A 288,358-nucleotide genomic window follows, 5' to 3' on the forward strand; every position below is an offset into this window, starting at 1 on the left:
TGTGTGTGTGTGTGTGTGTGTGTGTGTGTGTGTGTGTGTGTGTGTGTGTGTGTGTGTGTGTGTGTGTGTGTGTGTGTGTGTGTGTGTGTGTGTGTGTGTGTGTGTGTGTGTGTGTGTGTGTGTGTGTGTGTGTGTGTGTGTGTGTGTGTGTGTGTGTGTGTGTGTGTGTGTGTGTGTGTGTGTGTGTGTGTGTGTGTGTGTGTGTGTGTGTGTGTGTGTGTTAGTGCACAACACCCACATGCTCGCATAGGCACGGACATACGCGCATACAAATGAGAACGTGCTGTGTTTATGTGAGTGCGTGAGAGCGTGTTTGTGTTTGTGTGTGTGTGTGTGTGTGTGTGTGTGTGTGAGAACATATGCCGTCACTGACCGAGCGAGCAACAAGTAAAAGTGACACATCAGGAAGGAAGTGGAGCACATGGAAACAATCGAACAGCGGGGCAACATGCAAATCCTAAAGGCTTCTTCTGCTTCTTACCAAATGGTTGACTAGCTGTTCTCATTATCGATTGCTTACCGTTCCGTTGTTGGGCTGGGCTGGGCTGCTCAGCTCCGAGTGGCAGCATTAGGCGCCAGGGCGGCTTTGTAATGCTGCGGGACGAATGGGAAGCCAGCACACACACACACACAGAGCACATTGTAGGCACACTTATGTATGTATGCCAGGCAATGTGCGTGTGTTTCAACCCAAAAAAGACAAGAAAATAAAAATAAATAAATAAATAAAGTGAGCCAAACGGGCGAGCCGACGAGTGAGTTTTTCATTCATTTTCATTTTCAATGTTCATTTCCATTTCAGTCTCTCAATGTCGCCGCGTCTCCACCACAGTCTCCCCACACTCCGCAGTCGGTCCCCAGTCCCGTCATTCTTTTGGCTGAACGATGATTTGTTGAAATTTCGCTGCATTTCGCAATTATAAAACTATGCATGGACAATTAACTTGTAGCAAATGATATGGTAATACGGTTACAGCCAAAGATATTTTATGATTTGTTTGATTTCTTATTGTAAATACATATTCGACTGTTGGCGAATATGTAATACGTAATATGAAGAAATCATTATTATTGTACTTATATAAATTGTATAAATCTTTACTTAGTTGGACAATTATAAAAAAATAGCTAATATCTTAAGCAAGGACATAGATATTGTGAAAGTCCTTTACGTCTAGTTAACATGCAAACGCATTTGTCACAGATCTGGCAACGCTAAACATTTTCCTTACGCGCAGATCTGCAAAAACAAAAACCAAAAACAACGCAACAAGTAACAAGTGCAAGTGCTCCCTGAGTGTGTGTGTGCGTGTGTGTGTATTTGTATGCGTGCCACCAAGAGAGCTAACAGAAAGAGAATGAGAGAGAGAGAGGGCAGTGACAGAGCGCGCGTTTGCGCAACTGAATCAATGGGCAAATGAAGTGAAAACAATTGCGTTGAAATCCAAAAGCAAAACCAGAAGTAGTGAACAATGCACAACATTGCAGCAAGAGGCTCCCCAACAGTCAACGTTATTCCAGCCATGGCCAAAACAAAGAACAAACATACACATGTGCATTCACATATTCGCTGCTATATGTGGGTGTGGGTGTGTGTCTGTGTGCGAGCCTAAACAAAGAAACAAACGAAGAGGAGCAGTAAAGTTCGCGACGCGTAATTAGCTAGACGGCGAAAAGCCAACGGAGTGTTATTGTTCTTGCAGTCGTTGTTGCTGTGTTGCGGTTACTGGGGGTTGCGTTTCTGGCAAAAGTGCAGCCAGCCCCAAATTGACTTTAGTGACTGACCGTAAGAACAGCCACATTAGAAGTACTCTCTCTCTCTCTCTCTCTCTCTCTCTCTCTCTCTCTCTCTCTCTCTCTCTCTCTCTCTCTCTCTCTCTCTATTTCTGTGTTAGCAATAGAACGAATGATCTTGACACACACATTCAGAGCTAAGGCAGGCAGCGACTTTACACACACACACATACACTCACAACCCATACATCAATGCACTCCTAAGCACACAGGTTCTCTCCACTCTCCATGCTCTCTCGCGCTCACCTCCGCCGCGGCTCTCTTCGAACAGGCAGGCAGGCAGGCCAGACTAGCAGACCAAGCAAGCAAGCCAGCAGGCGGCAGTCAGGCTAAATCGACGGGCAGTCTGTTGACGGGCAGTCAGTATCGATTGAACAGTCGCGCGTAACACATCGAACAGATGCGGAGAGCCCGGCTAGGCCCCCACACCCCCGTTTGTAATAAATAGCGTTGCACGAAGCGACCACGCTAGCAAACGCCAAGAATACGCTCACAGCGACGGAGGCGACGGCGACAGCGACGACGACAAACAGACAGCCAATAGAAAACAACAACACATTTAAGCAAGAACAGCTGGAAAATAAGTCGAAAACAAAAACTAGACTACAACAATCGCGCGCCCAACAGAAAATAAATAATTCATTTTATTCCATAACTTCACAACTTTTTTTTTTTTTTTGTTAATATCAAATTCTCGCGATATAATATTCTCGCTAATGCGCCAAAAATGTGCCTTTTAATTTCATAGACGATAAGAATAGAAACAAATATCTACAACAAATTTTACTGAAAAATAAAAACAGCAATTTGATAATACAACAAAGCGGGAAATGAAGAAAAACAAAAAAGCAATATAGAACAAAAATATTACATGAACAAAAGTAAAACGAAGAATACAAAAATAAAAAAAAAAACAACAGAAACAACAACAATAATTAGCATAACTAAACAACTAACTAAATATATATAAATAAATTAACAACTGCAAAAAAACAATAGCAACAACAAAAACCTTGGCAGCAACTTAGAAAACCAAAACAACAACGCACTTTGACAAAAAAGAAAAAAAAATAATTATAAAAAAAACAAACAGAAACAACAGACACATTTTCAAAGCGTCGCAATTTTTTGTTGTACTTTTCCTGTACGTTTTCATGTTTTTTTTTTGAGTATTTTTTCGTGTGCGACACAAAATTTTTTTTACAAAAATATAAAGACAAAGTATAATCAAAAATAATACATCCAACGCGCTCCATAAAAATCTCCAAAGTATATTCAACATAAGAGAGTGAGAGCGAGAGAGAGAGGGAAAGAAACCGAGGAGAGGAAAAGAGAAAGAAGTGAAAAGAGAACAACGCAACGTTTGAAAATCAAAACAAAACTCGAAAACACAAAATAAGAAAAGGCGCACAATTTCAAGACAAAGAAGAAGAAGAAGCAGCAGCAACAGCAACAGAGTGATAAATATCCATAATACCAGCGACAGACGGAGACACACATACCCATATGTTATATATGCACTATATAGAAACGGCGCTATATATGCACATTTGACACCAAAGTAGCAGTAGCGTAAAGAACAACAACAGCAACAACGGCAACAACAACAAAATAAGGAATCAGTCAACCAACTAAGTACAACAACAGAAAAGTAGAAGAAGAAGCAGAGGCAGAAGCAGAGCAACAACAACTAAAAAAAAAACAGAACAATGACTACGAAACAACCAAGAAAAGTAGCACCCGATGGCGGCTGGGGCTGGGTCGCCTGCTTTGGCGTCAGTCTGGTTAATGTAAGTATATATCTATCTACCCTTCGATATCTAGGCAAACAGACAAACAAACATAAATTCTGTACACATTTCGTACATTAGTAATAAAATAATAATAATAATGTTTTTTGATATACTCCTACCAAATAATGAGTAGTTGTAGTTTAAAACTAGTTTGCTTGGGATAGGTTAGTTAGGGCCTGCAAATTGTCCATTGTGTGGTGTTTTGTTTGTCGTTAACTTGTTTACGATAAGATTTACTGTACTATGACGATATACCATAATGCGGGTCTATTGTTATTATTATTATTTTATTTGTGCCCTTATCTCTATAATACATCCGATACAAATGTGAATGAAACTAATACCAGAAACTCAATGCAAACATCTGTTCCTTCTACCTACTGTTTTCATGTTTTATTTATGGATCTGTATCTGTGCTTTGTAAAGTTTAGTAAACTCTATTGTCTTCAATGTCAATACCAGTTTTTATCCGAAATTTTTTTTTAAGAATTCTTTCAAATTTTGTTCTGAAGTGACGATTGCGTGTAAATTATTAAATCGACACCATGGTATGTTTTCTAATACACATAAAATGCTGTTGATTTAATAAGCCACAAACAACAGAGAGATATATATTCAGTCTAAATCAAAAGCTCTTAAGGAAATACAAAAATATACAAAACATAAACCACTTGAACTCAGTTTACTTTTAAATATGAACAGCACCGCCAAATTATCGAATATATAACGCGTTGGCACACTTATCATTTAATTATTAGTCATAGATTATAGCGGCTTTTGCCAGATATACTGCGAATAAATTGTTTTATATAAGAAAGAGATATCTAGCTACAAACTTTTCCCATTTTCCACACTTATTGAAAAGGAATCGATCTTGGTCAATTGGTATTTGAAAGCCGGGCACATTTATTCAAATTGGCTCATTAACTATTCACGAATCGTACTGATGGGAAGGATGGGGCGGAACAAAATGGGTGATCGATATTATCAGATCGTAATACCTAAAGTCAATGTACTTGGCCATAAAGTCAGTCAAATGAACGATCGAAATGTTAATGTACACCACAATTCCAATGTATACAAATTTGTTTTTGTTTATATAATATTATACCCTGTTATTATCAAGTTGACCTTATAATACCCTACAACAATGCATTAACATTTCATGACAATTGCAATTGATATAGTCTTGATATCTTCAAGTCGAGCGCACTCGACTATTACAATCTTTTTATACATATGTATGTACATAAAGAGATGTAATACATACATATATTATAGTATGTAGAACCCGATGGTACCTGACACATTTAAGCAAAGCAACGAAATGCAAGCAATTCTGTTCGACATTGAAAAAAATAATAAAAAAAAAAAGCAGAAAATGTAAGAAAAGAGAACAAAACAAATCGACGAAACGGAATGTAACATAAAAGAGGAATCAAAAACAATGAAAACGCGTTGGCGAGTACATTTTGTGACTGTTGCGTTGCTTGTTGCTTCCCCTGAGCCAAGAAGCAAGCGACCTTGACACCTGACAAGCCCGATTACCAGTCCGTTCAGATTCAAGATCAATACCAATAACCGTTAACCGTTAACGTAATCATTGTAAGAGTCTGTAATATTTGCCAGATGGGTCAGATACATTGTATATCGAATAGCAAACAAGTTAAACGAAACGAAACGAAACCGGAAGAAGTATTATCCTTTCTAATCGCTAACAAGATTCTGCAATTAACGTCGAGTATTTATGGAACTAGTTGAACTACGTATGTTATTGGTTCCCCTAACGGTACACATACATAATTGCTTGGTAACAAGCCCCATTTGATAAGATAATCATATATTTTTTTGGTTTTATGATGATACGATGATTGGTTTCACTCCGACTCCAAAGACACATTCGCACACATACGATTACACTCTCAAATCTCGAGCGTTCTTTGACACTTTAATGCGCAAATTAAAATTTAAAACACTCATAAAACTTAATTGATGTCAAATTTTACCCCCGTTTATATTTCTTAACAAAACAGAACCGAATAGAGAGAGAACATCGAAAACACGGCACTTGTCCGTATCAATATTATGCATTTTTATGGGCGGAACACTAAATAGCTCAGAAAAAAAAAAAAAAAAAAAATACAAGAACGAACGAAACCAAAACATTAACATTAACAAAACGTTGACACTATCATCATTCGCGTCATGAACATATATAGTATATGTACATAGTATGTGTGTGTTTTTTTTTTTGGTGATACCAGCTGGGAAGTTAGTCGGTCAGTCGATTATATGATCAAAGAATAGTGTTCACTAATCGCACTGCTTTTGGTTATCGTTTGCAACACTTGTTTAATCACTTTTAAATCATTTACGAGGCAAATTAGCAAATCACCCATTGAAAATCTTATACAATCGCCCTACAATCGCAAACAGATAACAAAACACACAAAAATTCAGAATCCATAACACAAAAAATCCCAATCAAACACAATACTGGGTTATTGTATAATGATTGATATTGTGTGTGTTTGTTAATTGCAAAATCCTTGATAATTTTTAATTATATCCAATAAGAACATTGTACTGCTTTATTTCGAGTAGTGCTCTTAACATTAACAAAGGTTATCAGTATCAATCAAAACCCTTGAAACTACTACCCAACCTATGTTTTTTTGCTTTTTCTATTTGTTAGAGGGCACAATCATTTTGTCGTTAGTTATGTAAGAAGATGCCATAAATACGAGCATGTGTTAAGTAGAATCTAATTTGTACACTGTTTATATAGATCTTATCGGGGCGCTTTTTTGTTTAACCTCGTGAGTTTGTCTACGGTGCTAACTCTGGTCCAAAAAATAAACACACCGATCTTCACATTCACATTTGTATTGATATTTGCGAAGACAGACAGAGAGGAAGAGAGAGAGAGAGAGAAGAGGTAAAGTTAAGTTATTCTATGCTATAGTCTCATAAATAAAACATAAGTATGAGAATGGTTTTTAGATTCCAACAATAAATTCCCTTTTCTACAAAGCCGAATCGTAAAAGTGAATTGCAAAAATGTTTCGTAATATCCAGCTACCCTGAAAAGTGAGAGCATTGACAACATTAATGATAGGGTTATATGGAAAAAATGAAAATGAAGATAACATATCCGATAAGCTACTGAAACATTTCAACCATTTACAGTTGCTGTCGATTTTGGATTTGCATTGATGTGGTTCATTTTGGTTCTGGCCAGTGCGCAAATTGAATTGCGAATTGCATCATTTTGCATGCAAAAACCAAAAGAGAGTGGATATATTTCTATAAACTATATAGTATATATGCCATTCTATATAGAATATACGGTATACACACACACATCGAGACACAATTGTGTTTTGTGAGCTCATCGTATAATTACAGCAATCAGCCGGAACAAAGCGGGTCGCGTTGATGTCCAATAGATTAGCTATATATCTGTTGGACAGATCTACTATACGCCAAAAAACTAACCTGGGATTGTTGAAAACTAAACTTAATTCAATGCTGACAATATATGTACATAGTGTAGAAATGCTAAAAATAATTGTCAGAAATCCCAGCGAAATGATTTGCCCAATAAAAGCAATTGTAAGAACAGTTGTGTAAATGATTCAAATGAAATCACTCACGTCAACGTCAACGTCTCTGCTGCCTTCAGGCTTTTCCGCAAATGAAATGTAATATTTTAATTTATACAAAGACCATGATGTTCGGACTGATTGAGTTATAAGACATACAAATACATATGTACATATGTATGTAGTACTTGAATACTATATTGAATTGAGGGGGGAAATAAATCGTCGTGTTGTGTATTGTTTTGTTTGGAAAACAAATTGGAACAGAAACCAAAAAAAAAAACTAAATCGAAGAATTTCTGCGCACTCTTTGGACTTTGCTCGACTTTTGTCGCCGTGTGCCACACAGCCAATCTTCTCCCTTCTCCGTCTCCTTTCTCCCTCTCTATCACACCCCTTTTCTCTATTGGCAGACGTTTTTTCCATATCTTTGCCTGATTCGAGTCGAGTGCCGCGGACTGCTTTGGTTATTTACCTATAAATTATATCGATGCGATTGTCTGGCTGTCCACTTGTATTTCTCTGTGGATTCAGTGTCAATACTGAAACTCAACCATTGTTTTTGTTTTCTCTTTTTGTTGACAATTCTCTTGCTGTTTCTATTTGAAGAGCCTCTCCTCGCCCTCCCTCTCGCATTGTGACACTCTCTCTTTCTCTCTCTCTTCCTAACTAGTATGCCAATTTAGCGCGGAAATCAAAGCAACATAACAAATATCGTCATTGATTTGCTTTTGCAATTAGGTTTACTTTTTGGTTTTGGTTTCCGTTTCGCTTTTGATTTACTACTATATAGAATCTGGTGTTATCGCCGGTGGGTCGATTAGCACCTTGGCACACTGGCAAAATCTATACGTCTATACGTCTATGGTTCATAGATGATGATAAATAAAAAAAAAATATAAAAAACCAAATGAGTATCGCGCAGCTGGCATGGGAAATCTAATCCAAAAATTTGTAGCCAAAACAAACAATCAAGCGGACTGGCAATTAAACCCACAATTGGCACATCATCTTAATGAATAGTTGTCATATTATTTATAGACTTTGCTCGCGCAGACTCAACGCCCCCATACAACACGCCATTCCCCTCCCTCTTCCCATTATCAAACTCACCACATTGCTCTCGATGAAGTCACTTTCCATAGCGCACACAAAAATTTGTAGCCAATTTGTGTATTTCCAAAAAAACATCTCATCCTGAACCCATTTATGGTGAATAATGGGAAATAAATAGAGATAAAGACATCACGCTTCCATCTGATCTCCACAGATCATTTTCGCTATAGTATTTCCAAACACTGAAATGAAAATGGAATACAGAAAAATATATTAGGTAGTAAACAAAATGATTTCACGAGTCCTATTGTTAGATATATTTATATGTACATATATATCTGATCCAGTGGCACTCACGTTTCACAAATTTGCTGATGTGTCTGCGAATTTTTCCATCACAATGTATAAGTTATAAAAAGCAAACTTTATATCAAAGTAATGGAGAATTTCGCAAACATTTATAAATATTAATGATTTTTATTTATTACAAAAAATATAAATTTCACTTATTTGGCAATGCTTGAGAAATACTTAGAACCTTACTAGCTTTTTGGCACCCACGATTCACAAATTCGCCGATATGGCAACGCCTGCGAGTTATCCGATCCCAAAGTAGATATTTTTAAAGCAAAATATCTATTAAGGTTCTTATCGTATATTCCGCAAACATTATGATTTATATTTATTACAAAGATCTATAAATTTCACTGATGTGGCAACTTACAATTCACAACTTCACTGATGTGGCAACGCCTGCGAATTATTCTATCACATAGTGTTAGTTATTAAAAACAAACTATCTACAATGATGATAGAATATTTCGCAAACATTTATAAGTATTAATGATTGTTATTTACTACAGAGGTCAATCGATTTGACTGATGTTTTACTTTGATAGCCTTTTGGTGCTCAGATTCACAAATTCGATGATGTGGCAACGCCTGCGAATTATTCAATCACAGTACAATAGTTATTAAAAGCAAACTATCTACTACCGTGATTGAATATTCCGCAAACGATTTCTATGTATTACAAAGATCTATCAATTTCACTGATGTTGTAGTGTTTCAAAATAAACCATGAGATCGTAGATCAACTATTTCAAAAGCAGCCAATTTGAAATCTTAAATTTAAAATACATCACTGGCATGCGATTAAGTTTATCAAATACTAGACTGACAGTCTTGAATATGAAAACTACAAGAACTACAATCTGGTATTTGATAAAAATGATCAAATCAACAGAAAAATACTTAGTTTTGATATTTCAAAGTAAGCAAACATAAACAATTATTTACTTTATAATCGTTCCAAGTGTTGTTGTCATCCATATCCATCTTAATTGTTCGCATAATTGCCATAAAAATTACAGCTTCTACTTGGCTTGTCATTATTTACTGTAAATGAGACGAAATCAAATTATTAGTTTCAATTTGCATGCCTAAAAAGCCAAGTAAATGAACTGCAAAACAACTTTTACTATAAACTATTTCAAGGCAGAGTTATTCCCAAATTGTTTGGCTAATTATAGCACATTGTGATTTACTTGCTGTGCTTATAGACAAAAAAAATCACAAAATTCTCGGAATCCCCAAAAGTGCAGCTAAAACGAAATCATACAAATCCTTTAATAGATCCACAATAGGTTCGGCGTTTCAGCGAATTTCGCATGAAACTAACTAATAAGATAAACAAACCCCCCAAAAAAAAGTGTGTTTTGTGTTTGATCTATTAAAGCGCTCTTCTCGTTAATAGGTGCGAAAGTCTCGACACTATATTTTATCGGTTGCGGGCGGCTCAGAGATTTATCTCACATTCGATACAATTTCAAATTGAATTGATTGGGAGAGCTTTAAAACTTTTAGCATGAATATAAAATGAAAAATGAAATTGAAACAACGAAATGGCGACTAGCAAATACTCTAATACTATATATGTAGTATATGGTTCGATACTACCCAGCAGCTCACTTATGATGTTTGCAGGGTATTTGCGACGCAGCTGGTTTTAAATTAAGCAAACAGCGTTTCGCAAGTGAATGCTAAAACGAATCTGCAGACTGTTAATTTAAATACAACTGGCAAAGGAAAGGATACAATAAAAAGACAGTAAAAATATAAAAGAAATGGAATAGAATAAAACGTGGTGTGTATTGTGTGTTGTCCCTGTTTGCATTTCGCATATTGTGTATTTGGCGATCTAATGTTGAATGTTGAATTCACGCGCCAGACGACGAAGCTCAGCAACAACAACAACAACAACGATGACAACAGCTGAGTGCGAGTAGCAGTAAAAAGAGCAAGTAAAACAGAAACAGAAACAGCAGTCAAGCAGCAGCTGGCCAAATGCCAGCACGTGCAGAGGAGAGCGCTCTCTTCGCCTCTCTCTCTCTCTTGCTTGCTCTTTCGCTCGAATTATTGTGCTCAAGTTGTGTGTTGCCAACTGCAATGAGTTTCAATCAATGTCAATAGTCAATGCACACAAGTGACGACAACAACGACAACGACAGCGGCCGTGGCGCGTTGCCTGTTGCCAATCAGGTTTTTTCTTAGTTGTTGCTGTTGTTGTTGTTGTTGTTACTGTTGCAGCGCAGAGTCATAACGAGAAGCGTAACAATAGCGGAGCAAAGCAAACTGGCAGGCAGGCAGGCAGCTGAGAGATCACGTGACTTTGTTGCAAGTGTTGTTGCAGTATTGTGTGTTTATGTTTCCTGCTGCGCCCCAAAACTAGTTTGCAGTCCAAACAGATCAGCCGACCGATCACTTACATACAACTACAGCACTCCCCACTCTCTATATGTGTGTGTGTGTGTGTGTGTGTGTTTGTTTGTCTCTCTTTGTATGTGTGTGGATAAATCACATGATTGTGATCATGCGGAGCTCGAGTGAGAGCACAGCAAAAGTCTCTCCCCCCCCTTCCCTCCCTTTCAGCCTCGTTCTCCACTCTCGATACTCTGCGTTCAATTCCGAGTCGAGTTCACTTCAGTTGGGTTTTTGTTTTTATGGTCAACTGGCGTCGCCCGAGAGTCGACATTTTAATTGAAATGTTTGACAGCACAGCACACACAACAAGTCACAGTCACAGTCGCAGTCGCAGTCACAAGTCGCAGTCACAAGTCACGAATATATGTATGTACATACATATATATTTATTGTATTTGTAGTGAAATGTACTTCACAGTTAATTGCCTCCAATTGCCACAACAAATTCAATTCAAATTTATTTACCATCGATCTTTACAAACAGAAGGCTTTTTATCTCTCACATCTTCGAATGCTTTTGCTTTTTTTGTTCGTATTTTGTTTTATGCCCTCCTCCTCATTAAACAAAACGCATTTCTCAATTAAGACAAATGAATAACAAAAAAAAAAAACAAAATAATAATAATAATAATATTAATGAGATATATCTCGGAGGTCGCTCAAGCGCACTCGAATAATAATACAACAAACTCGTAAAAGTACAATGTGTAAATTTGCTTTTAATTATGAATAAGTCGTCGGAGTTGAGAGTCTGAATGCGAAACGACGTCCAAATATTGAACTGTCCACTCAGAAAGCAACAACAACAACAACAACAAGAAGCAAAGCAACAAAATGCCGTTGAACCGCCGCAAATTTCAATGGAAAAGCCCAGTTCTTGGAAACTCCCTAACATCTTTATCGACCTGTTATCTCTCTCAATTGCCAGCTGTTTTTTTTTTTTTATTTTGAGTTCCCCTCTTGAGTATGTGCAATGCAACTCAATTGGCTTTTCTGCCTCTTCTGATTATCAACTAATAATTCTATAAATAGTCTGGAATAAATTGATCGTGATGTAAGAGTTCGAAGCTTTAGCACTACAAAATACAAATTAAATTATTAAAGTCTTATTATTACTTTATCAGCTTGCGATCTTAACAAAATACACGCAGTATGTCGCATTCGGTCAAAACAACAAATGCTACTCGTGTTAACCCATAATTTACAGTGTTGTCACCTAACAATGTTAATGTCTCTGTTGTAAATTTGCTGACTAATTCTTCAGACACACCCAAGCTTAAGGTGAAATTAGCTGTCAAAGTTTATCATAATGACATCTAGCAATGCACTTTCTTGGTAATATTTTAACTGCAGCGCTGCAAACTCGACTTTGTGGGGCTGCCAACTTAAGTTCGTCTATTGACCTTTTGCTATTCTTTTAGAATAACAAAAAACACGTAATAAAGCAAAACGAAACGCAATAAACTTCCGGTTAGCTAAGAAGCCACGACAATAAAAGGTTAATATCCTTGATACAAACTGTCTATTTTTAGTTCAGAATTCGCGCATAATGTTAGATCATCAATTATATTTAGGCGCTCCCTTAACTGCGTGGTATCATTAAATATGTATTCGAAGTTCTCCTTTCCTTGACATCACTCGATTTGTAATGCATAGCCAGGTAATTATAGCGCTGGTTGCATTTCAACTTTTGTCGTGATGGGGCAAAGGACTAAAAACAATTCCCATTTCCCACAAGCCACAAGCCACAGGCCACACAACAAAACACAACACAACAGAACATTCTTATCGGGCCAAGGAGTCTTGAGTGATGATGATACGATGTCGGGCAAATGAAATTCCACGTTTTAAGGGACGCGAGACAAAAATAAAAAAATATATCGTAGAAAAGTTGAAAGCATAAAAAATGCCACGCAAAAGTTAATGGGAAATCAATAGATGATGACGTCGAGAATGACGAGAAAGCGAGGACGCGACAAAGCTTGATTTACGACGGCGACAACGACAACGACGATGTCGATGATGACGACTTCGATGATAGCTCAAAAGTCAAGCGGGGCGACAGTCTAGAATAGAATGCGACGACTATCAGGAGTTCGCATCGGAAGTCGAAAGTCCCACAAGGCCCTCAGACGTCATCGTCATCGACAAGTCAGAGCAAGGTGACGCCGTCTCTTCAAGCTCCCCCACAAAAAGTACAGATAACGCATACAACGATGCAGAAATACCTATATCATATATTACATATGCATAGGTGTGTGTGTGTGTGGAAAATTCGCAACAGTCTGGGAAAAATATCAATGGTTCACCATATCTTGGATAGATATACTTAGACAAGACACAATTTAATAATTGGTAAAAAAAAGAATACAAAAAAATATACGAGACCGAACCGAGACACGCTGATAACTCGGCTGCTCGAAATATTTCTTAAATCCCCTCCTCGACGAGCACGACGCTTGCTCGTGTCCCGCTCGTCACACGGTGATCAGTGATCACACAGCCTGTCCCCTCCCCATCTCCTCCTGCTGCGCAGCATTGTGAAATAGCCCACCATGGAAGTGACCCCGACAGAGTCGATAACACGTGATTGAATAAAACATTCAGTCACGATCACGCATTATTCACGCTCTGCTCTGCTCTGTTCTGTTCTGCTCTGTTCTGCTCTTGCGTAGAATTCGCGAGTTGCGTTCATTTGAATAAACGAATCATTTCATTTCATTGAATTTCTATGCTAACATCGCTTGCATCTGCATTGCTGATGTCTCTGTCTTTATATGTTGCTTATCAATAACTACAGACAATTGGAATGCTGACTTGCTTTTCCGTTTTGATTTTCGCAAAAAGAAGCTAAACTTGTTACGACCATTAATGAATAATGACCGAAGTGCAGCCAACTTAACAACGCATGTCGTTGCCAGATCGACAGCAGAGTAATTATCGATTATGTTAAATACGTTAGCTACTTATAAAAGCAATCTTTGTGATAATAATTCTACTTTGAATATGGAAAAGTACAAATTAAAGTTCATTTGCAATTTATCAAAAGGCCGAATAGATTATGTTGTACCCTGTAAAGATATACCACAATCTAAGCCACTTAACAAACTTAAGAACTTACGGAAACTTAATGATAATAATTCTGATTTGAATATGGAAAAGTACGAATTAAAGTTCATTTCCCCCTTTTCTTGAAATAAAAACTCAAATAGAATATGATAAAACCCTGTAAAAATATAGCACAAAGTTAGTGATAATAATTCTGATTTGAATATTAATATTCCATATTCAAATCAGAATTAGTATCACTAAGATTCCGTAAGTTGTTAAGTTCAATATAAGAATGTGCTTTTAATTTCTAATAAAAAATAGAATATGGTATAATAATATACCGCAAAAAGTTCTTAAACACAAAATAAAGGGAACTAAGTGATACTAATTGTGCTTTGCATAGAAACAAGTACAAAATACAAGTTTTGTTTTCAATATCTATAAATAAATTATGAAAATAAAAAGCACGAAGCGTGTGTGTGCCTCAAAAATGGGCCAACAACAATGACGCGCCAAACAATTGGACAAATGGGCAAATTGGTAATGGACAACGTGCCTGTCGCACAACCGAATAACCGTTAAGATAGTTAAGTAATTCGCTTGCTTGTCTATATATGCATTTACACCCAGGTATGTGTAGTATACATATATATACATATATAGATTTCGGATTTTGACTAGTGTTTTTTAACAAACCATGCGATTGTCACGTTAATTTCACGCAACTGAACACACAGCAACAGCAAAAACAACAACAACTTGTGACTGGCGAATACTTGTAAATTAGATTGGAAAATATTGCACAAATGTTTACAAATCATAAAAGCGCTCCGTTTCGTTTCGTTTGGTTCCGATCCAAGTTGTGCAAATTTCACACACAGAAAGTGCAATAACTTCGACCCCCTCCTCTCCCCTACGTCTTTACTTCCCCCCCTCCATCTTGCTTCTGTGTTGGTCGAGCAAATCAACGGCGCAAACAGAGGCAATAAATATAAATCAAAAGCTGATTTAGAGCATTTGTCGAATGGTTACGAACTGAGTATGAACCCTTTCCCCTTCCCTTCCCCTCTTCTCCACCCGATTGCTTTCCCGTCTGATTATCGAGTTTGTTTTTCATGTTTTTCTGTCTTGTTATTTGTTTGCCTTTTGCTGTTTTTCGCTAAAACCGTCAAAAAATAGCAAAGCTAATAACAAACAAAAATATATATAAGAAATTTCGAAAAAAAAAAATAACAACAATACAAATAAAAATAAAAACCATTCGTCACAATAGAAAACTGTGAATGTATTTACACATTGCAAATGCAAACAATGGAGAAGAGGAAGTGTAACTCGATGGAACAAACTTAAGATTAAAGTAGACTATAGTCGAAGGGAGTGAAGTGAAATGTAGAAAGAGTAGATCCCTATAGTTAACGATATTTACAAAAAATAAAGTTGGATAACAAATAATGAAATCAATGACATATGAGAACTATAACTATCGATGTGATAAGAATACTCTACTCCACTCTGCATATTATGTAATGCGACTGGTGATAAAGCATACTATACAAGGAAATGAGTCAGCAAGCAAAGAAACTAGAAACTGTGCCAAACGAATGTCATAAATAGTAAAACGCAGTAAATCAAACGCATAAAAAGTAAAATTTAGGATTCTACTAGCTGACAAGGTAAACAATAAATTTAACAATAATAATATGGCGCAAAGAAAATTATTGTAATATGCATATAATCATCCGAGATTAGGGGGTATAAAAATCAAGTTTAAAAAGTCGCTGAGTAAAAATAGCACAATAAGCAATTAAAAAAACCACCAGAAATTACATAAATATTATGAATAAAGCAAAACTTAAGCACTGTAATATAATGACGAATTCTGATATGAATTATAACATATAGAAGACGTAATACAGAAAGAAATAGCAAGTCAGAGAGAGAGAGAGAGAGAAAGAGATTGCGTAATCACAGTCAATAGTTAAGAGTGAGTTCTATTAAAACATATAGATCATTGTGATAAGGATAATGCCGTAACAGATCATGCGATAGAGGGCAAGTATTATGTTCAATATAATCGAATAAACGAATCGCATTTGATAAGCCAAGAGCAACACACACGATGCGGGGGGTCGAGGCAGTGTGTGTGTGTGTGTGAGTGTGTGTGAAAATTGCTAGCAAATGAAATCAAAGTGCAGGCAATTATAGAAAGTCTAATCCCCCCTCCCACTCCCCTAGCACACAGTAACAATAAAAAGTTTGTGTCAACCCGCTTCTAAACCATTGGCTAGGCAACCAACTAGCGTGTTTTGTCAACTATTTGCTATTTTTGGGAGAGTTTTGTACAGAAATCATTAAGCGAGCGCGTGCTTTTTTTATTTTTTTTTTTTATTTTTTGTTTACCCCATTTCTAGTTTCAATTATGATTGCTGCTGATAATTCAATTATCAAGCAATTAACGTTTTGAATGAAGGCGTCCATAAACATCTACGGCTAACTTTGGACGCACACACACACAGCACACGGCTGATAGGGGGAGGCAGGCAGGGGACAGAGTGAGGGTAGCGGGTGGCCACCTCTCGCTCTCTGTCTCTCTCTCTAAGTGAAATGAAAAGCGATACACGCGAAAATCAATAACAGCACAATCAATAATAATCGTTGCCAAAGCACAAATAAAGCACTTCACGAATCATCATCATCATCATCACCATCATCAATATCATCGGCAACAATTGCAGCAACAACATTAACTAGAGGAACAATGTTCGAGTACTCGTCGCTCGCTTAAGGCTATAAATGACAGGCAACAGCAGCCATAAAATTAAACATTTTATAAGTGAAATACAATAAATACTTCCCTGAAATCCCAGTTGCAATATACTTTTGTTTTTTTTTTGTTTATTTCCAAAGATCAAAGTCCATAAAAAGGAAATAACAAAAATGTTGCATTCTCAGCTTTGATTTTTCATCTTGTAATCTGATCCGAGCATAAAGCATGTATTCTAATACCATGTTGACTAAAACTACATTCCTTTGATGTGTTGCCGCATTTCTGAATAGAATTATATTGTATTCTTGAATTCTATTTATGAAAATTCAATATAAAATAAACAATAATTGTAGGAACTGTTTTTCTGAACTCAATTCGGAAAACTGCAATTAAACATTTTATAAGTGAATTACAATAAATACTTCCCTGAAATCCCAATTGCAATGTAAAAAAACAATTTTGTATTTCTTTTTCAATAAATAGAAATTAACTCAATGTATTAATTTTATAAGTGAAATAGAAAAAATACTTTCCTGAAATCTCTTTTGCAACAACAAAAATGTTGTATTTAAATTTCAAAGCCCATAATAGAAAATAACTAAATACATTGATTGTTGATCTTGTAATCCGAACCGAGAATAAATCACATTCTAAACGATGTTGGCTAATGATATCATATTATTTTTTGTAAATATAATAATATAATTTGCATTCTATTTGCAAAAATTCAATATAAAATAAAAAACAATAATGGTTGGGAAATCTTTCTGAAATCGACCGCAACAAAAAGTGTCTAAATGCTGTTCAGGCTACTCTAATTTCCTGCTTTTTAATTCTGTAATAGCTTTCAGCAATTGTCAGATCAATCTAGTAATAATTTATTGTTTAGCAATCGCACCAACAAAAATCGTTTAAAATTGGGAGACTGGGACCTGAATACAAAACAAAACTAAAATGCGAGCACTATATCAGCGATTGAATACAAATGAATATCTCAGTCTCCAAAGTCCCTAATTCCCAGTGACTAACTGAGTTGTTGAGACTTGTTGTCATGCAGCTCAAGAGGAGGCATCAATGCCCTTCCACGCTCTGTGTGTGTGTGTGTGTGTGTGGAGTGATATTTGGGGGACGAAAGAAATCATCAGGCTGCGGCATGATAAAATATACAATGGAGGCCACATTCAATGGAGAGGGATTAGAAGTGTGTCTCGCAACCACTTCAAGTGCATTCAATATATATATATATATATATCTCATTGATACTAACTTACAAGTACAATTTATATAAACGCGTGTATATGTATACTATATGTGTAGATAGTATAGATAGTCAAGTAAAGCTGGCGGCAGGGACAGTCAGTCGGTCTGTGTTTTGTCCACTTAGTCAATCGTTATCACACCGATGATGATAATGTGTGTGATAGAAGAACGATGACGTTGACGTTGATGTTGATGTTACCTTAGCTTCGTTTTCGAGTTCCCATTGTGCTCTGCTGATTATGATTTGTTTGCCATGTGTTTTGCTGTTGTTTGGCCGATAAATCACGCGCTCACTGAACACCCGATTAGCTCCAACAAATTGGATAATATAACACACAGAACCAAAAAACATAAAAAAACCAAAAACAAAAATAGAGAACGAGGCAACGCAAAACAAAATACTGAATAATCGGGGGCTTAGGCCATAAATTATATCCCGTCGAGCAGTAGGATTGACTTATTAGCTACCTGATCACGGCACGTAAATGTTGTCCAGCGAAAATTTCGCAAACGCAAAACTTGTTGAGTGCATTTGGCAACGATCTTTCAAACGTTTTGTTAACAATACACCACAACAACAGGATCAGACTTGTCACGGAGCTCATTAATATAATGCCATGTGATAACGACAGCAAGTCTGATTGATTGATCCTCTGCTCTCGATTGATTTACAAGTGATTCATTTACAAGCCGAATAACGAACATTCCTAGCGTGCATTATCAATCATGACTACTATCAACAATCAGTGAAAAAAACTTACAAACAAACATACTTCTAGATGGAACAAAAAAGGTTGAGTAAGGTTCTTGAAATCTATATAAATAATAAGCATACTTTTAGGAGCAAGCAAAAAGAAGAAACAAATTCCGTTTACTTACATTAGGTTAATTTTCCAATCGACTTTTGCTTTCATTCCACAGAGACTTATTATCCACATATGTAGTTTATTTTTCTTTCAATTCCGACTGATTTCCATGTAGATTTGTTAATTATTATCCTTTTCATTTCCCTCGCTGTGCATTTGACTCTATATTGATAATGAAGAGAATATATTAAAAAAAGAATATAAAATATTAAATAGACACCAATCAAGAACTTACTTAAATATCATTTCAATTAGAGTGAAGTTGATTAATAGTATGCTTTCAACCGAGGAAAGCGCAGATTCTGATTATAGATAAATCACCTGTTACATAATCTTTAAATAAAATCAAATATACGACATTCAACTCCCGTATGTTTCACTCCACAGAGACTTGTTTAATATTATCCACATTTTTAGTTTTTCATGCAATTCCAAATGATTTCCATTTAGATTGGGTTAAATATAAACTTCTTTCAGTTCCTTTGTTGTGCAATCGTTTCTGTATTGAAAACAGCAAATTAAACAGAGAATATAAAAGAATATAGATAGTTATCAAGTACTTACTATAAAATGGTATCTCAATTTAAGGACAGTTAACTTCCAGTTATTTTCATGTAATACTGTCGAAAGAGAAGATTCTGAATCTAGTTTCAATTTTCTAATTTCAATAACTCACCTATTGAAGAATTCTTACTCACTTCCAAAGAGCAAGCAAATAAAATCAAATATACGACATCCAACTGCACTTTGTTTCATTAGCTAGCATTAAATGAATATGATTAATATATGCATCACATTCAAAAGTTGCACAATCAATAACTCACCCATTTCCCTCTCTCCCCCTCTGTGTTCTCCATTTGCATTTGCAGCTGGCAACGCGTTCGATTGAACCATCGTTTGGACTGCTCTTTGGCGACACGCTCAGGGAGCTCAATGTGGGCACCACGGGAGCTGCGGTGATTATCAGCACAATGGACGTGTGCATGAACTTCTCGGGGTCTCTTTGTCGGACCGCTGCTAAAGGAGTTCTCGTATCGCAAAGTGGCAATTGCGGGCTCGCTGCTCTGCGGTCTGGGCTTGGCGCTGACGTCGCCGGCATCGACAATGGCGCACATACTGAGCACATACAGTGTGATCAATGGGATTGGCGTGGGACTCTCGACATCGGCGGCCTTTGTGGCCCTCAATCATTACTTCAAGCACAAGCGTGGCCAGGCCGTGGGCCTCTCGATGGCGGGCACAGCGATGGGCATGTTGATAATGCCGCAACTGGTGCGTGTCCTGCTCGAGGGTTATGGCTTTCGAGGAGCTGTCCTCTTGCTGGCTGGCGTTGCGTTGAATGCGACAGTGGGCTCGGTGCTGTTGCAGCCGGTGAAGTGGCACATGAAGGAGGAGTTCGATGACGAGGAACTGATGTGCATCTCGGCACTGCCGACACCGCAGCCCCAATTGACGGCGACGTCTGGTGGCGGCGGTGGCGGTGCTTCGGGTGCGCCGGAGTTCAAAGTGATCAAGGAGGATGGGAACGAGGAGGATGCGCTGCCGGAACTGAATACGCTGCTCTTTAACAAGCACAATGCGCACAATCATCAGCATTCGATGCGCAAGAACTACTCCGAAATGGCCATGAACACGATGAATGGCTCCCGACTCGGCCTGACCAAGCGTCCCACGTTTCCGCGCATCATGTCGCTGGCGGGCGTGCAGTCGGCGGATGTGGGCAGCGGCAGTGGCGGCTATCCATCCCAGGCGGAGGTGAACACAACGCAGTTGCGTTGCCGCAAAGCATCCGTCACATCGAATCTATCCTACATGGACTTTACCGGCTCCATACTGCAAGTCCACCTCAACACCGGCGACGATGAGTTCGAGCAAAACGATCGCGAATTGCGACGCGTCGGCACCGCCACCGGCAGCATTCTGGGCGGCCATCGCGATAGTTTCATCAAAATGAAGCCCACCGAGCTGGAGAAACAGCAAACCGAACTCGACGATGCCGAGGCCAAGAAGAATGCCAAGAAGCTGGGCTTCTGGCGTCGCTTTGCCGATCTCCTCGATATTGCCATGCTGAAGGACAAAATGTTTCTCAATCTGCTGTTTGGTCTGTCGATTTTCTACGTTGCCGAGATGAACTTCAAGATGGTGACGCCGTTCTTCTTTGCCAATCTGGGTTACTCGAAGGCCGATGTCGCCTACTGTCTGTCGATCACTGCTATCACCGATATTGCAGCGCGTATTGTGTTGCCACCGATCTTTGATCGCACCACGATCAAGAAGCGCACCATTTTTCTCGTCTCCATCATCTTTGTGGCCATCACACGTTCCAGTAAGTGTGCTGAAATAAGAAAGGGAAATGCATTTTTATTAATATATGTTTCTCGGTATTTTTTATAGTTATGGCGGAGCAAAGAGATTGGACACAACTGATGCTCTGGCTGTCCATTTGTGGCTTCTTCCGTGGCTCGGCGCTCAGCAATTTTACGCTTACCGTCTCCGAGTATTGTTCGCTAGAGAAGCTGCCCTCGGCCTTTGGCTGGCATCTGGTTGGCAAAGCGCTGTTTGTCATCTGCTTTGGGCCATTGATTGGTGAGTAACTACAAATCTGCAAACTTCTAGCTTTCATTTAACTTTCTCTCTCTCCCTCCTTATCTTCTCAGGTCTCATTCGCGATGTCACCGACAGCTATCCGATTTGCATACACGCTCAGAGCGTTTGCATCATGATTTGCGCTTTCGCCTGGGGCATCGAGTATCTGGTGGAATACACTCAGTCGCGTCGCCGCACTGCGGATGCGGCACAGCAGCCACCGACAACAGCGCAACAGGATGTAGCACTTGCCACAACAGCAGCGGGAACGGGAACGGGAACGACAACTGCCCAAGATATTAAACTGTAATATGGCCAAAGATCAACAGAGACGATGATTGTCAGCAAAGATGCATAACACATACATTACTATATCTACATATACATATACATATATCAAGAGCATACAAAACTCATTAACTACTTAATACTTAAATAGCTACTTGGCAACATTGCGACTACGGAGAGTATTCACTATTGATATAAAGAGAAAGAAAATGGAAAACTATAAACGAAAATCAATGCAAAATAATTTAGTTAAATTCGACAAAATGGAGAAGTATTCACTGTTCAAATGTGTGCGAAAATAATAAACTAACAACTGACTGCATTAATAAGATTAACAAATTTTGCTGTGAATACACACATAACTAAGCTAATTCAAATCTCTAATTTAATTGAATTCTAAAGCGAACCATTCAACTCCATTTGACTAGATTTTGCATGTGAATACTCCTCCAAAATTGCTTAAGTGAACAACAACAACAAAACATTATGTAATTCCCCCAATTTACGATTAAACTGAGCTGGTTGCGTTTTTTGTTTTTTTACTACACGGAAAATAATGCCAGTTTTTTTTATAGCAATCGAAGCAAATAACATGAAAGTGCGTTTGATTCTAAACATCATTTATAATTATTAGTTAATCGTCTTTATTATTATTATTATATTCATTTTTTTGTTTTAAATTTTCTCTCCATTTTGTTTATTGAATGAACTTGTATGTGATAGTTCAAAGATAGTTTATAAGTTACCAACTAGAACATAATAAAAACAAAAATAATACAAAAAAAAAAACAAAAAGAAGATAATGGCAAGGAAACTGGCTTTAAAATTGATAACTGTACCTTTAAAACAACGACATGAACCCAACAAAAAAAAAACAAAAACTATATGAAAGAAACTATTTAGGTAACGGAAATGGGAATTGATATAAAGATACTCTATCAATAGACCGATTTGATATGCCTATTTACATGTATACATACATATACACACACGATTAACTAAATTAATCTAGACATATACTTTATATAGTTTAAAAGCCAAGTTAAGTGAACTGAATAACTAAACAAATGTTAGGACAGAACGAGGAAGCGATGAAAAGATTATTGCCAATAAATGGAAATGAAGAAAGAGATGGAAGACAACGATGATATGTTATAAATAGTTTTGAACGAACCCACCAGCAAAATAATAAAAAAAAAAAACAATATCAACAAGTTCAGAGAATTAACACGCCAATAAAATGCCAGAAAAAAAAACAACAACAAAAATCGAGGAGTTCGTTAGTTCCTTGTGTCAACAGGTCGTAGTATACGGAATTTTGTAGCTCCCAAGAGAGCGATTGGAAATATGCCTTATTGTAAGATAAATGACAACAAAACGGAAAGCAATAAAAATGTTTGTTTTTTTTGCTAAACACACATACACGAGATGCCATGACCAAAAAAAAAACAAAACGAAACTTACAAATTAAACACAGGGTTTAAAATCAAATCAAATCAGACAAAAGAAAAAAGAACTACTTTAACTTGATGTTGTGGGGTCACAGGTCACATCACTTGCAGAAACACGATTAGATATAGCATAAGCAGACGACACACAGAGATCCTTATAAATATTGTAGACATACCCCACAAGTGTGTACTTAAGCAGCGTTTAAGATCAATAAATATTTTATGTGTGTAGACCTGACTAATTTTTTTTTTTGTATACATTTACTATATCCATAGACTACATACATATATGTGTAGATCTGTGTGTAGTTCTACTGTAACTATATATACATACATACATATATATATTTAGATAACATTGTAATATTTTCGACATGCATATATTGACGATATTGTAGCCTTATATATAATATATAAATATATCTATGATATATTATCAAATTAAAATAAAGTGATATAAAACTGAAAAACCATTTTGCTCTCTCATTCAGTCAAGGCTATAAACAATTGTCTTTCAAATGTGAAAGCAGTTACTAATATTATCAGAAAGTGTTATACAAGAAATCATAAAGGAATTTTTGGAGATTCCAGTCTATATAGATAAAGTCCGTCACCGAGATAGACACGTAAGAGATATGGCGACACATATCTAATGTTAATGCAAATACACACCTTTCACTCGATTGCATAATTACAGGGTATTAGAACAAGAGCGATAAAAAGCTGATAAAAGCGAAAAAACTGCGATATGATGAAGTATTTCCGAGGAAATAGAAAACGTTGATAAATTGAGCAATCACTATCTCTTTCTGTAACACTGACTGATGATGATGCTCCACCAACTGTTGCAACTATTGTTGTTCTGAGCTCGCTGCTGGGCGACCATAAAAATTGGCGAGGAATGTAAACAGACAACTGTAAATGTTGGCAATGCGTGAAGAATAAATTTAAGTTTCAATAAATCATACGACGTGACTGTCCAAGGGAGAGGAACTGTAATAAATCTCACGGGGATTTAAAGAGTTCGCTTGATGTTATCACTATTTAAGCTGTGTAGTGTTGTGGATACAAAAGAGAAAAAAAAAAGAAAAAAATTACGATAGTTGTGACTTTACTTCCAACAGCTTCTGTTTGCAATTACACACAAAAAACAAGATGTTAAGAATCGAGATGCGACACGGCGAAGATGAAATACTCTAGAATGGAAATTTCGTAGTTAAGTTGAAAGAATTACGAATAGTATAGAATTTATATAGAATTACAATATATAGTTGTTTGATTGTTTGATTTGACACAAGTTGCGTGCAGCTGCAGCTAGATTTATCAAATTCGCTGACATGCTGGAAACCTTAAGGAAAGCTGTAATAATGTAGACAAGCTCTTGGCAAGGGTATTGCCAACCTAATATGGGGCGTGGCACGGAAGCAGTAGCATCCAACTACTAAACTGGGACTAAACAACAACAACGACAACATCATTAGCAGCAACAGCAGCAGCAGCAGCAATAGCATCATATCATCAGGGCCTATTTGCACAATCTTATCAGATAGGGCTTAAAATGGGGAGATCACCATAAAACTAATTGCTACTGTCAGCGGACAAAGTCGGGCGGATGCCGTGTGATGGTATGATGGGAAAATGAGTCGACAATCACTTACCGTCGAACGTTCGAGCTGCTAAGATGACGGCGACGACAGGAGCAACAACAAGGCCAGCCAAATCCAAATCCTATAAGCTGGTGCCTCCCGATGGCGGCTGGGGAATACTCGTCTGCATCGGCATGGCGTTTCCATTTGTGAGCCATACTCTCTCTCTCTCTCTCTCTCAATATATCACATCAAATGACAGCAGCTTTCATTTATAACTCCTCACACAGATCAGCGGCCTCTCGTCACTGCCTTCGTTCGGTCTTGTCTTCGGTGACTTCCTCAAGAGCATCGGCGCCGAAACGAGCTCCATTGCGATCATCACAAGCACATTCTTCTGTGCCATGAGCTTTGCTGGTCTCTTTTCCGGTTCGCTCTTTCGCAAATATGGCATGCGTCGCATGGGACTCGTGGGCGGCGGTCTCTATTGTCTGGGCACAGCACTGCAGGTGTTTGCCACCTCGACGTTGCATCTGCTCTTAACGTTCAGCCTGTTGCAGGGCGTCGGTTTTGGTCTGATTGTGCCCACCTGCTATACGACATTTAACAATTACTTTGTGCTCAATCGTGTCATGTGGATGGGTTTCGCCCAGACCTTAATCGGCCTTGGAGCGATGGCCTATCCCATTGCCATGCAGAAGCTGCTCGAATGGTATGGCTTTCGTGGTTGCCTCTTGGTACTCACCGGCATCAATGCACACGCTGTGCTGGGCATGCTGCTCATGCAGCCCGTCGAATGGCACATGAAACGCGTTCCCCTGGATGAGGAGGAGTTGCAGCTGCAGCAGTCGAGCACTCCATCACAGCCAGTCGTTGTCCATGTGCAGCCAGAGACACCGCTGAAGCCAATACCAGAGCTGGAGTTTGCCACAGAGTCGGAGGTCCGCGATTCGCTGCCTGTCTCGCACTTGAGCTCGCGCCGCGTCTCCTCGCATGCCGAGGAACATGCCCTGCAAATACTGCGCAGTCGCGCCTCGAGCATCACGAGTCTTGGCAACTGGACGGGCTCCATGGTGGTGTCGGATGCATCGCCGCAAATGATGCACAGCCTGCAGGCATCGCGTCGTCAATCGGTGATCAGCGGATCGCCAGTGGGTGAACAGGAGGCCGCCGCCCCTCCGGCGGAGGTCATCACGAAGAAGAGTCTCTGTGCCACCATTGTGGACTTTCTTGATCTGACGCTGCTCAAACAGCCCGTCTATGTGAACATTGTGCTTGGCATCACCTTTGCCCTCTACTCTGACATCACGTTTTTCACCATGCAGCCGACATATCTCTTTGAGCTCGGTTACACGAAGGTAAGTCAGTGCGATCTATAGTTGTACAAATTGTCATTAGCATTCGAATTGATCGTGTAATCACATAAACTTACTATGCTCAAATTATCCCGACTCCAATAGGTAAATTATTATTTGGCTGTGGTGATGATAAAATTATTATTATTCTTGTAACAAAACTTAATAATTGTAATCCTAACTTAGAATATAACTATTTTATTTTCATTAATGATCATTATTTTAATTTAATTTTATTCATACTCCTATTCAACCAACATTTTTTGAATATCATTGGAATCAAGCTCAACATTAATACAATTAACGTGTTGTAAGCATTGAACACATGGAACTTCCATCGCCATTTTGTTTGTTGTTTGAAACATATAACTGTCTCCTTCGTTCACACGTGTGCTTGCATGTACTTATCCTGTTCTTGTCATTTCTTAGTCTTTTTTTAGTCTCATAAATGCAACTCATATAATATTTAAAGAATATTACATAAATATTTGAAAATGTAAATGTTACTGGCAAATAATTGTATTCATCGATCAAATTTACTAATATGATTACATTATAAGTCTAATTAACACGCTTCAATCAATTTACTTAATATACATACATACATAACACACATTCATTCGCAACTACCAGTTGAATAATAAAAAAATATATTCAGACCAATAATTACGAATAAATGTATGCATGCATACACATACATATGAATGTTTAACAGCACTTTTATAAATTTCGCACACGCATGCGCACATTTTCCTCCATTTTGAAAGTGTAGGCACCTACATACATATATACATGATTACATACCAATGTATGTACATATACAAATATGTACATACATACATGTACATACATACATTAATCACGTGCTTGAAATTGCAATACAATTTTCAAAGATATCATTTTAAGACGCAAATATAAATAAATATGAAAACACAAATGCGTCATGTTGCTTTGAATACATACAAGATGCTACATTTGTATTTTCAAATTCACAAGCAGATTTTTAGTTTTATGGAAATGATCACAAATTCAACTTTTCGGGTTTTTATTCGTTAATACAACACATTTAGTAATTTTCAATCATTTAATTCCAGTAATTAAATAAGAGCTTGACGATAATTTTTGACATTCTCAAATTGCACAACGTTTGTCCCGATTGCACGCATGCGCTTTTAACTGTATTTGCAAAACGTGTTGCGTCATATTTTATTTCGCTGTTCAAGCTCGTGTTTAAATTATGTTTTAAGAAAATTTCACTTACCTTTTATTATATTATTAGATTTTCAAATTTTTAAGTTGTCACTTAATTGTTCGCTTTATTTTTTAATAACACTTTAAAACACTTGCAGCATTTTTCTCGATTGCCAATTTAAATACAGACAGAGGATGAACTTCACGGTCCAAAAATTAAAATCAAATGAGAGAATTTGCTAGACTGTTGCATGCCATTTTGTTTTTACTTTGGCACTATAATTGTCCCACTTGCACGCATGCGCATACAGAAGAAAGAATCGGCTATACGTTACATTTGCATTTGCTTTTGCACTGATATTCGCAAACCCTTTTGCACACTTACTCCATTTTGTTTTAGCTTTTACGTTTTTTCTTTTCAGGTTGATACCGCAAAAATAATTGCAATAGGCGCTTCAGCCGATTTGCTATCCCGAATATTTTTGGCAGTTACTGCGATTTTTATACAGGTGCCGGCACGTTACATTTACTTGGGTGGTGCACTTTTTACCGTCTTTGCTCGTTTCGGTATACATAGCGATTTACATACATACGCATTGTAACATTTCACTTATACATACACTTATTGCATGCAGCTTTCGATGGAATCACTGACTTTATGGGAATGGCCTGCATCACAGCGGTTCTGGGCTTTTTACGTACTTGGATTCACGTCCCTTTACCTTTGGTCTTCGCGGACTATTTGCCCAAGGAACGGTATTCACGCTAATTTCAATTAATGTTAACTCAATATTCACACGGTTTCCAATTTTGTTTTGCAGATTTGCAAGCGGTTACGGTTTATTTATGTTCACTCATGGCAATGGAATGTTTCTTATAGGCCCAATAGTTGGTTACATACGCGATCGCACTCAGGATTATATTTTGGTATTTCACATATTAAACGTATTTATGGCGCTTTGTGCCTTTCCTTGGGTCATTGAAGTTCTAATCATCAAGTTCCGCCGACGCAGTAAACTTGCCCGCAATAATGTTGGCGAGCAGAGCAATGGTAACAACACATTGGCGCATTAAATGTAATCGTTTATATTAAATGCTCAATAAGCATATTTTGAGATGTTTATAATGCCGTATGCACACATTTATTAAAACTTAGTCTAACTAATGTAAAAATAACGTTTGTTTCTTCTTGTTCTGCAAAAACTTAAAAATTTCCCGCAATTAAGATGGCAGCACCGTTACCGAAATTTGTCTTTCGAATTGCACTATTTTAAGTCGCAAAATATACCAACTTTGTAAATACTAGACCTTTGTATACGTTGCAAAAACCAAAAACATGGGAATAAATTAAAATAAAGATTGTTGAATGTTAAAATTCTTGTAAATTTCGTATTTTGCAGTATTTTCGTGCCATTAAAAGTATAATAAAATAAGCGACTGCTTCAAAATTATTATCGATTTCATAGAAATATCTAGCCAGCCAGGTAAGACTATAAATGAACTTGAAAATATTGAATTAAGTAATGTATGCTTTAAAATGATTGATTTGCATTCTAAGCAAGTCACTTAATATTAAAAAGGTCAATATTTTCAAAGCATATGAGTATAACAGTCAGCATTTGTATGGCTGCATGCGAAACAGCTGTTCGCACAACTGCATAGTATGGTCACACTAGTAGTACACACACATCATATTTGTTTTGCTTGTTTCTTTTGTGCCCCACATACTTTTGCTGTATCCCAATCCCCACAACTGCTACAACTACTATAGAAAAAGGGAAGTGAAATGGTATTGCAACAAATTAAAATGCTGTTGCTGGGCATCATAACGCTCTGCCGGCGTGCCCTCTGCTGTTTCTCACGTCGCCGCAAGCTCAGCCACGCCGGCAACGATCAGCTGCAAGCGGTGATGGTTGGCAACGACTTTGCCACCAACTCCTCCTCCCCCAACAACAACAGCAGCGGAGTCAGTGCCACGACAAACGCAAATGGAGGGCGGGAGCGCGACTGGAACTCATGGGATGACAGTCCGCGCACCGTCGAAGAACACATTGAACAGTATCGCCAACGCATGGCGCAACCGCCAACGCCGCCTAAAGAGGAGCCAGAGCCAGATTTCTTTAGCGTAAGTTTGCATATTGAGTATGTGATTCCTCCTTTTTGGTTACACCCCATTCATTGTTGTAGGAGCTGACGCCGGACATTAAGCCACAGCTAAAGTATTATCTGGGCGATGCAGCATCGGCGACGACTACGACGTCGCCATCAGACTTCTCAAGACTGAAGGCAGACGACATGGTGCCCATAAGTGCGAATGTAAGTAGAACATACGATCATCATATCGACAACCGTCTGCATTGCTGCTCTCTTCCAGGCTGATCTTGAAGATTGGGTGGATGACAATGCGGGCGGCTGGGAGGAGCTGGACACTTCGCAGACCAAGCACATTATACGTGAAAAGCGTCGTGAGATGCGCCACCAGCGACATCAGGCACATGGACAGGGAACAGCGGCGGCCAAGACGCCGCAGCCAAGCATTGGGGCGCAACGGATCAGCGATGTGCAGAGAATGGCGTAGTTAAGAAATGGCAAAAACGCAATCGTAATTTGAATTTGAATTGAAATCCAAATCCATCTCTATATTCATTCCAATGCGTTTACACTATGTAATTAATTCCTTTAAGATTGGCGCTAAACATCTTCTAGTTGACAATTGGCCCCTTAGTTTAATGACCCCGCCTGCGTTTCCCTCCACTTCCTCTACCTATTCCTCTCCCCGAGACACACAACACAATGCAAGATTTGTGCAAAAGTGGTTGGCCTCAATAAAGTGGGCAGCCAAAAAGATTACATTTAAACGTGTTGCCTTTCACTCGCACTTCCTCCAGCCAGACGTTTCCTGACGTGCTGCGGTTTTTGCCTTTGCTTAGCTTTTGGCTTGCTCCATTGCCCAATCCCCAGACACGCCACGCATCAATGGACCCAACTGACTGCCATAAATAATGCCCTCCAATCGATCTGAGCATTAGATCGCATAATGCTGCTGCTGCTGCTGCTGATCGGTGCCGTTGTCGGCTACGATGGCAGTGTCAACTACTGGCAGGCCTTTGCTCCCGGCAAGCTGCTCCAGCGCCTGGACGCACTCACGCTCGACGATGACGCCGCCGCCTTGACGTCCACGCCACCGTCATCAAGCTCCCCACTTGTGGTCGCTGCGCAGCCCAAGCTGGATGAGGCAGCAGCCGATGATGATGATGATGTGGAGGTGGAGGGTGAGGATGAGGAGGCAACTGAGCTTGATGACAATGTGGATGATGACATAGAAGCGCACGATGTCGACAGCACAGAGGGATTGTCTGGCGAGGATTACGAACGCAACTACGAGCAATTTGTGCGTCAATACTTTGATCGCGTCGAGCAGGACGATGATAATGATGATGACGGCGACGGCGACGAGGATCATGTTGAGGAGCACGAAGCGACGCTGGGTGACAGCATCGAAACACAAGCGGAGGCCAGCAATGTGCAGCGACAGCAGAAGCCCAAGGAGAAGTGCCGGCGTGTGCGGCGCCAAGATCAATTGTGCACCATTTGCCGCGAGCCGCGCAACAATGAAGTCTCGGAGACGTGCAGCTACTCGCACGAGGCGCAACCGGAGCAGTATGCCTACGGCAGTGGCAGCCAGTATAAACGATATCGCGACAAGCAGCCCGTGGAGAAGCGTCACACGACGATTGTCCAGCCAGCAGACACCGGCAGCAGCAGCAGTCTCTGTGTGCGTCGCCTGCTGGGCAAGAGCATCTGCTACGAGTGCAAGGACAGCGGTGGCAAGCGCATGAATCGCTGCTACGATGCGGCCAGCAGCAAGAAGCGCACCAGCAGCAAGCCGCGTGGTCGCCAATCGGAGCAGGAGCAGCGCATCTACAAGCGCACCATCAGCTACAGCTACAGCCAGGACGAACAGCATCCCGATCCCATCCGCTCGAGCATAACTCCGCCGATCCCCGTTGTCACTGCGTCGCCGTCGCCAGCTCCAGTTGGGCGCAGACTCACCAAGCTGCTGCGACGACGCACTCCAATCCTTCCGCGAATCGCTGAGCAGTGAAAGATGTCCTTGCAAGCTCTTTGTTTTTTTTTTTAGCTCTAACTTAGTTTAGCTAAGTGCTTGAATCCTTATATTCCTTTTATCGACAACTTTCTTATTGCTTATTTCGAAATAAAAGATATCAATAAGAATCATCTTAATTTTCATGCTGTCAAAATACCTTTTAAAAAGTTTATCTATTCCCTAATCTAAACACTTACTATATATAATTAGTATTCCATTATTCTTCGCAGAATTTCGTATTTTCACATACATACATACATACATATGTATTCTTATTATTAAGAACTATCTTATTGTTTATCTCAAAATAAAATGTGCAAAAAGTAAGCTATGAAAACATAAATTTTGAGTTTTTAAAGATTTACAAAATGATAAGAGCATATATTTTTAGCGACTCGAATTTCTTTTTTGTACATAACAATATCTTAATCATTATTAAATAAAATATTGCTTCAATTGTATTAAAGATATTTCTTCGTTCCCTGCTCTCTAGTCATGTGCACTTTGTTCCCCAAAATCTTTATGATTGTTTCTATGCGATGGAATCGCTTTTATTCTCAGTCCACGTGAGTAAACCTTATCAGTGAGATTGCAAGCGATTTCAAATCATATAATAAAATTAATAAAAAAAAAATATATATGCGATTGCAGTGAATTCTCGCTAAGGGAAAAATGTTAGCAAATAAAATCTTTGGTAAATATTAGAAGAGAACTTATTTCCCGCTAGAGAGCGACTCCGCTATCTATATCTTAAGTAAACAGTTGGTCGAATCACAATCTGTGCTACATTTCAATTTCTTATTATTCCAATTATCGATAGCGTGAGATTATCAAAGTGGAACTCAAGTGGCTGCAACGTTTGCTGTATGAATCGACGTTCTCTATTTTTTTTTTTTTTTTGCATTCACTTTTTTCACATAACTTACACTTTATTCTGTTATTCTGTGAAATATGTTTTCATTTCTCTTTTTACTTTTTCCCACCCACATTTATTCTTGTCAGAAATAATAAGAAAATGTTTTAATTTTTTTTTGGTTTTTGTTGTTTACTTTATTATTTATACTTTCATAATGCGTATGGTAATTTAACTTTTAGCTTTACTTTTATGTTTACGTTTTAAATTTACGTTTTGTTTTTGTTTGTTGGTTTTTCTTTTATCAAATTTGTTGTATATTTTTCGCCTCATTGCACTAAAAACTGTTGCCATTTCTTATATCAATCGATCATTCGCTGGCTCTTTCTAAGCCGTGCGATTCATGCCGTCTCGCTCTAATGCGAAACACAAAATACAAGAATAAAAACACATCAAAATAATAATAAAAAAAAAAAATGTCGGGAAAAACATAAACAAAAGTGGCTTAAAAATGTTCTTGTTTGTTGTTATCGTGTTGCTTACAATTAGAAAAAAAAGTCGCCGCTATTTGTTTGCGTCTTTTTGTTGTTGTTGTTGTTGTTATTTTTCTTACACTTTTGTCCCTCTTGTTTATCAGGCAACTCTTGATGCAAAAATAGATACATATATGTATATACACATATATGATGCATATATAGTATGTATATAAGTATATGTATATGGTTTCTTTTATGTATATAAATATATATTACAAAGTATTTGTTTTTCTTTTTTAGTTAGTTGTTATTAAATATTATGATTACAAAAATTTCCTTTGTATGGGGGAGAAGGCATGAAACAGAAGACGGAAAAACTCGTCGAAAGCGGAGGAGTATACAGAAAGGCAGACCAAACCTTTATTTATAAAATAAGGTTCCATATCATAAATTTGTATAATTAAATTATTTAAAAAAAAAATAAGTAATATTAATTTAAAGTGCTGCGATCTCGTTTTGCTCTAGCAAACAAACAAAATAATACAATAGAAATGTTGTAGAAAAAAAGCTTTAAAAGAACAGCAGCAGCAGCTGCAACTGCTGTTTTGTTGTTGTTGTTGTTGTTGCGCCAAATGTTTTAAAGTTGGTTAGTTGCAGTTAATTAGCAAATACATATGCATATGTATGTGTGTGTACTTGTGTGTGTGTGTTTTGTTTGTTTTTTAATTACTCCTTTTCATTCAAGTAAATATATATAATTGAGTTGTTGCTCTGGTGGATTCTTTTGATGCTGTTGCTGCACTATTGCCCGCTGTTGCTGTTGCTGTTGCTGCTACTGCACTCGCTTCAATTGCTGTTGTTGTGATTGACGCTGTTCTGATCGACGCTGTCCATGTTGGGCACATAATCGAGCGCCATCATGCAGGCAAAGACGGTCATCACCATCTTGGGCTTCACCTCGGTAATATCCTCGGGCAGCGCATAGACGCGTGCGCCAATCTTGCGCGCCATCGATATGGCATACTTGGCATTGGCCAGATTATCCTGCAAGTACTCAAATTAAGTATACGTCATATAAGCATGAGCTGTATATGAATCTCACCTCCTGGGTGCCGCTGGTGCGCACCAACTCGTAGTTAATGCTACCCTCCTTGATGGCATCGATCAGATCGATAACAATCTTGCCATCGGCAATGGCCGGATCGTTAAAGTTGCGCAACTGCGACTGTTTGCCGGCATCGGCGAGACGTGTGTTCACCCACTGCACAATCTCCTTCTCGATGATCGGATTGCCGGTGTTGGCCAAACGCGAGAGTATCGACAATGTGTAGGCGCGCATCAGCTGCCAAATGAGAGCTGTGCAAAGAGAGAGAGAGAGAGCCACAATTAAACCAAAAAGTTCACTCGAAGTGTGAAGAGAGAGTAAAAACGTACCCAATGTGAGCGTGGCATTGCCATCGTTAAGATCTTGTCCGGCGATGCCGACCAGCGAGAATTTGAGCTGTTTGCCCAGATCGACGGCATAATTGCAGTTCTCCAGCTTCTCCATGAACTTGCGCAGCGGCGTGAAACGTTTGTGCACACGGCTCCAGTTCACGATGCCCGGCTTGATCACATCGAACAGCTGGAAGATGACGAGGCCATCGGCCAAATCAGAGTACAGCCAATTGACATGGGGCGCCACGCCCATCGAGTTCATCCAGTTGCGATAAGCTGTAGAGTTGAGGAAAATTCCATAATTAACAAATAGAATTCATTAAATATAATGCATGTACTTACTTTTCTCCTCGCGCGTCTCCTCAATGGATTCGAGTCCCTCGATCTGCTCGGGCTTGTCGAGACCGGGATGATTGTTGAACAGATTGGCCACGAACGCCAAGTTCAGCTTGTAGACACCGTTCACCACATCCTGAGGCGTGAGGAAGCTGCGACAGTTGAGCTTGGCCGCCTGTTGCAACATAATCTCGGCACGCTGCTGCAGATCGGATTCACGCAATGCATCCAAATTGACATCAGCCTCGTTGCCGGCAATCTGCTTCAGCAAATGCGAATAGATCTCCGAATCGACAATGTCCGACTGGAAGTTGGTGCAACGACGCGAGATGCCCGCCCGCTCCAAATGATGATTGACCCAGCGCAACAGGATCGCCTCCGGTGACATTTTCATCAGATCCTCGAGACGTTCGTTGTCGAACAGCAGGCCAGCCAATCCGGGGCAGCTGTCCAGGGTAATGTGACTGAAGAGACCGATACGAATGATCTGCCAGAGCAGACCGAGCACCAGATGCGGTTTACCCTTGGCCAGATCGTGGGCATCGATGTTGACAATGTTGCAGCCGATGGCTTGCGATGAGACGAGCGCCAGCGTCAGATTCTCAAATTCGCGATAGACGGTGAGGTTCTTCTTGTTGATGGCGCGCTCATCGATGGTGTCGGGGCAGGAGTGATTGATGATCTTGCACAGCAAGATGCCGTCCTTGATCGACTGATAGAGACGCTTGCCCTCCGCATCGATGGGCAACAAATGCTGCAGGTCCTTGTCGTGGCCCAGATTCGAGTTGATCCAATCGGAGAACGCTAGCTGCTCCTCGAGACGCACCGAGTGCGTGGTGCCCTCGGATGATATGCTCGACATGCCGCCCAACGTCTCCAGATTCTCCTTTTTCGATACGACAGTCTTGAATGTGCTCGCCACATCCTTGGACTTGAGATCCAGACACAGCGTCTCGAACTCCTCCAAATTGAGTTTGCCCTGATGTGCGGTACGCTGTTTGCTCTTGAACTCATCGATCATCTCGCGCACCTGATAGCCGGCCAGCTTGAAGCCCACCTGATTGAGGGCATCCTTCAGCTCGATCAGATCGATGAAGCCATCCTTGTTGGCATCCAACTGCAAATAGAGAATAGTTTCAATTAGCAATATTATCATACTATTGATCAATTACGACTATATTGGTCAGTGAGTAAGACTCTGACTCATCCTCTTGGTCATTTCCCCATTGATGATGATGATGATGAGTCAGCAGCAATCAGTTTGGCATGCAAATCGACATCGACATCGAAATCAATTCAAAATTTCACATTCCCCCCATTTCTTTTGATCAACAATAGCCTTGGGGCAATATGTTTTATTTGCAATATTGCTCCTCACCTGTTTTCATGCCACTTCCCCCCTTCTCTTCTTTTCCCCGACATCCCCAAACCCCCACCAATTGCCATCTGGCAGTTCTCGTCACTATCTACACTCGCACTTGCTCTTCATCAAGTCAGTTTTCTTTTTGCTTATCAGCTTCCACTCACACGCACACACACATATAGAGCACTGTCTGTTGATTAATTACGCCCGTCTCCCTGCTTCGCTGTCACCCCCTTTATGGCCAATTAGATGACTGGTAAACAGTTGGCCCAAGGTTCTTCCTGAAGCGCCTGCATATCATTTTGTAGCCCACAAAGAACTAATTGATTATCATCAGGCGTCGTCTGACGTAACCCGCCGACCCGGTTGTCACTGTGACAGCCTTTGCTCATAAATTACACACAATCGTTATCGTTATCGATATCGATTATGTACAGAGCGGGAATCGTGCGATCATCACCAATAAACAGAATTGTGTAATGCTCAAACATTTGCGGTCAATATGATTTAGTAATTTTCAAATGAAATAGGATGACGGCATTCTTAAACATTACTATCGATAAGTACCATTACTATCGATAGTACTTTACACTGAGTTGAAGTGTCGGCATTGTGGCAAGCATTTTATAGCGTAATTGTTAAACAAAAAAGAGTTAAACAAAATTGAATTGAAATTAATACCTATGCATACCAAAGAGAAACTGTCAATAATTATTGCTAAAAATAGCAATAATGAAGAATGATCTATTATAGTATTTTGCACAAGACTATTATTTTCGCAACGCTCGTCGTTGGGAATAGACCCTTCATAAGGCTACGGCAAATAAAACTTGATAAAGGAATTCTAAAAATGCCTCAGCAGCAATCTAATAGGTTTTGGGTGCTTAAATAGTACTTAAGCAGGTATAGTAATATTTCTAGAGGGTTCCAAACATACTTATGTGCGAGTATGTATGTATGGAAGGAAGGAAGGGAGGGAACTTTGGTTAATGTTAAGACATTGTGTACATTTAAGTCGGGCCAAGCCCAAATTAGAAATACATGGTAACTTCGACTTTTCGACTTTAACTTCAGCAAATGAAACGTTTGCCTTTCCACCCAAAAATGCAAACATTTCGCCAAAAAGCAAAGAAAAGGGAGGGCAGAACGTTTTTGCGTGTTTGTGGTTCTAGTGTGAAATTCACATCATGACCATATAGTAACCATATACATAAATATGTGCATACATCTATATATGGGTACTATATTGTATGGAATTTGCGCCGCTTGGTCGTTCGGTCGATAATCATGATGATGATGATGATGGTGACGATGGCGATGGCGATGATGATGGTGTTGGTTGCGTTTGTCACGATAAGATAAAGTTTTGTGGCAAAAAGGCAACAAAATCGAAAATAGCAGCAGTTTACGTATATGGTAATGATTACGTGCCAAATTATACAGCGGAGGGCAAGAGAGTACTGCAGGTAAACAGCATAGAAGCGGGATTTTTAGGGAATAGACAACAACATCAGAAAAAAACCCAAAAATGTGTGATAAGTCCACCAACATATGACTGACAAATAACGGAAGTACCACTACAACAAATACAACAAGAAAAGCTCGACCATTATCGACAGAGTTCACTGTAACTTTGACTGTTTTGTTATCGATTAAAAACCATAAAGTGTGCCGACAATAGTCGAGACCATACCGGAGTAGTTAAAGCAAACACACACTTTTCGATTACGTGAATCGTTGCCGTGAGTAATAAAACTGAAATGCAAAGAAAACCCGAGACAAATTTGCACAATTGTGGCGCCATCTACATGTTATTTTTTTTTTGGGGGATACGTACATCGGGTATCAATTCCTCCAGATTCTGCTTGAACTCCTCGAGAGTCTGCTGCTGCTCAATATTCATAATATCAGCCATTTTCAATTTGTTTTCACTGATTTAGTAGATATGTGTATGTATGTAGTATATCGATTTGGAAGGGAGGCGGCGGCACTTTTGTATATAGTAATACTCTAAGTAGATTTTGCAATTTGCTTGTTTGTCTTATTGCTTGCTGAGCAAAAAATAAACAAAAAAACGAAAACAAAAATTATGCTTAAATTAAGTAAATTGATTTAACACACAACACCGACACACACGCAAACGCAAATTGAATGATGTCGAATCAAAAGGAGAAGGAGAACGCGGACACGCGATCGAGTCAAGAATGAAATGAAACGAACTGAAATGAACTTCGCAAACTGAACCGAAGGGCGGCGACGACAGGCGAAACAAAAAGCACCGTTATGCACACGTTGGAGAGAGCGCGCGATTCTGATGAGAGCGAACTGCGAGAGAGCGTTTGCGTGGCGCGATGCACACAGTGCGAGAGAGCGAGCAAGAACGAGAGAGAGAGCGCGCGACAAGGATTGTGTACCTGATGCGATGCGGGCGAATATCGGAATGAAGAATATGCAGCTGTGTTGGCGCCGCTGGAGGAGCTGTACTACTAATAGAGCGCCTGCCGCCGACCGCACTATTTATGCCTTTTCTTTTATCTGCAGAAAAACAAAAACCACTCGTGCTCCACACACACACACAATCGCACTCCCACTCACGCTCTCTCTCTCTCTCTTTCTCCCTTGCATACAAATCGAAGGCGAGAGCGAAGTATTGATAAGGCAATTGCGGTTAACATTATGCGATTGGTGGCGTAAGGGGCAGGAGAAGGGAATGTGAGTCGAAAAAAAACCATATTGAAGAAAGAGAGCCTGTTTTCTTGCTGCCCGCCCTGAATCATATTTTATTTATTGTTGTTACTATTTCCCTTCCCTCCCCTCTCACTCACTCCCTCTCTTTGCTCTTGGTTAGTCATTCATGTTTTGTTGTAAGTCCGAAGCTGGCTACTTGTTTAGTTAGTCATTCATGGATTGCACATTTCCATTATGGACATTTTACGATATCAATTTCCATTTGCATTCTTTTTTCACGATTTTCAATTATAAAACTGGAAAAGTCATATGAGCAGCGGACATACGGCAATTGGCCTATGCAAGTGTATTGTATGTGGAGCTCTAGCTCTACTTTAGGGTATTTTGGTCAATCGTGCTGATAAGGCAAAAGCAAAAGGCAAGAGGCGTAAGGTAACCCAGAGGGCGCTCAACACCAATCATCATGGGTAGGCAATCAGTCAAGCGAGCAACCAATGCGATCGACACCTTGCTCCACATCAAATTCAAAGCGACAAAATGTCAGTCAGTGAGTGAGTGAGACTGTTTGCCAATATCGATTAAGAATATCAGATTACGTTCGATTAGCGTATAGAGTGTAAGGGTTGTCAAAGCGTTTGTAGTTTTTCTATTCTTAACTGATCATGCTTTAGTTTTAAAATTGATCGATTACAATCGAAATTATCAATTCCATGATCTGAATCTATATGATTAATCTTGATGATTAATTTATTGATTAAACTTAAGTTAAATACATACATAATATTCCAATCTTACTATATTTAAGTATAGATATCTGAATAGTATGTCATTATAAGCTTTCGATTTTTGGCTTTTCTTTGAAAACGTGGCTACTCTTGTATTGTTAAGTGCCAAAAACCTTTTGGTAAATTGCTTACGCATCAACATTTTTTTATTAAAAATCATACAAACTTACGTAAGTAAAATTATGGGAGAGCGAGAGAATAAGTAAGAATCAGAGAGTGATAAAGACAGAGAGCGAGGGAGAGACAGAGAGAGAGAGCAATCATAAAAGACAGTTGAGAGGGAGAGCGAAACATGACATTTAAACGTAATTGGTTTTTTAATAGCCATTGTATCAGCTAGGGAATTATGTGCCAATTGCCTTTTGCCAAATGATGTCTTGTTAAACATAAATTTAATACTATTTGGCTAAAGCAAAAAAAAGTAGAAAAGATAAGGAAATACCTTGATAAAAGACCGAAATTACACAAAACACACACATAACCTAATCGATGGCAGTTATAATTTAGTAGTTTCTTTGACATATTCATGGGTTTACTTTGAGGGACGTCGCATCGCCACAACATGTGTCTTCAGTCCACTTCAGTCCATTCGGGGCTTAGTCATCGTTGATCGGCGATCGCCAATCGGATCGGACAAAGAGTATGCATTGTTCAAGGCAAGGTCTATATATACACATACATACATACATGCATATGTATATCGTATTATGATTTCTTTCAGCTGTGCAAATGCAACGATTATATTTAAGTTTACTTGTTTTTTCGATGAGCTGGTCAATGCAACTTGTGTTGTTATGTGTTCATGCATTGTCGTGAGATTGCGTTGCATCATTATTGTTCGCCAGATTATTTCCAGCTGACAGCAGAGTTGCCTCATACCTACCTATATATCATATATCATTACAATCTGAATATTTATGCAGCTTTTAATTCCAAGTCACACGCTTGTTCCATTTTAAGCTCTTGAGTTATCGATTACATTTCGATAGATTTAGTCTTTCAACACTGCTTTAAGCGGCTGCTGTTGCTGCTTTAAAGACGGAACTTTCCGCAAATATTACCGTAAATACTATTGGTGCTAGGCCAAAATATTTATCTCTGTCATTTGAAGTTGAGAGTTAAACTTCTCCCAAAAACCAACCAAAAAAAACGTGAATCAACTACGTCTTTCAAATAGATCTTATACGATCACGCCTAATGATTCATTTGAATGGATCGAACAATTTCAAATGTAGTTTTAATGAGTCTCTCGCGGCACATATTTATTTATACCGCATCAAGTTCAAGTTCGGCTCGTGGCCTTTCCACTTGCCATTGCCAAAGAATCGCAGTAGTAGCCGTAGTTTCTTTCCCTCTCAGTGAACCAAAAAAACAGGTAAGTTTAAGAGCAGCAAAGGTAAAAAAAAAGGTCAGAAAGCAAACGGCAACATACACAAGCCGTAATTATGATTATGACAAGCCAAGCAGCAGCAGGTCCGCGAAAGTTTTGTTAATGAACTTCGTTGTCATTGTCATTCCACGTCAATTTACGGCAAATGAAGTTCATTAGCAAACCCGAAAAAGCTGCTAAACGGTGTTTACTTTGTTTGTTTGTCCCTTTGTTGGCTTCATTCTACACTTTTTTTAGATCACCAGCCCCCTGACCGGATTTACCTATATTATATACAAATCGGTATAACTACGAGTTGAATTTTCCACATTCACTGACGCCTGAGTGGAGAATAGAGCGAGAAAGTTTTTACAAAAATAAAAATAGTAATCGTAAGAAATATGTATTCAGCAAGGATCTTTTGGAATTATTCTTAAACAGGACGCCAAATCGTGATAAAATGTAAACGATAGACAATTTGAAGTTACTGACATAAGCAACAAATTGTGAGCGAAGGGCGAGAAAACGCTTTAAGCCACACACAATCACAATAACAATAACATAAACTAAAAAAAAAAAAGACAGACAGAAACCGTAACGACAACAAAGTGCCCTCAGTTTCAGCAAACAAAATACAAACATATGCAGGTACAAGTTAAGGTAAGTTAAGTATTATATCTATGTGTTATGGTTTGTTATGCTGTTATTGTTATACTTGTTTTTGTTGTTATGATTTTGTTTCGCTTTCGTTGAACCGGTTTTTCTCTATTTTGTTGTTGTTATTATTGTGGTGGCCTGGAACCAGTTCACTAGTCAAATTCCAATTGCTCATGCCAGGCACGAACGAACGAACCTTTGTTAAGCCCGCAAACTAACTGAAAGTGGAGCATTGCTATTTTGTTGGTGACTATTTCAATGTTTGTGTTTGCCTAAAAGTAAAAAACTGTTTGTGCAGTTTGTCGAGCTCTAAGCTGTAGCTGGAGCTGGGACCCGACCTCGACAACAAAGGCGGTGCGGCATTACATCAACGCAACATTAGAGCAGTTGACGTTGATTGAATTGGCGAGTAGTGAGTCAACAACATTCGAAACATGTTAATTAGAAACACCAACCACAACAACAACAATAACAATCATAGATCTATAGATGGAATACCGAAGTACTTCTTTGGCGACGCTTCGTTACCTGAATCGATCGTAAATATAGTCGTAGAGGAAATCAATTGAACACAAAATTCATAATGAGAGTCAGTCAGAAAGGCAACCCATTGATTATGTAGATGCCACCAATGTATTTACAGTTGTCTTCAGCCGACACACAAAAGAAGCGAACGGGGGGAAATGGAAAGATGGTGGATGGGGCATAAATGGGTTGATAGACAAATCAGTTGACACCCGACATATGAGCAACAAGTCAATTTGCATGCCGTGTTCATTCACAATTGAAATTGAGAAACCGCGAAAAAAAAAAACGAAAACTAGAAAAACAAAACAAAACTGACTAATTGAAACTTTGTATGTATATAGCCTGCATTCTATCTAAATAGGTCAATTAATGAATGAAAAATATCCTATAATCAAAAGACGCCTGAATTAGAATGCAAAGCACATTCATTACTCATTATTTGATTTGCATAATCTTCAACTAAATGATGAACCATCTCAGGTATCTGATGTATTTCATCTCCACTATTAAAATAATTGAAAGGCATCAAAAGGAAATCATTTCAATTAATTTAGCATTCAACTTTTATGGGATTCTCTGTAACATTATTTCTGCATCTTATTAAAAATCTGGGTAAATTACTTCACAGCAACGAATAAGAAATAAGCTTAGATTTTTAATCGATTTAATTGCATTTTCCTTAAATAGGATTTGAAGTAAATTTAGCTAGAGTAATAAATTATAAGCTCTAAATTGTTAGTTAAGATCTGTTGCATTTACGAACTTGACATTTTTGTCACCTGCAGTGTACGTTGTACAAGTAGGTACAATATGTTGTCATCTTCAGCAAAAGTTGTCGGCGACGTTGTTATTGTTGTTGTTATTGTTGTTGTTATCGTGCAGTCAATTGAAATTTGTAACACGTACAACAAATTTGACTTTGCGCATTGTCTCTGTGCTCTTCGAGTGCCGAGTCGAGTGTAATAAATTTTTATGTAGAAATTGGCAATGCGACCAACAACATTTGTGTGTAGTTGTAAACTTAAGTGAATTGTATAATCAGCAACAGAGTGACACATATCCGCCGCATAGACAAAACCCAACCGAATGTCCGTTTAAAATGCTCAACCACTTTGCCCCCATTCCACGATTGTGAAAAGGGCGTGGCAGACAACACACACCGCACAGACTGATTGCAATATGATGATGATGATGATGATGTCGGAAACATAATACGTACTGTACTGTATGTATGTACAAATGTATATTAGTCATAAGGATAAATAATATGTACACAACTTTAGCAGTCGCTTTTTCCCGATGAGTCAGCGCTTTTGGGAACTACGACAACTACAACTACAACTACGAAATAAGTCAGACAGCGAGTCGAACAAGAACACACCTTAAAGGCGTGTATTAATTAGCATAGCTGACAAATTAACTGTTAGTCTCCCAGGCACCAGTGCTGCCACACTGGCAAATATTGATAATGAGGCAGTAAATCGTTCAGTGTCACTGTTTGCATGTCTCCCTCCCTCCCTTCTCTTGCCTCTTACACAAGTCTCTGCAGCTAAGTGAAAACCTGCAAAACATACTTACATACATACATGTATGAGTGTATGTGTGTGTTATCGCCCGCCTGCCATAAAAGTAACTGGTAATCCAGAGTTCAAGAAACTCGGCACGCAAACCAAATGAATCGCATCGGATCGAAGAAAGCGTCGAAAAAAAAAAAACAAAAACTTTTTGCATAAGGACAAATGACAAGTGGCAACGCTAAAAGCTGACAGTTGCATGCGACGCGACGCATTGAACGCATTAAAAATCACTTTCGCCTGCAAATACATCGGCACCGTGGTGCGAAAGCAGTACAAAAATGCAACATATTTTCGATGTGGACATTTTATATGCGTTTTTATCACGTATCACGTAAATATTTGCAAAACAATTTGCACTGCACACTGTACGTGTATGTGTGTGTGTGAGTGCATCATCAGTTATTTTTTGCTTGCCATCGCATTCCATGCAGACTGATGTCATATTTTGCTATCTCTATCTCTCTCTTACACAATGCATTCACCACTGTGCACGACTTTTGAGTGACACTGTAAAATGCTTCAACATATGCATTAAATATAAACGTCCATGAGGCTTATGTCTCTAAATGCAAAGCAATGTTTAAGTGCATTCATAAGTAGCCCTCCCCCTGCCCCACCTCCTTGGCAACCCCACGAAAACAACGCACTTAAAGTGCACTTGATAAAAGCCAAGCGCAGCTACAATAACAACAACAAACGGTGCTGCTGCTGCTGCTCTTGTTGTTGTTTTAGTATGTGAATGGGCACAAGAAAACGAAGAGGAAGAGCAGCAACAACAACAAAAACAACAAGCAGACCTAATAAACGCAGCCCAATGAATTATGTGGCTGCCATCCGCCGCCTCGCTCATAAGACATGCAAGCTGATAAACATTAAAAAGATGTATGCATACATACACACAACACTCATACGAATATCTCGTATATGTATGTATGTATATTTCACTCAAAATGCAAGGCTTTGCGGCAATTAACACTCAGCAACTCCCACGCCGAAGAAATACAAAACCACAAGAAAAGACTAAAGACAAACAACAGCAGCAGCAGCAGCGCAGCTTTATGGCAGTATGGCAACGCCGCTGCCCGTCTGTGTCTGATTGACATAAACAAAAGCAAAATAAGCAAATGCGGAACAGCAAAGCCAAAAGCTTTACTCTCCTCCCACTCGCTCTCGCTCCTGGCTTGCTGCATTAGTCATCTTAGCAGCAGCATCATCATCATAGTCGCCAAGGCATGCTTACTGATTAATATAAATCACAAATAAAAAAGCCAACAATAACAAAATCCACTTTCAAGTGTCAATCAGTGTGCGCGGGAGTGAGGGAGTGACAAGCATGGGCAGCAAGTATAATTTAGCAACGCCTCGTTTCGCACCCGCAACAAAAACAACCCAACAACGACGCCTACGCTGCGCTCTCATTGTCACTGTTAAAGTAGTATGTGTGAGTGTGTCTCTGTTATCCTTCATCGTTTCGTTTGTCACGCATTTTCATCAGCAAACGCTTTTGTTGAGAGTCGCGCGCGCGCATTGTGTTTTGATTAACGCTTTGCGCGTGCTCTGTTACTGCGCTGCTCTGCTCTGCCGCTGTGGCTTCTGTTAACGACTCAAAATTGCATTGAATGAGTGGGCGGTTTGAGTGAGAGGAGACGGGTTGAAGACACAGTCAAAGCAATTACAGTTACACGCAAATGCTGCCACCTGAAAACTATTAAATGTGTGAAGCGACTGAATGACTGACTGACTCTCTCTCCCCCACTCTGTCTCATTCTCGCTCGCTTGCGCTGTATGGTGGGTAAAGAAATTGAACACAAAACGTTCAACGAAAATTACTGCTGCCCCTTTGAACTGGGCAGCGACGTCGCAACGTCGACTTTTAGCTTTGGCTTGTGGGCTGCTGCTGAGTCGTAGTTTTTCACGCTCTCCATCTTATTGTGCCAGTAAGTGTATATGTGTGAGTGTGTCTTTATTTTAAGCAGAAACTGGTTTTTGTTTGCCTGTTATTCGCCTTCTTTGCCCTGTTTCTCTCTCTCAACGTTCCGTTGTGTTGTCATACTATGAAAATACACTTCTCCCCACACACACACACACACACAACATTCTCCACTCGTATATGTATATATGTGTGTATATTATTCAAATATTATTTTCGCGAAATTCATATGAAATTCCAAGTAAAGTGAAAGAAGCATGCGTTGTTGCTAGTTTATTTTGATTAGTCATGTATGCGTGTCTGCTTGTATGTGTGTGTGTGTGCCTGCATGTGTATGTGTGTGGGGTATTGGGAAGGCAGACATTGAACTTGTGCGTCGACAGCGACGCAACTGAGGCAAAGCGCATGCGCTGCTGTGTCGCTGTGATTTTGCACATTTGCGTTGCTGCTGCGTTGTCGTGCGTCGACTGCATATGCACACCAAGACAGTTTGGCGTGGCCACCACCCAAGGGAACTCGTTTTCCCCCATGCACTGCGCTCCCCCACACACACTCATATAATGCTCTCTGTGTGTTTGTAGGTACATATCTGTATACATTGGTATGTATGCATGCTGTGGCTGGCTGGCTGGCGCATTACCGTTAGCTGTTGTTGATGTCGCTCTCTTCTTCATGGGGGGTTGTTGAAGGCCATTGTCGACGTCGCTGCTAACGTCGACGCCCACATGCACCGGTTTTGACAACGACGTCGACGACGCAAAAATGCGCCTCAAAATGACTCATGCAATTGCTATATATGTAAATATAAGTATATTTTTTAATTATATACATTTTCCCTCCCTTTCTCATCCCTTTTGCCGGTAGCAAATGCAATATTGATTAAGCTAACATTCAATTAACATCCATGGTAATTTCTGTTAAACGGTATTTTTTTTGTTACTCACCTCTGTAAATTTCTCTTTTATCTCGGCCTTTTCATCAATGGATAAAGTTTTTGTGAATTTGTTTAGTGTTGCCATTTTGTTTATCTTCGTTATGCTTTTATTGTTGTTGCTGTTGTTGTTGTTAAAGAAGAGGAAGACGAAGCTGCCGTTCTTGCTGTTGCCGATTCTCTGTGTTCTTCGACTTAATTGTTATATTGGCTAGTATTTAAATAAATTATAAAAGTTAATTTCACTCGATGTCGCCGTTTGTTTTATTTTTTTATATTTTGCCGCTCTCTTATTGTTTTTGTTGTGCGAAAAACTGCGCTGCCTCTGTTGCTGCTACTGCTGCGGCGTTGCGTCGCTGCTTTGATGCTGTTCTTGTTGTTGTATTGGTGGTGGGTCTGTTTGCTGTTGGGTGAGATGACCGTCTTTCAAAAGCGGGCAGGGGGATGCGACGACAAACGGTGACACTTTCTTTTGGGTGGCGTTGGCGTCGCTAGCGGCGTCTTTTACTTATGGCTGCTGTTATTGTTGTTAATTCTTTTACACGCTACTGCGCTGGATAATTGCTATTTTGCTATTTCTATTTCTTATATTTTTTATGGTATTTGTTATTGCCGCTTGCGTTTCTCCTCTTTCTCGCTCTCTCACTTTTCTTTCTTTTTTGGCACACGAAGCACGACTTTTATTTGCACTTAACAAAATATGAACCCACAAAATCTGGTCTCACTCACTTTTGCCCTCCCACTCGTATTTACACGTCTGCGGTAAGCTTGGCTTAGTCGCTTTTGTTGTGGTTGCTATTGTTACTTTTTGGCGTTGGCGGTGTTTGCCGGCTTCGTAGTGTTCGTCGTAGACTTTGTTATTTGTTAATCAATAACAACAATAAGTCGACAAGTTTATTAGCGCTTTGCCAGGGCATACGAACAACCACGCGCAAGAAAGTCTGAATTAAAACTGATACAGCTCGCAACCAGCGTGACCCCAAAATGTATTTGAAACATATACTATATAACGCCCAAGAATATACCAAAATATACCACATTTATCATCATAACATCATAACATCTACAAATGCCTCCAAGGAGATGCGGGTTTTCGAACAAATTTTTAATTTTATAAATGTTGAAAAATATTAAGATTAACAAGAATAATTTATGGATTAGCGATAGCATTTAATAAATGAATTGCGCAGTTCTTTTGAACTGCTAAAAGACAGATGCTAATTAACAGAGCAAAATTACATGCATTTTAAACTTAACAGGCGTTGTTAACATAACATCTCAACGCTGTAAGAAAAATATATCAGTTGGTACATAAATGTTTTCAAATGCTTATTGTTTCAAAATGTAGAAAACAAACATTTCAGTTATTTGGTTGATATCTTTTTATTAATGGGTCAAACTGTTATACAAATGAAAAGTAAACGTTATCAAGAGTTGGCGCAATAAATGTTTAATACCCTGCTGTTAACGCAATTTGAGACACACGAAGTTGGCTGCGGAGACAAGCCAGTGTTAGTCAGAGTTGTTGCACACAAAACAAAACAATTGGTGGCAACCCAATTTGCTGGCGCAAATAAAAATATTGTGGCGTATCTGTTTATTTTTGTGTGTGTTTATGTTATAATAAAATGCACATTAAGCAGGTGAGTACATGTTGCTGCTAATGATAATCCCAGTTCGCGCTAAACAAAATCAATTTGCAGATTATTATACAAGGCTTTAAAAGTTACAAGGACCAGACGGTGGTGGAGCCATTCGATAAGCGTCACAACGTCGTCGTTGGACGCAATGGTTCAGGCAAAAGTAATTTCTTCTATGGTATGTACATTTGAATTGTTGTGCAGTTGTTGCAGTTCATTAATTGAATGTTCATGAACAGCTATACAATTTGTGCTAAGCGATGAGTTTACGCATCTGCGTCCAGAGCAGCGTCAAGCGCTGCTCCACGAGGGAACTGGAGCTCGCGTCATTTCGGCGTATGTTGAGATCATCTTTGACAATTCGGACAATCGTGTGCCAGTAAGTTTTATTCATTATTTCGTCATTTAGTTAAATTAATTTACCTTTGTCATTTTGCCGCGCTCAGATTGACAAGGAAGAGATTTACTTGCGACGCGTTATTGGCGCCAAAAAGGATCAGTATTTTCTAAACAAGAAGGTTGTGCCACGCAATGAGGTGGTCAATCTGCTTGAATCGGCCGGCTTTTCCAGCTCCAATCCCTACTACATTGTCAAGCAGGGCAAAATCAATCAAATGGCCACAGCAGCCGATTCATATCGCCTCAAATTGTTGCGCGAGGTCGCCGGAACGCGTGTCTATGATGAACGCAAAGAGGAATCGTTGAATTTGCTGCGCGAAACCGACGGAAAGCTGGAGAAGATCAGTGAGTATTTGAAAACAATCGAGGATCGACTGCAAACGCTCGAGGAGGAAAAGGAAGAGCTTAAGGAGTATCAAAAATGGGATAAAACACGACGTACCCTTGAATATATACGCTACGAGACGGAACTAAAGGATACGCGACGAGCACTCGAGGAGTTGCTGCTGCAACGCAAATCGTCGTCGGACAAGAAGAAGAACTACAACATTGAGATACAGAAAGCACAGGAGAAGATCAAGGAGGTGCAAAAGAACCTGAAAGAGGCCAAGAAAAAGGTGCAGAGCACCAAGGAGGAGCGCTCAGTGCTGATGACCGAACAGCAACAGTTGTTGCGCGAAAAGACCAAACTGGATTTAACCATTGTCGATCTGAACGATGAGGTGCAAGGCGACAACAAGTCCAAGGAACGCGCCGATCAGGAGCTCAAGAATCTCAAGGTGACAATTGCGGAGCGCGAAAACGAGCTGGACGATGTAAAGCCCAAATACGAGTCGATGAAGCGCAAGGAGGAGGATTGCTCACGTGAACTGCAGCTGAAGGAGCAGAAGCGCAAAGAGCTCTATGCAAAACAAGGACGCGGCTCGCAGTTCTCGTCACGCGAAGATCGCGACAAATGGATACACAATGAGCTGAAATCGATTAGCAAGCAGACAAAGGACAAGATCAATCACCATGCCAAACTCGTTGAGGATTTGAAGAAAGATGCCACAAGCGAAAAAGATTTGGGCACCAAAATCGAAGAGCATTCCTCCGAATTGGAACAGTTGCGTCTGCAAATCGATGAGCACAACAAAAAGTACTATGAGCTGAAGAAGACCAAGGATCAGCATCAATCCATGCGCAACGAATTGTGGCGCAAAGAGACACAAATGACACAGCAGCTGCAAACCCAAAAGGAGGAGCTCTCCCGGGCGGATCAAGCGTTGCGGAGCATGGCAGGCAAACCGATCTTAAACGGCTGCGATTCGGTGCGCAAAGTGCTCGATAGTTTTGTGGAACGTGGCGGTCAATCGGCGGCCATAGCGAGAGCGTATTATGGCCCGGTGATTGAGAACTTTAGCTGCGACAAAACCATCTACACAGCGGTCGAGGTGACGGCAGCGAATCGTCTATTCCATCACATTGTGGAGTCGGAGTATGAAGGCACACAAATTCTGAAGGAGATGAACAAACTGAAGCTGCCGGGTGAGGTGACATTCATGCCCCTGAATCGTCTGCAGGTGAAGATACACGATTATCCCGACGATCCCGATTCGATACCCATGATATCGAAGCTCAAGTACGACGAACAGCATGACAAGGCGTTGCGCTACATCTTTGGCAAGACGCTCATCTGTCGTAATCTCGAGCGTGCCACCGAGCTGGCCAAGAGCACTGGACTCGATTGTGTGACGCTGGAAGGCGATCAGGTGTCGTCGAAGGGTTCGCTCACCGGTGGCTACTTCAATACGTCTCGCTCGCGCCTGGAGATGCAAAAGAAACGCACCGAGTACACGCAGCAGATCAGTGAATTCGAGAAGAAACTGAGCAAACTGCGCAATGAGCTCAAATCCACCGAGAACAACATCAATTCCATTGTGTCGGAGATGCAAAAAACCGAAACGAAACAGGGCAAATCGAAAGATGTCTTTGAAAAGGTGCAGGGCGAAATACGTCTAATGAAGGAGGAGCTGGTGCGCATCGAAAAGTATCGGGCGCCCAAGGAGCGTTCTCTGGCCCAGTGCAAGGCATCGCTGGAGGCGATGACCAGCACCAAATCGAGCCTTGAAGCAGAGCTCAAGCAGGAGCTGATGTCAACGCTGTCGGTGCAGGATCAACGTGAAATCGATCAGCTCAACGATGATATACGACGGCTGAATCAGGAGAACAAGGAGGCGTTCACACAGCGCATGCAGCTGGAGGTGCGCAAGAATAAGCTGGACAATCTGCTGATTAACAATCTGTTTCGGCGACGCGACGAGCTCATTCAGGCACTGCAAGAGATTAGCGTAGAGGATCGCAAGCGTAAGCTCAACAATTGCAAAACCGAACTGGTGTCCACCGAGAAACGCATTAAGAAGGTGAATGCAGATCTCGAGGAGATTGAGAAGCGTGTCAACGAGGCGGTGCAGCTACAGAAGGAACTGCAAGCGGAGCTGGAGACTCATGTGCGCAAGGAGAAGGAGGCCGAGGAGAACATTAACAAGGACAGCAAACAGTTGGAGAAATGGACGACCAAAGAGAATATGCTCAATCAAAAGATCGACGAGTGCACCGAGAAGATTGCCAGCTTGGGTGCGTTGCCCCAGGTGGATGCCGCGTACAGTCGCATCTCGCTGAAGAACATCTTCAAGGAACTGGAGAAGGCTAATCAGCATCTGAAGAAGTACAATCATGTGAACAAAAAGGCGCTCGATCAATTCCTTAGCTTCTCCGAGCAAAAGGAGAAACTTTATCGTCGCAAAGAGGAGCTCGATATTGGCGATCAAAAGATCCATATGCTCATCCAATCTCTCGAAATGCAAAAGGTCGAAGCCATACAATTTACGTTCCGTCAGGTGGCGCAAAATTTTACGAAAGTCTTTAAGAAACTGGTGCCCCAAGGCGCAGGCTATTTGATACTTAAGACCAAGGATAACGAGGGCGAAGAAATGGAAAAGGAGGTGGCCAATTCAGATGCCTTCACGGGCATCGGTATACGCGTCTCATTCACGGGAGTCGATGCGGAGATGCGTGAAATGAATCAATTGTCGGGTGGCCAAAAATCACTGGTTGCCCTCGCCCTCATCTTCTCCATACAGAAATGCGATCCAGCGCCATTCTATTTGTTCGATGAAATCGATCAGGTAACGTAACACTTTTTCTAATCATTAGCGAATTTATTAACCAATTGTACTTTCTTCTGGGATAGGCGCTCGATGCGATGCATCGTAAGGCGGTGGCTGATATGATCCATGAGCTGAGCGACACAGCACAGTTTATTACGACCACATTCAGGCCAGAGCTGCTGGAGAATGCGCACAAATTTTATGGCGTGCGCTTTAGGAATAAGGTCAGCCACATTGATTGTGTGACCCGCGAGCAGGCCAAGGACTTTGTCGAGGACGACAACACACACGCCTAGATCGCACGCACACAGACATATACATACACACGCATATATATATATCTCCCTTGTGCTTGTCCTCTTCCTCGTCCTCCCTCACATTCAAGCATTTCTTAATGAATAGAAAATAATTGTTTATTTTACTTGTTTTTTTATTTTGCCTTTATTTTTCCTTAAACACAACACAAATGAACATTTATTTAATACAACAAGAAAAACAACAACAAATTAAACCCTTAATTAAGTCGATAAGTCCTGTATTGTAATTGTCCAGCTGCTGTTGCGAAGGCAGCTTCAATGTTTGTCTAATGTCAACGAAGCGAAGCCAAAGCGCAGCTGCTTCCAATGTACCATTCAATAAATGACACAGAGAAATCTAAAATACGCTTCGGATCTTCTGGCAGTTTGAACAGCTAAGGATTAATGCTGATTAAATTTGATAGAAAATATGAACCAAATGAAATTGAAACTCTTCGAATGTTGCATATAAAAACGTTCAATTTTATTGAGTAAAAAACATCGCGTGGGATTAACAAGTATATATTCGTAGTATATAATATAGAAAAGGGATCAACTCTTAATTAATGTCGTATATAGATATATAAATATGTCTCAGTGTTGCTTGTGCTAAATGCAGCATCAATCCATCATTCCATTCCATTCATCATTCAATCAACCATATTGTTTAACAATATATGTATGTGTATGTATGTTTTTGGTTCGTCCTCTTCATCATCCTAATCATCTTCCGGCCGTATTCTCCATCAACTCTTGACTGGCATTAATCGCAAAGATGAGGGAGAAACACATGCCCACGGTGTCCACCTCCAGGGTGCTAATGTTGAAACGCAATGTCAGCCGCCAGAGTACAAAGTGATTGAGCAGCACAAGAAGCGCCAGTCCCAATGACCACCAGTGCTCATCCAACACGGCAATGCGCCACAGACAATAGATGTTCCACAGCACGCAAACCGTGTGATTGAGGCGCAACAGTTTCCCCAGCAGCTGCCCCAATGACGACTTCTCGCTTAGACAACGCCGTATGCCGGAAAGCACCAATACGCCGCCGTACAGTGTGAGTACAATGTGACGCCACTTGGCGATGCCGGCAAAGAATTCCAATTCACCGCTGATACTCTGCATTTGGCCGATGATAAGAGTGATGAAAATGGCCGGTGAGTAGCGTAGGGATTGCTCGCAAATGCGTCGCTGCACCTGGCCGGGATTGGGATGCGTGTAGCGTAGAATGCAGAGCACGCTGTGCGCAAAAAACAAACCATAACCGGCGAGCGCATGCCGCTCAATGCTGTAGTGTTTGAGGGCCCATCCCGAGATCACGGCTAATATGAAGTTCAGCAGGCCCAGCGAAAGTTTCGAGGACACTGTGCCGGCGGCATTTGAAGCCATTAAGGTGGACAGGTGGTCGGTCGGTGGATCAAAACAAACCACTAAAGTTAAAATCTGCCTTTTGTTGTTCTTGTTTTTGTTGCTGTACTGTTATTGTTGGTGTTGTTATTATTATTCTGGCAAGCAGGGCTGCCACACACAACAATCGTGCGTTATCGATAACATGCGGAGTGTTGGACAACCAATTTTAAATTAAATGCCGTTGAGTGACATTTCAAGAATGCTATTTCGGAAATGAAAACATTTATAAGCGTAAATTATTTATTTTTAGTTTAATATTATTGTGTTCACCTTACTGTTTAAATTATACTTAATCTCTTAACTTAAAAACGTTGGATACATTTGCCATAGATTGTATTAATTGCAAAACAATATAATCATCAATACATCTAGGTGCATTTCATCAATAATTGAGTAATACAAAGATATTTTATTGAGTAATATAAAGATATATATAATACAAAATATATTATTGAAGAATTCAAAAATTGAGCCGCATAGCAAGCGTTCAGTTTACAAACGAAACGCGCCATAAATGTTATAGCAAGTTTGGAAAGTAGATTGCAGTATATTTTATTGCCATACCGCATCGGTCACACTTGCAGCGATCATTTATCGACGCCCGCCAGAGATTTGTATTTGGGTTTCGTTGTTTTTGTTGTGTCTGTGTAATGCATTTTGTTACTGCACTTTTAAACAGTTAATTCGAATGTGACGACAATAGACAAGATGGCGGACAAGAGCAACGCATTCAAACTGTTTCGAACTGTTGATCCGTCCACAGTGAATGTGCCGATAAAAGACAAATTTGCTAAACTGACGCTCTCCTCAAATAAGAAAAAACAATTGGCCAGTGAAAATATTGAAAAAACCAACGTAAGTCGCCAACTACTAGGTGAACTGAACGAACGAACACATGAGAATCCCTTGCTGCGCAGCGATTCCTCAGTATCCTCGAATAGCATGAAAATGGGAGTGGAGCAAAAGGAGCCCAAAACAGTACAGGACGAAAGCACACAACTTGATGTTTCCGATTATATGGAAGTGCTGCAGCTAAGTGGTGATGGTTGCACTCAGCGCTCCGAATACGTCGATGTGGAGCAACTCTCCACACAAGTCTCCAATTTAAGAGTACAGCCAAAAGAGGAAGTCTCCATTTGCATATCATCAACAACTGAGGAAGCAAATGACGAGGAAGATGATGACAACGAATCGTGTATTACGATATCAGATAGTGAAGCGGAGCAGGATAAGCAGGAAGAGAAGCAAAAGGAACAGGAGAAGCCCAGCATGGCCATCAGTGAGCAATCGGCTGCTGTTGCCGTGCCCGGCAACAAGCTTCAGCTGCTCGAGGCGTTTCTGCGTGACGTCTCCTTCGAGCGTCGCGAGATGGAGCGCCGTGGCATTGTGGACATGTCATCGGATCAGCTGCTGCACTCGCGCATTGCCAGCGCCGACACTGAATCCATGAGCCAGGACATTGACATCACACGTTTGTCCTCTTGCTCTCGCCCGTTGGACAGCAGCAGGCTGTTGGCGGACAACGAGACCGAGGTGAATACGGAGCTGAATGAGAGCAAACGCTTGGCGGACAATGAGACCGAGGTGAATACTGAGCTGAATGAGAGCAAACGCTTGGCGGACAATGAAACCGAAGCGAATACGGAGCTGAATGAGAGCAAACGCTTGGCGGACAATGAGACCGAAGCGAATACGGTGTGCTCCGAGGAGCAGCAGGAGTTGGAGGACCCGCAACCGAGCTGCCGGCGACTGGCGAACGATGAGACCGAGCAGCAGTCGGTGGCAGACGACACCATTCCCGAGACCAGTAGCGAGGCGGAGCAGTCGCCGGTGAGATCGCGAACAGCATCCGGAAGCAGCGTGGAGACTGCGAGGGAAACGGAGCGGGAGTTGGGTACGCCAGCAATACAAGTGAGCAGCATCAACATTTCTGCCAAGATCAACATTAAGATACACATACCCAACATGGAGTCGAGCAGCGCGGAATCGGAGTCGGAAGACGATGAGCAGCCGCCGGAACAGCCAGAGGAACAGGCGGAAGAAAATCAACAACAGCGACAGCAGAAAGATCGCTCTATTCTGCAGGCCGATGCCTCAGAGGATGAGCAATTCCTGACGAATGCCGAGGAACTGTTGAATCAACTCTATGGCAAATCCTGGCAAACTCCCGACGTCATACGCACCCTGAAACGCGCAAGTGGCAGTGGTGGCAAGACTGCAACGAGAGCGGCAGCGGCAACGAAAGCATCAACTGTAGATCGCACTCCGCTGACTGAGCTGCGTCGTCAGCCCAAATCCCGTCCAGCTGCGGCCACCACAGCCAAGAAACGTCAGCCAGCTGCCAAGTGCAATGAGAGCGCCTTGGGTGACTTTAGCATCTGTGAGTAGTCCAATAAGATGTGATATAAAAATGAATGAGATCAGCAGACATTTCAAATAAGAATCGATCATGTTACAAGAATTAACGAAGAGATACCAGGGATAATAGAAAATCTTTAGTACAGTTTGTTGCATAGGAGTATTTATAAATATGACATAGATCAAAGCGAATTTTATACTAAAATCTATAAGCTTTATCTATAATTATCTATTCTCAACACACAACTCTGTAAACTGCAGCTTACTAACTTGACTTCCAATCTTGCAGTTAAACGCGCTTTGCATAACAACCAATTGAATTCAACGCATTTGCCGGCGGCAACGGCTGCAGCGAAGAAGGTGGCGGGAGCGCGGAGCGCTCGAGTGGCCAATAAGCAGCAGGTGCGCACAAACCATGTGCACGAGGAGCGTTGGCGGGCGCTAGTGGACACGGACAGCGGTACCGATGCCAGCGATGACGAGGATGCGGATGCCACCGATTGCAGCGTGGGCAGCGGCGATAATGCTGGCCATATGACCTATTTGGATCTGACCAAAGCGGAGGTGCAGGTGGTCAGCAGTCCCGATGGCAGCAGCGGCGACAAGTGTATGCAAAAGAGAACAGAAAAAGATGCTTCTTGTTGTTAACTTTAATCTCTCACATTACAGCTCCCAAGTTTCCCAAGAAACTGGATGATATTCTGCGCACTTGTCGCGCCACCGTTAAGCCCAAAATGTGTGCGACGCCATCAGCGCCATCAACGCCATCAACGCCATTAAACGTGGACTTGCCACCAACGCGTCGTCAGCTATTTACGCCCAATTTTGGCTACGAGGATGAGAACGCGGCCAAGGCGATTGTGGAGCGTGCGCTTGACATGAACAATCTGGATGAGCTGGAGATTTTCTATCAGCCCGGCAGTACAGTGCACAAGCGTGTCCAGGAGGTGAAGCGCCAATTGGGCATTGCCGTCAAGTCACCCAATGCCAAACCGATCTTTAAACTGCCGACGACCACGACGCCACAAGTGACGCCCAGTCGAACGCCGTCTGCGCGAAAGCCAAAGCAAAAGCAAACACCTCAGGTGCGTGGCAGCGGCAAATGCAGCTTCATCAAGTCCCTGGAGAAGGATGTGAGTCGTGAGTACGCGGACAATGAGGCGTACTTCTATCGCGAGAACTTTAAGCGCAACAAGGAAGAACTGACGACGCGTCTCTATGACATGTTCAATGAGAAGGTGTTCAACAACAAGCTGCAGGTGCCCATCGTTTGGACAAAGATGCTGCGCAACACAGCGGGCAGATGCCGCAACAAGCGCAAGTAAGTTACATTTCAATTTCTTGTTAGAATACACCCATTACATTCCCTTCAATCCCTGATAGACTCAACGAACGCATGTGCGTACTGGAGCTGAGCGTTAAGGTGTTGACAAGTGCGGATCGCTTGCGCTGCACACTGATCCATGAGATGTGCCATGCAGCGACCTGGATCTTTAACAATGAGGGCGGACATGGACGCACCTGGAAGCAGTGGACATACCGCGCCATGGCTGCGTTTCCCGATCTGCCATCCATCAATGTGTGTCACGACTATGATATTGAATTCAAGTACACTTATCGATGCGAAGCCTGCGACGTGGGGTAAGTGCAATCCTTCTTTCCTGTGTGTGATTTATATTGATAAACCGTTCACTCTGTTTCATTGGCAGTTCCAAGGCTCATTCGCGGCATCGCAAGGTGGACAACATACGCTGTCGCCTATGCTCGGGCCCAATTCAATTGTTCATTAACAAGAAGGATAAGCAGGGCAATGTGCAAATGCAGCCGGTGCGCGAGGCGACGGGATTCGCCAAGTTCGTGAAGGAGCAGTTTAAAAAGCACAAGCGACCAGATCTCACAGCGGCCCAAGTGATGCGCATACTGAGCGTGGAGTATGCCAAGCAAAAGGAACAACACAACAAGTCCGCAACAGAAGCTGCGGGGGCAACAGATGACTTAATTGCCAATCAAGTGGAAACTTTAGCATTAGACGATGATGATGATGTCGAAAATTAAGTTCAAGACAAACTGACAAGTACAATCTATATGTATATTTTACATAGTATATAAGTTTTCGTTTTAATAGAATAAAATAAAGATGAAACAGTTTCCAAAACAACAAAATCACTCGCCTTTTTGATTGCGTCCGTTATCAGTTTGCGACAGTGTTGGGCAATTTATCGTTGGCCAAGCGATACGCGAAATGTTATCGATATTGCGCAAGAGAAACACTCGTGACGTCACGCTGGTAGTATGCGGTTGAAATCGTACCAATTGTTGAATTAAAACCATAAGCAAACATTTAACATAAAGCCTAGAGTAAAAATAAAAGTGAGCTCGGCAAAACAAATGTATTGCTAAGCGAATTGGATGCATTTCGCCGCACGGGCAAGGCGATCAATTGTGACGTCAGCGATAGATTTGTCGGCGAGCTGTCATCACTAGCGTGCACACACACGCACGCATTCGTAAACATTTAGTTGGGAGAACCGAACACGTCAGCTACGCGAATTCAAGTGACAGAAACACAAAAAAACAAAACAAATTGTGTTTAATACCAAAATCTGTTGGGTTATATTGCACTTTGCTGGCCATCTAAAGCGAAGCAATCAATTGGCTGTATCTCAACCAACAATTACAGCTGCTGCATTAAAATGGTAAGCAGGGCACACACACACAAATACGGACACACACACAAGTTGACGTCGGCGATTTTTTTTGCTAATCTGTAATATTAACGCTTTTATCGTTTACATTTCGCAGGTACTCGTTGCTGCGGCAGTCTGCACAAAAAATGGCAAAGGTAAGTTCAAAGTATTAACAAACATTTGCTTATTTATCAATAATTTCAACTATAACCTAAGACTACACACACGTACTCATATACGCACTCATACTATTGCAGTCATATTGTCACGTCAGTTCGTGGAGATGACAAAAGCTCGCATCGAGGGGCTGCTGGCAGCGTTCCCCAAGCTGATGACGGCGGGCAAGCAGCACACCTATGTGGAAACGGACTCGGTGCGCTATGTTTATCAGCCAATGGAGAAGCTCTATATGCTGCTCATCACCACAAAGGCCAGCAACATACTTGAGGATCTGGAGACGCTGCGCCTCTTCTCCAAAGTGGTAAGTGGTCTACATGCTTCTCTATTCCTTGATTACTCTTGACCCCACCCATTGCATTGTAGATACCCGAATACAGTCACTCGCTTGATGAAAAGGAGATTGTGGAGAATGCCTTCAATTTGATCTTTGCTTTCGATGAAATCGTTGCCTTGGGCTACAGGGAGAGCGTTAATCTGGCGCAGATCAAGACCTTCGTGGAGATGGACTCGCACGAAGAGAAGGTCTACCAAGCGGTGCGTCAAACTCAGGAGCGTGAGGCGCGTCAGAAGATGCGTGAGAAGGCCAAGGAGCTGCAACGCATACGCATGGAGTCCATTAAACGTGGTGGCCCATCCTCGGGTGGTTTGGGTGGACGCAGCGGTGGCTTCAGCTCCGACAGCTTCGGCAGCAGCGGTGTCAGCAGCGTCAGCAGTGGCGGCGGCGGCGGTGGCAATGTGGGTGCACCATCGATTGAAATGGACAACAAACCTCTGGCCAGCAAGACGGCACAGTGAGTAGACAACATATTCATTCCTTAATCATACCTTAACCTTATTAATTGCAATCGTTGCAATTCGCAGAAAGCCCGTGTCACGCAATGCTCTCAAGCTGGGCGGCAAGTCTAAGGATGTGGATAGCTTTGTGGATCAGTTGAAGAGCGAGGGCGAAAAGATTGCCAGTCTGGCACCAGCTGCTGCCGCTGGTGGTGCCGGAGCAGCGGCCAGTGCCAGTGCTGCCGCCAAGGCCAAAATCTCAGCGGATATTCATACCGAAAGGTAGGAACTGCAGCTCTTAGCTTATGTCCTTGGGCATTTTGAATTAATTGTGTATTTGTGTGTTGTGCAGCGTTCATCTCAAAATGGAGGATAAGCTGGTGGTGCGTCTGGGACGCGATGGTGGCGTTCAGCAATTCGAATTGACCGGTCTGCTAACGCTGCGCATTACGGACGAGAATTTGGGACGCATTAAGGTGAAACTGGCCAACAACGATACGCAGGGCATACAGATGCAGACGCATCCCAATGTCGACAAGGAGCTGTTCAAGACACGCGCTATGATTGGCCTCAAGAATCCGGCTAAACCTTTTCCGCTCAACACCGATGTGGGTGTGCTCAAGTGGCGTTTCATCACACAGGACGAATCGGCTATTCCACTGACCAGTAAGTGAAGCAGCTAAATTGCATTTGTCTATCCACAAACTCATTGCTTGCTTTCTCGCTCTATTCCATGCCACACATTAGTCAATTGCTGGCCATCGGATAATGGCGAAGGTGGCTGCGACGTTAACATTGAATACGAACTGGAGGCACAACATTTGGAGCTGCAGGACGTGGCCATTGTCATACCATTGCCGTGAGTAACTGATCCTTGCAACTCTTATCACTTATAGAAATTAATGTAATCTCAATTTGCAGGTTGAATGTGCAACCATCGGTGGCCGAATATGATGGCACCTACAACTATGATTCACGCAAGCATGTGCTGCAGTGGCACATTCCCGTCATCGATGCCGCCAACAAATCCGGCTCGATGGAATTCAGCTGCAGTGCCTCCATACCGGGTGATTTCTTCCCGCTGCAGGTGTCGTTCGTTTCCAAAACACCGTATGCGGCCATCAGTGCGCAGGATGTTGTCCAGGTGGATAATGATACGTCCGTCAAGTATTCAAGCGAAACGATTTTGTTTGTGGAGAAATATGAAATTGTTTAAGGTTCCCCCAAGCTCCCCCTCGCAAGCAAAGAAAGGAAAGCAAGAAATACTATACAATAACGGCAGTAGTAATATATACTTAGTATAACTTTATATATTTTTGAGCGGTTTTCTTCTTTTTTTTTCGTTTCGATCGCATTATGTACGACTATATATAAATGTTAAATCTAAAATATATACATATATAAATATTATACAACAAATACGCATCCATGCCGTGATGCACTTGTTGCAAGTTGCAAGCACGGCTGATCCGCAAGAAACAAGAATTCCAAATGTCGTGCTCCACAATCCATCATCATAGCGTCTAACACATCAAATACAAAATGCAACTACTATTTTGATTTGAAATAAACACACAATAATTCAGAATGAATGAAACAATGTTATTTATATTTGTTCATTGTAAAAGTGTAAATTTGTTTGTAAGTAAATGAAATTTGCCACATAATTAAGCGTATAATAAAATACAAGTGCAAGCCAGTCTCTTGTTTATAATTTAGAATTTTAAGGCATTCGTCTTTAATGCCAAGTCATCCTGACTGCGACGCCGATACGACAGGCAGAAAGCTGCAGCTTAGCCAGGAGAAATACCAGGCGAACATAAGTCAGTAGCAAGCAGAAATACAGAAAGTCACCTGCTTGCTAAGTGGCGCCATCTATCGTTGTTGTTGTTGGCCACTCGATTCCGCGACGAACAACAAAAAAGTTCAAAGCCAGCAGCTGAAATACCAGGCAAACATAAATCAGTAGCAAGCAGAACTACAGAAAGTCACTTGCCTGTTGAGTAGCGCCATCTATCGTTCGTTGGCAGTATGAGACAAAAAAGGCAATATTTTACAGTGGCGCCAATTTCAAAGTTGGGAAGCGTATCCAAGATGGGACAGTTTTTTGTACTTTTTAGAGTAATATAATATTATACTCTATTTTTATATTTAATGGAGTTTTCGCTTAAATTCGTATTACTATTTCGCACAACATCATTTTTAAAACGACGCGCCAATTTCAGATGTTTTGTAAATTCATTGTATTTGAAATGAAGTGTGGCCAGATTGGCATCATTGCAGCTTTTATGTTTTGGTATTGGATAGCGCGTTGAAATGTATTTTGCAGAAATGTTGCTTCTGGTCACACTGCGACACTGCTGATAAATAAAACAATATTCAATAATAAATGAGTTTATATTATTTAACTGCACAAAAATGGAGCAGCAACTGGAAAAAGTGTTGAACGAAATGTGAGTGTTGTGCGATAAGCAGATTGTCTTACTACAACCCGCTCTCTTTTTGTCTCTCCATCTTTTGCAGTGTCACACAACAGGATACTGTGGGTGCATTGCTAGCAAATCGACAGGGGCTTTGTCTGGGCGGTGAGTAAGCCTCGATAAATAAGTAAATGGTGTTTTATTGCTGTAATATACCCGTAGCCAAGGGCAACATTAATCCCAATGTTTCGGGCATCGGCATGGCCATCTCGGAGCAGGTAGCGAAGCTGGAGCCTAACAGCAGTGTGCCGGCGACCATTTGCCTTTACAGTGGCTCCAAGTAAGTGTGACACACTAAGTCAAAGGCGCAAATCTCTGATGTTCCACACTCCTTTCGCAGGCGCTGTGTTATACAAAAGGATGGCGAGATAACAGGCATCATTTATAAGCAGGCCACAACAGGGTCGACTGCGGCCAGCAATTAGCAGCTGCATTTGCCACCAAACACACTCATCAACACAACAATCTTCCAACAACACCAATAACAACAATACTACTACTACTACTACTATTAGTAAAGAAGAGCAACCAAAGCAAATGTTTAATCATTGCAATCATTGCAATTCTCTGATTAAGCTGCAATTCTGCTTTATTTCACTAGAAATGCCAATAGTCTATTTGCTTTTTGTTTTTTAATTTTTGCTTTTTAACTTGATATTTACTACATAGCATGTACAACAGATCTATTGTTCATACCATTGTACATATGCAAGCTTAATTCATGTATATAGTATACATTTTGTACGATTAAGCCTACAAGTGATCAAAAAACTTATATAATGCATACACTTTAAGCTGTTCCGAATTCCAATTTCGATATGTTTTCTATTCACTTTTTTTCTTTCTGCTACATTACAAGTATTCGAAATATGATCATAAAGAAACTATTCTATTATTATTATGGATTTTCTTTTGTTTTACATGAATTTTGTATACCCGGTAGAAATGTATAAAACTGGATCTCAAAAGATTGTAATGTTGACGTTCAATAATGTTAAAAATTATTCAAGAAATATTTCGAAACTATATGTACCGGGTATTTAACAGTCACGCCTAGTGCACTGTAGATTTCTTCTCATTATTATTATTTTATTTTGTTCACTTTTTCCAATGTGCCGAATTCGGAAATGGCCCCAAAAAAGAAAGAAAGAAAAATATAATGTAATAGTCGAAAAATGCTGAATTTACAATGTGTTTTGTGTTAATTGTGCCTGACATTGAACTTTTTGGATCAACATGTAAGTGTAATGTTTATAATGTGCGAACATTCAGTTATCCATGATGGGGGACACGTCATCGCACAAGGTCGCACTTTGTCCAGGGTGTGACGCGGGGCGAGGAGCGAGCCGCGGAGCGGGTTATCAACACTCTCTGCATAATCATCTCACTTTGCCCCACTGTGCATTAGGCAAATGAGCTGATTATCGATCAATTATGGCAAGTAATTCGTTTTAAAGCACTTTCGATTGCTAATGAATTGAGGCATGCTTCGTTGGGCAATGTTATCCACATACACTTTTATCGTACCAACCAGCATACTATATAACATAACATATATTATACCTTTGCTTGCTTAATCGCTTAACAAATTTTCATGCGGAAAACTTGTATGTTTGCTGCTACAACGCATTTAGAGAGTCGTGTACAAATTTTGTTTTGAGAAACAAAAAAGGGGGCCGCATTTCAGAAAATTACATATAATCAGTGATTTCATGGAAATATAATAATGGGTTTTTTTTTATTTGCCATTAAAACAAATGCTTTTCTAAATATTCGTAATTTTTTGCACGGACTCATTCACTTTATGAGATCTTATTTGAGCACATGTTATTTTTGATGGTATGAAAATTGGCAAATTATGATATTAATATTATGATATTATGATTTGTATTAAACATAATTAAGAAATAACATTTATTTTCTTTACTTGTTTTTTCATTAATCGGTAGAAAATCTAAGCATTCATTTCGTGCAAGTTGTCTAGGGAAAAGAAATCGATCGCAAAGTTCCATGTAATCAGGAAAAGTAATTTGGTGTTGTATTCAAATAATCCACGCGTTAGAGGGCTGCACAATCGATATTCGCATTACCGTTATCCCCCCGCTCCCCCCCCCACCAGTGAGGAGGCAAAAGCAATTGACCACGCGCAGTCCGTAGTTTTCCTCTGGAGTCCGTTAGTAATTGCGAGTGTGGGCGAGTGATTAGAGTCTAATCACTTGGCTAGTCATTAATGTGGAGGCCCCATGTCGACATACATATGGATGAGTATCTCTTTTGTGGTGTAGTATAGTCGTAGTCGTAGTCGTATGTATAATTACTCAATCATAACGGCGCCTGGTTTGTTCACTCGCTCGCTCGCTCGCTTGTTGGTTCGTGTTGCACGTTGGTTGGCGACCCCTTTGAATTTTCCGGATTAGGCAACATTGAGGAAATGCAGCCCGCCTACGTCATAAAAAACTAAATGAAGAAAAAGCCAACGAAAGATACTTTGTACAGACATATGTATGTATGTATGTACATATATTCATCGTCGTCATGCAACTTGCAACTTGCCACATGCAACGTGCAACGTGCGGCAAATTGCCCGCTAGTTTTTCCATATATTTTTGCTCATTTTATTACCATTTTGTGCATTTTTATTAACTTTTGAAAGTCGTATGACAAGCTGGCGCCCAACGTGCGCATTTCGGATGCACAAAATTGCATTTGACTGGCGCCACCTGTTGCCACATGCTGCCGCTGCTGCCACAAGTCTGTTTGGGGTAACCAAGGGACAGGTTTTTTCCTTCTCCCCACAACATTCAATGAGACAGCATGTTTTTGTTTTCGTATTTTTATTTATGTTTTTGCGCCATCCATCATAAAGTTGAGATCTTATCTATGCTGACGGCAATAAGATTCATTTTGTGGTGTGTGTTTTCGTAGTTGAAGTTCCGGTTACCCATTTCGCCATATGGAAATCTGGACATTTTCGTCTGATTATTAGATATGCATTAATGTAAACGTGTTAAATATCGGTTCAAAAACCTGCCCGAAGCCTAATTAAACAGCCAAGAGATACCAAAAATCGAATTAAGCAAAAAGAAAACAGAAAACAGAGAAATAAAATATGAAGTAAATCAATTCAAGTTCTCTGTTTTGAAACTGGTTCAAAACCAACAAATTTAGTCAAATTGTCGCGGGGCAATCGAACTCATGAAATATAGTATGTGTATATTTATGATATTATAATGATATATATATGGCTATATCTTTTGATCTCGACACGAGAGCGATTGAAAGATCGCCGCAAGCAAACAAATCAAATTTGATCACAACAAATCAATTACACAACAATAATCGAAACTTTAAATTAATGTCTACGCTCTAAATTGGGGCGCCGTGAGGGTGATACAGTGAACGCTCGGCTGATGAACCCAAATATATATTAGCGATATACAACAAGTCGGAGAAAATATTGCAGATCGATAAAGGTTGCAAAGAAATTAAAAAATAAAATAAAAGTGGTAAAGAATGATGTGAAAATCGGCAGACAAATAATGTAAATAATGTTTAATAAAGATACTGACAAAAAATGCGATAGTACTTTGATATAACTACCTAAAGAATGAAAGGACACAAACATCAAAAATATATTACAAGAAGTAGTCAAAGAAATTCATATGGAGTTAAAGTAAATACAGGTAATCTGTAAAAAAAAGACAAGGAAGTTATAAAAAGAACATTTATGAAATATTGTCATATATGTATATATTATCTGTATTATCTATATTATCTATATATAATATACGAGCAGGAAATAAAGAATGAAAAGAAGGAACAACGAGGCGTATGTGTAATGTATGTGACAAAGTGGCATATAAAGCAACAACAGGCGATGTAAATGAGATAGTAACTTGAAAGTCGGAACTCATCTCATTGCAATAAGGAATTGTCTTCGATATTTCAATAAAAACATAATAACAATAAATGAGATAGTCTGAGATAAAATAAGTTAAGAATGAGCAAAAAGAAGTACAAATTGATGAGTTCTTTCCTTCGATTCTTATTCGCAAATGGAGAGATATGGGGCGTATGCGCAATTTATGGGAAGCAAACAGTTGGCAGTCAATTAATTGAAATGAACTTCATTTGTGCAAAGAAAAACAAGCAGACGAAAAGTATTCAAAGTATGAATGAAGAGGGAGAGAGGGGGAGGGAAGGCGAGGCAAGTTCATTCGTTCGCACAGTGCACACAAAATTTTCTTTATCAAAGAGCAATATTTAAACATGCAGCCAGTAAGCACATATTTATTCATTATTTTGTTGGTGTTGCTGTTGCTGCTGCTGCTGCTGCTGTTGCATGGCGACAACAGCCTTGAACTTTCACTAGCAAACTGCGCAGCCAACTCTCCCAGGGGCACAAAGCTCAAAGCATTGAAGTTGCTGCTGCGGCTGAGGCTGCGACTGAGGCTGTTGTTGGCGACCCACGTGTCTGTGGCCCAGAAACCAAAACACGGTGGGCTCAATTGTAATTGTCATTGTTTGTTGCCGCTGCCGCTGCTGCTTCTGTTGGAGCTGGAGTTGTTGTTGTGGGTGTGAAATGAAAAAAAAAAACCGAAACGAAACGAAACGAAAAAAAAACGCGGCATTTGCGCGTGCAAGGCAAATACGATGACAACTCTTCAAATACATGCGCAGCTCCTATAAACTCGTATAATCAAACAACAACAACAACAAAAACAAAAGCGTTAAAAACCAAAAAAAAAAAAACAACCACAAAGTTGATAAACAAATTGAAATTGGCAGCCAAGGCGGGTTTATTTAGCCGGCCAAAGCCATTGAAAGCCTTCAACTTGACTAAGCGTTCATTGGAGTTCACAAAAATGCGACGACCCGCCTACGATGGGGAGGGGGCAGAGGGGAGGTGGAGGGGAAAAGGTGCAAGACTACTGGGGCAGGGGCAGCTGCGAAACAAGTTGCTGCACTTTCGTTTTTAAACTGCCGCAAGCAATACAATATGAAGCATACGCCCCGTTGCATTAGTCAAGAAGTCGAGTCGAGACCAGAAGAGTAAGTATTTCTTTTATTTCTTTAGTAAGCAGAAGAAACTAAACAGCAGCAGACAGAGTAACGACAACGAATGGGCCAGTTAAAGTCGCAGCAGGTTTCGATGCCTTTCCCTTTTGCTAAAGACCAACAACAACAACAACAACAACAACAACAGCAACAGCAACATCAACAAAGCCAAAAGCGAAAGTAAGAAAGGCAGCTGGGAATGGGAAGTTGCAGCAGCCAGCAGCTAGCAGACAAACAACCAGCAACCAGCAACCAACAACCAGCAGACAGCAGACAGCAGCACAAACACAAATACTCTTGAGCATAGTACAGTCAAGCTTGTCTAAAGCGAACACTAAATAAAATAAAATAATATATTCAGCTTATTAAAGGCAAAAGTAAACATTTCATTTTATATTGTTTGTAAGTAAAAATCAAATATTCGATGTTAAATTTAAGGTACTGTAAAAAGCAAACATTATAAACTATATATATTTTTAATAATTAATCATATGACTTGCTTCTAAAAAAAAAATATTTTAATTCAAGATTTATAAAATTTTGTCAATAAAACTTCCTAAGTTAGCTACTCTCTTAATTTCAACTTCCGTTTGATTATTTTATATAAACTATATATATATAATAAATAAATAAAAAATAAATATTTACCTTCAAAATTTGTCATTCTCAATTTCGAAGTTAGCTCATCTCTTGATTTAAACTTCATGTTGTTCAAGTTAGCGAAGCTTTACTGTGGGCATACACATTGCTGCAGCGTTGTCCCAAAAATAACGTGTAGAAAGAAACCAAAGAAAAAGAAGAGAAAAAAAAAACAGAAATGTGTTGCGCTGTCGCGGATCTTGCAACATTCTTCGCATAGTTTTCAGTTTGGATTTGTGGGCCGCTGGAAATGTTGACTTTTGACCAAAATGTTCGCCTTTAGCCAAGCTGATTTATAGGCGCCTTGTCACAAATACAGACGCACACACATTTCGTATATTTACATGTACAATTAACCAACTGATTCGCAGTACTCTGTGTGTGTGTGTGTGTTTTGAGGGCCTCTTCGCAAGAATTATGTGACCACAATTGCCCCCTTGTCGACTTACCGTTGAGTTATGCCAAACATAAACATATTTTCATGGCAATATTTTCCAACAACATGATAAATCTTTTTTTCAGTTTTTGTATTCTTTTTTTTGCTTTTCTGTTTTAGTTATACTTATAGTATAACCATATGACGAGTAGTATATGCTTAGTCGAAGGCCCGTCGTTCGTTCAACGCTCCTCCCAAAAAAAACTAAATAAAAAAAAAAGACAAAACAAAAATAAAGAATATCTGACAACGACTACGTGACTTCCATATAATGCAGACTTATGTAGTATGTGCTAAATCTACAATCTGTATGTGTTACCTCTTGGCTTTAAGTATTCTGCGTTGTACTATTTTTTCTTTTCTCAATTCTCAATTCTCTATTCTCTGTTCTCTGTTTTTTTTTTCGTTTTGTTTCGCAAACGTTTAGGCAATTATTTGTCTTGTTAAAATAGCTACTTCAAAAGCTATTCAACTTCATGTTCATAAAGAAGACTCTTCTGAACAAACTCTTGTGTTTTATTAAAAATTTATGAAATTTGTTCACTTTTGTCTTCATTATTTTGTGTGTTGCACATCATTCATGCGAGAATAAATTTAAAAATCAAGTTCAATCAATTAAAAATTGTTTAATTTACAGTTTTGTTAACAATTTTTGATGACAGCGAGTGGCGCAACAATCTCTCTTTTTATTTTCATAAAGAAAATCATCATAAATTCTCATTTCGAAATTTTGTAAAATTATTCCATCATACACATAAATATTGTTTCAAATTTGTTGACCTAGACACTTTTCCAAAAATTCATTCTGATTTTCCAAAATCAAACCACAATAAAGAATTTTTCTCATTTGCGTGAATCTCACGTCGAGATTTATTAATCACTTTGTAAATATTTACTATATGAAAATGATTACGGAATGTGCAGCAATATGTAGTATTATATATATTTGGATTCATGTGCGTAACTGGCAGTTGAATTGAATTGAATTGAATTGAATGCACTTTGCCAGTTTTCGGTATGGACAATTATGTCACCCCACCACGCCCCCTCTCCGCGTGTCCGCCCCCTGCAAATGAGATATCGTTGGCCAGACTAAAAAATAATCACGTCATCAAAGACCAAAAAAAAATGACGACATTTGGCCGGCAACGTCAGGTTCAGTTTTTGGTTTCGGTGTCAGTTTCAAATATGTACATAACATAGTATATATATAATTCTATAGTTGTGTATGTGTGTGTGTGTGTGTGTGTGTGTGTGTCGATATTTGGGTATTGTTTACAATTTATATTTGTTGTGTTGTTTTCAATGTTGTTGAATAATGAATGCTAGCCAGCCGCAGCTACATATTGGCGCCAGCAAATTGCAAATACTCACGTTCTGTCAAAACTTGAAACGGGTACTCGTTGCGGCACTCATACGCACACTCACACTCACACTCACACTCGAACTTCGTACTGAACGCTGCCATCAGCATATGGTCAAGAATATCATCAAAAAATAGTTTCGAGTAAGTCGTCGTATGCAACGCGTATTCAATTTATGTACATAATTAATTATATAACTTAACTGGCGTTTTATTTATTGTTCCAATGACGACATAATCTTGTAGAGAAATTGAATGAAATGACTTTACGGCTTTACGGCTACCACGACGATTCACATGATTCACAACTGCTGAACTCGTCTCATCCAAATTTGGTCAAATCGAATAATTTTATTGGATTTTTACACAATACAAATACAGCGGGGCAAAAACACTCACACACACATACACACACACACGGTATGTGATGAATCACAAGTTAAATTTTAGCCATATGCTTAATAAAATGCCTACGAAATTTTTTTTTAATAAATAAATAATCATTTATTTTGTTTTGCTGGCGTGCAAGTGTGTGTGTGTGAGTGTGCGTTTCCATGAAACTGTTGAAATATTTTTGGCAGCGGATAGCATCATTCTTTCAGTTAACACTTGATTCAAATTGCGCGCGCCATCATCAACGCACCCACACACAACGTAAACGTTGCACAACACTGCAACTGCAACTACAACGGCAAGAATCGAAGAATGCACTTATCGATAGACCGATTGCAGCGCCATTTTGGCATTTGTATTTGATATGCTAATTGTGCAATTGGATTGACTTGTGCATGTCGTGGCTGTCAATCAATTAGTTAATCAATCAATTGAACTGGCAATTAAAGCGTACATTATATTTGAAGCTATAGCTGTTTTAATGTCTGCGCACAGATTTAATCATTTGTGTATTTCTGCTCAGATTCAAATTGCATAAGCTGAACGTAGTATGTACATAATACATTCATATGTAGATTTTGGTGGAGGAGAACAAGCAGTGTTTATCATGCATTATTTATTTTGTTTACACTCTTCGACAGGGTCGAAACATTTTCGCAGGCATTACGCAACGAGAAAAGGAAGCGTCTGCTTTTCATTGCCATCGATTGATTGCATTGATTTTGTGTTATCGATCTGCCAGCTGTTTTAGTGTTTTATGTAATTGAAAGTGTATTTAGAATTCGTTGTCATTTGCCTTTTGATTTCATATTTTGTGTTGCATAGAGTGGGCGGTGTGTTTGCTTTGTACTACATACATACATGTGTATATACTGCATATGTATGTATATAGCAACTATGTATTACAAATTAGCGATCATATGGTGAGTGTGCAAGTGTGTGTGTGTGTGTGTGTGTGTGAGTGCATGTGTATTGCCTCGATGGGGTAAACACATCTCTCGGACATGTCTATTGTACAATTAAAAACAATCGATGCGATTTTTAGCACAAATGTGCCAAACACGAACATTCAATTTATATTTAGTCGATCGCCTTCGTACGTCAAATGATAGCACAGCGCACATCAGCATCGTACCACTCTCCACCCCCACCCCCAACCCTCCTCCATCTTCTCCACCTCCTCGTCGCACACTCTCCTTGCGGGTTAGTTGCACGTTTGTCATGCCAACAAAATAATTAAAAAACAAACAACAACAACAAGAAATTAATTGAAATGAAACTAAACTAAGCAACTGAAAACGAAAACAAATAAAAAATGCGATCACACAATGTTGTTAAAATGTATACACACACATACATGTATGTACATTCATCTAGTATAGTATAGAGTTTTGTAATGCGACTTTGCTCCACTTTGCCCCACTGTCACTGGCAGCTAATTTGAAATTTCGTCATCTGGATCACTTTCTACTTTCACTGCACACACACACACACATACACTCTCTCACATCAGCCGAAATTGCAGCGTCATCGTCTGGTCAAAGACAAAGACAAAATCTCAAAAAAAAACATATACAGCTTTAACCTCAACCAGCTGTTAACCATGCACTCGAAATCAAGATCAGCTTTTGTGCAATGCTCTGTAAAACAATGCTTAAAATGGGATGCACAACTTTTCAACAACTTTCTTTCCTCGTTTCAGTTTAAGTGTAGAACTTACCCAATGAACTCAGCTTTTATGTGTGATGGAGTTGACAAATTTAGTATGCAAGTGTCCTAGGTCCAAAGTTAATAAATAACATTAAGATTTTCATTGAAAGTGCTGTGTAAAATGAAATAGTTAAGATTTATGATAGAAAACGGAATATTGATTAAAGCAAATTTCATGAAATTTGGCAAAGAGTTGTACCGGTTTAAAAGGTGATTATGTAAATAGGAATTCAATAAAAAATTAATACTTTATTTTAAAAGAAGTTATTTAAATGGTTTTTTTGAGATTATCATAGAGTATGTTGTAGTCGACCTTACTTACATTAACACTTCTTTACGTGCATGCGTCGTTATTTTTGGCTGGTTTTTGCGATTCATCGCCGCTTTAACACTTCCTGGTTACTTAGTTGAGCAAACATTTGGCGGCGCATGCGGCTCATTCGCTCCTCAGCTGTGCACACAGCGACGCATGTCGCAGACGCAGACGTCGTAGTTAACAGCAAGCGTTGCTGTAAGCTACAACTACAACAATGTAATTACAACTACAAGCTAAACCACAACTCTTAATAGTAGCTTTGGCATTACAAATGACAGATGTGCCATGCGAGCCAAGTTTGTTGGCTTTGTGCGCTGCTTTGCTGTGGTTTGCTTAGCGCGTACTTTCATCTCGCATTGACCCCAAAACGCTGTCGAATCTCTTGGTTGCTTGGTGTGCGTGTGTGTGTGTGTGTGTGCGCCCCAGTTGGGGGACGCATTATCATGGACTTGAAGGCGACATCAGCATGGTCACGTAACAGCTGCAGTTTATCGAGTATTCCCATTGATCAGATTACACAGCCAATTGAAATAAATCGATATTACAGTGTGCGCTAAAAGTATACATATTCAATTGGGTGTATTCTTCATTTGAAATTTCCCTCAAAATTCAAATAAATACATCTTCAATCAGCTACAATTTTTATAATTTTTTTATACATTTTTCAATTTATAATTGGAATTTTTTCCTCTTAGTTCAAATCCGAATAAAAATTTCTTTCATCAGCTAAAACTTGTAACAATGTGATTGGCTTCAATGCAATATCATTTCTTATGTTTATTTTTTAATTTTTCAATTTTGCAATTGCAATTTTCTTCGCACTTGAAATCTCAATAATAAATTCTCCAAAAATTTTAATAATTTGTTTGACTTTAGTTCAATATTATCTCTTTCGTTTTCTGTTTTCAATTTTGTAACTAAAATCTCGCTCATAATTGAAATTCAAATAAAAATTTCTTCAATCAACGACAACTTTACCAAACTGCAATTTGATTGACTTCAATTCGAGTTTAACCACAAATTCCTTCAATCAGTTAAAACTGTCAACTGCAATTTGATTGACTTCCATTCAATTTTTTTTTTTAGCAATTGAAATTTCCCTCATCATTCAAATGCGAAGAAAAGTTTCTTCAATCAGCTAAAATTTCAACAATTGCAAATTGATTGACTTCAATTTATTTATTTTCAAATTTGCAATTGAAATTTCCCTCATCATTCAAAGCAGAATACAAATTTCTTCAATCAGCTAAAACATTAACAACTGCAATTTGATTGACTTCCATTCAATTTCATTTTCTTTTTTATTTTTTAATTTGCAATTGAAATTTCCGTCATCATTCAAAGCCGAATAAAAATGTCTTCAATCAGCTAAAATTTCAACAATTGCAATTTGATTGACTTCAGTTGAAATTTCCTTCATCATTCAAAGCCGAATAAAAATTTCTTCAATCAGCTAAAACATTAACAACTGCAATTTGATTGACTTCCATTCAATTTTTTTAATTTGCAATTGAAATTTCCCTCATCATTCAAAGTTCAATAAAAATGTCTTCAATCAGCTAAAATTTCAACAGGTGCAATTTGATTGACGATTTAATTCACTGACAAACCGTGTGTTTAGCGAATTTTCCAATTTCAAAGTTATTAAGCATCTGCAGATCCGCAGCCAGTCAGATTTCCATAACGACTATTTGACAGTTGTGATTGATAGATGCCATTTAGCTTATCGTCGACGATTTCACAACTAGCAACTGGAAGCAACTGGAAAACGGCGGCGTTGCCAGCTAGTTTTGCCATAAACCACTGTTTGAGTGAGTGATTGATGGATTGATGATGGATTGATGTCCCCCATTCAGCCCGTTGTCGTAAAATAAAAAGAGTGTTGTTTGTTTTTTTTTTCTATAAATGTTAAATCGTTTGAAAACAAATTAATGTTTCATTTTATTTTCTGCATCGTTTTCATTTTGTTTGTTTTTGTTTTTCTAATCATTTTTTTTTCTTTGTTTGTTTGTGTTTGTGTGTGTGTGTGTGTGTGTGTTGCATTTGCATTTGCATTCTTGCCGATGCGTTTGCCATATTTGATATTCAATACAAAAATACATATGGGAATACGTATGACGAGCATATTACGTATACGTACGGTGTGCGCTGTGTTGCTGCTAGGAACATCAATTCTACATGTTGTTGCTTTTGCTTTTGCTTCTGCTGTTGTTGTTGTTGTTGTTGTGCGACACATAGAATATGCATATGTATATGTATGTTTGTGTATATATTGGTTTTGGTTTCCTTCAGCATTCGCTTTGGAAACAATGTCGTTACATCATCATTACAATAGTAATAATTATTACAAAAAAAAGAAGTATATAGTATATTCATATATCATAATCGTAATAATAATTCTTCATTAATCGTAATAATATTCATAATAATTCTAGTAATAAACATTACAATTTCTTACATCTTAAATGTTCACACTTATAGATTATTATACTATTAATTGTGTTCTGTGGTTTCTGTGTGTGTGTGTATGTGTGTTTTTTTATTCAATGCAATGCGATGTGTGTGTGTGTGTGTTGTTGTTCATTGTTAAAACTTATAAACTTGAAGAAATTTTCAATGAACTTTTAAGTTTTGTTTTGTTTCGGATGCAGTTAATTGGCATGAATTCGTAATTAAATAAATAAAGGCGCGCGCGAGTTCGTCTTAAGTATAAACTAAGACTACAAAACTACTACGAAAAAAATCTAGGAAAAAAAATAGTTTTTTTCATATTGGAAAGCTAAACTTCTTATTCGTTATGCTGAGGTGTGTGTAGAAAGTAAGTGTTGAAAAAAAACATATAGTATGTAAAGATATATATGAGATGCTTCATTCGTATTTAACTCTGAACTCTGGTGAACAGCAAATGGAGTGACTTCTTTTTTACATAAAATTTTGTCGAATCGTGTGTAAATATAGTTTCTATAAGTATCTAGTTTAATATTTTATTTGATTTTGTTTGTTATTGTTTGTTATACTTTTTCTTTTTCTTTTTCTTCATCCTCTTCCTCTCTCTTCTTTTTGTTGTTTTTCTTTTTTTGCGTTTTCTTTTTGTATTGTATTTTGTATTTTCTTTTTTTTGTTTGTTTGTTGTTTGTAAATATGTGAGAAAGTGAAAAAAACATCACAGCTAAAACTTCAGTACATTTTTCTTGTGGTTCGAAAACAAAATTAATTAATAATAAAAAAAAAAAAAAAAAAAAAAACAAAATGTGTGTGTGTATATAATTTCTTTATAAATATATGCTTACAAATCGTAATTGATGTGTGTGTAAATGTGTATGTGTATATGTATGTACGGAGATACATGCATACACATATACACATCGATACACGTCAGATGGTCAAGAGTTCTCTTTGTTGTTGTTGTTGTTGTTGTTATCTTGTATGCATGTCTACTGTAATTATATATCATCAATTGTCGCGTTTTTCTTTTTCTTTTCCTTTGTTTTCTTTCTTTTTCTGTTCTTCTTTTTTTTTATCGATAAGCAACATCATTTTGTCATTTCTGTTTTTGGGCGTTTCTTTTCTTGCTCTCTCCTTACGGTTTTGGTTTCGGTTTTTCTCTTCTTTTCTTCTGGATTTCGACACTCTTGTTGTTGTTGTTTTGTGAAGGAGACGCGATCTCGAAACGAATCTAAAAACTACATACATACTATGCGAAACGGCTTACAGACTACACAAGTACTTTGCTGGCCTCCCTCTCCCTCTCCCCGTCCCCTCCCTCACCCCGTTCCTATCTGCGCTGCTGATGCCAAGGATGTCCCCCATATACACACATATATATATATATATATATATATATATTCATCCCCTCTCCCCCATTGACCCCATTTTTACCCACCCATCAGCACATCCTCAATTTCCCCGGCTTCGGCTCCGTTTCAGCTGCTCCTGCCTAATCCTCCCAGCTGCCATCGGAGTCGAGTTCGCAGCGTACACGCCACAGCATCAGCTCCATGCAGGCGCGCGAATCCTCGAAGCTGCTGTGTCCGGTGGCGCCGTCGCCGCTCTGAATCTCGCGATTCAAATGCGTTTTGGTCAGATGCCGGAGCGCACGACGATACGGAAAGCCGCTGGAATGGGGGAAAGCGATCGATGTGTCGATCAGTGTGTTGTGCACCAGACGCAGGGCGCGCAAATCATTGTCGAGCCCATGGCCAATCAGTATGGTGTCCGCATCGATCAGCTCGAGCAGATCGCGTTGCACTTCGGCGAGCGTCTTGACGCCGCACGACTTGAGATCCTTGGCCGTCACACCCGAATAGCGTGTGTTGTAATCGACAATGTCCGCATCGGGTCGCACATAATGCTCGTACACCAGCTGCCCATTGAGAGCAACCAGCGACACCTTGGTCACATCGAGACCGCGACCCGTGTAGCTCATCTCACAGTCGAGCGCATAGACAGCTCGCGTTTGCGTCTGTCCGTTGCCATTAGCGTTGCCGTTGGCTCGGGGTCGTGTGTGGACAAAGTCCCGATACGGACCATTCACACCGACCACCGATCCGGTCCACACGTGCAACTCATGCCGAGTGCAACCGATGTCGCTCTCATCACTCGAACTGCAACAGGTCCAGCGACTGACCCAGGCGCTGCCGTCGTAGCACCGATGATACTTGCCCCAATGATAGCTGCACTCGTCACGGGTCAAATACTGTCCGCTCAGCTCATCGACGAGGAAATCCTGTTTGCAGCGCACACATTGCTTGGCCAAACTGCGTTCCTCTTCGGGTGCTGCATCGTAGTTGCAATAGAGTTCGTTCGATGATTCGCATTCACTGCCGCTCCATTCCCCGGCCGATTCCGAGTCAAGGGAACGCGGCGAAATGTTGCCCGAATCGGTGGATGTACTTGCCTCGTTGCCGCTGCCGCTGCTGAGGCTGCTGCTGCTCGTTGGCTCCTCCTCAAAGTTGTTGGTGTTGAGACCGTCGTGGCAATTGATCACGGTCATCACCGTTTCGGTGACGGCCATGCAATGCGCTGCAGCGAAACTCATGTGCGGCAAACACTTGAAGATCTCGATGGCGCCCTCGTGCACAACGCTCTCGACGGGAAAGCCGTAAACGCGCAACAGATGCGGTTCAATGAGATAGCGTTGCAGTTGCTGTTGCAGCGCCGCATCATCGAGTTCGATGTGTTCGTATTGTCTCAATGGTGGCACCAAGAAGTTCGCATTCTGTCTGTAAATCTTGTGTTGGTTGCGCGACCAGCTGCTGGTTGCTGCTGTGCTGTTCAAGCTGTGGCTGCTGCTGTTGCCGCTGCTGCTGCTGCTGCTGCTGTTGGGTGAACTTCCCGGCGAACTGAGCGCCGATGAGGAGTTGCTGCCACCGCTGCTGCTGTAGTTGCCACTCGATTTGGTCAAGCTGTTCACATTGCTGTTGCTGCTGTGGTGGTGGTGGTTGTTGCTGTTGTGGTTGCTGCCGCTGTGGTGGTTGTTGCTGCTGCTATTGCCAGCTGATTTGCCGTTGCCGCCGCCGCTTTGGCATTTCGTTTGCTTCGACTTGTTGTTGCTTCCACTGCTGCTGCTGCTGCCACGCTTTTGATTGGCGCCACTGTTGCAGCTGGCGCTGTTGCGCCACTTGCCCTGCTTGCTGCTGCTGCTGCTGCACTTGCCTCCACTCACCTTGGCTGTCGCCTGCTGCTCCAGTGGCTGCTGCTGCACCTGTGACTGCTGCCCCTGTACTTGCCCCGGCACCATGGCTGGTGTCCTGTTCAGCGACTGCTTCAACGCTGACTGCGCCTTCTGCTGTCGCTTCGAGCGCGACTTGCCACCGCTGTTGTTGCTGCCACCGCCAGCAGCTGCATTGTTGCCACTTCCACTTCCTCCGTTAGCACCGCCTGAGCCTGAGCGATTCGACTTCGACTTGCCCGAGTGCTCGTCACTCGAGTTGATGTCCTCGCTGGTCGCCTCGCTGCTGGTGCTATTCCGATGCCCCGGATTGTGCTGCCCCAGAAATTTCTCTGCAATTAACGAGACAAAACAGAAGAACGCAAATTAGTTGTGCATAACTAAAAACTAAAAAAAAAAATGGGTATTGCAATTGCGCATTTACAAAGGTGCAGACAAGTTGTACTTTTGCTTATACAAGTATTAATTAAAATATTTCACTGAAATTCTTTAAACCGATTGAAGAATAGGTAAAAAAAAGCCTAAAGGCCTGGCTCTGGCTTATCTCATTGCAATAAGGAATTGTGTTGGTTATTTAAATAAATAATAATAATAAAGTTCAAGCGATTTTCTTAATTTAAAATAACACAGAATTAGTTTCATTATCAAGTAGAAAATTCTTGTAAATTCGAATTTATAATTCCAAATAATAAACATGATTTTCTTCTTTATTTATTATGCAGTTTTATGTTTTATGCCAATTCGAATTTCTTCTTGTAATTTTGTAGTTATATTTTAAAGTAATAAACATGATTTTCTTTTTTATATTATTTCAATTTAAATTCTTGTGAATTTAAATGTGTAAATACAAAATGATAACGAATATTTTATTTTGTTCTTATAAAGTTTAAATGCAATTCGAATATAGAACTTACAAAATTCTTGTAAATTTCAAATTAAAGTTCAAAATAATAAAAATGCTTTATGTTAGTTTCTTTTTTGTTCATTTTGAAACTAGTTTTGTTTTGGTTTATAATTTAACTTTATATATTTCAACTCTTTACATTAATAACATATTTAAGACAAAAAAACAAAACATTAAATTGGTTTGTTATATATTTTCATCTCTTTTTATAATCGTTTAAATTGTATTAATTCGATTAAAATGCAAATTTCGATTTTAAGAAAATGCTACTTCATTTTGAAACTAGTTTTTTTCGCTGGCTAATAAACCTAAAAAATGTAAATTCAACAAATTCCCAATTTAATTTAAAGTTTCGCATTAAATAACTTGTTCTAGTTTTTAGCTTGCATTTTGTTTTAATACTAAAAACACATCAAATGCATTTGAAATTTGAATAGAACTCTTTTTATTTTTGGGAAATTGAAATTATGTATTTATTTATTTATTTATTTGTGTATTCTTTTGCAGGTGTAGTAAATTGAGTTGACGTCAATTTACGTTGCTAATTTGTGCTCTGCTGATAACGTAGAGCGTGCGATTATGCGTATGTTGTGTGTGTATTGAATACACACACACACTCGCACACACACGCACATGTGTTATGCTGTGTGTGTCTTATCAGTGCGCTGGCGATCGTTGCTGGGCCACGTGCTTTTCGCCTTTTTACGTATACTTAATATTTATTTTGTTTATTTATTCACCGCAAATGTGTGCTCAGCCCTTGGATACCCTGTAATCTCTAGGTTAGAGGGTATATTCTTGTTGAATTTCATTTCTGTTTGTATTCTGTTTTCGAAATTTAAACTTGTAAGCTGTTTGGCTTTGTTCTTGCTTTCAATTTACAGGGTATGTGTGCGTCGAGCACTCTGGCTTTATTGAGCGGAAGCTACGCATGACTGGAAGATGGCAGATTGCGTTTGATTTGCGACCCGTGGCTCGTGTACGCTGTGTGTTTTCATCTGTTCTTCTCCATTGTTTTTGTTTTTATTGTTATTATTTATTCTTTTTTTTTGTGGCTAATAAAAATTTCAAGTCCCTAGAAGTGCGGGCAAAGGCAAGGGGCGAAGGGGGGGACACAAGTGGCAGCAGCTATTACAAATACGAGTATTACTCATTATCAACATAATTATTATAAATAAATTTGTGACTTCCGCATCGAGCGAGAGAAGAGAGCCAGAAAGACAGAAAGAGAGAGAAAGAGGCGTGGCGTTGTCAAGCGAACTTGTCGCTTGAATTGATGCGATGGGGGGGAAGGGCAAAAGGGAAGCTTATAAGGAGGATGAGGAGGAGGGGGACGTGCTTTAAACTCGTTTCAGCAGCACGACACGTGGCAAATCTCTGATTTATGCCGAAAACATCAAAAATCAACCAAAAAAATTTAAGAGAAAAGCGAGAAAAGAACAAGTTCCAAGTTCAGGTTCAGGTTCAGGTTGTGATATCTCTCTCAGCTATCTCAGCTATCTAACTAGCTTGTGCATTGTTATTTCATTGTTGTGTTGCCGCATTGTTGTTCATTCCATTTGACAAAAGGCAATGATGAGGCTCTGCTGCTATCTGCGCAATGCATTTTTGCTGCCCGCTCTCGTCGCTGTGTTGCTTCCTATTTGCTATGCCAATTTGTAAAGTTTTTCTCGCTTCCTCGCTCGACAAATTGCTTGAACGCATTTCCTCAATCGACTAAAGTAAACACACAAATGAGAAGAGCAATCGGAGAGGAGGGGGGATGAGGGCTGAGCTTGAGTTTGTTGACACACGACGCTGAAGGACATTTGGTTGTTGTTAGCGCCGATTTGGCAGCAGCAGCAGCAGAAGCTGCACGTGAGCTGAAACAGCAATTGGCCCTAGACGAAGCGGCAAATTTCTTTGCCTTAAATCACGCATACGCCGCGGTGGCACAGACTACAGAAGCAATTATTGTTTACATATGTGCAACACGTACTTAAAACATACTACAAACAAAATGTACACGGCAAACTGTTTGGGCCCAGCGATTAGATAAACGACGAGCTTCCCTCACACACACACACACATAGTCGAACACACACTTGAACACACCCTCAGGTCAATGTGGTATTGCTTTATCAGAGGGGCGCACACAAACACGCGCCAAAATCTTCAACAACCTTGAAAATCTATATGAAAATATATATACAAACACATACATATGTATATGGAGATATAGTCACATGTGATTAAAACGTAAACACAACATAATTATGCGAGGTGCGTTCCACATTTATACGCAGAGACCAACAGCCAACAAGCCAACAAACCCAACAACTAACAACTAAACAACTAAACAACTTATAAGCCATAAGCCCCAGCGCAAAGCACATGGCAAACAAGTCACCGCAATCACATGCTGGATTTTGTCACCAAGCACAAACAACACAAGATGGGCAGCACTGTTTGAACTACGAAGCATATTGGCAGCACTTGTCGCAGCATGTAACCAAGAGAAAACGAAATTGTCAGCACTGTTGCAGAAGAAGCACTTTTGGCAGCACTTTCTATCGACTTGACTTGTTATCAAATCAGTTTAACATCTTGCCGTTAACTAATAAAAATGCAAAGAAAAAACGTGAGTTAGAAACTAATGTTCAAATTGTGCATATTTAACATGCATATGAGAAAAAACTATAATGTTATTTGTTGATAATGCTTTAGCTTTATGGCTTTATGACTTTGACTTTTCGACGCTTGCATAATTATTCTGCTATCGATCAGAACATCTGAAAGTGAAGATATGAAAATTGTATTTCTAACAGAATGATAAAAGTCGTATTATCGAGATCTGATTAATGTCATTCTAGATTAAGAGATGCCAAAGCAAAGTCATTTAAATGAGCTTACAATAGATTTGCCATTTGCATAACTTGGCAAATGTTACAAAACCCCAGCGACAACAACAACAACAACAACATCAACAGCGACGACGTCGACGGCAATGAGAACTATTGAAAGTCCCTGATAAGATTGCAAAAGGCGAATTAAATGTGGCTACTGTGTGCGAGAGCGTTGCCGATTTGCTCGATGATAATCTATGTGTAAATATGTGTGTGTGTGTGTGTGTGTGTTTGTATATATAACAAATTCAAAGTAACTATATAACAGCATACACCACACTTTTATATACGCACTATATAATTTGGCTTACTGCGTGAATAACAAAATAACAAAAAGAAACACGGAGCAAAGAAGCTCGACACTGATCACTCATTAGATACTCTTCTCTTGCAATTGTTGTGAAATGTTTTGAGTTAACTTTCGACATTTGTTTTGTTTAGCTTTTTTGCGTGTAATGCGTGATTATCAAATTCTTAAGAAAATTCGCGAAATATTATAATCTCGGTGGTTGTTCTTTAGTATACCCGATTTGTGTACGACATTTCCCAGGGTAGTTAGTTTGGGAACCTGTGCGCTTTGGGGCGTGAAATGAAAAAGTGCATGCAAATGATTTAGACTATGATATAATTTAATTGTATTTTCATATATATTTAATTTCATATTTGTTCTCACTAATTAGCAACTAGGCCCAGACCCAGTCAAACCCTTCAATTAAATGTTGAAACTAAGCAATCAGAGTGAGAGAGAAACACTAATATTAACAATTATTCGAGCAATTCTCACGTGAAATTTGTATTAACTATGATCATTGAATGTAGTAAATTTCCTCAATTTGTGCACGCTTTCTGCACATTACTCGAAAATCAGTTGCCGGGCAGCTGGCACAGCGATAAGATGTCTTGCCAATACCCTGTGTCTGCAACTGGCAACAGTCGAAATCGAGTCGAAACCGAGAAACCGAAAACAGAAACACAAACCACAAAAGCTAAAGAGCCCCATCGACTGTCTGTAGTCGTTGTCGTCGTCAAGTGGTCGCTTGTGTTTTTCGCTGTGTTTCCATGCCTCTAATCAGCATTCAGTTGCTACGAGCCGCCCCTGACGGCTATCCCCAAAAAAAGAAATTCGAATAAATAAATCAAGCAAGCACTAAACAGCATGACAAATCGTAGACACTTCATTTGATTTCAGTTCAGTTCAGTTGTTGCTGTCGCAAGCAGCTTTTGCAGCGTTTGTGCTAGCTGACTGCTATGACACGCGCGAAGACAAATGGCGATTGACCATCACACAGATGTCTGGCTGTGGCAAGCAGCTTTTTAGCGTTTGCAGCTGACAGCTATGACCGTTCAATTGACCCAGTTTAACTTCAAGCATAGAACAGACTATTATCAATTGATTCAGATTTAATTGATTGTGTAAGAAATGTTCATGATGATGATCATCATCATCATTATCATCTTCTTTGGCTGCTGCACAATTGTGTGAGCGACTCTCGGTTGGCCTTCAAGGTAAGTGGCATTGCCAAATGGCAAAAGTAGCTGAGCAGCGCTTCCTGTGCGCCGGCCCTAGGCCAACACAAGAGTCCACAGTTCAAATAAAAAATAAACACAAACACAAAAACAACAAACAAGCAGACGAACCATCAAACTTTTAACTAAATAAAAAAAAAGCGAAATAAACATGCGACAAGTCGCAAAGTTAATGGTCATATATATATACATGTGGATATGGGAATGGTTATGGTTATGCTAATGTTTATGCAACTATCCAAGTGTGTGTGTGTGTATGTGTGAGTGTGTGTGCGTTGTACGTGACAATGTGTTGTACTTTGGCAATAGGCTCGCTTGAAATGTTAACTAATATGAATATGATTTTGATTTATTAATGAAACTGGTCAAGCACAACAACAGACAACAAATTTGCTGATGCACGTCAAGCTACCCTAGAACTAGATAATTTATAGGTAATAGCTTTAACAAAATGTAAGCTAAAGTTTCTAAAATTTGCAGAAATAAACTTTTTGTAAGCTGAAGTTTCTAAAAACTAAATTCTAAACTAAATTCTGAAAACTTATTCATAAAATGTTTATTTCTATTTTATGAATAAGTTTTCAGAATTTAGTTAAATTTCCTTTACTCAGCAATTTATAAAAACACTTTCCGAATTTCTTCAAATTTTGTTTGTATTTTCAGTTTTTCTCTTTCTTTTGATTTCTAAAATGTGCAGTTTATAATGTGCATTGAAGAATTCTCTTAAATTTCCTTTACTAAACATTTTTTTAAGCAATTAATAAGAAAAGTTTTAGAATACCTTAAAATTTGGTTTCTAAAATCAGCTTTTTGGATCGCCTATCGCATCTTTTAGTGTTTTACAGGGTATTTGAAAAAAAAAAAGTATGCATGCCAAATGGCCATTGAGGTCAAAGCGCCAAGAGGCGACGACAACACCAAAAACAACAACAACAACATCGACAACGATGTCAGATTTAATAGGCAATTCGCTAAAATGCGAGCCGTAAAAAGTTGGCAATGCATAATACGAGTACAATCTGTATAATTTGAGTAAGCGCGTGTAAGGTACTTCGACCACCCCCCCAACCCTCCATAACTCCATAACTCCTCAACCATATGGTAATACTATATATGCATATATGGAAAACAAAACTGACTTTTCTTGGCTGTGTGTGTTGCACGCAATCTTTGAGCGTTGTCACGAAAGGGTTCTCTCTTATGTTAGCTCCCTTATTACTCTCCAATCTAGATAATGTCTGGTGCAGAGATTACATTACATATGCATAAAGATAATAGTAGTCAACCTAATAGATACTTGAGCACACACAATAGACAACACAATTGTTCTTCCGGGGTATTACAATGCAATATTTTCTGTCGGTGGTTCTAGAATATGTGCTTTGGCATAGTATAATTATCTTTTGCAGAGAGATCTGTATCTGTGTGCGATCTTTGATCGCGATCTCATCATCATTATGTTTGCGTTAAGCGTCTCTCAAAGGCAAAACGGGTTAACCTTGGCCATTGCCAGCGGCAAGCAACGAGACAAGACCCAGACAGACAAGTGCAGAGAACTCACGAGATTCGAGACGGTGTCTCAGTCTCAGAGTCTCAGAGACTCAGAGACTGGGACAGAGCTTTGCTTTTGAAGTGGGCATCAAAGGAAATTACGTTTGACGGGCCGCGCGTACACAAACGAAGAAGAATTGAGCGTTTAATAGGTTAATAATGCGACTGCTGCTCGACCATTGTATCTGTATCTTATAGATGTATCTGAATCTGTTTCTGTATGCCACACCGTTAGCTGCTCTCCACATTCCACATTGTCTGGGAGTTGCCACTAAAAAAGGTAAGCGAAATGAGTTCAAGTTTTTCTGCCTCAAACCCACAAACAGTAGGCTGAGATACAAATGTATCTTTTCTATGATTTATCTCGTATCTATATGGGATTTTTGTAAAACCGCCTAACCTTATTAAGATGCAACGAGGCGTGAATTGTGCGGCGGCGACGGCGACGGCGACGACGACGGCGACGGCGGCTGCAATGGATAAATAATCGCATCACACACACATTTTGGCGTCTTGGCCAACTTGGCAATGGCTTAATTACATTGCCGCACAAGGTGAACCATAAAAAATACGTTTACGTTAATTAGATATTGGTTAACTCGCGATCTGTATTACGGAAGAGGAATCTCGAATAACACTTTTTGCGCATGTTCTTTAAACATTTACAAAATATTATTGAGTTCAGTTGTTTTCGAAAATGAAAATCAACTCCAAGTGCTAATCAATGACAAAACAAAATGACTTATGTAATTGGCGCTTAGTCGGGGGCAAATCTATAAACTGATTATTGTTGTTCACTTGGCTATATCAGTTGGAGGCGTCGACGTCGTTTGCCTTTAAGCGGTTTTCTGGCTTTTATTTTGTGCGTTTTTCTATTTCAGTTAGTTGAGATACCACAACAAACGGAACAACTATAAAAAAAAAATAAAATATAATAATACTGGGAAGAGAGACTCGAGAGATCTCTCAATGCTAATCAGCTGATTCTACGACTATTGCGTCTTAAGTTCTTATTGCTATTATTGCTGTTGACATTGCTATAAATAAATGCTATAATAAGCGCGCATATAACACACGAAACGCTTTACAAATAATGCTGGAAAGTTTTGGCTTTACGATGAAGTGAAAAGCTTTAAAGTAAGGAGTATGAAATACTCTTTGGATACTCCCAAAAATAATTGCTTTAGACTCAACAGCTGGAAAAAAGTTGCTCAAGATTAGTAAGAAATGGTTCGACCACGAAGGTTTTCCCCCCTTATTATTTGGAAATCATAAAAAATATTATAAACGCTTTTTCGCTTGATATCAGCCCTAATAAGTAAGTCTTATCTTGTTAGCTAGCTATCTCACTCGATCTTTGCCATATCTATCTCTGTCTAACGCGCTGTCAATACTAAATTCCGTGTCGAACATTTCCATTCCCAGATTTTTGTTGTTGTTGTTGCTGTTTTTTTTTTTTTTGGGTTTTATTGAGTTATATTGGGAAGCTTTCTCGCATCACGCTTTTTGTTTATTTGTTTAGCTAATGAAGTCTTTTTTTTTTTTTAGTTGGCTATTTTTGTTGCTGTTGTCGAACAGCTTTTGCCATTCTTTGACCATCTTCTTTCGAACTGAATTTTAATTGATTCCCCTCAACGGAACGCAATGAAAGCGAAAGTCGAACCAGAAGCGAAGCGCCTCTTGACATAATCGACTGGAGGTGTGTGTGTGTGTTTAGTATGTAGATTCAACTGTGTGTGTGTGTGTGTGTGTGTGTGTGCCTCACGTCTTTCATTAAGGCTTAAGCGAAGATTTCCTGCAATTTTCTTATTTATGAGTCTAGAGTGCAATTGAAATATGGAAATGGAAATGCCGCAAGCGAGGTCTCAAAATAGTTGCGCGAATCAGCGAAGAAAGCAAAAAAAAAAAATATACAAAAAGACCCGCACATGAGTTTACACATTTATATAAAACTATAAGTATAGCTATAGCTATTGAGGTGTCCTTGTCTTATCGCCGCAATAAAAGTAACAAAAGTAACAAAAAAACCCAAAATCCCAAGTTCCTACTTGTCACTTTAATTAAATATTCTTATGCACTTAACTAACCACCAACTACTTGGGCTTACATATTTGTACAGCCAAAGGGAGAGCGAGACCCACCTGAAGAGCCCTTTTTGAGAAATCAATGCCTCTCGAGTGGGCAAAGGCTGTTATTATGATTATTATTATTATGGGGCACCCAGATAGCGCCACTTTCAAATAATAATACTCAGAGCTATAGATAAAGGTACCCCACAACACTCGTATATCAAAGCAAATAATTGTAAAATGATTGTGGGCTGCGCCACCTCAAAGACGAAACTGCGTCTTCAATTTTTCATCCTCCTTTATGACATCGCCGACCCATATACAGGGTGCTTTTTCTAGTATTTTTGGTATATTTTGCTTTTATTCAAAATGTGTAGCGGGTATCTCACAGTCGAGCACACTCGACTGTAGCTTTCCTACGTGTTTTTTAATTGAACTAACCACAACTTTGATTCAGCCGATAAATCACCCAAAGATATTTATAAATGTACATTTTAGTATTTTTGCGGTCTTTTTGAGGTACCTCATATGTGCTACTATATCCTTATATACTAAATATAGTCTTCGGTATATTTAAGTATTTTTATAATTTATTTTCACTCAGTTATATTTGTTATTCTATGGTATATTTAAAATGTAGTATTATATATATTCCATATACCAAATATAGCCTTTGGTATATTTTAGTATTTTTGTGGTCTCTTTGAAGAGTATGGTTTTCTTTTTTTTAGGTTCCTCATATGTGGTACTATATCCATATATACTAAATATAGCCTTCGGTATATTTTAGTATTTTTATAATTTATTTTCACTCTCGTTATATTTTGTACTATATGGTATATTTAAAATGTAGTACTACAACCATGTACCAAATATAGCCTTTGGTACATTTTAGTATTTTTGCGGTCTTTTTGAAGAATATGATTTTCTTTTTTTTAGTTTTCGCACTTGTTGGAATTGAAATAACTACAACATTGATTCACTCGATAGAACTCCCAAGGAGATTTATTTGGTGAACAAATTATGTACTACATGTTAGTCAATATTGTAAAAATCAAGTACTTGATGTTGTTTGTATTCATCACACTGTGATCTATTATTTGTTCTCTTGTTATTCCTATATTTAACCCGCTAAGCTAATTAAATTAAATTATAAATTAAAAAAATTACTACTTTGATAATTTCAAATATACCAAAATATTCCGACTAATTACTGCGCATCTTGAGTTTAACTGAGATCAAGGAAATTTTCTTAGACTACGCGTTTTTTTCCTAGCTAAAAACTCAAATTGTTATTTTGAATTTTTCCATCCGAAGAACTTATCTGGCCAACACCCAGACACACACACACACAGAGACACACACAAATCAGCCGATTCATTCGTGAGTGGCCCAGCGATAAGAGCTTGTTTTGATCAATCTGTCAGCATACTGCTAGCGATCACTGTTGTGACCAGCTGCTGACCTAATAAATGGAAGACGAGTGCCTAATTAAAAAAAAAAAAAAAGAGTGCACGGAAAGAAAAGTATCCAAAAATTGAGTCAAAACTCAACTCAGTTTATCGTTGAGTGTGTTTGTTTTTGAGTGTATTCATTTTGCTGTCCAAATAATTATATTTATATACAAAGCTCTGATTAAGATACGTTTGGAGAAATCTGACGATGACGTTGGCAAGTATGCGAAATGATTCATGGTGTGAATGGCGCGCGATTTGCTTGGAATTTTATAAGCGGCAACAAATTGTGAATCAGCTATAGTTGTTGTTGTTGCTGGCACGCTTCTTAGTGATGTAATTTGTTAGTGTTTTGCACTCACCTTCGATGCATGAAGAAGTTACGAAGCGATGCCAGGACTGTGCATCGGCGCCGGCAGCGACAACATTCGATCGCTTCTGTTGCAAGTTGTAGGCGGCATTTCCAGCTTCATGCCGCTTGTTGTTGTTGTTGTTGTGGTTGTTGTAGCGAGCCTTGCGTGTTGCATTGTTGCTCTTGCTGCCACTGTTGTTGTTGTTGCTGTTAGTCTGTTGATAACTGTTGGCAATTGTTGCTGCTGCTGCTGATGTTGCAGCTGTTGCTGCTGTGGCATTGCCAGCTGTTGTGCCAGCTGCTATGTTGCCATTGGCATATTTCTGTGTGCAACGCTTGCCACCGCTGTTGGTGTTGTTGTTGCCATTGTTGTTGTAGCGCTGCATTTTGTCATCTGGAATGAAAAAGAGAGCGACGAAAAGTGAGTATACAAAAATGTTATCAAATGTTTTATTCTTATTTTGCTGCTGCTGCTGTTGCTGCTGCTTACAAATCTTTTGCAGTTGCATTTGCCACAGATCGTCGAGGTACATGAGATGCATGTTGTTTGTTTAAAGCACATTAAAAAACAATAAATAATATTTATATTTGTTATGGTTGAGATACGTCGCGATTTTTGCGCGCCCGTTTGCACTTGCAGTTCGAATCAAACTAAACGCCACGATTAGCGACGAGCGCGATATAAACAACAATAAAAAAACAAAAACAACACAAACAACAACAATCGGGGCCAGTTAAAAGCGCAAGCAAAGACAAGGAGAAAAAACAACATCGAATACTACGAAAAAAACCCAGTACCCAGAACTCAAAACCCAGAGTCCAGTAATGCGATTCAATTCTCACTCTCTCGCCTATCGATGACGACACAGAGACTGTGACAGCGCGGGAATGAATCACCACAGAAATGAATCGACGACGACGACGACAACGACAACGACGATGACAACAGCACGCTTGATAAGTATGCGCACAGCTTGTTGTCTGTGAGTGGGGGAACAGCGGCTGAGCCAAAGCCAAAGGCAAAGCCCAAACCCGATTGAGCTTGGGGTAGAGCACGCGTTGCACATTCGTGTTCCCGTTGCTCTAGTTGCTGCACTCGCAGACATGTCGCTGCATGCACAAACCTGCACGTCACAATCACGGGTAAACCAGGCGAACGTCATTCAATAATTGTGTTTATTTATCGTATATCGGGTGGGGAGGGGGGCAAACAAAAAGCTCAAGTTTTATGTGTAGACAGAATGACTCCAAAAAGCACGCAGCAAAAAAGATTACGAATTTCAAACATTGCACAAAGCGACTGCAAATTTAGTATTTGTTCAAATATTAAATGGAATAAACTGAATGATAATATCAAGTGTCAAGTTCACACTTTGAATTCTTATAAATTTTGGTATGCAAAAGTGTGGAGTTAAGAAATTCTACTAAATTCATAGACAGCGAAAGGTTAAAGTTAATTAGATGAATGGAAATGATATCATACGAAACTGTAAATTCTTTAATCTAATCTGGGCTTAACAAAATATTGAGTTAATTGTATAAAAGCAAAACAGTGCGGTATTATTAGTTTTAAAATATACCAAATTTATATACCACAGAATACTAAAAATATACCAAACATTATACTGGGTATATTGCTATAGTACAATATACTAAATGTTATACTTGGTATATTATACTATTTCAATATACCAAATATAATATTAGGTATATTTCTATTAAGTTTGTGGTATATAAATATAACGTTTGGTATGTATTTATAACACTTGACATGTTTTTGTATTTTTGCATTAAAATAGACCATAAAGTGCACAATATACCAGATTGCCAGCCAAAGCTACTAAAATCAAGAATCAAGATATACTTTATAGGGTCGGAGAAGCCTTCTTTTCCCTATTACATACATTTCCTGAAGTGGAGAGTATCAAAAGGAGTAATAGAAATACAATATATATATATATATGTGTCAAGTCGAAGCGAAATAAAATTTTCAATCCAATTCTTGCTTAAGAAAATATTAAGTTAAAAAATGGCAAAAACAAAAATGTTAATATTTGTTTTTTATTGGAAATGATATAATAAGACCATAAATAAAACAGCAAGCAGATGGATGCAGAAATACGATATGAGGATGGTGAAATGCAACAGCTGCTGATCGAGTTGATCGACGCAATAATACTATGTATTGAATAATCCGCCATATGCAAATGAAAACAAACAACGCGAGTTGAAAGTTTCCAAAAATAAATACTCGAATCGAGTATTTTTAATTGTATTTTTATATGCGTATCGTTGATTCATTGAATTCCTACCCTGCTGCTGTGGGGCTTCGGACTCGATTGAGTTGCATGCCACAACATACACATCAGCCAAAAATAGCCCCTAAAAAAAAAGATTTGCTGATGCTGGCAAGTACATAAATTTGGAGCTCATCAGTGCTGCCCCCGGATGCGAGCCACGCCCACATTTCAACTGACGCGCGATTTGCGATTCAACGTTCAGAGTTGCTTTCACTTCATTGGAATTTCTGCAATTTGTTTATGACTTTTGCTTAGAAATGCGCGAAAAATAACGGCACATAGCCGCTACTAACGCAAAAACGCACGTTTAATAAACAAAAACAACAGACGTGAAAAAAGTGCAGAGCACAAAAACAACAACAAACAGCTAAAGCAAGCAAGCTAGCAAAAAAAAAGTTCAAATACAAATACAAATAATGATACGAAGGAGGAAAACAAAAACAATCAACAGAATGACCAAATAAAACACAAAACAAAAAGGAGAAGAAAATAAAATTAAAGAAAACGAAAACAACAAAAAAAAAAAAAAAATAAAAAAAAGAACCGAAAATTAAAAATTAAAATAAATACAAGAAAAAAGCAAGCCAAACGACTGAGACTACAATAAACAGGTACCAGCTCGTGCCTAGCGCCGCTCCATGTGATTGTCTGTGTCTGTCCCACTGTCTGCGAATGTGTGTGTGTGTGTGTGTGTGTGTGTGTGCTGCTTGTACCCCACCCACCACGCCTAGCTGCCGCCCCTGCAGCCGTCCATCTTCTTCGTCAGTCTTTGCCTTTTTTCATGATCTTTTTTTTTTTGCGCGCGCGCTTTTTGCCAATGTGAAAGATATACTTTGAAATTGTAGCGTAATTTTTGGCGAATTCGAAAAAATTTCAATTTCAAATTCAAAACAAAAGCAGCTCTTCCCTCTCCACCGCTTATGTTAAATGATCACCGATCGCTCGCTTGCTGACTCCGGCCGGCAGTTATCGACCGTGATTTATGAAAGAAAACGACGGCGACGACCGATCGAATTGAAGCGATCGTTTTTTATTCTTTTTTTTTGTGTTGGCTGCTGCTTGAATGGGAATTGCGTAGTGCTGGCTGAAGAAAACAAAATAAGCAATAAAAAAACAACTGGTCACACTGCAATTCGACTACCCTCTATCATAAAATACCGATTACACTTTATGATGCATAACTAATTAATATTATCACATCTTCAGGCTCGCTTAACGTTTAAATCCCCCCGCCACAAAATGGAAATGAGCCGCAGCCAACTTAACTAGATGACTTTCAAGAAGCGCAGCCAACTTAATAAACGGCCCAAATATTATCGTAAATATAATATTATAAATAACACATTATTGGAAGCTGCGCCATTTCAACAGACCCCGCAAATTCCCCGCTGTGTGTTAGGGTATTACGAAGCGTGTTTTGTTTTTCGGGGGAAAGACAAAAATACAAAAAAGAAATAAAAACAAAAGAAAAAAAAAACAGTTTTTGTATGCGAAATCAATGCAAAATCGACCATTAAAATGTGTCATAACTTTTGCAAATGATATCAGCACGAGTTCGTTGAAACCGATCGATTGATCTACAGATACAAATACACATAACTATATACTAAGTACATATGTATGTGGTTGTAAGAGCGAGAGATGGCAACCCTGGCAGGCAATCAGCCAGGCAATTGGCGTTGCCAAAACGGAAATGCATCGCAATGCGATGCGATGCGGCGCGTGTTGCTATTTGTGGCAACACAACACAGACACAGATACACACGCACACATACACATACAGCGAAAGACATTATCATCATTATTATTGCGATGACTTGACTGGCAAACCAAATGATCATTGGGCATCATTCATAAGTTTCCCATAGACTGTGACTTCTCTCAATGTGCCTGTGTGTGTGTGCGTGTGTGTGTGTGTGTGCGTGACCAAAGTTGAATGAATTCCACGAAGACGTAAACGAAGGCAACGACAACGACAACAACAGCAACAACAAAGCGAAGCCATCGAACCAAGCGCTCGAATTACAACAAGAAAAAAGAAAAAGAGCAGAAGCTGCCGTTGGCAAAGAGAGGCGGACAAAAGTGTACAAGGAGGGGGGAAGGGGGCCAGACTGTGAACAGTGAAGTGAAGTGAAGTAAAGCGAAGCCAACAAAGGAGATCATTAAGGGAAGAGCGCACAAAAAGGAGACGCAGAAAATTGAGCAAAAAACGCGGCAATTTTTCGCATGGCAACACACACTCAACACAATATTGCAGATCATCATGATGAAGATCAAAGCAAATGATCATAATGAAGCTGCTGATGATGACGATGATGAGCGCATGCGCGCACGTTTTCTACCATCGCGTCTCCCTTTTTGATCAACTTTGGCGCGCAATTGATATCAAGGACAATTTGCGACAGCGTGCCAAACGAAAAAGTTATACCCTATATATTCTCTCATTGATATTCGAGATTAGAGATTATGAATAGTTAAAAATGGTGAAGCTAGTTATCATAAGGAAATACATTCCAATGATACAAACCTAAAACTGTTGAAAACTTACAACTGTTAAATGACAAATTAAACTATAACAAAAAAAAAAAAAAAATGTTAACAAAAATTTCTGTGCGGTTTTTATGACGCTAACTTGCGAATCTTTTTCGGCTTTGGACTCTGAACTCGAAAGGCATTTAGTTAGGAATTCAGTTTTGGACCCTAAACGAGTTTTTACTAAGCGTTTATGATTCTTATTATTTTTTTTTTTTTTGGGAGGGGGGCCACAGAATACTAGACGAAATGGGTTTAATGCCTTCCATATGCTCTCTATCTCTCTTTTTTTTTATTCTAGGGGTGCTGAACTTCAAACTTGTTTCGCTTATTCGCAATATTCGGTATTTTTTTTTTTTGGGAGTTCAAGCGCACGTGGAATGTGATATTTAATGGCGAAACATAAATCTTGCATGAAATACTTGAGATTATTTGCTGGCAGTATGTAAATCGAGTGTTTAATGACAGTTTTGTACGCTCAATTGCGATTAGGAAATAATTGTAATAATTTAAGCGATTTGCCTCTGCCTCTGCTTCTGGCTTCTGGCTTCTGGCAACAAAAGCGGGCGGGCGGGCGTTTAGAACCGGAAATTTAAATGCCACTTTAATGTATTGTATAATTGTGGCCAGGCCATAAAAATAAATCCACTGAAAATTAAGCCATTCGCATTCAATTACGTGCCCCAGAGACAGACGGACGGACAGACGGACAGACAGACGGACGGATAGATAAATAGGCAGATTTGACGATGACGCTTTTTGGGCAAATGAAATTAGATTTTCATGTAAGACACATACAGGAAGAGTTTCTCTCTAAGCATTACGTGCAGCGTCTCGACTTGGAATTAGTTGGGTGTGTTTCGGATGGAAGGGGGGGGGTGGAGGAGAAGGGGGAATGTGTAGCAATGCTGACGTGCTTAACCGGGCCAAAGCAGCTGCTAATCAACAATTTTGTTGAAGGAAGAAGCTCACGCAACTTACGCTGCGATGACGCTAGTCAGCCAATTATTTATTTAATGCTCGACTGGTTGCCCTGCCTCAATCCACAATCCGCAATCCGCAATCCCCAGCCACAAGCACAGCCCCAGTTCCACTCCTCAATTCCCAAATGGCAAATATTCTATATGTATATAGAATTCGTATTCTGATTTCACGTACCATTTTCTGATTACACTTAAACAAAACTCACAGAGAGTTGGCCAGAGAGGAGGGAGGCGGGAGAGGGGGAAGCAAATGGGCGGTGGGAAGTGGGTAGTGGGAAGACGCGTCAATCAAGCGCGCTTGAACAGCGCTCGCAATCGCATTGATGTTCTAGCGAATCGATAAACAAATCACTTCCGATGACGACATTGAGCACATGGCGTATGCGCAATGCGCGATAGCGCTCATACGCCACCGCCACCGCTGCCCCCTCCCGCTCTCCTTCAAACTGTATCTGCTTCACGTAAGGGATCAGAGAGCGCGGAAGTTGTGCTAGGTTGGTTGGCCCAGTGCATTCATGCGTGGGAATTTGCGCGCTTATCAAGCAGTCCACAAAAGCACTTCTGATAACTCGGAAAGTCCACAAAAAAACACAAAAAAAAAACTAAACGACAAGAGTCGTTTTTATTGAAAAATGTATTTAGTCAGCAGGTCCAATAATAATAAGTGAATTACACTCGACATTGAAAAGAGCATTTGCATTTATGTGTACTTGGGGGTAAAAGTGTGGCTTATTTAATTGGCCAGCTTATCAGCAGTTAATAGTTAATATCAAAGCAAAGTTGATTGCCGAGATCAATAAAGATGATTCAACACGCGTATAATTTTCTGTACATTTTTTTTACCCTCGTTTGTTTTTTGGGTAATTACAGCAATAATCAAAGAACTGTGGCGTCCCCATCGATTCGAATCAAGTGCCTGAGCATATTGTATTAATGAGGCAAAAATATTGATAAATTATGCCAAGCGTGGGCGCTTTTAGTTCTATCAGTGTATGTGTGTGTGTGTCCAAGTTGTTGGCAAATATTTTGCATATCATTCACAATTGTTATTAATTGGAAACATTATGAGACGCTGTGTTTACACACTCAACTGAACAGCAACAACAACAACGTGAAGAATTCTTTGCACAACTCAAGAAGACAACGAGCACAAAAAAAAAAACAAAAAGAAAAAAAAGTAAAAGTGCTTCTTCACAACGCACAAATAACAACACGACTAACAAATACCCTGCTAATGAAGAGATTTATGCTACATACCAATGTGATTATTGTGCTTAGTCTTGAAGAGCTTTGAGATCCAGATGATGATCGCGAAAGATATGCCCATTTTTGTCATATATTTGTATATGATGGTTATGTAGTAAATGTTTATATATCTATATATATATAGATTCAAAAAGTATCGAAGTTTTTTTTGATTTTGCTTTTTTGATTGTTTTACAAAATTTGTGTGCGATTTTAGTTTTTCTAAATGTATCTAACGTTTGTGTCGTGGTGTACTTTCCATTTTTTGTTTTTCTTTTTGTTCGTTTTGAATTTGAATGTAGCCAAAAAGGCAAAAACTAATAGTAGGCCACGACGACGACGACGACGTCGACGACGATCGAGAGACCGCGTGCTGCCTGTCACAAGTCACAACGTTGTTGACATTTCATTTTGTGACATTCAACGCAAAAGATTAACACAACTTAAATATAGTATTAAGCGCGTACGCAGTGTGTGCTTAGTTGTCAACACAAATTGAAGAAGCGCATAATTGAAACCAAAGCAAATCGAATGCGAGCATAAACAACAAACGATTGAAACTTGCACAGGAATTTCATTCTCGAACATAATCGGCGTCAAATTAAAGTCAATTTGCAGTCGATCATGTTGAAACTTGGCACACAAGTTGTTTCATATTTTATGTAAATGTTCTGAAAATTTCCTGATGATTGAGCGATTCTTAAGAGCTAATGTAGAGGGAAGCAGAAGAGTGATACCAAACAATCAAACAGTTCGGAAACTTTGAACATTATGCTATGATGCCAAAACTTTTGCCATTAACTGTACACTTATGGGTTGGCTATCAGAGCGTTAAACTAAAGTCTGGCAAAATCTGGAAATGAGCCCATCAGCAGTTGATTGAACGCAAAACGTAACCGTCTCTGTCGTAAGAGCATCATTATTATCGTTGTTATTATTATTATAATTATTATTATGGCTAACAGGTTCATAACTTGAGATGGGTGTTTTTTTACATTTAACTTATCTAACGAGTTCATCTGTGTTATTCAATTATGGCAAGTGCTTTGAATCTAATTAACTTTGCTCTCTCTCTGTCTGTTTCGTTCGGTGTACGGAAGAAAGAAAAAAAATAAGAAAAAAATCAAAGTTTTGCCTAGAATTAGAAGTTTGCTCCATTTCCAGTTCGTTGGCTGCACTCACATAGAACAAATGCAATTAACGTGGCCGATGAGCATCTCAAAGTAACGTTAGCTCTCGGACTGGGTTTCCCCCAGTTAACATTGATTCTGCATAGATCTCTCGACCCATATAGCAATCGATGTGTCTTATATCTATATATGTACATATGTACATATCTGTGTATCTCAATTGCTCGACGCCTACGGCAATTTTGTACAAGATTATTGCTCAGGTGGCAAAACAGAGTCCCACAAATACTACGTAAGAAATGTTGTTTTGATTTGTGCTCATGACAAAATGATTTCATGCTTTGCTTTTGTGTGATTTTTGTTTCTGCTTCTTGCACAGTGTTTATCGTTTCATTTTCTTTTTCTTAATTTTTTTTTGTATTTTGCATTTTGGGTGCCAAAAATTCATATTCATTCATACAAAATGTACACGCAACATTCTTTATAGATCTAGCTAATGCCAGATCATCGATACTATACAAAATACTTAATTATTATGATTATAATAATAATAATAATAGCAATAATAATGTAGCACAATAAGTATTATAATACATACGTAAATAATGCCATTAAATGCTATTCCTGTTGCTTCCTATTGCTGACGTGTGTATTTATTTTGTTGCTGTCATTCGTTTATAGCTAAATACCCCGTACTTTCCCCCATTGAACTCGGGCATGCTCAACTTGAGAGTGCTAAAAAAAGTGATGAACGAATGCTAAGCACTTTAATGGCAAGCACTTGAAATCTTTCTGAAATTCTCGCCATAGTCTTTTGTTAATATTTCAATAAAATTTCGGAAATATTCGGAATATTTCATAGGGTAAGTTCGATGATAGCACACACATTGAATTGGTTTTTTTTTGGCTTTGCGGTGTCGTAGCATGAATGTACTATATGGTATATGGTATGGTATACTAAGCATATACATACATACATATAGTTTGGATTTATGTAGATATTTTCAGCGACATGGGGGCATATTATTTTGAGCACATAATACAAACCGCAGCCCCCAATGATTTATTTGTGCACAAAAACGGATGGCAAAGGCAGGCAAATAGGCAAAATGGGCAAAAGTAATCAAAGTAATACAAATGAGTGAACAATTTATAAAAATAAAAATAAATAACAAAACAACAAAGACAGTTTCAGAGACACGAGACACGAGACGAGGGAATTGTGACAGTAAACAAAAGCATTGAGTATAAGATTTTGTTTTTGTACTATGTGCAACAGCTATATCTTCTATCTGTTAAATACGCAGCTATGGTGGGATCTAGTTGAATGCCTAGAACAAGGGCAAGTTGGCTAGAAAAATTGATGGCAAATTTTGATGCATGCCGGCAGCTGTGTGAAAAATAAAACCAAACAAAAACAACAACGAAAACAGACAAAGAAAGAATGAGAGAGAGAGAGAGGGGAGAGAGGGAAATAAACGTTGTGCTTTGGCTTTGGCTCTATTTGCATGCGTACTTATTTATTTAATTTTAAATAGAAAGTAACCTCAATTGCACTTGTGAAAAACATAAGTAAATAAGTAGCATGAAAAAAATATATAAACATATAAAAGTAAAGAAAGAAAGAAAGAAAGAAAGAAAGAAAGAGAGCCAGCAGACAGCAAGAAGAGGAAGAAGAAGCAGAAGAAAAGGCAGCGAGGCGAGACGAAGTAAACATGACCATACCCCGTTACCCAAAAGAGTAGAAAGAAACAGCAACAACAACAACATGGTCTAAAAAAACCAAGCTGAAAAGAGCTGCTGATGGCAATTGTGAATGCGTTTTTTTTTTCGTCGAGTGAAAGGCCAAGTGCCAAGAGGAAGAAATTACATGACGACAAAAAACACACACACAATGATGACGATATGGGAAAGTACAGCACTAATAATGTTAATGTTGGGCCTCAATCAAGGTAATATATGGCTTTCATTTGTATTCAGTTTGCAGTTTGCAGTTGAGGAAGTGATGCATCAAGCAGAATGATCAACACATAACGGTAATGAAGTACATGAGGTGTCAAAACTGACGAGAGCAAATGAAAATGATAATGCTATACGATATATAGTAAAGTGATCTGCAAAGTTAGGAGAATAAACTGTAGATGGACGAAAGAAGAGCTTACAATGTTCTATGACATTATATTACGATATGATAAGATCTTAAAGTGTGTAAAAAATAAAGAAAATACTGAATTTTTCAACTGACTTTACAAAAATATATATTATTATATAGTGAGCGAAATTTATCTTGAATATCAGCATGGTTCAACTGTCGATGTAGAAGAGAGCAACCTACAGTGTTCTATGACATTATATTATGATATGACAGCAGATTTTAAAGTGTGTAGAAAGATTATAAAAAATACTGTAACAAAAACAAATATATCTTTTTTATTAATAGTGAGCGAAATTTAACTTTAATCTTAACTTGCATCAACTGTCGATGTAGAGAGAGCAACCTACAGTGTTCTATGACATTATATTATGATATGATAAGCAGATTTTAAAGGTTGTAAAAAGATTATAAAGAAAATACTGTATTTTTCACTTGGTTCACTGATTTTACAATATGTAGAAAGATTTAAACAATATTAAGTGATTTACTTAGTTTCATAATCATGAGATTTTCCAAATATATACCATATTATATATTAATCATATATTATATATTAATCAAAATTTTACTTGGAATTTACTAACTTTGTGTTGTGAGCAAGAAAGTTCTCGCTAAACACGCTTGTCATGCTTCCTGTGCTGTAATATATATGTATGTATATATATATTACTATGTATATATATATATATATATATAGTATATATATAGACGTATATACTATATAGTGGGGCCTGTCACACGGCGCTATGAGTGTGCGAATCAACAAGTTGGCGCAGAAAAACCGCAAAAACCAAAAATGAGGCAAAAACAATGCAATAAAGCAAAGAGAACAACAACAAACACACTCACACACCTATATATACATACATATGTATGTATAATAATAATAATGTAGTATTGTGTTGACGACAATAAAAACTGCATAGAACCCGAGAGAAACATAAATGAAAATTCAAAAGTTTTTGCAAATTTGCTGTTTACGGACTGTCAGTGCAATTACATGCACGTATTTCAATTCCACTGAATGAAATGTCATCAGAAAATGGGACAAACAACACAAACAACAACAACTGCAAAGATCACAAAACAAAACAAATCTAATTATAGAACTACTTAGAACAGAGATTCTACCGCTACACCCCCAACAAAACGATTTCGTTGCTAGTATTTACTACGTCAAAATAGCAAAAAATTAGAAATAAAAAAAAACGAGAAAAAAGAAAAACAAATGTTAGACAGAGAATAACATTGAAGCTATTAACAGGCAGCTGTTAACCCAAATTGACAGAATTGAAACACTTTGATAAATATAGAATATGTGCGAATATATAGTGTGTCAAATTGGAACAATCATTGCCACTGAAGTTGAAGTCACAATTATAGATTATCATCTATCCCCCCGATATTTAAAACGAGTATTCTAATAGTTTCTAGTTTTATTTTCCCTAGAAATGTTTTGCGCTTCATACATACATACATATATGTAGATTAGTTAATTTATTGGGATAAAATTTATATCAGGTTAATTCCTCGGCTGAATGTTGTGACTAAAAATTCAAGGGAATATATAAAAGAAAATCAGGCGAATTCCAAGCAAGCAAAGGCAAAGATTAACACACAAATTTCACGATTTATGCTATCCACAAGTCTACACAACTACAACTACAACTACAGCTATGTGCATACATATACATATATGTATATGTGCACTTGTGTGTAATGTGAAATGTTGAAATGACAAAGTCGGCAACATGTTGCTGAGGAACATGTTGCGCGCGAGAGTAAAAGTGCCTTCAATTAGCCTCAATTTTGTTTATGGTTTTCACACTGGCAAAATGTGACTCGGCACTAACAGCAAAAATAAATACAAATACAAATGTTTAGCACTCTCAACTCGAGTGTATGTGTGTGTGTGTGTGTGTGAGTGTTGCAATTATGTGCGCGTGAAAACGTGTTAACAAACTGCAAAACACACAACACACACAATTTAGAGTTATTACTTTGAGCCAAAAGCAGACAGCAACAGCAACCGGCCGGCAGACAATTGAGTAGTTAGTTATAGTTAGCTTGGCCAACTCTTTTGTTGCTTCTGCTGACCCTTGTCTAAACATCTAAGTATTACCTAACACAACGAGGAGACGAGATGATGCGGAGACACTCTCGTCAGAGTTTCGAGTTTCGTTTTGCATTTCGCATTTCGCATTCAAATGAAAGTGCCAAGCAACAGCAACAAGTGCGTGTCTTTAGGTCGCCCCCCAAAGAAAGTGTTGGCAACATGAGACAAGCAATCACTGAGTCAGTCAGTCAGTCAGTCAGTCAAGTCACAAAGGCCATCAGCGAAATGTGAAAAAGCTGCTAACACAAAAAAAATACTGGTCTCTTCCTGCCTCTCTCTATTTATACCCGCTACCCATAGGGTAGAAGGGTATTATAACTTTGTGCCGGCAGGAAATGTATGTAACAGGTAGAAGGAGACATCTCCGACCCTATAAAGTATATATATTCTTGATCAGCGTCAACAGCCGAGACGATCTAGCCATGTCCGTCTGTCCGTCCGTCCGTATGAACACCTAGATCTCTGAGACTATAAGAGATAGAGCTATAATTTTTTTTCGACAGCATTTGTTATGTTTGCACGCAGATCAAGTTTGTTTCAAATTTTGCCACGCCCACTTCCGCCCCCGCAAATCAAAAAAATCGAATAACAAGCGTAATTTTAAAGCTAGAGTTACACATTTTGGTATATACAATAACTACTATAGTAGTTATGATTCCTGAAAATTTGGTTGCGATTAGAAAAAGTTGTTGAAGTTATTAAAGAAATACTTTTGTATGGGCAAAATCGCCTTTTTATTAGGGGTCTTAGTTGCTTTGGCTGACAATCTGGTATATTGTGCCGTCTATGGTATATTTTGAATGCGGTACTAAATCGATATACCAAATATATCATTTGGTATATTTTTAGTATTTTCGGTATATTTTGAGAAAAATACCGCAAAATATATATCTTTTATTCAAAATGGGTAGCGGGTATCTCACAGTCGAGTACACTCGACTGTAGCTTTCTTACTTGTTTTTTAATGTAATTACTTTGACGAATCTTGGAAATTTTCTAGTATCTATTTAATCCTCAACTTTCCCAAAACAAATGATGAATCTTTATCGCTTGCTTTTTATTAATTGTTATAGCAACTAAAATAATGTGCGCCCATTAAAACAAATCAGCAAACAACAACAACAAAATAGGAAAGCCTGTTGAATGACTTTCAATTAGATGATCTACTATAACTATATGTCCAAAAGAAAGGCAAAAAATATATCTCGACAGTTGCGATCGCCAACAGCAGCTCATTCATCAAAATCTATAGCTATGATTTATGTCTATATAAACAATATTTGATTATGAACAATATATATAGTATACACAGATATATCTTTGTGCTGTGTGTTTTATTTTTAAGCATGTTGCTGGCGTTTTTTTTTCTGTTTTATTTGACTTTTGTTGTTGAATTGCGGCACGTTCAATCAAGCAAAGCAACAACAACAACAACAACAACAACAACAACAACAACAACAGCAACGAGGCAAAGTGAAAACGAAGCCAAGTTAAATAAGAAGTTCAAAATAAAAAAACAACAACGAAAACGAAAACTTTCGCTTTGGCTTTGGACTTGGCCATCAGCAGCATTTGGCCAAAAAAAAAGCGCAGAAGAAAACCGACAAAAGCGAAACAGATGATGTAGAGCTATACACAATATGCATGTATGTAAAAGACAAGAAATAAAACCAAATAAGCTGGAAATGGAAATTGAAATGAATGACGAACGAAACGAAGCAAGTCTCTTCTTCTTCTTCTTCTCTTCTTCTTCTTCTGGGTCTCTTGGTCTTTGCCATGACAATGGTCTATACGACGACCTTTCTTATGTCACGTATTCGGCCATGTTTATATTTTGTTTTTTTTTACTCTTCGTTGTTGTTAGTTTTCTCAGCGAATTTCGGAATTTCTTTGACTTTTCACTTTTGTCCAGAGTTTGCATTTTTTTTCAGTTCATTTAATGCTAATTTATTATCTTAATCGCATGGTCGATTATGTCACGAAAATAAAGTGCCCCCCAAGAAAATAAAGTGTGCCCTAGACAACAACAACACTTCTACACTCTTCCAACAGGCTTGTATACTAATTGGAAATGCGTTAAGGCCACGTTAAGGCAGCTGCGTGATTTAAAGATTATATGTTAACAACAAATATTACTTGGTTTATTCTTAAACACGTGGCTACCCTGTAAGTGAAACACTCTCTATATGGGGTAGTTACAGTCAGTTATAAAGTTGGCAATATTAACGATTAAAAAGCTTTGCAAACACCCAACAGCATCCGATCTTTGCGAGGTATATGACAGTATAAATTGTGTTCTAATATCAACAAGAAATGCGACTAAATGCCAGCAAATTAGCATAAGAGTTCAAATAAATTAAATAAATAAACGCGCAATATGAATGAACATAAACAAGAGCAACAACGAGAGCGCGTTGTGATGAAGATGAAGAAGACAAACATTTTTTTTTTCATCTCCATCCTATATTTTTTCCTTTTGGCTCATATCAATAATCAAAATCATATGATGATGAGAGTGCTGCCTGGCTGTGAGGCTCGCACAAAGTGTGTAATAAAACTAAATGCCAAAAATAACATTGGCCACAAATTGTGACGACTCGTGTTGAATAGAAGATCGACGAGGATTCCACATCTGATAGATCAAACAACAATAAAAACAACAACAACAAAAGTAGCATTATCGCATCGCATCGCATTGATTTGAAAGTCGCAAGCAATCAAGCACTTGGCATTATTATTGCCCCTCCCCCTTCCCCACCCCACCCCACCACACCTCGGTTGCACGGTGCGTATGATTGATGTGATGTGGCGGCGGGGCGTATACTTGACGCAATTAAACGATTCGTTGATCGCGTTGTCATCGCACATTCGACTCTTGTTTAATTACGTCCACACAACACATTCACACCAACTATTTAAAAACTATTTAGATTAAAAACAACAAAATCTATTTAAACAAATCAGCTCATATACGTTATATATAGTATAGTATAGTAAGTATATATTGACTTGGAATTGAGTTCACACTAATATTGCGCATTTAGCGCACGGCACAAACACTGAACAAATAATTAGTTGAACAAATAATAATAATAATAATAAATAAAACAAGCCGGCAGTAATTAGGGATAAATACAGCACTTGATGGGTGTCAGACATGCAACAAAGTTGCACAATGCGGACAACAACAACAACAACAACAAGTTACAATTGAAACGAAGTCTTGCAGTTTATTAAACAATGATAACTTCAAATGCTTGAAGTCAATTAACAAGCTTCGGCTTATCGCAAAAAAACAACTTCAACTTCATAATAAACTTGGTTGAAGCTCAACTCTTTTATTTTTAAACATTAATTTATTTAAATATTATTAGTTAAATGCAGCACACAAAGCTCATCTTTTTTTGTTTTTGGTTTTTGCGCATTCGCTTTTGTCCGCTTTCACTGCATAATTTTAAAGTAAATATTAATAATATGCAATGGCCTTCGGGGGAAGAGAAGAAGAAGAAGAAGAGTTTTAAGAGTTCATTGTTTGTGAAATCATTTTGAAGGAGCTTAAGTGTCAGCTAATTTTTGGCACTCACTATTTGTTGTGCCAAAAGCGAATGCAACGCGTTTATTTCTTTTCTATTTTATTTGTATTTATTTATTGAAATTCATTTACTGCCCGTTCCCCCTTCTCCCTTCTACAGCTTCAGGCTGTTGGTTGTGGCACACATAAAAATAAATAAATGAACTCAATTTCGAAAAGCCAAATAACAACAACAACAAAAACAAGAGCAAGGCAAAGACAAAAGTCAACAGCGAAAATAGTTGGCAAAAAGCAAAAGCAAATACAACTAAAAAAATAATAAAAATTAAATAAAATTGAAATGCTAACTTGGCCTAAGAGTGCGCAACTCTTATTTAAACACACACACACACACACACACACACATACACATACAATGTATGGCTGTACTCTTTTAATTATAGATCAAAGATAAGCGAGCCTCGTCATCAGACCTTTCTCAACCAAAAAGAAAGTAAGTCAGCCTCAGGTTTTCAGTTGTGCTAATTTCAGTTTGCTGTTCAGTTTTTTTCGGCGACATTTTTCGCGTATTGAAAGTTTTAGCTAGATGATCGTCGTCGTCGTTGCCTGCTTCGATGGATTATATAAAGATCCAGTTAGGTATTACACTCAAAAACAGCAACAAGAAACTTGTTTATTGCTCAACCACGAGGTTGACCATCATCTCTTAGTCTGTAGTCTGAAGTCTGATGTCTGCGTCGCCATTTATCGAGTGCCTCGCAGATACTCTTCCCATGTAACAAATATAGTATATATCACACCTTGTTCTGCTTAATTAATAATTTCCGATATTTGCTCAATTTGCTCGACGACTTCGAGTACAAGTAAATATATTCTATAAATATATATTCATTTATAATTGTTTTGCTTGTTATCATTCGAGATACTGCAACACACACAGAGCACAAAAAAGGTGTGGGATAGGTCGGGGAATATAAATTCTATTCGAGTTCTCGCTCCGTCTCCCATCAACGAACTATATGCATACATCTTCTACTGATTAGTCTCGATTTGTAATTACTTCATTTATTTATAGCATTTTTTTTTTCAAATTCCCCTTCTCAAGTGTTTTTAGCCAACTCTAGTTTGCTCTATAAATACGGTTTCGAGTACGACTCTTGGGACTCTCAGAACGGAAGCGCACGTCACCATTTTAAAGTGCGGGAAAGACCCAAGCGCACGGTTTTATTTTGATCTTATTTGCAATACGCGCGAATACGTTATAGCACAGCAGCTGTTATAACTTTGGGGCCTGTCAGTCTGCCCCTAAAATGGTATACTGGTTGGTATTTCTCCTATTTATTTACTTTCCTACATTATCCTACGCGTGGTTATTTAGGCTACCCAAATGGGAACGAGACTCGAGACTCTCGAGAGACATCTGGCGAATGTGGAGCGCAGACTAACAACGTTAAGCAGAGCGGGGCGGGATAAATGTAGTTGCTCAAATGGAGAATGCGTAAGATGAAAAAGGTTTTGAAAATGATTTTCGTAATAGCAAATTTTACCAAGTTTTATTTATCATACCAAAATAAACAACTTGTTGTTTAGGATTCATTAGTTTACCTACAAAGTAGATATTATAGTGTCTCATTATTCGGAACTACTTAAGATGGATGTAAATTACTTATATACAAGTATTTATCTGTTCAGTTGAATTCCAAACGTCTCATCGACAGAATTAATTCTGGATGCGTCACAAGTATAAGATGAATTTAACAACAAGAACAAATTTGCAAAATTGAGTCATATATTTTTAAGCAGAAGTTACGCATACTCAAGAGCGAGAGAGACGTATTACCGTTAGTTATTGCAATTGATCGATAACGTATACTATCGATTGAAATTGAAGTGCACTTACTTTTGCCTTTGGCAAGTCCGCTGGCAACTTGCAGGAATCCGTATACGGCGATAATAACGCAGGGAAGCGCTATAACGCCAAAGGACACGTAATCCATGTGCTCAAAATATTGCGTGATTTGCTCCATTTTGTGATTGTTTCATTAAATTTAATTTTGTTATTGTTTTATATGTTAATCAATTTGTTGTTTGTTATTCTTGTTGTCACTGCACAACACTTAGCACATAAAATAAAATAAAATAAAATACGTCGATTTTTGCACTCTTCAAATTTTGTTGTCGTATTATTTTTTTTTTTTTTAGCTTATTAACTTTCTAAATATTTTGTTCCTGTTGCGCAGGCGCGCAGCTTGCTTTTATTTTGTTTTTTGTTTTTTTAATTTTTATTTTATTTATTTAAATTAATTTTTCCGTCTTGTCGCTGTTCTTTCTCCCCAAAAATTGTTTTCTTTTTGCCTTTTTTTTTTGTGCAAATTTCGTTATTCACGTTTCGTAAGAGTTTCGCTATTGCTGCAACTACAGTTATTTTCTTTGCGTTCCTTTTTCAATTTCCTTTTCGACTTTGTCGTTCTGATTCTGAATTCTGATTCTGATTCTGCTTCTGCGCTCGACTCTCATTCAATTACTTGTGTCGCGTCGCTCTGCATGTCGTAATTGTTGTCTGTGGCACACTGTGCTGTTGCTTATGCTGCTGCTGCGTATCCTTCAGCTTGTTGTTGTCAACGTGCCTGTTGTTGTGCTGCGTTAAATTTGATGTCGTTCTCGCTGATATCGTTATTGCTGTCAGCCGTTGTTGTTGTACCGCCATGTTTTGATTTGCATGGACCCCCAAATATGACTGAGGCAACCGTCCCCACATACACACGCACACACACGCAAATTGTTTTCCAACTGCACGCGTTGCTTTCGCCGCTGAACGAAAAATTTGCAATATTTATTGTTTGTTGTTGCAACCGAAACCGAATATATCGTGTATGATAATATAGTCGCGACGGGGACGCGTTCAGAATTATTATTTATTTTATTTGCAACGAGCAAAAGAAACAACGCGAAAAAATGCACACAAAAACACAGGCCGGAGAATTAGGGAATCACGAATTACGCTCGCTCGCATCGACCGTTACACACGTCCGTCTCGTTCGGCTTTGTTTTTGCATCTGCTTCTTCTGTTTCTCATGTTAACTCACTCAACATGCCCATGTTATTGACTTTGTTGCATCTGTTATGTGCGCTGTTAAGTCGCGTATGTTAAATTCAAAATAGACGCACACACACAATGGCTGAGCAAAAAAAAACGGCCGATGATGCCTGTTAACACAAGCACATGTTAATGTTATACTCAATTTGGCACTGCTAAGTCATGAAATGAGTGTAACATTATGTTAAAGACCCACGCGCTCTTTGAATCTCGTTCTCGCGCGCTCTCTCTCTTTTGGTGTCTCTCATCTAGTCTAACAAAAGCGCGAGCGCATGAATCAAAGCGGCAAAATGTGACAACAAGAGAAGCGCGAAATGCATGCCGCTAACATTAGGCGGTCAAATAAACAGTCATACATACAAACAGACATATTTATAATGATAGATGGAATGTAATAAATGGATTAATGTAATGCCCTCTGTTTTATCTAATCAGGCATTAAAATGTCACCCTTCTTCTTCTTCAACGGTTTGTTTACCCAACTCGATTTTGTATGGCACAAAGTGATGTAATGTACGCCATATGGCGTATGGCATGGCTAAAATGTACCACTGTGCAGCAACGCGATGATTCAGCTTTTTGCATTTGATTGCCGCTCACGCGCTCACTTCGCTCTTTCCCTCTCTCGCTCTTTGGAAAATAGCACGCGGTGGTGATCGGCAACTACAACAAAATGTCAAATAGCACGTGAGTCGAGGCGGCTTCCAAAAATTTTGCAAATCTTTTTGTTGAACAACATCCAAAAATTTTGCAAATATCCGCAAATCATCAATGATCTGCTGATGTTGATGGGGATGAAAAATCAAGCAGTCATTATGTCATGCAATGCAATTACAGTGCAACAATGCAGCACGAAAACTTGATGAATCCTTGTGCTCAATTGACAGCGCTGCAAGTGTCCACTTTGGGCTTTGTTTCAATTAGTGTAGTGCTGCAGATGGTGTAAACTGCACAAAATGTAGAGCACTGCCAAACTTGAGTTGCTAATCGAAAACAATCACACACAATTTACGCTGCAGTTGGTCCCACTGTGCGCGAGCGTGCAAAAACAGAAAACCCAAAAAAAAAAACTTCTCTTTTTGCCAAAGGGGTTAGGCAACTTCAAAGCGTTCTGATCAAACAAAAGGAGAGAAGACATAAAGTGTAAAAAAAAGTAGAGTGCCTGCTTAGGGTGCAATCTCAGCAGAAGGACAGCAGCGCAGCAAGAGGAGGAAGCGTCGCGTCGTCCAGCAACAACAACGACGCCAAATAGACACGTACACCACATGCGATGCGCCATTGTTGTAGCTGCTCCACAAGGGTACGTGCTGTACGGACTGCACACACACACACATACAAATAAAAGCTCAAGTACCCACACACACAGAGACAGACTCAGACAGAAGAGACACCTCAGCATTTACAGCAGACGTTTTGGGGTTCGCTTTGGCCTTAGAAACCGAAACTTTGACTACCGTTGTTCCTCTTGTTGTTGTTGCTGTTTGTCGGTTTCTCCTTTTTCCCCCTCTTCTTCCAGTCATGGCAATTAGAATAGCATGCATACATGCATAAATATAAATACATACATACAAGTCCCGACGTCTATATGTATGGTCCCCTCCCTCCCACTCCGACAACTTTAGCCACGTCAGCTCTAAAGTTGCCGCCGTAAAAACACAAAAAAAAGAGTGAAAAAAAGAGGCAACGAGAAAAAAGAATTACTTTGGCTTGCCGTTTGAGGGTGGAAATTGCGTCTTGTTTTACGATTCTATATAGAATTAAATGTCTGTGGTGAAATCAATTTAAATGATTGCAAAACTTTGGCATTGCCGTCGATTGATTTGCTTTGTGTTTCAGCTTTTGGATCAAATTGATTTGGCGAACTAAGCAAAATCGATTTACATTTTAGCCACATATAGTATTTAATTCAAATACTTCTGTGCAGTTAAATGAGCCAATATATTAGGTATGTGCAAGGAAAACAATTGCAATTGTTAATCTTTAAGCTGGGAAATTCTCAAGTTTATATTAAACAATTAGGATAATAAAAAGAATTACAATAATAGAGGAAGAATTTCCCTAATGTAGTAATTATAAACTTTATTTTGATTACGTTATTCCATTACGAAATGGTAAAAAGAAATAATAGAATAGAATATTTTAAAAGCACCTAAAACTACAATTGTTAATCTGGTTTTCGCATATTTTATAAGCTGGGAATTCTGAAGTTCTTTTTTTATTTGAAGATTGTTATTTGTTAATCTTGTTTTTTTCATATCTCTTAAGTTGGGAATTTTCAAGTTCTTTTCTAAAGAACTTTTTCAGATATCAAACTAATTATTTTATTAACGGGATTTTCCTTACGGTAGCATAATATAAGATTTTGTTACCCGAGAAATTTCCTAAATTCTTTTTATTTATGAAAAGAGATGAACTTATATTTTAGAGATAAATCGGAAACAGTTTAACCGAGTTTGAAGTCAACTCAATTAAGCAGGAAGCATCTTTTCACCTTAAAAAAAAAGAATTACTTATATTTCAGAAATAAATCGGAAACAGTTTAAGTGAGATTGCAGTCAACTCAATTAAATAGATGGCACCTCTAGAGATCATTTAAAGAAAACCGCTCCCTAACTACGCGCACAGCTGAAACTGAGTCGAAACTGGTATTCATCAAGATGTGAGCATCATCTTAAGAGCAGGTGTGTCATTCGCACCTGAATGTACTTGGTGTGCAACCCAAAAAAAAAAAAGAAATAATAAAATGAAAATGAACTGAAACTGAAACTGGGCATCGTCATATTATCGAGCAACAACCCCGCGTTCATAGTCCGTTGTCCGTAGTCCGTTGTTCGCTTATGGCAAGGCAGATGTTCATTCGCACATGTCCTTGCACAATACACGATCTGCTCTTGCACACACACACACATACCATGTATTGCTATCTCTATCTGTGTGCGCTCGCAGTGTGCGATCTTTTGTCTCTCGTTTGCATTGTGTAAACAGTTTCATCATGCGGCGAGCAGATGGCGAAAGGCTAAAGAAACATGTGTCGCCAGTTTTGTATCTGAATCTGTCCCGCCTCCTCCTCATCGTCTCTCTCTCACTCTCTCGCTCTCCCGCTCTCTGTGTGCCTGCTATCTGGGGTTTTAGCTCAGGTTCAACGAAACATTGCTGCCAAAATGTTAATGACTCGTCGCGTCGCCTTTGCATCGCTCCGACGCGCAATTGCAACCCCCAAAACAGGCCCCGCTCTTTTAATCTTCAATCTCACGGCTCTCGCCAGCTCCTCCACAACACACACACACACACACACACACACACACACACACACACACACACACACACACACACACACACACACACACAGTTGTCAGTTGGCCCCCAAAGTTGTTATTGTTGCTGCTGTTGCTGTTAATTCAATAGTCACACATCTGGCTGAGCGAGTTTTGGCCGTTGAACCCGTTGCGAAGGACTCCATTGACTCCTTACCTCCCTTCCTCTCCTCCTCCTCCTCCTTCCCCACCCATACACACACCCACACATTTCCTGTCTTGTTCATTTTGTTATTTTTGTCGTTTTTATGGTTGATAAATTCACCCGAAAATTTATGCGCTATTCGAAAATTATACAAAATGCAACAAGTTTCACATTTAATTATATGTTTGCCCCCCCCGTGTTTTGTTTCTTTCTTTCTTGTGGGCAATGCGCAATTTCTAACGCGTTTGGCATCATAAATAATTGCACAATATTTTGCAAGGCGTGGCTTATTCAACTTATTCAACTTACCCAGCAGAAAAAGTAACGTACACAATAACCGATCGCAAGAATACATAAAATTATTGAACTCACCTGCAAAGAGAGAAAAAGAGTAATAAACAAAAGCAAATTAATAACGATTTCATCAACATACATATGTATTTTTTGTGTTTTTACAATTTCTTAAGATTTATTTATGCAATGGAAAGCGAAAGCGTTTTAATTGTTTCTAGGTAATTGCTCTTAAAGTGTTGTCACTTTACTCTGTGATAAGGTTTACGCGGAAGTCTTGTCAGCAAAGATAAAATCTGGCTCAAGTGAAAGTTGCCACACACAAAAAACAGAAAAGCAAAAAAAAGCTTGTCGCTGATCTAATAAGGATCGCTAAAGCACAGTCTATGGAAAGCTGCGAAAAACACCCTTGACGCAAAAAAAGCTTAGCCATGAAATGAACCACTGAGAGCAAGCACATGGAAGAGAGAGACAGAGAGAGAGAGCAAGAGAGAGAGAGTGCAGTTAGAAATAAAAGCTAAGAGCAGGTGCTTGAACTTTCAGCTGCAAGTGCCATTTGTTAACCTGCTGACGATGGGCCAAGGGGCCGGGAGGGGCAGCCACGAGAGAGAGGGGAAGGGGGAGGGGGGTGTCAGTCATTCAGCAACTGTTGCGCGTGCCGCAGGCGAACTTTTGTTGTTGCCCAACAACAACAGTTCGTTCAACTGTCGCAATTTCACACAAATATTAGGCACGGGACTCGGGAGCAGGTTGACTGAACCAAGCAACGTCTCTCGCTCTCTCTTTCTTTTTTAGTGTTGCTGTCTCTGTCACGCAGTCAGGGCAACACGGGCGCGTCTGTCCTTGCCTTGTGACAACTGCAACAACAACAACAACAACAACAGCGACTGCGACAACGACGCAAATTGTTGGGGTAGGCGACATTTCTACTGTAGAGTCACAGAAAGAGTGAGAGAGAGAGAGAGAGAGGGAGAGTGGAAGAGCGAGAGAGCAATGCGCTAAATAATTAATAAATTGCAAATTATCATTATATTTATAGTCGTTGTTGCTGTCATTCAATTTGCATTGCGTTGCGTTCTTGGTCTCTCATGGTCATCGTGCATTCAACAACAACAACAACGACAACAACGAAAACAAGAATCATTTTTATTATACTCGTATTTATTATTTTTGCATGCTGTTGTTTTTGCTTTTTTTCTCTCATTTTTATGCCCGTTTCCTGTCTCTGTCTCTGCTACGTTCTCTTTGTTCATCTGCCGTCTACGCACAGGAAGTGGCGAAAGAGACAGAGCAACACACAGTGTGATAAGTACAACATTATTGTTGTTGTTGTTGCTGTTGTTGTTGTGTGGCGCCACACAAACCGGAGACCGGCAACTGCAACTGCAACTTCAACGACGACGCACCTGACTCCCAAATCAAAACAAATCTGTTGCACGTGGCAAAACTGTGCATTGTTAACTGTGAACTGTGTTCGCAGCTTGCGGAAGTCACAGGCCGGAAGTCACACACTCATACTTAATGCATTTCTCTTATCGCTTTTTCGGATTTGTGTGTCTGAGTCTTATTAATTAAAGCACAACACAAATTAACGACTTTATCCCAAGAAATTTTGTAAAGTTGTATTTTTAAACTCTATATTAATTGCGAGATTTCACAACTAAAGCTTGATCGCAAATTTCTTACAGCATATGATTTCCGCTCGCGAAAAAAAACACGCTGCGTATGCGTAATGTAGTTTCCTTATAGTACAGTAACAACTGCGGCTAGTACTAGGAAATTGAAAAGACACACACCGAGATAAAACCAGTCTGCAATTGCGGCTGTGCCATTTGATGAGACTCATTACACGGTTTATCAAAGACACACGCGGCGTATGCGTATTATGAGCAGTGCATGTTATTATCGCGATAAGCTTTAATTAAAACGAATGACTTGAAATCCCTCAAAAAAAAAAAATAGTAATAATAATACTATGTATTTTATTTTGCGACCAATGTGCAAAAGTTGAATAAATAATCATAATAAAAAAGAGTTTGTCCAAGATGATTACTTAAATGTTGAGGTAGCACAACACATACATACATATCTTTGTATATATATACATGTTTATGTGTGTGTGTGTGTAAGTATGAACATCAGTCTTTAATTAACATTTCCGAGTGCAAGCAGAGCAAAGATTTGCTTGGCAAAGTAAAAAAGCTTTCAGCGAAAGCTTTTCGCCATTGTATGTGTGTGTGTGTGTATGTGTGTGTGAGTGCTCTCGCAAATTGAATTCTACTGCGTGTTAAGTGCATTGAACCTATTGTTTATTTAATTTTGGGCAAATCATTTGTGTGTTTTCGATATGAGACGCTAAGCAAAAACTGCTGATATTTTAGAAAGAGAGCGAAAGAGTGCCAGACACAACCACGTAGTGAAAGTAGGATAGAGAGAGAGAGTGAGAGAGCGGGGCGGATGGACGGGTGAATGAGCGAACGAATGGCAGACCCCAATGTCAATGTCAATGCCAAAATTCTCAATAACAATAACAACAACAACAACAACAACAACAACAACAACAACAACAACAACAAAAGGTCCAACAGATATCCCTCGCTGCTTTGCTGCTACCCTAAAATGTTCCCCTACGCTCTCTCCTCTCCACTCCCCTCCCCAACCACTAACGGATGGGCTGCCATTCTTACAGTGGCGCTCGGGAGGCATATTTAGCCTCGAAAACAAACTTTTGGCTTTCAAGTTCATTGCCATGCCTTAACCTTACGAGTGCGTTGCCTCTTTCTTGTTATTATTGCTGCTGCTTCAATGTGTGCTTGAATGCCGGCGCATTTAATGTGCCTGCATTTATGATGATCATGTTGTTGTTGTTGTTTCTGTTGTTGTTGTTGATTATTATTATTATTATTATCGCCTTGTTCGCCTTGTTTAGATATACACACACATATCTACTACTGCGACTATTAATAAAAACAAAAATATTACCATGTTTATACATTTCTCCAGGCGCACTTTGCACAAAATATGCATAAACAAGCCGTCCGTTCAATGTACATATTCCAATTGAAATGTTTTCATTTCCCCCTTTTTAGGGAGCTTACGCGATAAGCCAAAAATAAGCCGAGTGATATGTGTTGACGATTGCCGGGAAAATTATATGTAAGTGATTCACTAATTGTGCTTCACCAGAAATGAATATTATAAACTAATTAAAATCAAAAGCAAAAGCAAAAGCATATCAAGACATCTGCCAGTCAGTTCAACGCTACACTAATCTATTCTATCAACGTTTATGATGCAATACTGGGAAATACACGATTGTTTGCTCTAGGTTAAAAAATCTAACAAATATTTGCAAGTTTCTGTGTCAATTGCATTATTATTTAATGTTTAAAATATGGTGTACTATTTTTGTACTCGAATTAAATAAAATTAACATTTGACGATTCAAAAGATGCAAGTAAAAAGCGACTACTGTGTTCAAGTGAAAACAATTTGTGCACCACTGTGCCTGTGTAGTGCAATCAGCTGTTCGCAATGCAGGCGTGCAGCTGTTTAGGTGTTTTGGTGGTGGTTTTTGTTGCTCTTCTTGCACCTCTTCTTCTTCATCTTATACTGTGGGTACTTTTTCTACTCACTGTTGTTGTTGCTGCTAGTGCAAAACGTGCAGTGCGATAAACTTGACGCTGCGCTTCAGCAGCAGCAGCAACAACAATAACAACAACGAGCGAATAAGAATAACAGCACAAAACAATAACAAAAAGCGACTCACATGTTACTGCTGCTGCTTCTGTCAACCCTGACGTTTGTTGCTCGTTAAGAAATTTCGTTTTCGCTGCTGCTGTTGCTGTCGTAGTTGTTGTTGTTGTTATTGTGATGTTTGTTAATGCTATTGGAGCTCTGGCACAAAACTGACGCGCATTCGAATTGTAATACATTTTCGCTTGTTGCTTCTGATTGTTGCCAAAGTTGTAGTTGTAATTATTACAGTTATACATGTTGCTGCCGCCGTCGAGCATTCTGCGGTGCTGCTTGCGTTGCAGCTCCTGCTGCTGCTCCAGCTCCGGCTTTCGTTTATTGGTCTGGCTTGGAACTGTATCCACAATCATTGGTGATGACGTTTGTGATGGGACAACGAACAATTGCATTGTGTGTGTTGTCATCGATAGTTGTAAGGATCGTTAATCGATAATATGGCTCTGCATGTAATTTCGATCACTGCGCAGATAACTGCCAACTGCCAACTGCCAACTGCCAAAAATTGTTAGCCGCTAAATTGTGTTTCTCAATTCTCAAACCGCACTGACGTCAAATATATACACTATATACACAATATTATCGTGGCGCGCGTCGAAGATACGTTTTTTGTTTTGTTTTGTTGTTGCTTTACGACGAAGCATTTGAAGGAAAATGCGTTGTTTTTAGTCAATAGGAACAAAAATGAAGCACTGTGTTTTTCGTTCTCGCTTTTGTGCCGCCTTTTTGGGCCCTGCAACAAGTTTTACACCAATAACAACCACAATAAAAAAAGTATAACACCGCGTGTGTGTGTGTGTGTGTGTGTGTGTGTGGGCATGTAAATCACAAATGCGTCTCGTAAATTGTATTCAAAAAGTAGCGCAAGAAATTGCACGCCCAGCTGCCTAACTTGTTGACCAGCAACAACAAAATAAATGTCTGTGGTCCCCGTGTATGATTAAAGCTCAGAATGGACTGGCAGAAGCAGCAGCAACAGCAACAGCAGCGCTAGCAGCAGAAGCAACAGCTTCTCTTTCACACACACACACACACACACATGTGTGCGCGCCTGGCTGTTAGTGTATGCGTGTGTGTTTGTTTGAGCGAATGAACTTGGCAGCTACTGTGTTGTTCTTGTTCGGTCGCTGCATGTGTAACTGTAACAGCGACGCCGGCGTCGAGGTGCTTGCAAACAAAGAAAAAGACGCGCGCAGCGCTCTGTGCGCAGCTCTGCTCTGCTTCAGTCGCTGCCGCAGTCACTGTCTGCTGATGCTGACGCATGTCTCCAATTGCGCCTAACCCAATTCAAGTGTCGTCAGTGTTTTGGTTGTGGTCATGGAGCAGCAGCAGCAGCAGAAGCACCAACAAGCAGCGACCGACGCTGAAAGCTCCCTTAAGCTCCTACCAGCTGCAGCCCAGTGTGCGCAGTGTGTTGAAAGCTTTCACGCCAGTGAGAATGCAATGATCACTTAGCTGTCTCGCTCTCACTCACTATCTCTAGTTCTTCGTTTAGATGTGTGGGTGTCGTGTGTGTGTGTGTTTGCACTTTGAGTTTTGGTTATTTAACTTCCGCGAGAGACAGTGGTCTTAAAACATATGTCTAGGAAATGCTAATTTTAATTTCTTTCTTCGCCGTTTTCCTCTGTTTAGCACTTGAGCAAATATATTTCAGCGCAATGCTTTGGGGACAATAATGATCGCATGTGGGGATAATCGCACTCTGCTTTCATGTCGTCCATACATATGTATATATATATTTTAACTAATTGATGGCCGACTTGGCAGTAATATACCATATGCATATTTATTTATGCAGCAATGCAAACAATCAGAACACAAATAGATTGAATATATTTGACAATTTCCGCACGCAAATTCTGATAGACGTTTACTATTCTCAAGTTGTGTATTTTTATTGCATTTATTTTTTCTTTTTTTTTATTATTATTACAATACAAGTAATTCTAAAAATATTTAACATAAGTGTTTGTTTTGCTTACCATATCCTTTATAATAATGATAATAATAATAATAGTTATAATATGTTGTCATTTTCAAGACGATTATGGATTTTCACAAATTTTAAGTAAATTCCGCGATGAGAAGTAACGAACCTCACAGGATCAGCACGTAGAGTTAACTACACTGTGTCCAGCAGCGACGTGCCACATTTATAGGCCACAAGGACTACGCGCAGGCGCAGGCCAAAAAAATATGCTTAGAAAGTGATTAAAAACCCATTGTAGCTGATAAGAGCGCCCAGGCAAACGGTGCAGACAGGAGGCAGGTAGTCAGGACACTGTGCAGTGTATGACGACGACATGCAGGCGCGCGTCGTTGTTTCGCGTCTTGCCTATAATTTGACGTACTCTACCTGTCAGACTGTATTGAATTTGATTAGCCATTTGGCAGGCTATGTGTCACTGTGCGAGCAAACAGTGCCAAAAGCTTTCTAATGCTTTCAAAGCTTTGATTTGAAACTTGGCTGTGCGTGCTTAAAACTCAACGGTTGATAACACAACGCTACGTTTTTTTGTTTGTTTTGTTTGCTTCTTTTTGTGCTTGCTTCTTTTGCGCTTTATGCTTTGAGCTCTAAATTCTAAACAGAATGCGCATGGGACGCGCATGTGTGTGATTGGGAGAGTCAGAGACGCGCTCGAGGCAGCTCCAGGCACGTACGATCTCAACGACGACGCCGTCTCTTGGCGTTCTCAGATACAATTTGCATGCGCATCCACTGGATACAGATACAGCACACTATAGAGTAGAGTAGAGTAGAGCAGAGGAGTGAAGGGGGGAGAGAAGCAACAACAGGGATTTGTCAATGCCATTGCCAATTGCGTTTCAATTTCAAGCGTCGACTTTATCACAACATGAGCCAAATGCATACCCATCCACTGAGTCACGCCTCGCCTCGCCTTCACTTCACTTTACTTCACGGCGCCTTATTCTCTTTCTCTCCTCGGCGCTGCAAAGTGGAGCGCACACAAGCACACGACGCTGAAGTGGAGTGTGTGTGTGAGTGAGTGTGGAGTATCTCACAAAGACGATGCGCCGCAGATCGCGACGCTTGAGGTGCTGACGACGCTTCGCAGAATGCAGCTAATTGTGTCACCGTGTCATGTTTGCCTTACGGGGGCGAGATAAAGTGGAGCGACACGGGACAGTGGAAGAGGGGGACGGGGAGGGGGGAGAGCTGTCGCTTACCGTTTGGGCTTAAGCAAATACCGCAAGCAAGTCAGGCAAATAAAAAACAGTTTATAAAAAGCATTAAGGCGTAAATACTACAGCTAATGATATTTTGGCAAAGTTCATGTCAAGTTCCGACACATTTCATTTGTGTTAGGGTGTTAGTCGACAACAAAAAGTTAATAATCCGGCAGTAAATTAAGATGATTTCATTTACTTGCAGTTCAGGAAATCTCTTTCTTCTGTTATGAAATTCATCATCATGAATCATCATGACAAGAAACAACAAACAGCGTGCGCTTGGTTTATTAACTTCTTCTCATACCTGATCCCATTAAAGTTGGACGAAAAGGGTATCGCGAGGAGGTATTTCCGACCCGACCCGACCCGATACATACATGAATGTTTGTCACCCTCGACAGCTGCGTCGTTTTAGCTCCTGGACCTTCCACCCGCTACCCACCGAACTGCCTACCTTACTAACCCTCTATCCGTCCGTCCGTCCGTCTGTCTGTCGCGCAGATCGGACAGTCTCAAGATGAACCTTCCGTGTAACCCATAAAATTCGCGGTACTCAGTTTCAGCAACAGCTGCCAAGCAACAATCGAACAAAAACAATCAGGTACAGAGTACAACATACGGTACAACTGTACCGCTCTCACTTATTTGAAAATAATAAGAACCAATGTAAAAGCTTCACAAAAGTTGAATATCCAAAATTTTTATTACGTTGCCTCTTTCACTTGTTGCCAAATTCACGCAAATGTTGCTGTTGCTGAGGGATAGTGAAAGTGTGTAAATAACTCAGAAATCACATACAATAATACTTGATTACATCTTGTCGTCAAGACTCTGGCAGATGTTTTAATTCCAGCATGAAATCATTACTATAAATTTGGCAACAGCTTGTAAGCTTTAAGTGTTAATAAACAAAACAGCGAATAATAATTACAGCTCAGACAGAGAGTGAGAGAGAGAGAGAGATTCAAACTTGTAATGAACTTTAAATACCTTGTAAAAAGGGTTCAAAAATTAAAAAAAAAAAACAAAGCCGCACATATTTTTTTGCTTAGGGGGTTTCCCTTAAAGGGTAACTCGCAGTCGCGTTCAATTCGATACGATACGATTCTTTGTCTTCTGATTGTTGTCGTTAATCTTAATTCTTTATATAGAACATTTGATAATCGGTCACTTACCCATTCGATATTAATGTCATCCAAATAATCCTTGTGTCTATGAAGTTCTGGCACTTCTTCACTTTCCATTCCCGATTCCCAGATCTCTTCAGTTTCTCTCGGACGTTGAGCTTTACTCGTATTGCAATTGTTTTGTTGTTTTGTGGCAGGTCCGCTCTCAAGCGCGTTCGTTTATCAACTAAGCGGCGACGTGAGCTTCAATGGTGCAAATAAAAAAACATACAAATAAATAAATAACAATAAAACACAACAGAGAAAAGAAAAGAGGAGAGGAGAGGAGAGTAGAGTAGAGAAGAAAGAAAAATACACACAAATAATAACAATAATAAATGAAAATTGAAAAACATTGTGATGTGAGCAATAAAAAGAAAAATAAGTGTATGCAAATAAATAAATTTATCAACTTCAGTTCAGCTCAGTTCGAGTCTCTCATTGTTGATTGCGTACTTTTGTGGTAGGTCATCGATTCGAAATCAATTCAGATTTCTGAGCAATTAAATTGGCATGAAAGAGTTAGGCATTTTGCTTTAAGTGCCTGGTAATTGAAGATCTGCTTTGTAGCTGGTTTTCTTATCACAATGAAATGGTTTCGTCAAACAAAACAATAGGCTTTTCAGCTCAACGCAAAAGTGTTTGCGAAGGTTCTTTATTGTTTTTCAGCATTCGAATTTAAATAAAATCACATATACATACATCATCATTGTGCGTTGTTCTTTGTGCTATTAATTCATACAATTTGTTCAACATTTAATTACAGCTTATTTCAAAGTGATCTGCTGGATAAAGATCATTTTTAATTTAAGAAGTAGATAGAAGTAAATATATGTCTTTAGATGATATGCATAGAAATAAGATTAATTAAAGAGTAAATATATCAAATTCTAAACATTTACAAATTTATATATGCTTATATTTTGTAATTAAATTAATCAGATATATACTATTTCATGTAATACAAATCATTACGTGTATATTTCCCAATAAATTTTACTTTTCATATTTAAGTATTCGTAATATTTGCAAATTTTATCCATTTATATAAATATTTATTTTTATTTTAAATATAATCTACATTTAAGTTAAGTTAAAGCTTTTTTAATTGTCTTTTTTATATTTTAAGTTAAACATGATTAAGTCGAATTTAAAAATGTAAGTTTCTCCCGAAAGGGAAACCCTTTTTCATAATCAATTAAATGATTTGCTTAAACTCCAAAAGATGAATTTAAAAATGCAAGTTCTTTCATATAGGAAAATAGTTTTCTATTGAATAAAAATATACTACAATAAAATATATATGTAAATGTTAATTATAATAGGTTTCATCTGCACAAAGATTAAAAGTAATTTGTTTCTATACAATTAAAATTGTATTTCAATTTCCGTGTTTCTATTTAATTGTCAACTGCATTTTAAAATAGTTCTATTTTGAATTTTTAATGAGGCAACACTGTTTCATAATTGAATTGATGACATTGACATTTGTGACATTGTGTGCGTGACAATTTTTGACAAGTTCTACTGTCACAGGATTAATTGAAAGTCATTCAGCTTCTGTCCTGTCAACGTTGTGAAAGCAATTAAATTGTGATATTTTATTAAAAGCAAGATGAACTTTTCTGGTCCAGATATGTCCGATTTAAGACTGAAGGTTGATGTAGGTGATCCGATTTCTTTATTGCTGAATCTTCTTTTTTCAAATGTATGCACATTTGATGCATTTTGCAGCACATTATGAATGTTGTAATGCCTGACGATGAGGCTGACAAAATGGCGAACACCGAGCTGCCTGAGAATGCGCCCTTCTTTGCCAACAATCTGTCGTATTATCCTCGACTGCAGCAGCGCTATAATAACTGGCGTCGTAGTCACAACAAATTTCAGGTGAGTTGATAAGCCTCTTTTTCGTTCGATTTGCCAAACCACGTGCTCAGCCTTTGGTGTGTATAGCAGCCACAGCAAGAGAAGGCTGCAAAATCGCAGCAGAAGCAGCAGAAGGAGCAGGAGCAACAAAGATCGAGCTTTGAAGCTGAATTGTGGATGCTATTGGGCAAAAACATTGCCGAGTGCATCAAGCAACCGAGTGGCCAACCGCTTGTCTCGCTGACCACAATGTCCACCATGTCCGCTCTTGATGTGGCCAACGTGCTGCTCTCAGCCCATTTGCTAAAGCAAAAGCAGCAACAGCAGCAGCAGCAGCAGAGGGAGAAGCAAAAGGACAACGGCATGCAGGTGAATTGTGTGCTCAGTCATTATCGTGATCACGAGATGCGCAGCTATATGCTGAAGAGCAATGATCTGCGCGATGTGCTGCAACGTTGCGAGCAGCAAATGTGGCGCACGTCCATCTACAATGCGATGCCACGTCAGGAGCCGCCCATGACGCAGCTCATGCAGATGCCACCGCGTCAGTGGCTGCCATCGATGCGTTCCATGATGTGGCGTCTCAATCGCAACAACCGTCAGCACAATGACATTGCAACACTTGGCAACGGCAATCGACGCCATCGCAAGCAGTTGGCACCTTTGCCACTCCTTAGGAAGACCGTCGAGGCATCGCAATCCGAGGTGCCAGTGCGTGAGTTGCAGCTGCTACGGCTCAATCGTGAGCTGGGCCCGGGCTCGGAGTTGGACACCAAACTGGAGCTCGAAATAGAGCCGGAACTTGAAATGCAGCGTGTGCCCCGCACACAGCCATCCTTCATCTATTACAGGCGCAATAAGAAGAAGCTTACATGAACTTCAGAGGCTATGACATTCGCAACAAGAAGCACTTAGCCTGCCACGTGCCACATTTACAAACATTGATCAATTAATAAACACGTTTAAAATTTCCTAATGTCAAAGCTTTATTGATAACTTTTCTTATCGATTAATTACTCTGTGCAACACTGCAAAGTTAATCACTGTATACCAAATATACCGGTATCTTAATTTAAACGATACTAACGTTTAATAAAACCCACCAATTTACAATTATTAAATCAACATGACTTATTTTTAATTTAAAAAAAAATTGTTGCAATGTATTAAGTAATTCATCATAAGATGTTTCTTATATTGAAGAGAGATATCAATACAGGTATCGATATACTAGCAAATTGATAACAAGTGCAACACTGCAAAGTAAATCAGTATATACCAAAAATACCGATATTTAAGCTAAAACACAGATTTGGAAATTAAAATGATTTATTTTTAAATGAAATATTAATCACGAAGATATTTTTTATATTGAAGGTAGATATTAATCAACTATTGATATATAATATACTAGCAAATCGATAAAATCGATCAGTGCAACATTGTAAAGAAAATCCCTGTATAACAAAAACACCAATATTTAAACATTAACGATAATCTCACTTAGAGCCTAACAAAATAAAGTAAATTTGTGGTATCTATTTCAGACTGCAGCATTTTGGATGTTATTTTCAGAAGTGCGAACTTTGTTCAAATCAGAATTTTAGCAATCAAGCTAATGCCAGCACAAAGAAATTCTTTATATTGTGATCTATATATTCTAAAGTATTTGGACTTCAAATGTGCCTCAAGGTGGGATCTATTGATTGATAAACAATTTTATGATTATGAACTAGCAAGTGCTCAAGAGCTGTGCCCAATACATTGTAGTTATGCCCTTGTCATATACTCTAGCATAGGGCATAACGTTTAAATGGGTTGCGAAAGATATGCGTAGAATCACGTGTTACAAAATTGCAAGCTTATAATCGAATTTTATATGCGCAGTGGTATTAAATTGTCGCCTATAGTTGTAGATATGAACATTGTTGCACCTCCCTCTGTAGCTCTTTTTTTCATTCAAGTTTAGTGTGTACTTTCGAAATACGAAATAATGCGCAACATTTAGTTCAAGTTTAATGCACTTTTGCGCCGCAATTAAATTTATTGTCTATTGATTCGACAAAATAATCAAATACTCATAAAGCTTGTCTCTATTTGTCTGTATATATTTTGTTATTTCTATATTGAAAGCTGGCAGCACGCCGCTATTGCTTCTGTGCTATACATAAGACATACAGTATATGTATGTATACTATATGCGATGCGATGCGATTTGAAAAGTAAATATGGCGATGCTACTTGAGTTTTGACACAGTTCGAATTCGTTTCGAAATTGCTAGAAGACGCAGTTAGTCATTGGCATTCGATTAAGTCAATACAATTGAATACAAAAAACAGTTTTAATCGATTTAATCTATGAAGTGAGCAGGCGCAAGCACACTTCCACACACTGGAAGCTCTCCAAATTCAATTAGCTTCGATCAACTCGATCAGTTGGTGCGCATTGTTGTCACAATGTTTGCCCTCTTTTCTGCATTGGCATTTATGCCAAGACAAACCGAGACAACTTCAACGCCAACCAGTGCAGCTCTCAAGTGCCCCGAAGGCTGATAGATATGTATAAAGTACTACTATTATATTATTACGTCGAAGACTCTCTAGTGTCTTATTTATGTATAAATAAACATCTGTCTATCAACGTGTACTATATGTAAGTCTAATGCGGGCTATGACAACTCAAATGACCTGAGATCTTTATCTTTGTCTTCAACTTGAGAACACACCCAGAACACAGCTCTTGAACTTTGATTTGTTGTCAGCATTAATTGCACATTGAAATTCATATATTGTTCCACATTACGATCTTAACTCTCTCTATCTCTCTCTATATCTCAATCATTATAGGCAGTCACACTTAGATTTCAATGAATGTCTAATCTACTTTTAATAGTTAGCTGATCTATTTAAAAAGATAATTTCTTTATATTTAGTTCTACATTTTTTTTTTTTAATACTTCATTGGGAATATTTCTTAATTGAATACCTAATCTAGTAGTTAGCTGATGTATTGCAAAAGATAATTCCTTAATATTTAGTTGAACTTATTTTAATACTTCGTTAGTCAATTTAAAGTATGAAAGTATGGATGCGAATATATTCAACATAATATTGACGACATATTCAATCCCAATCACTATAAATTTGTAGAACAGATCCTTCATGGAATCTTTTTCATTCACAAAGCAAATCAGCTTAGCAGGCAGATAACAATAATGCATTTTTATTGCCGAGTTCCTTTGTGTGCAATCTGAAAATGCACGTTTTGCATACGATTTTGATATGTACATACATATATATATATATATATATATGCGTTGTTGAGGACCACGCGCCGAGCTGTAGCGTCACCTGAGTGACCGTTGCACATATACAATTATATAAATATACATAATATATGATGATACTCGTTATCAGCATCGCGTAGAAGACAACGCGAATGAGCCTCTGTTCGCACCTCGTGGTAGTCAAGGTCAGAGTCAGGCAGTCAGTCGGACTTGTAGTTTACTGCGCCGTATCCGTACGTCATGGCTGTCTTATAAATAGGTACTACGCATAGACGAGTAGACGAGCTCCAGATGAGCTCGCTTATCACCCAAATAAATGTCTCTGTTCCCATAATACATTTAACAGTAAAGTTGTAGTACTAGTTTAACACAAAAACTAGACAGCAGCCAGACTCGACAAGACTGTTTCACGGCTGACAGCTTAGATCAGAGATCACACAGATCATTGATCACCGATCGTTGACTTGAGGTAGCGCCAACACTGATGTCTCTGGCTCTGTTGCTGTCTCTCTGACGTTGTCTCTGCGAGTATGTGTGTGTGTGTGTGTGTGTGGCGTATAGTTGTTGCCTTTGTTGGAACACGTAGTTTTAGTGGCTTGAAAGTGAAAAGCAACTACTGCTCGACTAAGAACTGAAAATCGAAGTGCTTCGAAGTCGTCGCAAAACATATCTGATCAACATTGTGGCACGAACTTGTTTCCCATTGCACTTTGGACACAGATGACGTAATTTCCACGCCACTCCTCTCCCTGAATTTGTTTATGTTTATTTACTCTGATTCTTCAAATAACATATATTCATTAAGTCATTAAAAACGAAATGAAAACAAAGCAATTGCTGTAATTGCATTATTCCCACTTCTATATACGTACATACATAGATATAGATTCTATATGTTTATTGCACCCGAAAAATCAGAAAAGAAACAAAACGCGCAAAAGGACAAGGTCATCAAGTTGATGCCACAATCTCAAACATTGCGACGCCAGGCAAGCACATGGTCGTCTTAGGTTATCTCTGCAGTCCTCAATGCAATGCCAGATACGTTAAAACGTGGTCGATGTGTACATTCAATGACAGCATAAACAAATTCAACGGAAATTAAGCAAAACATATCTATAGCTTTTCTATATACTATGCAGATATTGAACACCTGTTAACTGGACTATCTCAATGCCTCTACTTTGTTTCCAAATTATTCGCTAATTACGCTGTAATATGAGAATGATTTCATTTCAGCCCTCAGACTTCGCTCCGGATTAGATAAGAAGTGCAATTTTGATTGTAACTATGCAGAGCGGAACTGCAATTTATCGGGCAGGTGTGGTTCAAGGTAATCCCCAAAGTTGTTAAGCCCCTTAACTGATAAGTTACGTAAGGCGCCGCCACTCGTGATAGACTTAATCCATTCCACTCACTATATCGATTATATATTATTGGGAGAGGACAAAAAGAAAATCTATATCTATATCTATATCTATATCTATATCTATATCTATATCTATATCTATATCTATATCTATATCTATATCTATATCTATATCTATATCTATATCTATATCTATATCTATATCTATATCTATATCTATATCTATATCTATATCTATATCTATATCTATATCTATATCTATATCTATATCTATATCTATATCTATATCTATATCTATATCTATATCTATATCTATATCTATATCTATATCTATATCTATATCTATATCTATATCTATATCTATATCTATATCTATATCTATATCTATATCTATATCTATATCTATATCTATATCTATATCTATATCTATATCTATATCTATATCTATATCTATATCTATATCTATATCTATATCTATATCTATATCTATATCTATATCTATATCTATATCTATATCTATATCTATATCTATATCTATATCTATATCTATATCTATATCTATATCTATATCTATATCTATATCTATATCTATATCTATATCTATATCTATATCTATATCTATATCTATATCTATATCTATATCTATATCTATATCTATATCTATATCTATATCTATATCTATATCTATATCTATATCTATATCTATATCTATATCTATATCTATATCTATATCTATATCTATATCTATATCTATATCTATATCTATATCTATATCTATATCTATATCTATATCTATATCTATATCTATATCTATATCTATATCTATATCTATATCTATATCTATATCTATATCTATATCTATATCTATATCTATATCTATATCTATATCTATATCTATATCTATATCTATATCTATATCTATATCTATATTTATATCTATGTCTATCTCTTTAAATAAATATCTATCTATCTATATATATAAATATATAATATATACATGTCTATATCTATATTTTTAATCTTCATAATATATTCAGATTCTAATCGGGATCAATGTGCAAGTGCCTTCACCTCTCAGAGTTCCGGTTAGTTCTTCTACAATAGCAACGGTATCATGTGAATTGGGCAAATCATTATCAGCTTCGCATCCCGTGGACTTCTATTCGTCTGTCTGTTGGTGCAAATGTCTAAAACGTTTATCACTTGCTTCGTTCCAGGGCATGGCTTGGCACACGAATACGTGCTTAGCTTCGATTGCAAATCGCAGATCGTGTTACGGGGAGACTTGTACCCACTTGTTCGATGCCTGTGCCGTGTGTCCCTGTCTTCTATGTGTGCGTGTGTGTGCGTGTGTATGTGTATGTGTGTGTGTGTGGCGTGGCGTGGCGTTGCGACCACTCGACGGTTTATTAAATAGATTAATTAGCAAATATTATGATTATAGCGTTCAGTTCAGTTGAGTGCACATACTTTTTAAGTGGTGCTTATATGTGTACAACGTTGTACATACAAATCTCTATATGCATGTAGAATATATAGAATATATATATATATATTTATATGTGTATGTATATACACAGACTATAGGGCGATATCATGTGCATTAGACTTAGCCCGTATCGGATCGCGATGTCGAACTCGACACGAGTGTCTCTGTCGGGCTTTGATAAGCCAAAATGACAGACTATATTTAGGGGAGTCGCCTGGCGTGGCCACAGTTTTCCAAGCGACACGGTCCAGTACACAGTCCTTTAGCGGATACTCAGCACAGACAACACACAGACAGGACATTTGCAGCACACACACACAGGATCAGCATGAAGCTGGAGAGCGAGAAACGCATTAACCAACCGCCAAAGTATCTCAACGAGGACTTCTTCAAGGCCGCCCTCGAGGATGGACTGCGCGACATGCGCGTCGACATCAAGAAGATCATCTTTGCCGAATCAAGCGGCGGTGGCGGTGAAAACTATTGCAGCAAAATCTATCGCGCCAAAGCTCTCTACAGGAGCAGTAAACGTCAGCTGGACGAGGAGTTGGCATTGATTGTGAAGAGCATTGCCATTACGCCGGCGACACAATTCCTCGAAGAGTTGGCCGTGTATTTGCGCGAAAAGATCTTCTATTTCGATGTGCTGGGCAAACTGGAGGTGCTGATCGGTGACGGATCGAAGTTTGGCGCTAAATGCTTCTACACAACTCGCGAGCCCATACAGACGATTGTCTTCGATGATCTCACACAGTATGGCTACAAGTTGGCTAGTCGCCAGAACGGGCTGAACGAGGAGCACTGCGTGGTCATCTTGCAGAAACTGGGAAAATTCCATGCCAGCTCCATGCTGCTGGCCGAGAAGGTGAGTTCGACTTTGCTCAATGCGAAAGATGTAGTATGACATACTATGTACATATGTGTATTTCGTTTATAGGAACCCAGTGTGCGAGAGCATTTTACCACAGGCATGCTGGATGAGAACTACATACGCACCAATGAGAGATTCATCAACTTCATGACACTGCAGCTGAATACGCTCGCCAATGTGGTGGGCAAGTGGTCGGGCTATGAGCAGCTGGCGGCGAAATTGCATCGCCATTGCGATAACATCAAGGAGAATCTGGTTATGACCGGCCGTCCCATACCCGGTGAAATCACAGTGCTCAATCACGGCGATCTGTGGGTCAACAATTTCATGTACAAATACCACGACGAGCTGCCCACGAAGCCCATCGATGCCATCTTTGTAAGTGCACACACACGAATTTGTCTAGAACTTTTATCAATTTTATTTATAAATGAAATATTTTATTTGCCTTCCCTCTTAGGTGGACTTTCAGAACAGTTTCTTTGGCAGTCCCGGCTGTGACATCAATTTCTTTCTCAACAGCAGCGTGCAGCTCGATGTGCTGATCCATCGACGAGAGTTCCTCATCCAGACCTATTATGATTCGCTGCGCGACAGCTTGGAGCGCATGCATTCGGAGTTTGTGCCCAGCTTTGAGGATATACAGCATGAGATACGTTCCCGTGAGCTATACGGTTTCTTCTCATCGTACGCCTTTCTGCCCATGGTCACCATGAAGAAGGAGGACTCGTATGACATTAGCATTGAGGCTTTAACCGACTCTGATTTCGCTAAGAAGAAGGTACAATTGATGTTCTCCTCAAATCCCCGCACTACGGATACCCTGCGTTATGCCCTGCGACGATTCGATGAGCTGGGCATCTTTGATTAATCGATCGATCGACTGATCGATTGGTTGGTTGGTTTTTGGTTGGGCTGCCATGGCGGATGCTTAATTTATATTTATAACTAGCACTTGGCGCAACTTCTGCTGATTGCTCTTTTTTTTCGTCATCCTACACCTAAGTTCCTTTTAATACCCACTATTAATTTCGGTGTGTTTTTTTGTTTTCTGTGTATTTAATTTAAGCGCATTTGTCTACTTTTTATATATACTTATAAAATGCTTATTTCTATGCAAAAACAACAAATCGAAATGTTATTTTGTGTGTTGCTTTAGAACTCCCAAGTGGACATCCATTTGAGCTTGTGCATCGTCGAGTTGGGCTCGTTGGCATGGGGACCAGTCATGCCATAGGCCAGCGGGGAGAAGAGCACAAAGCTGTAGGCAACCACCGAGAGCAGCGTACCGAGCAGCGCATGCTGCATCCATTTGGGCAGCGAGCGTATTATATAGTTGAACATAATGCCTGCAAGCAAAAAGAAAATGTGTTGAGATCAACAAACAAAACAAATCTAAAATTAGCAAACTAACTCTTGAACTCGAGAACTCAAAACAAAGTTACAATAAAAAATATAAAATCAAATCCTTGTTGAAGCAAACTAATTAATAGATAATGTGTTAAAATCCACATACAAAATATATTCTAAAATACCAAAATAATTATTAAATTCAATATTTAAGTTAAAATGAAGTTAAATCGAATCCAAGTTGAAGGGAAATTTATAAATAGATAATGTGGTTAATTAAAAAGCAAATCTAAAACTAAGAAACTAATTATTAAATTCAACAATTAAGTTAAAAGAAAGTGAAATCAAAAATTCTAAAACCCAATTCAATTTGAACTGAAATAATGAACTGATAATGTGTTAGCATCAACATACAAACTAAAATCTAAACTAGCAAACTAATTATAAAATTCAAAATCTTTGTTGAAAGAAAGTTAAATCAGAAGTCATAAAATCCAAGTTGGATTGAAGGTCAAGTAGTTGGCTTCGACTTGTTGGCGTGTAGTTTATGTTCAAATAGTATTTAAGTGGCTAACAATAGATTTGCAGGTAGTTTGCAGCCTATTAAGTTGACAACCATTGTTATCAGGAAATAAATTTATATACATATATATTTTTAATCCACATTACGCTTTCTTACAGCATACCAAAGAAATTTCTAAGTGTTTCACAAGTGGTTCAACTATCTGATTAGAACAACTTTGGCAATTCAAAGCATCTTCGACTTGAAGATACCCTGTACAACTGCACTCACCCGTCAACAGCGAATTGAATATCAAGGCCGGAAAGTAGTGATGAAAGTAGAGCACTCGACCCATCGCCCAGAAGGGCAAATAGTGCAGCAGCCATCCAACAAAGAGCCAAGCAGCTGCCTGCAGTGACATCGACGCCTCCAGCTGTGATTCGCCACTCGAAGCACTCGACGTCTCAACGAGCTGAGTTGACTCGCTGCTACTCGCTGGACAACAGCTGCAGATGTCACCGATGGCAGGTTGATCTTCGGCAATTGGTTGTTGATTGACAGCCGCTTGGCCGGCACGACGCTGTTGCACGATGGCATTGTAGAGAAAGACGGCAACGAAGAGCGCCAGAAATACAAGATTGCTCCACCAGATGATGGGATTGCCCAGCAAATAGATGCGATAGCTGCTGCCTGAGAAGTATTGACCCTGCATAAAATTGAAGAAAGTTGTTAAGTCCTCTTAGCATTCGACTGAAAGTGCGTTTCACTTACGCGATAGTTGATGGGCCACTGCCAAGGCTGGCTGGTGACTTCGCCCTCCTTGGGCTTTAAGCCCGCGTTGCCCTGCAGCATGACAGCGTGTGATTCCAGAAAGCGTGAAAAGAAGCCAGGTGCATAAACGCTAAAACTGACGCTGGGTACTGAGGAAAAGAGAGAATCAGTTAAATTTTATATTCAAATTTGTTGCTAGTAGGAATTTAATCTCTTATTATATAAATAAAATATTTAATTAGTTAATTAGTAATATTTGTGATACTCGTTTAGCAGCCTTAAATAAAATATATGTTAAGTAAGGCAACACGATTTCTGTGTTCCCATGCAAAAGTAATATTAGTTTCTTTGTGGGTCTGTTAAGTAAGGAAAATATACTGAAGAGTAATATGGGGTGGCCGCTAAGTGCAATTGATATGAAGTGAAATAAATCACATCTATTTATGCACAAGTATTCTAAGCATTATGTAAGGTTTTTCGTTTTTGAGAGACCGTTATGAGAAGAAATTATGTTTAGAAGTGAATATTGATATTAAGTACAGTGTGGCCGTTAAGTGCAAACAACATTAAGTGAAACGTATTTTCTGCATATTCTTAAGCTTTTGTGTGATAGTTAAGCAAAGAAAATAGATACAAATTAAATTTTACTATTAAGAACAGAGTGGCTGTTAAGTGCAAATAACAGTTAATAAAGTCTAACATAATTTAGTGTATTTTAAGCACATTATTAAGTACTTTATATATGTCAACCGACGAAAATATGCCGCAAAGTTAATGATAGTATTAATTACAGAGTGGCCGTTAAGTGCAAATTGTATTAAAAGATATCGCTCTCATTTTTCTTTACATATTTCAAAGATTTTTTTCAACATTTGTTGAGGAATTTGTATGGTTATTAAATCTACTCCGTGGAAATTATGTAATCAAAGTATGAATGTGTTATTAAAATAATAAAAATAAATAATAATGTCTTACGCTGCTTGTGCTGATTGTCCTCGACATTCCATTGGGCGAACTTGTCGCGTACGTTGTGATTACAGGAGACCTCCTGCTGCTCAAAGCCCCACTTGGGCAGCTGCTTGCCGCTGGACGTGAGCGCACAGTTCTGCAGATAGTGCACGAACATCAAGCGTGAAGTCACCGTGTGTATACTTTGGTTTGTACGGCCGCCCACAACAAGCACGCGCCAAATATCGTTGGCATCGCCGACACCCGCCTAAGAGTGACAGCGAAAGAGAATTAAAAAGTGAAAAAAAAAAAATGTTTTCTTTATTGATAAGTATCTTTACCTCGCCGTAGCCCGTGACTTGCATATGCTTCTTAGTCATTGGCGCCGCTTCGTTGTGAGAGTGCAGATTGCGTTTGGTCACCACATGCTCCAGACGCAACAGATCGCCATTACGCAGCAACTTCAATTTGCCACCGGGCACCGACTGTTTGTTATACGGTTTAATCAGCCACAGATTGTTGTCATCCTTGTGCGTATACGTGGTGATCTGATCGAAGAAATAGCAGTTGAAAGCGAATTGATTAAGTCGAAATACAATATCGATTTACCTGCTGCTGACGGGCGCCACTCTCTTTGGGATAGAGATGAGCATGCGAGTGCAAATAGCCGCCGCCGGTTTTGTGATTCTTGATGGTCACCAGAGCGCCATAAGCCACATGCCGGGGCATGCTTGCATTGTACAGCGAGTTGCCAATGAGACGCGATTGAAACGCCGAACTATAGAAGCCATCGCCATTGCCACTGCGATTCAGCACTTGCAGATGAATGTAAAAGAACAGCGTATAGAGCATAATGGGCCACACGATCAGCGTGATGGCACGACAGGCAATCTGTTTGATCGTCTCCAGAACGGGCTTGGCCAGATCACCCAAGATTAGCCAGAGTTCGCTGGCCGTATGCAAACCCACCAGCAGCACCACAAAGAGACCCACAAACTTCACACTGATGGTGCATGAGAGCATGGTGCCAGTCAGCGAGAGCCAGCACCACCAGCGAAACGTGTAGGAGCCACCGGCTGCGGTGCACTTGGATATCTTCACCATGCCCCAAACGGAGGCCATCATGAAGAACAAGAGTATGGGATCCAGCAATATGTATTGATTGAGTGTAAGCAGACCCACGTCTAGGAAGAAAGGCATAAATAAATAAGTTAGTAAAAGGTCATGAAAAAGAATGAATCTTCAAGGAACTAAATAAAGTTGTAAAAGCCCCTTTTGGGGGAGTATTTCTAAGTAATAAATTAGATGGATAAAGCGAATTTAAGCACTCCTTTCTTAGAGCTTAGCTTGATGTAGAAAGAAAGAAATTAGAGTGATTCTTTTAAGTACAAAAAGATAAAAATAAAGAGAGAGAGAGAGAGAGAGAGAGAGAGAGAATAGATAGAAAAAAAATGAAAAATAATGATTACATCAAGGAAATAAATGAGATCGAATTTGGATTTTAAGCAACTTTATCTTAAAGTTTCCTTAAGGAAAAGAGACTTAACTAGAATGAATACCATCTTTTATAATCAGCCAGAAAGGTATTGAATATTAGTTGAAAAAGATGTGACATACTAATTATGTAAGCGTCTTTTAAGAAAAGTTGAGAAATATATGTTATTGATAGGGTTGCATAAAGGGAATCAATAAAGAAAAGCAAAATATGAATAAATGAAAGAAACTGTGGCTTAGAGATATTCTCGCATACATGAACGTCCGATAGATGAGCTCAAGTGCTTGTGGAAGCCTTCGGCTTAGCCACTTACCAAAGATGAGGTAGGCCGCCGACAGCAAAGCCGCCTCATGGGAGTGCGTCAGATCGTAGACGGTGTCAAAGCCCATGGGCATAATGAGTGCGCCCAGCGTTGTGCAGAACTGGAAATGAATCAAGAGATTAGCTGAGAAACAACTGCAGAACGAGTTTAGAATGCAGCTTACGTATCGCATGCCCTGGTAACGTGTTTCGTTGTACTTGTCGCCGGGTTTCTCGAACGGAAAGGTGCCATTGTAGCCTGTCAGATAGCCAGACAAACCAATCAGCATCTGCAAACGAGAGAGAGAGAGATGGAGAAAGCACAGAGACAGAATAGAATGAGAAGTCGATAGTTGGAGTTGGAGCTACAAACCTTGCCCAGTGGTGGATGTACATCAAAGAAGAACGTACGGTTGATGTACCAACTGCCCATTTTGCCAAAATGCGTTTCATCCCAGCTGGAAAATGAGGCATCACGTCAATGACATCCACAGAATTGACAGCAAATAAATCGAACACTTACCAAATGTGATCCGGTTCAGTTACCTTATAGAAGCGTGTTGCAAATGTGATCAGCAGCACAGTGCCAAGCAAAAGCCACCAGCGCCTGAGAAAAAAATTGATGAAAAGTTGAAGAAAAATGATTTTGAAGCAAGTTTGTTGCTTCGTTGCAGTCTTTTGTTTATGCGCATGCTTACCAATTGCCCTCATTCGACTGCGTACTCTCGGTCTTGGGCAATTCCTTTGTTTTTCGCGTACATTTAACCACACTGGCAGCCATATTTTTGTGTTAAATAAGTAAATAAATGAGAATTGGCTTAGTTAAAGTCTTTTACATTTTAACTGTTGCACACGTCAACAGCGACAGAGATGAATCCAGTTAGACAGTTAAGCCAAGTCAAGTCAGAGCAAGCGGCCAGAATGCTTTCTCTTGTGGCATTCTTTCATTCCACCATAATCACAACAACGGACCATTCAAGTGAGCGAAAACCGGTCTTGTTGTCTTGGCTAACCATTTGAATCAGCTGCTTGAGCTTGGCCAAGCTTAGGGCTGTCTTGGCTGTCATCTATCGATAACACACTTATCGAAGTTTATCGTTTCATAAAGACTTTGAACTTATAGCAATGCATTGATTTGCATTTTTTCATGAGCTGTTTCAATTTAGTCAACTCTAGCTATTTAAATTGTTGAAACTTGTGGGCAGATAATTATGTTTAATGATTTATTTGGAATGGGGAAAAGCACATCTTTTCACATATAATATAATGAAACCAGGTAAACCAATTGAGATTGGCTTATGGAGATTCAATAATACAATAGTCGACTATAAAATAAAAATATTGTACTTTTGTTTTCTCTTTGCACGTGTGAATATTCCTTTATTAATCAAATATTCGGTCAATTAACAATAATATTTACCTTAATTTTTTAAATGTCTATTGTCGTTTGTTTTTGTGATCATAGAAAATTATTAGTTAATAGAATGCGCAACGAAATAAAAAAGTTATGCTGAAAATAGTTAAAATAGTTATTTCGCAGATCTTAAAAGTATGCACCACAATCATTGAATTTAATGAGGTTGGTGTTGTTGTTGTCAATGATGTGGAAGTGCAGAAGATGACGTTCGTCATTAGAAACCGCCGCGGCTTGCAAGAAACTGTCGAGTAAGCCGGTGAAATACCCGGCGAACATAAATCAGCAGTAAGTAAATATGTCTAAAGTCAACTTTTGTGTTGCATACTTTTAGGATGACTCGAATTGCTTAATAGAATTGCGCTTCTGGGCAAATCACATTTGTAGTGCATACTTTTAGGATGAAGCAAATAAAAGGGTGTTAAAATAATTTTCATCGATCCTAAAAGTATGCACCATAATCGATGAATTCCTTGAGGTTCATGTTGTCGTTGTCAATGATGTGAAAGTGCAGTAGATGACGTTGGCCATTCAAAGCATAAAACTGCAGAGTCAGCAGTTTAAATACCAGGCAAACATAAATGAGCAGCAAGTAGAAATGCGGAAAATTCCTTGGTGGAAAACTTTTCTGTTGCATACTTTTAGGATGACCGAAATTGCTTAATAGAAATGCTGCGTTGTTGAAACAAAGTCGTGCAAGCCACAATTATGTTGCATTCTCTTAGCATCAAGCAAATAAAAAGAAATATTTTCGAAGAAATGCTGAAAGTCGAGGCTGCACATGAAGAGTATTTGGACTTCAGCAATTAACTTTGGCACAAGCTATTTAAACCCATATGCAGATCGACCTACAGCTAAGACACGATCCATGCATTGCCTTTCCAGAAGTTTTCTTAAAACGTTGACATCGTCTCCAGCTATTGTAAATACACTTGGCAATTTGCTAAAGCACATGCGCTTAAAAGAGCTGACTTGAGATAGTTAGTTTGTGGGCATGAGTTATTTGTTAAACTGGAACGCATCGTGCAGTCATTTGTCTCAAATGTTCGATCGCCCCCACTGGCCAAATGAGTCGCATTTATAATAAGAAGCGCGAGGCGCGAGGGAAGCAAACCAAAGACCACAGAGACCGTTGTTGGCCAAGTTTTATGCACATTTAACACTTGTAAATGGCCAGCAATCATTTTTTGTAGCCGCAGCCGTGGCAAACAGCAAATGTACCTCACATTGGACGCTCCACGCTCCCCGTTGACCACTCTCCGCTCTCTGGTCTTGTCTATTGGCAGTGGACTGGGCATTTGGGGCACGTTCTTTTGTTGTTTCGCCAGGCGGCAGGCAACTAAAAACAACAAGCCAACAGAATGATGAAGATGATGACGATAAAGCTTCAACGTTTTGGCTGGCTTGGCTTGGCTTCGTTCGCTTTTCAGTTTTCAGTTTCGACTTCATCTTTTTTTTTGCGTTGCCAAAGGGGCACTGCCACAGCCCCTGGGCTCAGCTTTGGTCGTCGTAGTCGTCGTTGTAGTCGGCTTTAATCGCTTTGATCTTGGCGCACAAGAGTTAATTGCACGCTTGCTGCACAGTGGCGGCTGCACAGTCGCTGTGGCTGTGGCTGTTGCTTTAGCTGTTGTCTTGTCTGTGTTGCCTGTTGCCTGTTGCACTGGCACTGGCACTGGCAGCGTCGCAATTTGTAAGATAGAAACGTTGCAAAGGCACGCCGTGTGGCAGCTTCAATCAAATTAATTGCGCACTGTTGTTGCTGCTGCTCTTCGACTTCTCGACTGCTCGACTGCATGTTGTGTGTTTGTGTGTGTGTGTGGTTTTTATGTGTGACACTCGCAGGGTGGTTGCAACTCCACTTTAGCTTTAGCATCATCTTCAACTGCCACTGTGTTGCAACGACAGACAAGATGCCAGGCGACAACAAAATTGTTGTAATCAACTTAAGAGCTATCATTAAACATTTTTCTAATTGCCCTCGACAAAAGCACAAACAAAAAACAGTAGCAACAATTAACTCATTTTTGCCAGTCTCTGTCTTTCAAGTCCACTTCTGGTTCCTTCATCTTTCATGAGCCGCCTCGGAGTTTTCCCATAGCAGACACACAAAATGTATCTAGATCAGCGCAGAGCTATAAAAAGAAAACAAATACTGCTGCTTATTATGCTGGAACTTTCATTAAGATGGCATGATAAAGTTGCAGCGAAACCTGTGAGAGAATAGCAAATGACTTTTTGCTGGCGCCTTTCAAATGTAAAACAGAAAAACGTGAAGAGTTTTCTACTGGAATAAGCATTGAATTTTACATTAAAAGATCAAGCATTGCCTTTTAATTAAGCTGACAAGCTCTAACTAGTTCTGCAACGTTCATAAATGTTAGCAAGTTTAGCTTTATGAAATTTAAACCACATTTAATACCTTAAAGTCCCTCAATCTTTTAATGAGACTTCTCTGTTTGTCTATGATACTATATATCTTTCCACATATCTATTTAATGTTTTCAGAATGGTATTGCATGAAATTTTCCTTTTTCTATCCCCACAAAAGTAAGTCAGTTAATATTCATATTTAATTTAAGCACTTTTTGGATTTATTATTTCAGATTGCATGCAATTTTGCCTTTTAACTCCCCTCAAAAGCAAAGCAGTTATTATTTATAATTTAAATACTTTTTGCATTTATTTTGTTGTTTAAATTAAATTACAACTACTAATAATAATAAGTGTAATGCTTAATAATAATGTGTAATACTAATTATCATGTAAAAAGAAAAAAAAAACTATATACAAATTGTATTTAAAGCTATTAACACATTTCATTTAGGGGCTTACTTATGGGGCCTACTATAACTAGGTGGCAAGCTTGCCTGCCACGCCCACGCCCACTACACCCTCGACTGATTAGGATTGTAGACGGGGACATTGTGGAAACTGATGCCAGCGTAGAGCGGCGCCTGGCAGCCACCATTCACGCCATTCGTCGTCACTGGCGATGCGAGCATCGACTTGCCACTGGCATAGAGATGCTTTTTGGGGAGCGCAGCAGCCGCTGATTTGTGTTGCGCCATCAGGGAGGATGTCGGTGAACCGGCGACCAAGCGACTGCGATAGCTCTCGCAGGTCTTGCGTGACCACACCCACATGCCGGTCAACGTGCCGCCCACCAGCTGAAAGAAGATGCGCACCAACGCTGGCCAAGCGCTCAGCTGCGCTGGTGTTGCACACTCCTCGGGACTGGGGCAACTGGGCACGGCGTCCGCGAAGCGTTCACAGAAGGCGGCAATCACACCGGCGGCGGTGGGCACAAAGAACAGCAGCGAGAAGATGACGAAACGCTTGCGGATCTGCGCGAAACGCTGATGCGCCAGCGTCGGTTGCAGCTGCTGTTGCAGGCTATGCAGCGAGCGTGAGGCACGCAGCGTAAAGTAGAGACCGAGCAGCAGCAGCGCCAGCGCCGGCAGCTCCACGAAACCGGGTGCACTGCACATGCCGGTCAATTCGCTGGGACGCACACGCTCCAGCAGCAGGGCGGCTATCGGTGGCGCCAACGGCGGCACCCAGGCGAGCACATGAAAGAGTCCCGAGCGTTTCTCGAGCGCCTCGCTGGACCATTTCTTGTGCGACGACAGATAGAAGCAGAGGGCGAAGATTAGCCACCAGCTGGCGGCGCACAAGCTCAGATACGATGTGCTGATGTACGAGGCGAGGCATGGTGGCGTCAGTGCGCATGGTGCGATGATGGTGCTGCGTGCCACATTGCTGCGAGCCCCCGGCTCCTGCAACAGCGCCAGACTGCGCGCCTGATGGAACACAATGCGCTCCAGATAGCAGACGCTAAACAGATTGTAGCAGAGGCACAAGAACAGCACCGGGCGCTCGGGGTAACCGAAGCGTGTCGGTTCCGCCCAGAAGGTGACCAAGGCAAAGAGTGTGAGCACAAAGCAGACGGCTGAGAGTCCGAGTATCAGACTCTCGGTGAGCTTCTTTTGCTGCGTCGTGTGGAACGCATCGCGTTGACACTGCGGCAAACATTCGTCGCTGTTCAGCGGATTCAGGCTAAAGTTCTGAGGACAATAGCCACCGCCAAGTGTGCTCATGCCATCGCTGCGTGGCAAATTGTTGCTGGCCGACGATTTGCCCAGCTGCGAGGACATCTTCCAGGCCATCCACGACCAGTACATCTGCTGCTGCGGCGGTGGCTCGGCGACGGCCGAAGTTCCACTAGTTGCTGCTGCTGATCCAGTTGCTCCTCCAGTTGCTTGCGTCTCCGCTGGCAGCGTCTGCTGCTGCCCGCCACCCAAATTGGCCACCGTCTCTTGTGGTATCTGCATGCAGAGCTCGTGATTCTCGGGCTGCGGCAACGAGTCGCAGCTGAGGAACTGAGGCCACAGCTGCATCAGCTCGGGTGTCGCGTTTGCCGCACACTCGCCCTTTACCGTCTCGCACAGCGACTTGCAGGCGGTCACGGGGCGTGGCACATCGGGACTGCAGAGCGGAAAGAGCGCCGAGCAGAGCAGAAAACGGGCGCGCTTCGAGCACCCCGACTCGATCAGTGGCAGCAGCTTGGCGATCTGCAAAGAGCGAACAAAATAAATATGAATTAGTTTGTGGTCGAAATTCAATTGAAAGGTAACTTATTGAAACTAAAGATAGTCTGTGGCTTCTTATTATATATAACATACATCATAGGGCAGCATCAGATACATTATTCTATTCAGACACAGACATAAATCTCATCTGATTGTAGTATGCAAACATTGTGAATACTTTATACATTCAATTTTATAAAAAGTTTTAAAGCTTTATACATTTTTAAAAACAAAATTTAATAAGCAACAATTGCTTATCTATTTTAAAGATGATAAAAGAGTGCATATTTAAAATGGTTGTATATATTGTGATCACATATTATATATGTGAATTATATGTGATCAGAATATATAAGACAACATCCAACAGACCTATTGCAGTTGGCACAATTTTTATCAAAAATTAAATTAAATAATATCTAAAATTTGTATCCGGGCCCAACCAAATATTCAGGAATCAAAAATAATATGATATATAGAAGCAAAGCTATTTTTCAATCATCAAATTAATATACACCTAACTTTTGTACAAATTAATTACCAAGCAAATAAGCATATCTAAAATGAATAGTTCAAGCTATCTATCACAAGCGTAGCATACCCCTTGGCCATTAAAAGCAGGGTATACGAAACAGAGTTTTGCCAAATTGAAGCAATAAGTTGAGCTTATCTTCATTTCCATGAAGTAGCACTTTGCTGTCTATCTTGCGATCTTCGATAAAATGTATCTCTATCTAGAAGATTGCAAGCGCTGACGCTCCCCTCTTTCCTCTTCCCTCCCCACTCTTTCTCTGTCACTCTCTTGGTGTATTTGCAACTTAATGAAGCATTAGCAATGCAAATTTTGCGACTCAAACGCAGACGCAGCTGAAGTCTTAAGACTGTATTTTATTTTTGGGTTAGGCTTTTGGGTTATCGATGACGGATGTTATCGTTGCTGTTTTGAAGGGTGGGGTGGCGGGGAGCGGGTAAAATCGCTTTATATAATGGCAATAGATTTTGCCATTTATCAATTAACAGCTGTGTGTATATATTCTATCTATTAGGAGGGAGCACAAAAGTCGTAAAGTAAGCAAGGCGGGGGGGCAAAAGCAAAAGGCAAAAGATGAAAGCTTGCCGACAAATAATTAGATCGAAATGCGCTGTTCGATAAGCAAAACTACACAAATTGAAGAAAAACGAGGCAAAAACACGGCAAATATTTTGTGCTAATAGCACAAAACGAACTCAGAAAGGGGGAAAACAATAGGAAAAACAACAAGAACAACAACAAAAATGTTTTAAACAATCAAATTGACAGCGTTCCCAATTCACACCTCTCTCGCAAACACCTGACTTTTTCAGCTTTGTTAATTGTTATTGTTGTAGCGAATGTTGCCTGTTTGTTTGTTTGTTAGTTGTGTGCTGTGTGCTGTGTGTTGCCATTTCGTTCGCTGTGATGTCTATAATTTTATCTAATAAAACTGCAATAAAAATGTAGGTAAACGTAGTCGAGGCGGCGCTCTCTGCGTTTTATCTTACGCTTTGTTCTTTCACCGACATCGACATCAACATCGACAACGACTTCGACTGGTCAATAGTCAGGCAAGAGCAACAACTACAATTAACAACAATTATTGCTAATTGTTTACACTATCGAAATTGCCAACTGGAATAACAATTCCGAAGCACACACACATACACGCACACACACACACACATCATGGGCTCGCACTTTGATTTTGTTTCTACTTTTCAACTACAATATATTTTATGTATCTCCTGCTGATGCTGTTTGCCAACGCACTTGATACCCTAGAAAAGCTGATTGTTGTTATATAGAGAATTGGCTAATAAGTGGGTAGAAGATTTATTGATATTTTGCAGTGCAAAGTAAAAAGTAAAATTATATTTTTAGTTTCGGAAATAAGACACTTTTTCTATAACATAAATGCAGTCTAAGAATTTGAAAAACATTTTCTTCATACCACAAAAAATCCAAGTAGAAAAAAAATTTTCAAATCTTCATTGTTTTATACCCCAAATAATCTAACTAAACATTTGCATTTTATTTCTTCAGAACTGATTCTCATTTATTATTGTTTATCGCCAGCAAATCTGAAGAACATTTATCTACACTTTGTATCTTAAGTTGCCTTTTTATCTGCTTGCAACTTATCAACAGCTGCAGGCAACTGGTAAGATATGTATATTTATTATCTAAAATTGAATTGAAATCACTCACATAATACCTAGTTTACAAAAAATAAAACAACTAGAAATCTAAGTAACTTTGACTTCATTGATCAATAAACCGAAGTACAAAACTGTTTTTTATTCTTAACAAAACTATTTTCGTTTAAGAATATTTATTATTAGCAGTTCTCAAGTCACATTTTTACATGTCTTACTACAACTTATCGGCAGCTTAGCCCCTATAAGACTTGGTTGAATCTGGTATTTTAGAAATGTATACTATATGTTTTATCTTTGCTGAAGTTTAAAGTGAAAATTTGATAAACACATTTTTGAAAGTAGACTTCTATTATTTACTCTAAATACAAACTACATATTAAAGGAGCTTATACTTCATAGATCAGTAAATAAATGCCAATTATTTTCTTATTACTGGAATTGTTCTCAATCTTAAGATCATTTATCTGCACTTTGTATCTCAGCAGCTTAGCCCGTATAAGGCATTGTTAATCCTTATCGCAATATGTATGTTCTCTCTATTAAGGAGTAAAAAGTACTATTAATGGATACAGTACTATACAGATTACAAATTGAAGCTATTTAAATTAAAGAATATATTTGCTTTTTATTTTCTTATTACTAAAATGGTTCCCATTCTAAAGATCTTTGATTTTCACTTTGTATCTTAGCAGCTTAACCTCTATAATACTTTGTTAATCTTTTTCGAGATATGTTTGTTATACATTCTATCTACAGCTGCAACTCTTAAGTAATCTATCGATAAGGACTATAATAAGTCAGCTTGATATTTTATACCGTTGATCTGTAATTATTGTTGATTATGTTAAGCGAGTGTCTTGTTATGTAGCTTCATAGTTTAATTGATTTCTAGCAACTAATTGCAGTTAATACACACGTTGTTCGTGTGAAAATTGGCGACAGATTTCACACATATTGGAGTCTGTTTGCGATCGCTTTCGATGGCTGCTCGCATTCCCAGGCGCAAGTGTCGACTGCAATTATCTATCGGGCTAATTACACGCGACGGCAGCGTAATGCAATCTAATTGCTTCAAATGGCAACTCAGATCAATTTCCGCAGTTTTCGCATGACTAAGCCACAGAGACAGAGAGATAGAGAGGAGGGATATAGATACAGAATAATAAAGTCAAACGGTCGTCCCCAGACATGTCCGTCAAATGATGATGACGAAGACGATGACGAACCTGAGGCATAAACATTTATGAGTTTGCGGAATTTTTACTCTTTATTTTATTTTTTTGGTTGACTAGACGGCGCAAAAGGGTTTAAGGCTGCAGTCACAAAAAAAAGCTAACAACAGCTATAATAAAATACAACGAAAATGAAAAGAAGAGCGAGAGCGAGAGCGAGGGAGACAGAGAAGGAGAGAAGGAGAGAAGAGCAGCCCCTGCATCAAATTAGTGAGACGTTTTCTCAGGAAAGAGCCAAAGTCAAAGAACGATGCGAACACTGACTCCCAGAGCGGCACTTTGACATGCATTTGATGGGTTGACATGCGGTCCCAGGTCTCGGATCTCGGATCTCGAGTCTCAGGTCTCTCTCAGTCGGATCCTCGATCCCAACTTGAGCTCTGAGCTCGCAAAACTCCAACTCCAACTCCAATTCCAATTCCAATTCCATTGACTTCCACTTCCACTTCGACTCCCATTTCCAGCTTGCTGATCAAGTTTGAGCTTAAGTTCAGTGTAATTCTTGTATCCATTGGCCACCGTGTGGCTTTTGCTTTGCTTGCTTCTTGCTTATTCGTGTTCTCCTTCTCCTTGTCATCCTCTTCCTCTTGCACCTTCTACTCTTTGCTGTTGTTGTTGTAGGTATAATTAAGGCACATTAGGGCAGTCAAAAGCCAAACAGAGAAGAAGAGCCACAGCCACAAAACACCGTCGGGCATCTCGAACGGCGCATTAGACACGCAATTTCCAATTTGTATACACTTTGCCCCCACTTCCCGCTGCTCTTCTGATATCTCTTACTCTATGATTGCTTATATACAGCAATATATATTAAAAAGTGTATATAAAGAGCAGTGCTCATCTATAGTTACTTGCTTTTGGGCAACAATTATTGAGTTATAGAGTAGCTTATAATTTAGTTAATAAATTCAATTATAAACTGAACTTCGATTAAATAACAAACCTCTACTAATTTTAGCTGCAGTTGAACATACTTTCCACAACTAATATTTCTATAAAAATCTACTAATCCCTACCAAATTAAGCTAGAGTTTAACTATCTTTCCATCCACAATTGAATATATGTTTAGCTCAATAACTCAAGTAACATTTGTTTATAAATCTCAAGGATTTTTAGTTGTAGTTTAACTCAATTTTCAACAAAAGTTTAATGCATATTACCTCGATAAATTGAACACTATTTGTTGATAAATGCATATGAAATTGCTCAAACAGGTACAGGGTACTCTGCAGTTGAGCATACTTTGGCTACTTGGCATTGCTTTTGACGCAGCCGCCGCCTGCACATACTATGTGCCACATAGTGAGATCGAACCTTCGATCATTTGCTGGCTCACTCTCGCTCTCTTTGTGTGTGTGTGCGCTGTCTCGCTCTATTGTCTTAGTGTGTCTATGGAGCAGAGCGCACATGGAAAGATAGCCCAGGGCAATAATAATTTAATGATGCTGCAGCGAGAGAGCCCACAACAATGGCAACAAGTGTCAGGGCCTCGTCATCGTAATCATCATCATAGTAGTCATAAGCCAGTCTAAAAACTGAAAGGCAATCAGCTTAATAGACAGTCTAACCGCATGAGCCAAAGAACAAGAGCAAGAGAGGGATAGAATGTGAATGAGAGAGAGAGAAAAAGCGAGAGCGAGAAGAGTCTGATAAAGTTGAAAACCGTGCCATGTTTTGGGGCACAGGCAAACGCCTGTCTTGGCTCGTCGAGAGTGTCTAAAATGTGTTATTAATGCCGCTTTGTGTTTTTGCCTTGCCTGCAAATGCAAAAGGGCAACTTGGCTATAATACAACCACAACTTCAGACTCAGCCTCAGTCGCAGTCGCAGTCGAAGTCGAAGTCGAAGTCTTCGTCTCCGTCGCTGCTTCAGCCTCCAGTCAAAGTCGTAGTCAATGTTGGAGCCAGAGCAAAGTCGCATTCCCATTTCACGTTTTGCGTCTGCGTCTGCGCATCGAATGCAATCTGCAACGCTTCGAGCATTTTTTGGCCACGCAGTTGCCGCAAAAAAAGAGGCCGCCATTCGCTATGCCGCAACGACGTACATTTTGTTTCTTTGCACACCCCACAACAATCAACAGATTCGTTTTGCTTGCAACACACATTGTAACAAAACTGCAGAGCTAACAAAGTTGCTGTGAGAGAAATATTATCAGCATAGAGTTTGACTTAAATGGATCCCAATATATGTCGTAATATTTCAAAAGTTTAAATAAATTCATCAGTGCGATGAGTGCAAATATTTATGACTAACAATTTATGCTATTTTCTCTATTTCTTTATTATATTATTCCAGTATTTATTTAGATATATTTTATATGTATTGATGTCTAGATCCTTGTTGCAATAATTGGCATTTGCTTAAAAGTTGCTTTTAGCTTCTTCTAAAAGTCAAATCAATACTCTTTTATGAATTTTTCTCTTTTTTATTTTTTTTTTGTTTTTTATTATATTTAAAGAAGCAGTCTTGATTTGATGCCTTAATATTTCCCACATTAATTTCTAATTGTTTAAGAGCAATTTCTTTCATCTGCTGGCAAGCGCAACTGACATTTTTGTCGGTCCTTCAAAGCTAAGGCAAAAGAATAAACCGCTTTTGCTTTTGGTGTGATTTTAAAAAATCGATCATGAAATTAAAATTTTGTGTCATCGCATCGTGTGTAAAATTGAAGAAAAAAGTTATGCTTAATTTGTTTCAGCAAAATTAACAGTGTTATTTTTGTATTTTTTTTTTCTTACTTTGTATTTTTGTGAACGTTTCTCTAGGCAGCTCGATCGGCAGTTGCTTGGCAGCGCTTTGTCTCTATCGCGTTTTCTTTCAAGTTTCGTTTCGGTTTTTGGATTTGAAGTTTTTTTTTTTTTGTTTTTGGTTTTCGGTTTTTTTTTATATTTTATTGTTTGACTTGCGGCTATTCCTTCAGCCTGTTTCACACATTTAGTTTCCCGTTTCGAGAGAAACATTTAATTTTTGTTTCAGTTTGATAATGTTGCGGCTTGTCGCTGAGGCTGAGGTTGGCTTGTTGCCCCGACCATGTTCACAATTCAATTACAAGTCAGAGAACAGCCACAGCAACCAGTTGAACAGCAACAGCAACAACAACAGCAACAACAATCGAGGCAACAACCACACAGTTGACACCTCGACGTAAACGCGAACTTAATGATTTTTCGATTTTGATTAATGATTTTTTCTTTTCTTTTCTGTTTTTTGTTGTTGGCCGTAACCAAATCAAATAAAAATGAAAAAAAAACTCGAAATGAAAGCAAAGCAGAAGGCGCATTAATGTTGCCACATGTTGTTGCGGCACTTTGACTTTGAATACGCATAAGTTGCGAGCGTTTGAATATTCGAAAGGCAAAGCCGGTCGTAGATACAAATGTATCTACAACTCGACTGCAGATACACATACATGTGTATCGAACGCAGCAATGTTGAGTATGACTCGCCCCAGTTGGCGGCATGTTCATTCATTAATGCTTAATGCCACAAACCACGACGCGAAGCGAAGCGATCGCCGGCGACATTTAATGCGCTCAGACATCTGCATAATCTGCTCTTAAGTAATGGATTAATTTATATATTTTCTACGCTTCGTCGTCGCCTTCGTCATCGTTGTTCCAACTGCAGCTTCTCTACCTGTTTCTCTCTCTCTCTCTCTCTGTTTCACTTCTCCTCTCCTTCTCCCTTGCTGTGCATACAAATTATAGGCTTAAGCGCCAGGCAACTGGAACTTCCATCCATTTGGCGCTGCCTCAGAGCTGGCATTTGGTATTCTCTCTAGCCGTGGACCCCATGTCCAGGCAATTTGTTATGAGATTACTTTATGCAAGTCTAATGAGAAGCTGCAACATGTGGCACATAAGACGCCAAAATTATGTGCATTTGCCAATTCGAATGTGCCTGCTTAATAGTAGCTAAAGTGGTAATAATAATGACTGACTGACTGCATGGAATTTCCATGCTGTTTAGCTCTAAAGTAATATGATTTGTAGCTTGATCTAATAATCTAAACTAAGAGCTACAGTCAAGTGTGCTCAGCTGTGAGATACTCGCTATCCATTTTTAAAAATAGTGAAACAGTGCTGTATTATTCTTAAGAAATAGTAAATATACTATAATATACCGAAAGTTATATTTGGCATATTGGCATAGTACTACAGAATATACCAGATTATCAGTCAAATCAACTAAAACACGTAATAAGTGGACGGACAGACAGACAGACAAGATTAAGATCGCTGATCGAGAATATATCTATATACTTTATGTGGTCGGACATGCCTCCTTCTGCATGTTACATATGCACAAAGCTATAATATAAAAATGTCGAGCAAAGCGCACTTGAGACGAAGACGCGCTGCGGTAGACGAGACGAGATGTTGACTTGAGAGAAGTGCTCATGACAGGCGCGATCATCAAAAACAAAAAACGAAAAACAAAAACACAAGACTGTTCAAGTGTTTCTATTTGTGCGAGTATCTGTCGGATGCAGCTTGAAGCCTGACAGAATGACAAGTGTTGCGAAATGCTTTGTGGAAAACAACAACAACAACAACAACAAAGTACCGCAAGCTATAAAGTTACACGCCGACACAGAGAGCGAGAGCAATACTAAATCTTCAGCTGAGTTCAGTTCAGTTGAGTTGAGTCAAAGTCAAGTTTTGGTCAGCCGACAAAAGCGTCGCTCACGATGTGGCTACGAAGACGGCAGCGTTTTATCTGCCGCTGTCAGCTGTGCTCGTTGTTGTTGTTGTTGCTGCTGTTGCTGTTGGCAGTGCATTATTTGATTTGCGCTTTATTTGATTTAGTTGGCCGGGCCAAAAAGCATTTGATACTCGTTGGGTGCAGCGACGCGTCGGCGGCTTTTGAAGTGCGCCAATTGATTTAATTTGCTTTGAAAGCGCTTGCAATTAGCCCCAGCTGCGAATGAATACGAATATGAACGTGAATGTGAATGTATATTATATGAATATGGCGAATCTGAATGCCGGGCAACAGGTCAACATGCGACGTTGTCTCTTATTTTATTTGAATTTGTTTTGCCGCTGCTCTTCTGTTGGATTTTTAATGGAAGAAGGCAGGTAGGGAGGAGGGAGGGAGGGAGGGAGTTTTGCTAAGCGCTCGACTAATTTGCATAATTAAGATGCTGCGGCAAACGGCGCGGCGCGACAACGATGCGATGATAAATCGATGCCGCCGCTTAGCGAAAAACAAAAATGCTGCCAATGAGATCATAGCCGGAGCCATAAACTGATCAATCTGCCGGACTCTTTGTATTTCTAATTAGAGCCACAAACAGCTGATAAGCACACACGAGATGCAGAGATTCAGCTACAGCGGTGAGCCGCAGTGGCAGTTGTGGCAATGTGGCAAGCTTGTGATGCTGTCACCGCTTGCAGCTTGCAACTTGCAACTGCGGCTGACTTTGGCTGACATATGAATCTCTTCTTACAATTAATTGACATTTTGACTGGCGACGATTGTCATTCAAAAGACTGCAAATCCAAAAGGCAAACTGCCGATCGCCGATCGTCGATCGCTGGAATGCAACAAAGCCAAAGCCGCAGCAGCAACATCAGCAGCCGCAGCATGTGGCAGGCAGCCAGACCGATGTTGCAGCTACTGCAGGAAGCGCTAGTCAGGCATCCACGTTGCATTGCATTACAGTCAGTGCTCAGCGGATTAGATGCACTTCATTCTGCGCGGATCAAGTATTGCTTGCCATTAAATTATAGCATTACTTTTAGCTGGTATTTGCTCAAAATGCCTTTTGAGCTGTTTTAAGTGTTGGAAAATACAGCAAGATAAACTTAAAAAAAAAACCAACGATAAAGCATTTTAATCCACTCAAATAATAAATGTCTAAATTTCTTCATTCGTTCATTTGAAATATTTACCAGTTTTATAAAACACTAAAGTATTTTTAAGTGTTGTTAAATGTCACAAAGTAGTTGGTAAAAATCTATCTATTAGTTGCAACGTTAAAGCATCTCTTAGACTTAAAGAAAATTTACTAAATTATTTTTAAGTATTTACCAGTATTGTAGAATACCTCTACTGTATTTATAAGTGTTGCATAATATAAAGAAATATGTTGAAAATAAAAATAGACTTAACCGTAGCGTAACCTAAATTGAAAAGTTTACCAGTGTTGTGAAACGTTCTATAGTGCTTTCACTGTATTTGTGAATGTTGTAATATATAGTAAAATAGTTCAAGAAAAACTAACCAATAATAAGCCTCTTTAAGATATAAATTTTATGCTTTTACTTGTGAAATGTTGCAAACATTGTTCGCCAGTGTTGTGAAACTCAAGAAATTTGTACTCTGCCGTTTCTAATAAGATGCGCCTTGGTTGTAGCCGCACCAGCTACGACTTGAGCCTCGGTCGCTTTAGCTCGCTTGCAGTTAGACAAACAATCAGCGACAGCATCGGCTAATCTTTGGCAGAAATCTGCCAAGTGGCTGCCAGACATCCGGACAGCTGAAAGCAGCCACAGACAGAGAGCTCCAGCTGGAGTTGGAGCTGGAGCTGAAGCTAGAGCTGGAGTTCGAGTTTGAGATGAAGCTGGAGTCTCAGCACATGAAAGCAATTGTGCTTAGCGCATGCTACAGTTACAATTGAAGCATCCATTGTATGGACTGGACAGAGAGAGAGATGGACGAGCGGACGGACAGACAGACAGACGGGCAGACAGAGGACTGGCAGTTGTGACCCAAACGAACCGCATTCAATTGGTCGCTGTTCGCGGTGCTCTTTCTGCACTTAATATATTCAATTTTCAGTTGACTTCAGTTCAGTTCAGGACTTTGTGCACTTGTGCCTCGACTTGCCAGTTGCAACTTGCAACTGCAACTGCAACTGGATCTGTCTGTCCACGTGTCTCGCTGTCCCAGCATTGCTGACAATTTTGTCAGAAGCGGCAACGAGGGATTAGCTTGCAAAATGAGCTACACGCAGCTTACACGAAATTATGCCAAGAGCTGAAGTTGCAGTTGCAAGTTGAAAAGTTGGGGAACAGTTTGCAGCTGTTTCGTTTCGCTGCCCCCCCTTTCCTCTCTCACACACACACACGCACACATTTTGCGGGCGTTGCGTCTGGGTTTATCTTTGGCCAAAGCAATTCACGCAAGCGCAGGCGCGCAGTTCAATTAACTTAATTGCCATGTAATTACGCTCAGCAGCAGCAGCAGCAGCAACACATACACACACACATTCGCACACACACACACACACTTGCGTAATCGCAGTTGAACGCCATCTTCAGCATCCTGCTGCCGCACAAAACAAAAGACTTAAGACACAAACCTGCTGCGGCGGCTGTATCTTTTCATTTCTTCTTCTGTTCGCCGTTGCTCTCGTTGTTGATGTTATTGTTGTTGTTGCTGCTGCTGCTGCTGCTGCTGCTGCTGCTGCTGCTGCTGCTGTTATGCTTTCTGACTATTGCTGTCTGCATTGTTATTGTTTTTATGTTTCATTTGCTTCTTTTTTCCTACGCATTTTGTGCACTGTAAGTCAGCTACACATACATATTTTTAGCCCCATCAAACAAGTGTGTTTGCAATCGGCATAAGAAACTCAAGAGGTGTCTGCAAGTCGCTCAAACTTTACTCACTTAAACTAAAAATATATTTAAGTTTTAACAGAATAATTGCAAAGTAAAGCTCTGAATATTTTATACTACCTAACCTTTTGTACAGGGTAACTATAAGTCGATGGGATTGATATAACATCAACTTTAGTTATATTACATTGATATTTAAGAAAGCTCGAGCTAATCAAACTCTATTCAATCAATAAGCACCGAAATCAATGCTACAGGGTATTCACCAGTCGATCATACCCATACCCACAAGTTACTTTTAGATTTACACTATTTGCAACACTTCGATTGTTTCAAATTCAAACTTAATACAATTTTAAAGGATATCTGCTAGTCGATAAAGCTGTCGAGAATGGCCTTGCTTGTGTTTTTTTTTTTGCCCACTGTCATCGCCGCATCGTTACTCTCGACATTCCAGCCAGGCTTTTTCACTGACGCGGCATTTGAAAAACGTTGCTGCATTTTTTGCGTGCTTTGTGCCTTGGGTCGTCAGCACACAAATAAAAGAGAAGCAAATAAGGGAGAAGGAGCAGAGCAAAAGGCAGCGAGTCAACTAATTGTTGTTGCCTGCAGAGGCAACTGGAACTGCGACTGTGACTCCAAGTGGCATTGGCATTGGCATTGCTGTTGCTGTTGCTGTTGCTGTAGCAACCAGCCAACATCCAACTTCCAACTTCGAGTTGGACCTGCAAAACCTTTTGTCAAAACTTTTCGTCAACGTTTGGCCGTGCTTCATCATTATATTCAATCGCCTGTTTCAACAAGTTATGCCGGGTCCATCGAATGACAAACGATCCATAGTTAAACATTGTATATGTTGCGATGTTGCGACTGTCTGTCTTTGCTTTTGACTCTGTCTATGACTCCGACTCCGACTCCGACTCAGTCTCTGACTCCCTGACTCCGACTCTTTTTTTTTGCCCTGCGCGAGACTTCAAAGTCATTTGTCTATAGGTAAGTAATGCATTATGGCAGAGTCGTTCGTTACTCTGCTTCTTCTCATTCGTTTTTCTTCATATTCTTTCTGATTTGTTGTTGTTGCTGCGATGGTCGGTCGGTGGCACTCAAACATTTGACATTATCTTTGCTAAGTCGGCTCAAATGCCGCCCTGACATTCTTTTTGTCTTTGCGTCTTTTTGTTACTTTTTTGTTTCTACGAACGTTGCCCACATAATTACTATACAAACACACACACATATATGTATGTACATATCTACACCCATACACATGCAGCACGTAACCTGGTAGCTTCTGCTAAATAGAGAACAACAACGTCAACGGCAACGGCAACTTGGCGCTGTCTGATAAGCAGTCTCTTATCAAAACGCCGCCATGGATTAACTCTGGATGAGTTTTTCTTTGCCAACCGCACAGCAACAGCAACAACAACAACCAGAAGAACAACAACAACAATACCTGAAAATTTCTATATGTGTTTGGAATTTGTTTTTTATGGATTTTTAAACATCAAAACTGAAACTGATAGCCAAACGCAATGCAAACACATTAAGCTTTTATCAAAGTTCATAGGAAAAACAAAATTGGGTTTTCACTAAATATTTACGTACAAAAACCATAGTGAATGCGCATTTTGTGTTATACAAAATATACAAAAATATAATTGCCTTTAATAGAGTGTCGAAATTTTACATAAAATAGATATCTAAAAAGAAAGAGCTCTAATTACAAAAAAAAAAAAAAAAAACTAAAACATGTAAGAAATTTTGAATGAAAGCAAAACATTATTAGTTAAATATACCTTAAAAATATACCGAAAGCCATATTTGGTATATCGATGAAGAATAAAAATGTTGGAACTTAATATTAAAAACAAAAACTAAAAATACTGCTATTAAGATTTTGTTCAACTCTGCAAATCCAACTTTCTTAGGCACTTAATATCTTGAAAATGTTTATAAATAAAAATAAAGATAAATCTCACTCATTTCATGCAGCCAAAAGATAACGTTAAAACTAATTTGTGAAAAGCAAATTGCAAATCTTGAAAATTCCCATAATTATGTTAATTTCTTGACGTTTCCTCTGGCTATTTGCACAGTTATATTTTGTTTGTTCTTCCCCCCGGCTTGACTTTGTGGACTTTGATGTGGCGTTCGTTGATGATGACATCGCGCCTTGCGTCCGTCTCACGTCTCCCGTCTCACGTTTCACCTCTCACATCACATGTCGATTGACGGGCGACGATCGTCTTAATCAGTCGATATGGAATACGATTCCATAATCTGTGGATTGCGTCTACGTTCTCAAATCAAATATTGTAAAAAAGCTTGAAAATATTTCAGTTCTTTCTATTTTTGTTTAGTTTCGCTTTTTGCGTTTAATCAAATCGTGAGCCAATCTAGATATAGATATAGATATACGAGTGCCTATAAACGAAGAATATTGCTTTATATGTATTTATATCTGATATATAGGTTCGGGTTTGGCTCTTTGGGACACACGATAAGCAAGACAGACACCAAGGCAAAGGCAAAGGCAAAGCTAAACGCCCAGGCATTCTTTGCCATAAACATTTATGGCTCTTCGAGTGTGATCTCAGAGGGGGGAACTGAAGGGAAGTTGCTGAAGTTCTCCAAACTTGCCTCGTTGCTGTTTTTATTTATCAAATTTCTGTGCATTGGGGCACAACCATTCCTCTCTCTCTCTTCCTCCCCGGACAATCTGCTTAATGGGTTCTGATTTTCAAAATCAAACAATTTTATTGTCGCCATCGTCGTCGTCGAAGTCTTTATGGTGCAAAACTTTGGCGGCCTTATGTGATGTGTGTGCGATGATGGAAAACAGGATGCGAACAACGGAGCGAACGGAGGGAAATCTTTGGCTGCGTCAGCGGCTAATGCGCTGTCTAAACAGCGCCCAAAACGCAGTTCAAATATTTACAATTACTTTACATAAACGCTAAAAAGCGCAACAGCTTTGAACGGGGAGAGGAGAGAGGACACAAAAAGCGGAAAGTCGGGGCTCTTCTTTGTTTGAGCACTCATCTGTCATATTTAACGCACAAATCCGACATCGACTCCGAGCCACGAGTGTGACGGCGTCGCTAAACTACTAAAGATGACAGCGTGTCAAAAGGTTTGCTCTACGTGACACGACACGAAGTTTACTTATACTTCTATGTCGATATATTCTTAAGCTGGAACAATGCCATTTATCGTATTTTAAAAGTTTACACAAATATATGGAATTAGACTTTAATTAAGGGAATTTTCTATATATAAGTACTTGATTTTTGCAATTCTACTGTTCTAAAGAAAAGAAACTTGAACTTTAGTTAAAAAGAAAAGAAACGAAGTTTACTAATACTTCTATGTCGATATATTCTTAAGCTGGAACAATGTCATTTATCATATTAAACAAGTTTACACAAATATATGGAATTGGACATTAATTAAGGGAATTTTCTATATATAAGTACTTGATTTTTGCAATTCTAATGTTCTAAAAAAAAATAAACTTTATCTTTAGTATGTCTAAAATGGAAAAAGAAACTTAAACTTTATTATGTCTGCTAAGTATTCTCACAATTTCACAGCACAAAGTTAAGTAATATTTGTATTTTTATTTATTCTTAAGCTGGAACAATGTAATCTGTAATTTTTGCTTCCATTAAGTTAATTTTCTATGTTCCTTTCTCATAGATGATGCGATGGTATATTTACTACTTCATTTTTTGAATTCTAATGTTCTTAAAAATGGAAACCTAAACTTTAGTCACTCAGCTAAATATCCTCAAAATTTCATAACGATTCAATTGAAAGTTATTGAAATAAGTAATGCTTAAGTGAGAGCATTTTACGCCCATCTCTAGGTTGTATGCTAAAGGGGAGGCCGCACTATAACAAAATGTCTGTGTCTGTGTGTGTGTGCGTGTGTGTGTGTATAGTTTTTTTCTCTACTTCTTTATCAGAGGTGATATGACAAACATGACAACGAGGGAAGCGTTGCGACTGCGACTCCGACTGGGAGGAGGGTTTTCTCGCAGCCACGTGAAATGATAATGAACAAATAAAATCTACCAGAAACAGCAAAGTGACAGGGATCACAGTGGGAAGGGGAGTATGGCAAGAGGGAGGGAGGGAGGGGAGAGAGAGAGCGAGGGACAGCGCATAAACAAGTCAAATCAAATAAAAAGCAAGCTCCAGTCGCCAGTCTCTCCCTCCTGTAGCTGCCTTCTCCTCCTGCTCTCTATCTTACTCTCACTCTCTCTCCGAGGTTCTCCCTTTCTCTCTCTGTCTGTCTCCATTGGTATCGCGCTGTTTACACAGTGGGCGTTACGACCAAGTGCCGACAAAGTGCTCGTCAACGGACAATTACAAGCAAATTAATTCAATGTGCGCTGCGCTGTGCTGTGCATTGCATTGCCCCGCATTTGCCCCTCACTCCACCGGGTGGAACGACCCTCTCAGAGATAAACATCAATGAAAATGTTGGAAATTGAATTGAAGCAGTTGGACACTTGCTCTACAGCTGGGTGAAGGGCGACCGCGGGGAGGGGAGGAGGGAGGGGTGGTTAAGTGGGCACAAGTGGAAGTGGAAGTGAACAATTAAATTACTTTCATTTTTCGTTGGCAACTGCAATTGGCAAAGGTGCAACATGCAACCAACGATTGCACTGATATTAAATATATATATGTATATAGTACTATAGTACGTTTGAAATCGGAAAAGTCACATCAAACAAAAATTGTAATTATCGAGGATCAAAAGCGAAAAAGTCTTTCATTAGAAAAAAAAACAGCCCTAAATTGTAATAATAAACCCCATTTCTCTACCTTCCTCTCTCTCTCTTTTTTCTCTTTCTCTTTCTCTTTCCCCCTCTCTCTTTCTCTTTGGCAGATCGGAAAACATGATTTGAATCGGTTTTATTGTATGGAAATGCATTTGCAGCCGTGGTCCAAAAAGCTTTTGATGATTTGACGATTGTTGTTGCTGTGGCTTTTAGTTGGCCTTTGATGTTGTTGCTGTGATGCTGCTGCTGCTGCTGTGGCTGTTGCTGTGGTTGCTGTTGCTGTTGTGGCTGTTTCCAGCGTGTTCATTTTAAAACTCTTTGATCTGTTTTACGTGCTTCCGATTTAATTTTATTCGTTTGCTGCTTTCGTTTTTATTGCCCACTTGAAACATGTTCGACTTTTGTCTAAACAACACACACACACTCAGCTGGAATACAGCCATTTAGGGCAGCAGAATGAACATTTTGAGCAGCGCCAGGCGCAGACTCAGACTCAGTTCAAGCGATAAGATGCAGTCAAAGTAGGAGGCAACGCGACGCCAGACGCCCCCAAGAACCACAGCAGCAGCAACAGCAATCCTAGAGTGCAGATCATAATAAATGTGCGACAAGAAAATACCCTAAACATATGTTGCTTATACTACGATTGAGGTGAAATTTTCAGAATATAAACTTAATACATTAAGAAATTACTATTAAACATTTCAGAGCTCTACAATGTGAAATATACAAGATATGTAAAGACGAAAAGAGCAAAAAAAATCAAAAGCAGCAGCAACAGCAATCCTAGAGTGCAGATCATAATAAATGTGCGACAAGAAAATACCCTAAACATATGTTGCTTATACTACGATTGTGGTGAAATTTTCAGAATATAAACTTAGTACATTAAGAAATTACTATTCAACATTTCAGAGTTCTACAATGTGAAATATACAAGATATGTAAAGACGAAAAGAGCAAAAAAAAAATCAATAATGTATGAGCAAAAATACTAAAAGTAAATCATGACATATAAGTAGAGTTTATGTTCATGAACATAATAAATAACCCTTGTAAAAGAAGTAGTATTGCTGCTCATTAAATAAAATGATGAAACTACCCCATTTCTACTTGTACAGGGTATGCGAAGAAAGAGCATGGTCAGTGCAGATAAACGCCTATGCAGTTAGAGGCATAGTGCACAGTTTTATGCCTTTTTTTTATGTAGTTGTTTCGTTGTGTTTTGTTTCAACTTTCACAGCTGCTGCAAATGGCTGCACTTAAGGTGGCGGCAGCATCATCATTGACCATTGCCCATTGACCATTGCCCAAAAACGGCAAGAGGCAACGGCAAACGCCCAAAAGGCCAAGTCACAACTGAGACTGAAACTGAGTTCGAATCTGAGTCTGACTCTAAGTCTGAGTCTGGGGTTGACGTCGGCATCGGCGTCGGGCAAAAAGGTGTTAATGGACTTTGGGCCAAAAGAAAGGCTCCGACCATGACCGGCGACCCCTACACACACACACACACACACACACACACATATAGACACATGAATTTCTCACTTCTTTCATTCCCATTTCCATTTTGATTTCCATTCTTTGCCATCTCTCTCTCTCTCTCTCTCTGTGTTCGTTTTACGTCTTCTTTCTCAGATGCCGCCTAGATTTACACTAAACGTTCTGCCCATTACCATCACCATTATCCGCATCGACTTTTGTCTTCTACTGTTTCTCAACTACCATGTTTTCTTCATCATCATCATCGCCATCATCATTATCATCTTCAGTATTGTCGACTTATTCTTTAGGCACGCACTGTTCGCTCTCTTCGCTCTTCCGACTGTTTTCATGGTAAATTATGGCCAAGAATGACGCTGCCTCTAGCCTCTAGCCGCTGACCTCAAATGCACTCGCAGCCCAAAACAAAAAAAAAAAATAAATGTAGAGAAAAACAAAAATTCTCTTCTCTTTTTAGTTACAGTTAACAATTTCGGTTCGCCTTTTTTTTCTTTGTAGTTTTCAACGTTGCTTCTTCTTTCTGCTTGGTTTTTATCATTTTATCTGGAACATGCAAAGGCGGCAGCGACGTCAACGCTGACGTCGTCGTCGTCTCCGCTGATAGCGGGCAGCGTTTTACATTGAAAAGCAATTAAATGTTTGCGGCTGTCGCTTCTCCAAAGTCGTTTGACTGATAACTTTCTGTAAGAGTGTGTGTGTGTGTGTGTGTGTGTGTGTGTGTGTGTGTGTGTTTGTGCCTTGATGTGTTTGCACTCTTGTCTAGATATGCTCAGAGCAGAGCAGAGCAGAGCACAGCGGGAAGTCTCTCTACAGCTTACATATACGAAACTATATAGATATGTAATTCAGTCAGGCATTCAGAAGCCGCCGAGTCCTGCAGGATTAAAACCAAACACAACTGACAGCCACTTGATTAATGTAGTTCATGTAAAAAAGAAACAGCTGCCTTTAGCTTCTTCTTTCCCAGCAATAGGTCAGTTCTCTAAGATGATCACTTTTTAGCTGGGTTCCCATCACAAACTAAGGAGTAGTAATAGAGTGTCTAAATTTACACAGCCCTTTATCAAGATCATTGTATTTTCAAATTAAATTTATTCATGATAATTAGCTAGATATTATCAATATTAGCTCAGATAATACGTTGAGCTATTGTTGTGGCATCTGCTTTAGACATAGCGTTAACACTTTTTAATGTCGCTTATTTTGATTAAATAAAGAGATGATTAAGTAAGGTTGAAGCGCTTAAAGACTTGGCAACGAGGTGACTAACATTTTTTTTTTTAATTGTGAGTTACAATTGTGGGAAGCATATAAAATCGAATATATCGAATATCTTATTGTATGTCTGCCAATTGGTAACATATATATAATATTATATGTATTTCAATAATATCAGAAATATATACTTTTTATCATCTTTTAAAGTACCAACCAAGTTTGCAGAAAATACAATTTTTGCAATTGTTCTAGTAATTATAAAAAAATGGAGCATGCTTTGCTTTTTCCATTAGCATATTCTGGTTAATGCTGTAAGTTCATCGTGTAAACTGCCTCAACATTGTCTGCTGTGTATCTGTAACACTTTTGTACCTGTCGAAATGGATCTACGTGTGATCTAGCAGTTTATTCTTCTCTCCCTTCGCGCTGTTTCTCACACATTGCTTTGTCAAGTGTGGCCCAGATCTATGCCTAAAGTTTTCTCATTAGCTGATGGCTTCTAATTAGCATGGCGAGCGTAGAAACTTTAGCTGCTTGGGGATGTGTGTTGTGGATCATTTCGAATTCAATTTATTTTGACCTTATCGCAGGCAGTACATCGCGAAAACCGACAAAAAAAAGGAAAAAACCGACCGCATAAATGAAAAGCGGCAAAAATACTACTAAAAATGAAATAAGTAAAAAGTGGAGGTGCTTTGATGAGCTGCCGCCAAATGTCGTCAACGTCAAGAGCAACTGACACTGACACAACTTCGGCTTGGAAACTTCTCTCGTGGCTTCAGTTTCAGTCATGTCCATATCCACAGTTACAGATCCGTCAACGTCTTCCCCCCGCACTCGCCCTCGCCCCCATCATCATCATCTTCGTCTCCGTCTCAGTCGGTTGGCTTTCGCAATGGTTTGTGACTTTTCAACAATTTTGGTTTTCGCACGTAAGCGTCGAGAATTGTTTTTATGGCCACACAAAAGTCGCGCTTATCGTCACGCGGCAATCAGTTTTGAGTTTTAAGTTTTGTTTTGTTTTTTTTTTTTTTTTGTTGTTTTTGGGGACAGCAAACATAGCCGCAAAGGTGTGAAAGGGAAGGAGACAGAGAGAGAGAGAGAGAGATTCTTGTTCTTCTTCTTTTGCTTACCTGCAGCTCAGCCTCCAGCTGATTAGTGTGACCAGCAAGATTGGGCAATGCGGTCATATTGTAGCCAAGTCCCTGACATGCGGACACTGCAATCCGCTGGCATTGTAATCCATTCGAGTTGGCTGCGCTGCCGCCCCCGCTGCCACCGTTGCCACCGCCACTGTTAGCAGCTTCGCTGCCTCCTTGCAACACAATCAGCAGCAGCAGCAGCACGCGACTTGCAACTGCAATGGCAACTGTTGCCATTATTATTGTCACTGTTTTGGTGTGGAGCGAAAAAAGCTTCGTTTATTTTTTGGGGAGCAAGGATTGAGATCAGGGTCAGGGTCACACTGGCCGCATTCTGTTGCGGGTGGCGCACGTTTTACACTCGCGAATTGCAGCACGTGAAAAAAAAATTAAGTATAGTAATTGAAAAACACACGGCACACACGTCGTCGTCGTTATTATTATTATTATTATTTGATATTTGCCGCTTGCAGACGTAAAATTTATGATTTGTTTGTTGCGCAATTGTGCGACTGCAATACGTCCACACTCAACGAAGTATTTTCATGGACTGAACGCAGAGCACAAACGAAACACAATTCAGAGCTAGCGCTGTGTGCTACGGCATGGAGAGAGCGTTTGCTTGCCAGCCTGAGAGAGCGAGTGAGCGGGCGCTGGCAAGTAGACAGAGCGAGTGAGCGCGAGTCTGAGAGAGCCGTGAGAGCAGCAGCAGCAGGAGAGCGCAGATCTGTAAGCAGTGTGCTGCTGTTGCTGTTGTTGTTGTTGTTGTTGTTATTATTATTCTGGTTGCTGATGTGTCTTCACTGAACACTTTTCAGGTGCATGCACTGTTAATATCCATAATTAAGACAAAAACATAATCTTAACATCATGTTAAGCTAGCAGAGGCATGCTAATGAATTGATCAAGCACAATGGCAAAGCCCCCGAAAGAATCAATTGTCTTTTATTATGCTAAATTCAACAGTTGCCGCAATAAATATGCTAATCAATGTGCATTGCGCTATGATTACAACTTTTAATGCTGCCAATAATAATACAGCATACGTAATTCGTGTGATTTTGCAGTGCTGCAATTACGTTTATCGATCGCTGGTGATCGATGGTGATCTCTGATCGCGTTTTTCTTTTCTTTTTTTTCGTGAGAGGGGGCAAGTTGACCCCCCACCTGCGGGGCATGCAACAGTGGCAGGTGCCCGGTGAAAACGTAGCAATCAAGCGCCTTCGCTGTGACTCGATGCACGACACTCTCAATGTAGGTGTGTGTGTGTGTGTGTGTGTGTGTGTGTAGCCAATCACTCCTGGCTCTGGGAAATATGATCGCGCACACGACGATCGGCGACCACAGCGAGAGCAAGAGCAACAACGACATCAAACAAAACTGAAAGGTGGCGGAGCAGGGCGGTCTGCAATGTCGGTTGGTCGCGTGGGCGCGGCGGGGCAGCGGGGCCAATGGGGCACTTACAATTGAACGCCGCAGCAGCAGCAACAACAACAACAACGGCGACGGCGTCGGCAATCTTTGATGTGCACTTTGATTTCCGGCAGCGAGATAAGATTCTTTTTTTTTTGCCTTTTGCTTTTTTGCTTTTACTCGCTGCTGTTCTTGCAACGTGTGGCAAGGTGGTGGGGCAAGGCAAATCGCAAATCAAAACGAATTGCAGCAAATTTTGCGGCATGGCATCGCAACGGCGCATCAAACGACGCAACGTTGGGCGAAGCGTAGCGAGATTTTTATCGCAGCAACTCGCCAAAGGAGGCGTTGCACATGGCTGCCAATGATTGTGATTTCCCAGTCCCCCCTCCTCTCTCTCTCTTGTATCTCTCTCCTTCTACGCTTATGTACAATCAATGTGCAATTGTCTATGCACGAAAGAAACACACACACCTGTCCATGAGGCACACTTCCTGAGCTCAGCTGTGATTAAGAAGATCGAAACCACTTTCGGTGATCTTTCAATTGTCATCGAAAAGTCGAATACCCATGTAAGCCTCCCCCACTCCCAGTTCGCAGTTCCCAGTTCCCAGTTCCATTCCCATGGCCAAACACACTCATGGGTATGGAATGAATGTACTCATACTCGCTTTGTTTGTTTGTTGATTTTCGAAATCTGCCAGTTGTTTGAACTACGTTTCGGGGCGTACGTAAAAATATCATCAAAGAGATCTCTCTGCATCTGGGCTGGGGGCATGTGGCAGCAACAGCAACAGCAGCCGGGGCAGAGGCAGCGGCAGCAACTGCGGCTACCCTATAATAGCTAATGTAAGCACTTACACTTGCCCTCCTAGGCTCGATCTTTTGTTTACACAATATGCTCGTCACATTGCCCGCTGCCTCTCTCTCTCTCTCTCTCTTTCTCTACCTTTCTTTAGTCGCTTTGTATGAAGTGTCTTCACTGGGCACCTACAGTCAGTGCGGCTTCTCAATTCTGAGCATCACTTCGCATTGTCTTCGATCTTCAGTCCTCGCCTTCGTCTCCGTTTCTGTCTCCGTCTCAATCGCTGCCTCGAGGCCAAAAATCATACAATTTGGCTCCAGCGGCTCTACTGCGACTATAACAACAATAACGCTTTAGATTACGAGCACTTCAAGTACTCTTACTGCTTATTTTCATAATCTCTTTGAAAACATAGTGTATAACATGGGGTACTTACATAATACTCGCATAGATCAACTACTTTTGAGGAGTGTTTACTTTATTGAAGCGAAAAGAGAATTGCACTTTTCAATGAAATTCTTATTGAACATTATTCTTGTTATAAAGAATTGTTCTAAGTTTATTACTTTTCCCAACTCTGCAAAGGAACTTATTGAACATAAAAAATGTAATTTGTATTTGAAAAACTTATTAATTTTTAAGAATTACAATATTTATCTAACTGTTGTAGTAATAAAAAAAATAAAATTGTGCAATATTCAAGATACTTTGAATATTCCAAATCATATAGAACTTATTGTAAATATAATATAATTAGTAGGAAGAAGAACCAAGAATTGACTTAACAAATTTGTTGTGTATATTTTATAATCTAATTAGTGAATGCTCTATTAAATGAATTAATGCTGTAGTGCAATTGGGAAATTTAAATAAAATTATTGAGTAAATTTAGTACATTATTATTATTATTATTATTATTATTATTATTATTATTATTATTATTATTATTATTATTATTATTATTATTATTATTATTATTATTATTATTATTATTATTATTATTATTATTATTATTATTATTATTATTATTATTATTATTATTATTATTATTATTATTATTATTATTATTATTATTATTATTAAAATTTAAAATTTAAAATTTTTTTGCTCTGTGCACCGAATTTTGTTTTTATAAATTTTACCTTCAATTATCAAACTTTTTGTTTATGTTAATTTTTTTTCTAAAAACAAACATGAATTGTGCTATTACAAAAATAATATTGTAGAATTAGAATATTTAACATATTTAAAACTTATTTCTCCTGAGCTCGAAACTTCCAAGGTGTTAACTTAATGAAATTAAAAGTTTCTGGTGATTGTTTATTATACAAATACTTTTATATATTGAATACTTTTAAACATTTAAGCTGAAATCAGTAGTCCTTAATTATAAAGTTTTTGATGATTGTTTTATTTATCATATTACCATATATCAATTTTGTTTATATATTGAATACTTTTAAACTTTAAGCTGAAAACAGTAGTCCATATTCATAATTGATTCCTAGAATTTACTTATTCTCTCATAGTTTCATTAGCTGAGCATTAAGAACTCTTACAGTCCCTATTCGTTTTCTCCATTTATCATTTGAAATATGAACTGCGATCAGTCATGTATCTGTGACCTCAACTGTGACTTCAACTTCAACTTCGACAGCGACTTCGACTTCGACTTCAACTGCGACTGCGGCGCTTTGGCGGCTATTAAATCAGCATGCATCTGCATCTTCAAAGAGTCCGCACTGTCACCAGATGCTAAACACACACAACTGCAGGTTGCTCCCTCCGATCCCTCCGATCCCTCAGTCCCGTCTCTCAAGGCGTTGCCCCTCCTCTTCGATCCCTGGGCTACATTTCAATCTCAAGTGGGCACTGCAACAATGTTTGCTCGCTGCTGTCAACAGACTCGTCTCTTTGCATCTCCATTTCCATCTGCATCTCTACTATGTGCATCTATATCTGCATCTTTGTCCCCGTCCCCGTCTCCTTCCCCATCTCCTTTTCCTTCTCCATTTGCGTCTTCGTCAACGTCTCTCTCTCTCTATGCTTTATTTGCGTTTGTCGTTTGCCTTTCTCAAGTTGCGCGCTGCATTGGACAGTTTGGCTCTTGATTTGTTTGCTTATTTGCGCTTTTCCAATTGCCATTTCGCATGCACTTTTCCACACCGGCATTTTCCACACCGTTTCCTTCAGACTCCAGCCTAGAGTTTCCATATGCCAGGCTCTGGCTCTATGTCTGCCATAAAGCTGACGACCATGTTGACAATCCATGGATGAAGCACTCCCTTTCTTTAGACGGCGCCGTTTGTCGTTTTTTCGCTTATGTTTTTTAGTTTTTATTTTGTGTTATATACTCTTGGAGGAGGGTATTATCTTTCTGGGATTAAATATGAGATTCGCTCAATAATTAAGTCATTTATCAACAGTTATAGAAATTTAGGTTTAAATATATGATACAAAACACGTTTATGCACAGTAACTTTTTATGAAAAAAATTTTCTGGTACATATATTTTTTGCAACATATCCGAATTTCTGTCATTTATCCTACAGTTACAGTGATGTCAGCCTTTAAAGAAACGTAGCATGGTAAAGTTTAAAAGATCAAATAAATGTAGTAAATAATAATATTATATGTATTTTGAGATCAAAATATTTAAAAATTTGAACTAATAAAACATATTGTTCCAAAGTTCTCTTTATTGTTATATTAAACTTGAAAATCGTTATATAATATGCTTAATTTGTATTTATTTTTTACATTGGAGATTTTTTAGTAATGATTTAGAAAGTATTGGAAATCATTTGTATAGTAATTAAATGAATATATATTAAAATAAAATATACGAAATTTGTATTTTAAATTGTTAAACCTTTTTGTAATAGGTATTTTTTTTATTGGTTAAATAAATATCAATGCATATTTAGTAAAAATAGTTAATAGCTTACTTAATATGAAAATAACAGCAGTCTTAATATAATAAGAATCTTCATTTAAAAGCCTGTTTTCAGCTGAGTATTATAGACATTTAATTAAGAAACATGTTCCAAGCAAGATCTATAGAAAGTGATGAATGAAATAAAGTTTGCAATTTGTAAAGAGAACTTGCTTCTGAGCGATCTACAACCAGATGATAATCGAGTCAGGCACAAAGAGTATTTCATCTTCGACAGATGAAAGATAACTGTTCTTTCAGCCTTCTTTTTTTTTTGCTCACACAAAGTTGTCTGTCTGATGTTGTTGTTGTTGTTACTGTGTGCCATTAACTAGTTTTCTGGTCGGCTGAGTTCAAAAGCGCTTATTAATCTCTGGTACTTGTGTTTAGTGCTTTTAAATACGTTTTGAGTACTTTATTTTAGTATGCTTGATGTTTTACCGACCGCTGCAAGTCACGATGTTTGCTCTTTGCTCTCGTCGATCAACCAACTGGCAACCGGCAACTGGCAACTGGCAACTGGCATCGCTTCGTATCGTTTGGTATCGATTTAACTGATTCCGGCTCTGTCAATGTTTACCTTGGCCAGCGAGCAAACGGACATTCTGAAGTTGTTTGCTGTTTGTTATTGTTGTTGTTGTTGCTGTTGTTGTTAGCTTTGTTCGCCCCCAAACTGGCGCCCGGCTTTGCAACTTGTGGTAACTTGATATCTTCACCTGAGGAGAGGCTGAAGAAGCCATAGAATTAATGCGATAATTACAATGCAAGAATCATTTCAAACAGTGGCCAAAGACCCCCTTCAGCTGGACTCCATCCAGACTGTGAAGGAGGCGACGAGCGACGAGCGTGTGAATTACCATCACAGTCAAAGAGGCACAAAGAGATACAAAGACAAGACAACAACAAACGGCGGCAAAATGGACATTGCGGCATCTAAAGTTACACTTGATGTGTGAGTGTGTGGCAAGTGGGGAAAGGGGGCAAACATGGGAGGCAACACCGGGATTATAATAGCGCATGAAGCACAAAGGAAAGTGTCGTTGTTGTAGTCGTTGTTGGCTGATGCCACACGTAGCAACCAAGCAACCAAGCAACCAACAAAGCAACTGTCTTGTATGCCAAATGTGTTGTAAGTCTGACGATGATGATCTGCTGGGCCAACACAGTGCCGCTTAGCAGTGTGCGTCTGGCGATCAAACGATTTGATATTCCACTAGATAGAATTAACATATTAACTGCCTTGATTTGAGCTAAGATAATTGAAGCTCAACTCAATGGAATTGCTATCAAAACTAGAGCAGCGCTTTCATTCAGCGAATTGCTTCCAAGAAAGCGAGTAAATTAAATTGCATCTCATGAATATATTTCGTGTATGTGTAAAACAATATACAATGTAATATTTTGCGTATTATTATGCTAATTAATTAAATTAACTTTTATGCTTACATTAGTATATTTTTCATATGAAATTATTAACTAATTATTTGAAGCTTTTGCTATTCTCTTTTCAGCATTTTCTATTCTAGTCTATGCTATTCTATTCTATTATATTATATTATTTTTTCTATTTAATTCGATTAATATCAAATATAATATTTTCTGTATTCAGCAATTTGATTTTACTTTGAAACTTTCATAAACTATTTTTCCTAGTTGGTTACTAAACTTAATTACCCTTCGTTTTAGGCATTTTAAAGTGTAAAATTGCAGCCATACTTTTGTGCAGCACTGTAGATACATAGTATCTAGCTACTTTAGTTACACAAAAGTCTGCCGCATAATATTGCCTGATTTAGTTAAACATTGTTCTTATAGATTGTACTACATATAATTCAATTTCATTTAAATGTATGTATGTACAAATTTAATAAAATATATGTATTAATTACTTCTTATTAGCTATAAAAAATAATTCAATTGGTTATAAAAAAATCTAAAAAATTTGATAAATATTATTTAAAAAGCTTTAGAGTAAAAAGCACTTAAATATTGAATCATATCGAATACATCCAGTTATTGTTATTATTTTCTGTTTTAAGATAATGAACGTTTTCTAAGCAAACCAAAAAATGAACGAAATTGTATATATACAATTAAATTAAATATTATTATTATTATTATTATTAAATTAAAATATATTTTATCGTAAAACAGAAGAAGTTTATAAAATCAATCTTAGTTCTAAATACTTATACGGCTAATCAAGAGCTATAGGAATAACCTTTATTTGTTTTTAATATTTTCCACCAGAGGATTATCTATATACTATATATTATTTATATTTTATTATAATTATTATTATATTTTATTATATTATTATATTTTTGAGAGTATGTAAATTCAATGAATATTTTCATTATATTACTTCAGAATTTCGACGTCGGCTTAATTAATATTTTACTATGGCTAAAATTGAATCAATATTTTTATTACTTTCTTTTTTTTAACATCTGCTTAACTTATACAAATTTCAATTCTTTTTCCTATCTATCTGGCTAAAACAACGTTATCTGGTCTTAGAGAGCAGCTGAAAATACAATTTAGAATTCGATTTGCCCCCTTGAAAATGTTCCGAGTTCGTTCATTGTTTTCCAAGAGGAGGAGAAGGAGGAGGAGGAGACTCGAGTTCCGCTTGAGTGGCTCAATTGGCCGTATCGTATAATACAATAGAAGCAATTGAAATTGATACGACAGGCAGTCAGTCAAAGAGACGTAGTTGAGGCAGGTAACGGAGCCTGGCGCTTGCCAGGATATCACAGGATATGCCAAGCAGTAGCAGTAGCAGCAACAACAACAACAATTAAGGCCACTCAACTCTCAAGGGAAAGACAGACAATAAAAACCAGTTAAATACAAAAAAAACCTATGCAAGTTTTGTAGAGAATAAACACAAAACTTATGACAAGCGAGAGAAACCACAAAATAAAATGAAAATAAAAATAAAAATAAAAAAGCAAATAAAATGCGAAAAACATAAAAATATAATCGCATGCCTGTTCATGGACATTTGTCTAGAGGATTTGCCAACAAACGAGGGCGCGCCAAATATAATTTGCCATATCCTGCGTGCAGAATCGAGAAACTCAGCAAAGAATTGATGGAACAGCGAGCTCTAGTGATCGACGAATGGCAGATACTCTAATGTGATCATTTACTGCCTTAGTGTTATTGCCAATTGTGATTAAAGATACATTTTATAGATTATAAAAACCAAGTGATACAGAAAACAAGTAAAAAAGCTACATTCGAGTGTGTTCGACTGTGAGATACTCACAACCCATCTTGATTGAAGGCAAAGCGCGATTATTTTTAATAAATACCAAATTAGTATACCGTAAAAATAATGAAATATATATACATATATATAGAATATATCGATTTGAAATACAAAAGTATTTCTTGAATAACTTCTTCAATTTTTACCCGATCGCAACCAAATTCTTAGGAATCATAAATGCTATAGTTATCATAATCTGTACCTAAATTGTAGAGTACTTTAAACTATAGTAAAGGAACATCATCATCAAAAGCGATTTCATTCTAACTAAATTGAATACTCTTAAATATTAAATCGGTTGTTTTAAAAAGAAATCGATTGAATATTGTTAATAAAATTTAATTTAAAGCTACAATTATAATAAATAAACTTGATATGTCTATTCTAAAAAGTAATATGTAAGCAAAATATTTGAGTGAAATTAAAATATATTTTGAATTATGTCAAACTGTCAATAGAAAGCTTAAAATAGCAACGTAATATGCTTTTGCAAATTTTTAATAAGAAGAATTTACCTTAAAGCTGCACTTATATAAAAGGGCATAAAAAATACAAAAATTAGTCGTGAAATACATATTTCAAAATTAAATTTTTGGTAAATCATTTAGTTATTTCTTTATAAAAAAGTTTAAGTAACAATGTTAGATTAAGCTCTTTGTTGGTAGCATTTGTTTAGCGGAAGAATTTGCGAAGAAAGCGCTGTGATCAGCTCACTATATAGTATAGTTGCCATAGAAAAGAAACGTTTTGAGTGCCAGCTATAGTGAATGGACTCTGTTGGCAGTGTATTGCAGAGAACTCATCGTCATCGTCATCAGCGGCGGCGGCGAAAGATCAAAGGCATTGGGGTGCTAATAAAGTTGCCAGCGCAATGGCTTCAAATGTTGTTGTATTGCTTATTGTTATTGTTGTAGTTGTTGTTGTTGGTGAAGTTCTTAAAGTTGTCGTTGTTGTTGTTGTTGCTATTGTTGTTTGCTGCGGGAGCGCCTTGTGTAGGTGCTAATTTAGCGACCCACCGCGAGAGCTGGAAAGAAAAAAAGAGTCGAGGAAAAAGTATGAAACGAAGATGGAAAGAGTGCGGAAGGAAGAGAAGAGCTGAAGAAGAGCGCTTGAGATTTGCATTTTCAAAAGAAATAAACTTCAGATAAGAAACTAAATGTCAAAATTATCTACACACATGAATTGAACGCATTAAAAGGAGGATGCCGAGGGTCGCATCGCATCGCATCGCATCGCATCGCAACGCAACGCATCGATGTGGCAAGGGCAATGGATGAGTTTGCTATGGTTGCGCATGGCGAACGAGAGCGACAGCCAAAGTGCAAATATGTGTAGGCAAAACAACAGGACAGACAGACAGACAGACAGACAGACGGACAGACAGACAGACAGACGGACAGACGGACAGACAGAGGAGCAACAGAGCAACAGGCAACGGATGAGTGGATCGCTCGCCTTACCTCGAGATGCCAAAGTGCATCAGGCAGTAAAGCAGTAAAATGCAGAAAATTGAAACAGGCTTTTTAATGAAATGAAAGCGCCGCACAGTCGGCGAAGGTGCCACGCCCCGCCCCACTGCGTCTTGTGGCAGGCTGGCGGAAAGACGAATCAGAAGGCAAAAAAGGAGAACACAAAGAGTCAATTAATTAGTAGATGGAGCCATGATTATCGCTATATTAACATTGCAGTCCAAGCCAAGTTGCCACAACTTGTGGCAAGCGAAGTCAGCCAACTGCTTGCCTGCCTGCCTGCCTGCCAGCTTGCCTGCCGTCTGCCATTTACTTAAGATAAGACGCACGTGTGGCACCAACGAAACACAAAAAAAGGGGCAGCTGGCCAAAGATTAAGCTGCACTTGGAGCTCAGGTTGAAGCTGCCGCTTGAAGCGGGGCGGCGTTCATTAAATGATAACAACGGGCGGCAACGGCGACGGCGGTAACTGCCACATACAATTCGTTCGCCGGCGAGTGATAAGCGCTAAGCGCTCTCCGAGTTTTGCCTTTGGTGCCGCCGCCGCCGCTCGATCGCTGCCACATCATGTGGCACACAGGTAGACGGACGCGACGGCAATAGTTGCAGCCTCACTAATTTATTGAAATTGTGCCCAGCGCCCAATTTAAATTCATTTGAAGGCACATTAAGAACGAAACTTCACTTTACCAAACGCAGCAGATACAAATGAAGATGAAGTTGAAGACAGAGTTGATGTTGAAGTTGAAGTTGAAGAACCACACTTGAGGCCAACTTGCAACTCAAATCTTTTGTGTTGTGGCATCAATTCCGGGAATTGTGCTTCATAAATGCGAGTTAAACTGTTGTGAATACAAAAAAAAGATACATTTGTATCTGTGGTTATGGCATCCGTATCTGCGTTTGTATCTGCAGTAGCTGTAGTTGTATCTTGAAATGTATCTGCAGTAGTCGTTATCTTTATAGTATCGGTATGGAGACTAACTTCATTTGTATCTCTATCTGCAATAGCTGAATTGGAGCTTATGAAAATTATCTATATCGGTTGTATCTCGATGTGTCGTATTTTTATTCTTATCGGTATTAACTGTATCTGTAATTATAGTATCTGTATCTGCTTATGTATCTGAAATACTCGTAATAGTTGTATCTGTTCGGTATCTCTACCTGCTTCTGAAGTATCTCTATTCGGAATTTATGGAATCTGTTTGAGTATATGTACAGAGTGTTGTACAGACTTGTATCTATAATTGTGATCTGGATCTGTATCTAAACTATCTGCACACTCATCTTCAGTAACTTTAGGTGTATCCGTTTCGAACTAGACTAGCAGTATCTGTATCTTTAGTATGTCTATCTGTATCTGGAGTAACTGAATCGGAATTTATGTAGCCTAACTACAGTATCTATAGTATCGAAATGTGCATCCAGAGTATTTATATTGAGTTCATCGATATCAATCTCATCTGTATCTGTAACCGCCAAAGCTGTATCTTTACTTGTAGTACCCGTTGTATTCATCTGTACTGTCTGAATCTATTTCCATGGCGTATGTATCTAGACTGTCGATATTTTCATCCGTAGTATCCCTATCCGTATCTGTTGTAATTTTATCACAATCTTTAGTATCTCCATCTGCATCTGTATCTGCATCTCAGTTTTCGTTAGCTGCATTCAAGATGAGGCTGCATGTCATCGACTGTGGCCCCAACAGAAGCTGTAAATGGAATATGATTTAAATACACGCAATCCTCGAGGCGCCACAGCGGGGCATCCGATGTTGCATATGCAGCTTAATTTATTGCGCAATTTGGCCGGGAACAACAGCCAAAGCTAAAAGCCAGCCAACAGACCGTGTGCTGAGATACGCACCCGAGATACCCTCTCATTAATTAGCAATGAGTTTTAAGTTTCAGCCAAGTAAAACCAAGTAAAGGAGTAGACTAGCACATCATGCCGCTCACTTCGATATCTTCGCTGGGGTATCGAAGAGAAATTACCTACATGGGCCATAAGAGCAAACAGATTTTGCCAGTTGGCCAATTGAAAATGAGTTTTAATTGTGGAAATAATCCAACGATATTTCATTGCCACCGTGTGGAGATGCAACTGCAAGCCGAGTACAGTGCGGGTCAAGTGAATAGCATCAGTTGAAGACGTTTTTATTAGAATTCAACAACTATAAACTGAAGATCTTCTAGACGCATAAACAGCGCTGTGTCTGGTCTGCAATTGTAACTGGCCAAGTCATAAAACTGAAAAATGCTAATGAGTCACACACCAAGACCGTAAACTGACCAAATTGACCAGCTAATTACACAATCAACGGCACAGAAGAAGGCGAATGGAGGCGCGACTTGGGGGAGAGGCTATAAAAAAGGAAAAAAGAGCCTAGAATTAATCTGGCAATCAGCCGAAGCTTTCAACTGAAAGGTATGCGAACTAATTGGATTTTAGATTTACTCTTTTATCCATCTCAAGTTTATAGCTTCAAGAAGAGAGAGAGAGAGAGAGAGAGAGAGAGAGAGAGAGCGAGAGCGAAGAATGCTGGAAAAGCACGTGCTTTCTTTAGATGCAGAAATGATTTAGCTAATGATCCTCGCTTGTCAATTCGTGACTGACAGCGTTTAAACAGTAACTACAACATTTGCATGCGACTGCCACAATGATTTGGTTGTGGCTTTAATGTAAATATCAACCAACCGAAAACAAAACAAAAAAAAACAAACAGTAATAAAGCTGTGGACCCCTTGGCAAATGAAGCTGAGCTCAGCATGTGGAGCAGCAGCAGGAGAAGATCATGAAGGAAGATGATGAAGGTAGCACAAAAACCTCCGAGTGTGGGACAACAACAACAAAAAAGGAGTAAAAATGGCATACTAAACTGCGCTTTGCATGCACATAATGAAGATGATGATGCCAAAAGAAACACAGAAAGGGAACGATAGAGAGAGAGAGAGAGAGAGGGAAACAAAAAAAAAGAGAGAAAGAGCGAAAGAGGTAAGAAGAAGCGACTGCCGTCGGTCCAGGAATCGATTTACGTCTTCTGCGAAATATTCATTACAGCAAATTTGTACTTGGGGAGCGTGAAGAGGATGCGACTATGTGGAAGGTATAAAGAGTATGGGGAGACTTGGGATTGGGCTCGAAACAGGCAGCAGATACAATTCCTTCTCTCTCTCTCTTTCTCTCTTGCTGTCATTCTCATTCACAGTGTGTCCAATGCGGGCAATATTTTCCTTAAGTTTTTATGCGAAATTATCTTTGATGTTATTATGCATTATGAGACTTTAATGTGCACAGTTCCTGTGTCTTCTTCTCGCATTTAATTTGAGCTGCTGTCGGCGTTCCCTACAGATGAGAGTGCGCGATAGATCGATAGAAATTCAGATACAGAAGGAAATTAGAAGGTCGAGGAAATTAATTTTCATTCTATGAAAAACTAAAAACTACCAAAAAAAGCTACAAATCTTAACGATCATTTCGATGATGATGATGATAATGATGACGGCTCAATTCAAGCAAATTGAGCAGACGCTGCCCAGACTCCCAGACAACCAGACGGACGGCGAGACATAAAGCTGGAAGGGATAGCAACGAGATGAGTCCGATCCGCAGAGCAACAGCAGAGACTACTAAGCAAGCAGCCAAGCAACGAAAAACCCAACTCAAAATTGAATGCACGTTTTATTTCTTCTGCAGTTCGCTCTTTTTTTTATGTTTCGTCTTTCTCCCTTTTTTTTTACTCTTTTTTTGTCTTTTGTAGCCGCTGCTGCTGCATGAAATATTGCCCGAAGGGCGGTACAATTTTGATGCATTTACAACATTCAGGGTGTTGGTAATTATAGGGAGTTTATGTCTGGAAGTTTCCTTTATGATAGGCTTTTTATTTTCAAGTTTTTGTTTTTTTTTTTATTTTGTCCCTTTTGTGATGTTGTCTTTCGTTGGGAATTGTTGAATTAAGTTGCTTGCCTTTAAACTTTTGCGCTTGAATTTATCCTTAGGGGGAAAACACCTTAAGCAAACAGCAATCTTTGCATAAATTGAAAATGATAACAAACATTAAAGAAATCACTTATTTTCTCAAATACAAAATAAATAAAAATAATTAGAGCTTAATTAGTTTAGCATTCGCTTAAATAGTAATTTAAAATATACAACATTTAACAGGTTATGCATTTCTTTCAAAGAATATCAGTAAGCTAAAAGTAGTTTTGAAAAGTGCGCCAACTAAAACAAGTTGGTTATCGACACGCCTCCACATTTATCATTGCTGCATGGAGCATCGAAATCGATTTATCGTACAAATGTCTATCGATAACTTCGAATGTCATGCAGTTTACAATACATTTTTTGGTATTAAAATACTAAAAATGATCAAAATTATTTCGTATTCTAAATTCGATTTCATACTTGTTTCTTATTAGATTTTGATAACTTATAGTTGCCTATTACTTTCTAACATATGTTTTAACACAGTTTTTACGGAAATTATGGCAAAACAACTGTATATAGTTCTTGTCTTAAATTTGTACATTGTTTTTCGAAAGTTGAGGTCACTCTCAAAAAAATGTCACAGTTAAAAAAAGTTGTAAATGCGAAAGCAGCAATAAGTAAGAAGATAGCTCACGTTTTTTTTTTTGTTTAACTACGAAGTGGCTTGGCGCAAATCGCTAAACGCGCGGAGTGCGAGGGCGAGAGACAGTATTTGATGTGCAACGCATATTGCAAAAAGTAAATCAAGGTAATTCAAAAATGCTGTCTGGCCAATGTGGGATGAGTGTGCAAAATTCTTAAGCACAATAAATAGGCAACATACTACTAACTAAATGTCAGTCCTGCCTCCGTCTATGTGTGCGTGTTGTGTGTGTGTATATTGAGTGTAAGTCAGTGTGTGTACGCGTGTTGTGTGTATGGCTGCGTGCATGGCCTATATGTGTGTGTTTGTATATTGTCAAAAATTGGGTTGAGTGTCCGCCGTGATATTCCAAAGTGCTGAGGCGGCTGTTCCTTCATGGGCTGCAGCTGCATTGTTGTTGCGTGGCTCGCACAAAACAAAGAGACGCAAGAATTACAAACAACAATGTTGTTGTTGTTGTTGCTGCTGCTGCTGCTTCCCAATATGGCAGCACATGAACTTAAACTTAACCTCAAAGCAGCAACGTTGTTCATATTTCACGCCTGTCGCTTTGTCGCCAGTCGCTTTGTCGCTTCGTGCCAATGAACGTGTGTCAAAGATTTGACCCCAAAAAGGCGAAAATCTGCTGACCTCCCTTACACCTCATCACCCCTTTACACAACACACCTACAACATACAAATGCAAATCCATCTCAACAACACTTGGGCAAAACCCCCCTTGCCACCCCCTTCACCATTGCAACTTGGTTGCATGGCTTGAGTGGCGCAACAACAGCAACAAGCGCGGACAATAAACAAAAACAAGGCGTTGAAAGACCAACAACAACAATAACTGTTGTGTCTTCAACGTGCTGCTGCAGCTTAAAAGCACCTAGAGAATTAATTACAGTGACAACTCGCTAAGTAGACGCACATTCGCATGGCAAACACTGATATTATAAATAAATATCAAGCTTTTTTGCTCGGACGCTTTACAATATTGAACAATATTCGATCAAGTGAGAGGAAATGATTTTGTCCGGTTGATAGAGGTGTCCGCTTAGGCAATAGGGGATAATATCGAGGATATATACCATATATTAATTTTCTGGTTTAAAATTTGTTTTATATATACTTTATTCTTTTAAAGATATAAAGTTGAATACTATTATTTAACAGTATATACATTTTATAATTGATAAGTTGTCCTGAAAGTGTCTTCAAAATACACTTTATATGTAGGGTAAAAAGTGTATATACCCCATTTCTTTGTTGTCAGTTTACAGCGTATGTTGAAGTGCGACAAATAAAAGAAAAAACAAAGGCAACGATTTGATGATTGTCGAGAAATCAACATTTCGATCAGACCAGAACACAAAATAACTCTAATACTATATAATTGTAATCAGTCAACAACGTTGTCGTCGACGTCGTCGTCGTCGTCGTTGTCGGTGTTGTAGTTGTAGACAAAGGCACGAAGAAGCATGCAATATGTGCTTTACAGGGCATCTAGTAGGCAAGAACAGCAACAAGAACAGTAGACTAACTGGAATCTCTATTTGAATTTAGTGCGCGCCTTTGGGAAGCAAAAGTCGCCGCTGGGTCCGTTTGAAAGGATTGGGATTTGGAGGCAAACAGCTGCAGCGGCATTAGCATCATCATGGTGAAGAAGCGTCAAACGGACGCACAACAGGATGGCAACAGTTCCACAGACTCTGGAGCAAGTGGTGCGGCTGTGTGTCAGCACATCAAACGGTCGGTGGACACAACGCGATTGCGTCGTCAGCTGAAAGCAACGGGCCTTCTCTACGAGTGTGTCCAATGCCAGAAACTGAATGCCACAAATGTGGCAGGCAGCAGTGGCAATGGCGGCGTCGACGGCAGCGGCGAATCGAGTGCCACCTGCGAAGCGGACAACACGCTCTGGCTGTGCCTCAATTGTGGCACACAACTGTGTGGACGCGAGCGCAACACGCATGCCCTGCAACACCATCAGGTGAGTTGCTCTTTAATTGCCAAACACTTATAACTTTTGCTAATCTATTGCTACACTTGGAACAGACTCCTCGCTCGGACTCACATGCGCTGGTATTGAATACGCGCTCATTTAAGATCTGGTGCTACGACTGTCGCAGCGAGGTCAGCCCCAATTCGCGCAAGAATCTGCTCGAGTGCGTCGAGCTGGTCAAGCGACTTGCTCAGAAGCCGCCGACGAGTGTGGCAAATGCGGAAGCCGAGCAGCCAACGATCAGCAACATTGAGTACAAAATGAAATCAACGCTGGAACAGCTCAGTGCCATGGTGCCGATGACCGGTGGCCAATTGTCGCAGCCAGTTGCTGGGGCAGCAATACCGTTGCCACCACCGCCACCGCCGGCACCAGCGGCGGGTGTTGTGCCCGGCATGGCCAAGCGAATGACGGGCAACAATCGTTTGGTCAACATACCGAAGAGCGTCTCGCCGCAATTGCAGCCCACAACGTCAACCAGCAATGAGCTGGATCGTTTGCCGCGTGTGCGTGGCCTCACCAATTTGGGTAACACGTGTTTCTTCAATGCCGTGATGCAGTGCCTGGCCCAGACACCGTTTCTGCTTGCCGTGCTCAAGGAGCTCGGCGAGCCTGGCGAGCAGTAAGTATTCATTTACCTAGTGTACGAACAATTCACTAAACATTCATTTCTTTTGCAGATTTGTGTTGCCTGGCGGCACTTTTAGCTCTGCGGATTCGGGAGACGTGGAGTTGCCCATGATTAAGGGCACTTTGTCGTCGTGGGGCACGCTCACCTCGGCGCTGGCGAATGCGCTCGAGGAATTGCAATGCGTTGGCGGTGTCTTGAAGCCTAGCAAACTGTTTGACAAGTTGTGCGCCAAGTGTCCGCAGTTTATGGGCGGTGATCAGCACGATGCCCACGAGTTGTTGCGTCAGATGTTGGAGAGTGTACGCTCGGAGGATTTGAAGCGCTATCAGCGTGTCATACTGGAGACGATGGGCTACAAGAATCAGAATGTGAACGATGTGTCGCAAGAGTTGCGACAAAAGTGCAAAATCTATGGCCAGCAGGCAGCCGATCGTATACTGCGACCGGAGCAAGTGTTTCGTGGCTTCCTTGTCTCCACGCTAACGTGTCAGGATTGCTATAACATTTCGTCGCGGCACGAATACTTTCTGGACATGTCGCTGCCGGTGGCGGTGGAGAAGCCGCAGCCACCGCAGCGTCGCAAAGTAAGTCCCGAAAATTCTCCAATGGCGCCGAATGCAATCAATGCGAACTTCACCAACGGTGAGACGGATGTGCCTTTCGCCAAGCCAGCGACATTCTATCTGCATCAGGACGGGCAGGAACCATTGGGACCCTCCAAGGCGCAGGTGAAAAAAGATAAGGAGCGCGAACGCAAAGCGAAACGCGCCGCCAAACATCAGCGCACCAAGCAGGCCCAGAAACTCTCGCTCAAACTGAACGTTAACGACGAGAACAACGCTAGCGCGGGCGGCGGCGATGCTGACGCTGATGTGGACCAGCAGCCCGGCAGTGGCGATAATCAGGCTCAGCCACAGTCGCCGGGCTCAGCTGATGTTGATACGGATATTGAAAAGACACGATCAGCATCGTGGGGCGAGGGACCGCGCGTCGATTCGTTCAGCGGCACCACATCAGAGCATTCGGATGCCGATGTTGAGGATAATCTCGTGGAGGATACAGCTGCTGATGTGGGTGCTGGAGTCGCTGCCGCCGCTGCCACAACCAAATTCTACACCGACACCAATGGCAATGCGCAGCCGTTGAGTGAGAAACGTGACGATACCCCTGAGAATATGGACAAGGACTCGCTCGAGGAAGACGAGAATGGTAAGAGAAACATTTTATTTATTAATCTTTCTCACTGAATTTCATTCATTCTGTGTAATCCAACTTTACTATTAACATAAATTGTAAGTTTTGAACTGTGTAGGTTATAAAGTTATATATTATATTCCAATTAGTGTAAAATATTTGGATTGACAAATTAGTGTATTCGTAATTAAACTTTTGATAATGCTTTTAACTCTCCTTTGCAGATTCTGGTATAGCCACGAGTCCAGCACCAACCACAGCGACTAGCATCAGTGCAAGTGCCGCCAACTCAACGACAAACAGCACCACGAATAGCAACAATACTGTTGATGGGGAAGGAGACAAGGATAAGAAACAGCAGGAGTCGGAGGGCAGCACAGGAGCTGTGCTGGTCAATGCTGGACTGAGCGAAGTGGGCGCCTCGCTAATACGCCAGATCTCGTCGGGTCAGCTGCAAATCGATCAACTCAAGCAACAGATGGGCAATCTAAAGCTACGCGATGGAACTCAATCACAAGGCGCAGCAGCAACTGGAGCAGGAAAATCAGTGGCCGCAGCAGCAGCAGCGGCACGCTCGAAGCGTGTGCGCACCCAAAGCTGCTCGGATTGGAGCACCACGATTGCGCCGCGCTATCAATGCGAGGCCGATGAATGCTCGGTGCAATCGTGCCTCAACAATTTCACCGCTGTCGAGCTGATGACCGGCCAGAATAAGGTCGGTTGTGAGAGTTGTACGCGTCGCATCAATGGCGATGCACCCGATGCCAAGTCTGTGAATACGAATGCGACCAAACAGCTGCTCGTTTCCAGTCCGCCCGCTGTGCTCATCTTGCATCTGAAGCGATTCCAGCTGGGGCCACGTTGTGTCTTCCGCAAGGTGACGCGGCAGGTTAGCTACTCGACGCTGCTGGACATTGCCGCCTTCTGTGGCTCGAAGGTCAAGAATTTGCCGAACATTGATCGCAAACAGAAGAAGCTACTCTACGCATTGTATGGCGTTGTGGAGCATTCGGGAGGCCTCTATGGTGGACATTATACCGCCTATGTGAAGGTGCGTCCGAAATTGACGGCCGACGATAAGCGATGGAAATTCCTGCCGCATGGCAGCAAAGCTGAACTCGATCAGGACGATGAGCTGGAGCAGCTGCTGGCCAAGGAGAAAGCACGCGAGATGCGCATGAATGCTATGGACGACAGCGATGATTTCTCCAACTCCAGCAGCAATGACTCCACCTCAAGCGAGCACTCCGTTGATCATGCAAGTGGCTTGGAGAATGGCGATGATGATGCAGTCAGTGCGTCTGGGGATCAGGCGGCGGAAAGCGGGACAACTGTCAATGGCAAAGAAGGTGCTTCTCCTGCCGCGGCTACAGCTGAAGATGAGGCGGCCAATGTGCAGGCACCGCCAGGCAAATGGTATTATGTATCGGATTCACGGGTCCAGGAGGTCAGCGAGGAGGCAGCACTCAAGGCGCAGGCGTATCTGCTATTCTACGAGCGCATCTATTAGACCGTTTTTCCATCTAGCTCTTTATTAGATTCCATTAACCTCCAGCTTCTCACAGTTTAGTAGCAGTAGAATCTGATCGTTGATGGTCTTTTTTGTTTTGTTGTTTGTTTTTAGAGACTTTTTTAAATACTTTTTATTCTAATTACTTTTCTATCTCTTATTTCTGAATTGTGCATTTGAACGCGGTAGGCGTGAAACTACAACGAAGATGATGGACTGAAAACTAACACAGAACTGACGGAAGACGATAGAAAGTCTCGCCCCCCTCCAGACAGCATTAGAAAGAGATAGATGGCGGGAAACACGGAGAAAGAGCGAGAGAACAGAGAGTAAAGCCAAGTAGAAGTGCATTTGAGAAGCGTTAGGGGAGAGATAGTTAGATAGATAGATACCATGATGACGACAACAGGGCAGTGGGAGAAGAGACACACACACATACACACACACACATACAAAGTCCCATATACGATATGCAGGGCAGCAGATCAACACACATACACACAACACTCAATCTCATGCTCAAACACACACCACACTACATTTTGCAAACAAAATTTGTAAGTTAAAAATGACACTTATTTTTTTTTTGTTATCCTATATTATGTACATTTTAATTATATTTTCGATTTATTTTAAATTGTTTTTGTAACGTAAGATAAAAAGAACTTTTTTGAGTAAACAACTGAATCAGACGACATAAAAAAACAAGTTTAAAAAAGCTACCTATAAGTGTACTCAACCGCGTTTTTTAAGAATTCAGAGAGGGCGCGGCAATCTATAAGAATATTGTGAGAAAATTTAGTAGTATCTGAGATGTGACTTTTGCCCTGATCAATAATATATAATATATACTGCTATTAAATGTTCCCCTGCATGTCACACATTTTAAAGGCACCAAGTTGTAAAAAAAAAAAAACAAAATATAGAAACTTGGTTTGAAGCAAAAGTAAAAAGGATGAACATTATAGTGAATGTTGCAATTAACTATATTAAATGATAATGAGAAAGCATAAGAAGCGAATTATTAAAGCAAGTTTGATGCGAGTTTTCAGATTTTTGTAAAGTTTATTATTAGTTTTAAGTTAGCTGCATATAAATATTTAGTCTGTGGTCCAAAACAAATACGAAATGAACAACATTGCCTCAAAGTTGAATAAAAAAACAAACAAACAAACACATGAAAGCGAAGAGAAATATGATACTTAAGCAACAAGAAGATGGAAATGGAGAACATAGACATTAGGCGATAATTAACCATACGTGTTTCTTAAACCTATTTAATGCGTTGTATAAAGATTCGAAAGTGATTCTGTTCTATGATAGAGATAACAATATACATATAGAAATAGAATAACAAAAAAAAAACAAAAAGAAAACAAAACAAAAAACAACAACAACAAACCAATTGCTCGCTTCTGCCAATATATTTAATTATAATTCAATTCATATACACAATATGAATAAATAGATATTAAATGAAATAGTTCTAAACGCATTCTAAATAGTTTTTACAATAACTATGCAAGGTAAACATTTCTAAAATAGTTAATGAAAATTACTACAACGAGATTTATACACAACAAGAAAACTAAAAAGCAAACAATATATATACATATAATATAAATATATTTATCGTTCCGTTTTATTCAAGGAAAATTACATAAACATTTCAAGAGCTGGGAAACTGGGAAGTATTAAAAAAGTAAGTGCATTTCTAAAGTTTTGTCCATAGTGAATTGAATCTTTATATAAAACGTAGAGCACTGATTATAAGAAAAATAAGTTTTTTCATATATGCGACACAATTTTACTTCATAAACGAGCAACAGATATTTCGTTGCATGCAAAAATGTAGCATACTTTTGGGAGTCAAACTAAACTTGTGTATTGGAGTATCTAGCCGAAGGCATCTTGTGAGTAAACATTGAAAGGGAATAACAAAAATAAATGATTTTAAATCACAAACCAATTAATATTAAAACTTGCGATGTTATATTGAGGTTTTCATAAAATAGCAAAATGTTAATAAGAACTTCATTATTTATGACCTGTAGTGAAAACTATACAAAAGTGCAATGCGGAACCATTTCCCATAACACGTTGATTGTATAAATGTATGTATTTTTCTTTTTTGGGATTGCTTGAGGCAACAACGAGAGATCAACGAATATTATTAATTCTTAGAATACAACAACGCAATTGTAGATTATCAGCAATTAGAAATCGACAGCAGCAGCACAAACACAAAGCACAAGCAGCTGTTGAAATTCCCGTTTCCCAGTTCAGGTTCAAGTTGAAACAGTTGCTGGCAAGTCGCAAAATGAGAACGGCGGCGCTTGCACTCTTCTGTGTGGGATTATGGGTCAGCATGGCATCGGTGCTGGGCAAGCAATATTTGCGCTGTGAACTGGCCCGCAAGCTGCTGGAGCAGCACAGCTTTGAGCGCAGTCTCCTATCCAATTGTGAGTAGTTGAAGTAGAGAGACAAAGGTAAAGAGTTGAAAACTATGTTCATAGGGATATGCCTGCTGGAGCATGAGAGCGAGCTGGATACTTCAAAGATAAGCACCACATTGAATGGATCACGCTATGGTCTCTTTCAGATCGAAAGTCGCTATTGCCAAGACGGCAGACGTGGGGGCGTTTGCAATGTCAAGTGTCAAGGTACGCACAATCACAATCACAGACACGGAAGCTTTTGTGCTTTTTGCAAGTTTCACTGCAAATAATTGATTTTGTTGCAGATCTGGTAGAAGAAAATCTGCGCGAGGCTGCCGCCTGTGCCAAGCGTATTCAGGCGGAGGAAGGCTTTCGGCATTGGAGCGGTTGGCAACGATATTGTCGCAACACGCAGAATTTGCCTAACTTAAAGGTCATTTGCGGCATTTGAATATACTCTCTCTTTTTATACTCGAAATACACATAAAATGCTCTTAAATAAACTGTTAAAGATGCTTGATTTTTTATTTACAAAGTCATAGTTTACTTTTAGTAATATAATATCATATTATTGTGAAGCTTTTGCCAATAAACTTTTCAAACAACTCACGCTTCAGCGTTATCGTTTTCCAAAGCTTTCGCTCTCGCAATCGTTGCGCTCTTTGCGTTCGAGCGCTCTCTCTCTTTCTCTCTGCCGTCGCTCGCTTTGACGACTTTTAGCTTATGGAGGGCTTTTGGGGCTGTACTCACGTCAGGGAGATTTCATTAAGCGATGCCAGTCGAAACGAATCAAACGTTTCTGGAGCGCTCCACGTACAGTTGTTTTATTTCATTTGAATCTTCATTTCTTACGTTCGTTTTCGTTGACAAGTGCGCAGTGGTTGCATAACAAAAAGAAAAGAAAAAGTACAGCATATATAAAAAAAGTACTATATGCTATTCACATATTAGTAAAATATGTATACAAAAAAAGTACTTAAAGTACTCAATATATAATACTACAATAGTATTATGATGATCTTTGTGATTTTTTTGTGCCCCATGATCCCAAATGCAAAAAAAAGAAAAAAAAAACGAAACTGACTACCCGACTGTGACTCATTGAACCGGTTATGAAATGATCTTACACACGCATGCATACACACATACATACCAATACAAGTGCCAATACAATACACACAAGTCCAGTCGTCAGTCCAAAGACAGATAAGATTCTGTCACTGTCCCCTTTGCTTAGTCTTTGAGCTAACGTGTGCTTAAGCTGAAGAAAATCTAAAGAGCTCTTCATTATAAAAAGTTGTGTTTTTTTTTAACAAAAGTTCTGAAACATCATCATCATTATTCATTATGAAAAGTCCCCTGAAAAGTTAATCCTTTGGGTCTATAAAAGTATGATGATATATAAAGAAATGAAAAGAAAATTCTTTTCTGTGTTTTACAAAAAAATCATATGAAATTCATCATGAAATCATGAAAAGAAAAATGTCCCTAAAATGTGAATTGCCCTTACGATAAATACTAGAAAATAAATCTAGTTGAATCAATGAAAAGAGTATTCTGTGCTTTACGAAGTATCATATGATCGTAACGAAAGAAATAATTTCCTTCAAATGTGAACTGTCCTTACGAAAAGTACTAGATTATAAATCTAGCTTAGAGCCTGTTAATAAAAGAATATGAAAAAAATATTCTATGATTGTGATTACATGAAAATCAATGGCAATAAATTGAAATGAAATTCCCCCTGTGAAATATGCTTATGAAATCTAATGAAAACCCCCTGAAATCCCTGACTGATCCAATGTTTACATTGATCGAAGTGTGGCCTGTCCTCTCATATGCATATATATTATTTGATGTGAATAAAAAAGAATCATATTATTAATAAATATATATTTAAAATATTAACAATGTGTGTTAAGTTATTCTGAATAATAAGGAATAAACGTATGAATATATAAAACATATATACAATGCTATACGATCTGTGTATAACTGAAGTTTGAAATGCAAAATATCCTTTTATTGCTTTGAGTCGTTAATCTCGACGATTAGTTGGCCAATAACGTTATTAAAATAAAAAGAAAATTAAAAATATTATATCAAATTTGTTTAAATTATTGAATTAATACAAAGTCTATATGCAAAATGTGTTGCTTGCAATAAGAAAATGCTAAAAAAAATGTTTGAAATAATTTTGAAATGTGAAGCTATTGAAACTGCAATTGAAACAATCTTTTACTGGATGTTTGGTGTGCGATATAAATGAAAAAAGAGTAGCTTATTATTTAATTGAAGATCAGTTTGATCATTGAATGTGTCTTGGATGAAATTCACTTCGACTAATGCATGAACAGTCTCCTTCAAAGGGACTGTGGAGCATTATGTTGATAGCAATGACGTTATGAATTATGCCGGCTCAAGACCCAATAAGCAGGAGTAGTTCAATTACATTGGATTGCGGAGCTTTTTGTTGATCACGAGCAAATTTATGTATGCAATGAAATGAACCTGACCTTAAGCCTTTGCTGAGCCTGCCTTTACCCTTTGACCTCGACATATTTAACTAAGTTAAGTGTATTAATAATGGGAATAAAGCTGAAATCAAGTTTTCAAGTTGAATTTCATCAGGATGATCTGGAATTTTCGATCGCTGCGTCATTTGTTATTTTTTTGCGCTTCGCTAAGCCCGGCGAGTTGCTTATTTCACCAGACTGCGAAATAGCGTTCGAAAAGTATGTGTAAACAAATGTGCACTATATACGTATACGTGATATCGTAAACGTATGCGTGATAACGTCTACGTGTATCAGTTTTTGTATATCATTGTTTACGTTTGTGTTGGTGTAGTGTATGTGTGTGTGTGAAACGTGTTCACACACCACGCACACCACGTCACAAATCGGCTATTTTTAGTGTGTGTCTCCCCGTTGAGCTTTATCTTTTGCTCGTTTTCGCTATCGCTCTCTTGCTCTCTCTCTTGCTCTCTGTTTATTTGTCAGTAATTGGCGTCTGTGTCTGCGTCGGCGTCGGCGGCGACGTCGACGTTAAACGTTTGCAAACGTTCGCTGGCGAGTATAAAAGTTGCCGGCCGGCAAGCGTTCATCATCAGTTAGCAAGCTTCAAGCTTTCAAAACAGCGACAGAGAACAACACAAAGACAAACAAACACACATACATATATACAAAACGACAACGATAATAATAATAACAATAACATAGAACAAAGAACGACATTTGCAGTTAAATTTTCCAATTTTTCACAAACTCAATTAACATTCAATATGGCTGAAGTAGCTAGAAATGTGGGCGACGCGATGCAGGACGAGCCCATCGAGTTGCTCGACATCGAGTACACGCAGATTTCGTCCGTGCCAAAGGGACAAGAACAGGAAAAGGAGCAGGAGAAACAGCTGCGTCCCAAGACCGGCAAGCTCATCAAGAAGGCCATGAAGGAGGCGCACAAGGCGCAGCGCATGCTGCAACAGGCCATGGAGCAGCTGGTGAAGGAGCAGCACAAGCTGAAGCACAATGAGTGCAAGCAGGCCAAGAAGGCGAAGAAGCAGCAGAAGAAGCAGCACAAGAAGGACAAGAAGCTGGCCAAGAAGCAGCAACGCAAGGAGCAGCAGTCCACAGAGGAACAACACCAGGAGGAGTCCGCTGAGAAGGCGGCACGCTCTCGCTCCAGCAGCGTCAGCTCCACTTCCAGCTCGTCGTCTTCGTCGTCATCATCGTCGTCGTCGTCCAGCTCCTCATCGAGCTCGTCAAGCAGCTCCGGTTCCGACCAAGCATACGGTTGGTTTGGCCGTGGTCATGGTCATCATCGTGGACGCCGCGATCGCTCCCGTTCCCGTTCACGTAGTCTTTCGCGTGGACCTTGGCGTAGACATGGTCATGGTCATGGACATGGACATGGGCACGGTCATCGTCGTCCTCATGGACATGGTCATGGTCATGGTCATGGTGCAGGACATGGTCATCGTCATGGTCATGGTCACGGACACGGCCATGGCCACGGCCCACATCACTTTGGACCGCATCACATGCTGCCTCATCACTTTGGACCCCATCACTTTGGACCACGTGGCGCTTGGCCCGTATGGGAAGACGCTCAGTTTTTTCGGATGGGCGGCCTGCCGTGGGCCCAGGAGACAAACACGGCAATCCCGAAATGCCGCTCGAAGTCTAGAGCACGCTCCGTTTACCGCTCCGGTGGACATCGTGGACATCATCAGCGACACGGACACGGACACGGACATGGCCCAAAAGATCACGCCCATGGCCATCGTGTAAGGCGTTCCAGGTCTAGCTCCAGCTCTAGCTCTAGCTCCAGTTCCAGCTCCAGCTCTAGCTCCAGCTCCGATTCCAGTTCGAGCTCTAGCTCCAGCTCTAGCTCTGGCAGCGAGAAGCAGTTTGGTCGTTATCACGGTCATCATCGCGGACCTCATCGTGGCCACCATCGCGGTCACCACTTCGGTCCTCGTCCGGGACCTCATGATTGGCCACATCATGGCCCTCACCATGGTCCTGGTCCTCATCATGGTCCTGGTCCTCATCATGGTCCTCATCATGGACCTCATCACGGACCTCCCCATCATGGTCCCCATCATGGTCCTCACCATGGTCCTCACCGTGGCCCACATCACGACTGGCGTGGCCCTCCCTGTGGACCCATGGATGCCTTTGGGCCACCAACACCGCCGCCTGATTGCGCTGAGCGGCGTTCTCGCTCTCGCTCCCACTGCAAGGGCGGAAAATCCGTTGAGCGGGAAGTGAGTCGCTCTCAGTCTCGTTCTCGTTCTCGCTCTCGTTCTCGCTCTCGTTCCTGCTCTCGTGCCAAGCAGGATAAGAAGGACAAGCACGAGAAGCATGACAAGCATCAGAAGCACTGCAAGGGCAAGGGCAAAGGCAAAGACAAGTGCAAGGGTAAAGGCAAAGGCAAAGGCAAGGGCAAGGGCAAGGAAAATCATAAGCACAAGCATCATCAAGGACATCATAAGCATGGCGAAGTCAACGCCTAATTTTACTGCCCAAGGAACAACGCAAAGAGTTGGAACAATTGCATATATCAACTATTAATCTTCAATTTATAAAAATCAAAAAATTAAAAAAAAAAAAGTATAATACGCTACTCTATATAACCATATACTATATATTCGATTTATATCAAAACATGTATACACTATATATTTTTTTTTTTTAATAAATATAAACTATAAACATTAAAGCAACTGATTTTATTATTGGGGAAGTTGGGAAGGAAAATAGAAAATAAAAAGAAATAACCTTAACACAATAAATAAACTTCAAAGGACTTCAGTGGACTGATTGCATTTAGCACCAGCTAATGAAGTTAAGAAAAATCGGGAGGAATGCTGAACTGAGCTGTAATATTGGGGTTTATTTTGTGAAATTTAAATGCCAAATTATGTAATTACAATAATCAAAAAGCATGCAATTAATGCGACCATTGCAATAATTTCTATGTAATTAGAAGCCAATTGGACATGCTCGACTGCGTTACACCCTGGTGTAAATCCCTATTAAGCGAGTGTTGGCAGCCGTTGCCAAAGTGTTGCTCATTTTAAAGGCTCTGCAGTTAAGCGATAGAGTACAGGGTATTAAAAACAAATTCAATTACGCATCGCTTCGTAATCCAATTTGAGTGTTATGCGGCCACAACATTTGATAAATAAATAAAAAGAGCGACAAAACAGAGAGGAGGCTAGAGCGGGTGTCAATGACAATGACTTTGTTTTGTTTATGAAAGATTAAATACCCTATACTATGTGACAATCTTATCACACAAATACTTCGCAGCTAATTTTGTTCCACTACAATAATTGGTGTAAACAAATAAAATACTCAAGTGACTTTTTGATGCACTTCTTCTACATTTTGTAACAACACTTGTAGTTCAATGTAAACAACCTAATTTGAAGACTCCCACTTAGCTGAAGCTGTGAAGTCATCCCACAGCAAATAGAAACTAATTATAATCTCTGCATATAAATAATATTTAAATTCGAATTAAGTACGAAACCAAATAAATTGTGGCATACACAAAAAAAAAAAAACTGAAATACAGAATTAGTCAGTGTGAATAATTGACGACGAGTAGATAACATAACATTCAGCCATGATACCCCAAAACTAGCTAATTCGGGGGTCTTATGTGAACTTCCTTCCAACACTGGGTTTGCCAGCTCAACAGGTTTTCCCGCTCTGACGAAGCGAACATGATCGATAAGGCGATTGATAAGGCGTTTCGTAGTTCCCATCGAACTTTAAGAGAAAAACCCATATGTAATAATTTGATAAATGATTGAGTTACTTTAGCTGCAGATAAGACAATGGCTCACAATCAGCTGGGGAGTAGAATGTTTTGATTGCAGAAGAATTTCTCCTTAGCTTGGGAACAGTTTTGCCACTGAATGTGTTCCCAGCGAGGGGTAATAAAGTGTTCCCGAATAAGCCGAACAGGTCGACGTGATGAAGCTCCTTAAATAAAAGCAGTTTATTCTATATTTATAATAAGAAATAAATTAATATATATAAATATTTATAAATGCTAAAATTAAATAATAAAGTTTCTCTTGCATCATACTTTCATTTGTTGATTGTTAAACTAAGTGGAAGTTGGAACATCTCTTTAGGTCATAGATCGTGAAATGATTTAATGGCAGAATTAAAATAGAATTAATGCCAAACTTCTCAGGTCCAAAATATGATATGCATATAATATATAGAAACATTATTATATATCAAGTCGAGCGCCTTTGGTGCTAGTGCTTTAGATATATGTTAGTGTTCATTTTGATTATATCTAACCTTTTAAAAATAAAAAAATTATATATATTATAATTTTAGTTCGACTTTACAACCTTGTTATATTTCACAGGTCTCTAAAGTAGCGCATATTTGGCTAAGCAAAGATGCTTCCCCAGGCACAAAGCATTAAGAGCGGATTTAAGAGAATTAATACTGGGAACAGTTGTCGCGCAAGCGAGAACAGTTGCTTCCCCTCACAAAGCCGAGGCAGACAAGTGGGAACGGAAGTTGATTTGATGAAGCAGAGAACGCTGCCGGCACGTAGATGGCCTATGGCATAAATGCTGTTTAATAATAAACTACCCACATACACCCACACACATAGAAACACTCATGTTCACACATGCAGAAGAGCGCCTCACACAGACAAAGGAAAGAAACTGATACACAGTTGGGTGAAATCTTTTTGTTTTCAGTTTTAATTTTAACTGATTAAGATTGGACAACTCTTCCGATGGCGATAACGCGACAAAGGACTGAGAGTAGGAGGCGGAGGAGGGGAAGGAGGCTTGAAAGAGTTGTTGTGTTTGGCAGTTCATGGAGTTGGGTTACAGGGTCAAGGGTCAGCAGGAAGTAGACTTATCGCAGCCAAAAGAATGTCCTTTGAGTTAACTGCGGATGTTGCTTTTGCTTACTTTGCGTTTCAATCAGTCAACAGGTGAGCACACTCACATGCACATCAATATTTACACACATACAGAAATACATGAAGGAGTTTTAGGTAAATTTCAAAGCAAAAACTTTGTGTTCAATTCAAGTGACAATGTGACAGGAACAGAGTCACATTTGTTGCCCTTTTGTTGTCATTGTTCTTCTTATTCGTCTGTGTGCTTTATGTTTCAGGCCTCTTCATTGTCATCAGCAGGCATCAAGTGTACTCAAATCTGTATACAATCTGGCACTCTGTGATTTACTTTAAGCGCAGTTTTTCAATTTTCTTAAAACAAAAAAAACCAAAAAAAAACAAAAAAAAATTCATCAAGTGATGGGGAAAGCGCAGAAAAAGACGCGCTGCGAGTGTGGCTCAAAAAGTGTGGCAGGAAGTGGATTTTTGAGCGGAAATAATTTTGCCACATGTTGGCAAATAAACACCCACACACACACACACACACACACACAGACACACACACGCAAAGAAGGTGAAGAGCTAATACCAAAGAAGCGTGTCGCTGGCAGACAACCAACTTGGCTTGGCATTGTAGCCAGTACACTGCAAAAAAAAGGGGGTGCGATGTTTGCTTTGTAGGTGGAAGTAGGGAGCATGATTTGGCGTGTTAGTCAACGGGAGGTGGCTCAAATCCATTCGCCTTTATCGTCAGCAAGCTTAAAATTCAATATAAGTGCACAATTCTCATCTCGCCCCATTTGTGTTTTGTACATAATTTTCCTCTTCGTTTTCCTCCTTTTTCCGTTTTTAATAATTTGCTGTTTTTTTTTTTCGGTTTGAAACTTTGTTCCCCTTCGTGCATGGCAAATAATTTTGTGGCAGGCGAAGCTAATGCATAAGCTACGCTCCCTCCTTTTGCCTCCCCCCCCCGAAGTGCTTATCTACGCAGCACGCGTATGTGACAGCAACGATGAGAAGGGGAGTATGAAGTATGCTCTTCAACAACCAGTAATCGTTGTGCCCAATGATTGATGATCAACCTGTGATAGTAAATATTCTGCCCAAAGATTGTGCATTTGGAAAGGGGTTTCGTCTTCGCATGTCATTGGCAGGCAGAACAAAGAGAAATATTACGGAAGCAGAAGTTGGTAATTAAAGTAAACTGCCATGAAATTCCAATATTAGTACTAGTTGTGCTTTAAAAGAAAATATATTAATATGCAGTAGTTTATTTAGCGCATAGAGAAAATATACTATATATGTAAATACTCTTAAGTATTTTCTCCTCTTTTAAACATTAATATGCAACTGAAAGAGTCGTGCAAAATTAAATTATGTTTCTCAAATATATTCTAATTTTTTTCTGGATTGATGTGATCAAAATGAATAATTTACACGCACAAATAGATAATTAATATTGGTACTTAAGATTGACTTTAAATATTATATTTGACCCGAAAAGTAAGCAACAGTCTTAAAGGCCAAATAGGAGGCATTTGAATGAAACAATTCGCTGTTTTAGCTCACCCTAAAAGTATGCAACAGTGAAAAACGCACAATTTCTACTAATTTGCTTTATCTGGCTGACCCTAAAAGTATGCAATAAAAATGTTGGCCAATAACGCAGCATTCCAAATTCAAATTAACTATTTTTCAAATTACTTCAAATTTAAATTGAAATATTAAAACAAAAGAACTTTAAATATTTACTGCATAATCGTAATGTTGTTGATATTCCACATCGCTAATTCCATGACTGTTAATGTTAGTAACGGAAGCGCATCCTGCACTGTATCCTTTCACCAAACTTTGAAAATCATCCAAGTAGCGACGTTCAAGGTTATTTTCTGGGTTAGTGTTATTATGTACGTATTTGCATAGAAACTTCTCACACTAATTGTTTACGCTCTGGCTATGCATTTAGTTAGATAAATTGAATTTTATTTTGCGTGCTGCGTGGCAAAATAATCCAAGACATTTTATTGTCGGATGCATAGCAAAATATTCAAAATTTTCTTTGGCAGCCAAAAAGTGTGCAGAATTTTGAACAATAAGAACTATATAGTATATAGTATTTCCGCCTGCTGCGAGATTTTAAGCAATACAGAAATATGCAGTTTGTGGTGATCCGTGTTGGTGTTGTTGTTGTTGTTATTGTTGCTGTGAATGCAGTACGAAACGTGCCAGAAAAGAGCTTTAAAATCACGAGGCGTGCAACAGAATTCAGTCGATGGCAATTCGGCAAAAAGTTTTGCAACAATGCTTATTTGCCCAGGCAAAAAGAGGTGGTTAATAGAGAATGCTACGTGTGATAAATGCCAAGGCAACTGCTGCTGCTGCTGCTGCTGTTGCGTCTGTTATAACAATAGTAGCTCAGTGTCTCTGTGTCTGCTTCTGGACTGGCAGCTGCTTCCTGAATGCCGCCCGCAGATCCCGTGTGGCGCATTTAGTATGCAACACTTGTCCGGCTGCCTTAACAGTGTCAGCAGCCGAAAACAAACACAAAACAATACAATATATATATGTATGTATGTGTATATACTCGACAACAGGGCAGCAACAGGGCAGCAACAGGGCAGCAACAGCAACAATGGCAGCTGTACAACTTGTAGGGCCAACGCTGCGTATGCGCAATGTGGGCGCACTTCATGCAAAACTCAACCATTCAGCCGCCGCCCCCATTCGAGCGTGCAATGTGGGCGTGGGCATTCACATCACACACGCACGCACACACGCACACATAGGCGTTGGTGTTGCATTTACTTTCTGCCCCATTGCGTCGTGCTGCACATTTTAAATGCTGCAACCAACAACAACAACTGCAGAAGTGCAACAGAAAGTTGCAGAATTTTTTTTTGTTAAATTCTGTGATTTTGTACTCTATGCAAAACGCATTTAAAGAATTGTTTTTGAATCAAGAAAAATGTACAAAACATTGCAAGAATTTGTCACCTGAAGTATTTTCAAATTCAGTTCTTTTTGAATATATATTTATTTATAAGTATTTTATTTGTCAATTTAGTGTATTTAAATAGTCATCTGGAACTCGAGCTTTTGATTTTTGCATTGGCAAGAGAGGAAAATGCAATTTCCCTGGTTGCATTTAAAATGCATTTTGCAAAAGTTCGATAAATATTTGGCTTAAACCGCCGCTCTGCTTAAAATGTCACTAATTAATATGTGCCCAGCGTGGGCTGCAAAAATATTGTAATAAAAATCAAAATTAACAACTGCGATAAATTGCAATTTGCAAATCCCACTTTTGAGCACACTTTTAATTGCAATCATGGAAAATGTTTGCCACTGGTCAACTCGCAAGCTATTTATTTTCTCTCGCTCTCTCTCTCTGTCTGGCTCAATTTTCTCTGTTCAATTTTCTTGCGGTCTCTTTGTGAGCATTCTTTTTGCTTTTTTGCTTTTTTGTTTGCTCTGCTGACATCTGAATGTGGCATCTATTGCAAATGTAAATCTTAACTAACAAAGTGTATATAAAGTGAATTATTATAATATTTAAATATTTTAGTCTGACTTGTAAGAGGTATCATTGACTTTTGCAAAGTATTTGCTACACACACACACACAACAGAGCAGAGCTTTTGTCATGTAAATTAAGTAGTTGCATTTGAGTTAATCAAAGTGTCGCAAGTTGCGATTCATTGTGCACTTTTAATTGATGATCTTGTGAGTGAGTGAGTGAGTAAGCGTTGGATTAAGTTCTCAATTGTAGAATAGGATTTCGTGAGTTTATCTCAAGGTTGCATCTCAAGTGACTTTGCTTGCAAAACTTATTTTCTTTTGACCCTCGAAACACAACAGACGTGTGTCTATTCAAGTGCACTCAAGAGTTTCCGCAGTTTGAAATGGATTATTTTAAATAACTAAAAATGCAGATAATATATAATTGCGTGTATTACAGTTGAGTTGAATTATACATATTCAGGTAATTATTCAATCTCAATTCAATAGCAGCCTTTCTACAGGGTATCTACCGAACGTTCAGTCGCGTCTCAAGCAATCACAATTCATTTTATTCTTTGCTTTTTTGTTGCTCATCTTTTTTTTTTTTGTTTGCTTGCTTTACTTTGTATATTTGTAGGATGAAATGAAATCAAAATCTTTATGAAAACATTTCATGCAAATGAATAAATAAGCAAGTGCCTAAGAGAGACTTTGACTGACAGCAGTCAGATGCTAGCAATGGATGCGAGATTGTGACAAACACACACACACACACACACATGTACGCACACACACATACATGCAAAGGGCAGACGAGAAAGTTGAGTGGGGGAGGCAACAGTTACATATTTACATAAATATTACACGGCTATTACGAAACGCCTCTGTGACACGCCCCCTTCTAAACAGAGTATTTGTATAGGCAAAATGTCTAGTTACATGTGTAGCCATGTGAGTGTGGTGTGTGTGTGTGTGTGTGGTGTGTGTAAATATCTGTCTGCATGCATTACAATAATATGAAAATTATTTGTAATGTAATTTCAACTTAATAAATTCTCATATAAAGCATCGCCCCCCGGTCTCTATCTTCCTGCTCTCACTCTCCTCTTTCCTCATTCTCCATCCGGCATACAAGCACGCACGGCACACACACTTGCACACACACACACACACACACACGCTTGGTTAAGTGTTTAAACAGCAACGTGGCAAAGCAGTCGAGGCACCTGCAAGAGCTGCCTCATTACGGAAGCCGTCGGCGGAGCTGGAAACGGAGACGACAACGATGCTGCAGCAGCAGCAGCAGCAGCTGAAAAGGGACTCAAAGGGGGGTAGAGGGGGACCGACTAAGTCGTAGGACAATGAGGACGCCGGCAACGGCGACAGGAAGTAAAGTTGTCAAAAGTAAATTTGCATAAACGTATGAAAAATTTTAATATTTACGACAAATTTGCAGCTGCCTTCCCTCTGCCCCAAGCGAGCGCAACTTTTTGTGCTACATACTTGGGGGTGTGTGTGTTGGGGAGGAGGAATGGGAAGTAAAAGAAGGGAGCAAAACATGGCTAAGAGCAGAACCACAATCAAAACCAGCAGCAAATGAAAGGTGCGGCTGCACTTCCAGCTGAAAAGGAATCTAGAACGGAAATGGGGAAGGCAGAGGAGTATGGAAAGGGGAAGGGGATGGGGAAGGGGAGGGGGAATGTGGCCAATGCTTTAGAGCATAAACTAAATTAAGTTAGCACATTGAATGGGCAATGAGGAATATACACGTTGCCGTTGCCATGGACAACAACTCAAAACGCAGCATTTCAACAGTTTATCGAATTCGCTTTCGCTGCAATTTCGACTCCTCCGCCCCGCCCCCGCAAAAAACATTTTGCATAACACATTTCACTTGGCTGGCGATTTCAGAGTTTGCTGGACGAGCTGCACACAATCCTGCGGCCAGCTGCCAACATTTGCCAATGGAGCAAGTTTTGCCAGCTGCAGTTTATTTTTTTTTTTTCTTCCGCTTTTTTTGTTAGCCTGCAGGGAACTTGGAAGCATTCAAATTGAATTTTGTATTCCAGTTGTGCGGTTGTAACGTGTCTAACTGCATAAATGTTTGACCAACAAATGTACACAAAAGCTTCGCAGCATTAGCTAATTGAAACAAAAACTGCTCCGACAATGCGATTTATATTGTAGGTCCATATTGTGTGTCCATTCACACACAACTTTATTTACAGGGTATGAAGTTGACTCGTAAACAGCTCACTCAACTGGCATTAGATATTACTTCTAGTTGACCAGGCCTCACAGATCGTAGAGTTAAGAAACTAATTTCCGAGCCATGTTGCAAAGCAACTTTGGAAACTGAGATTTACAGCTGCCCCATATATATTTTGTGTATTTATTGTTTTCAATTTAAATTTCGTAAACGAACTTTGTTAAGCTCTTTTTAAATGCTCTGTAAAATCGATCCGCAATTCATCAGCAAATTGAGGAGCGATCAATTTGGGCCAGAGACAAACAAACGCAATCGCAGCTGGCGACCCATCAATAATTTGTTTATTATTTTAACGATCGAATGGTCTTTCACTCAGTGCTGTTATGGCTATGGAATTGGAATTGGAATCCGTCTGTTCTGTCGGTCAATTGACGCATCTACTCTGGCCCATTATGTTTCGTTGGCTCATTAGCAATTAGCGCTGTCATTTAAATGATTTCTTAAATGCCAAATGCCTTTCGAACTTTCGCACTTTAATGTCAGTTTTACACTTTACGCAATACCCGGCAAATATTTTGAATGGATTGCAGCGGGTATAACAGACTATAACAGCAGTTGAAGTCAAAATTGAAAGTGCTAATTTACAATTCAATTGGAGTAACATTTAAATTCAATTTGAATAAATTTATGACACATTTTCTATACAAATGTAAAATGGTTTTCCTTTAAAATGAAAATTGGATTAAATTTTAACAAACCTCTGAGAAAAAATGTTGTTTGTGTGAAACCAAATTGAATAATTATAGATGAAAAGGTTTTTGTGTAAAGTAAAATTAAAATTTAACACTTTTTTACATATAGTTTTTTACTGTTAACAATATGAATTCATTTTATAGCTAATTTAAAATTTAGACTTCATATTTCGACACACATCTGAGACACTTTTTTACATACAGATAAAATGGATTTTCCTTGGTAATAAAATTATTTAATTTGAATGGCGATTATTTTGGTTGAGTAATTCGAAATTTAGACTTAACATACCCTTTAATTTTATGAGTGACGCATTCGTTTGATTGTTGCCTTAAAATGCATGGATTACAGACTATTTTACTTAATAGTCTGAGAGTCGAGGGTATTAAAGATCCGTGGCATATTTAGCGGCTGTTTATTTGGTGTCGATTTAATTGCAAAACGCGCTACACAAATGCCATTTTAATTGAATGTAGAATGCGTGTGTAGTCCGTTGTATTTCGTTTGTTGCAAGCATACTATTTTGGTTGGCTATAATATAATTGGGGGCCAACTTTATCTGTAATCGCTTTAATGTGTGTTTTCAGTGGCTTTTAATGTTGCTGGCAAATGGCTCTTGGATTGCTTTGAGCCCATTAAATGTGATGTGGCTAACGTGGATGAGTTTCTAATTGCCGCATTGCCTGCCATCCTCATCTTTCCTTTCTTCTCTCTCCCCATCTCACCTCTCTTTGCCACTGGCGTTCCAAAAATGAAAAAAACAAAAACGGAACTAAACTATTTTCGTTGCTTTTGTGTGCAAGTTTTTTGAAGTCCATTTCGCTGAGGGCTCTCTTGCTGCCAAAGTACATAAATTGCATTCTCATGTAGAGAAAAAATCAATCAATTGCGATTTTTGATTTCATTAAAAATTGATTGGAAACTTGCAACTATGCCAGAGGCAGTGGCTGTGGCAGAGCCCTCGCACTATATGTGCTTCATTTTTGCAATTAAGGCAAACTTTAGACTCAATTGACCATGTCCAGGAACCACGCCCACTTGTTGAGCGACAACACGAGGGGGGCGAGCAGCAGCAGCAGCAGCAGCTTCCACTTTTCACGGAAATTGAAATTAAAGTTTAAGCAAGAATTGAGCGCACATGTTAATATCAAATTTATGGCAGCAGCACTCACAAAGCGTAAAGTTGAGTAAGGTATGCCCAACTAGCAGATACTCTAATTAGTAAATAAATTCTACTTAAAGCAACAATGAAAGCAGCAGTCGAGTGTGCTCGACTGTGAGATATTCGACTATGGATAGAAGCAAAATAGTGCGGTATTCATTTTAAAATATGTCAAAATAAAATACCGAAAAATTCTAAAATTATATAATATTAAATGCTATTTTAGGTATACTGATAGTACTACATTTACAGTATACCATACAGTGTCAAATATAGGCGTTTTCCCCATACAAAATATTTCATTAATAACTTCTAAAATTTGTATCTAATCGCAACCAAATTTTCTGGAATTATAAAAGTTATAATTCTTATTGTATATCGGCTCTACCTTTAATATTACGCTTGTTATTCAATTTTTATCGATTTGCGGGGGCGGAAGTGGGCGTGGCAAACATTTGAAACGAGCTTGAACTGCAAGGAAACATATCATAGCAAAAACATAGCTGCATCTTTTATAGTCTCTGAGATCTAGGTGTTCACACATGCGGCCGGACAGATGGAGCGTCAACAGCTGACGCTGATCAAGAACATATATACTTTGTAGGGTCCGAGATGCCTCTTTCTGTTATACACTTTTCTTGCATTCACAAAGTTATAATATCCTCCTACCCTATGGATAGATAGTCGAGTATGCTCGACTGACGAACTGTCGACAATTTGTGGTGAAGGTAATAAAATCTGATATATTCAAGCTTTGCCGCACTTTACAACACTGTGCATATGTGTGTGTGTGTGTGTGTTGTCAGTCGCGAATTGAGCACTTTGATGAATGGTTAATGCTTCATATAGTCTGGCTACGTGCCACATTTGAGTTCACCGGGCGGTAAAGCCTATTTATGTTGCTGTCGCTTGTGCGTGTGCGCTTCCTGATTGTAATTAAAACTGCTTAATTTGCTGTCGGAACACACACACACACACACATACACGACCACAAAGGCGGAGACGGAGCCGGAGGCGGAGGAGGAAGGGGATGTGGCTGGAAGGGATGTGGTATTGTCAATGCAACACAATTAATGACGAACGACGCGACGCGAGACGAGCACGAGTTCATTTTGACTTTTGTAATGCTCAGTTTAAAATGTGTAATTGATGCCATTGTTTTGGGCAGCTCGTTGTCAATTGTTGTATGACTCGTTTAATAAAGCACGCGCCATCAGTTTGCACAATATTATATTACGTATACGTAATGTTCAACTAGTTGCATTGTGATTGCAAATCAAATGCTCATCAAATCTTCAATAATCTTGTTATCTACAATGCTTAATTCAATTGCAATTATTACCGCTGAATGGGGGCATTGCCAATTGTTTGCTCTAGCATAATTGCGGGTTAAATTAGCAAACAAATTGTGTGTGCGATTGTTCTGTGTCATTGCGCATAATAAACTGGCAATAAATATGACAATTTTTGTTATACATCGTGCATATTTAGACATGAAATCGATTAGAAAATGATTGAATACTTAATTAAATCATTTTACATTTTACACGTTTGCTCAGCTTTGACGAATAATACAGAAATTAATAAATAAATTATAGAATATTGCGCCGAATCAAAAACTTATTAGATATACATATATAGAAATATTTTATGGAGTCAATTTTTTTTTAAATTTAAAACAAGAGTTTTTTTTTTAACTGATAATAAGTGTGTCAAGTTTTAATGCAACTTAAGATACTTAGTTTTCTATTCATCATGCATATTGATGCATTAAATCGATCAGAAAATTAAAAAATTTCACATTTTACTTTCACATTTGCTCATTTTTTTTAATGCTTACTTCTTGAACTTGATTCCAGCTGAGCTTTGCCGAGTAATATTGAATTGTCAAATGAACTTACAAAATACTGTGTTGCATTAGAAGCTGCTTCTTCAAGTATTTCGATGCTGCTTGAATTTTATTAATATGTCAAAGACAGAATTTTAAATTGACAATAAATGCTGTAATTTGTTCTTATAAAATTTTAATTTTAACACATTTGCAAACTTTATTAATTCTTATTTTATTATGTTTCCTTTATTATAATTATTTTATTATCTGTATTTTATTGAATGTTTTATTAATGCTTGCTTAGCTTTAATACTTTTATAAAAAAAACATTCCAACATTTTTTGTAGAACTTAAATATACGAAGAATCTTCTTTAGGCATTCAGATTTGCTTTAATGTTGCTTATAATTCTTGTTTAAGCTGTCAAAGAGAGTATTTTAAAGTCGAGAGCTGCCAATTGGAAATCGAAATAGCGCCTGAGCCTTTATGCTGGCTATTTAGAGCGATTTATCATATCAATTATTATATTGCATGAGTATCTGATGGATTTTCAGTGCAACTCGAAGCTGGGCTACGAAACAGAAAGTAGCAACAGAGCGAGCTTTCACTTGCGATACAACTTGCGATTTATTCCACTAGACACACACACACACACACATACAGAGAGAACAACACACAGACACACACCGTGATGAATGCTTAACATTTGACCTGCAAGTGCATTTTGCCAGCAGCTCAGCGCGCAGTTGAGGGATCTGTGGGCAGTGTGTCTGTGTGGGTCTGTGAGTGTGTGTGGGTAGTTTCCAAGGGGGAGAAGACTGGAGAGGAGGTAAAGGAGATGCAGGCAACGCCCTGATTACATTTGCCAATGGCTGCCAAGTGCAGCGGTTCTTTATGCTATGCATAAATTACCTTGGCGAGTGCTCGAATAGACAGACAGACGGCAAAAGAGTGGGAGAGACAGTGAAAGTGTAACAGAGAGAAAGCGAACGAAAGAGAAAGAGAGAGGGACAAGTGATTGTGGGTGGCAAGCTTTGTGCTGAAATGTCTCGGCGAAAGAGAAGAGACTGAGAGACAGAGGCCTCTGCTGTCCTGGGCAGGTGGCGGCCAAGTTGCTTTGCCACTTTGTTAACTTTCATGATGCTGTTAAAAGTGAAGTGAAGTGCAGTCCAGAGATAAAAGCGCAAGCTTATGGCCTGTCACTGAACTTGGCCAAACACTTTCAATGAAGTTGTGCGGCAACAGCAGCAGCAAACTCCGTCCGCTTTGCTTTATCTTTGGCGGCGTCAAAATGGCTAATTGTGCGAATCTCGTTTGGCAACACGAAGCGCTAATGGAAAGCACGTTTTCAAAGCCACTTTGCAGCTCAAATCTTGCATTTGGCAGCCAGCAGAACTTTCTCAATATAAATTACGATTAGCTTAATATTCAAAGTGTAATATTTTATTTCATTCAGTAGATAAGAAATTAACTCAAAATGTTACCAAAATATATCCAAGTAATCATTCACAAAAAATTATGATTTGAAGAAGAAATATATCAATAATGAATTTATAAACACTTTTATTTAATGATTTAAAATATTTCAATATTAATCAGTCATATTTATGTTGATTATGCCTTAATAGTAATATTATATTTCATGAAATCGTGCATTTATAAATACATTTTATTTACTATTTGAAAATATGTCTATATTTTAGTTTAAATAAAATGAATATAAGGTTTTATATATCAAAGAAGATCTATATTTTAAATACTAAAACGTTATGGATTAATAAATAACTATATGTACTACGAATTCATAATTATATTTGCAACACATTTTATTTTTTAATTTTAATCAAAATCTATATTAATTAGCCAATGATTCACATGTTTGTTATGGCAAAATAGTATTATTCCATTTAAGTAAATTTTTTGGAAATATTATGAAATTATTTAAACATTCTGAATATTAAAACGTTTAGCAGTCACTGACAACAAGTTATAAATTTATGAATAAATACATTGAACATGAATTTTAAAACATATTTTCAACGCATTTTATTTATTATTTATATCATGCATGTTTATTACAGGAAAATAGTAGAACTAAATTTAGGTCAAATTCTTAGAGAGCTTTTGAAAATATAATCAAATTACGAGTAGTTCTAAATTCCGAATACTAAAACGTTTAGCAAGCATTCAAACAAGTTATGAATTTATGAATAAACATGTAGTTTGACATATCAATCATGAATTTATAAACACTTTTTCAACGCATTTTATTTGTTACTTAACAAAATTTCTATAATTTATGGAAAAGAATTTCCGTTTTATATATTCTACTGCCAGATTAATGTATGCAATAAAATGACTTGTTCAAACAATTTATTGTCAACAATTGAAAGATGGTTATGCGAATTCAGCTTAATCAAGTGCAAGCCGAATGATTGAAGTGCCTTGAGTTGATTGAAGCACAAGCCCTGCTGTTGATTGCATGAAGGCAACGCTAATTTGGAAGGCAACTTGATGGGTCAATGAAAGAGTTGATTGAAAGTGGGACACACACACACACATGTTGAAGACGCACTCAATCGCACTCATTTGCTAATGATTGATGGCCAATCGAAGCGTTAAGCCGCTTTTGTATCCTTTTTTTGTTGCTTCAGGACCCTAATCCTGTGTATGAGCTCGCATGCAGATGGATGTCAGCTCGGATGGCATTTTAATTAACCAAAAGCGTTTTAACGGGCGACAGTTTTAATGAGAGAGCGCGAAGGAAAGGGGGATTTGGGTTGGGTGCCAGTTTGAACATGTCATTTAAGTAATTTCATTTAAATCTTGACTAAGCCTGCAATGCGAGAGTCGAAACAAAGCGCATTAAATTGTAATGAGGCAGCCGCACAGCAATTTCCATTTTGCCAATGGCAACAGCAACAGCAATGGCAACAGCAATGGCAATGGCAAGGACAAGGTCATAGGCCATGGCCCAGGACCCTATGGGCTATGGCAAGCCGCTTAAAACGTTAACTTATTATTTGTTGTTGTTGCTTTCCTGGATTTTTTCCTATTTTCATTTTCTATCTGCCAACAACAATAATAATGTGAGAGGAAAACAGAAAATTGCTTCCAATTATGTCTATGACGGGCTTGTCCATTAGACTAAGCAAATGTTTGAAGTTATAATTGAGGCGACATACTCATTATGTTCCACCAAGAAAACCGCCTCGATGTGTATGTGTATGTGGTTGTCTTTACCAATTAGCTGCGCAGTGCAATTGCAGCATAAATTACAATTCAGTTTATTGAATTCCAAATAATTAAAGTGCAATAAATAAAGGTAGAGTTTGTTCTGATTTACTAACTCGATTATGCTTCAAGGTAGCTAAATAATATGTTCGTTTATTTTAAAAGCAAATCCGTCAATCAACTGTTGCGTCAGTATTATTTTGTATTTTTATTATATTCAAAATAGTAAAAGAGAAATTAAAGACAGCAGTGTTTTCTCCCATTTAATTACTCTTCTATGCTTTACCTTTTAGATAGCTAAGATATTAGTTAGTTCTTCCATGAGTAAATCAGTTAGTTAATCAATCAGTCAGTCAGTAAGTTAATCAACTGTCAGTTTTGAGACAGACAGACAGTGGAAACAGAGAGTGAGAGAGAGAGAATGAGAGAGATAGAGAGAAAGGGAGTGAGAGAGAGAGAGAGAGAGAGAGAGAGAGAGAGAGAGAGAGAGAGAGAGAGAGAGAGAGAGAGAGAGAGAGAGAGAGAGAGATAGATAGAAACAATTGCAATTCAATAATTAGTGTCAGTCAATCAGTGTGTCTGTCAGTCGATCAATTACTCTGTCAATCAGTCAGTCAATCAGTCAGTCAATCAGTCAGTCAATCGGTCAGTCAATCAGTCAGTCAATCAGTCAGTCAATCAGTCAGTCAATCAGTCAGTCAAACAGTCATTGAATCAGTCAGTCAATCAGTCAGTCAATCAGTCAGTCAATCAGTCAGTCAATCAGTCAGTCAATCAGTCAGTCAATCAGTCAGTCAATCAGTCAGTCAATCAGTCAGTCAATCAGTCAGTCAATCAGTCAGTCAATCAGTCAGTCAATCAGTCAGTCAATCAGTCAGTCAATCAGTCAGTCAATCAGTCAGTCAATCAGTCAGTCAATCAGTCAGTCAATCAGTCAGTCAATCAGTCAGTCAATCAGTCAGTCAATCAGTCAGTCAATCAGTCAGTGAATCAGTCAGTCAATCAGTCGGTCAATCAGTCAGTGAATCAGTCAGTCAATCAGTCGGTCAATCAGTCAGTCAATCAGTCAGTCAATCAGTCAGTCAATCAGTCAGTCAATCAGTCAGACAATTACTCAGCCAATCAATTAGTCAGTTAGGGCCAGCTAATCAGTTACGCAATCATTCTGTCAATCAGTCAGTCAATTAGTCTGTGAATCTATGCCAGTCATTCAACTATTGCGTCCGTTGTATTTTAAAAGACTCACACTATGAGTCGCTTCAATTCAATTGCAATTCAATTTATTAAATTCAAAAAAAGTAAATTGAGAAATGCAGAGCTTCCTCTCTTTTGTTACCACTTTTACTTCTTACCATTTGGCTAGCTAAATAATTAGTTAGTTCCTCCAAGAGTCAGTCAGTCAATCAACTGTTGCGTCACTTTTACACAGAGAGAGAGAGAAAAAGTCGCAATTAGCTGCATTTCACTTCTGGGAAAGCAGTCACAGTCACAAAATGAGACTGCTGGCAAATCGTTTACAGTTCGTAATGGACCAATTAACTGTATTACGTTTGTTGGCCAACACACATACATACATACATACATACAAACATAGACGAAGTCGAGTTTGATTGTCATATGCTAAAGCCAGGGATCTGGTTATGAAGTGGCCAAGCAACGTTTCTCCTCTCTGTCTGTCTTTCTGTTTGTTTGTCATTCTCACTTTTGGCTATAACTTTGGCTAGTGCCACGTGCTAATTGCCAGCATGAGTTGGCTTTCAAGGTAAAATCCGTGCTAGCTGCCTTGACTTTGCCGTTGCCTTTACCTTGTCTCGTCTCCTTTTTCGTCTCGCTCAACAGGCAAATCGAAAAGCTGGCAATTACATTACGCATACGACACGTTGCCAAGCGAGCGTCACGCAAAGGCTCTGCCAGACATTAAATGCTGCGTGTGTGCGAGTGTGTCTGTGTATGTGTGTGTGTGTGTGCGTGTGTGTGTGTGTGTGTGTAGAGCATCTACTTAATCAGACAATTATGTGTCGCTAATATTGATATAATCTTGTGCTTAATGCTTTTAATTTAGCTCGTAAGCAGTTGAGGGCAATATTCTGCATAATCGAAAGCAAGCTGTGCGTGCAAACTGCGCTCTGCGCTCTGCCCCCCGCCCTCCGCCCTTTGCTCTCTGCTCCCTTTGGAATTATTTAATCCAAGTTCTTGATTGCTGAAGCTTTTAAGTAGCTTGCAGGCAAAGAGTGCAGCATTTGCATCTGAACTCTGGCATTTTGTAGTGCAATTTTCATTTTCATTTTCCTGGATTTTGCTTGATGTGGTTTTTCACTCACTCTCTGTTTTTTTTTGGCAGTTTTCATAAATTTTTATGTGTGTTTTCACATTTGGAACGCATTTAGCAGCGTCATTTGCAATTCCGTTTCTGCAGTTGCCATTTTAATTAACTCGCCGGTAATTACATTTAAACTTGGATCAACTTTTATATTCCAAAAATTAGTTTGTACTGCAAACAGCAGCATACAAAAAACCAAAAAGAAAAATGAAAAATTTCAAACGAAAACAACGACAACACCGACAGAAACAGCAGCCAATGATTCTAATGTAATCAAAATATTTTGTTTGAATTCGAGTAGGACACAACTACAGATGTTACTGTTAATGAATTATGCACGATTTATAGTTAGAAAATTGATAGGAAAGGGGGTAAAGTGTAAAATGAATGTGTGTGTTCGAAATTAATGTTAGTTCAATGCTGTGAACTTCTACTCTGTAGATTTTCATTTGTGGAAGTTAAAACTGGATTTGATATTAATAAATGAAATGATTGAAATGATACTTTCATTGTAATCCATTCAATATTCCTTTTTTTTAGCTTATAATCCCTTTGAGTACGTCCAAAGCTTAGGTTTATATTCAAGCTGTATAACTGTGTTATAAAGCTTGAACTTTGAGAGTTCAGGGATTCTCTATATATATCTATAAACATATATATATATAATATATACAATTATTTCTTGCTATTTAAAGCATTATAATTCAAACTTAATTTAATTATACTTCAAACATTTTCTTCAATTAAATTATTTTATATTTACAATATTGTTTTCGGTAAAATTTGAACTTTAAATGATAACTGTGCTATGAAGGTTTTACTTTAGAATTTTGGAACTGACTGAAAACATTTCATCTTAACCCAAACCATTTCTTTAATTAAACTGTTAAATTTACAATACTGGTTTATATTTAAACTCAATGACACAGTTAATATTTAAGTTTCACTATTGAATTTAATGTATTCTACATTTATAAATACATAAGTGTATTTCTTGGCATTTAAAGTGTCGTATGAATATTGGCATATCTGAAATCATTATATTGCATTTATCTGCAATTAACCAATTTCTATTTAAGTGGTATTTTCGCTTAAGCAATTTTTTTTAATTAAATATGGTATAGAATTTAATCGTAATCTTATTGCATTCTCACAGTTAGCATTCAATATTCTGTTGTCAATAAGTACACGAAATGTATATGCTAAAACTCTGTCAAAGCTTTACAATTTAAAGCTGCGTTACATTTACTTATGTATATGCGACAACCCCTTGGCAATGTCTATCTTCAGCTTTGGCTTTGGCTTTGGCTTTGGCTTTGGGATTTGGCTTTGGCATTAGCTTTGATGAATTCACATGTCAATGGCAGACGCATTCGATATGCGTTGGGATAGATGTGTATTTTCGGCGGGGGAAATTAAAATATAAAAGCGGAAATACATGTGTTCTCCCGCCTCGCACAAAAATGTCGCATGCCACCGATGATGCTGCTGCCGATGCCGATGCCGCTGCCACTTGATTGCCGCCGGCAATGGTCTAGTTTAGCAGTGGGTTATTGGCACGCAAGCGGCATAAGCAAATGCCCACACACACATCCACACCCACACTCACTCACACACACACACACACACACACACACATACATACACATACAACAATAACCCCAAGATAAGTAATAGCAAATTGGTGGCGTCTCCGCAGTGGCAACTTTGGAATGCCTCGCACCCAAGATATTCAACTGCAAGCTAGCCGAGTATTTATAGCTGGTAGTTCAGCCTTAGCTTCAACTTTAGCTTCAGCTGGTTGCACGTACCAAGCTCAACAAATATGTATCTCCTAATTACTGCTGCGAAAGTCATGCGGCGTTTGTTCTTGTTGTTGTTGTTGTTTGCAACCACAGACGAAGCTGCTGCTGCTGCTGCTGTGGTAATCATGATTTAAGCGCTAAGCTGCTTTACACTTACATTCTCACACTCGCCCAGGGCCACAGCTCCATTTCATCCAAGTCACACACACTCACACATACCAGGCACACATCTCCTGCCCTTTGCTGCTACTTCAATTTTGCAACACACGCCTCATGTGTGTGTGTGCTACGTGATGTTGAAGTTGAAGTAAATCGCACAAGACTCATTGCCAATGCCAGAAAACTGTATTGCCTTTAAGTTTCGTTCAAGCTGGATGGATAGGGTGAGGAAGAAGGCGAGGGAGAGCGAGACCGAGTGTGAGAGCGATAGTTAGAGAGGCAGAGCCACGCCCACTTTGTCCACGAATGCATATTAAATATGCAAGCAAAGGACTTTCGAGTGCTTCAACGGAAAACAGGACATAAAGGCGTTTAAAGTAAATACGTTAAATTCAATTTGTAACTAACACACAAACACCTTACGCACACATATCAGCACACACACACACACATTCCGCCAGCCCTGCGGTGGGGTTAACTGCCCTTTAGGAGGGGTTAAAGCGAGGGGAATGCGAGGCAAACAAAATACCAATAACAAAATACACGCATTGCCAGAGATATTTTGTGGCGGATCCTGAGTTTCCCTCTGCCAACAAAGGGGTGGTAAATGCGGCAGGAAGAAGAACGAGGGAGACCAGAAGGGGTGTCGAAACTGAATGGAATAACAACAAAGCCATTTACGTGCAGCATGGCGAAATCTTTGAAGCTACCAAATAGGCAAACCTGCAAGTCCAAAAGCAAAAACACGAGCAAAGGGAATGCTGGCAAGAAAAAACATATCTGCTAAAAAAGTAAAAGAAAAATGGCAAAGAGCACATAAGAGATGGACGGGAAGATACCCTTTCATTAGAGCCTAATATTTTAAGATTAAGCAAAGCTTTAAATAAAGTTAAATTACAGCACGCAGAAGAAACTAATGCAAAGAATATATTAAAATATCGAAGATAGATTCCCTGTACTAAGTTTAGCACAAAAAAAGCATCGACAAACTAACGAGACCAATGCGAACGTAAAATTGGAATAGTAAGAAAAACTCTAAAGAAAAAAATGTGAAAGAAGGCAAGAAATTTCGATTGATTGACCAAAGCTACGCAATAGAAAAAAACTAAAGTCGCTTTTAATGACTATTGACTGGACAAAAACCGAAAGTCGTAAGTGGAAAAGTAAAAGAAAGAAAATGTAAGAAGTTGCAGGCAACACTAGAAGATAATCTACAATTGCAATTAATGTGCTTTAGTTGTTACCATAAACCAAACATAAAAGATATGCTGTAGAAGAAATAATAATGTTTATACAATATGAAGTTTAACTAGTTTAAGAAATACAATTTTAGAGGAAAGCATTTAAGAAATTTGTATAAAACAAAAAAGTACTCTAGAGAAAGATGTGCAAGCCCTTTCTCATAGGCTGCTGGGTATCGAAAAATCAAGTATGAAAGTTACAGTCGAGAGAGCTCGACTGTGAGATACCTGCTAACCCTTTAGAATTAAAGTAAGTTTAAAATATATACCAAATTTGTATACCAGAAAAATATAATGGTATATTTTTATACCAAAGGTTATATTTGGTATATTTGTATAGTATCACATTTGAAATACACCATAGAGTGCAAAATATGCGAGATTGTCAGCCAAAGCAACTGTAGTAAGTAGGCGTTATTCCCATATTTATTAAATAACTTACAATTTTTAACCGATTCAGAAATCGTAAATACTTTAGTTATAATACCCATCAACCCTATGGGTAGCGGGTATCGAAAAAAAGGTGAAGCCAATGGCGAAAGGCAAAGCGAAATCATTGAAAAAGGCTAACCCAACATACTGCATATGTGAGTCAAGGATGTTTTGCCAGCTCTCGCTTTTGCTGAGCCAAGTCAACTGAAGCTAGCATGACTGTAAGTGTGAGTGTGAGTGTGTGTGTGTGTGTTGGCGTGTATCAGGCTGATGGCATTTTTGCTATTGCCTCGAGTGATTTACAGCAAAATTTGAATGCGAACATGAAATGAAGAAACAGCTGTAGCGAGCAAAGAAAGGAACGTAGGCAAAGACAGTGACCGACAACGAGAACGAAAACGAAACCGAATGTTCGTAGCAGGCGCATCTAACAGGAAGCGGAAGTGCTTTGTAACTGTAACTGTAACTATAACAAAGTGGCGGCCGGTTGACTTTTATCTGCTTACGGCATAATAAGCAGCAGTTTCAATGGAGGCAACGGCTCGTAACGAGCATTCAATATGCCACACATGGCGTATGCGTGATATGCGCATACGAAATGCAATTTTTTGCGCTGCTGACAAGTGAAATATGAATTTGACTACAGTAACAGCCATAACAGTCTCAGCAGCAGTAACAGTGCAGACGTCGCATTCGATTCGATTCGCTCAGCTCAGCTCAACTCAGCTCAGTTCAGCAGATGGCAAACTCAATCGAAATCAAACACGTACATACCTGTCTGGTCATGCACACCTCAACACCGAGATTGAATGAGAGAAAAAAACACTGTGGTTGGAGTAAATCACTTCTGGTGCTCAGCTACTGTAGATTTGCTTACCAAATGCTGCCAGCTGCCAGCTGCCAGCTGGACAAATGAGCAATTCAATTTACTCTTGACTGGCCAAACAGAGTGACGACATGACCGAATGACCAAGTGACTGCTGGACTGCTTGACTGCTTGAGTGTCTGACATCCCCAGAAGCACGTCTCAGCGCACAAAAATGCAATTATAATGCCTGCAATCGCTGGCCTTTAAGTTTGCATTTGTGCAAAGAGCACAACTGTCAGCATTTGGAGACAGTGTCAAAAGAAAAGGCAACGAAAGCGGCCTGCCAAATAAGTTAAACCAAAGTTTTTGCATTTGAAGGCAATTACCACGCTCGATAAAAATGCCCTTTTATTCTCTCCACTGCAATAAAAACATTTATTATTCATTCTCAACTATTCAACAATGGCTGAAAATTTTCTTGCTCGCATCGTATTTGATTATTGATGCTAAACTTGATGCAAGAAAGTTTAACTTTGCGCATTTTTAATTGATTTGGTTGACAAGTAAAAGGTTGATTTATTTTAAATACTTTAAATTTTAGAAATTTTTGATTTTGGCATTTTTATTTAGGCATAAATATTTCTTCTGCCCATTTTAGTCAAACCCAATCTTATTTCAAGTATATCCAATCTAGAATTATTCTAGAACTTTTATTCTTGATTTAATATTATTCCATTCTAGAATTAAGAATATATTCTTTAATTAAGAAAGTTTCATCTTGCTATTTGACTCAAAATTAATCTTATTTCAAGTATTTTGAGAATTATATTACAACTTTTGATCTTGATTTGAGATTTTGCCTTTTTGATTCAATTGATTGTTTGATATTGATTTGATATACATTATAATTTTTTTTCAAGAATGAGCAATCTAGAATATTTGAAGAATTTTGATCTTAATCTTTATTTAAGATATCATTCTTATCTTTAGCATGTCTTCTGCGTACAAATTCGAAAAGCAATTGAAAAGTGCCTCAACTGTAAATGTCATAAATATTCTGAACAACATTTTTGATGCGTATTTTTAGCGCAACTCGAACGCGAAATTGGCGCTAAGAGTTGTTGATTTATTGTCATGGCATTCACCTTAGACAAAGGCTTAGCGTTGCAATGACCCAGTGAAAAAAATAAGTAAGTGGCACTTAAAATCTAATGTCTGTCATATGGATTCATCACTTGATCTACGGATGTGAGACAAGCAACTCAAGTGTGCTTTGAGATAGACTTCAATGGACAGCAGGAAATCAATTTTATCTTTGTTGTTGTTGATTTTGAACAACAACAAATCTGTCAACTGGATAGATATACATACATAGATAGAAAGATACTATAAAGGAAGTAACAAGCTAAAGAGAGGTGGACAAAACAGTCTAATAAAAGTCATTCAACTTGAGCTGCCAGTCGACTGTGAGTAAAAGTGAACTTCTAATTGTTGTTGAAGCTTGAATGCTGGCATTGCGTAGACCAAGACCAAGACCAAGACGACACAAAACAGGACAACGACAAGCACAAGGACATGGACAAGGACAACAGAGTCAGAGTCAGAGAGCAACGACGTTGACAAAGAATCAATCAAATTCGTTTACTCGTATACAACGTATGTCTAATCAAATAATACAACCATAGCAATCGCATGGAATTAAAACGCAGAGCGTCGAAACCCATATAAATACTCCGCCCACAGAATATGCCACGAAACTGATAAGGAAATTGCATTTGCCGAAAAAAAAGGCTAAGGTATATTACTTTTATCTCAATATTTATACTTTTATTTACGTGTATGAAACGCGCGCATAAAAGTTAATGACTTTAGACATTTCTCGTCGCAAGTCAATGGCCAAAACTCACAACGAGAAGTTAAATCGAAAGTATAGCAAAAAAAGAAAAAAAAAAGAAAACAAAAAGCACAACGCACTGAGCCAGAATCATAAAACAAATTTCATACGCACTGCAGCTGGAATCTGGGTACTTTAGCTGTTTAGATGCGTTTGTCGAGCTGTGAATGAAAGTCTAGTTCTTTTCTTTTGCTATGCGTAGATCACAGTTTAAGAAACGCTTTTAGACTTTAGTGGCCACAAATATGTCTAAATTAAATATTTATGAAACATGACATGGCCAAAGACAGTCAAACACATGTCATATGCATTAGCTGGAACATTTCTTTAGAAACATGTCGAGTATTAAGTAAATTAGTAATACTTAATTCGCATTGGAGTCTTGTCGCAGGATTATCATTTAATAAATTAGTATATTAAATCAGTGGCTAGAATTTCTTTTTCTAATATATTTTAAGTATAAAAATAATAGCTTTCTTTAAGTATTTCAATAACCAAAGATGTTGGAAAGTAAATACATTTTTCTACATACTTTTGAATAAAGTTAGTAATTAAAATTGATAATAAATAAATATTAATTTTAGTTCAAATCGCAATAGTAACACATCATTTCCATTAAAAAGTAAATTAAATTTTAATACATATTTTTATTAATAAAATTTAAATAGTCATTAAATAATTTAGTAAATAAATGAATCAAATAAATAAAGAATAATCACACAATGAACGCATTAGGTTTTAAATGATTTCAAATATTGAATCGTAAATGCATTTTTAATACACATTATTTAATGCAATTAATATAGAGTAAGAATAAATAATATATGAAATGACACAATATCAACTCTTTAATATTTTAATGATTAAAAATATTGAAAAGTATTTTTAATACATATTTTTTAGTAAAATTAGTAAACAATAAATAATATATAAAATAAAGGTAAAGGTAAAATATTAAAAGTAACATTACAATATCGATACTTTAGAAATGCAATATATAGAGAAATATATACATTTTTCATACAAGTTTTTAAATAGTTGCTTAATTTTAATATATTTAAATAACTTTTTGGGTACTCCGATTATTATTATTTTTACTGACAAGTGAACATTTTTGTTAACGCTAGCAGCATAGTTGGTTTCATTGTTTGTAGCTTTTCTGTTTAGCTGCTTACAAAACAAGCTACTAAACTCAACGCACATGAATAGAATAGAGCATTGGAGCTTCAGCTAGCAGAGTTGGTGTTATTATTTTGTTTTTATTGTACCGAGTGAATGAGTTTATTGTGGATCTTGCGGAAAAGTGTCAAACACCTAAGCGAAAGCAACACAAGCTGCAGGTCGACGACGTTGCTGTGCTGCCCACAACAGCAATAACAACAAGAGGCAAGAACCCGGAGCAGCAGTCAAGACAAGGATGTGAGTATGTCAGGGGTGAAAGGGCAGCAGCAGCAGCAGCAACAGCTGAGTGAAGCCGCAAAGCAAGAGACCAGATGTTGATGTTGCTGATGCTGATGCTGATGTAAATGCCGTTGTTGTTGTTGCTATTGTCGTTGCTGTGGCTGATGCTGTGGCTGATGGCTGACGTGTTTTGTTTGGCTGTTGTGCAAAACAAAAGCATAGCACACAGCATAGCTAAATTTATATAAAAAACGTTTAAGCAGTTGAAGCAGCGGCAATAACAATAACAACAGCGACAGCAAAAATAACAACAACAACAACAACAGCAGCAGCAGGCAATCGCTTTGTATGAAGGGGACATGTAAACAACAGTTGAATGGCAAACAACGCGCAGACGCGCGGATAAAGCTGCTACTGGCGGATACTGCGGATAAAACTGTGCCGGATAACACGAACGCTGGGAACAGTAGAAGCAGCAGCAGCAGCAGCGGCAGCAGAAGCAGCAGTAAAAGCAGCAAAGGCAAAGGCAGCAGCAGCAGCTGAAGCAGCAGCAGCAAAGCAGCATTCGCAGGCAGAAAACGTCGCGACGCGCATAGAGGAAACTTTTTCAAATATAACCAAAGAAATTTGTTTGTTTTGATTCAGTCGTTGCGGGTTTTTTTTAAGGCGAGCAGTCACAGTCAGAAGCGAGCCAAAAAACAGTCGAAACCAAAACTAAAATCGAGTCGAAAATTGTGTTGAGTTTAAATAAATAAACTGAAATAAATATAATTTTGTAAATATTAAAATATTTGGCCAAGTGCCCAAAATCTTTAAAACTAACATCAACATCCACCAAAAGAAAAAAACGTAAACCAAAAAGAAAAATTTAAAAAAGCAAACAATACTTCAAGAATTCTTTTTTTTTAGTTTTTTTGTTTTTAAGTAAGTTTTTTTTTTGGAATTTTTCTTCAGTGCCAAAGTGAATGAGAAAAGTGATTTTGCGGCAATTTGACGGAGCAAAACAGGACGTTCAGGTAAATGCATTGCAAATTGTCTATGAATAAATGTTCGAAGACTTTTGCCGACTTTTCGGCAAAGTTTCGCAAGGCACATTGTCGGCTCTGACATTTGGGGGGGGGGGGCCAAACAATGGGCAAAGAATTTATTGTTTGTTGCCAGCGGGGCCAAAAGACAAAAGCGCAAACATTGTAACATTCTTACAAAATCACACAAAATTGAATTGTATGGCCATCCGCTTCACTCCCCTTCCCACAATTGAATCGAAGCAAGCAAGTAAATCATCTTAAATTAATGCTATTTATTACAATGCTACAGTTCTCAATAGGCAACTGCTTTTCAGCAGTCCTTCCTCAAAATAGGCTGAATCTGAAGCCGGAGCAGGAAAAGCCATTTACCGCATACAATTATGCTTTGTGGCCTGAAATATTAAGGAATCTGTCATTGATTCCATCCAGAGAGTTCAGTTGAAAACGAGCACAGCTGGCCACATATTTGGCATTTAGAGCGATACTAGGAAAATGTGGAGAATTTATGCAGATTGCAAGTGATCCGGTAACTGGGAATTGGTAACTGGCAAATAACTGGCTAGCATAACTCGTAGTTGGCTTACATGCCTCTCTGCACTTGGTGGCCTTGAGCAAGTTGCAACTTGCAGCAAGACCCGCGCATAGTTTGAGCCATCTTTCTGTTTATGCAACCACCTCCTTACATTGTTTCTTTACCCCACTCCCGCTTTTTCTTGCCGCAGCATAACAAGTTAAAAGTCGCACAAGAACAAGAGCCCAAACTAAAATGCAAGAAAGAAAATATTACAAAAATACAAAATACAAAAAAAAGGAAAACAGAAGAAAAGAAAATTTCCGTTCCTTTTGTGAGAAAAATAAAAACTAAAGTTACAAACTTGTCAGGCAGCTGGTTTATTTCTTGCTCCAAGCACATTAACTAAGCCATTTCATTCGTCTCAAACAATTCTAGTTTCATTTCAATTAAATTCATTTTTAAATTTTAGTGTTTGATTCTTTATAGAAATAGTCTTCATATATACGGTTAATCAATATTTATTTTTCTGTTGTATTATTGTTTTCCTAAGAATATTATTTTATTCCTCAACGTATATAAATAATATATTTTGTTGATATGCACAAATATTCAGAAATAAACTGCAAAAACGTTACTTGCCAAAAATTAATATAATTCTTAATTACTTTTCGTATTAAATTATGTAAATTTTAACGTTAATGTAGAAAATATTAAAGTATAGAAAAGTGGTTTAAAAAAAAAAATTAAAGTGTAAAACTTTGCCAAAATACATAAATTTTAAAACTGTTCAAATTAAATTTAATATTTTATGTAATGTATATATTATATGCACTTTCTTCTTAGAAAAATAAATAATAGAATATTCAATATTATTTAGAAATTATAAAACGAAATTAAATGTCTAAAAATGAATTTGTGCAAGAGTATAAAATAAATATTTATCTAGATGCGCGCTTACCATGTGAATATTTAAATCAATTTCTGAATATTCTCAACATTTTTTTTTAGTTTATATAGTTTATAGATTTACTAAGCAGTTATTTGCAATAAGGTATCATAGCAACACATTTTAGGAAAATCTCATTAATGCCAAATTTAACATATTTGAGCTTTGTTAATTTGCGTTAATATTTCATATAAGTTTTATTTTGATTTTGCATATTAAAAATAATTATTATTTAATAAAAAAATGTACTGTTATTATTGTGACAACCTAATCTGGTTGTAAATATAATTAATAATAATTACTTAAACTTAAATTAGCCTAAGGAAATGTAATGCAAAAATGTAGCATACTTTTGAGCGTCCGATTTGCGCATAGTCCTAAGCGCGCCTTTTAAGTTAATGTGTAGTGTATGCGAGTGTCTCGTTGATGCGGTCAGCAGCTTTTGCGTTTGCTATTTTAGTCCAGGGCTTTGCGCGTCATGTTGTAGACTGTAAAACTGTCGAAAGTGTGTGCGCTCCATAAGACGGGCGGCTGCTCTGTCCAGCTTCCGTCCGAGATACTTGTGGCAGCAGTTATGTAGATGGGAGATGGTAGATGGGAGATGGTAGATGGTAGATGGTAGATGGAACTTTTCTGCTGCCCTGTCGCTCATTCGAGCATCGATTTTCCAGTCGAGTCGACAACTGGCAATTATGTGGGCCAAGTGAGAGGCGCAGAGAGTGCGAGCGAACAAATTAGAAGCGAAATGCGATTAAGTTGTAATTTGTAATTGCATTTAGTTAAATGCGTTGCAGCATGCCGCATGCCGCATGCCGCATGATGTAGTATGTAGTGTGTTGTATGTGCCGCATGTGGTAAATATTAACTCGATGCCCGAGAGTCGAGGAATTCAATTCAAGGCAGTCGAATGCTAAACTCGATTCGGAGCTCAGCTGCCACATGAGTCGAGTCGACTCGAGTCGAGTCGAGTTGAGTTGAGTCCAGTGGCACACACGTGCCGCACATATAAATCAATATGGTCATTAACATTAATGAACCAGGCAGCAGGCATTAAACTGCTACGCCAGGACCTTTGACAGCTTGCCGCAGCGGCCAAAAAGTTAGTCACATTACATCTGCGAACGTATGTTGTATGCCAGCGCATAGATACCCTGTAAATTACACATGCGCTGACCAAATTCGTTAAGCTTTAAGATATTTGACTTTTGACCTAGGGCAAAGCAAACAGTACAAAGAAAATAAAAGCGTTTTGCGTTTGGCAAACATTTTGCAAGTTTTTTTTTTGTGGCTGCACAAAAGAGCGAAACCGTAAACTGAAACAGTGGCAAAGCCAAAGTTAAAGTTAAAGCCAAAGCCAAAGCGAAAGCCAAAGTCAAACCTAACCCAAGCAGCCAAAAGCTGAGGCTGAGCAAACCGTAACCGTAACCGTAACCATAACCCAGCGTAACCCTTGCCAAACAGCCGCATTGCCGTTGACCTTGTGGTCCTTTCCCCTTCCCTCTCTTGCCTTCACCCAGCCAGCTATTCACTTTGGTGTCGTCTGTCGAACAGCGCTGCGAGTTTCATGCGCGAATTATTGAAAGAAAAACATTAAGATGAAATAACGTTCGCCTCCGCCCCCGCCTCCGCCACTGTCCGCGTCCCGCAACGTTTTGGCAGTCATAACTTTTGTTGCTTGTTTGCGGTCAGTTGGCTTATTTGCTCTTGGCCATTTTTATTTTTCTTCTTCACTACGAATCCAACTCGGGCCATGTCTGAGCCCCAATGTGTTGCCTTTTTTTTGCTCTCTTTGCTGCTCTTTTGTTGTTGCCGGGTTGTGTTTAATAGCACCTGTGGCTGCCTGCTAATCATGATTTTAATGACTTTTAGCAGAGGTTGCCCAGTCATATTCCTCTCCTCTCCTCTTCCCTGCTCTGCGCTGCACTGGTCAGCCACCTGGGCGAAAGTGAAAGCCTTTGAGTGAGGCAAAAAACACAAAAAAACACAAACTTAACGCCGCGTGCTGAAAGGTTTATCAACCAGAGTTGCCCTCTCGCGAAAAGGTTGCAATTAATTTTTTAAATGCTTTACAACTTGACCAAGCCCATTGTTGTTTTTGTTGTTGGCCATGCTTTGGCGCTGCTGCTGCTGCTGTTGCTGCTTCTGTTGTTGGCGGCTTAAACAAAGAAATTATTATTTAGCCACTGGCTTTTTAATGCCAAGCACAAAAACTTGGTGTTGATTGAGTGCTAAGCACACATTTGAGTTAGGCTCAAAACTTTCTGGTTCTTCATCCGATAGAAAAACTCGATGCCCGAAGTTCACTAAAAACAACAAACAACAAAGCTGCAAAAAAAATTCAATAAAAACAGCAGTAAAATGTTGAACAATTCTGATTGTTGCTAGCAAATAAATTTATAGATTTAACATTGCCAACATTTTGATTTATAAATGTTGGAATATTAATTTATTTATTTTTGTGAAATCAAAAATGTTTAATAGAAGTGTGTCGATAAAGATTTTTTTTTACAAATTAGTTTAATTAGATTCAAGCTGTTAGAAATTGAAATATTTTACAAGGATTCTCCCACTTTGAGTTTTTGTGAATGCTGCATAATTTTATTAAATTCTTTGCAAATTTTTGCTAGAAATTAGATTAGATGAATGTTCACTTCGTAAATTCCAATATTTATATAATTTAAAATGCATAAAATATCTGGTAAAAGAGAGAAATTTTATTTGGTTTGATTACAAAGTCAAAACTAAAGAAGAGATGTAAAGAGAATAATGTGAAGAGAATTAAGTTATTGAATAAAGAAGCTGTTAAGCGAATGCAAAAATATAGAAGGAAATAATAAGATAGAAATAATGAAAAATACAAAGAACATACATACATAAAAAAGTGACAAAATCTAGATCGATTTCCAGGAAAGATATTGAAAATTTGCGAATGTGAAAAGCAGACGCGTCAGAGATATAAATAGCGGAGAGAGAGAGAATAATAACATTTGGCTTTGTCGCAACAATTTTGGGCATTATCAAAGTCCCAGCTGAAGTTAAGGTCAGTTCAGTTTGGTCTAGGGACTCTAATTATATTTATTGTTTAGCATTTGGCATATGGACACAGCGCCAACAACATGAATAGCAAACGAAATGGGGGAGTGAGAGATGCGTTCAATGGGCCATCGCCTATCGGATGACAATGCTCAGACTGCGATTGTCAAACATTTGGATTCGTTTCTGGTAACGTCGCCGTCAAGTCCAGAGAGTCCAGAGAGCGGAGCGTAGTCCACAGCTGTCCTTGGGTAATATAATCGCCCAAATTCGACACCACAACAAACAGACGAAATATATTTCATTTCAATAATTTCATTGTGATGCCACCGATGATGATGGCCAGTGATTGGCCAGAGGTGTGAGTCCCTCGACGTTCTAGGCTCTCGATACTGATTTCGGTTCTGGTTTCGGTTTCGGTTACGATTTCGGTTTCGGTTTCGGATGCCCAATGACGTAGTCGTCGTAGACGTAAGCGCAGCCCGTGGGCTCTGTCAATATTGGCACAACACTTTGTTTACTCTCTCACGACGACAGGCGCAAAAAAATGGAATGAAAGAAAGCAGAAGTGGTTGAAGAAGGGGAGGGGGAGACAGAAGGAGCAGCAAAGAAAACACACACACACACACGAATACAGAGAAATATGTTAAATCGACAACATATTGAATTTAGATTTAGTGTCGCTGTGGCACAGGAAGCAGGCTGTGTTCAAAGCGACTGAAAAAGAGGCGTGCCAGAGAATGGGGAAGGGGAAAGTGGAAAGTGGAAAGGGAAGCCAAAGGAGCGTGACAGCGAGGAAGCGTCCAATCGAGCTGCTGCTGCTGCTGCTCCGCAGTTCGTTGACATCTGCTGACAAAAATGAAAAGATAACAAATGAGCGATGTGAGAGGCGAAAAGAAAGCGAGCTCGTACCTTGTGATGGCAACTTATGTAAATGTATTCAGGCGGCGTGAGGCAATTACGGACACAACAATAATCACAAGGCAGGCGACGACGACGACGAGGACGAGAACGAGGACGAGGACAATGTTGCAGCGCTAATGCGTCCCTGTTGCACGTGGCTCGCTTTTCGCTGCTCGTTGCTCGTTGCGTGTCGCCTTGCGCTCCACGTAATAATGAAAAGAAAGCAGCTGAAAAAAGCGTAGCAAGTATTTTGCCTTTGATGCCAGCAGCAGCAGCGAGCCTTGAACAACATTGCAGCATGCGGCATGCGGCAAGTGGCAAGTGGCAAGTGACAAGCGAAACCAGCAGCGACTGCCGCTGAAATATTGAGCAAACAATGAAAGGATTTCAGTCGCTCTCTCTCTTTAACAGTTGTCCCTTGCACCTCAGTCTCTGTTTCAGTTTCAGTCTCAGCTTCAGTCACTGCGGTCTGAGGTCTGTGCTTGCAACAGGTTGCCGCACACGCAAACACACACAAGGGAGAGCCGTCTGCGGTTCTGTCACTCTCGTGTCGTCGAGCCAAACTACAACCCAAAAAAACATAGCACACTTTTCAGCGTGGCGACATTTTAAAGACGCAATTGCTGAAACTTCTAAACAGCATCGTCAAGTGCGGCAACCGGCAACCTGTGCGGCAGACAAAGTATTTCAGTAATCCAAGATATCCAAAAAATATGTAGCCTCTCAAGCAACTCTAACCACAGCAATGTTAACAAGCTGTCGAGCGTTGATTGCTGCTGCTCTTGCGTGTGTGCGTAGGCGAAGTTTGTGCTTGAAACTGTGAAGTATTGAAGACAGTTGTGGGCTGAAGCTATCAGCAATCATTAGATTGCAAAGGTCTCTTTAACCCTTTTGGGACCAATGTTGCCTGTAGGCAACGAGTTGCAATTTCTTGTTCGATATCTGTTGCTTTTAGATTTTATCTTTTTTTTTTATATATATTAATGAGTTTAGTCAACATTTTAGAAATTCAATTGAGGAACTTTTATCTTTACTGTATTCATTTGGATTGCTTATATTTTTATATAAAGTTCTCCATATTTTGTTATTTATTCAATTATATTACCTTTATTAAATTAAAACTATAAACATTTAAGCGCAGAAAACTTTCAAAACGAAAAATTCGATTTAGCAAAAGTGAACTTAACAATTATGAAAGCTATAGTCGAATGTGCTTGACTATGAGATACTCGTTTCGAATGAAAGCAAAACAATGATTTATATATTTTAAAATATTTAAAATTAATATACCACAAACATTAAAAATTTACCAATATATAATAATAATAAACGCATTCAATATACCAGATTGTGTTTATTTTCTGTTTTTTCCATTCTAAAGTGTTTCTAAAATAACTGTTGCAACTAGTATAAAAAGTGTATTTAACAATAATCAAATAAGATAGATAAGTTAAGCAGATAATAGAATTTTTTTATTAGTATGACTATTAAAGCGTAGATTACAAAATAATTTATAACCTAAAGTAAAATTACAACAAATAGAGTTTACTTCTCGTGCAAAATACAATATAACAAAAATGGAATTTAACTAATTTGAATATCGACGTTAGTAATTCCAATTTCTATCATTTAATTTAATAAAAGTAAATTAATTGGATAAACAATAAAAAGAGCTGCTTACTTTACATTATTTAATTTAGTAGAATTGCGTAAATTAGTAATGCCAAATTTATGCGTTAACTGTTCATTGCTGACCTTCAGCAAAATACATATGTATGTAAATATTTCTCTAAATTGAAGAGTTTTTTCAACACAAACTTGTTGATTTAGTTTGAATTGAGTTCGCATATGGATTGAACATATTGAACAGCACTTTTGGCTTTGTCTTTTGTGAGCATTTCCCCTTCACATTTGCACATGCGATTGCAATTTCCGCTGCTCGGGTTCACGAAGGACAAACAGAGAAAAGCCGGAAAATATGGAACGCAAATTTCGCTCACGTGTGGCAAAAGTGTATGCTGACAAATACATATTATGGAATGACATCGAATGGAATGGAATTACAAATGCAAATATTTCGTTACATTTGTCAATGATTATGCAAATGTGCGCAAAATAATCTTGCAAAGAGATCTGAATTGATTTGCATTGATTTACAGCAGCTTCTTTTGTCTTTCTTTTGTGAGTCTTTTGTTGCCATTCGAAATGGCCAGGTATTTAAATATTAATTGATACGTCTGCAGCGCAAAACAAAACTGAAATTGGATCCAACGCAATCGCGTTGCTAGAAATCTGTATTAAAATATATATGTATGTATACTACTATATATAGATAGTATTTTTGTTGTTTTTGGAATTTAGTTGTGAAGCTGTTGACTAATGTCTGCAATTAATTACAGTCTGCTCGTGCTTGTTTATGCTTGCAGCCAGTCCACACCTGTGCGTAATTAGGACACCTGCCGTGTCTACATTCAAACACCATTCAGGACAAAAGCAGCCGGGAGCCGGGAGAGAGAGCTGAAGGTGCAGCACAGCACTTAGCAGCTAGCTGCTAGCGGCACAACGTTTATAATTCATAATTGTTGTGTGCGCATAATTAACACATCATTAGACAATTTCTCTCCCTTTCCCCTCGCTCTCTTTCTCTCACTCTCTCTGTCTCGCCTCCTTTTGTGTTTATGTTTTAATTCAATATTGTTGCAACTCAATCAAATACAGAAAGAGTGAGCGAGAGAGAGCGCACACACAATTGACATGTGTGTTTATACAATGCGAAATTTCATTTATATTTAGAATAGAGCAAGGAACGAAAGAACTTCGAGCAGTTCATTAGCTTCAAGGGATGAATAATCATTAAGGTAAACAATTAGCAGTGACATTGAAAATTATTAATTTGTGGACAGAGCATCTAAGACCTTCAGCCTCCATTAAATGCAAAGCATAAATATAAACATTATAGTTCAAAGCTACGGGCAGAAAATACTATTTAAATTGAAATTTTCTTTATACTTTATTTACAAGATATCTTGTGATAATAATACATTTTTTTTTTGTATGGAGAAAATTAAAGACTCATTTTAATATAGTAAATATTTACGAAAATAGTTAGGAAGTTTCGAGAATTTACGGAAATTATATTACAACTTTTTTTGGGTGGCTTATAGGAAAGGTAAATAAAATATTCAATTTGAATGCCAGCAAATAAGTGTGCTGCAGACGAATTGCACATTTAACTAACGGAAAATAAAGTATGAACTTGATAAGCTTTCTGCAATTATGCTCTCATAAAGATTAGACAAATTCTAATTTCAAAATTCAGCAAAATAGTTTGTCGAACAATTTTTAGTTTCTACAATAGTTTCACAATAATATTGCAATAATAGAAATTGTATATTACTAGGCAACACGTGAACCTTTATCAAATAATACAATAATGTTATATTAATTTTTTTTTGTTAATTCTCTGGAGAAACTGTCGCGTGTCTAAAATGCAAAAAACATATACCAAAAGATTTTTTTATTTTGCGTAAAAATGAATCTTATATCTCATGATAAGCAATTTAAGAATGATCTTGGAATTATTTTTCTGTTTTAAGAAAAGAAAATAAACGAATTTATATATTTTATGGTAAAACTCAAAAGATTTCTAACACCAATCTTAGCTCTAAATACAGTGATAGTCCTGAGCTTATTATAAAAATAACCTAAACTTGTTTTCAAAATGTTTTCAGTTTGTGTTTTTTTTTTTCACTTAAAACAAAGAATTTCCCATATACATATATTTTGATAATTTTAGGTGCAGCTCTATTAATTTGCAGCTGCCAAATTACGCATACGCAACGTGAGCTCGTTATACAAATTAATGATATCAACAATTAAATTAATCAATTCGCTCAGCAAATATATAATCAATAATTAAGATATATAGCATATGAGGAAAACAATTGCGCCAATGAATTGAACATTTTCTAGGGCAGAGCTTTATACATACATATGTATGTAGATGCTTTGCTACAGGGTATAACAATGGGTATTTTGTGTGACGCTCTTTGCTTGCGCCATTGCTGTTGTTGTTCGCCAGCGTATCAATCAATTTTATTTAATCATTTATTTAATCAAATTTACTGATTATGCAAACAGCACACAGACACGCACACTGACTGACACCTCATAGAAGAGGAGACAAGGAACATAGCTCGTGGTGTATATATATCATATATCATATATACATACATACATATGTATGTTTATGCTTACATTGATATGCGCATTTTTTCGTTGTTGTTCGTTTTTGCCACCGCTGCTGTCTGAAGGTTTGACGATTGGACGGCAGGACGGCTGGACGGACGTGGCACACGCCCATAAAAACGCCCATGCAGATGGGCACGCACACACAAATCAAATATAATAAAGTGCTTGCTTCTCGCATCGCTCGCCCTTTTTTTTTTGTTGCTGTTCCCGCTGGTCTCGTCTCGTTTTTTTCGGGTTTCGAACTGCGAGTACCTTCTGCTTCTGCTGCTGCTGTTGCTGCGGTTGTTGTTGCGGTTGCTGTGACCCTTTATCGGTAACTTTATCGCCCAACAGTTGTTTCGTCACCTACCGAAAATTGTCCCCTAAAAATGTTTGTTCCATGTTTGCGAAATGTGCTGCAATTAAAATAATAAAATAATGTCTTTAAGGCTTACGCAACTACTCTAGTTGAAATTGTTTATCTGCTGTCACATAAATAAATACTAATTAAATTGTCATATGAATGTATCGCTCTTGTTGTTGTTGTTGTTGCTGTTGTTGTTGGCCATGGCAAGTGGAGCAAATTGTTTGCCGCTGCACTCTGCACTCTGCACTTTCTGCACTCTGCACTCTGAGCTGATGGCTTGTCAGCAGACTTGATTTATTGACGATGTGGCTGGCCTGCTTGCTGCGAGAAGCATGTGATTTATGCCATTCCGAAAAGAGAGCGCTGACTTAGTGCGGCTTTAACGATTTAAGACTTGAGGCGCCATCAATTTTGTTGCATAGTTACATGTAAATATCAGCTTAATTAATTGCACTTTGATTTGAGAGCAAGGTCGGTGGTTTAAGTATTGTAGGATACGTAATCAACTGATTGCAAGGCATGTGAATAGCAGTGATAGAAAGAGAGAGATAGCGAGAGCGAGATAGAGACGTAGATTAACCCCAAGCAGGCAGCTCTAAACACATTTTTAGTGGCAACAAACAATAAGCAAGCAATCTCTCTCACTATCTCTTCCTCCTCTCTCCCTTTCTGTTGTCCTGCCTGTCTGCAGGCGCTGGCGACTGCTGGCACATGGGGCGTATGTGTAACATTTGTCGCACGGCTCGCTGGATGTTTTAGTGGCACGTTTAAATGAATAACAAAAGCCGCTGCTAGCCCGAGAGCAGCAGCAACAACATCAAGAACAGACAGGGATATAGACATTACGTATACGCCACATGGCCGTCGCTTTGTCGCCTTGATGCGCGCGCGACGCGTAATGAATACTCATTAAAAACTAGCAGCGGGCAAAAACGGTTCGCCTATGCCAGCCAACCATCCAACCATCCAGCCAGCCTATGCACAGCTCAACTTACATTAGTTTCATTCGCCATGCTGCTGCCCCCTTGCTTGTTCCACCTCCTGCTTCCCCTCTGGTCATGCTTTTGTCTTGTCGTTATCTCGCGCGCTGGATGTCATGTGACCTTGTAGCCTTGTCGCTGCGTATACGTAATATGCGACATGGCGAACTTTCATTGATTTTGTGCAGGTGTCTGTCATTTTTATGAGTCTCCTCCTCCGAAACATAAAAGGAAGCGAGGCGCTCAGCTTGGCTCTGCTCTGCTTGTTATGTGTTAATGCCCCAACTTGTTAGTTATCACAGCATTTTGTGCCGAGCGCTGCACTGGCGGCCATTTTAATTTGTTTTGATAAACTTCGGTGCTCAACTTGCCTCTCTGTCTTTTTATCAAAGTTATTAAGTTGCGCATAAAACTGAGTTACACTCTAAGCGTTCACTCGTGTGTGTGTGTGTGTGTTTGTGTGCGTGCGAACGTGTGTGTGTGTGAGAGAGCTGTAACTAAAACATAATAAAGCATAAAAACTTTCGGCTGCAAGTTTTGCGCCTTGATTAAGACATAGTTGATGATCTTTATGGCGCTCATAATGATGCCAGCGATGATCATGTTTAATGCTGATAATGAAAGTTATGACCATCTTTCACAGTGGTAACTAGACGTTGACGAACTGACAGACAGCAACTGATAAAACACTTCACAGACTGACTGTGCGTGAGTCCATTTCAAAAATGTGATTCATTTGAATTTTAATGAGTGACTGCAACTTGGCAGATTTATCAGCGTTGTCAAGGCATTAAATAAAAAAGGAAAAAAGTGTGCAGTAAACAAAGAAAAGCAGCGGAAAAGTTTCCAACAAATGAGACACAAAAATTTCGAGTACCTGCCTAGCAGGCAAATAATAAGTATTGCGGGTATTTGTTATCGTATTCCTATTCGTATTCGTATTCGTATTATGGCCTCAACAATTTCAAGCAGCTTAAGCGAAACAAACATCAAATACTCTCGCACACACAGTGTCCCATTAATTGCTGTGTAGGTTGGGCAAGTTTTATGAGGCTGGCTTCAATTATTTTTTGTAGTTGTGAGCCCTGGGACAAGCCCCAAAACAGTAAAAATGTTTTGCCATTCTCTCGGCTTATTTTGACTTTATTTATTTCTATATTCTTTTGCCTGCCTTCTGTGGCCGACCACTTCTCCTTTCGCACACAAAGACTGACAATTAGCCACGCCAATTAGTTGAAACATTATTATTTTCCACAATTATTCGACAAATATATATAAAAAAAACAAAATAACTGCCAGAGGGAGGCGAGAATAATGTGAGAGCTGAACTGCGTCTTTGCTGTGAGTGTCTCGATGTTGCCCTCTGTGCTCGGCATAACTTTGTATTGGGCATTGTAAAACGTTATGTGCCTGGCTTATTAAAAGCAGCAGCATCCCATGCCTCAATTTGCATATGAGTCGCATTCAACAACGAGGGCAACAAAATGCGAATATCATGCGAATAACACACACACACACACACACGCAAACTCGGTCTCAGTTACAGTTACACACATGGCGTATACGCAATGTACAATATACACATTGTGACTGACTGTGATTCGTTTGCTGTGTGTGTGCGTGTGTATGTTTTTTTTCTGCGCTGCCAGCTTCAGTTTAGCTTGTCTATCTATCTGTCTCGCTGTCTGTGTCTCTCTGTATATCTTGTCTCTCTATTCATCTCTCGCTGTCGTGTCCTGCTGTCTGTTATCCTTTGCCTGCCTGCCTGCCATGTTTATTGTTGTTACTTTTATTGCAATTGGGCGACATTTGTTGCGTGTCGCTGTCGCAGGTGAAACTAGCAACAATTTTGTATATTTTTTTTCGCTCTTTCTCACTCACTCTTTTCATGAAGAACGCGTTTAACAACAGTAAAAAAAATGCATCTAAAAAGTAGAGAATTTTCCACTTCTTTTTCTGCTACGTTGTGCACAGCAACCACAGGCAATTGTTGGCGATAACATGATTACGTTGTGGCATATAAAAGGAGAACCAAAACTCAAAAAAAAATGGTACTATATCAACTGCGTTTAATCAATTTTTAGATTTGATATTTGTTTGCTTTGCTCCGCTTTGGGCAAAATGTAAGCAGCAGTTTGTATTTGTGTTGCCATTGTTATCAATACGAAAAGAGAATTGCGTAGAGTTTTGTGAATTAGCAAATGCAATCAATAGCCAGCATTCGATGCGTTCAGAATGTTCTCTTTATACGATGAGTAAAACTTGCATATGAATTTTCTGTTTTTTGTTTTTTTTTTGTTGTGTAATTTATTAAGTGATGAATCCGTTCAAACAAATAGTACCATTTTATCAGAGATAAAGCAAGTAAGAAAGTTAGAGTTGAGTATTCTTGGGAAAGGAAAGGAAGTCGGTTTTATTCTTAAAGTGGATCAAATTAATATACTCAATAAAATACTAAAATATGCCAAAGGCAATATTTGGAATATCGATTTAGTAATCCATTTAAAATTAATACACTGTACGATATTGAAATATCCATGGCTATATTTAATATTTCGATATTCTGTTAGATTTAAATTAATATAAATAAATACATAAATATACCGAAGGCTTTATTTGGCATATCAATATACTGTTATATTGCAGAAGTTGATGTTCTGAATAACAAATTATTTCTTAAATAACTTCTACAGCTGTTATCTGATCGCAATCAAACTTTCAGTAATCCAATCCAATATAAATATTTAAAAATCTGTAAATGAAATACAAGTAAATTTGTAACCTATTCACTGTCAGCTGAAAAGTAGGCAACAGTTTGTGGAAGAGCATGAATTAGTGAAAGAATATTTATTTCATGCATATTCTGTTTTTAGAAAATTCATTAAAAATGAAATTGGACTGTCTCACAGCTGTTGTGCTTTCAATTTAGTGCTGATGACCAAAATACTGAGTTACAATGGCAATATTCTCGTTGCTTCCTTATTCACACTGCTGCAGTTTGCTATTTTATTGTTGCCATTATTGCTGCTAAATTGTGGCATCCTCTGAGACAAGTGCGAGTGCCCCCCAAAAAGTATGTACTATAATATATAGTATACATAGTATAGTATAGGATGCTATGTCTATTGTGCCATTAAAAGTATTTTGAACTTGCTGCAAAGTCATGCTGTCTGCCATGCAGATTTCATTGTTATCCCTATCCCCATTATTTGCATTCAAATGGTCCGCACTTTGTGCAGACCTCCTGCAGGTAGCCATGGCAATCGTTTCCCCTCTCCCTCTTGCTGTCTCGAAAACTTGTTGCAAGTTTGCTGGCAAGTGTTGACTAAGCCGGGCGTCCAGTGAAACGCATACATTACGTATACGTAATGTTAGCGCGCTGCAGGTAACTCGCATATTTAGTAATTTATTGCGTTTTTCTGGGTATTTTCCTGTTCACTTTGTTTACTCGCCGTGCTCTCTCACATGTTCTCTCTCTATCTCTCGCTGTCTCGTTTCCAATTGCCACTCACATTACATTTGTATAACAACAGCAGAGAAAAAGAAAAGAAAATGTTCAAGTGGAAACACGCGCCGCAACATTTTAGCCCAGACAACGAACACAGAAAGAGAGAGAGAGAGAGAGAGAACAAGTAAGAGTGAGTGAAACAGACAATAAACATAAATATGAAAATTCCAGAAAAATAATTTTTTATTATGTTGCAACAACAAGAGAAAAGAAAAGAGAAAAAGCGAGAGCGGACCTGAGATTTGCATTAGAGTGCGCATTTTGAAGTTGACTTAACTTGAATTCAAGTTGCGCTATAAAAATTAATGAACTTCAGCAGTAGAAGCAGCACCACAATCACTGTAACTGACTTCGGGGTTGAAATGGCATTTTAGCTGTTACATGAGCCAGATGAGCAGATGGAATTACGCTAATACAAGTGGCCGACTACTTGGCTAGCAACGAACAGCGAGCACCCAACGACAACTCAACAGGGGAAACAACGACAATGAGCAGGAAAAACAATTGAAGGAGGAGGAAACACTGCGCAAAACTTGTGGCGAATTGCAGTGCACAGAGAAGTTCTTGGCTGGCAAACCAGTTGAAAAATTACGCCAAGCGTTGTTAAATGAGCGTGTGGCCGAAGCAGCAGGAGCCAAACTAAAGCAAAGTAGTTGCAAGCCAGAGCAACAAAGCGAACAACTGGGGCGGCAAACAAATAAATGAATGTGCAACCAGCGCAAAGCGGTGGCAACTCTGGTTGCAAGTTGCGAGTTGTAAGTTGCAGCTGCAGAACTGTGCGCCACTTAAGTGCCAACAACAAAAAGCAATTCAAGTTGATTGGCAGCCAAAGATAAAGACGCGTCTATAAAACATTCTCGCGGCAAAAGGTATGCGGCAGCCTTTTTCTATTTTCCTCTCCTCTATTGTCGGATCCTCTCAACAATATGTGGCAAAGCTGGTGCTGCACTAAAAATCAATTGATTCGTTTGTAGCAAGCACAGCAAAACAATAACATCAAGCAGTCCATTTGGCAAATTCTCTCAGTCACTGTCGCAGTCTCCATCTTCATCTCCATCTCTTTCTCCTCCCTCCGCTAACTGTCGCTTTCGATTTCTCGCGCTCGCTTGCGCTCTCGCTGACGGCGGCAATTGAACAAATTCTAGTTAAATTGAACAACATAAAAATATGTAAATTTCTGGTGTGTCTAACAACGGCATAAAATGTCGTGCGTATATCGAACAGAACAGAACAGATACATACACACACGGGTTGAGGCTGAGAAACAAGTGGTGCGTAAAACTGATGACGCGACACGTTGACAATCGACAATAGCAACAACAGCAACTAGAACAACAACAACAACGATGGCCATAGGCCGCCAATAAAATGTGCGTCAGCGACATCCTAAAACATGTCAGCAAGCTGTGTAGCATTTCAGCTGAGTCTGCTCGACCGACAGCTATGCTCGAAGGTGCCCAACTAGGCGTATGCTTAATATGTGATACATGCTTTGAATATGTGCAATATTTAAAATTCAAACTCTTTATTACATGCGTTTATTATTTAGTATTAGTTGGATAAGTCAACTACATATTTTAAATATTATGAATAACTCTTTTATTTACCAACTTATTATTAAGATGAGTTCGCAAAGTATTCAATATACTATATGAAACGGATACTTAACAGCAAGTTTAATATGTTAGTACAAGTATTTAATTATTAATACTTTGCGATTTGATTTAAAGCTGTCCAATCATATTTATTGTATTATATTAATTCTTATTACTCCATTAAAATAAGAATATGAATTACCATTTTATTTTTTAATAATAATTTGCATTAACTTATTTAGCAAATATTAATGCCACTAAAAGTCTGTTCATTTGTAATATTATACGTTTTTATATTAATATTTTTAGTGTAATTTAATTACTTTAAAAAAGAGCTCAAATAAAAGCTCTTAATTTATATGTTTCACTTCTCGTTCAGTGTCAAACAGATGCACATTTACCGATTGTCACAACTACTTTGCAATTCCAACTAAATCCATTTTATTTCTACACAGCAACTGCTATTTCCATCAGCATTAAATGCCAGTTAGTTGGCAACTACTTTTATAGAGTTGAATCAAACTGAAATTGGTTTGTTTGGCAGATCGTTAAAATAAGTGTTTAGCTAACACAACTTTAGGTTCACTGTCAACATTGTTGACTGTTGAATCTTGTTGATTGATGTTTAGTTTGTGTTGCCTAATTGACTCTGTCCATGTAAAGTGAATCAAACTAGCTAACAGCAATTTCGTTATTAATATGCTCTCTGATTTTATATGAACAACATGCAGGCAAATATTTAAATAATACATTCATTTATTCTCGGTGCAATTAAGTTTGAATTTACTGGGAGTGAGACTTCTATTTGGCGAGACATATTAATTTGCAAGTGACCAACAAAAAAGTGATTTGTGTGTCGCAGTCGCAGTTTCAGCCTCATTGGTAAATGTATCTTTTGAGGCATTCATCTTGCGGGTTAGTTGGCCACATTAATCCAAAAACGGCGAAATGGCTCAAAGCGATTGTTTGCAATTGTTTAGTTTTGTGTTTTTACTTTGTTCGTTTTGACTCGAGGCTGCCGCAGAGATTTCCCAGCTCATGTTTTTTGCATGTGCTTCAAGGCTGCTCGAGAGTCTTAAGTGTAAGTAAGTGGTCCAAGTGTAACGAGTATATGTGTGCCTGGCCTGAATGGGCCCAAAACGCCCATTTTGGCCAACGCCAACGCCAACGCCAAAGCAGATGCTAACTGGGGCACGCCCAACAACTTAATCAAAGGCAGGCCGCTGTCGAAAACAACAAGCGGCAGCAGCAGCAACAAGAGTGAGAACAATGAGCGAAGGAATAAATACAAATACCGATGCGACCATGACAGTTAACACCTTACGATCCCAGGGGTAGAACAAGGGGTTGAGGGGTTGTGTTTAGGGGTTGGGGTTGAGGCTTGCCACCGACCCAGTTGGCATCTCATTTATCAAGTGGTAAACAAACAAACGCGCGCCCATTGTTATTATTGGCATTATTGCGAAATAAACGATGGCGCACAGAGGGAGAGTAGAACGGTGGTAAAAAGGGGTGAGCATAGAGAGGAGGAGAAAGAGAGGGAAAAGGGTAGGAAAGGGTAGCAAAGACTGAGCTGTGGATGGTAATGGAGCTCAGATACAAATTGCTCAATTCAAAATTGTGCTTTTGTGTAATTTGGCCTGTCACATTTGCCACACTCCTCAACACATACACAGAGACTCTCTCACACACACATACACACACACACCAGCACACTCGGTGATAAGGACAAAGACAGATCTACCTATGGCATATTGATGCTTGCGTGACCGAAAGCCTTTCGCAAATGCCGAAACTAAAAATGTTGATTGTTATGGCAGCAACACAAATAAATTATCCCACAAGGATACACGGGCTCACACACACACACACACACAAGGACACGCCCCAAGGGGAATGCAGGGGAGAGAAGTGTGTGTGTGTGTGTGCATCTTGGAGCCATAAATTTATGCCCCCAAAAATATTCCTGATTTCGTAATTGCAGGCAACAGCATTAGTTGCCACAGCGGCTCAAAGGAACAAAAGTCTAGAATGAGAGAGAGCGAGAGAGACAGAGACAAAGAGTGACATTGGAACAGTGGAAAAAGCGGTACAGTGGGATTGCACACGCATTTAATATGAATAAATTAAGTGTATTATTTGCGAGACTATTTGCTCTTTACGTATTATTTTTTGTTTCTTTGCTCTGTGTGCACTTGCTTTGCCCTGCTTTCATTTCGTTTCATTTTGCTGAGCACATAAAACATTAAGCATACGCCCCGTATGCACGCGTCGTCGTCTTTACATCAATTGAGACATTTAACAAAAGGCCGACGATGCCGTTTACCTTTTTTCTTTCCTTTTATTTTTGTATTTTTGTATTTTTTTTTTTTTTTTGAGCTGTGCGTGTGTAATGAATGTATAACACGCTCTCCAACCATTTGGCGATTTGCGATGTTGCGCACAGTGGCACCAAATCCATTGAGATTCCGAGCACATCATAGCGTTGCTTTGCCTCGCTTATGCTCATAGTATTTTCGGTCACTGTGCAATGATTTTGCTGTTCAAAAAACGAAAACGAAAAAAAAGGTTCGTTTTTGCATTTTAGTGCCCAATTTTCTATGCGATGTTCATGCATATGCAGATGCTCATATGTATGTGTGTGTGTGCGTGTTGAGCACTGACCAAGCAACTAAAGGGTCGCCTCCCCCCGTTTTTCCCTTCGCGTCTCATCCATGTCGTCCCTTTGCGTTGCTCAGCCGAACTACACTTAAACCATTTTTGTTTTATTTTATTTTTATATTTCTTTTGTTGGTCAATTTCTTTGCTGCTCGTTCAACGCTCGTTTAGACATCGTTTTGTCATTTTGCTACAGCGCTGACCCCACGACCTAACCCCTCCCCCATCCTCTACACCACTTCCACTTCCATTTCCATTTTTGATCTGCTCTGCTCTGCTGCCCTAAGCAGCTGCTTAGTCATGGGAGAGCTGAAGAGAGCAAAGTGCTGGACGTGTGCTTTAAATGTCAAACCCTTTTCAAAAATCCTAGTCAGACAGGCTAACACAATTTACATCCCCCGCCTCCATACCTCTCTACCCAGTCGGCACGCCACGTCTCTGTTTTTCTGGTTAGAAAGTAGCACGCATCGTAAATTTTCAGCTCGTTGTTGCCGCAATTTTCATACGCACCGTGTGCCCCGGTAGAAATACGCGTGTGTGGCAGATAAATAAAATTGTATTATTAACACATTCGAAATGCCAGGCAATGTTTGGTCAAACGTTGCTAATGCGAGCTCCCTCAACAGGAGATGCATGCATTTGCCTATATCCTGTCTATCTGCCTCCTCTCTCTCTCTCTCTCTCTCTCTCTCTCTCGCTGTGTGTGTGTGCGCGTGCAGGCGCCTAATATCCTTTCATTTGAAATTGTTTACTTGTCAGCCTTGCCCCTTGCCCCGTCGTTGCGCCTCGCCTGTCTGTTTGCCGAACTGCCCATCAAATCGCAGCGTCTGCATATTAATCTTCAGCTCACACAGATTTAGACAGACAGACAGCCCTGGACACGGACTCGAACTCGAACCCGGACCTCGAATATAGTCTTTGGCAGGCTGAGCATGATGACTGGATATGTTGTCATCCAAGCCAGATATCTGGCCACGCCCACAATTTAACTGACTGACTGACTGGTTGACTGCCTGACTGCCTGACTGCCTGTTCAGCTGCCAGTCTCAATATTTTGCAGCGTCTTCTACTTAGACAGACAGACGAGACTGCAATTACTTTCATGTTAAGGACAAGCACGAGCTGAAGCTTAAGTCCAGCTCGCCCAGTCTCAAGTAAAAAAAACAAGTAAGAAAGCTAACGTCGAGTGTGCTCGACTGTGAGATACTCGCTAATTATTTTGAATAAAAGTAAAACAGTATTAAAGTATTGAAATATACCAAATTAATGCAGTGCAAAAATTCAAAATATTTCTGCAGTATTAATTTTAAAATATACCGAAAAATACACAAAAATCCTAAAAATCTACCAAATGCTATATTTGGTATATTAATAAAGTAGTGCATTCAAAATATACAATAAGTGCAAAATACACCAGATTGATTTTTCCCACACAAAATAATTTTATTGGGACCGAAATGCCTCCCTACATAAAAATATAGCGGGTATAAAAACGAGCAGCCCATTGGGAACGAGCCACAAGAGCTGTTGAGAACAGCTGCGAAAGCCGCAACAAACTCAGATCAGATTAACAGAGTCTCTCCCAAAAGCCACATAATATGCCAGCAAATTTATTTATTAACTTACAAAGTTATCGATAAGCGGAGTATGCTAATTACTAATCGATTGCACTTTTAATACTTGATGAATTGCTGAATTTTGAATAAGTGTCTGAGAATCACGTTTATAATCAATATCGAAGATTATTAATTATTAGCGATAATTATGAATTGAAAACGTATAATTTTTTATACTTGATGAATTGCTGAATAAATTTAGATTAGAAATAAAGCTGTTACTTCAATATGACTTACAATATTTTCTTTAAACATTTTTATAAATAATTAAAAGAAAATTTAAAATAAGATTTATTATTTTAATAACTAAATCTACGAAATCTAATTCATGATTAAATTACTGAATTACTAATGAAGCACACAAGCTAATTAAATGCTGTCACGTTAAGTTAGAAAATACAAATCAGTGTATGTTTAATTAATTTGAAAGCAATTAGTCTGCGATTAATAGCCATAGTCTCATCAATTTTGTATTAGTTGGGCAAGTTTAGGCTTTGCTCTCAGTCAAAGACAAAGATTTACCATAACTAGCAGCTGTTGCTGTTGTTGCTGCTGCTATCACTTAATGTCGTCGCATGTGACAAGCAACATGACAAGCGACAAGTCATAGCAACGACTCCCAGTGCATTGCTCTGCTTGTTGGATGCTTTTTTGTTTGTTGCATGTTTGCCCAAATGTTCTCGCATTGACCCTCAATTCAAGGCGCAAGGGTCGCGCATATTTATTGCCCCTGAAATAACAGGCCAAAGCTTCTAGCAATTAGCAACACAGCGTCAAAACGGGATTGCGCAGTTGTCTCCCCCAAAAAAATAACAAAAAAAAACAACTGCAAAACTGTTGACCTTACTTAAAATTTAATGAGTCGTGTGAGCGAGCGAGAGAGCGCTGAAACTGAGCCGCGGCTTTGGCAATTTATTTGCGCCCAACATTTTTCGACGGCCCCCAAAACAAATTACAAATCGGTAGCCCTTCTCCTGCTGCTCCTTCGCATTTGGTGCGCAGGACATTACTCATCGTCATCTCGCGTCGCCTGCAAGTGACAAAATTATGCAAAAAAAGGAAAACGAACAACGAAAAAAAACATCTTTGTAAAGAGCACAAATTAAATGTTTAGCAGCTGACCCTTTGGGTCAAAGTTGAATTATGTGCGTGTGTGTGTATTCGATTTGAATAAATGTTGCCCGTCTTATCAGCCAGCAGCAGACATCAGCGACATGGCCAACTGGCCAACCGGGCGAATGCGCGATAAACGAACGACTAAATTGGTAGTAAAAAAAAGAAGAGAAAACGCATGCTTGATTAGGTGCAAAAGCAGTGTCACAAAAATGTGCAATAAGCACAGAAACAACATTGAAAATTACTAATTTGCTCGTGTTTTGTTTTGTTTTGTCTTTTGCAGAATCTGCTGGGGCCAAGGACGCTGGAGCACAGTGAGTGAATGTGAGTGACGCAAAACAAACTCAAAAAGTTTGATTTAATTGCCTCGAGGTCTCTTGGTTCGAATCTAAATTGAATTATGGCCAATTCAGTTGTACATTGTTAAAAGTTAAATTTACATCAAAAATCTCCTCAACTGGAGAGCTGTGAGCCGAGTGTCCTCGAGTGTCTGCACATCCTTTTTGTGTGCTGTGCTCCGTGTGCTAAAAGTTGGGTCGTAAAACGCAAAATTTGCTGCCATTTCAATGTAATATTCATTACCCTACCAGCACTTGTGAGCATGTCAATATTGGGTTGCGTTCTTTGGATAAGAAATTCAGTTAAATAAAATATGACAAACGGCAAACAAAGCCTTTGCTTCTAACTAACGAGATACCCTGGCAAAGCAACGAGCAATAGATGGCGCCAGTCTACGCGCAGATTGCCTGCTGTTATAACATAATTATCACAAACTATTTTGTAAGTGAATAGTTGTTGTATTTTAAACGGTTTTGGCAGTTTAAGTTGTTCTTACTGTTTTTGAAGCAAAAGTGCTTTGAAACTCTAAGCAACAGATGGTACCAGCTACTGCTATTATAATTGCATACTATTGTAATTATCTTTAACTAATAGCTTCTCGCTCTGATCTTTTTGATTTTTAGAGTATAGTAAAACAATAGTATTAGTTTTGTTACTTTAGTTTGTGCTAGATGCTATTAAACTAAAGCTAAAAGTTGCATAGCTTGAACATAGATTACACCTAATTTAAGCAGTTTATTTGCATTCCCTGTTTCTACGTGGTATCTGCAGGGTATTTGCACATTCAATTGCAGCAGTGTGTGGCGTAGCTGGGGCGACAAAATACTTATTAGAAAGCAAAACGAAGGCACAAAATTAACAATCTTAAGCTGCACTCAAAGTTGTTGTTTGTTGATTTTTGTTGTCGTTGTTGTTGTCGCTGCTGTTGTTGTGACTGTGACTGTTGCTGTTGCTGTTGCTGTTGCTCTGGCTGCTGTTGCTGGCCAATCGTAAATTGTGTGCTCGTATCTTGATTGGCATTTTGAATGCCACTTGGCTTGTCTCTCACAACCAGCGACAGATGTGGGCGTTTATTTTTGAAAGGAGGCTGGCCAGAGCAACAACATCTGAGGGTGTGGCAGCAGTAGCAACAACATCAACAACATCAGCAACAACAATGACAACGCTGGACAATGAACGGCATGACCTTTCTTTTGCTGTTGCCCCTGACTCCGTTGACTGCGTTGACGAGCGCTGCTTTTCGATTTTAAAATGCTTAACAAACAAGTGGCAAATGCTGAAATCACAAATAATAAAGAGCAACAACAACAAGAACAACTGAGCGACAACAATGGACGCTGGTTGACAATAAGAGTCGTCGAACAACAAGTTTATGTGGCACACGCGCCAAGAGTCTGGATGAGATTTTGGCAGCCTTAAAAACTAACTAACTAATTAAGTCAGTAATTAACTAAGTAAGCAGCAACTACACAAAATACTTTTACCTTTCAGTTTGGGGTAATATTCTCGAGTCTTTGAGTAAGTTCTTCAACGACTCGCGAGGGAATGAAAAAGTTGGCAAGTCAATTCTTTGAGGTGACACAGCATAAATGATAATTATAAAGTTTTCATGACTGATGGCCAGCACATCAAGTTGAGCGAGTTATTCTGATGAGACACTGAGTTTTGCCAAATGGAATCTTAACTGCCGACAAAAAGAAGCGAAAAGCTATAAAATCTAAATTCACTCGTTAAAGTTAAACACAATGCGGGAGAGAGGAGGGGACAAAAAACAGCATCAAAATTTAAGAGCTGCGAATAAAATTGAGCTGCGTAGTCTGATGCCAGATAAACTGAAAGATTACAGCAGATGCGCTACTCTATAAAAAAAAGATGTAACAATGTTATCGGAGAGCATAGTTAAATTTAAAGATATATTGCATTTATTTCGCTTTCACTTTCAACAGTTTATTCCATTGATTTATTTGCTATTTTCAATAAGAATTTATTCTCGAATTTTTAAAGTCAGCAAGCAAGAATGTTTTATGATTAGTTTATTTGCCATAAATTATGTTGCACTCCCAATTTGTGTGTGGCTTTGCCTCCTCCTCGTCCTCCTCCTTCTGGTGGCACAATTATCATAGTTTCGACCACAATGCGAGCAGACAACGCACCGAACTGAACCCTGAACTGAGCATTAAGCTGTGAGCCAAGCAGTGAGCCAACATAAAATCTGCCCTCAAATCAGTGGTTTCTATGGTGGTGCAGTCTGCTGCTTGCTTTTCTTGCCTTGGCTTCGCTTCGCTTCGTTGCAAGTGCAAATTCCGTTTTTCCGACTCGACTCGACTCGACGGTTTATAACTTTTGTGTTGGGTAATGCAACGGCAACTTTTATGCGCGCCACATTCGACTATATAAACTGTTTGGTCGGCCACGTTGGCCAACTGATTACGTGGCTCACAAATGGGCAAACACAATGGCCAAAAACAATGAGACTGAAAAAGAGCGAGCGTAATCAGCATTGGAAAATGTGAATATTTTACGTATGTTTTTAAGTTCTTTAATGGTTTTTGCTGTTCCATAATGTTGCCAGATTACACTCCCACACACACTTGCACACACATATGTGTCTACAATATGTGTGTGTGCGTGTGTGTGTGTGTTATTATAGCGAGTCGAAGGGGTTTTGGCGAGCTTCGCTATGATTTATAGTTGTAATTAAAATCTATGCGCGCTATCAAAGGCCTCTGTGCCGCTTTGTGTGTGTACTGATATGTGTGTGTGTGTATGCCTGTATGTGTATTTGTAGTCTCCGTTTGTGTATGTCGCAACAAATAAGCCGTTAAGACTTTTGTCAAAAGGCATAAAAAGGCGCACACACGCACAGCTAACCAAGGAATCCTTTTATGCCGGAATTTAATTAAGCCAAATCTCACTAAACATACACACACACACATCCGCACACACACATCCGCACACACACACACAGTCGCAGCAACTGGGGAACCATCAAAAGATGACAATGCCTGTCCAGCCTCGTGCAATATTGCGTTATTGTTTTTTGCCCTCAGCTATGTCAGCACTCCTTTCTCTTTCCCCTCTCCCTCGGTCCCACTCTGTCCCACAGCGCGACTCGTACCCCGCTGTTTTGCCAAACAATTTCACACCCTTACCCCTCACTCCCCCCCTGGCCAGCGGGTGGTGCGGGGAGTGGAAGGGGCTGCTCGTTTGCTCGCTTGCTATCTTTAGTGTACAGCTTGCATATGAAAATTGGTCGCTTTGGCTTCAACCGCAGCAACTCTTAAGTAGAAACAGCAACAATAATATTAAACGGCGTTATGTATGACAGACCAGCGTATATCCTTACAACAGTTGATTCTATAGTTAATACAACAATGTGAATTAATCCTAATAAAACTCTATGAAATGATTCTGAGCTAAAAGAAAAATGTTGCTTAAAACTTTGCAATATTTTTATAATCTCCAATATAATAGAAAATAATGAGAAATTTATAGTAATCAACAAATAATTTTACATCAAGAGTTGCTATCCATACTTCACTTGGGACATTGAAAAATCCATTCTTAGAGTCATCATTTTATACTTTTCGCCAAAAACAAACTACTACAAAACAAACTAATGAATTTCATAGATAGCCTGAAGAACTTAGTCGCCCTAGTATTGCAATAACATAATAATTATAATAATTTATTGTTTTTTAGGTTTAAGAAATATTTGCTGAGAACAATATTACTAAGCTTAAAATGTAATAAATTTAAATTGCTAATAAAATTATTAATTACTTATAATCTTCTTGATGAAAGTTATTACTTATATAGCTTAAGCAATTAATAATAATAATATTACAATTTGCTTTTCATTTTCTAAGTAATACTTAAACATAGAATAAACTTTAAAATAATGTTATTAATGCAGTTCAGCTTTCACTTGCAGCTGCCCAATAATAATATAGTTATAGCATAATTAAATTTGTAGCACAACTTTTCATGTTTCACCACAACAACTTCACCCGTAATTTCCCAATCGAATTAGCTGTTATGCCCCAGCAGTAAGAGTATGGCAAAAATGTTATCCACTAAAGTCCAGCAGACCCTTTAAAAAGCGGTCCCCAATGAAAATCTCATAGGAGCAGTCGTTGTTGTTGTTGTTGTTGTTGTTGTTGTTTCTGTTGTTGTTGTTTTGCTGTTGGAGATTCCTCAAGCGAAATCTGCTCATAGCAAGCATCGTATACTATAATCGTCAATAAATTTATTTATACCAACTGGTGGCTTTAGTGCTTTTTAATATACTACAAATCGCATTTGGAGTATTTTTTTTAGCCATTTACTACGCCACACGTTGCGTATGCGTAATATTTTGCTGCTGCTCTTCTTTGATATACATATATGTTATATGGCAAAATAGGAAAAAAAAAAAAAAACGAGACGTGTGAAAACAAAAAACATTTGTTTATTACCCAAGTAGAATCTCACAGCGTGTGTTAATGGCTGGAATTGTTGGAAAAATGAGAATTAGAATGCCTATGGCAATGGCAATTATTTAATGCTGAAATTAAGTCAATCATTCTCATGCGTTTGAAATGGCTAGTAAAATTGTTTAACGATTTGATTAAAGGCCACATTAAAAACGAATGATCAATGAACTCTTGCACCCATCGCAATCCCAATCCTATTTCAATCATCATTAAGTGTGTGAGAACACCTCTGAGTTTAGATAAATGTAATCGAATGCCATTGAACTGTCAATTGAAGCGAAGTTGGTCGAATTAATTGCGATGCAAACGCAGACACATTGCTGATGAGTCCAGCTCTTGCTTTCTGCTTGCTGCCATGATATCAGCATGTTTTGCGCTGCTTTTAAGCGGTTAATTAAATTGCTCTCGAGACGAAAATGCCATCGAATGTTGAACCAAAAATAGCCATGTCCTTGCCTCGGTTGGTCAACGAACTTTTGGCAAAGAAGAAAAAAAGACCAAGTGAAAACGGATGTGGACATGCTTAAAGGACATGCGAGGAGACACTGCAGTGATTGCATAAGAGTTGCTTACAAATAGCATTGCAAGTACATTGAAAAATAGTCAAATACTTATTTAATTGCTGTAGAGTAACTAACAGCCAAAGCAGGCAAAGGCAAAGAGGAACAGACAGACAGACAGACAGACAGAGACAGCTTGAGAGTGGGAATGAGACAGACATTTAATTCAATAACCGTTACCCGGTCTGCCAGTCGTCTCTATATAAAACTCAATTTAATGGGTGCCAAGTTTGTGTGGCTTTTGTGTGTGCGTCCGACGTTGAGAGGCTGTCAACAACAGTCAGCGCGACGCAGCAGCAGCAGCAGCCATAACAACGAGTGTGCAGGGCGTGACAGTCAGCAAAATAGCCTCTAACAAATATTATTTGCTTGTCAACATCGATATAGTTTTAAATATTTATAATGAACTTATGTTTTCGTTATGAGCTGCGCATTTAACTACACCCAACGTTCAGACAAAAAAAAAAAGAGTTAAGATCAAGTGTGACCTTACAACAAATTGAAGGTTATTTTATATAAAAATACGGTCACGTTTGTTATGCCAATTTTAGCCATATTTACAACAAACATAAATAATTTAGTCGACTGGAAAGTACAAAAGAAAAACGTAACGCTGATCTAATAAATCAAAGAGTCTCTTTTATTTAACTGGGTATTTCGTAAGTCGAGTATGTAAAAGTTTTGCTTACTTTACTTGTTTTTTGCTGCACTCGCACTTTTGCCATTACCACATGCAAATCTATTGAACTCGCTTGGCCACTTTAAGTTCCTCAAGTCTGAAGTCAAAGGCAAAGGCTGCGCTTGTTTAAATGCAACACGCACAGCAATAACAAGTGTTGAAGTAAGGCATGAAGGAGGGCAGGGCACATGGTATTTCAATGGAAATTAACGGTTCATAGACCCAGAGAGGGAGAGTGAGAGAGTGAAACATGTAATTATGCCCACTTGGCGACAGTGTGGCAACACTGAGCGACGCTTCAATGAAGTGGAATCCTTGTTGTATATACTATATGTATATATATGCGCATCAGTCAACAGAATTCGTTACGATTAGCAGAAATACGCACACACGCAGTCGAGTTGTTGCCTCGCCGAAAACGTTCGACGACCTCAGGAGACATGACAACGGAGAGCGGGAGGAGCTAGAGGAGAAATGCGACATTGCTGCCAAATGCCACAATTGATTTACTTCGATTGATTTCGGGGGCAGATCGAAGGGAATCATCATCATCATCAGCATCAGCATCAAGGGCCTGGCTGCTCATTAGGTTTTCTCCATCAAATGCCAAGGTCCATGCGGCGGGGCGGGCGGGCGTGGCAGTCTATGAGTGGCATACAATTAGCTCATTATGAACAGACAACGCCTAGACAAATGCATGACGCATAATCGATGTGGCTATCTCGATAGATCAGCAGTCAAAATGATTGACTAATGATCTGCTGTTGCTGTTGCTGCTGCTTTTAGTAAATCATGGCAACAAAATTCAAGCGAAAAAAAGAAGAGTGAATTCACTGGAACAAGATTTATGGCACAGATTTCAATTTATCGCCTTTCACTAGAATTCTATTAATTTATTTCACTGCTTTGCGCATAATTAGACAAATCGCCTGGCGATCTACGCGAATTTCTCTTGCGGCACCTTAATTGCACTTCTTTATGTTTATATTATTACACTATATAATACATTAAATATACATATATTTCATTTATATTAATTATAAATAAATAAATACTTTAGCTGAAGTAAGCCATTTATATATAATTGACCCATTCTTTGTTATCTATTGTTCATAAGATAAATGCGTATACGTAATGTATGTTACGTATACCAATAGTAGATTTGAAACTTTTTCAATTTATAAAATAAATTCAAAGCAAATTGACAGCAAAAATAAATAAGTATCAAAATGCAGTTTCACCCGCAAATAAGATTTTCATATGCAAACATTAACAACAAGACATTCCCAAATAATTATCTGGAAATCAACTGGCCATTGATGCGTGTAAAACTGTAAAAAAACGAATGCCAAATATTTAAGTGTATGCGTGTCAAATTCATGAGAATGTGCTTGACTAAGCGAGCTTTAAAAGTTTGACCAGCTTACTTAAAGTATCTTAGATCAACAGATGATCAAAAGTTGGTAGCTAGTAGTTAATTGAAGTGTGTAGTTGAAAAAGTCATTGTCAAAAATTTTGGATTATTAATGTCAGATGTTGTGTATGCCTTGGATTAGGCGGCGGACCAAGATAAAAGGGTAGGCGAAGGTGCCACATGGACGTGGTCAGGGAAGCGAGCTTCACTAAGATTGCTTAAGAAGTAATGCACGAGATTCCAATCAACTGCTACACAACTGTTGTGATTATTATTAAACAGTTGTGCAGCAGTATACCAAACACTTACCTTACATAGGCAGAGAAGCAGCTTATAGTTGATTTGAGTATGTGACTGAAAAAGTCATTGCCAAAAATTTGACTTAAGGTTAACCAAAGGCTTGAAAATGTATTTAACTAGACGGCGGACGGAGATAATTGTGAAGGCGAACGTGCTTCGTGGGCGTGGTTAGGCAGGAGAGCTTTATTAGGATTGCTTAGGTAGCACTTAAGATGTCTTTGATCAACAGTTGCTAAACAGTTGCGACTTTTACTAATAGTTGTCGAGAAATGAAAGACATTGCGATGTAATAACGTAGCTAGTTGTTGCAAGTAGTTGATTTAATTACATATGTGACTGAGAAAGTCAATGGCAAAAATTTAGTCGTAAGCATGCCAAATGCTGAGAGTGTGTTTAACTAGACGGCGGACGGAGATAATTGTGAAGGCGGACCTATTAAATAGGCGTGGTCAAGCAGTAGAGCTTAGAAAAAATTGTTAAGCTTGCTTAGCTATGCAATTAATCAACAGTTACCCAACAGTTTTGCATAATTGCAACTCGTTGACAAAATTAGCTACTGCTGATTAAAGACTAAAAATGGCATTGCCAAAAATTTGTCTTAAGGTGAACCAAAGGCTTGAAAATGTGTTTGACTAGGCGGCGGACCGAGATATTGGAGAAGGTGGAGGTGCTAAGTGGGCGTGGTCAAGCGCGAGAGCTACACAAAAATGTTTGAGCTTGCTTAGTGTACTTTTGATCAACAGTTACTCAACAGTTGTGCATCATGTCACCGTATTGCAGATAATTGCTTAAGAAACGATCGAGTGAAAAATTGTCTTGCCAAAAATTTTAGTTTATGTTTGCCAAATGCACGCGAATGTGCTTGGGTAGGCGGCGGACCGAGATAGTAACGAAGTCGGGCTGGATAAGTGGGCGTGGTCAGGCAGCTGAGCTTCACAAAAGTTGTACACCTCACATAGGTATACATGTGTGGGTGTGTGTGTGCTTTATACTTGTATAAATTTGCTTGTCCAGCAAATTTGTCATGCTGTGCATATTGCTCTAAACCCTTGAGAAAACTTATAAGAGTTATGAGTTTGCTTAGCCTGCAACTTATTTTTCATACCCAATTTGAACACAGAATTAAAATAGTAAAAGTTGAAATTTTGAGCAAAGTCTTTTAGTAATTGAATTAAATGTTGAAAATGGCTCTTTAACTTTACTTTAGTTGGATTACATGTCATAAAGGGCTGTATCTATTTGGCTTGTTTCGAATAAACATAAAATAGCACTGAGACTATTTTATGTCACTGAAATAATCAATTTCGTTAGCTTAACTCTTTAATGCATCTGCATGCGTCAAGGCCTTGTTTAGAAAAGTTTCTGTTTGTTGTTGTTTGTTGGTGGCAGTCAATGTAACGAGTCTGCCCCGAAGTTGGGAAAATTGTTGTTATCTGGCTCCCTGCGGTGGCGTCTATTGTCGTCCAGCTGGCGACTAACTGGCAATTGTCAACAGACAACAGACAACAGGCGACTGTTGGGCAACTGGCAAGTGGCAACTGGCAGCTGGCGACTGGCCACTTGTTTGCTATTTTTGTGAGCGACCCACAGCTGACACCTCTATAAATAAATGCAGATGACTCCCCTTCCCTCTCCTCGCCTACCCGCCTCGATAGCCCATTACCATGTGCCATTCATCTAGAGTCGTATCTGGTTTGCTCCATCTGCCATTTCCCATTGCCAACTCCAGCCAGCATCTCGACTCCATTATGAAAGCCTGGCCTAAAAAGACCGCATAGCCAAGGCTTATTATTATTAGGTCGACTCGACTCAACTCGACTCGACTCGAACTGGCGCTGTTTCAAGTTCATATTTATGTTGCTACTGGGAGCTGTTTACCGAGACTTAAGTGATTTCATACGCAATAAGCAAGCGATGCCCCCAACGGACCATTCGCGTAGTAGCCTCCACCTCCACCTCCGTCCCATTCATTCATTCTCTCTCAAAGAAACGACAACCAGAAATAGCAGCAGAAACAGAAACATCAGCTTCGACATCCGTCGACATCATTGGCATCCTCATGGCATTGACGTGCCTTCAGCTTTTTGGGCCGTGCCTTTTGCTTGATGTGTCTGCTGAACTGTTTTTGGATTATTATTATTATTATTATTATTTTCGTTTTCGTTTGGCGCTTTGCGCTCTGCGTTTTCATTTTCATTTCCATTACCATTTGCCTCGGCGCTTTTCTTCTTGCCCAGGTATTTATGAACGCGCCATAAACATCATTCAAGTGGGACTCGCTCTGCATCCATCTCCATATTGACAGGAGCTCAGTGTCTACCCGAATCAAACGCGAATCATCTTTTCGTCTCGTCTTGGTGTTTAGTTCATTGCTCGACTGACATCTTAACATCTTTTTCATGTTTACATTCGGCTTAATTAGAGAGCACCCTTGACACAGTCTCTGGTCACAGCTCTCTCAATTCTATTGCAGTTCTTCTTTCCATTTCCATTTTCAAACTATATTCCATATATTCCATTCATTCATTTGTTCACTTGTTCACTTGTCATGGGAACCATTTAATATGGCTCCCCCCACAAGTGTGGCAAAACAGTTCTTTTCATGCTTTTGTTTGCTTTTCTTAATTTCCGTTTTAATATATGTATATATATATATTTTTTTTTTTTGATGATTTTTGATGGATAAATTCTTCAAGTTTTCATTATAATTGTTTTTGGTTTTTAATATTCTTTTGGGGGTTTTTTACATTTTCATTTTCGTTTTTTGTTTTCATAATTTCGCACAAAACAATTTCGAGTCCATTAGGAGCAGTGGAGAAATCCTGTCAAATGTGCATAATTGAGGGAAGTGCTTATGGCTGGCCACAAAGGAGCTTCTCCTTGTCGTCTCTCTCTCTCTCTCTCTCTCTCATTTTCCTGCTGGGATTAGAGCAGCTAACATGATGAGGCTGCTGCCGCTGACTGAAGATGGCGCATAATTAAATACAATTGTCATAAAACTTTAAGCTATTGTCTGTGGCCAAAACGACAAAACACAATGCAGGTCGCAAAAAAAAAAAAATTTAACCAGAGGCGCTGCCAGTTGCCAGATCTCCTTGTCTCTTACACAATGTCAATCAAAAGTTGGTCGCTGCTGTAAAGGGGGGAGAAGAGAGCTAAGAAAAACGGGGACGGGGACGGGGGGAGGCGTCTGAGAAGAAAGACTAATTGGAAGCTGGCGCACGAAGCATAAACTAATTAAATTCAATTATGTACTTTCGCCAGCGCATATTTCATTGACAAGATCGTAAATCGCTTAGCGCCTTCAATGGCCACCAGCTGATCTCTCACTCTCTATCTCACTCTCTCCCTCCTCCCCTTTGATTGTCGTCGAGCGAATTTCTATTTATAAGCAAGCAAGTATTTACTATCGTTTATCGTTTATCTTTGCCAACCCATCGTATAAATTGTATGTATTTTGATGTTGTTTATCCCCGGCACGTAGTTTATCCATTGCTCTCTCTCGCTCTCTATCTCTTTCACTCTGCCGATCCCTTCGCAATTGCGAACAAAATTTGAAACGCATTGCGTATTTGAAGATAATACATATGATGGCTGTTCTTGGCTTCGGGTTGCCCATTGACGCAAGCCAGCTGCACTTTCAATTCAATTAGACAAAAGTCAAAAGAAATACCACAAAGCGACAGCACTAAAATCGACTCTTTTTCCTTCCCCCTCCGCCACTCCGCTATTTGCGAAAATAAAACAAGCTTGAAAGCGAAATGAAAAACCCCAAAAAAACAATGCGGGGGACAACAAAAAAACCCTCAACTTGCTCAACGAGTATTTATCCACGCAATCAACACAATAAACAATGACGGAATTTGTCCCCCCCAATCAAGGCAACGTTTTTCCAAATTGGAGATGGACCACACACATACACACCGTAACACACCCACACACACACACACACCCATCGGTTGCCCATGTTATAGATACGTGCATGTTTTCGCCACTCACAAATTATATTTTGTTTTCTTTTTAAATGCTTTTGCAGTTATTTATGGCCACATAGATACGCTGCTTAAACTAAATCATATTGAAGGTGTTCCCTTAGTCCGATTAATTTTTGCATATTTCTTTTCGCTGTGTAGCAAACAAATCGATGCCAAAGCGCAAAAGTAAACAATCCGATTTATTTTTATCTTTAACCCATGTGCAATGTTACTCGCTTGCTTAGTTTATGGTAGCGCTAAATCGACGAAAACAATAAGTGTAAATTATTAGAAAGATATTTTATCCTTATAAATTTGGAATTTTTATAAACGCAAGAAGAATTTAATTTGCAGTTGTGTTGAAGCCAAAGTTTTAGGAATACTATTTTCTTATTTAATTTTGAATATTTATCAACGAGGAAAATGGAATTAGATTTATTTATATCTTTGAGATAATGTAATTCTCTTATTTTGTTTATGCAAGTTTTTAAACATTAAAGCAATAAGTAATAAATTATTAAAAATATTTTTAACTTTAAGAAAAGTCTTTCCTTTTTTTTAATTTATAATATTTATTCACGAATAGAATGCAATTTTATTTTTTTGTAGTTTTAAGTATAAAGTAACTCTCTTTTTTATTGTTTATTGTTGTTGTCTAAGTATCCAATATATTTAAACGAACTAATAGTATTATTTGAGATATTTTGTATATTTCAAGTCAAATAATTAATTTATTTGTATCTTTCAATCGTATGCGGAGTGATTTCATTATGTAGTTTCCAATTGTATTGTAAAGAAAAATATGAATTTAAAGAGAAATTGTTCTACTAATGAAAGCAGAATAGTATTGGTTTTATTTGTGTATTTCAAGTATAATAATTAATTGTTTGTATCTTCAGTCGTTGGCAATATAATTTCTTTATAAATTTAATATTTTATCAAAAGAATAATACACATTTAGAAAGAAATTGTTTGACTAATGAAAGCAGAAATCATATTTATATTATTTGTAGCTTTAAATTGCCTAAGCACTAAGTGAATATATTACTATTTTGTCTCACAAATAACATAATTATTTTCAAATTTGCATATCTAAATTTAGCTTTCAAAATGTTTCATATTTTAAGCACACTTGCTTCACAAAGTAAAGCGAGATTTCGAGTCTCTCGTGCTTTCGCTTAAACTTTACTTACTCTCACACTTCCATCACTAGCGGGCAAATGAAACTGCCCTCTGTGCAAATACTTGTGTTTGTAGTTGACAAACTTGAGGACGGCAAACCGCGGGTAATTGTGCAATGTCCAATGTTAGTTTTAAGCAATGTTACAAAATCCACAGTCAGGAAATTGAAACCAATTGAATTTAATTCCTACTTTAATGGCAAGCGAAGAGATAGGAGAAAAAAACGCAACTTTTCTTGTTAAACAACTTTCAAAAAGAAACTGACTTCCGTCCGACTCCTCTTACTGCTTTTTACTCCCCACTTCCTCCCTCCCCATCCCCATCCACCTCCACTTTCTCCTTCTTCTCCGTTTCCTGGGGCCACTTTTGTTCTTTGCGTAGAGTTTTTGGAAATTTGATATATTTCATCATTACGAAAATTTGTGCTGTGGTCAGTTTATGGTTCATAGCTTTCTCCTACTCCCATAAAAACAACTAGTTTTCCTTAACCCTGCCCCTTCACCCCCCCCCCTTGGACGGTCAATTTTCAATTCTCTATTCCAATGCCCGGGTCCATCCTCTGCATTTATTATTAAAGTTTCTCTGCTTCGTGTTGAACTTTTCAATTTGCAGTTTTGTTTAAAATATGTTAAATATTTAGAGTAAAATTGTTCGAAGGACATGCAACGATCAAAAAAAGTATAAAAATAAAAACGGGTAACCCAAACCGTAAAAACCCAAACGCAAACGCAAAAAAAAACTAGTAAAACAACAACTCATGGCTGAGTGAGCGTTGTGGGTTTTGTGGTTGAGTAATTGTTTCAATTTGTTTCAATATCGGTGAAGCAAGCAAAAAAATAGAACTCGAACTACAAGTGCTTTTTATGTAAATTGATAGTTTTGCTCATTTATTATTGATTTGCACATGTTTCACTCTATGACTATGAACGACTTTTCCCAACTGCTGGATTCATATTAAATATGTTATGATTTGAAGTGCGCTGTGAATGGCTGTAAGAGTTGGGAAAATAAACCAAGTGAAATTCATTTGCCACATAAATTTGGCAGTTTATTGAGCTGACAGTCAATTTCACTAAGTAGAACTTTGGGGCAGAAGAAGACTACTTAACTACAATGTTGCAACAATTTCGAATGCAATGCCAGAGACTTGGACATTCAATTTAAAGAATGCAAAGCAACAATTTAATAAATATTTTCATATTGTATTAAGTTACTCAATAAGCAAAAGACTTGCTCTTTTATTTTCAAGAATGCAAAACCACAACTTGAACTTTTATACAATATATTTAATAAATATGTTATTTTCTTTGTGTGTTGAGTTTAACTTTCACTTGTTGTGCTGCTATCGCATGTGCCACAACACATCATCGCAGTGGGCCATAAATATCAGCAGACATAGACGACAGTCAAGAGCAGACAGCTGTTCATATCAGTAGCTTGTCACATTAGATATTTACAGAGATATGTTTCAGCCTGTTTATATCACTTTTGTTATTGTTCTGCTGACATCTGGCTGATGGACACTATTTGTTATTAAATTTGCCGAGCTAATGACGCAGTAAAACCGATTGGCCGTAAAAAAAAATAAACTGAAAAAAACAAAAACAAAAAAAAGGCGACATGCTGCAGGTGGCATAAATACTTTAATTGGAATGCCAAAACAAAAAAATGGTATTTGAGAAATGTTTTGCAATTGTGCGGAATGCCAAAAGGTATTTATCAATATCAATTAGAGACTGCTCGTTTTCTCGATCTTAATCACAATTCTATTGAATTTTTGCGCTAAGTCAAAGAGGTGAAGACAACAATGAAAATGAAAGCCAAGCACTCGGAAAATGCAGACAATGCTCGCAAAACTATTTCGATTTTGGCAGCCGAGTCGAGTTTACAGCACATTAAACATTGTCTAGCCAACTTGGCTGGCAAACTGCATTCTCTCCTCTTCCCCCTTTTTTGAGGCAAGATTTTTGCACGTGTTGCAAGCAACTACCTTGGCACGTCCCCCATTTTGTGGCCAACAATGAAATGAAATGTGTTTTTGGCACTAACATGATATGAGATGAGCTGCACAATGTCAGCACCATGCCAGCTGCATTTTACACGACTGTCGGAAAAACTGCTTCTCGACTAGCAGACATGTTTCCACTTTTTTTTTTTTTTGGGTTTTTTTTTGGGCTTCTGGCCAACTACATATCTAACCAAAAGATGCGGATACATATGACTGTGTTAGAGGTTTTCAGAGTTATGCGTGTGTGGGGGCAGAGCAAAGTTAAAGTTGAGTGGCTGAGCAAAAGTTTGCGGATGCTTGTTAGCAGTTTTGTTTTTCGGCCTCGGCCCAGATAAGCGTGGCTCGCAACTTTACGGAGCTAATAAGCTCACACAAACTGCAAACTTAAAGCGATTCGAGCTTTGCCTTTTATTTATTTCATTTGATATATTGATCTCCATTACTCTCGCTTGTGCTCTCGCTCTCGCTCTTGATCTCAGTGTGAATGCGCCCAGGCAATTTGTTAACTCTTCAAGTGCAGATTTTTCAGCCACAAAATTTGCCAAAATCCTCGCCACAAATTGTTGCAAGACGCGCCGCAAATGAAATTGTTTTTCAACATATATTTCTTGCCCCAAACATAAGTACACCTATCTTTGTGTGTGTGTGTTAGCGTGTGCGTATCTGTGTGTCTTTGTGAGCCATGTGTTGTTGGGCTGTTTAAATTTGTTCAACTCTTGCGCACATTTTACTGCGAGTAATTTTGCTGTATTATGGTGCTATATAGCTTGGACGGGGCATATTCTTTAATACAAATTCAGTAGGATATTTTCGATGATATAATCTCGAATCATTTTTTGTTTTATTTAGCTTTTAAGGTTCTTTGATTTACATGGAGTGGAGATTTCGTATAAACAAAAGAATATAGTATCACATTATAAATTAGCTTTAGGGTCGCCCAAACAATATATATATATAACAATATAATAACAAATATAAATATACATATAGTACACTATTTTACAAAACTAATGCAGTGACTCTCATCAGAAAATAATAGAATTCGATTATTTACTCTGCTCACACAAAGATTAAAAATATTCGTTGCATACTTTAGAGCGCAGTTTTTCGCTAGGCATAACAATTTTGAAAACTAGGGTATAAGATTGTCTGGCATGCCACACCTATCGACTTGTTTTTTCTCGTTTTTTTTTTTTTTTTTTTGCTTTTTTATTTTATATATATATGTATATATATTTTTTTTTGTTTTTGTCTATTGTATGTGTGTGAGCGTTGTGTGTGTGTTTCTCATGGGCCCAACACTTTAGTCACTTTTGAATCGAGACAAGCGTCTCGACTGCGCTCCTCTCTCCTTGCGAACCCTGCAGTTTTTCAGTCCCCGCTTGGCTAGCTACACTGTTCATCTTGGCTGTTGCTGCTGTTGCTTCTGCTTGTGTTCTGTGTGTCTGTGTAGGTATGAAAAACTCGTATATTTTCTCCAAACATTTGGCAAATTGTTATAGAAAAAGCAGCCACACACACACTCTCCTTCACACACACACACACACACACACACACACGTGCAGTACAGAGGAAGATATATAGTATATGCATACAAGTTGGTTTTGGAAAACTCGACTACAACATATGTTAACGACGCGTTTGCGTTTGCGTTTGCCTTTGGTTTTGCCGTTGGATCTCTGCTGCTTCTTATTTGACAGCACAGCCAGCACGTGCCGCCAGCGAGCTGTTGTAATGGTGACACACACACACATACACACACACAATGTATATATAGTGTATATTATAGCAGACAGCATGCCAATGTCTTGTTACATAAAGAACCGGCGATAGAGCGCAAAATGAAATGCTTTCAAACACCGAAATTGGCATTCCCTTTGCCAAGACAATTTTTTTGTTGGCCAAAAAGAGTTGTTCGAGAACTGAAATAAAGCACTTAAAATAAATGCAATATTGTGCCAATAATGTTGCTTGTGAAGCACACATAAACTTTGCTAATATCAGCAACAATGTTTGCTTTAAACACATACTATAATTCTTTATTTTCATTTCAACGAAAACATAAATTTAAGACTTTAATTGCGAAGTACTTGAAAAAAAACAATCAAATGCTAAATGTTTTTTTAATAATCAATACAATTTTTTTAATTAATTTATACACAATTGCATTCATACATAAAAACGTGTCAGTAATTTCTTTTTATTTATTTATTTTTTTAAATAATTTATTTAAATTATATTACCTGAGTTTATTAAATTTCTTTGCTGATACAGTTAATTTTAATGCATTAACATTTAACCATATTTAAATAAAAAAAAAACTATTAAAATGTGAATTATAATTTTATAGTATAATTTTCAATTACATACTTTATTTTCATTTTTTTGTGTAATAATTTATAAGACTATTAAACTGTAAATAATAAATTTAAAGAACAATTTTCAACTATAATTAAATTCTATAACTGTTAAAATATTTGTAATAAGTTTAATGCACAGAACAAATTCAAATTTTTCAAAATATTCGCATTATACATTAAATTTTCAATTTTCTATTGTTGTCGCACAAAATTTACCACAGTCATTTGTTAAGCATGGCAACTCTGATAATTCCTGTGGCATATCTCGTGTCTTCCATCTACATGCGCTGCTTGCCACATCTGCCTCAGCTCAGCTGAGCTTAGCTTCACTCGCATCGCTTCGACAGCCGCATTTTATTTTTGCTGTCTAGCTAAATAGATTTATAAATCTAGCAAATTGCGTTTAACCGCACACACACACACACACACACACACACACACACGCGCACTTAAATTCCTCCCGCTCTGTAATCCACTTACTTCCTCCCCCCTTTTTGGGAGGGAGAGGAAATGCCACCCTTTTTCTCTCAATTTATAATTTCATTTTGCGGCTGGACTGAATTTAATGCGACGCCACATTAAATATTAAGAGGCGCCTGCGACAAACTGTCTAGCTGTGGGAACTGTCCGTCCCTCTGTCTGTCTGTCCGTCTGTCTGTCCGTCTGTCTGTCTGCTTGACAATCGTCCGCCATTTGCATATTTTGCTGCACTAACTGTTACAGTTAACTGCTTAACTTGGCCTCAGCGTGTCAGCTTTGCTATGTAAATTGCGACCCATTCAAACTAACAAACTGCATTGCAATGACACGTAGACACACATACTCCGTCTCTCTATTTCTCTCTCTCTCTCTCTCTCACTCTTTTGCTAGCTATCTCTCTCTTAAATTGCTAACACACCTGTCCCGCTTTCAGTTCGTTGAACTCTGGTGTTGTCCTTCAGGTTGAATGAACATTTTGGACTTTATTTCCGGCGCTTTTCCCAGCTTTTCCTTTATTGTATTTATTTTGCCACCTTTCAGCCGCTGCTGCTGCTGCTGCTGTTGCTGACTTTCCTTGACTTGGCATTTCAATTGAATTGCTAATGCGTGGCATGACACTGCAGCTACTTAAATGTTGCAGTTGCACTTGCACTTGCTGTTGAAAGCGACCATTTAGCTCCCCAGCTGCTGGCGAGTGTTAAATGATGCACAAGCAAGCAGAAAAACAGCGCTATTTACTGATTTCAAATCAAATCGTGCTTTTTATACCCGCTATCCTTACGGCTGAAGAGAATTATTAAGTTGTGCCTCCATCAAATATACTATGTAAGAGACAGATCACTATAATTTCTTGACCATCTGATATACTTTGTACTCTATAATGTATTTTGAATGTAGTAGTATATCGATATACCAATTATTAGTCTTGGTTTATTTAGGTATGTTTTCAGTATATTAATATACCGCACTGTTGTACTTTTATTAAAAATGGGTAGCAGGTAGCCCACAAACTATAGATTTCAAACTTGATATGCGTATGATTTATATAAGAAAGTGCAGGTTGAGCTGAAAAGTTGAAGAGTGCATAAACCTTTTGCCCTGACCGTATTTAGCAATTAAACGCTAGAGGAGCGCGTTTAGCCATTAGCATATATCCACTTATCGGTATTGCAGCATATTTGTGCCACAAATTACTAAATGAGGGACGGAAGACGAGGAGGAGAATTAGGAGGAGGAGGAGGAGGTCAATCCTTTTATTAAGCCGTAACACGCGAGTGCGCCTAAGAGTAGGCCATGTTTTTTTTTGTGTTGCTGTGTTTTGTGTTTTTAGCGTGCAGCGAACTTGGGCGTCTGGCAACAGCAATTTGTATGGCGGCTTATCACTTATCTGACGGAGGTCGCTGAAGGGGAAAGAGAGAGTGGAAGAGCAAGAGGGAGAGGGAGAGAAAGGGAAGTCAGGATGTGGGTCGAAGTCGGAGGATACGCTTTGGATTTGCCCATTAAAGTGAAAGCGAAAAAGCGTCAGCGATGCGTGGCGCAAAACTTTTTTCGTGGAAAATCGGGACGTGAAAAGCGCAGAGAAGGGAAAGCATTGCCCGATTTTGTTGTTGCTCTTGCTGTTTTATTTTAATTCCCAAATCGAAAAAGTTTGCCATTGCGATTACACTAAAAACACTAAACGCTTTAAGCGGCCCAAACTCTGTCTCTGTTTACACTTCAATCTTTACTACCTCTCTCTCTCTCTCTCACACACACTCCATCCCCATCTCTGTCGGACTCACTGCAAGAGGCGTGGCATGTCGCTGCGTATGTGAACTACTAATTCGACATGTCTGCGAAGTTTCTTTCGGATGTCCCAGAAAAGCTCATTTCGTATGCCTAACTGTGATCCGCAATTCCAGGCCGAGGGGAATTTCGGGCTTATTCAAAGTGGGCGTGGTTCAGTTGTCTAACTTGTAACTTCCAACTTCATGCAATGGACTCTTTGGTTACTCTTCTCTGTGGCAGGCGAGCATTAAACGATTACAAATGATTAAGTCTGCAACTTGGCGTGAAATTTGTTCATCATTGTCTCTCTTTCCCTTTCGCTCGCTCGCATTAAATGCAATTCTTTTTTTTTTCCTCTTTATTCTGCAACTTTTGCGGAAACTACCCCTACGTTAAGCCATCCTCCCACCCCGCACTCCTAGATACTTTGCTGAGAAAATGAGCCACAGTCATTTCCCCAAGCGGGCCGAGTAAATTTTCTTCATTTTCATTTATTATTTAGGGAATTAATTATGTGCTCTGCCTGATGTACGGCAACCTCGATAGTCTGTTTCTCTCTCTCTCTCTCTCTCTCTCTCTCTCTCTCTATCTTAAGTCTGAGGCTTACACACACACTCACTCTCACACACACACACACTCGTTTCTGGCCGCTGGCTGTGAAATTTATTCATTGGACCACAAAAAGCGCGAGACATTCAAATTTTTGGTAAGGACTTTTACAATGTCCAAAATGAAGAAAAAAAAAATGAAGTCTAACGCGTACTTAAGCCATTCAACGGCCGTGGCTCGCAACTTGCCAGACAGCTCTGTTACCCTGTTGTCCCGTTCTTCTGCTCTCCTCTTTTCCCTGCTGCCCATGAGCCTCGATTCGTGCCTTAATACTCTCCGCTGTCTCTTCCCCAAGTCTCTCTTAAATGTACTCTGAAATCAGCGTTGTTTTGCTGCTGCCAAAAGAGCAATTAACTTGTGCCGCCCTCTCTCTGACTCTGGCCTCTGATACCCTGTAATTATGCCACGGCATGCAAATTATAAAATCAATAACAGGCTCAACTTGCAATTATACATCGCTTTCTCTAGATATCAGCTCGTTAGCTGCTACACTTCCTTATTTTTACAGGGTATTTGCTGGTCGTGGACATCTCACACTCTTGAGAGCCTGAAGCTGCTGTTGTTTTACGCTCCACTCGTGATTGTCCTCGTTCTAGTTGATCTAGTTTCGGTTGTCGCTTGTTTTTCAACCACGGAATCAAAACAAGCGCATCAAACTGGGCGAAAACTGGGCGTAACTGTCAAAAGAGGATGGCCAGCCCGACTGAGGAGATACGCTGCAAAAAGAGCTGTTCATATTTCTTATATTTGCCAACGCACAAAACTCTCACATCATGAATACTCTACTCGCTCTCTGCTATAGAGTATTTCAAGGCAAATATTGAAATTTCATTTGAGAGCACGGCACAAAACTGAATGCCAAAATGTCCTTCAGCTCGACAATCGGAGGGAATCGAGGCAATGCCCGAGGCATTTTAATGGCAGTTTTAGTTTCACTAATCGCTTTATGATGATGTCTTCACAGTCCTGATGATTGTGTGTGTGTGTGTGTGCTTGTGCTTGTGTGCGCTCTTCGATGAAGCTTTTCTTCTATCTGTGTGACGGTGTGAATGTGGAGCAGGTGCTGCGACTCTTAGACGGCTCTTAGCAAACACCACATTCTCAACAGCCAGCTTGTGTGCTAGTTAAAGTTTTTTACAACAACAGTAAAGGCAGCCAGGCAGCTTAATGCGGTTCGCCTTCGACGTGTTCTTGTTTGTGATGCGGTGGGGCTAATGGAAATGCTGATGCATTGTTAATGTCGTCAACAAATTAAAATCACTAGCGATAGCTAATCAAAGGCTCGCAGCAAAGTCTTTGCCAATTGCCTGACAAATGCTCAGGTCTTTGCAGCTATTCGCACAAGGCCAATACAGAAAGTCTTTCAACTAGAGCAGCACTCTTATTTTGGCAGTTAAGTGTATTGAAATTTGTTAGAAGATAATTAGAACATTACTTTAGAGCAAGACATTTTGTGGTTGAGAATTAGAACTCTTTATAAGATATCCTTCTATAAATTAGAAAAAGAGTAAGAGCGAGAAATTTTGGTAGCTAATCTTACTTTAAATTACACAAAAAAGTAAAGGTTAAATGTATTTTATTGGGTAGGAAAAATAATAGACAAATTCAGACATATATTTCATTCTCTAACAACAAAAGCAATTTTGACAAGTAATTGAGTAAAACTCAGTTATATTGTCGAATATATATTTTTTCAGCTTAAATAGATTATAAAAAAAATATATATTCATTTCTAGAGCAGACAATTATTTACATAAATTTCGAACGCCTGGCAAAGTTATAGCTTTAAAAGAAAACGATATCATATAATATAATTTGCATGGAAAATTTGAGTTTTAAATTGATGTTGAATTGCCTTTTAGCTAACACTGCTTGTTAAATAGTTTAAAATAGTTGGCTGCACTTTATATTTAGAGTGGCACAACCACCAATTATATGGCTGCAGTAATTCTAAATGAAACTTGTTCAAGTTTCATCTTTACTCTGCAGTCTGTTTATTTGCTCAAACTATATCATATAGTTGTCATGTTTATGTTTCATTTTCTTTGCCTGCTGCAGTTTGGAATAGTTTTCTGCAACTAAACCAAATTATATGGCTGCAATGCAACGTAATCAAAGTTCGCTGAATCTGGCACTGAAATTAAGCCATTTTGTGGCTGTTTGTACCACTTTGCATGTGAGAACCCGCAAATTACACAGCTGAATGGCTAAGTAGAAGAATCTCTATCAAAAGCCAGCTGCTAGCAGCTGCTTCTGCCACATCGTCTTTGTGAATATCTAGCGAGTGACTGAGTGCAGCAGTCTACGTATTGATTGCGAATTGCAATTGGCAATTGGCAATTGGCATTTAATATTTGCATTTGCATTTACGAGTTGCAAGTTGATCAAACAAAACCCATCACACAGCCACTGACAAGTTGTCAGTTCATTTGTTTAACTGTCTGTCTCGATGTCAGTCATTAGACAGTTGCTTGACATGAAATTCAATTGCAATTCCATTTTGCTAGCTCGCGCTGTCAGCATATCTCACGGAACTTGTTCCAACCAATTGCCTGGCATTTTAAAGGCCAATTAAGGAGAGCTCACTGTCCAACAGTCCAACCAACAGACAGTCCAGCATTCATCCATCAGTCCAAAACAGCGACCACAGAGGAATGTGTGTCGGGTGCAAAATGCTATCCGGATGTGGACTCTGGGTTTGCGTTGTGCTCGGCTCACGGTTTTGTGGCTTGCGGCTAGTGGAATGTGGCATGCGGCTCTGTTCAGCTGACAGCTGGTCAACAAATTGACTGTTTTGCTCGACGGGCTTCGCGGCTGTTTGGCTGTTCTCTGATGCGCTTTGTTGCCTCGCCGATTGATGGGTTATGCGATGCGAGTCGATAAACGAAACAAATCGAATCAAATCGTTTCACTTTACACCCGATTATTTATTGTATGTATGTTATATGTATGTTTTCCATACACAATTAAGTGGCATTTTTTGGTGGCCAGCGTGGCGTATGCGTAATATTTGTCATCGCCTTATCAATGGGCAACTAAATCGCATTAGGCATGTTCAACATGCCTCAAGGGTAACAACAACATGACTGCCTTTTACCCTCAACAAATACATATGCCATTCAATGCCTTTTCAATTTTCCCTTTTCAAGTTCGCGACTTTTCTTTTCCCCCTTTTTGCGTCGCCAGTTCGTCGTGTTTGGTTTTTCGTCTCCTTTATGTGGGTTAATGTGGCCTCTGGCCAAACCAAACTGAATGTGTACTCCACTCTCTCTCTGTATGTGTGTATGTGTTTTTGCCATTTCGATTGCGAAAAATAAGGCCATTAAAAAGCATAAACATGGCAAATATGCCGCCATTGAGACAGGCCACCCAGGATACCCGGTCTGCGATTGTGAGATCATAATGGCTGAAACCAATGGAAGCCAATGCCAAACGGCAAAAGCAGTCAGCAAAAGTCAGACAATCACATTTACAATTTAAGTTGCGCATTACATAAAAGCCACCACATTCAATGGGCCAATGGCCAAAAGTGCTTTGATACGATTCCCAATTCCAATTCCAAATTCACTTCCACTTCCCGCTTTCCGCTCTCCCCTTTTTTTGTATTTTGCTTGTGGCTTTCCCTTTGAGTTGCAGCTTGTTGCATTCGAAAGTAATTCAAGTGCAGTTTGTAATCAAAAAGTGAAAGGAGTAAAAATCTCAGTACTTACTTTAAATGTCGCCACAATCCAATCAAGCAAAAGTACAAAGCAGCTGCGATTTGAATTGCCAAAAGTTAGTTAGGACCTCGTAAAATGGGGAAAGAAAAGAATCGTAATAAAAAGATGATCTTACGACTCTTAGCTAATAGACAAAGCTACTTAGAACTCCCCGGTTGCAAATTAATTTGAATGGCTTAAAGCAAAACTCCACCATAATAAATCATAATTTGCTCAATTTCAATAATAAACATTAACAATTAACTTGAACTGCGGTTGCTCTTGCTGTTCGTCTTCCTAGGTTACTTTCTCGCATTTTTTCGTTTTTGTTGTGCTCATTTTTATCAACTGTTTTGTGCCTGGACATTAGGGCCCCCGAGCCCCCATTATAATGGGGCTCAATGGGAAAAGTTTCGGTTGAAAGGGCCATTAAATAAGAAGAAGCAGCAGTCGAGTTAGCCAAACACAGACAGATACACATAGGCTACGTGCATGGGAAACTTTCCACTTTGAGTTTTATTTGTGCAGGAGAAAAAAAAAGTGAAAGTATTTCGAACTAAAATTGATTTCTTTCTTTTGCTTCTCGCTCGTTGCAGACCAAACGGAGGACGAGTAAAAGACCATCAGAGGAAAAAGATGAAAGCAGCTGTGCCAAATTCAATGAATGCAACTTCAACGGAGCAGCAACCACATGAACACGAACATCAACAATAACAAGAACAAGCATAAGCCACCACAGTTGAGCGAGCACTAAAAAATCAACGAGCAGCAGCAACAGACGGACAGCGGACATTCCAAGCAACAAGCAAAAAAAAAAAAAATAAAGGAAAACAACAAAAAGAGAGATAGAGCGAAGAAAACTCGATTCGCCTCACTTCGCTTCGCTTTGCTTGTGGCAACATGTGTTGATACCGATCCGATGTCTGTTAATTGAACTGCAGGAAATGTCAACGGCAGTCACGAAAACATTGACCGCCGCCGCAGCCGCTGCCGCTGCCATTGCGATGGCCACCGGTATGGATAATAATACACTCTATTCCTACGACATCGCTGCCGCCAAAGACGTGCTCTATCCAGCGCATGGCGGAGCCGCCACATCGATGCCCAGCACCACAGCAGCAGCAGCATCCGGTGTGGCAAACACCACATCGAGCATCGCATCCGCATCCGTTTCCCTCTCCCTGTCTGCCTCAGCAGCAGTTGCGGCAACAGCAACCGCTGCTGCAGCAGCGGCAGCAGCAGCTGCAAGCAGCACTGTGGAACGTGTGCCAGGCTTAATGGACGCCGCCTCGGCAGCGGTCAGTCTAAATGAGACGCGGTTTCTGCTCGTCGATTATGCGACGAGCATGAACGACAGTCTCGACGACGCCTCGTATCAACAGCATTTGAGCGCCAGCGCCTGCCGCTCCATGGATGGGAATAACAGCTATTGGAATATCACTTGCGACTCGCCGTTGGGCTACGCTCTGCCGCTGTACGGCTACTGTATGCCCTTCCTGCTTATCATGACCATCATCTCGAACTCGCTGATTGTGCTGGTGCTCAGCAAGAAGAGCATGGCCACCCCCACCAATTTTGTGCTAATGGGTAAGTTGGATGAGTTATCAATTTATGTTATAAATGCTAAAGGGAAGCAAATGTAATTATTATAATTTTGACAAGTAAGGAAGAAGAAATAAATAAGTTATCATTAGCTGGCAGTTAATCAGATTCACTTTTTGTTATACACTGTATAATCATTTAGCAATATATTAAAGAGCCATTTATTGAATAAAGAATTTATTTTTTTAGCTGTCAAAAATCTTAAAGAAAGTAAAATCGACTAGAAAATCACACACCGTATTCTTTCCAATCAAAAAACAGTGTTTAATAAATGAATGAAATAGCACACGAAATTCTTTTTTTTCCATATTGTAGACAACCTCAAAGGTTGTTTCACTTTAAAATGTTTAACTTAAAAGCACGTGGTCGTAGAGATGTAAAATTTTTACACAGAGCTTATGATAATCGACAGTATCGATAAAAATATCGATGTTTGCTTACTACTGCCCCCTATATGTCGGGCCGGGAACTTATTGAGCGGTGTGATATATCTAGGAAATAAACATTTTTTATTTCAAAAGAAACCAGCAGTTAATTGACAAGGATTTAAAAAAAATTTCCTTTTTGTTTTGAGCATGAGTTGCAGACAAATAAATGAAATTAAATCTTCGTATCATATAAATTTAATATTATACATATATTTAGTGCACACAATTTTAGTTCAAATTTGGTATATTCAAATATTGATTTAAAATAAAAGATATGTATTTATTTTCTACATTTTAAAATAAGCTCAATCTGCTATACTTGAATAAATGTTTAGACTCTTAGACTTATGTAACTATTTGTTGTTATCAGTTATCGATTATCAAATTATTGCTAATAGAAGTTAGTTACACATGTTATTTGTTTATTTTAAATTATTTGTGTACTCACGTTAGGGCTAATAACAATAGAAAGTGCATTAGAAACGTTGCATAAAGACATTATAAAATAAAAGTTCTTCCTTGCTATAACATCAATAAACTGTCGTGACATTTTGTTAGAGAAACCCAATTTCCGTACACGTCGCGCCTTAAAATACGTGCCACAAACTTTCGTTCGGGTATTGCTTAAGTTAGTAAACAGAAAAATAAATTAAAGTCAGTTATTCTGTAAAGTAAGTAAATCTAGCAAATATTGACAGCTAGGGAAAACTTTAACTTGAACACAAATAAAATGAACGGGAGCTTGAATAATTCGGATTCCTTAAAGCAACAAGTGAATTCCCTCGCTGCTAATTGCAATTATCGATGACTGACAATGTATCGATAGCAGTTGCTTCATCCCCTCCAGTTTTGCCCCGAGAGCACTTTTACGATTATTATTATTTTCATTTTTGATTCCCCCTCATTTCATTTAGCGAAGTGATTTGTGCTTCCCCCCGGACACTGTGTGAAACCCCCTTGATCCATTTAATGCGTCACAATGTTAAATCAGGCAGAAGTTTTGCGAGATTTCAAAAAATAGCTGGCAATGTGCGTGGCACGTTTCCCATTCCCATTCCAGTGCTTCAGTCCTGAGCATTCCGCGTGCCACAACTCAAGTAAATGCTGAGATATTCTAATAGCGTGTGTAATGCTAATGGCTGACTGGCTGTGTTGTTTTTTTTTCCTTGCACTGCTTTTCTCAGGGGGGCGGCTGGCTATGTGCTCTTGGTATTTGCAACTGATTTATGAAAAGTCGCTGACTATGTGGCACGAAGTTGCCTCAGACTCCCAAGGCTGTAAGTGGCTTTGACACAGACTTGAAGCTGTTAGATGTTCGCTGTTAGCTGCTTGCTTCTCCTGGACTTTCTCTGGCTAAACATCCTCACAGCAGCAGCAGCAGCAGCAACAGCAACAGCAGCAGCTATCAGCAGCAGACGATTCAATTTGAGCTGCGTGTCAATGCAATTTGTAGCAGCAGATTACTTAACCCATCACACCACTCAGCTGAACTGAAGCAAAGTGTGCGCAAAGAAAATATGGAGTTGAAAGTTGGACAGTTGTAAGCCCTAAAGTTTGTGCCATAATGACATTTCGTTCGCCTGTTTTGCCGGCTTTTCATCAGAGGAGAGTATAAACTGACAAATGACACTGTCAGCTATACCGGCTGTCAATGGGTTAAGCTGCCCGATGAGATGCGTTGCGATGTCCGGGTGGAGGGCAAATACAATGTAGAACAGAAACAGGGGGCTAATCGCATTTGCCTCTGCCTCGGAAACTGGAACTCGATGTGAACGAGAAGGGCAAGAAGGGCACGGGGCGAGTTAAGCGACGATAAATGACAGCAGACCAAACATGAAATGAACTTTGTGTCGCCCGAAACGACACAACAACAGCAGTTGACTGTAACTTAAACGGACGCTGAACACGAAACTCCCATGGGGCCAAAGGTCGGGTCAGGCAGAGGCCGACACCGACACAACGAAAGCACGAGGACAAGGACGAAAGCAAGAACAAGAACGAGAACGAGAACGAGGTAGAGGTAGAGACTGGCGCACGGGGCGTATGATGAACTTGAACTTGACTGCACTTGACCAGTTCGAAAGGTAATACAAAACTGATTAGAGGATCCCTATTCCCACCTCTCTCTCTCTCTCTCTCTTTTTGCTGTTGGCCAACTAATTACAGGTATTAATTCAATTAAATCTGAAGTAAGCAGCATTGCAGCTCTGATTCAATCAGTTGTCCACTTAGCGCAGCACTCAAGTGCGAAACAGAGACAGAAAGAGTGGGAGAGTGAAAGGGAATCAAAAGTCGACTAGTTTCACATTTTGACTTTTCATTCTTTTCTCTCGTGCATTTCATTTTTTGTTTTGTGCCGAGTCAGCCATAAATTGTATATTCCATATTTATTGCCTGCTTTGCTTTTTTGTTGTTTCTTTTTATACCCGTCACCCATAGGAAGAAGGGTGTTTTAAATTTGTGCCAACACAATCTGGAATATTTTGTACTCTAAAGTACAAATTCCAAATACCGATTGATATACCAATTATTGTCTATTGGTATATTATAGTGTTTTATGAGTATATTAATTTAGTAGATTTTAGGAAAAAATAAATTAATTAAATGTATATACCGAAAAAAATACTAAGAGATACAAATATTATGGTGATCATAGGCAATTATAGTCTTTTGGTGTATTTTAGTATTTTATGAGTATATAAACGAAGTATTTTATGAGTATGTTATATACCGAGTTTTACCGATACTCTAGTGATATACAAATTATTGGTTTCGGTATATTAATTTAGTATATTTTAATCAAAATACCGCACTCTTTTGATTTAATTCAAAATGAATAGCGGGTATCTCACAGTCGAGCGTACTTGACTATAGCTTTTTACATGGTTTTTCTCGTTGAGGGCACATGGCATTGGGGTAAATTGTTGGCTTAGCCCCAGAGTAGGGAATCCTTGAGTGTGAGGAACTAAAATAGTTTTTAAGCCGAAAATAAGTTGGTCATCTAGTGTTTAAGCCATTGGCTAACACAATTTGTCAATTTGTTGTTCTCTATTTTTATGTATGTACATTGTTGTTATTCTAACTCTGTTGTTTGGCATTTCCTTTCAGGCATGGCCATATGCGATATGCTGACGGTTGTTTTCCCCGCCCCCGGCCTCTGGTATATGTACACATTTGGCAATCATTATAAGCCGATGCATCCGGTCTCATTTTGTCTGGCCTACAGCATTTTCAATGAGGTAAGTAAAGAGCACTCTTCTTGCAGGCTACACAAATACCCTATCAAAGGATATGAGCTTCATTTCATGCTCAGACAACATACATACATACATGCATAACTAAACACATTCTAATGAAATTTGCAAGATACGCAGACAATTTAATTAGCCACAAATATGCTTATGAATTTTTAACATCAATTCAAACATTTATATTAAATAACTCAACATAGAAATTAAGCTGGTGGCATAATTATTATTTGATGTACACAAAAAGTCAATTATCATTGAGTGAATAAGCAAAGCGGTTGTCTATAAATACTTTACAACAATTGCTTGTCGTTATTAATGAAATGAATCTAATAAACACATGACAAACTGAAACTGAATTTAATAACCATAACGCTGTAATCCGATTCGTAGGCAGATTGAGCTAGTGAAAAGCTAAGCAAACTCAACTGAGATCAAAAGGAGGATGTTACGTTCCCCTTTTTCGCCCTCCTCTTGTTACACATACCATTTAGATGGGAGAGTGTTGTAGGGTGGGAAGGAACAGTGGGAAGGGAGGGTAGGAGAAATGTACACACTGCATAACAAAATTCGAGTAGCAAAGCAGCAGACAGAAGTAGTGGAAGAATCTTAATTGCTTAGCCAAGTTCAAGAGGGATCCAGGGTTTTAGGGTTTGAGATGAGCTCTGTTTGCTCTAGGCCTGCAGGCAAAAGAGATAGATATACACAAAGAGAGAGAGAGAGAGAGAGAGAGGGAGAGTGAGACGGAGAAAAAGGTGGGGAAGTTAGGCACTCATTGACCTAAATAAAATGCTTGGCTGCAAGCTGGCAAGTTGGCTTTCTTTTGTCTCGCTTCTCGCATGATGATGTATGATGTGTGTTATCGCCTATCGTTATCGTTATCGCTATCGCATTTGCTGCTACGTTACGTTTTGCACTCTGCTTGTCATTTCTGTCAGCATAATGAAAGAAGTATTTCACATGCCACCTGACAAAAACACAGTGCCCCATCCTCGTGTTGCATCGATAACAAACAAAATAATGTCGCACACACACACATATTCAGACTAACATTCACATTCACATTCACATTCATTCATTCACTCACGCATTCATTCATGCGTTTGCTCGTTTGCTACACTCACACTTATTCAATCTTTTTACATTATCATGCCCCAAACACTCCGCACTCCACACTCCACACACTCCACGTCTATGTTGCACGTTTGCCTTGATTAATCAACATTTTCAATTTATGGCACTCGGTTTTTTTGGGGGGACGAAGCGGAGTTGGCGAAAGATGGCGGCATAAAGCAAAACTGTTTACTCACTTCAACTGGAGTAGTGTCGAGCTGATAAAATGTGCCCATTGTTGTTGTCGCTGCTGTTGTCGTTGCTGTTGTCGTTGCTGCTGCTGTTGTTGTCGTTGCCATTGTTGCTGCTGGCAGCTACGTGCTGTGACCGGGCTCCCAGGGGATTTGTACCAGCTAAATTCCATGCTGTGCCTCCCTCCCTTCCCTTCCCCTTTTGGCTAGTTGAACGTGGGGCTAGTTGGAGCTGCTGATGGGAGAGCGGGAAGGAGAGGGAGAGAAATATCTCTGGCTATCTGCGTATGACGGCCATAAAATTCAACTCACATACACAGCATAGAGAGGGGGGAGGAGGAAGCTGGTAATAACCACCAGGCGGCCATTGCATTGCTCAACTTGAAGATTTTTGTTTCATTTCCCCTAGAAAATTTATATGTGCTCCATGTACTCGAGGCGCGTTCTACAAAAAGTCGCCCTCTATTTGTATCTCTCTCTCTCTTGGGTGGCGCATTTAATGGCCATGTTAATGTGGCAGGGATGAGCTGAAAGAGGACACAACAACTCCTTGTTACGACTGCTTGAAAAACAAGCTCATAACAGCAGCAGCAGCAGCAGCAACAACAAGAGACAAAGTAAATCTGACGTCTGCTGTAATTGTAGTTGTGTCGAGGCAGGAGAGTGGAGGGAGAGACTGCTCATAAATCGGATTAGTTTACAGTTGTGCGGAACGAAAAATGTAAATGGAACTGAGTGCGATTATGATTGCCATCACCGAGTACTTCAATATTGGTTTGCATAGTTACAGGTGCATGCATTTTGTATCGCATTTTGTATCGCATCACATCGCATGGCACTTAGCACAAAAGCCTCAAGTTGTAGTTGTCTATTTGCTGTTCACATCTTCACATTCACTTTGCCATTTTCTTTCTCTCCATTAACACACACTCACACACACATGCATACACTTGCAATTCGTATTCACACTCATACGGACAATCACCCATTTAATATTTGACTTATACTTTTGCGCCCTTGTATGCTTACAGATGATGCCTGCCATGTGCCACACCATCTCTGTCTGGCTGACTTTGGCTCTGGCCGTGCAAAGGTAAATATGCAATAAAGGCTTATGCCTCTCTTCCTCACCTCTATCTCTATCTCTATCTCTATGCTCAGCTGAGCATCAGCTATTTTCCCATAACACATTGCGACGCAAATCCCTTTTGCATGTGAACTATATTCATAATACAAAATAACTTAAATGTGTGAATTTTGAATCGAAGCTTCACATTTAAATGATCAATATTCAATTGGAATTTATACTAAGTATAAATACATAAACATTTCACTCTAGTTTCTTCCTTAATAAACTTTAATCTATTACTCTAAAACATAACTTTTGCATAAAAGCAAATACTTTATATACGAGGGTGGGCTGATAAATAGTCGGCCTAACAAAGAAAATTTTTTTTAAAAAATTCGTAAATATTTTATTCGATTAGTGTTTTCTATCAGTTGATTACTGTAAAAGTTTCATGCGGTTTTATTAATACTGGTAATTTTGGCAGGACTTTTAGCGCATTCACTTTTGCATGAACAGGTAATATGTGAAACAAACGCTTATTTTGAGGACCTGGACAAATCCTATTTTATGGAAGGTATTGGGAAACTGGAGGATCGGTGGTCCAAGTGCATACGTCTAAAAGGAGATTATGTTGAGAAATAAAAAAATTAAAAATAAAACGTATTTTCTTTGTAAGGCCGAATTTTTATCAGCCTACCCTCGTATATACTTAGCTTTAATCACAAAAAGAAATAATATAAATAAGTATTCAAAATGATTCAAAAATTCAGCACTTCAAGCAAATATTACAAATAAGTGTACGAAATAAGCACAAAGTTCATACATATTTTCCCTTTAAATAAACATTATTTTTTGTATTTATTGGATATATTTCAATTATAATAACAAATACAATTCCTTATTGCGATGAGATGAGCCTGAGCGACTAAGACCTTCAGTCTATATATATAAACTTTAATCTTTTACTATAAGACATTCACATCTTGCACAATAAGCATTAGAACAAATCAAAGCTTAAATTTCAATAGAAGAAGCATATTAATAACTTTTTAAAGAGAACTATAGAAATCAAAAATTTCACTCTAGTTGCCCCTCAAATAAATAGAAGCATGATATCAACTTGACCGTAATAAAACTTAATACCAATAAAATCTTTTAAGTATACGAAATAATCCAAAACTCAACTCTATTTTCCCCATTACTAAACTTTAACTTGAATCTGGTTGCTACAGCAAAATAAGCAGCAACTTTGGCTCCAATCGCAATACGCTTTCTCCCCTTTTTTTATTGCCACTTCGAGTTGGACTCCAATTAGCAGTCGCATTGCAATTGCAGATTCCACTCTCAGTTTTTGTTGTTTCCGCTTGCAACGAGGAGGCACTTCAGCTCACTCACTTCATTTCGATCATAACGAGGTAATACTGCACTTGCTGCAAGAGCACTTGAGCTCTGCAACAGGAATTCCAATTGCAACTCCACTGCGAGCATATCACAGCATGAAGCACATTAATAATGTCATAAGAACACATTCTTTCACATACCAACTTGATGACTGGTTGACTTGCTGGCTGGTTGACTGGCTGACTGACTGGCTGACTGGCTGACAGCATGACTGGCTGACTGGCTGACAGACTGAGTTCTTGACTTGTCAATGCCGCAATAAATCAAAATGCGGCCTCACAGAGTTTTGCACGTCGTCGTCCTGCTGTCGATACGCTCCCACAGTTGCCAATGCCAAATACAAATGATACGTGCTCTGTGTGTGTTAGTCTGGCGACCGGCTAACGCTGCGTATGAGTAATGTGCGTGCTGAAGCATCGCACGGCCAATAGCAAAAGGCGTTGACGCAAAAAAGAACACAGACAAACACTCACACACGCAAAGACACACGCACACATTAGATGTATGTGTGTTTTGTGTGCAGCTCAATCAATCGCATTTGTTTCGCAAATCTCTTCTTGCCAATTTCTGTAGCATACTTTTCGCGGCTCACTTAAACGAATGAAAAGCCAGAACTACAAGTAGTTCGAAATCAAAGGACTCGCAGCCTTTTACGTTAATGAAATCGAATTATGGATCAGTATAAAACCTTCTGCTAGTGGATGTCATTAAATACTCTTCGAGCGAATGGCATATTTTTCTGTTTTTCATAAGAAAAGCGACTTTAAGCCTGTAGCAACGCAGACTTGCAAATTTACCCCGGTTTATGGTCAATAACAGAGAAATATTAAGTCTGCTTACGCATTTTTTTATAGCTTAAGCTGTGAAGCAACACATCTTCCACTATTTAACAGACTCACGGAGTTTTCACTTGCTATATATTAAAGCTGACACCTTAAGTCATTTCGTGCTTCTTAATTTGTCTGCCAATTCACGATTTTCTTTGCGAGCTCTGTGTGTATTTATGTCCTTTCGGCAACCACAACTCGCTTGCATCGCTGTCTTTATATTTTCATTTCGCAATCAGTTCGCATGGCTCAAAATGTCAGACTTTATTGGCAGTGCGATTTTTTTGCTTGTTTTAAAACTGAAATTACTTTATGCAAAGAGCTATAAATAAAAACCGTCGAAAGGATATGAAGAGATGCTGTGATAGAGTGAAAAAGGGATCAACTTGTAGGCTTTAAATGTTTTATATTCATATTAAAAAAAAAAAACAAAACAAAACAATAAACTAATATGAAATTGGCAACATAAATCGTAAGCATGTGTGTATATAAAATTCGTATAAAATACAAAAGCAACAACAACAAATTCAAGAGGCACAGCCAGTGAAACTGAAATGAATGGACAGCGGAGGAGGAGGACGACGTCGAGCACTGTATAAGGACTATAAGGACCACTCGAAAGCCAACGCATTGTTCTATTAACTCATGTGTGGGATCATAAATTTTACAGCTTTGCAAATAAATTTTCAAAACCCACTGAAAAACAACAACAGAGGAGCCAAAAAAAAAAAATTGAAATAACAAAACGAGAGTAAAGAAAGAGAAATTTCTATGAAAATAGTCATAAATATTTGCGCCATTATGCGACTTGGACCGCTTCAAGTGGTCGCTCGATGACTGCGTGTGTGAGTTAGTGTGTGTGTATGCAGCAAATAGCTAAATAATATGTTGTGGCAGGGGACACATTGAACAACGTCCGTCCATCCCTTTTTAGCGAGCATTTCTCTAAAATGCGTTGAAAATGGCTCGAAGGACAAATAGCGCGATAAAACAGTCAACGTTTATTGTTATTATTGCTTTCATTTGTTGTTGTTTTTATTGTTGTTGTTGTTGTTGTTGTTGCTGTCAACTTATTGTGTTTCAAGTGATTTTATGGGCATTCCATGTGCCACAAGTAGAAAAATGGCAACGTCAACGTTGCCAAGCGTTTGCTGTTGGCTGCACTTCAGCAACTCAATGTGAAATATGTGTGACTGTGTGTGCGTGTGTGCGTGTGTATGTGTCTGTATTGAAATTGAATGAGTAAATGAATATCACGAGTATGAAATGAATAAGTAACTTGTTGCCTAGTGGTTAACAAAGCTCCAAAATGCCAAAGTTATAGTCAAGGAAACCTGATAAGTTCCGTTCCGTAATGAAAACGAACACAGACTTTATATTCGACAGTAAATAAATTCATAAAAACATGTTTAATGAAATGATTCCATTTATACGCTACTTTCAAAAAAAAAACTTAAAAAATTCTTTTGATATTAGCTACGATAATATTTTACATGAAATTTTGTTTTATCTTTGCAAAGCGACATTCTTAAATATGTTATGCATAAATATTTTTGATATTTGATATCAAAGCATATTCCAGCTTAAAATGGCAAATAACATTTAAATATGCAACTTTTGAAATAGATTTTATTTTTAACTTGGAAAAGTGATATTATTTAATATGAAAAGAATAATTAAGAATTTTAAAATTTTGTTCTACACTTTTCAAATAAAAATAAATTTAACTTACCAATAACCCAAAATGAAACTATAAATATTTTAATAGCGATTTATTTAGAACAGCAGAATGAATAAAAAAAATTAAAATAGTAAATGGTTAGATATCGAGATAAACTGGCTGAGTTAATTAATGAGTGCTAATAATGAGTAATGAGTGCAGTGAGTGCATAATAAGCTGGTAGCTGGACCACTTGATTTAAAACAACGAATCGTTCAAGTGAATAATTGATTGAATGCGAATGAATTTCGAAAGCATGAAAGGATAATAATTCGTAAAGTGTCCAAGGCGAATATTAACTAGATTTTAGGTTCATCTTTGTTGTTCGAGTTGTGCACCCTCTGAAGAATATGCTAATTGCCCAATGTTAATTATTTGGCCGGATGAATTGCGTGTATTTTGTTGATTTATTATTCCGCCTGGCTGCCTGAATGAATGAACGAATGAACGTTGAATGTTGAATGTTGAGTCTGAGTCAAATTAACTGAACTGAAAATGCAAAGCGAAGAATACTAAAATGTTATTCATTCAATTATTAATATCAATTCCATTTAAGGCTAAACGCTGCGGCAATCGCTTGGTCCCTTTGTTTACGATTGCTTTCAACTTTAATGAAATCCCCGCTTGACAAAGGTTCAATGAAAGATTGATTGAAAACCATTTTTGAAGTGCCAGTGTGGCCAGACCCGACGAAGACGCAGACTAAGGCCAAAAGAGAGAGCCACAGCCGCAGCCAAAGCCAAAGCCAAGGCAACGCGAACAACGCGTCGTGGGCGTTGCTCGATGGGCGTGCCAATAATTATGCGCATAAATTAGGCAAAAGGCGCACAGCCTTGAGACGCCCTTCTATGCCCGTCTTTCTTCTTCCATTCCCTGCCCCCTGCTTACAGTTCAGAGTCTGAGCGAATGCTGTATGAGCTTAACGCAGGGCCACAACATCAAGTGTTTCCACAGCAGGCTAAAGATGAAGACGGGGACGGGGACGGGAGGTGGCCTTTTGCCATCAAGTTGAAACTATAAAGCGGCGCAAAAGTCGTCCCATTTGACTCGTGCACCATGGGGATCCATCGTCCAAGGGGGCAGCGACTTTGCCCATCCCCTCCCCGCACCGACCGAAGAAAAGCGTTGACACTGAGCGATGCGAGAGCACTTTTGACAAATTACTTAAATTATGAAATTATAAAACGCCAAGTTGATTAGGTTTTTCTTCAGATTGGCTTTGATTGCGTGTGGCCATAAGTCCCAAGTGCTGTTGCTGTTGTTGTTGGATCAGCATCTCGATTGGAGATGTGACAGGGGGCAGGGGCAGGGACAGGAACAAGGGGCAGGCAGGTTAAGAACGTTGTCAACACGTTGCTATCATAAATTTGCACCTGCAAAATTGGGTTACTCCTTGGATGGCTGACTAACTCACCGACTCACCGACTCATCGACTCACTCGCTGACTGACTGGCTATAAAATTATATTAGCCAAATGCGTTTAGATGTATGCGCTGCCAACGTGGGCTTTTATGCCTTAACTCGGCTAACATTTCATGAATAAAATCCATTGCCAGACACTCTAATGGCCGTCAGATAAAGTCCCCAACTTGATGCATGTGACAACAGCGGCAACAGAATCGGCGAATTTGCCTTAAAGATACGCTAGATTCCGTTACAGCTACAGCTTCGAGATACATTTAAAGATGCAGATACATTTTAAATGGCGCGCCCTGTTGCGCAGCCTGAATTGAAATGTCGAATGAAGCTGCTGTAGCTCGACAATTTATTATTCTCACTGCGCGTATTATCATTTGCTCATTAAATGGCCATCTCAATAATGCATTCAAATTGCTTGCTTTTGACCTTCACAATTCCCATTGGGCAGAGTTCCGCTCAAATGCGCTACCAAATACTTTTCAGTTAGTTCTTCATACAATTTATACACTCCGTATACTTAATATATTGCGTATATGTATACTACTTAATATGCTGCGTATACTCATACATACTATATATTCAAAGAGTACGAAATTTCACGTTCATATATAAATAAAGAATGTATACTTAATTTACTGAATAAAGTGTCAATACTTCATATATAAAATATGGTGCATAACCTGCGTATACTTAATCCACTCCATATGCTGCGTATACTTTATATTGAAAATAATTAGCGTATACAAAATGAACTACATATACTGCCATTAATTAATTTATATTTGTAACAAACGCCTCTCGAGTTTATTTGGCTCCACGTTCGGGCGCCGTTTGATCATGTAACAAACCGATTATACACAGCCTATGATAACGTACTCTGCTTACGGAGGCCGACTGTTGCTCAGGGCAAATGGGGTGGGTTTGTGTTATCTATAGGAGCTGAGGTTACATTATTAAAAGAGGTCGATATCTTAAACATCAAAGATCTGAATTGGCATACGAACAAGCCTAAAAGTCGAAGATCCTAGATGTCATGGATCCTCTTCTATACCCTCTCGTCCTGTAAAGCCCATTATGGTCTTTACCCTTTTCATTGTTTAATTTATGACACACACAACTATACTCAGGTGCCCGAAAGGCTTAATTTAATTCATTTTCAATAATTTCATAACGTTAAGTCTATAATTGGACTCATTTTCAAGGGCGGTCAATACCCTGTAACTCTTCTTAATATTTATGGTACTAAACAACTATATATACAATACTACGATGCTAAATATGGCATGTGTTAAACACTATACTGTTGACATTATTATATTTCAATTATCGGCCAAGCCGTACTTACATACTTTCAGTTTTATATAGATGTACACAACTCACTGATGATCAGGCCTGATGATGAATGATGTGTGTAGGGTGTTTTATTTTGTCGATGAGATGATGTTTGTTTGCTGTGTGAACTTCCAAAAGAGAATTAGAATAATGTTAACAGTATTGAATAACGACTACATACCATACCATGTACTTATAAAACTATGTATATTACAAGAATAAGAAAGCTACGTTAATTCATTCATTTTAATTTAACATTAATGCAAATTATACAAATTAATTAGCGGCAAACAGGTTATGGCTACTAGCCGCGGAAAATCCTCATAGACGGCGACAATACTTGGGATGCTCCTATAGGGGCATCACTGTTCAGAACATAGAAGCAACTATGCTCTATCCCTCCTCTGAACGGCTCATGGGTCCCTGTTAGCCCATGCTAACAATTTTAGTGCGGCCCAATGGGCAGCACCGGTGGGAACAGTGGCAATCTTCTTTGCTTTTCAGCTTAAGTATGTGCCCACTGTAACTCCAGCAGCAGCTTTGCGCGCCGATAATGCGCAGGTGAATATACTATATGGCGGTGGCCAAACCGTTTAAACGCTTTCTAAACGTGAATAAACCCACTCCGCGCTAATTCGCAAAGGCCTAAAAACATTTCTTATTAGAACTATGTATATACCTACGTACCCTACGTACCTTATAATTATCCAAACAATACTCTGGTAGCTATATCCACGCAGATGGAGAAATCTTTTCCGTTTGATAAAATGTTCAGCTATGGATTTCTGAATTTTATATATGTATATTTATAAATTGTCCCAGCCAATTGATCCATCTGATCTTTCAGCTTACACAGAGTTGATCTCAACTACTCGATCAATCTCTGTAATTTATTTGTGTGAATGGTAATTTACTGTCAAGGGCTGCTAACTCGACTAAGTGACATATAAAATGCGATTAATCGATATTAGTCAGCTGGATATGTTTACATATCGTTAAATAGCTAGAATTTGCAAATGGAAAATTAAAATTCAAATTTCACCCTCACATATTCTACGTATTCTTAACTTACTATTCAAACTGCGTATACTTCATATGCATATCATGTATAAACTACGTATACTTTATATGCAAAATAATTTGCGAATGCTTAATATGTGATTAAAATGTAATAAACGATATCGAATCGAATACTTAATTTTCGTATATTGCGTATACTTAATATTCCACATACATATTTTACGTATACTTCATATATTGAATATACCAAAATATGCAACGTATACGTCATGCTTTTGATTTTTTTGCATACACTTTATATACTGCATTGGCGTAATGCCAACTCGTGCAAAACTGCAAGGCTGATGTGTGCCTCTACTAACAAAAACTTAACCAAATTCGTCATGCAGCTTTCAAGGAAAGACTGCAGGCTAATGCTAGGCATTTTAACTGGTCACTGTCTGTCGGCTGTCCATGCTGTAAAGCTGGGTATCACGAACAGTGATCAGTGCAGGAAATGCAACGAGACGGGTTAAGGAAACACTCGAGCATCTTCTCTGTAGATGCCCAGCGTTATCCCGACTCCGGTTGAAATACCTCAATTCGCCGTGCCACAACGATCTTCGGGACGTTTCACGGCTTCCTCCTAGAATGCTGCTGGCTTTTGCCAAAAATGCATCAATACTGCGCGATTTCTGAGACGTAGATAAGCTACCGGTACAGCTACGGACCTCCACTGGTCTATGCTTTGCCCCGTGCAGGGGCAGCCGGTCCTACCTAACCCTGACCTATACTGCATATATTACGTATACTTCATTTACTGCATATACAGCGTATACTTTACATATATACTAAATATTATGTGTCTGCTTTAAATACTTTTATTGCTGCGTATACTTCATATGGCGCATAGGTAATACGAATTACGTATACGTATGATTCACTTGCTTATTAAAGTAAGAAATTTGTTATGCTTTTTTCTAAATAAATACTAAATTAAATTATTAAATTTATATTTATGAAATTAAATTAAAAAATATAATAGAAGAGTAAGGTAAAGATATTTTCTAGTAATTATTTTTAAAGTTAATCGTGAGAATGCACATACTCTTTATTTAATTTGCGATCGAGCGATATTTCTTTTAGCATTGTTTTAACAATTTTCTGACAGTTCTTAATCCCATTTATGCTAAAGTTATGATATGTTAGTGTTACACTTTCGCTAGTCTTGCCATATGTATTCAACTTTGCCAGCCTGTTACAATCGTAAATAGTTATATTACATTAAAACCTCACTCAATACTTAATGTTCGCTTTCCTCTCCTCACACTCTTTGCAGATACATCTACGTTTGCCACGCTCCGATGGCTCGCACCTGGTGCACAATGCCGCGCGTGAAGCGCTGCACCTTCTACATCGCACTGCTGGCGTTTCTGCACCAGCTGCCGCGCTTCTTCGATCGCACCTACCTGCCCATGGACATCGAGTGGAACGGCAACTTGACCGAAGTGTGCCACGTGGAGACATCGCTGTGGGTGCACGAATACATTGGCGTTGATCTCTACTACACCAGCTACTATTTGTTTCGAGTGCTCTTCGTCCACTTTCTGCCCTGCATCATCCTGGTGACGCTGAACATTCTGCTGTTTGCGGCACTGCGGCAGGCACAGGAGCGACGCAAGTTGTTGTTTCGCGAGAATCGCAAGAAGGAGTGCAAGAAATTGCGTGACTCCAATTGCACCACTCTGATGTTAATTGTGGTTGTCACTGTGTTTCTCATTGCTGAAATACCGATTGCTGTGGTCACCTCCATGCACATTGTTAGCTCGCTGATTATTGAGTTTCTTGACTATGGCATTGCCAACATATTCATCATGCTAACGAATTTCTTTCTTGTGCTGAGCTACCCCATCAACTTTGGCATCTATTGCGGCATGTCGCGACAGTTTCGCGAGACCTTCAAGGAGATATTCATGGGTCGGATGGCGGGAAAGAAGGACAGTTCGTCAAAGTACTCGATGGTGAATGGACAGCGCACATGCACCAACACCAACGAGACTGTCCTCTAGTAATTGGTGATGTTGGTGCCGCGGCGCGGCAGCAGCGATCATCATCGCAGCCAGGCCGTTTGCACAGCCGTTGCCGATGGCACGGCGCCGCAGCATCAGCATCATCATCAGCATCAGCATCAGCATCTACATCTGCATCATCATCAGCAACAGCGACGCACCAGCAACATGGAAATAATTGCCGAGGAGCGCAACGTCTAAGGTTTCCGCTCTCCCTCTCTTTCCCTCTCTCTGTCTTTTGGTTTCAAACCATCATCCAAAGAAATAAAATAGTAAACAAACGAAACAGAATGGAGCGGATATTGAGTGTGGCATGCATAAAGCGATTTATTCGTGCCAATTTGTTATAGAATCGATAACAGAAAGACTGCATTTTTTTTGTGTGTGATCGTCGAAGATGGGGAAAGCAAAGCTTGTGAAATTACCTTCTCTGTTTCTTGCGTCACAAATCAAATCGAAATCGAAACCGAAACCGAACTGAAAAGCAGCTGTTGCTGGGAAGGAAATTAGTAACTTGAATCAACTGTCGATTAAACAAGATTAAATCGTTAATACCTTAATAGCAGTTCATTGGCACAGCGTTAAACAAATATTGCATCAACATTCAATACAAAATACACAGGATTCGAAAGGAAAAGTAACAAATAAATAAATAACCGACAAAATACATAACACAAAAATTCAATGTTAAATGTTTGTTCCAGTTCACTGATTAACAAAAATGTTTAAACAAGAGAAAACAATTGAATTTAATATGTTTTATGTACGTTTTGTGTGTCTATGAGTGTGAAATATAACTAATATAGTCACAACAACTAAATACTACTAACTACTACAATAAATGAGAACAACTACAATTAGTTACGATAATGATTACGAAATAAAAAAAAGGTGATTATCACAGTCACTCCCTTGAAAACAAAATAACATCAATCGAGTTCAGAAAATTGTCTGTTGAATAGATGTGTTTCTGAATAGTTTTAGATCTTGCAAAACAAACAAAAATGTATATTTAATAGATGTAAAAAACAAATGCGAAAATCAATGTAATAAATGTATTAATTATAAAAAATAATAATTACAGGAACTGTGTGCATAGTTGTTAAAGATACAATTGACCTATGCAGAAATTTAGTAGATATAAAGTGTTTAAACTTTAACTTCTAACACACAAACAAAAATACAAAAGGAAAGCAAAATTCAAGTGAAACCAAAAATAACAAGAGAACGAAACAAAACGATACGAAGAGATTCTAAAACAAAAGTTTATTTTTGCGTGCGATTTTTGTGCGGCATTTTTTGGCTAAAAAGTTGCTGTAAACAAAAAACTAATTAAACTTTAACAATAAGCTGACTTTGTTTAAGTGAAAACTAATCGTAAGCCAAACAAAAAACAACAACAACAAAAGCAACAACACAAAACTGAAAACAAAGTATGAAACTCATTTAAATTTGTAAACCTTTTGAGCCCCAAAGTTTACTGATTTAAATGACAGGCAAATAATAAATGCGAAACATCAATAAAAACGAAATTCGAAAAACGAAAAACGAAGAACAAAAACAACAAATAACAAACGTTTCAATTTTCGCTGTTTGCGGATTAAATAAATGCGATTACATTACATAAATAATAAAATAAATCATATAATATATATACTAAAAGAAGATAAAAGTTCATTGATATTTCCTAGGCATAGGTTCAGCTCCACATAACATATTATATAAATAAATATATACATACATATATACTATTTTTTTTGGTGCATTAGCGAAGTAAGTGGATAAGTTAAGTGAATAATAATGCGATAATTCAATGTTGATATCTGTCTGTGTACAAGTATTTTAAACAAATCTCAAGTTTAAATGTTTTACTCGTAAATCTCTGTAAACTAGCTCGATAAGTGCAACCAACAACAACAACAACAACAACAACAAAAATACGAATAAAACAAAACTTCAAGTTTTCTGTCTGAACCGAGTGACTTTTATTTAAAAGAGGATATTTTTAGTTTATTTTAATATTCGGGTTTAATTAGTTTGTTTTTGTTTTCTTTCAATTGCATTTAGTTAGCTTAGACTTAAATGGGGGAGACTAAGACTTTGCTGATTATAAATTAATAATATATAAAATTTTTTAGTTCATGTTTATATGAAGTTTCTCTATTTATTTCATTGTTTCCTAGCACAAGAAGTAAAAGCTTTTATATTACGGTGCTGACTGTTTATTCTATTGCAATTATATATTATTGAAATTAATTTATATATTTATTTCCACATCATGAATATATAAAAGTTGTACACTTGCCCTATTTAGACATTCGTTTTATGCTTTGAATAATTGTTTAGTTTATAATTAAATTAAAGAGAACAAGTTTCTGACTATATGCATATTTTATACATAATTAAATTTTATACATTTGCATTTAATTAGCTTAAATTAAATCATCTAGAACTATGCGTAGCTTACCTGTTGTATCTTGAAACTAGTCTGATGCTTGAGAGTCGAGTTCTAGTAGAAAAAACCTTAGTGCTAATTCAGCTAACGCTACAAGCGCTTTTTATCGTTTAACCACTTCTGTTTGTGGCACTTTCTTTGCCTCTCACTCATCTAGTACAATTGACACTCGTCTCTCACCGGCGAACTGCAATCGAAGGCGCTGTTAAAGGCCGCCAATGTGAAGACAGCATCGTTGATGCGCTGTCGACTTCCGCCATAGACATCAGAGTCCTGCCCCAGCTGCAGCTCGTCCAGTTGGCAAAAGAACTGCGCCACATTCAAGAAGAAGAGTTGCTGCATGGATTTGTTGGCTGCCACCGTCGCAGAGGAAGTTGCCACAAATGCCTCGTGGGCCAAAGTGAGTCCATTAATGTCGCAGAACTTCTCATCGGTCATGTCCTTGTACTTCCTACGAAAACACCGAGATTGCCGCACAAAATGTTCGCTCGCTCGCAGTTGTTGCCGCTGCTGTCGACTGCCCCGCGTGCCACGCGCATCGTAGATGACATCGGTGGGCGTAAAGCCGTGCGACATCTCGTGTCCGATGAGAAAGCCGAGTGCACTTTGCGTCAACAACGCCGGCTGTTTGGGCCAATAGATGGGCGGTGCAAGCAGCGAATGCGGGACTAACACGAGATTGCGACCAGGCATAAAGAATGGCGAGGCATAGCTGCCGTAGCCATCGGGCTGCAGCAGATGCAGTGAAGCAGCAGCTGCTGCTATTGTATTGTTATTCTCTCCATCCGCCTCCAGCGCATCTTGCTGCTGTTGCCAGTTCTTCAGCTGTTGCAGTATCGCCAGCAAGTTGCCGAAGTAATCGCTAACATTCAGCTGCAGCGGCGCATAGTGCGTCTCCAGCAGTCGAAGCTCCTCGTCCGCATCGCCGCCCGGCAACACGCTCACCTGCAATCGCATGCGTTGCAACTTATCGCGTAGAAAGCGCTGAGCTGGTGCCCCAAAATGATTTCGATTCTCTTGCAACTTGAGTGCGAAGCGTTGACGCAACTGTTCGAACAGCTGCTGCATCGTATCAGTCATCAGTTGTCGCTCCTCCGACTCCTGTTGCAGCAACCAGACAGCGGCATGCGTCAGCAGTTCGTGCGTCTGTCCGGCGCACTCGTGACTCGTAAACTGTGGCGCCCCACGCAACTGCAGCTTGTGCAGTAATCGCAGCAATGCGTAGGGCAGCAGCACGGGCAGCGAATGTGTAGCAAGCAAGCGTGGTAAGCGTTGCTTGTAGTGACGCCAGTGAGTGTCAAGCATCTGACTCGACTCCGGATGCAGTGGCAGCGGCAACAGCCAATGATCGGGAAATTGTTGGAGTGACAACACTTTTCCACTGCTCACATTATGTGGCAGCTGACTCAACTGCAACTCCAGCTGCTCGAGCTGCAACCAAAGCTGCTCTCGTGCCACGCCGTGTGGCAAGTCCAGCTGCTGATAGAGCCGTCGGAATTCGTCTCGCTTCAGGGGCAGAAACTCGGCAGCAGCCGCTGAGCCAGATTGCTTGTGTGGCCAATTCACGGTTATCTGACGCAGCCATTCAATATCCGCTTTCTCCGCCTCGTCACTGCTTTCATAGTGTGGCAACAGCTCCAGACCATGGTCCAGCTTCAGCAGCTTAAGTAGCTTCCACACGCTTTCGCTCCACTCTAGCAGAAAGTGCACAAAATGGGACGCCTTAAACTTTATTCGCTGGCGACGACACGATCTGTAATTGTCTCTCAGCAGCTTGACAAAGCGTGGCTCATTCGCATTTGGCTCGCGATTCAGCATCGTGATTAAACGGCTTTTGTAATTGTAATCAAGTTGCCCCAGCTGACTGTAGTAGGCGTCGCTTGGATGCGCCTTTGCCCAGCCACCGCAAGCGTGCTCGTAGAAATCAACGCAGGCATCGATCTTCGGATTCATGTGGTGCCACAGATAGTCGAGTGTTTGATTCTGGCTGCTGCCGCACACGAGTTGCAAGCACAATAAGTGCAACAGCAAGCGCAGCTTGCACATTTCGATTTGAATTTCGCGTGAGAACTGCGCAAATCCATTTACCAGCGATCAGATGATAATTCTAGCAAATCAATTCACTGGAATTCAACTCGCTGCCAAGCTGCCCCCATCTGATAACCCCATCAGAGGCAGATTCGTTGCTCACTCAGCTGAGGATGACATCAAGTCAAGTGACGCAGCTAATTAACACATAATTACGCGCTCACTAAAGGTGAGAGCTGCCGGCAAGTTGGCAACTCAAACTATATTTTGTTTGCAGAGCAATTGAAATTGAATTCACTCCGTTGTTTGTCTGCCGGTATATCGGCTATCTTCTCAGCTATTTGATCGCCCATTAGAACCACTTTTGTGCAGAGTAACTCTAATTTTAGATATACTCAAATTTCTGCACAGTATTTTAAAAAATAAATATTTGTTTTCACTGTGTTTTATTATATAAATTTACTCCTCTATTGTTCAGAGTATCTTGGATTTTAGATTTATTTCTTATTTTATTTTATTATATTAATTCACTTCCGTGTTCGTCTATCTGTCTTCTAGTCCCTTTGATAGGAAATTAGCACCTCTTTTATTTAGTCTAATTTTACTTTCTGTAAAGTTCAAATTTCTGCACAATTTCTTTATTTGCAATATGGACTAAACTTGCTTGAAATAAAAAAAGATATTTATATTTAGGTTTAAATTAATATATAATTGTACTTATCGTTTTTCCTCGCTGTCTACTGTATATTGAATCATTGATTAGTATCAGCGAATTTTAATATATTAAAAATTCTAATTTCTGAATCATTCTTGTATGTGAAGTACAAATAAAAAATGTAGCGATGCTTATAGTGATATTTAAAGATATTATTTTATGACAACAATACACAAAAATGTTCACAAATTTCTTCAACTTAAATTCTAATTCAAATATTGAACTTTTACTGTAAAGTTAAAAGTACTTCTTCCTTTTGCTTGAACTTTTATTCTCTGTCTGTTCATCTGCCCTTACGCTTGTCAGCCTTTTCGCCTATTTGTCTGCCTCCGTTTCTCTTTGACTATCAATGCGAGTTTAAGCAGTCTTTTCCTTCTGTCCATGTCTTTGTCTTCTTGGCAGATTGTCCTCCAACTCTCTGTCAATCTCTGTCTGTCTGTCTATCTTCTCGTCATACTATGCATATTTGGGTTATTCTACTTATCAGTTGCATCGTTTGCTTATCACACAAAACTCAACTTAATTGATTTAATTTTTGCATTGATTCTGAGCAGCAAAGTTCACCTACAAAGGGCACTTGCTAGTTTTGCAGCTCGCAGTTTATAGTTCACAGTTCACAGCTGTTGGTTAAGTTAATCATAAGATAATAAAAGTTGTCGACTTGCTGACAAGCGAAAAAGAGCGTTGGGGCGGGTGAAGGGCGTAGGGCGAAGGGAGGTGCAAAAGTTTTCGGGGGATTTTGCATTTGCATTGAGCGCTCAACGGTTTAAGTTTTCCACTGATTAAACAGTTTTCTGTTACGCCCACAAGCCCGCCTAAGCTCACAAATATGCATAGCAAAGTTCAACTTAAGGGGAGATCATAAAATGGGGAAAAATGCAACTGAAAATTGCCAAAGGTTGCCGCCGTTTTTCCCTTTGGCTCATTCAGATTTAATGCACTTGCCACTAAAGTGTGGCAAGCAGTCAAAGGGGGTTTTTGCAGGCGGGATCATATTGCAACTACTGCTGGGCTTTAGCTTTGGCTTTGGGTTGCGGCTGCTCCCGTTCCCCGTTCTTCGGTTGCTGCTGCTGTTCGCTGTTCGCTGTCATTGTCGGCGTTATACTTCAAAGTTCTCGTCAAAGTCATGAAAATTTCGTTGCGTTTTAGCTGCCAGCAAAGTCTGTGCAAGTGTGTGCGTGTGTGTGACAGTGCGTAGCAAAAAAAAAAATGTCCTCGATGAAGCGCGGAAAAGCTGTGCAAAGTGCACTGGCAACAACAGCTCGTCTGCCACTCAAACTTCAACCGTCTGAAGCCTGGCATCCGGTCTCTGTTCTCTGTTCTCTGTGTCTGTGCCAGGGATAAGAAAATGTCCGCTACATACATATATATATATACTGTATATCATTATATATCATGCAGCGTAATATGTGAGAGGACCACACACAACTCCCACAATCGCATGTTGATCAATTTTAAGCCTTGCTCCCGAAAAGTAGGCAACAACAAGCCTCATTTATTTCACTCAAAATTGATTGACGCCCACGCCTCCGAAAGAAAGAACTTTCATATTAAAGTCAACAGCAAGAGAGCGAAAGAGAAAAGGGGCAAAGAAATGGGTGAAAGCAGAACATTGAGCAGGGCAACAGATAATCATTCAGAAGCTGCTTATTGGCTTTTCAAAATGCGTCTAACAAAATAAATAAAAGTCAAAGCGACAATGTGGCATGTTATGCTGCCACAACCACTAAGCACAGACACTTCACACACATACTCTTGCACACACACACATACATACACGCTTCGCTTTTGTGCCCCATCATCTGACCCGAAAATAAGCAAGTCCAATTCCAAGGCTGGACCCAAACTGTTGTTGTTGTTGTTGTTGTTGTTGTTGTTGGAGCTGTTGCCGACTAATGCCAATTTAATGCTGTGTGTGTCTGTGTGCATCTTCCCTCTCCCTCACTCTCTCTGTCTTCTGTATGTGTGTTTGTGCGTTAGTGTGTGACTAAGCCCATACTAATGCCCAAGTATCGATAAACGTATATAATCAAAGGCAATTAGGCTTTTGAGAATTGCTCTTTCCCCTCATCTTCTATTCGCTTCGTTTTTGCTGCCGTTTGTTGCCAGCGTGCTCTAATTAATTTTCAATTGAATTTATGCGTCTCGCACAACACCAACAGCAACAACAATAACAACAAGAAGAAGACAACAATAGTAGCAATAAAATGTCTAAAAATAGCATTTTATTGAAGCACTTCATTGAATTTTCACGCTTCATGAAGATTATCACAGCCTTTGACTGAAGCATTCAGTCCTCGAAGCCAGTTCACGTACTTTGTACTCTCTACTCTGTCCTCTGTCCTCTATCCTCTATCTCCTGTCCTCGCACTCTGCACGTACTTTGTGTACCCAAAATCGAATCGCAGCTCATTTTACTGCCACCTGACACCATCTCTCTTATTAGACGACATTTTTTTCCACATGAATCAATAAACTCACGAAAGGTACGAAGCTCAGTGCGAGCTCTCGACAAATCTACTTCTAACCAAAATACAGAATTTAATATAGTCAACAGCAAGTTAACTATAGAATACAACAATTTATTTATACGAACTTGAATTGTATTACAATAAAAATATTAAAAATGTAGAATTTTTTAAAAAATTAAATAGAAGATTCTACATATAAGGAAACTTGAACTTTATTATTTCGAATTTATAAAAAATTATTAAATTCCATATGCAATTTTTTGTGGTATACTTCGAGGGCTCGCCAATTGATTCTTTGATTACATCAACAAACCACATATGGCGCTACATAGCAATCAACTGTTTCTCTACATTTTTGGTTGCTATTAAGTTACGAGGGTGGGCTGATAAATAGTCGGCCAAACAAAGAAAAAAATTTTTAAAAATTCGTAAGTATTTTATTCGATTAGTGTTTTCTATCAGCCGATAACTGTGAAAGTTTCATGCGGTTTTATCAACACTGGTAATTTTGGCGGGACTTTTAGCGCATTCACTTTTGCATTGTCGTCAACATGAATAATATCGAATATCGTGCTGTCATAAGATTTCTGTTTTTAAAAGAGAAATCCAACGACGATATTAAAAATGAGTTAGACAAAGTTTATAAGAATTTAGCTCCATCGTTGTCAACTATAAAATATTGGACTGCTGAATTTAAACGCGGGCGGACAAGCATTTTTGACGATGATCGCCCGGGTCGTCCCAGAGAGGTGACAACACCAGAAATTGTGGATAAAGTCCATGGAATGATATTGGATGATCGCCGAATCAAGCTGCGAGAGATTGCAAATGCTCTAAACATTTCTCGGGAACGCGTTGGAAACATCTTACGCGAAATTTTACACATGAGTAAGCTTTCGTCAAGATGGGTGCCGCGATTGCTCACAATGGAAAATAAGCGCAACCCCTTGCACATTGCGAAGGAGAGTTTGGCATTGCTTAACGCAAACAAACACGAATTTTTTCGTCGTTTTGTGACTGTTGACGAAACCTGGATTCATCACCATACACCAGAGAGTAAGGAACAGTCAAAGCAATAGATTTCAACTGGAGAAACGGCACCGAAAAAGGCAAAGATCGGTTTGTCGGCCAACAAGGTGATGGCAACGGTTTTCTGGGATGCCCGAGGTGTAATTCATGTGGATTATCTGGAAAAAAGGCAGAACAATTACGGGAGAATACTATTCCAATCTCTTGGGACGATTTGATTCGGAGCTGAAGAAAAAAAGGCCGCACATGGCTAAGAAAAAAGTTTTGTTTCACCAGGACAATGCTCCCGCTCACAAGAGCGTTGTCGCCATGTCGAAATTGTGTGAATTGCACTACGAAATTCTACCCCATCCACCCTATTCTCCAGATTAAGCACCCTGTGACTATTATTTATTTCCAAACTTAAAAAAATGGCTTGGGGGTATGAGATTTCATTCAAATGAACAGGTAATCTGTGAAACAAACGCCTATTTTGAGGACCTGGACAAATCCTATTTTATGGAAGGTATTGGGAAACTGGAGGATCGGTGGTCCAAGTGCATACGTCTAAAAGGAGATTATGTTGAGAAATAAAAACGCAAAATTAAAAAAAAAAAAACGTATTTTCTTCGTAAGGCCGAATATTTATCAGCCCACCCTCGTATGTTCATCTGCACATTCTAACCATTCATAGCGTCTTTACATAACTAAGATAGGAAAGAAAGTGACAAGACAGCAGATGAAATATCAGGTGAACATACATAAATCAGCAACAAACAAATATACAATAAGTCACTTTCGTTTTTTATGGCGCCATTTACTTCTCTTTCAAAGATTGCTACAAGTAATAAAATAACTTTGCAGTGTAATTTTAATAATCAATTGAAGCGATCTGCTACAGATTTTTCGGGACTTCGATCTTGCCAATCTAAGCTGCCGTGAAAAATCAGCTTTTGAAACACCATGCAAACATAAATTGGTAGAAAACAGAAATGGAGAAAGTCACAAGGATTGAACTTGCAAACCTTCAACCTATTAATATGTACAGCCTAAAACTACACAATATAAAAACTGTGATTTTTAAATGCTATAAATGTATGCTATAAAAATAGTGGTGATTCAGTGGCCTCAGCGCGTCAATTTGCATTATTAGATCAATTTCTATCTAATACATCACATCCGAATCTCTCTCTTAAGTTTGTAAAATTTTGTTGCAATTGAAACCCTAGGCGCTCATGTCTTTTGGGATAGCTTGTGTAGAGACACGTGTTTTCAATATCATTTGAGGTTCTCTTTTCTCAAACATATCTTTTGGAAAGAGCTTGTTGCATTCGATTTTTAAAGATTAGCTTTATCAATAAGCGTAAAAAAATTATGGGTTCATCAAGGCGCACAATCGGCGTAGAGAAATCAATCAATCTATACCGCAATGCGACAATGCGACTTAAAAAGCTTCAAACTTCAAATTTAACAAAACTATTTAAGACAAGTTTCCAATAATAATTTTTTTTAAGTAAAACTAAAAAGAAAAATTGCATTACAAACTTTATAAATAACACTTTATTCTTGTGCTTATATTATTCTTAAAAGCAGATCAAAAAGACTTGAAATTAATTGCATATCTCGACTAAAGCAGTTGATCAGTTGATTGCCCTGCATGGCATCGTTAAAGTTGCGACTGTCTTGCATTAGTGTTAATAGGTTGCTGTACTCCTTTCGCCTTGAGGCTATTAGCGCAAATTACAAAATTACAAGACGAGCGAGCGTTAACATAAACTAAATACAAAACGGATGCCAAAATGACGGTAAATGGCAAATTTCCCCTTGCAATTAAACATAAAACCGGAGAGCCCAATAAACCCAAATACCAAAAAAAAAAAAAAAAAAAGAGACAGAGGAAAACAAGTAAGAAAGCTACAGTCGAGTGTACTCGACTGTGAGATACCCGCTACCCATTTTGAACAAAAGAAATATATTTTGCGGTATTTTCTCAAAATATACCGAATATACTGCAAAAATACTAAAAAATATACCAAATATATTTGGTATATCGGTATAGTACACCATTCAAAATATACCATAGACGGCACAATATACCAGATTGTCAGCCAAGGCAACTAAGACCCCTAGAAAGTAGGCGTTTTTGCCCATACAAAAGTATTTCTTTAATAACTTCGACAATTTTTATCTGATCGCAACCAAATTTTCAGGAATCATAACTACTATTATATATACCAAAATTCGCAACTCTAGCTTTAAAATTAGGCTTGTTATTCGATTTTTTTGATTTGCGGGGGCGGAAGTGGGCGTGGCAAAAATTTAAAACAAACTTGATCTGCGTGCACACATAACAAATGCTGTCAAAAAAAATTATAGCTCTATCTCTAATAGTCTCTTAGATCCAGTGTTTCATACGGACAGACGGACAGACACACAGACGGACAAACGGACATGGCTATATCGTCTCGGCTGTTGACGCTGATCAAGAATATATATACTTTATAGGGTCGGAGATGCCTCCTTCTGCCTGTTACATACATTTCCTGCCGGCACAAAGTTATAATACCCTTCTACCCTATGGGTAGCGGGTATAAAAAGACGAAGAGAAAAGCCCCCAAAAACGCTCAGACAAACCGCAGACAAATGCTCCACAAAGCACAACAACAGCAAAAACAAAAAAAAGAGAAAAAATTGAATATAAAAAATAGCCGCATGCATTTAAATTAAAATCTAACCGAGCCCTCAGGCGGTCAGGGAGCGTTGTCTGCCCCTTTTGTTCCGGTCATGTTTCTCGGGGGGCGAACCAAAGCGATGCCCTAATTGTGTACGCATATCCTTTACAACAATAAAAACCACAACAGCAACAACAACGAAAACAAAAATGACAACAACTATAACCACAACGGCAAACACACACACAGAGAGAGAGAGAGGGGCAACAACTATCAATTCCTAAATGCGGTTGTGCACTAGATGAGCTTTTGGCACATAATTAGCAGCGAAACATTTCGTTTCGCTTCGCTTTCGTTTTCGTTTTGTTTCGTATCATTTGAGAACCTCAGACCTTATAATGAGGTCAACAAACAGGCCAAAAACACACAAGCACACACACACACATAGAGAGAAAGATGCTGCCGCTAGGCGAATGCCATTTTGTTGCAAACTAACCGACAATCTGTGGCAATTTGTCGTTTTGTTGTCTTTGGTTGCGGTCTCTCAAAACTGCTCAAAATTGATGGATCAAAGAAGCCGAAACAAACTCACAATACCGCCCAAACCAATATTCGCTTTCACATTCGCTTTAATTAAGGGCAAATGTCACTCATAATGCAATTAAAACTCAAGTGTTATTCGATTAAACTGCGAGTTGACTAAACATTTTCGCTTAAATTCCTTTATTCATCTCCCTCAACAACTATCAAGCATGACTATCGCTTAAGTGTCGAGCAGAATAATGAATGAATGGAGAGTGTTAGATCATGACTTGCATTCGCTTTAATTTACTCGAGAATAACAAACCAAAATCCCCCCTCTCCGTGCACTTTAGCTGACAAATCATATCCAGCTAATGGAAATGAAAATAGAAACGGAAAATGGCGATGGCGATGGCGATGGCAATGGCAATGGAAATGAGTTCTGCTTTTGTTAATAAACAAATAAATATCAAACTCATGGTAGTGCATGGAAAATTTCCTCTTGAAATAGTTCATTATTTCATATTGTCTGTCGACATTTATTATTTATTAAACGAATTTAATTAAATTTTTCGAATTTCTATGCAAATAAATATGCATAGCTTTGAATTCAGTTTTAATTTTAAATTAGCTTTTTTAGTTTTCCATTGCTTATTTCATTCAATTTCAAAAGATGATGTTTCTACATTTTACTATTTCTTGAGTTTAATTGAAAATAGTTTTGTTTGCTTATTGTATTCATCTTTTAAACAATGCAATATTTACAATTATTTGTACATTTACTTAGAAGTCTAATATTTCATTTTAAATAAACTTTATTGCTTGAAAATAGTTTCTGCTTTCATTATTTTCTATTTTTAAATAATGAACTATTCACAATTATTGAAGTGTCTATTCTACTGTCTAGAAGAAGTTCTTTATATTTACCCTGAACATTTGCATGCATCTCATTTGTGAACTTGCTATTCTTATGCTTGTCAGCATGCGTATTTACATTTCCATCTGTCTTCCTATAGCTATTTGTATCCGTAATCCCATTCCGTTGCCAATTCCTGCTGCTATTTCTATTCCCATACCTCACACTAGCAATTGGGTCGACATAATCATCAGCTCAGCAGTCAGTCAGTCACTCAGTCAGTCAGTCAGTTGTGAGCTGAGCCATTAGCATTTTACTTATAGTGCGACACACGCAAACAGGACCAAACAAGGACCTCAGTCCGGCATGTGAAATGGGACGGACATTTGTCACGAGTGCACAATCAAAAGGTGTTTCTAATTTATGAATCAACGTAATTAGCTTTAAT

The 288,358-nt window shown here is 38.9% G+C and overlaps 20 protein-coding genes and 2 long non-coding RNA genes across 31 annotated transcripts; 16 read left to right on the top strand and 6 right to left on the bottom strand.

Moving 5' to 3' along the window:
* Positions 1-2,136: 2,136 nt before the first annotated feature.
* LOC132795093 (uncharacterized) lies at positions 2,137-23,288 on the top strand. The gene is given in 5 exon segments (XM_060805540.1): positions 2,137-3,584; positions 19,825-19,950; positions 19,952-21,281; positions 21,350-21,541; positions 21,613-23,288. Coding segments are annotated over 5 exon segments (1,968 nt in total). The 5' UTR covers positions 2,137-3,503; the 3' UTR covers positions 21,852-23,288.
* Positions 23,289-24,932: 1,644 nt separating this feature from the next.
* Positions 24,933-28,735, top strand: LOC132796906 (monocarboxylate transporter 9). The gene is made up of 5 exons (XM_060808255.1): positions 24,933-25,075; positions 25,157-26,224; positions 27,835-27,979; positions 28,048-28,168; positions 28,234-28,735. Exons 1-5 carry the CDS (start codon positions 24,962-24,964, stop codon positions 28,484-28,486), a joined length of 1,701 nt encoding a protein of 566 aa, XP_060664238.1. The 5' UTR covers positions 24,933-24,961; the 3' UTR covers positions 28,487-28,735.
* Positions 28,736-29,096: 361 nt separating this feature from the next.
* Positions 29,097-30,262, top strand: LOC132796432 (uncharacterized). Its single transcript, XM_060807600.1, has 3 exons — positions 29,097-29,537; positions 29,600-29,728; positions 29,787-30,262. The coding sequence occupies exons 1-3, from the start codon at positions 29,199-29,201 to the stop codon at positions 29,988-29,990; spliced, it is 672 nt and encodes a 223-aa protein (XP_060663583.1). The 5' UTR covers positions 29,097-29,198; the 3' UTR covers positions 29,991-30,262.
* A 151-nt stretch (positions 30,263-30,413) lies between these two features.
* On the top strand, positions 30,414-31,757 carry LOC132796431 (uncharacterized). The gene has a single exon (XM_060807599.1). It carries the CDS (start codon positions 30,450-30,452, stop codon positions 31,515-31,517), a length of 1,068 nt encoding a protein of 355 aa, XP_060663582.1. The 5' UTR covers positions 30,414-30,449; the 3' UTR covers positions 31,518-31,757.
* Positions 31,758-32,544: 787 nt separating this feature from the next.
* On the bottom strand, positions 32,545-47,402 carry LOC132795348 (plastin-3). Of its 3 annotated transcripts, XM_060806008.1 has the most exons (6): positions 38,400-38,485; positions 37,823-38,036; positions 34,629-35,739; positions 34,284-34,562; positions 33,952-34,205; positions 32,545-33,893 (listed from the first exon to the last, which is right to left on the bottom strand). In XM_060806008.1, the coding sequence occupies exons 2-6, from the start codon at positions 37,898-37,900 to the stop codon at positions 33,696-33,698; spliced, it is 1,920 nt and encodes a 639-aa protein (XP_060661991.1). In that variant the 5' UTR covers positions 37,901-38,036; positions 38,400-38,485; the 3' UTR covers positions 32,545-33,695. The 3 variants fall into 3 exon arrangements, with proteins under 3 accessions (XP_060661991.1, XP_060661992.1, XP_060661994.1); XM_060806009.1 differs by lacking the exons at positions 37,823-38,036; positions 38,400-38,485 and adding an exon at positions 46,464-47,402; XM_060806011.1 differs by lacking the exon at positions 37,823-38,036 and having other exon boundaries at positions 38,400-38,465.
* Positions 40,405-41,425, top strand: LOC132796819 (uncharacterized). The gene is made up of 2 exons (XR_009633597.1): positions 40,405-40,833; positions 41,086-41,425. It is a non-coding gene; the product is annotated as an uncharacterized LOC132796819 (long non-coding RNA).
* Positions 47,403-47,964: 562 nt separating the features above from the next.
* Positions 47,965-52,298, top strand: LOC132795902 (structural maintenance of chromosomes protein 3). The gene is made up of 5 exons (XM_060806848.1): positions 47,965-48,093; positions 48,154-48,268; positions 48,330-48,469; positions 48,537-51,656; positions 51,722-52,298. Exons 1-5 carry the CDS (start codon positions 48,079-48,081, stop codon positions 51,932-51,934), a joined length of 3,603 nt encoding a protein of 1,200 aa, XP_060662831.1. The 5' UTR covers positions 47,965-48,078; the 3' UTR covers positions 51,935-52,298.
* Positions 52,299-52,395: 97 nt separating this feature from the next.
* LOC132795153 (uncharacterized) lies at positions 52,396-53,522 on the bottom strand. Its single transcript, XM_060805676.1, has one exon. The coding sequence runs from the start codon at positions 53,321-53,323 to the stop codon at positions 52,658-52,660; it is 666 nt and encodes a 221-aa protein (XP_060661659.1). The 5' UTR covers positions 53,324-53,522; the 3' UTR covers positions 52,396-52,657.
* A 423-nt stretch (positions 53,523-53,945) lies between these two features.
* On the top strand, positions 53,946-57,847 carry LOC132795151 (germ cell nuclear acidic protein). Its single transcript, XM_060805674.1, has 5 exons — positions 53,946-55,724; positions 55,992-56,309; positions 56,372-57,023; positions 57,086-57,343; positions 57,412-57,847. Exons 1-5 carry the CDS (start codon positions 54,053-54,055, stop codon positions 57,755-57,757), a joined length of 3,246 nt encoding a protein of 1,081 aa, XP_060661657.1. The 5' UTR covers positions 53,946-54,052; the 3' UTR covers positions 57,758-57,847.
* Positions 57,848-58,304: 457 nt separating this feature from the next.
* Positions 58,305-61,033, top strand: LOC132795152 (coatomer subunit delta). The gene is made up of 8 exons (XM_060805675.1): positions 58,305-58,398; positions 58,505-58,544; positions 58,647-58,870; positions 58,933-59,360; positions 59,431-59,625; positions 59,696-60,009; positions 60,091-60,202; positions 60,265-61,033. Exons 1-8 carry the CDS (start codon positions 58,396-58,398, stop codon positions 60,557-60,559), a joined length of 1,611 nt encoding a protein of 536 aa, XP_060661658.1. The 5' UTR covers positions 58,305-58,395; the 3' UTR covers positions 60,560-61,033.
* Positions 61,034-61,671: 638 nt separating this feature from the next.
* On the top strand, positions 61,672-63,006 carry LOC132795493 (uncharacterized). Its single transcript, XM_060806233.1, has 4 exons — positions 61,672-61,796; positions 61,867-61,928; positions 61,986-62,103; positions 62,164-63,006. The coding sequence occupies exons 1-4, from the start codon at positions 61,762-61,764 to the stop codon at positions 62,246-62,248; spliced, it is 300 nt and encodes a 99-aa protein (XP_060662216.1). The 5' UTR covers positions 61,672-61,761; the 3' UTR covers positions 62,249-63,006.
* Positions 63,007-75,195: 12,189 nt separating this feature from the next.
* LOC132797344 (hybrid signal transduction histidine kinase A) lies at positions 75,196-119,263 on the bottom strand. Of its 5 annotated transcripts, none has more exons than XM_060809064.1 (3): positions 119,112-119,263; positions 88,162-88,545; positions 75,196-77,741 (listed from the first exon to the last, which is right to left on the bottom strand). In XM_060809064.1, the coding sequence occupies exons 1-3, from the start codon at positions 119,113-119,115 to the stop codon at positions 75,676-75,678; spliced, it is 2,454 nt and encodes an 817-aa protein (XP_060665047.1). In that variant the 5' UTR covers positions 119,116-119,263; the 3' UTR covers positions 75,196-75,675. The 5 variants fall into 5 exon arrangements, with proteins under 5 accessions (XP_060665047.1, XP_060665042.1, XP_060665044.1 ...); XM_060809059.1 differs by lacking the exon at positions 119,112-119,263 and adding an exon at positions 114,761-115,657; XM_060809061.1 differs by lacking the exon at positions 119,112-119,263 and adding an exon at positions 106,045-107,200.
* A 1,373-nt stretch (positions 119,264-120,636) lies between these two features.
* On the top strand, positions 120,637-122,068 carry LOC132795860 (putative uncharacterized protein DDB_G0271606). 2 transcript variants are annotated; one of them, XM_060806777.1, is made up of 3 exons: positions 120,637-120,765; positions 120,837-120,992; positions 121,059-122,068. In XM_060806777.1, the coding sequence occupies exons 1-3, from the start codon at positions 120,718-120,720 to the stop codon at positions 121,845-121,847; spliced, it is 993 nt and encodes a 330-aa protein (XP_060662760.1). In that variant the 5' UTR covers positions 120,637-120,717; the 3' UTR covers positions 121,848-122,068. The 2 variants fall into 2 exon arrangements, with proteins under 2 accessions (XP_060662760.1, XP_060662761.1); XM_060806778.1 differs by having other exon boundaries at positions 120,638-120,765; positions 121,062-122,068.
* Positions 122,069-123,276: 1,208 nt separating this feature from the next.
* On the top strand, positions 123,277-127,157 carry LOC132796145 (uncharacterized). Its single transcript, XR_009633507.1, has 3 exons — positions 123,277-123,624; positions 125,498-125,591; positions 126,665-127,157. It is a non-coding gene; the product is annotated as an uncharacterized LOC132796145 (long non-coding RNA).
* A 176-nt stretch (positions 127,158-127,333) lies between these two features.
* LOC132796144 (uncharacterized) lies at positions 127,334-129,039 on the top strand. The gene is made up of 3 exons (XM_060807206.1): positions 127,334-127,981; positions 128,054-128,365; positions 128,448-129,039. Exons 1-3 carry the CDS (start codon positions 127,445-127,447, stop codon positions 128,856-128,858), a joined length of 1,260 nt encoding a protein of 419 aa, XP_060663189.1. The 5' UTR covers positions 127,334-127,444; the 3' UTR covers positions 128,859-129,039.
* LOC132796143 (protein O-mannosyl-transferase 2) lies at positions 129,027-134,310 on the bottom strand. The gene is made up of 11 exons (XM_060807205.1): positions 134,052-134,310; positions 133,877-133,960; positions 133,727-133,811; positions 133,539-133,643; positions 133,367-133,475; positions 132,168-132,742; positions 131,900-132,106; positions 131,586-131,826; positions 130,611-130,759; positions 130,131-130,545; positions 129,027-129,336 (listed from the first exon to the last, which is right to left on the bottom strand). Exons 1-11 carry the CDS (start codon positions 134,132-134,134, stop codon positions 129,143-129,145), a joined length of 2,247 nt encoding a protein of 748 aa, XP_060663188.1. The 5' UTR covers positions 134,135-134,310; the 3' UTR covers positions 129,027-129,142.
* A 3,138-nt stretch (positions 134,311-137,448) lies between these two features.
* Positions 137,449-159,523, bottom strand: LOC132796448 (frizzled-3). Its single transcript, XM_060807622.1, has 2 exons — positions 158,976-159,523; positions 137,449-139,338 (listed from the first exon to the last, which is right to left on the bottom strand). The coding sequence occupies exons 1-2, from the start codon at positions 159,219-159,221 to the stop codon at positions 137,653-137,655; spliced, it is 1,932 nt and encodes a 643-aa protein (XP_060663605.1). The 5' UTR covers positions 159,222-159,523; the 3' UTR covers positions 137,449-137,652.
* A 13,940-nt stretch (positions 159,524-173,463) lies between these two features.
* Positions 173,464-180,447, top strand: LOC132795248 (ubiquitin carboxyl-terminal hydrolase 16/45). The gene is made up of 5 exons (XM_060805866.1): positions 173,464-173,627; positions 175,071-175,497; positions 175,563-176,131; positions 176,190-177,349; positions 177,559-180,447. The coding sequence occupies exons 2-5, from the start codon at positions 175,162-175,164 to the stop codon at positions 178,842-178,844; spliced, it is 3,351 nt and encodes a 1,116-aa protein (XP_060661849.1). The 5' UTR covers positions 173,464-173,627; positions 175,071-175,161; the 3' UTR covers positions 178,845-180,447.
* Positions 180,448-181,121: 674 nt separating this feature from the next.
* LOC132795249 (lysozyme) lies at positions 181,122-181,817 on the top strand. Its single transcript, XM_060805867.1, has 3 exons — positions 181,122-181,306; positions 181,361-181,507; positions 181,588-181,817. Exons 1-3 carry the CDS (start codon positions 181,165-181,167, stop codon positions 181,731-181,733), a joined length of 435 nt encoding a protein of 144 aa, XP_060661850.1. The 5' UTR covers positions 181,122-181,164; the 3' UTR covers positions 181,734-181,817.
* Positions 181,818-184,383: 2,566 nt separating this feature from the next.
* Positions 184,384-186,478, top strand: LOC132795938 (hornerin). The gene has a single exon (XM_060806908.1). It carries the CDS (start codon positions 184,566-184,568, stop codon positions 186,300-186,302), a length of 1,737 nt encoding a protein of 578 aa, XP_060662891.1. The 5' UTR covers positions 184,384-184,565; the 3' UTR covers positions 186,303-186,478.
* A 6,064-nt stretch (positions 186,479-192,542) lies between these two features.
* LOC132796257 (sex peptide receptor) lies at positions 192,543-275,183 on the top strand. 3 transcript variants are annotated; one of them, XM_060807355.1, is made up of 6 exons: positions 192,543-192,659; positions 234,204-234,244; positions 258,362-259,352; positions 262,904-263,034; positions 265,379-265,440; positions 274,454-275,183. In XM_060807355.1, the coding sequence occupies exons 3-6, from the start codon at positions 258,710-258,712 to the stop codon at positions 275,181-275,183; spliced, it is 1,566 nt and encodes a 521-aa protein (XP_060663338.1). In that variant the 5' UTR covers positions 192,543-192,659; positions 234,204-234,244; positions 258,362-258,709. The 3 variants fall into 3 exon arrangements, with proteins under 3 accessions (XP_060663338.1, XP_060663339.1, XP_060663337.1); XM_060807356.1 differs by lacking the exon at positions 192,543-192,659 and adding an exon at positions 205,976-206,027; XM_060807354.1 differs by lacking the exon at positions 192,543-192,659 and adding an exon at positions 211,783-212,442.
* Positions 275,184-277,791: 2,608 nt separating this feature from the next.
* Positions 277,792-279,684, bottom strand: LOC132795484 (membrane metallo-endopeptidase-like 1). Its single transcript, XM_060806221.1, has one exon. It carries the CDS (start codon positions 279,682-279,684, stop codon positions 277,792-277,794), a length of 1,893 nt encoding a protein of 630 aa, XP_060662204.1.
* Between the last annotated feature and the right edge of the window lie 8,674 nt (positions 279,685-288,358).

The sequence above is a fragment of the Drosophila nasuta genome, chromosome X (assembly GCF_023558535.2).
Source record: "Drosophila nasuta strain 15112-1781.00 chromosome X, ASM2355853v1, whole genome shotgun sequence".
Classification (NCBI taxonomy): domain Eukaryota; kingdom Metazoa; phylum Arthropoda; class Insecta; order Diptera; family Drosophilidae; genus Drosophila; species Drosophila nasuta.

Coding starts and splice junctions, on each gene's coding strand:
- LOC132796432 (XM_060807600.1), top strand. CDS start 29,199: ATGGTATTGCAACAAATTAAAATGCTGTTGCTGGGCATCATAACGCTC. Junction 29,538..29,599: donor CAGAGCCAGATTTCTTTAGC/GTAAGTTTGCAT, acceptor TCATTGTTGTAG/GAGCTGACGCCGGACATTAA. Junction 29,729..29,786: donor TGGTGCCCATAAGTGCGAAT/GTAAGTAGAACA, acceptor GCTCTCTTCCAG/GCTGATCTTGAAGATTGGGT.
- LOC132795152 (XM_060805675.1), top strand. Junction 58,545..58,646: donor CTGCACAAAAAATGGCAAAG/GTAAGTTCAAAG, acceptor ATACTATTGCAG/TCATATTGTCACGTCAGTTC. Junction 60,010..60,090: donor ATCGGCTATTCCACTGACCA/GTAAGTGAAGCA, acceptor GCCACACATTAG/TCAATTGCTGGCCATCGGAT.
- LOC132796431 (XM_060807599.1), top strand. CDS start 30,450: ATGCTGCTGCTGCTGCTGCTGATCGGTGCCGTTGTCGGCTACGATGGC.
- LOC132795938 (XM_060806908.1), top strand. CDS start 184,566: ATGGCTGAAGTAGCTAGAAATGTGGGCGACGCGATGCAGGACGAGCCC.
- LOC132795153 (XM_060805676.1), bottom strand. CDS start 53,323: ATGGCTTCAAATGCCGCCGGCACAGTGTCCTCGAAACTTTCGCTGGGC.
- LOC132796143 (XM_060807205.1), bottom strand. CDS start 134,134: ATGGCTGCCAGTGTGGTTAAATGTACGCGAAAAACAAAGGAATTGCCC. Junction 133,476..133,538: donor GTTACCAGGGCATGCGATAC/GTAAGCTGCATT, acceptor ATTCATTTCCAG/TTCTGCACAACGCTGGGCGC. Junction 132,107..132,167: donor GTGGCGCCCGTCAGCAGCAG/GTAAATCGATAT, acceptor TTCTTCGATCAG/ATCACCACGTATACGCACAA.
- LOC132796906 (XM_060808255.1), top strand. CDS start 24,962: ATGACGGCGACGACAGGAGCAACAACAAGGCCAGCCAAATCCAAATCC. Junction 27,980..28,047: donor TACCGTCTTTGCTCGTTTCG/GTATACATAGCG, acceptor TATTGCATGCAG/CTTTCGATGGAATCACTGAC. Junction 28,169..28,233: donor GACTATTTGCCCAAGGAACG/GTATTCACGCTA, acceptor TTTGTTTTGCAG/ATTTGCAAGCGGTTACGGTT.
- LOC132795249 (XM_060805867.1), top strand. CDS start 181,165: ATGAGAACGGCGGCGCTTGCACTCTTCTGTGTGGGATTATGGGTCAGC. Junction 181,307..181,360: donor GCGCAGTCTCCTATCCAATT/GTGAGTAGTTGA, acceptor CTATGTTCATAG/GGATATGCCTGCTGGAGCAT. Junction 181,508..181,587: donor TTGCAATGTCAAGTGTCAAG/GTACGCACAATC, acceptor ATTTTGTTGCAG/ATCTGGTAGAAGAAAATCTG.
- LOC132795348 (XM_060806008.1), bottom strand. CDS start 37,900: ATGGCTGATATTATGAATATTGAGCAGCAGCAGACTCTCGAGGAGTTC. Junction 35,740..37,822: donor TGGAGGAATTGATACCCGAT/GTACGTATCCCC, acceptor CTCTATTTGCAG/TTGGATGCCAACAAGGATGG. Junction 34,206..34,283: donor CAATGCCACGCTCACATTGG/GTACGTTTTTAC, acceptor CTCTTTGCACAG/CTCTCATTTGGCAGCTGATG.
- LOC132795248 (XM_060805866.1), top strand. CDS start 175,162: ATGGTGAAGAAGCGTCAAACGGACGCACAACAGGATGGCAACAGTTCC. Junction 175,498..175,562: donor ATGCCCTGCAACACCATCAG/GTGAGTTGCTCT, acceptor CACTTGGAACAG/ACTCCTCGCTCGGACTCACA. Junction 176,132..176,189: donor CTCGGCGAGCCTGGCGAGCA/GTAAGTATTCAT, acceptor TTTCTTTTGCAG/ATTTGTGTTGCCTGGCGGCA.
- LOC132797344 (XM_060809059.1), bottom strand. CDS start 115,151: ATGACAACACACACAATGCAATTGTTCGTTGTCCCATCACAAACGTCA. Junction 88,546..114,760: donor AGAAGCAGCAGCAGTAACAT/GTGAGTCGCTTT, acceptor TTTTCATTCCAG/ATGACAAAATGCAGCGCTAC. Junction 77,742..88,161: donor AACTTCTTCATGCATCGAAG/GTGAGTGCAAAA, acceptor CGTTAATTGCAG/AGAAATTTCTGGGGCAGCAC.
- LOC132795860 (XM_060806777.1), top strand. CDS start 120,718: ATGAACTTTTCTGGTCCAGATATGTCCGATTTAAGACTGAAGGTTGAT. Junction 120,766..120,836: donor ATTTAAGACTGAAGGTTGAT/GTAGGTGATCCG, acceptor TGCATTTTGCAG/CACATTATGAATGTTGTAAT. Junction 120,993..121,058: donor GTAGTCACAACAAATTTCAG/GTGAGTTGATAA, acceptor TGGTGTGTATAG/CAGCCACAGCAAGAGAAGGC.
- LOC132796448 (XM_060807622.1), bottom strand. CDS start 159,221: ATGGCAACAGTTGCCATTGCAGTTGCAAGTCGCGTGCTGCTGCTGCTG. Junction 139,339..158,975: donor AGCTGGAGGCTGAGCTGCAG/GTAAGCAAAAGA, acceptor CGCTCTTTGCAG/ATCGCCAAGCTGCTGCCACT.
- LOC132795484 (XM_060806221.1), bottom strand. CDS start 279,684: ATGTGCAAGCTGCGCTTGCTGTTGCACTTATTGTGCTTGCAACTCGTG.
- LOC132795151 (XM_060805674.1), top strand. CDS start 54,053: ATGGCGGACAAGAGCAACGCATTCAAACTGTTTCGAACTGTTGATCCG. Junction 55,725..55,991: donor CTTGGGTGACTTTAGCATCT/GTGAGTAGTCCA, acceptor CCAATCTTGCAG/TTAAACGCGCTTTGCATAAC. Junction 56,310..56,371: donor TGGCAGCAGCGGCGACAAGT/GTATGCAAAAGA, acceptor CTCACATTACAG/CTCCCAAGTTTCCCAAGAAA.
- LOC132796257 (XM_060807355.1), top strand. CDS start 258,710: ATGTCAACGGCAGTCACGAAAACATTGACCGCCGCCGCAGCCGCTGCC. Junction 259,353..262,903: donor CACCAATTTTGTGCTAATGG/GTAAGTTGGATG, acceptor ATTTCCTTTCAG/GCATGGCCATATGCGATATG. Junction 263,035..265,378: donor CCTACAGCATTTTCAATGAG/GTAAGTAAAGAG, acceptor GTATGCTTACAG/ATGATGCCTGCCATGTGCCA.
- LOC132796144 (XM_060807206.1), top strand. CDS start 127,445: ATGAAGCTGGAGAGCGAGAAACGCATTAACCAACCGCCAAAGTATCTC. Junction 127,982..128,053: donor CCATGCTGCTGGCCGAGAAG/GTGAGTTCGACT, acceptor TTTCGTTTATAG/GAACCCAGTGTGCGAGAGCA. Junction 128,366..128,447: donor AGCCCATCGATGCCATCTTT/GTAAGTGCACAC, acceptor CTTCCCTCTTAG/GTGGACTTTCAGAACAGTTT.
- LOC132795493 (XM_060806233.1), top strand. CDS start 61,762: ATGGAGCAGCAACTGGAAAAAGTGTTGAACGAAAT. Junction 61,929..61,985: donor ACAGGGGCTTTGTCTGGGCG/GTGAGTAAGCCT, acceptor ATATACCCGTAG/CCAAGGGCAACATTAATCCC. Junction 62,104..62,163: donor TGCCTTTACAGTGGCTCCAA/GTAAGTGTGACA, acceptor CTCCTTTCGCAG/GCGCTGTGTTATACAAAAGG.
- LOC132795902 (XM_060806848.1), top strand. Junction 48,470..48,536: donor ATTCGGACAATCGTGTGCCA/GTAAGTTTTATT, acceptor TGCCGCGCTCAG/ATTGACAAGGAAGAGATTTA. Junction 51,657..51,721: donor TGTTCGATGAAATCGATCAG/GTAACGTAACAC, acceptor CTTCTGGGATAG/GCGCTCGATGCGATGCATCG.